The sequence below is a fragment of the Ovis canadensis genome, chromosome 3, assembly GCF_042477335.2.
Source record: "Ovis canadensis isolate MfBH-ARS-UI-01 breed Bighorn chromosome 3, ARS-UI_OviCan_v2, whole genome shotgun sequence".
Lineage (NCBI taxonomy): Eukaryota > Metazoa > Chordata > Mammalia > Artiodactyla > Bovidae > Ovis > Ovis canadensis.
In genome coordinates, this window is record NC_091247.1 from 220,643,082 (window position 1) to 220,866,502 (window position 223,421).

General features: G+C 47.2%; 4 protein-coding genes, 1 long non-coding RNA gene and 2 other non-coding genes across 25 annotated transcripts; 4 read left to right on the forward strand and 3 right to left on the reverse strand.

Annotated features, from left to right (window-relative positions):
• Positions 1-3,429: 3,429 nt before the first annotated feature.
• On the forward strand, positions 3,430-121,452 carry CECR2 (CECR2 histone acetyl-lysine reader). The gene is made up of 18 exons (XM_069585953.1): positions 3,430-3,713; positions 80,174-80,268; positions 91,180-91,363; positions 92,202-92,341; positions 93,041-93,145; positions 95,648-95,697; positions 96,310-96,479; positions 105,803-105,956; positions 108,649-108,778; positions 109,060-109,097; positions 109,184-109,275; positions 109,462-109,588; positions 110,137-110,426; positions 110,887-111,015; positions 111,132-111,960; positions 115,061-116,411; positions 117,491-117,602; positions 118,067-121,452. Exons 1-18 carry the CDS (start codon positions 3,588-3,590, stop codon positions 118,070-118,072), a joined length of 4,128 nt encoding a protein of 1,375 aa, XP_069442054.1. The 5' UTR covers positions 3,430-3,587; the 3' UTR covers positions 118,073-121,452.
• On the forward strand, positions 25,434-25,537 carry LOC138438411 (U6 spliceosomal RNA). The gene has a single exon (XR_011256347.1). It is a non-coding gene; the product is annotated as a U6 spliceosomal RNA (small nuclear RNA).
• A 7,137-nt stretch (positions 121,453-128,589) lies between the features above and the next one.
• ATP6V1E1 (ATPase H+ transporting V1 subunit E1) lies at positions 128,590-143,181 on the reverse strand. The gene is made up of 9 exons (XM_069585954.1): positions 141,726-143,181; positions 140,172-140,237; positions 138,940-139,049; positions 138,494-138,560; positions 133,313-133,402; positions 132,688-132,756; positions 130,919-131,013; positions 129,910-129,997; positions 128,590-129,069 (listed from the first exon to the last, which is right to left on the reverse strand). The coding sequence occupies exons 1-9, from the start codon at positions 141,756-141,758 to the stop codon at positions 129,007-129,009; spliced, it is 681 nt and encodes a 226-aa protein (XP_069442055.1). The 5' UTR covers positions 141,759-143,181; the 3' UTR covers positions 128,590-129,006.
• A 5,479-nt stretch (positions 143,182-148,660) lies between these two features.
• Positions 148,661-196,634, forward strand: BCL2L13 (BCL2 like 13). Of its 13 annotated transcripts, XM_069585959.1 has the most exons (8): positions 148,664-148,834; positions 156,827-156,997; positions 173,973-174,080; positions 176,928-177,084; positions 180,638-180,707; positions 185,536-185,679; positions 194,553-194,678; positions 195,307-196,634. In XM_069585959.1, exons 2-8 carry the CDS (start codon positions 156,877-156,879, stop codon positions 195,409-195,411), a joined length of 831 nt encoding a protein of 276 aa, XP_069442060.1. In that variant the 5' UTR covers positions 148,664-148,834; positions 156,827-156,876; the 3' UTR covers positions 195,412-196,634. The 13 variants fall into 13 exon arrangements, 12 of the variants coding, with proteins under 12 accessions (XP_069442067.1, XP_069442060.1, XP_069442056.1 ...); XM_069585955.1 differs by having other exon boundaries at positions 194,553-196,634; XR_011256203.1 differs by lacking the exons at positions 194,553-194,678; positions 195,307-196,634 and having other exon boundaries at positions 148,661-148,834; positions 180,615-180,707.
• On the reverse strand, positions 153,528-153,599 carry TRNAE-UUC (transfer RNA glutamic acid (anticodon UUC)). The gene has a single exon. It is a non-coding gene; the product is annotated as a tRNA-Glu (tRNA).
• A 1,169-nt stretch (positions 196,635-197,803) lies between the features above and the next one.
• On the forward strand, positions 197,804-199,241 carry LOC138437905 (uncharacterized). Its single transcript, XR_011256204.1, has 3 exons — positions 197,804-198,591; positions 198,679-198,826; positions 199,159-199,241. It is a non-coding gene; the product is annotated as an uncharacterized lncRNA (long non-coding RNA).
• A 489-nt stretch (positions 199,242-199,730) lies between these two features.
• BID (BH3 interacting domain death agonist) lies at positions 199,731-217,381 on the reverse strand. Of its 7 annotated transcripts, none has more exons than XM_069585974.1 (7): positions 217,198-217,337; positions 212,693-212,782; positions 205,348-205,409; positions 203,319-203,517; positions 201,974-202,113; positions 201,231-201,443; positions 199,731-200,192 (listed from the first exon to the last, which is right to left on the reverse strand). In XM_069585974.1, exons 3-7 carry the CDS (start codon positions 205,357-205,359, stop codon positions 200,181-200,183), a joined length of 576 nt encoding a protein of 191 aa, XP_069442075.1. In that variant the 5' UTR covers positions 205,360-205,409; positions 212,693-212,782; positions 217,198-217,337; the 3' UTR covers positions 199,731-200,180. The 7 variants fall into 7 exon arrangements, with proteins under 7 accessions (XP_069442075.1, XP_069442076.1, XP_069442071.1 ...); XM_069585975.1 differs by having other exon boundaries at positions 217,030-217,233; XM_069585970.1 differs by having other exon boundaries at positions 203,319-204,638; positions 217,198-217,230.
• Between the last annotated feature and the right edge of the window lie 6,040 nt (positions 217,382-223,421).

Genomic DNA, 223,421 nt, shown 5'->3' on the forward strand with positions numbered 1-223,421 from the left:
AGGAGGGAGAAAGCTAAAAGGCAGAGGAAGGAATGAAGGAAAGGTAAGTAAATCAACATCAGGCATTTTAAGACGTTCTAATTTTTTTTTTATGGTTTTATGTCATCATTAATTAATCATTTAATTTCTGTGTATTAGGAAGGATTCCCCCCCCCTTACATAATCAAGTCTAATCTGGATGAGAAGAAAAGACACCCCCAACTACAGTGAAAGATTTAAGTAGCACTTCAAAATAAATAATAGAATGATGACCCAAGGAAGTGGTTGACTAGTGAGTCATATACACTGCAGTTTCTCCAGTCAGAGGACCTGGACAAATACCCCTAAGAAGGGGTGTTTCAGGAAAGCTTTAGGAAGGAGGTGAGTTTTGAGTGATCTGAGAAGTTGAGCTGTCTTTGTAAGCAATTGAAAGGGCAGGATCAAAAGGGAGGAGCAAGAAGATCCGGGGGTGAGTGAACCAGTTTGACAGGAGGGAAGGAGTCACTGGTTGGATGAGGTGGGGGTGGGGATCGCAGGTGAGGCTGGGAAGGCAGGTGGGAGCCAAACTCTGGCTTGAGTTAAGATTCAATGGAAAAAAAAAAAGACTCAATGGACTTTCATGCTCAAGGGAGAGTCATAGAATTTGGAGCAGGTGAATGACATGATTGAATTTACATTTTAAAGCTGGTTGTACTCTAAAGGTGAAAGCTATAGGGTTCAGGAACCATTAGTTAAGCCCCTCCTCACAGATGCAATACACATGCAAGAGATTAAGCCTTTTCTAAGAGACAGCCAACTTTCCTGACTATAATATAACTCACTTTCCACGATCTCTAAAATGTTAAAATTAGCCTGACTTATAGTCCTCTGTGGGAATAGTACCCTATGGAAGGTAGCTCTCTACTGAGAAAGGAGGGGTGTGCCAATACTTCATGAGGGACCTGGACTCAGAAGTGGAGACAACTAAGGTGATAGGATAATGGTTCTGCCTCACTGCAGCTCCAGCTGGGCTCCTGGACTGAGTCAAGGAGCAACCACGTCAGGGTGGGCCGGCAAAGGGACAGAAAGGGCAACTGGAGAAGTGAGAAGCAGTGTAATCTGACTGGATGATCAGTTAGAAGATTTGAATTCTAGTCCTGGTTAGCAGGAAGAAACCTGGAAGAACCACACTTTTGTCACCTGCCTTCCGAGGTTCAAGTAATTATTTTTAGCTGATCATACAGAATTTGCAATGTATTTCTCAAAGAAATGCAGTTAGAAAATGCTGGTTGGTTCCCCAGATTATCCTCCAGGAACCTAGAGTAATCCCGAAACAGCTGAGATTACTGCAGATTTTGCAAAAAGAAATTCAAATATTTTTTGCCACATTAATTAACAAGCGAAACAGGTTAGTCAAACTAAGTATTGTGTGTGTGTTTTTAATGGAAGATATTTAATTAGCAGATGGTATGGAAGTGGAGGTGGTAGGAAATCTGGAAGAGAATTTCTTTTGGCACTTCCAAGGTCATCTCAGATCAACAGTGCTCACAAACAGAAAAGAGGCAGAGAGGGCAAAAGAGAGAGACAGAGAAAGTATGAGAGCTGTATGCCTTTTGGGAACAGGATAAGAAACAACTGGTGTTTGTAGGGTGAGAAATGGGCCACCCTTAAAAAGGCAGGGGCAGGCAGCGCTGAGAGTCCTGGGAAGAAGGAAGGAGGTGGGTGTCCTGGGAGGTACCAGGGTCAGTGATCCAGGTCTCAGGAGGCTAGGGCGAAGCCAGCCTAAAAAACAGATTTGAGGCAGTTAAATCCCAGGGGAAAGGTGGAACAAACAGTCAAGGATCGTGGGTATCAACTCCAACAGAGGCAGAGGAAGGGGTGGGTACAAATGTGACCCTCCAGATAGAGCCAGAACTTGAGGAACCCGAGGAGACACAGAAAACCTCTGGGCTGGAGGAGGAGGACCTGCTCTGGTGGGGGGGGAGGGGTTGGGGGGAGAGTCACAGCCGATCAGAGCCAGAGAGGAGAGAGAAAGAAAGAGGGTTGAAGCTGTGTGCCTGTCCAATGGGACACCGAGTGGTGACCCTCAGATGAAGAAGGCAGCCTGGGGGCAAGCGTGCTGAGGATGGGGCGGGACCAGCACCAACGAGGGGTGACCCCCTCAGCCACCACCAGCCCTGCCCCCGCCCCCCACACCCCAGGGTAGTGTGGCTGGATTCAGGACCGGGCAGTGTGTGGGGAGGGCAGCGCTCATTCAAACAGGCCAGAGTAACCCAAACTTGTCACCTTTCTGCTTGCTGGTATGTGACTTTTTAGGCTCTGTGACTACCAGGCTGGGGCCCAGATCACCAAGGGACAGGTAAGATGGAAAAGGGTAAAGGGCAGGATGAGGAGCCAGAGGAGAACCGGGAAAAGGAGAGGAAGCAGAAAGGCAGGATGTAATGGATTAGAAACAAATGTGAAGGGAAGCAGGAAGCCTTACACAAGAGAGAAGGAAAGGTGCGGAAAGTCAGGCTGATCCCTGCGGAAATGCAGACAGACGGGGTTAGAGAGTCCCCAGAAGAGAGTGCGAATTCAGGTCAGGTGGGTCACCCCACGGTGCGTGTCATCCTTCCCACACCTCACCTGGTCATCGGGCATCTGCCTTGGAGCTGCGCGTTACACACTCAAGTGCAGCCTCTGCTCCTGGGGGCGTTCAGATAGGCGCTCATTTTTTCCAAAGATGGACACGTGGTAGCATCTGCGGGTGAATTCTAAAGCATTCAATAGTTGAGGTAATAGGCGAGCACAACTACCTAAGTTTGGGGCAGGGGGCGAGCGGCAGGGTAGTGTGCAGTGTTGGACGAAGTATTTTCTTCCAGTAAAGATCTAGTTAAATACACATGTTCTTTAAGATTTTTTTTTAAAATGCTGGCTTATATAGAAAAAAAACCAGGTTACTAAATTGATGGGAATAAAACGAGGGAGGGAATAAACCGGAGGCGCACTCCATAACATCCCAGCTGAGTGCGGCCACTACGCCGGCCAGTCCGGCGGGCGTCCGCGCTCAGAGGTCCCCACGCGGGTCCCCGAGCGGCTGCGCCCGGGACCGGACAGGACCGGAGCGCAGGCGGCCCCCGGGCCAGGGGGAACCACCCCCACCCCCACGCAGCACCCCGCGCACCGCGGACGGCGAAGGGGAGGTCTCCCCCGGCCGGGGAGGGACGGGAGGCCGCGGGCTCTGCCTGGGTGTGGGGTCCGCCGCCCGGGACCCACGTGGGCGCAGCCCAGCGAGGCGCAGCCGGCGGGCCTCAGAGGGGCGCGACCCCCGGCCACGTGGGGGCGGGGCCCGGCGGGGCTGGGGGGCGGTGCTCGACGGCAGCCCCGCCCCCCGGCCCTCGGGCGCCCCTCCCCCGCCCCAGCGCGGCCCGCGGGCGGCGGGCGGGGGCGGGGGCGGGGTTGTTGTTGTGCCGAGGCCCCGCCCCCGCCCGCCCCCGGCCCATCTGTTCCCCGCGAGCTGCGGCGACATTGTGCGGGCTGGGCGGCCGGGCCGCGGCGCGATGGGCCCGGGGCAGCCGCCGCGGTAGCTCGGCCGGAGCGGCTCCGGGAGCGGGCGGGCGGCGGGCGCGGAGGCGGCGGCGCGGCCGGAGATGCGCCCCGAGGAGGGCGGCGCGGCCGGGCTGGGCGAGCTGCGCTCGTGGTGGGAAGTGCCGGCCATCGCGCACTTCTGCTCGCTCTTCCGCACGGCGTTCCGCCTGCCGGACTTCGAGATCGAGGTGCGCGGGCCGGGCCGAGCCGGGGGTTCGGGACCCGGGTGGGGGGTCGGGGCGGCGGCGCGCGGGGACCTCCGAGCGGCTGGCTGCGAGGGACTGAGCGGGGGGCTGAGCGCGAGGAGCGCTCCCGGCCGGCCCGGGTGGGCGGGCGGGGGTCGGGGTCCGGGCGGCGGGGACCCGGGCGGCGGGGAAAGTTGGGCCGTTACTCCGGGCGGCGTCCCGGCGGGCGCAGCGCGGGGCCGGGCGGTCCGCGTAGCGGGCGGCGGGCTTTGTGGGGCCCGGCGGGCTGGCGGGCGGGCGCCCCCGGCAGGCGCCCCGACCCCTCCCCCGGCCGCCTGGGGCCGAGCGCGCGGCCGGTCGGTGCCGCGGCCCCGGACAAAGGTGCGAGGCCGGCGCGGCCGGGCCGGCGAGCGGGGGCCGTGGGTCCGCCGCCCGCGGGGGGCGCGCCCGGCGGCAGCCGGGAGGGTGCGGGCCGCCGGGCGGGCGGGCGGCGGCGGCGGCGACGACAATGCGGCAGCCTCGGGTGCGGGGGCCCGGCGCCGCACGCCGTTCTCAAAGTTGGGACGTGACTCGGACGAGCACGGCTTTTTCTAAAAATGTGAGTGGGACGGCGGTTCCCGCGGACTGAGGGGGAGAAACGGCAGATTAGGGAATGCTGAGCGTCAGGACTTGCTCCACAACTGTCCCGAAGACCCCATGTTTCCTTTTAGTTGGTCAAAATCCTCAGCACTTTAATTCTGCTGCTCAAAATGGTGGCTGTGGTGGGAGGTGTTGTGGTGACAATGCCGTCGTGGTGCCGCTAAACTTGCCCCTGCCCCATTTTCTCCCTGAAATGTGATAAAACTGAGGCGGTGCTGAATTACAGGTTAGAGTTCACGAGCCCCGTCTAAAAACACTGTGGAGAAAACTTCATCTTTCAAAAATCCAAATATTCCGATTTGGTTGATTGGGGAAAAAAAAAAAAGAGGTAACTAATTTTGTCGTAAATTGTTACAGAAATCTAGAGTAATTTATAAATAACGCCTTATGTTCTAAGAAATAAATCTGTGGTTTCTAAGTATTAGCTGCTTTAATTCCAAAAGGAAATGTAACCTGATCTGAGAGGTCCAATTTGTATGTATAACAGAAGTGAAAAATCGTTGCTACAGGTGAAATCAGGGCCACTTGAGATGAGTGTTTTCGCTTCGGATCCCAGTATTTCTTGGAAGTGACACTTTTTGGTGGTTGTAGTTAACGTGTATGCTGTTTGAAGTATATACGAATGAATATTTGGAATTCAGCTTGTACGTATTATGGTGGTCATCCATACCTCTATAATTTGGAGATGTTCAGTCGATGGCTAAGTAATAATGACTTACTCCTGCAATTCTTCTGTAATCTTTTTCACATGAATATGTTTTGATGAATTTGATGAATACAGGTTTAAGTTTTCACTAATTATCAGAAATTAAAAATTTCAAAGTAAGTTTTAGGTTTCTAGCAAATTTGATTCTGAGAGTGCAGAACTTACTGAGAACATGATCAGTTTTGATTCTCTAAGAAATAAATTTATTTTGGTTAGGTGATTTTTTTGTTTGTTTTTAATCTAATAATTTACCATTCTGAAAGGTTGAAGAAGGATCACTTGATTACAGTTTATGATGCACTGGAAGAATCTTAAAAACAGACAAACAAAAAACAGTACTAATACTGAGTTGTACCTGTTAGGACGACTGGAAGGACCCTATAATCTTAATTTAATGTAAGTTTAAAAGATAGAAATGAATAATACCAAGTGGTAGAAGTTGGATATCAGCTTTTTTAGGAAACTAGTTTTCAGCTGTGGGAAAGTACTCATCTTACCCTTGACAACCAAACTGAACCCATGGATTTACAGAAAATTTAGGAAGCAGAATCTTCAAGAACTTGGCTTCTGTTTATCTAAAACAAGGCAATCTCTTAGATAGCTGACAGGTTGGGAGCATTCATGGTGCAATTCTGTAAGAGGTCAAGACCTTCCATTTAACTGGTCCCCAAAGCATGGATATTTTTATTTTTGCATGTAAGAAAACCTTTTTCCTCTGGTAATTAGCCTTGAGTGTGCAGGATTTAATTAGAAGAGTGAGTATACTAGATTCTTGTGTTTTGGGTTGTATTTAGGGACATCTGTGTTGCTGCCCCTCAGATAGGGGTTCTGCAGTCATCAGATCAAAAATCTGCAAATGTGAAGACATATTTTAAGTTCAAAATTTGTGGTTTTAAAAAGCAGTGCATAATCACAATATAAAACTTGAAAATTATAGCAAAATATAGGTAACAGAATTAAATCACCCATAATCTCACCACTCAGGGATAAAAACTGTTACTTAGAAATTCCCAAACACGTTCACAGCGTATTTGTGGCCCGTTTTAATTTTCCAGATGAGGAGACTGAGCTGTGTGTAGCTGGACAACTGTAGGTTAATGATACTGAATTCAGTGGTTGGTATTATGAAACATCTGTTACTAGCTGCTTAACTGGATGGATTACCAAAGAAGCTCATGGCACACTCCTTTGCCTCAGGATTATCAAATTCAGGACCACTTCACTTATATCAAGTTTTCTATGATTGTTTAACATTCCAGTGGATTAGGCTGGTTATGTTTTGTCCTGATTAGAGAATGAAGAATGGTGAATTGACCTTCCTGAAGATTTAGTACTGGTTTTCTTTTTTCCCCTAACAAGTGCTCTTTACAGTGAATAGCATCATACTTAACTAGACTGCAGTTAAGGGAGGATAGACCATCTTCAGTGGTCTTGTCTGGAGTTAATTGTGATGGGTATAGGGTTGCAGGGAGAAATTCCATTATAAACATTTTGGGTATATTTTCTCCAGAGAAGAAACCATGGGGCCTCTGTGTGATTATTTGAAAATGGTCATGTAGAATTACCTGGTTCATACAATGGCAACATGATCAAAATAATCTGATTTTTATTACTAAAAGTCCCGTGTACTTTTTTTTCCCCGAGCTTTCTGATTTGAGAACGAATCCTTTGGGTTGAATCCTTAGGCATGAATTACAGAGCATTATTATGTTTATTCATAAATATTATTCATAATTATGAAAATAGGTGATAGAAAAACTTGCTGAGAGAAACTTATTGGCACATCAGCCTTCGTTCTCTGGGCCCGGGGCCCAAGGACGGGTTATAGGAGATTTTGTGTTGGTGTACATGCATGTACTTTCCTGTCACTTTCACCAAATTTTGAAAGCAACTCCAAACATCCAAAGTTAAAAGGCCTTTAGCTAGATGAAAGATTTAAGTTGGCTTTGAATAGGGGAACCAGAGGCTAGTTTCATGACATGAGATGCCCTGGATCCGAGTTAGAAAACTTGAATTCTTATGCTTGTTTTGCTACTACTGCCTCTGTGACCTTCGGCAGGTCAAGTAGCCTAACGGTGAAGGACACTTGTATAGCACTTTGTACATTTCCCAAATGTTTTCTCATTTTATCCATCGTCATCATTAATCATTACTGGGAATTAGCAGTTTTGCAGATGAGGAAACTGGAAGTTTAGACAGGCTGGGTTTCTTGCACAGACTCTCCCCTGGATCTCAGCCTCTTTGCTGGTGCTGCTGTGTCACACAGCTTCCACTTTAGTTTTCATTATGTATAAAGCGAACGGCTGGGCCTAGGAGTGGCCAAGATCTCACAGTGCAGATCTAGGGCTCTTGGGCTCTTAAAAGCGTGGGGTACAAAAGATCCTTTTAAAGGATCTTAAAATACAGATCTTAAAGGACCCGTATTCTGCCGAATGCAGAGGGACAAATGATTTCATTTGGTTCTTTCAGCAAATGCTTAGCATCTACTGTGTGCTAGATGCAGTATATGAAGTGCTGGAGATACAGGTGTGAATATAACACAAACACCCCTCCTTTAGTGGAAGGAGACAGATGATAATAAATTGGCACAGAGAGGGCCAAGTTGGGGCGGTGGGTTGTTACAATTTAAAATAAGGTGATTAGGTGTGGGAGGGGTTTCTCTGGTGGCTCAGACAGTAAGGAATATCTATCTACCTGCAGTGCAGGAGACTTGAGTTTGATCCCCTGAAATGGTCGGGAAGATCCCTTGGAGAAGGCAATGGCACCCCACTCCAGTACTCTTGCCTGGGAGATCTCATGGACAGAGAGGAGTCTGGTAGGCTACAGTGCATGGGATTGCAAAGGTGTGGGTGGCCTCATTGAGAAGATGGCATTTGAGCAGGACTGAAGGAAATAGGGGACTTAAAATTATTTAAAAACTAGTAGTTTGTGGGACTTCCCTAGCGGTCCAGTGGTCCCTGCGCTTCACTGCAGGGTGTCAGGTAGATTCCTGGTCAGAGAACCCACATGCTGCATGGTGCAAAAATTAGTAGTTAGTTACAATGAACTATTGAACGGAAAATATCAGATGATCAGTGTCTCCTGAAGACTCAGGATATGCTCCTTCTCTGAGGAGGAAAGCCCAAGAACAGGATGTGAATAACAGATCTTGAAACCTGAAAGGGGGGACTGCTCCCTCAGAGTGTAACTCCCTCCAAGGTGAACCCTAGATCCCATTCTGCTTATACCAGGGTCTTAAAGGGGAAGTTGTTGTCTTCATCTTCATTTGCCTGTTCGAGAAGCTTAAAAGGGTAGTTAGAGATTCTCCAGTTGTGGAAAGGGCAGTATTCTCTCATCTCTGAAGGACAACTTATGTGGCTTGCTTTACCATGGAAGTTCAGTTCGGTCTTGCTTAATTTTCTGGAACACAGTGAGGAAGCCCAAAATACGACTTGGCAACATGGAAGCATTTGGTTCAACCGACTGTCTGCCCTTTGATCGGGAGAGGCTGAGGGTTGAATTCCAGTTTTTTTTTTTTTTAGGGGCTGGCTTCTTGTGGTGTGTTGGGTTGGGGGTAAGAATGAGGAGCTCTGGCATTGCTGGGAAACTGCCAGTGTGCACGGTGGTTTAGATAAAAAGTGGATGTGGACAGAGTCCAGGGGGACAGAAGGCACAGTTTCTAACTAGATGGCCTTAGATATAGCTGATGGGATTGAAGGTACTTGTCAAAGGAATCATGCAGAGAGCCAGAAACCTGGACTGTGGACCCACGTCTGTCACTACCTGGTGCTGCGGTTTTAGGCAGATCATTTGGCTTCAGATGCCCTATCTATAAAAAGACAGTTCTGGACTAGGTGATTTCTAGGATGTTCCCCTGGCCAAAGTGCTGCGATTCCCCTGGGATGTTTCTCAGCATGCACGGCACAGGTAACTGATCCAAAAAGTTTTCCTGAGCTCATTGGTTAGGGCCAGGTGGCTCAGACAGTAAAGAATCTGCCTGCAAAGCCAGAGGACCTGGGTTGGATTCCTGGGTTGGGAAGATCCCTTGGAGAAGGGAATGACAACCCACTCCAATATTCTTGCCTGGAAAATCCTATGGACAGAGGGGCCTGGCAGGTTACAGTCCATGGGGTCGCCAAAAAAAGAGTCAACTGAGTCACTAACAGTTTCACTTTCTTTTTTGATACGCTGTGTTGGGGTCCCTGTCTTAGAAATTAATTCTGTACCAAATTAATGCAGCACATCCACACTTCATGTCTTCATAGATTGTATGAATTTGTCTTTCTGTGGAAATCCTGTCTGCAAATACATTACATTGAAGGTAGCTTAATTGATGCTTCCGCTGTCTTCGAGGTCCTTTCAAACTAAGATTTTGTATTTTGAGATTATGAGAAACTCAGGAAGGTGAAGGTCTTAAATTGTGTTTTTTCCCTTCACTTCTATTTTTTCACTTAAATTGAATATCGTTCAACACGTAGAACTTTGAATGGAGGCGGGTAAAGGTTCTGGTCTGGGGCTGTCCTAAGTTTGATGGCGAAGCTTTCCAGGCAGCTGTGCCCCCCTTGCCTGTATTTTCCTGTTTCACGGGACTCTGTTCCTTGAATGCTTTTATATTGTCCTCTCTACAGGAGCCTCTAACAAATACTTATTTATTCTGGAAAATAAACTTGTTTATTCTGGAAAACTCTGGAATTCTCTTTCTTTGATTTAGATAGGAGTCTTCAGATGGTGGTACTGAGCTCAGGATTCTCCCAGCCTTGTTGCACCAAGGTTTTCAGTGCTGACCACTGCCGCGTGTGTGGCGGTGGTGCCTCCTGTCCCTGAAGAACACTGGGCCCTGAGGTGGGGGGGACTCCTCCCCATAGGCAGTCCCGTTCTGGATGTAATGTTTTTTTGTGTAGGGTTGAAGGGATTTATTTATGCTGAGTTTGCCATCATCAGCCTGGGAAAACAGTTGAGTTCAGTCGCTCAGTCATGTCTGACTCTCTGCAACCCCATGGACTGCAGTACGCCAGGCCTCCCTGTCCATCACCAACTCCCGGAGTTTACTCAAACGCATGTCCATCAAGTTGGTGATGCCATCCAACCATCTCATCCTCTGTCATCCCCTTCTCCTTCTGCCTTCAATCATTCCCAGCATCAGGGTCTTTTCGAATGAGTCAGTTCTATGCATCAGGTGTCCAGAGTATTGGAGTTTCAGCTTCAGCATCAGTCCTTCCAGTATTCCAATGAATATTCAGAACTGATTTCCTTTAGGATTGACTGGTTGGATCTCCATGCACTCCCAGCAACTCTCAAGAGTCTTCTCCAACACCGCAGTTCAAAAGCATCCATTCTTCGGCACTCAGCTTTCTTTATAGTCCAACTTTCACGTCCATACATGACTACTGGAAAAACCAAAGCTTTGACAAGACGGACCTTTGTTGGCAAAGTAATGTCTCTGCTTTTTAATTTCCTGTCTAGGTTGGTGATAACTTTTCTTCCAAGGAGCAAGCATCTTTTAATTTCATGGCTTCAGTCACCATCTGCAGTGATTTTGGAGCCCCCCAAAATAGTCTGTCACTGTTTAGATTGTTTCTCCATCTATTTACCATGAAGTGATAGACCAGATGCCATGATCTTAGTTTTCTGAATGTTGAGTTTTAAGCTAACTTTTTCACTCTTTTACTTTCATCAAGAGGCCTTTTAGTTCCTCTTCACTTTCTGCCATAAGGGTGGTGTCATCTGCATATCTGAGGTTATTGCTATTTCTCCCGGCAATCTTGATTCCAGCTTGTGCTTCATTCAGCCTGGCATTTCGCATGATGTACTTTGCATATAAGTAAAATAAGCAGGCTGACAATATACAGCCTTGATGTACTCCTTTCCCAATTTGGAACCAGTCTGTTGTTCCATGTCCAGTTCTAACTGTTGCTTCCTGACCTGCATACAGATTTCTCAGGAGGCAGGTCAGGTGGCCTGGTATTCCCATCTCTTTCAGAATTTTCCAGTTTGCTGTGGTCCACACAGTCAAAGGCTTTGGCATAGTCAAGTAGATGTTTCTCTGGAAGTCTCTTGCTTTCTCAGTGATCCAGTGGATGTTGGCAATTTGATCTCTGGTTCCTCTGCCATTTGTAAATCCAGCTTGAACATCTGATGGTTAATGTACTGCTGAATCCTGGCATGGAATATTTTGAACATTTCTTTGCTAGCTTTTGAGATGAGTGCAATTGTGTGGTAGTTTGAGCATTCTTTGGCATTGCCTTTCTTTGGGATTGGGAAGAAAACTGACCTTTTCTAATCCTGTGGCCACTGCTGCTGCTGCTAAGTCGCTTCAGTTGTGTCCGACTGTGCGACCCCATAGATGGCAGCCCACCAGGCTCCGCCATCCCTGGAATTCTCCAGGCAAGAACACTGGAGTGGGTTGCCATTTCCTTCTCCAATGCATGAAAGTGAAAAGTGAAAGTGAAGTTGCTCGTGTCCGACTCTTTGCAACCCCATGGACTGTAGCCTACCAGGCTCCTCTGTCCATGGGATTTTTCCAGGCAAGAGTACTGGAGTGGGGTGCCATTGCATGTTGGCATATTGAGTGCAGCACTTTGACAGCATCATCTTTTAGGATTTGAAATAGCTCAACTGGAATTCCATCACCTCCACTAGCTTTGTTCATATTGATGCTTCCTAAGGCCCACTTGACTTCACATTCCAGAATGTCAGGCTCTAGGTGAGTGATCACACCATCGTGATTATCTGGGTCATGAAGATCTTTTTTGTACAGTTCTTCTGTGTATTCTTGCCACCTCTTCTTAATATCTTCTGCTTCTGTTAGGTCCATACCATTTCTGTTCTTTATCGAGCCCATCTTGGCATGAAATGTTCCCTTGGTATCTCTAATTTTCTTGACGAGATCTCTAGTCTTTCCCTTTCTATTCTGTTTCTATCTGGGAAACAGATCCTTTGTTAATTCTTTTCTTAGGGCGTCCCTGGTGGCTCAGCTGGTATAGAATCCACCTGCAATGTAGGAGGCCCGGGTTCGATCCCTGGGTTGGGAAGATCCTCTGGAGAAGGGAACGGCTACCCACTCCAGTATTCTGGCCTGGAGAATTCCATGGACAGGGGAGCCTGGCAGGTTTCATCCCATGGGGTCGCGAAGAGTCGGACACAACTGAGTGACTGATACACAAACACACCCGTACATACACACACCCTTACACACCTGCCCCAACTGAGTGACTGATACTCAAACACACCCCTACATGCACACACCCTTACACACCTGCCCCACCCAAAATCATTTAGGGGAAGAGGACAAGTTGGTGGGCTGTCTAGAGGGAGCCGCGATGCCACCCGTGCCATGTTGGGGGGCTGTGGAGAGGGAGCTCCGACGCCGTGCATACCTGAAGGAGGCCCTCTCTCAGCCCTCTCGCGGGAATGAAGCAGGGAGTGGTGAGTGTGCTTGCGGTCCCGCGTGTGCATGCGGACAGTGTGTGTGTGTGTGCCCATGTGCGGGCACCGAGCTCCTCAGGCAGTATGAGGTGTGTAATTTAGGCAGAACCTGGGCCTTCTGTGTGGCCTCGGCTCTGGTGGCACCTCGGGCGTAGTGGATTCACAGTGGGCATCATTTTAGTTGGCAGGAAAGGTTGCGTGGTGGCGGTCTGAGCTGTCACACACTGCGGGCCTCCGGGTGTGGAGTCGGGCCCTTCCGGCCGTGACTCAGTGATGTCGATCATCCACACACCCAGCGCATGCGGTTTCTGTAGAGACGTTCGGAAGGCGCCGTTTGGCACCCTGACCTTGTGTGGCCTGGGAGATGGGCACTGGACATATGTCCTGTCCTGTGCGTCTGACTGTCACAGTCACTTCAGCTTTGGCCCCAGCCCAGCCTCTTGAGTTTGAGCAAACTCCTGGAGATGGTGAAGGACAGAGGAGTCTGGGGTGCTGCATACAGCCCATGGGGTCGCAGAGTCGGACATGACTTAGAGACCGAACGTCAACAACAGCCGCTTGGGCTTTCTTCGGGTGACGTGTGGCCCTGGGACTGAACGTCACCACAGACCCTGCACCCTTCTGTGCTCCCCCGTGATCTGCAAGTAAGTGCAAACAGGCACTGATGGGGCCACGGTTATTCTAAACTGTTTATTATCGTTCTAATGTTGAACCTTCAAATCGCCTTCCGTTAATAATTGCTAAGAATGGGGTAAGTTCTTACAGCTGAGAGTGCTGTGAGCAGTCTGGTTGAGGGGAGGGTGTTTTTTTGTAGGCAGTTGCTTTTGATGAACACCACTCCCTGAGTGGTCATTGTTTTAACAACAATGCACTGAGGACAGTTGATTTGCTTGACAGAAAATGTGTTAAATTAGCAAATCTACTTTAGCAAATCTTTTCTCCCCCACCCCCATTGTGTCTCTTTTATTTCCCTGAAAGGTTGTGTTTGCAGAGTTTTCTAGGTGTGAGAGACAGTTTTTATTATCATTTCTTTGTCTAGGGGACACTCAGATAGGGGAAAGGTGACTTAGAGAAACTTCGCTTGTGTCAGGATTAAGGGATTTTATTTTTTTTCACTCTTAGGCTGATATTGATTTGGGTTAGTATTCCACACATTGATTCTGAAAGACCTTTTCTGTCCTATTTTCCATTGTGCTGTTGAAGCAGACACCCCAGCTTTCCTTATTGAGTGTTGGGGATTGGGAGGGGAACGTTGTAACAGTGTTGAGAATACCTGTGTCCATATAGCTAGATTTTCATCACTTTTGATGGAGCACCTCTCCTCATTACATATAACTGTACTTTAGAGTTGCATGTTACAGAAATATAAAGTGGTAGTGAAATTACAAAGAAGAGTGGAATCTGAAATCCCAGGCAGTCTCCTTTCTCTGTTGTCACTTTTATTAATACTGACTTTCCCGGAATGATTGTGGAGCTAAGGGACTGGGTGCGGTTCTGCTGCTGCCCTGGGGGATTGGAGTAGTTGTGGGGGAGGAAAGGGTGGCTGGCTGGGGGCAGCCATGGCTGCAGGAGCTCAGAGGCCTCTGGGGTCCTGAGTTAAGTGCTGCCTGGAGAAGGCCGGGCTGGGAGGGGGTCACAGTGAGGAAGTCAGTGCAAGGAGATCAGAGTTCTCTTCTGTGGAGGGCCACTGAAAAATGGAGGCAGAATGCTGCGGCAGGCCTGGAATGCCAGACCCACTGTGTGGATCTTTTTTATTCAGGCACTGAAATTTTAGATATGAATGATCTTAAAGTTTTAGACAAAGAATGTCCTGAGTACTACATGTTTTGACATCTAGGCTTCACTCTAGGAGTGGAGTGGGTATAAAATGCTGCAGGCAGCGGGGACAGGAAGAGACCTTTGTCGCTGGCTCTGAGTGGAACTGGATGATGGTGTCGGGTGCATCAGGAAGGTGGTATGGGGTGAGGATGTTTGGGGCTGCAAGTGATGGGACGCTGCACTAAAAAACGGTGTGGCTTGTCCTAGAACATGGGGTTTGGAGGATCGTGGCAGGTGTGCTGCTCAATGACGATGTCCTTAGGTGCTCAGGCAGCTGCCTGTGCGTGGTTACAGGATGCTTGCGCAGTTCTAGGGTCTGCATTGCTGAGTGTTTCAGGGAAGTACAGGGAAATTATAGTTGAAAACAGCCATTGGGTTGGTGATTTGAAGAGGCTAGAGATAGCATCACCGACTCAGTGGACATGAATTTGAGCAAACTCTCAGAGATAGTGGAGAACAGAGGAAGGAGCCTGGCATGCTGCAGCCCATGGGGTTGCAGAGTTGGACGTGACTTAACAGCCACTCAACAGCAGCAGAAGCAAGAGATGACATTAGAGAAGGCTATTGGAGAGAGGAAGAGGGAGCGGCTAAAACTGCATTCTCCTGGAATGAGAGGAAGAGAGCTTTTTAGGAGGCTCAAGAGAATGGTGGAAAAGAATGAATGTTTAAAAATTTTTTTTCATGAATAATATGCAATATAAGAAGAATCCTCAATTCCTCCCATTTTAACATTTTAGTGCTTTACTGAAGAGGTGCATTGTGGGACAACCCTTTCCCAGCTTTTTAAAAGAGTCAGTTTCCAAATTTTCCTCCCTGTTTTGGGCTGGCAGTCCTCTTCACTCTTCTTCCCCTTCTGGTTGTTGGGAGGTGGGGTGGCAGTGACCCCATCCCTAGGATTGCCAGTCGCTCCTTGTTTTAGCTTCCTGTTTAGGACGATGAAAATGAAAATCTGGGCCCAGAAATGTGCCCTTTTTATCATTAAAGTTTTAGATTTACTCTTGCTTATCATGCTGACTGTTTGAAACTCTCCAGTTCTTAGATTCTTTCTGTTAGCATTTAATGATCTGGAAGACTACTACTGATAGTGTAGCTGATGTTGAAGCTGAAACTGGACTGATGTTGAAGCTGAAGCTCTAATACTTTGGCCACCTGATGCGAAGAGCTGACTCATTTGAAAAGACCCTGATGCTGGGAAAGATTAAAGGTGGGAGGAGAAGGGGATGGCAGAGGATAAGGTGGTTGGATGGCATCACTGACTCAATGGACATGAGTTTGAGTAAACTCCAGGAGTTGGTGATGGACAGAGAGGCCCGGCGTGCTGCAGTCCATGGGGTCGCAAAGAGTTGGACATGACTGAGCAACTGAACTGAAGACTACTACTTAAATGGGACTCTGATCCTTCTGTAATGAGAGTTTATGTACAAACAGGATAGCTATCAGTGTGATGTGAAAGTCGCTCAGTTGTGCCTTACTCTTTGCGACCCTGTGGACTATACAGTCCATGGAATTCTCCAGGCCAGAATACTGGAGTGGGTAGCTTATCCCTTCTCCAGCAGATCTTCCTGATCCAGGAATCAAACCGGGTTCTCCTGCATTGCAGGCGGATTCTTTACCAACTAGCTACCAGGGAAGCCCAGCAGTGTGATATGTTCTTTCTAATCACAGTTGCCCACGCTTAGGGAAGTAACAGCTCCATAGAAAGGAGTATTTCCTTCACTTATTTGTTTGTCTTATCTCTTTCCTGGCTGTACAAAAATTTTGGGGAGGTCATCTGACTGTTTTACCTGCCCCTGCCCCCTTTCTCTCCTCCCGTGTGAATTAAGTCTGTATCCTGACACATCTTGCCTGAAAAGATGCACTGCGTTAATCCCCATTCTTGGGATTGTAGTTTAGGAAACACAAGGGTTACCAGGCTAGTGTGAAAAAGCAGTTAGGTCACAACAAGAAGCCTCGATGCAAAGCAAACTTGCATTTGGAGGAGCAGAAATTAGGGGGATTAATAGGAAGACTTCAGCCTCCCCCCACCACCACTGCCACTGCTGTCCATCCTGCAGGAACCCCAAAGCATCTGAGGGAGTCTGCACCCCTTGCCCCACAAAGAAGGATATGGGCGTGTATTAAATATTTTATAAACATGGGCTCATACTTTTACGTACTATTCTGATTCCTGTTTTATTCAGTTAACAATAATACACGATGTAGAATGCCCTTTCATAGCATACATTGTGACTTTAATAGCTTCGGAGCATTTATGGCCTGATTTTATTTAACCAATCCTCAATGGAGCATTGAGGTTTTGTTTTTAGTTGCTTACGATCATAACAGCCATGGACAGAAAGATTTTTTTTTCTACCCAAGATATGATTAGTGTTTTTGTTCATTAGACTTCTCATTACTATGTTTGAAGTCTTGTCTTGAACATTGTAGTCAATTTTTATCTTACATTTCATGACAAAAACGAGCATGAATTTGGTGCCCACTGTGGGTGCTCCAGGCACTGCTTAGTGTTTCTTATGTGTCAACTTATCTGTACTTTTTAAAAATTGAAATGCAATTGACATATAACATTATGTTAGTTTCAAGTGAACAGCATAATGATTCCATATTTGTATATATTAAGGGCTGATCGCTGCAACAAGCCTAGCTAGCATGCAATACCACATTAGTTACATTTTTTTTTTTCTTGCAAAGAGAACTTTTTAAGATCTATTCTCTTAGCAGTTTTCACATACACATCAATACAACACAGTATTGTTGACTATAGTCACCATATTGTACATCACATCCCCGGGACTTACCTTATGAAGGGAGATTTGTACCTGCTGACCCATTTACCCATCACACCACCTCTGCCTCTAAGAACTACCTGTCTGTTCCCTGAGAGTAAGTTGCAGACACGATACCCCTCACTTCTAAATGTATCAGTGTTTCTATGCCTTAAAAAGGAATTCCCTGTAGCTCAGATGGTAAACAGTCTGTCTGCAGTGCAGGAGACGCCGGTTCTATCCCCGGTCAGGAAGGTCCCCTGGAGAAGGGGATGGCAACCCACTCCAGTATTCTTGCCTGGAGAGTCCCATGGACAGAAGGGCCTAGCGGGCTACAGCCCGTGGGGTTGCAGAGAGTCGAACACGACTGAGTGACTAACACTAGACACTGTACTGCTGTGCCTTAAACACAGACGTTTTCTTACATAGCCATAGTACAGTTATCCGAATCAGGAAGTTACTACTGAATAAGGTCTGTAGATGTTAATGTGTAATTTATAGATTTTTCTGATTTTAAATTCAGTACTATTTTAGAAATTATTTTGGTGGCTTGGGTTTTTAATGTAGGATCAGGTGTTGCATTTAGCTGTTGGATCTCTTTCGGCTCTGTTAGCCTAGAGTAGTTTTTCAGTCTTTGTCTTTCGTAACCTTGACCTTTGGAAATTGAGACTGTCCCTCAATATGGGTTTGTTGTATGCACTCTCTTGATGAGATTGAGGTCCCGTGTTTTGGCAGGAGTGCTAAAGGAGCGGTGTGTCCTTAGGGCAGCAGATCAAGAGTCACGTGATGTTGCTTAGTCCGATGGCGATGGTTATTATTAACTTTCATTGCTTGGTTTGAGGTGGTGTCTGCCAGCTCTCTCCGCTGTGAATTTACTGTTTTTCCCTTGTAACTGGTTGGGAGATGCTATGTAAACGTCCTGTTTACCATCAAAATTTCACCCATTTTAATCCTTGCAGGGTGCTTTGCCTGAGTCAGTCATTCCATAATAGTTGCCAAATTGTTATTTTCAAGTTGTATCATTCTTTTCACACTTAAAAGTTGGCATGCCTAGTTTAGGAAGTCGTTTTATTCAGGTTTTGCGTATTTCAGCTTCTCTGGGTCCCGGTGGCTTTGCCCCTCGTTGCAGCGCACGGGCTTGTCGTTGCAGTGGCTTCTCTTACTGCCAGCACGGGCTCTGGGCGCATGGGCTGCAGCAGCTGCAACACGCTGGCTCCACAGCAGTGACTTGTGAGCTCTAGAGTACAGGCTGGGGAATTGTGGTGCACGGGCTTAGGCTCGGAGGCATTTAGGATCTTCCCAGACCAAGGATGGAACCTGTGTCCCCTGCATTGGCAGGCGGATTCCTCTCCACTGAACTACCAGGGGAAGACTGGCTTTTATAGTTTTCACTCATAGATTTAAAAGTGTTCGATTCAAAACTGTTTCTAGTATTTGATTTTATAAATTTTTTTTCTTGGAAATTTCATCTCAAGTGGCTAAACATTGATATACTAAATGTTCACAAAGTAAAATAATTTGTAAATGATAAAAAAATTGTAAAGCTTCAGATCTTTTTTCATTATACTTAGAAATGTTTCAAACCTACAGTGAAGTTCAAAGACAAATGTAGGTGAGCCTTGCATGCCTTTTGTTTAGATTCAGCAGTTGTTAACATTCTACTTCATGTTTTCTTTTTTGATGAACCATTAGAAAGTAAGCTGGCAATGTGATACTTTTATCCTGAAATACTTTGCCATGCGCTTCCTAAGAATAGGGACCCTCTCCCACATGACCACATCAGCATATTCACATTTAAGAAAATAACAGTAATTCTGTAATATATCAATATTTGAATGTTGTCACTTGTCCCCACAGTGACTTTTATAGATGTTGCCCTTCACCTCTATCCTGGATCACACATTTGTTTGGTTTTTGGGATAGTTTTTAAGCAGATTGAAGCCAAGTAATTTATCCCAGTAATAGGGAAAAGTGGATCAAATGATGTAAATTTCAAGCTGTAAATATGTGAGGTGAAATAATAAGGAAAGAAGATTTCATTGGAATAATACTGGCTCCAGTCCAGGCAGTGCTCAGGGTGTGGACAGACTCTCTCTCTGAGCCTCAGCTTCTTTGTTGGAGAGTTTTTTGCTCATTCCATAGGGTTATGCTAAGAGTCAAGTGTTCATTAACGTTGTGTTTTAAAATCAGTTTTTGTTAACTATATATATAATAAACTTGCATCTTTTTTAAGTATGTAGTTTGAGTTTTGACCAATGCATGCACCCTTTGGAGTATCTTTACTTCAATCAAGATATAGAACGTTTTGAGGGAGTTTCCTTGTGGTCCAGTGGTTAGGACTCTGTGCTTCCACTGCTGAGAGCACAGGTTTGATCCTTGCTCAGGGAACTAAGATCCCACAAGCCGCACACCGCGGTCAAAAGTCACCCGCAAAAATATAGAACATTTTTGTCACCACCGAATTTTCCTTGTGTCCCTTGTCAGTCGACGTCCACTCTTGTCTGAGACGGTCACTGATCTGCTTTCTGTGACTGTAGATTAGTCTGCCATCTCTGGAATTTCACATAAATATTCTTACAGTCCATGTTCCCTTGTATCTGGCTTTGGTCAGCATGGTTTTGAGAGGCGTCTGTATTGTTGTGTGTCTCAGTTGTTATGAATGTAAGTGCTCTGTGTATTCACTTACTGGAGCAGGAAATGGCAGCCCACTCCAGTATTCTTGCCTGGAGAACTCAATGGGCAGAGGAGCCCATGGGGTCACACAGAGTTAGACACGCCTGAGTGACTTTCACTTCACATATTCACTTGTAAGTCTTGGTGTAGATGTTATCATTCTTTTGAGTAAATAGCTAGCCATGGAATTGTTTGGTCCTCTTAACTTTATAAGAAACTGCCAAATTTCTTTTTAAATTATTTCAATTAATGTGTACTTTAGGCATATTCACAGCCCCCATGTTTAGTGTACATTCTGTGACTTTTCACAGTTGTGGAACACGATCACAGTCAAGGTGTAGAATAGGTTCATCCGCTATGAACCTCCATCATGCCCCTCGGTAACTAAGCATTTCCTGTAGCCCTGGGCAGTCACTTACCTGTGTCACATAAATGGGACTGTATGGTATGCGGCTCTTTGGGTTCGATGTCTTTACTTGGCAGAGTGCATTTGAGGTTAATTCCTGTTGTGGCGTGTGTCCGCACTTAGTTCTGTTTATTGCCAAATATTCCTTTGTTGGGACACACCGGTTTGTTTATCCACTCATCAGAAGACCGTGTGAGCTATTTCTAGTTTGGGCGATCATGAATAAAGCTGCTTAAGCGCTCATGTACAGGTGTCATTGTGAATACTGAGCAGCAGGATTGTTGAGTGCTGGAAAGTGTGCGGTTCCCTCTGGAAGACAGTGCCGCGGTTTCTGGCATTCCCTCCAGTAGTGTGTGAGCCTCAGTCCTCCCTATCTGGTGTGTGTTCCTGTCAGTGTTGCTTTGAAAACTGTCCCAATAGGTATATACTGCTATCTTGTTGTGTTCTGAATTCACATTTGCCTCGTGACTAATTGTACTGAGTATTATTTGCCATCCATGTACTTTGGAGAATTCTCTCTTAAATTCTTTGCCTATTAAAAAAAACTTTTGCCCATTTGAAAAATTGGGTTGTTTTCTTAATATTGAGTTTTGAGAGTTTCTCATGTATTTACAATAGAAGTTCTTTATAAGATGCATATTGAGAAAATGTTTTTTCTCAGCCTTGTTCTGGGGCTTATCTTTAATTCTCTTAACAGTGTCTTTTTTTTTTTTTTTTTGCCACGCCACTCGGAGGATCTCAGTTCCACAACTAGGGACTGAATCCCTGCCACAGCTGTGAAAGCCAAGAATCCTAACCACAAGGCCACCAGGGAACTCCTCAACAGTGTTTCTTGAATAGCAGAATATTTTAAATTTGAGAAATAGAACTTACCAGTTTTTTTTTTAATCATGCTTTTGGTATTGTTTTTAAAAAAGCATAGCCTAACCTAAGATCACCAAGAATTTCTTTTGTGTTTTCTTCTAGAGATTTTATAGTTGTGGTTTTATAGTTGCTTTTTGCATGTTTTGTTGATAGTGTATGAGAACTATTTTTATAGCTCTTCATTTGATCTGTAAGAAGTAAGTGGTATTTTTCTATTTGCATAGAACTGTCTGGGACAGTCCAGAGGGCTAACCCTTAGAAGCAAAGTTCATCTTAATTCTGGAGAATACAGAAATTATTCTATGTTTAAAAAGACATAATCTTCATTCTGGGTTCGTGAAAGGGAATTTTCCTCAAAAAGCTGGCTGCAGCGGGCTTTCCTGGTGTTTCAGTGGTTAAGAATCCGCCTTACAATGCAAGGGACATCAGTTAAATCCCCGGTCCGGGAAGATCCCACATGGCGCGGAGCAAGTAAGCTCCTGTGCCGCAACTACTGAGCCAGTGCTCCGCAGCCTAAGAGCCACCACTGCTGAGCCAGTGTGCCATAGCTACCGAAGCCCAGGTGCCCTAGAGCCCGTACTCTGCAGCAGGAGATGCCAGTGCAAAGAGAAGCCTGCGCACCACAACTAGAGAATAGCCCCCACTCTCCACAACTAGAGAAAGCCTGCATGCAGCAAGGGAGACCCAGCACAGCCAGAAAATAAATAAATCTTAAAGAAAAGTTGGCTGCAGTGGTGCTACAGAAGCATCAGCATTGTGTGTGTTAGTGCTTTCTCTGGAGGACGGAATTTGATGATGAAAATAGAGAGTAGATTATTGAGATAGTTGGTACACGATAATTTAAGAAGCAAAAACAATTAATTTGTTTATTTTGCATTCGATTCCTCAAGTACTTAGTGATTAATGGGGTGAAAAGCTATGAATGCAAACTCGCATGCAGATTAGTACAAGTAAAACTGGAGAAATCTGAAGAAGATCAGTGGATGTAGTTTCCTGGTGGCAGTATCAGAGTTGTGCAAAGTGTTAGTATTGGAGGAAACTGAGCAAAGTGCATGGGTTTCTCTGTAGTGTTTCTTACACCTGCATGCAGTTATCACATTATTAACTAAAGATGTCTTAATACATGTTTTGTTGCCAAAATGTTGTTGATTGGAGACATGTTTGTAGACTTGATACAATTGATATCATCGTGTAACGTTGTTAGAGCTTCATATTGATCATGGATTCATTATACAATTCGCGATTGTCATTATCATTCACATTTTGCTCCATTAAGTTTTTGCTCCAACTTTGTATATATTATAGGTGTAAAATTTTCAAAAAATGACATGTCACAAAATTTTGAGTGAAGAAAAATTTTTTGGTGAATTTTATACAGATACTTTCTCTGATTGTCTGAGCAACATATATATTACTGGTTTCTCAGAAGAGGATAATTCTTCAGAATATAGTTCTGCTTCAGATAACGTGAATATTGTTGTTGTTCAACTGCTCATTGGAAGTGATGGACAGGGAGGCCTGGTGTGCTACAGTCCATAGGGTCGCAAAGAGTTGGACACAGCTGAGCAACTGAACAGAACTGTTCACCTGCTAAGTCCTGTCTGACTCTGTAATCCTGTGGACTGTAGCCCGCCAGGCTCCTTTGTCCATGGGGTTTCCCAGGTAAGAATATGGAGTGGGTTGCCATTCCTCCTCCAGGGGAGGATACTTTACTGCTGAGCCTTCCGGGAAGCCCATACACACTGTGTATAAACATAAATTAGCACTTTTTTTATAATGCATAAAATGCGTGTTCATGCTCAGTTGTGTCTGACTCTCTGTGACCCCATGGACTGCAGCATGTTAGGCTTCCCAACTCCCGGAGCTTGCTCAAGTTCATTTCCATCGAGGTGGTGATGCCATCCAACCATCTCATCCTCTTATCCCCTTCTCCTCCCGCCTTCAGTCTTTCCCAGCATTAGGGTCTTTACCAGTGAGTCAGTTCTTCGCATCAGGTCGCCAGAGTATAGGAGCTTCAGCCATCAGTCCTTCCAATGAATATTCAGGACTGATTTCCTTTAGGATGGATTGGTTGAATCTTCTTGCAGTCCAAGGGACTCTCAAGAATCTTTTCCAACACCACAGTTCAAAAGCATCAATTCTTCAGTGCTCAGCTTTCTTTATGGTCCAACTCTCATGTCCATACATGACTACTGGAAAAACCATAACTTTGAGTAGATGGACCTTTGTTGGCAAGGTGATGTCTCTGCTTTTAATACACCATCTAGGTTGGTCATAGCTCTTCCAAGGAGCAAGCGTCTTTTAATTTCATGTCTGCAGTCACCATCTGCAGTGATTTTGGAGCTCAAGAAAATAAAGTCTGTCACTGTTTCCATTTTTTTCTCCCATCTTTTTGCCATGAAGTGATGGGACCAGATGCCATGATCTTCATTTTTTAAATGTTGAGTTTTAAGCCAGCTTTTTCACTGTCCTCTTTCAGTTTCATCAAGAGGCATTTTAGTTCCTCTTCACTTTCTACCATAAGGATGGTGTCATCTGCATATCTGAGGTTATTGATATTTTTCCCGGCAATCTTGATTCCAGCTTGTACTTCGTTCATCCAGCCCGGCATTCTCATGATGTACTCTGCATAGAAGTAAAATAAACAGGGTGACAATATACAGCTTTGACGTTCTCCTTTCTCAATTTGGAACCAGTCCATTGTTCCATGTCCGGTTCTAACTGCTGCTTTTTGACCTGCATACAGATTTCTCAGGAGGGTGGTAAGGTGGTCTGGTGTTCCCATCTGTTTAAGAATTTTCCACAGTTTTTGTGAGCCACACAGTCAAAGGCTTTTTATCGTATATACATCATAATATTTCATTCTTAAATATTTTAGCATACATTGCCTAAGAACAATATAAAAATAAGAACATTCTCCTTTATAGCCACAATACTATTAATACTTCTAAGGAAAATTAAAAACAGTTTCATAATATTACTTAATCATATGTATAGTATTATCTAATCTAATATTCAGTTCCTCCCCCTCCCCCATCAGAAAAATATCTTTCATCGTTGGTTTGGTTTTGGTCAAGGTTTCTTGCATTGCTGCTGCTAAGTTGCTTCAGTCTTGTCTGACCCTGTGCGACCCCATAGACGGCAGCCCACTAGGCTCCCCCGTCCTTGGGATTCTTCAGGCAAGAACACTGGGGTGGGTTGCCATTTCCTTCTCCAATGCATGAAAGTGAAAGTGAAATTGCTCAGTCATGTCCGACTCTTTGCAACACCATGGACTGCAGCCTACCTGGCTCCTCCATCCATGGGATTTTCCTGGCAAGAGTACTGGAGTGGGGTGCCATTGCCTTCTTGCATTGTACCTGGATATTATTTAATTTCTTTTCATCTGGAGTAGTCCTTTTGACTTTTTGCTTTTTATAACCCTTTGATGAGTGTCAGTCAGTTGTCTTATAGAATGTTACATGTTTTGAGTTTTTCTGTTAACTCAAGATTAGATTCAAGTTAAACAGTTTTAGTAAGATTGTTTCATATGTGTCATTGGGTACTTACTATTTCATGTCAGAAGCTGCTCCAAGTTGTTACTGTTGAAATCAGTTGTGTCAGGACTCTTTGCAACCTCATTGTCTGCAGCCTGCAGGCTTCTCTGTCCTTCACTGTCTCCTGGAGTTTGTTCAAACTCATGTGCATTGAATTGGTGATGCCATCCAGTCATCTCATTCTCTGTCACCCCCTTCTCCTCCTGCCCTCAGTCTTGGCTAGATTCAGGTGAGTTGGCTCTTCGCATCAGGTGGCCAAAGTGTTGGAGCTTCAACTTCAGCATCATTTCTTCCACTGAATATTCAGGGTTGACTTCTTTTAGGATTGATTGGTTTGATCTTTTTCCAGTCAAGAGGCTCCAAGTCTTCTCCAGTACCACAGTTCGAAAGCATCAGCTCTTCAGCGTTCAGCTCTTCTTATGGTCCAGGTCTCACGTCCGTACATGACTACTGGGAAACTGTAGCTTTGACTGTACGGGCCTTGGTTGGCAAAGTGATGTTTCTGCTTTTTAATATGCTGTCTAGATTTGTCAGCTTTCCTTCCAAGGAGCCAAGCGTCTTTTAATTTCAGTGGCTACAGTCATCATCTGCAGTGATTTTGGAGCCCAAGAAAATAAACTCTGTCACTGTTGCCCCTTTTTCCCATTTTGTTTGCCGCAGAGTGCTGGGGCCAGATGCCATGATCTTCGATTTTTGAACACTGAGTTTTAAGCCAACTTTTCACTCTCTTCTTTCATCCTCCTCAAGGATGAAAGTTCCTCTTCACTTTCTGCCATCAGGGTGGTGTCATCTGCATATCTGAGGTTGTTGATATTTCTTCTGGCAATTTTGACTCCAGCTTGCGCAGCCTTGAATCCAGCCTGGCATTTCTTAGGATGTGCTCTGCATATAAGTCAAATGAACAGGGTGATAGTTGATTCGGCAGTACACATACTAAAATTGGAAGAATATACAGAAGATTAGCATGGCCCCTGTGCAAAGATGACACGCAGATTTGTGAAGCAGTCCATAGTTTTGCTCGATGACAACCTAGAGGTTGGGATGGGGGAGGGAAGTGGGGGGCACATGGGTAAACCTATGGCTAATTCATGTTAGTGTTTGGTAGAACCAATGCAATACTGTAACACAATTACTTTCAATTAAAAGTAAAAATTAAATGAATAAATATTTAAAACAAAAAATAAGCAGGGTGACAGTACATAGCCTTAACATACTCCTTTCCCAATTTTGAACCATTGTTCCATATCTGATTCTGACTGTTGCTTCTTGACCTGTGTACAGGTTTCTCAGGAATCGGGTAAGGCGGTCCGGTATTCCCATCTCTTTAAGAGTTTTCCGCAGTTTGTTGTGATCCATATCACAGCAAGGCTTTAGCATAGTCATGAAGCAGATATTTTTTGGATTGCTGCAGACTTTTACCCCAAGCCGCGAGTCGGACTGCTCCTTCTGTGGCCTTCTTTTCGTGCAAACATTGGTTGTGTGTGTGCCTGCATGCTCAGTCGTGTCCGACTCTTTGCGACCCCATGGAATGTAGCCTGCCAGGCTCCTCTGTCCATGGGATTTCCCAGGCAAGAATACTGGAGTGGGGTGCCATTTCCTTCTGCAGGGGATCTTCCCAACCCAGGGATCAAACCCACGTTTCTTGTGGGTCTCCTGCATTGCCAAGCGATTTCTTTACTACTGTGCCACCTAGGAAGCTGTTTACTGTTAGTGATATTTATTTTGATCACTTGGGTAGGGAAATTTATATTTTAGATTGAGAAGAAGAGAAACCTACTAATATCCCTCAATCAGCTTACCCTTGAGGGGAGGAGAGCTCTGTACACTGACAGGTGCCAGAAAGTAAAGTAAAAGACTTAGTCACTGCCTGCAAAATCTGAGAGAGAAAGGGAGATATTATAGAGGTCGCTGTCCAAATAGACTATTGTAGTACAGTATTTGTAAAATGGACGTGTGCAAAATAGAGCAGAAGCTAGTAGCTTTACAAAAAAAATAGCTGAGCCTGTTGGGGGATGGGTGCATGGGAATTGGGACGGATTCACAGCTTTCTCAGCCTGGAAGGCTGGGTAGAGAATTAACAGGTGCATAGGCAGAGAGAGAGAGCCACTTAGTAGGATGGCAGGCCATGTGGAAGGGAGGAAGAGACTGTGCCAGAGAGGGCATGGCACTGTGGGGCCATCTGCAAGGTGGATGGGGGTACAGGAGATGAGGCTCGGTTAGTGCTGAGGTGATGGTTAGATAGGAAGGTTATTTGATTTTATTCTGAAAGTTGGGGTTTTCAGACTTTTAAAGCTGTGAATCACTTTGTTAAAAGGAAATTTTATGCAGGAATTCAGTATATAAAACAGATAAAAATAGAGTGCTGTTTGAAAAATTGCCATAGGTGATGAGCTATTCTAGTTTGAGCAGGAGAGAATGTTGTGATTTATAATGTTTAGAGCAGGATGGCATATAGTCAGTGTGCAGAAAATATTTGTTGGCTAAATGGAAAGTAGAGTTTAGTTCCCTCTTAGTACAGAGGCAGCAGGTTGGAACTAGAAAGGCAGCCACCAGGCTGTGCCAGTTGCCTCGGTGAGAGCTGCCGACCCGAGCTGGAGATTGAATGGGGCTGCGGGTGAGGGTTGGACACAGAGTTGGTTGGACAGTGGCTTGAAGAGACTAGTACCGTGGTCCCAGTTCCATCCCCAGGGGTGTGTCATCCCCAGAGTGTTCTGGGAATCTGTGGAGGCCTTTTGGTACCAGAGGTCAGAGGCAGCACTGGCGGAGAGAGGATGGCGTGGGGTTGCTGGATGTCACACATCCATCCTGAGGTCTTTCATGCAGGTAGGGAAAAAACTGGGACTTAAATCCAAACTCACGGTTTCACCTGTCAACACAAGGTAGCTTTTGCAGTGTTAAAACGTGTACCAAGATTTTTAGTAGTGCCGCTGTTTAGAACCAAGGGAAGATCATACTGTTTTGTTTGAAACGTTGATGAGAGGTTTTCACCATTTGGGAATATCCTGTATCATATCTTACTCATCACTGATCATAGTTAATTGCTTACACCTCAGCTCGGTGTTGGTCTGTGTTTTTATTTTGGGTTCTGTTTTAACATATATGACTGCTGTGTCTTCTAGTGAGTCCATGCTTAAGCATTTACATTTTGGAATACTTTTTATTATGTATTTAATTTTTGTCTTCTCTTGATTATAGTTGGGGTCATATATCAATTATGTTTATGGTTGTAAATTATATTTATGGTTGTAAGAAGGCATCATTATCTTCACCTCAGGACAGTGTGGGGGTTGTAAAGCTCAGTGCTGTGAGGAGGGGGTGTGGACCTGACAGGGGAGGACTCCCATCCTGTGAGTCCTTGGACTCTGGCCTGGGGGCCGCCCAGATGCAGTCACTCTTCATTGAGATGAGGATTGCGACTGGGGTGAAGGTGTAAATGTGGGGCGCGCTGAGGTTGGGCTTACACACAGCCTCAAGTTAGAAATGTGTGGCAGAAATTGTGAACTGGGATTTGGAGTTGAGGAGGAAAAATAACAGCATTTCTGGAGAGGGAGGTGCTTCATGCCGGCTGTGGAGCCAGCCGGGCTCACTCCCCTGGCCGTGCTCTGCACCTGTGGGGCACTGCGCTGTGACGGTGACCGCTGTCACAGCCAGCGTTCTCATTTCTAAAAGGGGGGATTACATACTTACCCATTGAATTAATATGGGAATTAGGTGCCTTAAAACATGTCAAATACCTGCATAATGCCAACTTAAAAGTTGTATTCAAAGTAGCTATTCACCAAAACTTCAGTAAATGCCAAGAATTTTGAATAGATGTATGAATTCTATCATTTGGGCCTTATAAAACAGAATTTTTATGAGAAGACTGAGGGCTAGGGAGATTTCCTGTAGACTCAGGAGTCAGATTGTACAGGAAGTAAAAGTCTGAATTGGCTAGGATAGAATCACATGCTGCCAGACCTTTCCTTCCATCTGTGGACCTCGGACCAGCGGCAGCAGCATCGCTTGGGAGCTTGTTAGAAATGCAGACTCTTAGGCCTCACTCTGAGATTACTGTTTCAGACTTTGAATTTAAGTGAAGTTTCCAGGTGATTCCTGTGCATATGAAACCATGAGAAGCATTGGGCTGGGAGGTGTGAGCTGGTCTGGTTCAGCAGGGGCGGGGAACAGGGAGGAAGGCCTTGCTTGGGGCAGGTGCTGGGCCGCCAGGCTGCTGGAGCCTGGCCTCACTCCAGGTTTAGCTTTAGCAGGTCTCTTCCATTCTCTGGACCTCAGCTTTCTCATCTGTAGGTGAGGCGAGTTGTCTTCCGCTCTGATATTTCCGGGTTTTCTCCTGGGAAGACACTTGTGCATGGTGTTTAGGATTTGGATGGTGTGGGAGGTGAGTGGAAATTTGGGTGGAGCATCGGGAGTGTGCTTAGGCATGAGTACACCATGAATGGAAGTGGTGGATTTTACTAAAGTAAATATATTTAGTCATCCTTTCTGAATTTTGTTCAGAAATCTTTAAGATTTAAGAGACACGTTCTTTAAGCATATCTTCAAATTTAAAGCTGGCAAGCTGAAGCTTCTGTGGTGATTATTTTTTCTTTATTTGGCTTATTCTCAAGTGAACATATCATAGTTGGATATATTTTATATTGAATTCTAAAATACTATTACTTTTTTAAAAATCTAGAAATCACATTTGGCTTCCACGTTTTGTCTGAGCTTTCTCGTTTTTCTTCAGACTTTCTCAGGACCTTGACAGTATCTACTACGTGGTACCTGCAGGGATCATGTCTAGAATAAACGGAATTCCCTGGTAGCTCAGTTGGTAAAGGAGTCTGCCTGCTGGGCAGGAGACCTTCGTTCAGTCTCTGGGTGGGGAAGATCCCCTGGAGAAAGAAATGGCAACCCACTCCATTATTCTTGCCTGGGAAACCCCATGGACAGAGGAGCCTGGCAGGCTACCTCCACGGGACCAAGAGAGTCGGACACGACTTACCCGCTAAACCACCACCAGGTATTAGATAATGTTTTGTGTTTTATTTATAAATTTTTCTTAAAAATATTTTAACTTCCTTGAAGTTGAAAAATCTAGGTCTTTGCCCCTTGAGTGTAGTTGCAGTGTAATCTTCAGGAATATCTTCAATTTTTATCCCAAACTCAGGTTGCCTCACTGAGGAAAAGAGGTTTGTAATACACAAGAGAAAAAAAAGGTATGAGGGAAGTGGAGAGCTCAGAAACATGCAGCCACGAGGTGTTCTGGAGTAGGTGGTAGTGATTTCCGTGGACGGGGCTATCTATTAAGGAGTGGTGCTGAGATCAAGGAAGCTGGAGATCACTACCTCCCGGCCCCTAGGGGAGGCGCTTTGCAATGTCCTGCTTCCTGCAGAGCATTTCGTTTTGAATTTAAAATATTTTATTTTATTTTATTTATTTATTAAAAAAAAATCTTTATTTTAAACAAGGGCTGCATTTTGAGTCCTGTGCTCACTGCCATCTGCTTTTCTCCCAGGTTTGGGAACATGAGGAAAGCCAGCAAGCATGGGAAGGCCAGAGAGAGGGGAGAGGTTGTTCTGAAGGGGGTGGGGACTCTCTTAAGTAACTGGCTGCATGTCTGTGTAATCACAATCTCATCTATCTTTGTACAGTTGGTTGAGGGGACCCCAAGAGAGCCTTGTCCTTGCAATGAGCAGGCTCTCCTCTCTAGCTGCCAAGCGAGCTTCTCATTGTGGCAGCCTCTCTTGGCTGAGCACGGGCTCCGGGGTGCGTGGACTTCGGTAGTTGTGGCACGAGGCCGCAGTAATTGCGGTGCACAGGCTTAGTTGCTCCGTGGCATGTGGATTCTTCTCAGACCAAGGGTCAAACCCATGTCTCCTGCATTGGCAGGTGGATTCTTCATCACTAAGCCACAAGGGAAGCCCCGAACCCTTTATAGTGTAGAATCATTGTAGATTTACCGAAGTTAGTGTCACAGTACCGAGAGTTCATGTATTACCCTGTTAGCAAACTTTTTCTGTAGAGGACCAGATAGTAAGTATTTTAGGCTTTGTGGACAGATTGTCTTTTCTCGGAATTGCTTAGTTCTGCAAAACTAAGTGTAAGGCAAAAGTGGCCGTAGCCATAGCTGGACAGTAAGTAAATGAATGGGTATGGCTATGTTCCAGTAGATATTTGTTTTTTTTTTTTTTTTCCCCTTTGGTATGCCATGTGGCTTGCGAAATCTTAATTCCCCAACCAGGGACAGAACTCAGGCCCTGGCAGTGAAAGCGCCAAGTCCTAGCCACTGGACCACGGGTGAACTTCCTCAATAAAACTTGATAAGAGCAGGTGGCTGGTTGGATTTTGGTCAGTGGACATTAGTTTTCTGACTCCTGCTCAATACCCTTTACCCAGCCTTCCTGATGTTTAATCTTACACAACGAGGGTACGTTTGTCAAAACGAAGATACTTTGGTACAGTGCTGCTAACTAAACTCAGACTTTATTTGAATACGTGTCCATCTTTGATTCGGTTTTCAATCTTGCCTTCAGCTTTGTGTTTGCTTGACAACATGTCTCCTCAGCCTGTTACTGTCAGCTGGAGACTCTGGATGCTCATTTTGCTCTGTGAGCTTTGTTGCCCAAATTGTCCTAGCTTTGGCCTTTGTGGTTCTTTCAGGTAAGCCTATGTCTTTTGGATACATCCTCAGTTTTTCTGTTTTGAACCCTTTTTGTCTTTTTGGCTGCACAGCATTTGGGATTATAGTCCCCCAACCCGAGACTGAAGCTGTGCCCCCTGCAGTAGAACTGCAGAGTATTAACCGTTGGATCTCCAGGGAAGTCCCTTGAATACTCTCTGGCTGAGTTATTCTGCTATAAGGATATACTCCTCTTCTCTCTTGATCTTTTTGTGAGGTGGTGGATGTTTGGATTGTTTCCACCTTTTGTTTGGTATGAATAACTGTGTGTGTTTGCTAATGGGTATTTTTGTGAGCATGTGTTTTCTTTTCTCCTGGCTGGGTACCTAGGAGTGGAATTGGAGTTGTGTTTGACTTTATCATAAACCCCCAAACTTATCACTGCAGTGGCTGCACAAGCTCCAGTGTTTCCCATCATCGTGATTACTCAGCATTGCCTGTGTGGTTATGACGTCTAGTGGGTGTGGAGTGCTGCCTCCCTCATGGTAATGATAGTCAGCCCCTTTTCATGTGTTTGTTAGTGATTCACATATTGTTGATGAAACTGCTATTAGGACATTTCGGTTATTTTAAAAATTAGTCTATTAGGTGTATGTGTTCTGGATAGAAGTCCTTTGTCAGAATTATTATTTTACATATCTTTTCTTTCAGTATGTGAGTTGTCTTTTTCATTCTATGAATTTTCTTTTTTTTTAGTCTATGAGTTGTCTTTTCTAATTAATAAATTAGAATTTTCAAATTCTGATTTATCAATTTTTTCTTTTATGGTTGTGCTTTTTTTATCATCATATCTAAGACATTTTTTTCCTTGCCCAGGGTCACAAGGGTTTTCTCTTACATTTTCTTTTGCGGGGGGAGGGCGCACCTCGAGGCATGTGGAACTTCCCTGCCACACCCTCTGTGGTAGAAGTGTGGAGTCTTAACCACTGGACCACCGGGGAAGCTGTTCTTAATATTTTCTTGAAGTTTTACTGTTTAAAAACTATCTCTGTGCTACTTTTGATGTGCTGGGTCTTTGTTGCTGCGTGAGCCCTGCTCTAGTTCCGGCGAGCGGGGGTCCGCTCTGGCTGCAGCGCGCCGGCTTCTCTCGTTGCTGAGTGTGGGCTCTGGGGCCCGCAGGCTTCACAGGTGCGGGCCCCAGGCTCTAGGGTCAGCAGTTGTGACGCACAGCCCTGTTGTTCTGCAGCATGTGGGATCCTCCCGAACCAGGAATCAAACCCTTGTCTCCCTCATTGGCAGGTGGGTTTTTTTTTTTAACCACAGAGCCACAAGGGAAACCCTGTTTTGGATTTTATATTTAGATGTATGTTCCATTTTGAATTGATTTTTGCTTACGGTGTGAGGCATTAATCACAACTCTTGTTTTGTGTATGCTGTAGCACCATTTGTTGAAAGGACGTCCTTTATTCATTGAATCGCCTTTGTCCTTATATAAAGAATCAGTTGCTTACATCTGTGTGGGCTTACTTTGGACCATTATCCTGTTTCATTATCGAACTTGTCTGTTTTTAGGCTAATACCACACTGTCTTGATTACTATAATTTTGTCATAATTCTTAAAATTAAATAATGTTAGTGATATTCACTCTGCCTATTTTATGTTCTTTGTACTTCCATATGGATTTTAGAATTATGTTGAGATTTTGAATGGGATTGTGAGGAATATACAGATCTTGTGGGAAATTGACCTTTTAATAGTTTTTAGTCTTTTCTGTTTGTTTAGATTTTATTTAGTTTCTCACAGAAAAATTTCATGGTTTTCAGTTTGGGTCCTACCTTTTGTTGGATTTTTTCCTGAAGCATTTTATACTTGTTTCCTAGCTGTTGTACGTTTTTAAAATTTTTAATCATTTTAAAAACTGTTTTTCACTGTGCTTCGCAGCATGTGGGATCTTAGTTCCCCAACCAGGGCTCCGCAGTGCACCCCTGTAGTGAAGTGTGGAGTCTTAACCACTGGACTGCCAGGGCAGTCCATGCTGTCGTGCATTTTAAAAAGATTCCAGTTGTTTTTTGCTAGTTTATAGACATGCAGTTGAGTTTATATATTAATCTTATATCCTGTAATTATCCTAAATTCACTTTTTCAGCAATATTTCCATTGGGTTTTCAACATAGATGATGTGATGATGTCTGTAAGTAAGACAGCTTTGCTTGTTTCTGATCTGGGTACCTTTTATTTTTCTTGCCTTATTGCTCGGTCTAGAACTTCCCATAAAACGACAAATAGAAGCAACCAGAGCAGTCATGCTTGTCTTGTTCTTCATCTGAGGGAAAAGCATTCAGGCTTATCACCCTTTTATTTTTATTTTTTTCCTAAAGTAATTTAGAAGTATGTTAATTTAGTTTCAAATACTTGGGAATCTGTCAGAGAGTTTTCTATTATTGATTTCTAACTTAATTCTATTTTGGTCAGACAAGTAGAGTTGGCATCTTTTTTTTTTAACTTCTCATATTCATAACTTTAATGCAAAATTAAACTGTGAAGAAAAAAGATTTACAGTGAATATGAAAACATGTACATGTTCTTAATATTTAAGAAGACATTATAACAATAAGAGCAAATGTAATAGTTGAGAAAGTCAAGAACATGTAGAGAAGCAGCTCACTAAAAGAAGTAACCGGTAGCCAGCATGTATTTGGGGATACGTTTGTCTTTGCTAGTGGGGTTGTCTGTTGTTTTTGTCTATTATTTCCTTTTGGGGATACATGCCTCCTCTGCGCCACAGGTTCTTGCCTCAAGTTGGCATCCTTTAAAGCTGATTGAGACTTGTATTGTGGTCCATAACGTGGGCTTGCTAGTTATTTAATGTATACTTGAAAAGAATGTGTGGTCTGCTATCGTTGGCTGGAGTTTTCTTTAAATGTCAGTTCAGGAGCTTGGGTACCTTTAAACACAAAAAGTGAAGTATGACATAGATTCTTTTCTCTTTCCCCAGATTCGTAATGTGAGTCCTTAGATCCTGCCATCTCTTTCTACTAGCTGAGGAGAACAGTCTCCTGATTAGAATGACAGCTTTGAGCTGGAAGGCCTTATTTCATTAGTGCATTAACCAGCCACAGAGATTAGCTTATTGGCTACTTAATAATTAAATGAAGTTGGTTGTAATTCTTTGAGCATACACAGAACTTAGTAGGTTAACTCTTTGTTGCCCAGTATTCCTGAGGTGTTCATGTATGAATACAGAGGAGCCTAAAATCCTTGAAAACTATGAGAAAAGATGTTTCAGTTAATTTCAAGGGACGATCTTATTTAAGAGGCATATTAAATAAAAACAAAATTACAGATTTGGAAACTAGTTTTCCGACTTGAATATTCCTTTATTAACTGATCTTGGAGTCTTAACGGAAGAACTTCTATACCAGCACTTCTATTGGCTAGCCAGTTTTACTCTTTGAAGAGGTTTCACTAAAGCATTTCCTTGGTTATTTCATATCCTTGAAGCAGCCTTGTAAGACACAGAGGAAGGTCAGTGGAAGAGAAGACTGCACTAGATGATAGATCACTGGTGGTGAACCAAGGAGGGACTAGAATTCCAGAGGTAAGAGACCTTGGGTAAGGTGATGGGCCTCTGGTGGTTGAGGAAATTCAGATGCAGAAAAGTTGGTGGTTGTCTGACAGCAGGGTGCCATGCCCCTCAAAGGGGCTTTGACAGTCTTGAGACATTTTTAGTTGCCACAAGTTGGGACAGGGGGCCCCCTAGTATCCAGTGGTTAGAAGGCCAGGAAATTGCCAAATATCCACAGTCCCCAGAACAGAACAGTGCTCTGGGCCAAAATGTCAATACTGCTGAGTTTAAGAACGGTCTGTGTTCAGTTTATCTTGAGTTTTGATCAGAACCTGGATCTAAAACTGCTTCCAGTGATGTACATACTCGCCATCAGCTGCTCTTATTTTTCATTCTTTTCAACTTCCTTTTTAAAAGATTTGAAGTAAAATCCACATAACATAAAGTTAACCATTAACCACTTTAAAGTGTATAATCCAGTGGCATTTAGTAAATTCAGTATGTTGTGCAACTGCCATCTCTTTGTAGTTCCAGGATATATCCATCACTCCACAAGGAGACCTCATACCCTTTAGAGAACTCTCCATTTCCTGCCCCAGCTCTGGCCACCACTGATCTGCTTCTGTGTGTGAGGAGTCTTTTTTTTTTTCTTTTCAAAATGTCTCTGTGGATTCTAAATTCTTTTTATAAGGTTTTTTAGAAATAAACAGGATGAGAAGTCAGGAGCATGGACATGACATCTGGGGTCCCCATTCTTTTCTGTCAGTGATGGGGGGAAATCATTCATCTGACCTTTTCCCTGTATTTATGTAGCTGCTGGCCCAGTAGCCAGAATATTTTTCTGCTTTACATGAGTCTGAAATTCTAGCCCACAGTCTGTTTGCTCAGAGTTTTTAAGGATGTCTGTGAAAGTCGCTCAGTCGTGTCTGACTCTTTGTGACCCCGTGGACTATACAGTCCATGGAATTCTCCAGGCCAGAATACTGGCGTGGGTAGCCCTTCCCTTCTCCAGGGGATCTTCCCAACTCAGGGATTGAACCCAAGTCTCCCACATTTCAGGCAGATTCTTTACCAGCTGAGCCACCAGGGAAGCCCTTGGACGTCTATAACAGAATTTAATTTCTCACTGATTCTTTCTTACCCGGTATGCTTCTGAGCCATTTCCGCAGGTACTGAACTAAATGTCCTTACACTGATGTGCTTGAAGTTAGGAACTGAAGTGATTTAGGGAGGTAAATTCATCCCATTACTAAACATAAATGTGTTTGGAATCATTTAGCACCTAACTTGTATTGCTTTGTAATTGAAAACAAAAACAAGTATATTCCTATGTTTTCATTCCTGGTAAAACCCTGCAGTGGCTGCTTCTTGGGTTTAGAGTAAACTTGGAATTCCTTACCATTGTGTAATAGGGTCTCCACAGGCTCTGCTTCCACTCCTGGCCTGTTGCTTCCTCTCCCTGGCTCTTGGTGTGGGCACAGGAGCCCTTTTTTCTCATGAAGGATCCCAGCTCCTTGAGGCCTCTGCACCAGCAGTTGCCTCTCTCTGGAGGGCATAGGGAGACATGCCTTGTACTGGTTTTCAAATCTTAGCTCACATGTCATCTCACATGTGAAACCTGCACTGATTATCCTGTCCGTCTATGGCTTGTTGTAAAAATTTTGAGTGAGTACTGTGGAGAGAATAATACAGCAAATTCCCATTACACACGCTTTTGTTCACGGTCAGCCAGTTTAGAGCAGCGCTGCCGCTCTTCCTGCCTGTCGCTCTCTGTCATACTGCTCTCCTCAGTTTTCTTTTCCTGCAGTTGGCGTTTTTTTTTGTGTACACCCAGGACTGGGAGTTTTTTGAGCAGTAATCTTGTCTGTCCTATTTACTCTTGCCTGGAACATGTTCTTTGTCTGTGTACATAGTAGGTGCTCAGTAAATATTTACTGAATGAATGAATGGAATGAAATAAACTTCCTCAAGTCAGAGACTGTGCCTACTGCATATTTGTCTCCGTACCTGTGCCTGATACAGAGCTGCTGCGCACACAGGTTCCTCCTCTCCTCTCCTGACAGCAGGTTTGTGGATGTCGTGACCCACGTGCGGGGCTTCTGTGACGGGAGGAAGGCGAGTATGCTCTGCATTTGCTTTCAGACTGCTCTGCTTGTATAGGAAGACTGGAGATTTTTTCCTGTTGCCATCTTCACTTGGTATTTAGTCTCCCTTGTTGTCTGCTCATAGGTAGACTTGTAACTCATACTAGAAGCCCACATTTATCTTTCCTTCCCTGATTGGTTGTTTCTAGAACTCTGGAAGGTAAGATCATGTAGGTTCAACTCCCATTTTACAGATGAGGACTTTGCCCAGAGTTGCACAGTAAGGTGGTGGGTTCGGTTGGGGTTGGAAATGAGAGCCAAGCCTAGCAGTTAAAAATACTTTATAATTTTCTCTCTGTTGCATATTTCTGAGTTCTGTGTTATTAGTTGGACTCTGTAAGTTTTATTAGTTCCTTGTGATCAGGGGCTATGTACTCTGAGTACCTGCTGTAGCTTTCAACACCAAGCATAGACTAATGTTTTTGGTCTAGGAGGCTAATGTAAGAGCATTGCTTTATTTGAGAATTAATTTAGTGTTGTACCGCTGTTTCTCCCTGCTTTATGGGAAGAGACTCTTGGAGGACAGAGATTGCTTGCTTATGCATAGGGTACATACAGGAACTGAGAATGGGGCGGGTGAGACGGGGAGGCTTAACAGAAGGCCACAGGCGGAGGCTTTGCTCTTTGGAGCGAGTCCATCACTTCCTGCTGTCCAGTCCGGTGTGAAAGACCATCTGGGCCTCCCCTCAGCAGATGAACGTGATGTAGTGGATGTGCGATGCAAAAGCTGGGTTTTGCTGAAAGTAATTGTCAGGTTAGATAGATCTGGAAATATCCAGTGCAGAGACGGGATTGAAATGGGCAAAAAAGTGTAATGATTATTTATAATTATCTTGAGCCAGTGTAGATCTATTTATATCATGCAGACATATATTGAATACTTTTTAAATATGTGGCATCGTTATAACATTGCTTTATGTGTGTGTGTGCTCAGCTGTGTCTGACTCTTTGCGACCGCACAGACTGTAGCCCACCAGGCTCCTCTGTCCGTGGGATTCTCTAGGCAAGAATACTGCAGTGGGTTACCATTTTCTACTCCAGGGAATCTTCCCGATGCAGGAATCAAACCCAGGTCTCCAGTGTCTCCTGCATTGGCAGGTGGATTCTTTACCACTGAGCCACGTGGGAAGCCCATTATAACATATTATATAGTTTTATTTCTTTTTAAAGTCATATATAATGAACATTTTCTGTGTTAATACTCAGTACTGCTGTAGAAATCAGTAAGTGGTGTTTTTGTTTGTCATGGCTGATATTCCAATAATTTACCTCATTTCTTTTTGCGTGTTGAATGAATGATGATCAGTAGCTGTGGCTGCAGTTTTGGTGTTGTAACTAGGTATTGTAACTAGGAGTTACAATAAATTACCTTTGGGAAAGGGTAAGTTCTGTGTATCTAGTCTGGTTCCCCAAAGTAAGGCCACAGGAATTGTCACCGTTGAGACTTCGGCAGTGCAGCCAAGGCCAGTCGTTTTCTTAGAGCTACATTTCATTCTGTGTTTCTGACTTTGCTTTGCATTTTCACTCCCTGCCCTACCCTGCACCCTGCAGCTACTTCTGTGCTGTGTGTGCCTAAAGCAGGCTTGGGCTTTGGCGTGGCGCCCATTCGCAGGGCTGAAGAGACTGAGCCTTTGGCTCCCGGTGCAACAGTATCACTTGGTTGTATTTCCCTTTGGGGGAGGGGATACGAGGACCCTTTCAGATCCCTCTGGTCTTCAGCAGCTCTAACTGATGGAAGATAGAAAGACACCCTCTGCCCAGCAGCCGCTGCCCTGTGATGTGGGGTCAGCCAGTAAGCCCTTTTTTCTGGAGGCTCGGCCAACCGCAAATGAGGGTTTCTGAGGTTGGGATGGTTGTATCTGGAAGTCTGCTGTATCCCGCAGAGCTCTTGAAGTCACTCAAGAAGCTTGCGCATGACCTGCCATTTCCATTAGGGGTGTGCTGCCTTTCTCTGGGGCTCAGCCACCTCCTTTCTCCCGATGGGGTGGGCACTGCAGTGTTTATGCATCTGCTCTCTGTCCTCCAAGATGGACTGCAGTCAGACTTTTTTGATTAGCCATTTTACAGTTTTCTTCAGGAAACACTCTTTAAAACCGCTCTGAGGTGGAGAGAGTCTGGGCTCAGCCCCACTGCCGCTCTTGGGACACACAGACCTTTCCTTGACCTTGTTGGAAACACATCCCCCGCAGAGCCCATGGGTTAGTTTTAGATGAGGGAGACCTGTGATCATTGTGAACCTCCTATAAAGGGATCAGAATCAAAAAGTTATTCTTGTGGGAGAACAGAGAAAGCAAGTTCATAGTTCTGACCTTGAAAGCTGGAGTGTGGGGAAAACAGGAACAAGCTGTGTCCTCACGGTGCTGGAGGGGTGCGTCTTCCTTGCAGGGTTCCCTTTTCCAGGCACTTACTGGTCAAGACTTCAAGTGATGCTTAGACTTTGCTTTTAACTGTTCTAATTGGATCCTTAATGCACTGTTCTGTCTTGGTGTTAGGCGACCTGTTCGGTGACACTCACTGTCCAACCACTGCTTGGCGTGCTCCCCTGCCTCCTCACCCCTCAAACACACACACTGTTTGGATACTCTGGTCTGAGCAGCAGGAAAGTGGGTGTTTGGTCTTAGAGGACCGTCTCTGCTGCAGGACCTTAGGTCCAGTTTTCCATTTGGTATTCAGTCTGACATTTTAGACCGACCCTCCTCTCCAGATGTTCTGAAAGCTAGTCCAAGTTTCACATACATTCACTTGGAAGACAGAGTCTAGAATCAGTCCAAGTCTCTGGAAGACAGGGTTTCAGATGACCAAGTTTTGAGGTGTATTGCAAGTATTGTTACTGATGTGAATTACCTTAGTTGGTAAAGAATGTACCTAAAAGGTTAATTTGAGCAGATGCAGATGTAATCTTTTTGCTCACTCTCTAGGATGGGAGAAAACTTGTTGGGGTAAGGAGTTGGAGTGGATCATAGCTCATCGGGCCCAAGTCTGTCCATCATTCACCTTAGCCCTTCTTGGTGATCTTTCCTTTTGGGGCATGCTTACATGTGTGAGGAATCTGTAACCAGTGATGAATTCCTGAAGTGTGGTTGTAAAAGTTAAGAGTTGCCTATACACAACTCTTAAAATACTTCTTACTAAATTGTCTCTTATTTAGATGGTGGAAAAGTATGGCGGTGACTCAGTTCACTTAGAAGCCATTTGTATTGGTGCCTTTTGTGTGTAGCAGTGGGCCCTTAAGTGTTTGAATACATGAATCGATAGATGAAACGATTTTCTTCTTGCCAGTGAAATGTGCCTGTTGACAGGCACTTGGCATTTAGTCCGAGTCTCTGACTTCAGTGTCCTTTTTCTTCCCTTCTTAGAAGGTTCAGTATTCTGCCCTGCCTTTTTGGCCCAGTGTTTTCATTCAGTATGCTGCTGCTTATTAGGTGAACTGCTTTCCTGCTACACATTTCAAATAAAGACTCTTGAAACTTAGAGTAATCCATATGTAAATTGGGACAGGACTGGCGTTTTGGGTATAACTCACTGGAGCGCAGGCAGTATGACAGGGCTTGTAATTCCCTTCATATTTTATATTGTTCCTCTAGAGAGGGACCCACAGACAGATGCCATTTTCTAAATGATTCCAGAGGAGTGCTTTACAGTGCCTATTCCACTAAGCCCTAGGTCTCTTCCAGTTATTTCATTGTGTTGTAAAACTCATGGTATTCAAGATAAAATTGTAATTCCCCTGTAGAAATAATTCCATAAAAGAGGATACAAGGTACAAAACTATTGTACAGTATCTGAAATCTCCCCTTTTGCTATAAACTAGAGAGAAGGGAAACAAATGTTTGTACATTATAGTGGAAAGAGAGATCATGTTCTTCCAAATGTGCGTGCATGAAGTAGTGTTAATGTCACCTTTTAGTACCACGTGGGAACTATCTGGGGCTTCCCAGGTGGCGTTAGCAGTAAAGACCCCACCTGCCAGTGCAGGAGACTTAAGAGACCCAAGTTCAGTCCCTTGATCGGGAAGATTCCCTGGAGCAGGGCATGGCAGCCCGCTCTGGTGTTCTTGCCTGGAGAATGCCATGGACAGAGGAGCCTGGCTGGCTACAGTTCACGGGGCTGCAGAGAATGGGACATGACTGAGCGGCTTTGCATGCAGCATGTGGACTATCTGGGGCTGAAGTTGAAATGAGATAATGTGGGGGCCAAATGCATCTGGAACTCTTGGAAACAATGTGACCTATAGTATAGTGCATCAAAGTACAGTAAAAATCTGAAAATCTAGGATTTTGTATTCCAGAAAGTTCTGATGGTGTCGCATCTGTGTGCTAACCACTAGGCATACAAAGGTTTTTACTGTAATGATATTTTGTTATGGATAGGCAAAGGGCATTTATTAGAACTGTTTGGCTTGCTAGTAAGATTAACAAATCGTGATAGATCTTAGCTGAATAAGAGTATATTTCACTGTTCTTGATAAATTTGCCATTTTATGTAATACAGTCTGGAAGTGATATACTGTATTCAGTTGTGATTATCTCAAAAGTCTTTTGACCTTTTTATTTCATATATAATTTGTGTTGGCCTCAAGTCAGTAGCAGAGGTGTAATAATAGTGGATTGCGGTAACTTTAGTGATGCCACCAGAAAGCAGCACTAATAAAGTGACTTGAATAAGGTAAAACCAGAAATGTGACCATTCAGGACTTCCGTATAGGTTATCTACATTGCCTGGTATACATTTTTTTGTATTTAAATTTTTAAATTGAAATATAGATGATTTACAGTGTTGTGTTTCTGCTGTACAGCAGTGATTCAGTTATACATAATTAAAAATTTTTTTTCCATCATAACTTATCATAGGATATTGAATATAGTTCTCTATGCTGTATGTAGGCCCTTGTAGTATATGGTATTAGTTTTTATATATAAGGTTAATAGTTATTTCAATGGGAAAAGAAACTTGTACTTTATTCTGACTCATTAGATTTCTCCCACCCGGCATTCACAGCCCTTCAGTATGCAGCAGAGCTCCCGCACCAGCCCATTCAGTAGATCCTCTTTTACAAGCCATTTCTGCAGTACTAAAGAATTCCTCTGTCTGTATTTGTGGTTATTTCTTAATATAAGATGATGATAATCAACTGTGTTTTCAATAAAATCGTACGTGCATGCTGTTGTATTATATATAGCTCATTTTCGTTACCCTACACTACATTCTACCATTGAAATGTCCACTGCACAGAGCGAAAGACAAGGAGGTGTCTGCTGTGGCAGTCCAGGCCTCACTGAACCAGCAGTCATCCCGCCTCTGCTCTAAGCCTGCTTGGTGGTGGGGAGGAACATGCCTGGTAGCACCTCTTCCTGAGATGATGGTTGTGTTATGAGTGAGTCTGAATTTGGAGATGAAAAATGATGACTTCAGCAGTTTAGTTTTATCTCTGTGTTTGGTTTATTCTGTAAATAATGTCAGGCTTCTAATCTGTCAGTCATCCATCCATCCATCTGTAGTCCACTGAGAGCCAGCTTCCTTCTTCCATTTAAATTTTGTTCACTGGAGATTTGAGGCTTCATCACTGCCTCCTGAGGCCAAGGTTTTCTAGTATACTGATGATGTCTGGGAAGAAACGTTTTAGGATTGTTTTTACTGTTTCCAGATCATTCCCATTCTGTGTTGGAGAGGCTGAAATGGTGAAATTATGAAGCCAGCAGTTAGTGCTAAGGGAATTGAGTGCCCTGTTTACTGAAATACCTATGAACACAGCCCCTTTAATGGTGATGAATTTCATGTAAAATATTTGAACCTAGGCAGCTAAGGATATTTGTAGGGTCAAAGGTAAGTTAGAGACACAAAGAAAGGAGTAGTGATTTTTATATTTATTTAGTGCTTTTCAAAATGATTACTAATACTGAATTTAGAATTGCTTGACTTTGTGAGAAGTGGAGTGTACATCTTGTTTTCTTTTTCTGTACCTTTATTATTTCTTACTGATTTTTGTATTGGTTTACTTGGCTGTCAAATATTGATAAATATCTTCCCTCGGTAATGCCCTGAATGACAGAGTGGGTGAGGCAATGGAGGACGTTAGTTGCGGGCTCGGGCTCTAAATTGCCTGGATTCAGATCTCAGTCACGCAGTGAATGGATGGATACTGTTTGTCTAATTACTTCTGCAGTTCGGACTCTTAGATTGTTACAGTGCTTTGCCTTTTTTTTTTTTTTAAGGTAATAAAGTACTGGTGACATCAGATGTGCACGATTGTGATTAGGGGGCTAGCCTTTTTAAAGTCTCCTGATATATAATGTCATATTGAAGTTGTCAGGTGCGTTCTTTCACAACAGAGGAACTTCTTTTAAGAATTTAAAATTACTCCATCACGTAGGTTTGGTGAGTGTTTTGCTCATCCTTTTTCTTGAGGAAGAGACTTAATTTCTGATGGGCTTTCTTACATAAATTCAGCACGTTTCTGTGGTATGAATTCAAATAGAGAGCACATTTAGATAAATTTAAATACCGGCCAGCCACAACCATTGGGTCACCTCTTGGCAATTAAGTTTCACTTTATAAAATTGGAAGTTTTCTGGACAGTACTTGCTTCTTGGAGAAGCAATAATTACTTTTAGTTCCAAGGAATATTTTTTGTAGCAACTTAATAACTTGTAGTTAGTGAAAATATCATAGATTAATTCACTGGTCAAGTTTTGCAAAAAGTGAGGGAAAAATGTTAAATCAGTGTCTTTGTTACAGTCTCTGTTTAGGGTGAAAGGTAAATTGTGGCTTCCTGGAGTTTCCTTGGAAGTGGAACTTCTGGGTAGCCAGGATTTCTGTATATTGCAAAGTTTACCACTGTACCACTGTTCATGAATTTATGGCCTAAACTTTGAATTTACTTATTTTGAGAAGAAATCTACATAGAGTGTATTTAACTTCCCAATCTTAAGAAAAAAAATTAATCCACTTTATTAAATATACAGTTGCATATCAACAGTTGGATACACCTGTGTAGCCAGCACCCAAACAAAATATCAATGATGGCATTTCCCTAAGAGTTCCTCCTGCCCCTTAGAGTGATATCAGCCCCCTCAAACACACACACCAGGATCACGCAGTCAGGGGGTGAACATCAGAACCCTACATACGCGTTCTTTCCTTTCCCCCCAGCCTAGTGGGGGACATACTTTCATCTGGCCCCAGTGACTGCATTCTTAGGCTTCCTGCATGGCAGCACATGGTGAATCTCCTCTCTCCTGAGCCCCTTATGCCTCTGCCCCAACTTTAGCAGTTCCACTTGTAGGCCTGGGGGTGGGGACTCTTGTTCCAGCTTTCTAAAACAACTAGCTTTCTTCTTTAAAAAAATTTATGTTTGTCTTTGCTGGGTCTTCGTTGATGTGCGGGCTTTTTTTTTCTTTAGTGGCTGAGAGTGGGGATGGTTCTCATTTCAAGTTTCGGTAGTTGCCGCTCCCGGGCTCCAGAGCACAGGCTCAGTAGTTGTGGCGGGAGGGCTTAGTTGCTGCATGGCCTGTGGGATCTTCCTGGATCAGGGATATAACCCGTGTCTCCTGTGCTGGCAGGCAGGCTCTCTACCAGGGAAGCCCGCACTAACTTTTTAAGAGATTGTCTCTGGCTCTTCAGATCATGTCAGACTACTAGCTACTGGGCAACTCTGCTTTTTTTTTTTTTTTTTTTTGCAATTTTAGCTGCAGTATATCTTTGATAGATGAGTTCTGTTAACCTGGGCAGACGTACAGTAGGGTGCTGGATGATGAATATCTGCTCTAGCAACGTGGTGAACATGCACGTGGAGTCTGTTGGCGTGCCCCTGCCTTTTGCTGCCCTACCCATGACCCCGTCCCGTGGGTCCTGTGGCCATCATTCCGCCTGTTGCTCTTCTGTTGCCCCCAGTTCTCCGAGAGCTTCTCTGAGCCGTCTCATCCTTGCCCGGCTCTTCACTCTGTAACCCTCTCGCCTCGACCCCCAGTACGCTGCGCCCAGTGCCCGTGTCTCTCAGGCAGTGGCTGAGTCCCCCTCCTCTCCTGCCAGCTCTCTCCCAGTGGGGCCGCACGGCAGATTGTAATGCTGGGGAAAGTAGGGTTCTGCCCTGAGCTCTAGTCTCCCTGTGCAGCGAGGAGGATGACGGCAAGCTTTATTGTCCCTGTGGGTGTGGCTGCAGTGTCTCTGTGGTTTTCAGAAGACGGCAATTACTGAAGACAGTCACTCCTCCTATATAAGTCATAATAATCATGGACGATCACTGCCACCATTTAGATGTGTTATTGAGCACAGTTATGGTAACATACATCATTAAACGTATGTCAGATTAACTTATTTTGTTTGGCCAACACAGTAACGTCTGTGAATGCCGTGTTTCCTAGTTTGTTGCTCAGAAAGCCCTGGTGAAAGTGACAGTAGTGATGACCTTTGAATAGGACCATAACCCCCATCATTTATACATGTTTTTGGTAGCTTTCTGAAGGCTTTGTGTGTTTTCACTGAAGCGGGGGTAAAAGAGACTTATTTACTGTGTCCGTTAAATATGGATTCTTTCTCATATTCTTTTCCATTGTGGTTTACTGCAGAATATTGAGTATTACTCAGTTGCATGTTGATTACAGGCTAGTGCCCGTACAGTAGGGCCTTGCTGTGTATCCATCCTATGTACGGTAGCTTGCGCCTGCGAATCCCTGCCTCCCAGTCCTTCCCTTCCCCACTCCCCTCCCTTGGCAGCCCCAGGCCTGCTCTCTAGGTCTTTGAGTCTGTTTCTGTTTCGTGGTTCACTTTTCCTGTATTTTAGATCCCACGTGTAAGTGATGTCATGTGGTGCTTCTCTTTCTCTCCCTGGCTTACTTCACTTAGTACTATTGTCTCTAGGTCCTTCCATGTTGCTGCAAATAATGCCGGGTTCTTAATACACCTTGTTTCATAGAGCTCTTAAAACTGCTCTGATTTAGGAAACATCGTTATTTCTCTCATGGATCAGGAAGCTGAAGCTTCGAATACTGAGTTGAACTGTTTCTCCAGGTCTTGAGGCTATTTGGCTGTTTTAGATGAAGATAGTGACACCCATCTTGCAGGGTTGTTGGCAGGATTACAGCTAGTGCATGTGTGAAGCATCAGGCAGGCACAGCGCCTGACACTGAGATTATTACACAAACATTTCCTGTTCTCAGTGAGCTGATGGTCTAGGTCATCCTCCACGACGTCCTAGTCTTTGCTTAAATCCGTTAATTTCTCAGGGAGGTCCGTTCCTTTTTGAACCTCAGCATGAAATGACTTGTATATAGATGCTGAATAACTGCCATCAGCACTGTGCTTTTACACACTGCTGTTCAACCTGAATTCAGTACACTAAAAAAAGATTTCCATTTTGAATTATTGGAGCATTACTTTAAAATGAAAAAACAACCGTAACCACAATCACAACCAAAAAATCCAGACTACACTTCTTGGTATTTTTTCAAAGACTTCTTTCTTTCTGGTAACAGTTCATTGAGATAGTCACAAACCACACAATTTGCCCATTTAAAATATGCAATTTATTGGTTTTAGTGCATCCACAGAGCTGTGCAGCCATTACCACAATCAATGCTAGGACGTTTCCCACTACCTCTAACAGAAACTTCTGACTTCTGGACAGTCATCCTCTACTTCCTTCTCCCACTCTATCCTTCAGAAACTTCTGATGTCCTTCCTGTGTCTGGGGTTTGCCAGTTCTAGATATTTCTGGTAAACGGAATAGTACAAATGTGGCCTTTTGTGACTGACTTCTTTTACTTAGGGGCCTCTGTGCTAGACAGGTGTTAGTACTTCACCTCTTTGCTGCCAAGGAGTGTTCTGGTTTTTGGATACACTACATTTTGTTTATCCATTCATGAGCTGATAGGCATTTGAGTTGTTTTCACTTTGGGCCATTGTGAATAATGCTGCTATTATGAACATCATGTAGAAAAGCCTTTGTGTGGATGTAGGTATTCATTTCTCCTGAAGAACTGCCAGACTTTTCCCAAGTGGCTGCACCATTTTACATTTCCACCAGCAGTGTGTGAGGGTTCCATCCTTGCCATTTCCTCAGTAACACTTGCTTTTATCGGTCTTTTTGATTATAGCTTTCAAAGACTTAACGCGTTGACCTAGATGCTCCAGGGAGGTCTACAGATGTAGTGCCTGGTGTTTTCCCTGGTACCTCTTTGCTACTCTTTGCTTACGTATCATGGGAAATGGGAGGGTTAACTGACAAGAGTGGTATCACTGGTTAAAGTCAAGGTGTATGTGAAGGCGACATCCAAAAAGTTCTTAGAAACACTTTTATATGTAATTTGTGTCAGTAACAGTTGACAGATTTTATAGGAATGCTGTTAGTGTAATGCCCAGGGTTTGTCAAAAGTTTATGTGGAGAACTGATGAAGGTATTTAAAACTTGGTCAGTAATATATCGTCTTGATTTGGTCAGAGAAGTTAAAATTAAGATATTCTTCCCGTCATTTCATTGTTGTTGTTAACATTCGCATATGATCGTGTGCATTTTAAAGGAGGGGATATTTTCTCAAAGGAGGTGAAAATTGTTTCTTTGGGTGGGGTGCCCTGAAGAGGAGAGTGACTGGTATCACCAGGCCTGCTCACCTTGGAGAGGAGCACCGACCCGCCTGTCCTGCAGCCTGGGTCGCTGTTTACTGCGGTTGCCAAGCGGCGTGTGATGGCAGGGACTCCCGAAGAGCCAGGTGGGCGACTTGTGATGGAGTGATGGGGTAGGCTGAGCTCCAGCTGGTGAGCTGGAGGGTGTGCGTCCCTTCTGTGGCTGAATCAGCTGCAGCTGAATCTTGGTCACAGAGAACCATGGGGGCAGAGTTAGAGCTTCTGATTGTTCAAGAGGTGAGAGATCCAGACTTCTAAAAAAGTTACGCAACCAGTGAAACAAAACAGTAAAACTGTTGACCAAACAAATATTTCTTCATGCTACCAGCTTCTAATCTCTTAGGTATCACAGACCAGTTGACCCATAAACCTTTTTAAATTATGTGATGAGGGTGGACAGCCCCCACACAGGAATGCTGTTGTTTACGAGCCTCAGACATTGGCAGCAAGATTGCAAGGTGAGGTAGAATTGGGAGGCAGGCCTGTGCTTGGTAGGCTATCGGCTGCGCTTGTCTCACAGTGAGATTCACGGTGCAGCACCTCTTCTCTCTTCGCTGCATTTAGAAAGCCTGGAGCCCCTTTTGAGCTGTACAGAGTCTAAAAAGGCAGTTTTCTGAGGAATTAACAAGTGAGGTTGGTTGCTGAACAAGTTTTTGTTTAATGCAATGGAAATTCTGGATGGATCATAAATACATTTAGCCTGAATTAGACTCACTATCTGTTGCCTGGATTGCCTTCTACAGGACCCCCCAAAAAATGAAACTATTGGGAGCAGGATCCCCCAGCTTAACCTGCTGAAATGGTTATTTTCTCTGGTTGTCCTGTCCCCTAGACTATACAGTGTCTCTCTGAGCATGAACTTGTATGTCAGATGCTCTGAAATACATGGTAATAAATTAGATTCGGGGCCATCGTATATGAGTTATCAATAATTCCTGAAGGTACTGGGCATCAGCAAAGATAAATCCTCTAATTTCACTTTCTTGGAATGCAGTTTGCTGTTACTTTTAATTATGCTTAGTTACAGTCAAAGCTGTTTGATAAGCTTTAGGTGGAGTGTTACCGCTTGCAGTATTTCATACTGCCTGCTTCTGGCTCATCAGGACACATTGGAGAGGCTTGAAAAGACTCAGTCAGTTGAGATTGTTTACGTGCTTCCTGTTTGTCCCCACCTTTGAGTTGTATCTTTGTAAATGTGCTTGATTGCCTTTCATCAGATGCTTAGGCCATGTTCCTTTTGAGTGAGTTAATTACGCTTTGGGTAACTGATTTTGAAAACCCATGTTTGAACCACTGCTAACTCCACAGCTCTTCTCTCAGGTGGAGGTACCTCCTACGCCTGCTTCTCAGGCTGACGGAGTTTTCTCCACACAGGGCAGTCATCAGGCAGGAGAGGTTGTATTAATAGTCCTGCACGCACTCTAGAGGAAGGGAAGGAGGAGGGTTTAAGGGCTGGATCCCCTTGTGAGCTACCCCTGCTTCTGTTTTAGGGTAATTAATTAGTTCCCTTGGCTTGAGCTGAACTTTGGGCTCTGTGTTCTGTTTTTTCGTTCCCAATCGGCAGCCTTTAGGCACAGGCTGGGTGGGGGTGGGGTTTATATTTCTGGGGTGGAGTTTATATTTCAGGTCATCCCCAAATGAATGAAGTAACCGGAGTACAGTGCTTTTTTAAGCTTGGCCTTGAGGCTGGAAAATGGGCCACAGAAGGTGAAAACGTTGCCCTTAGAATCCTGGTGCCTTGTGCGATCTCTTGGTGTACTCTGAGGACTTCAGTTTCTGGACATTGGGTGGGCTGTGAGTGTTTGCTCCCAGGTTCTCTGGTGGATCGTTTGTGTGATAAGGTGGTCTTGCTTCTCTCTGCCACTCGGCCTCCCTTCCGGCTCCCCCTCCCCTCCCCCTCGGCCTCCTAAATGAGGTACATCCCCCTCTGCTCCCAGACGTCTCCATCTCCCCGGTCCTGCCCGTTCCGACAGAGCCATCATTTATCAAGTTGTTTCACGCGTTGTCGGGAGGGGGGCCCTGGGGACTCGAGTTTGTTTCGTCCCTTTGTTGTAGCTCCACAGGATGGGCCAGCTTAGTCTCCAGCCAACTGCTGAGCGTTGCTGGCCTCCAGGAGCAAATGTTAAAGGGGCCTCCTTTCATCTGTGTGCCGCTGCCTCAGTCTTAGTTTAAATTCCAGCTTCTTGGAACTGTAATCACCCTGTACACACTCTTTTCTGGATATATATGGCATCGTGAGAGTCTCCTTTCGGTACTTTTCTTCCCCCCACCTCAGTCACTGAGAACCTGGAGATAGGTTTTTCTTCTTTCTTTGTTATTCTTTGTCCATTTTCTGTTCTTTCTTCTTTATGATCTTGCCTTTTTCTTAGTGGTAGGTTATTATAGATAGATTTATTTAGTAAGTGGAGTTCCTGCTTTTATCAGACATAGTCTTCTTAGGTGTAAGATACCCAGGTGTCTTTTTTTCCTGACGTCACACTGTTCACTATCAGCAGAAATATATAGATGGTATAGGGTTAAAAAAGCTTTTAAAACTTGTCAACCTTGAAAGTGCAAGAGTATTACTGCCTGTGACTAGGGGTTATGCAATGTTTCCAAAGTGTCTAACAAAGTAGAAGGAAGATCGTACTTAGATGTGGTGAGAGCATTAACCCATCTTCATTGCCCATAGCAATGAAACATAGATGCTGTTCAGTGTAATTTAATAGTTTAAAAGGACAGTGTTTATTTTGTGGGGGTAAGAGAAGTTAAGACTGTAATGTTACAAGGGTTATAAGGATTTTTTTCTGTGATCTTGGAGTATTTTCCTCCAGTATTTTACTAAGAAGACTTTGACATAAAGACAAAGGTTGAAAGGATTATACATTATATTTTGGGCTTAGTATTTTTTCCTTTACTAAGTTGAATATGCAGGTCAGGGCGCAACAGTTAGAACTGGACATGAACAACAGACTGGTTCCAAATAGGAAAAAGAGAACGTCAAGGCTGTATACTGTCACCCTGCTTATTTAACTTGTATGCAGAGCACATCATGAGAAACACTGGGCTGGAAGAAGCACAAGCTGGAATCAAGATTGCCAGGAGAAATATCAATAACCTCAGATATGCAGATGATACCACCCTTATGGCAGAAAGTGAAGAGGAATTAAAAAGCCTCTTGATGAAAATGAAAGAGGAGAGTGAAAAAGTTGGCTTAAAGCTCAGCATTCAGGAAACGAAGATCATGGCATCTGGTCCCATCACTTAATGGGAAATAGATGGGGAAACAGTGGAAACAGAGTCAGACTTTATTTTGGGGGAGGGGCTCCAAAATCACTGCAGATGGTGACTGCACCCATGAAATTAAAAGATGCTTACTCCTTGGAAGGAAAGTTATGACCAGCCTAGATAGCATATTCAAAAGCAGAGACATTACTTTGCCAACTAAGGTCCGTCTAGTCAAGGCTATGGTTTTTCCAGTGGTCATGTATGGGTGTAAGAGTTGGACTGTGAAGAAAGCTGAGTGCCGAAGAATTGATGCTTTTGATCTGTGGTGTTGGAGAAGACTCTTGAGAGTCCCTTGGACTGCAAGGACATCCAACCAGTCCATTCTGAAGGAGATCAGCCCTGTGATTTCTTTGGAAGGAATGATGCTAAAGCTGAAACTCCAGTACTTTGGCCACCTCATGCGAAGAGTTGACTCATTGGAAAAGACTCTGATGGTGGGAGGGATTGGGGGCAGGAGGAGAAGGGGACTACCAAGGATGAGATGGCTGGATGGCATCACCGACTCGATGGACGTGAGTGAACGCTGGGAGTTGGTGATGGACAGGGAGGCCTGGCGTGCTGCGATTCGTGGGGTCGCAAAGAGTCAGACACGACTGAGCAACTGAACTGAACTGAAGTTGAATAAAACACACAGTAGTCTCACAATGCAGTGTAAAGTTAAGCTTGGAAGCAAAATAACGAGGAAAAAGCACCCCAGATGACATGTGTCTCCTATGGTTTGAGTTCTAAAATGAGCCTGTTGTCTTGTTTTATTGTAGATAAGCTGAGCCCAGAACCTAAAGCTGTATGTGTTGCTGGTTATCAAGTTCGGTGGGGCGTTTTCTCCCTCCTCATCAGATCTTTAAGGTGAAAATGCTTAGATACCTTGATCAGATTTGTTAACTGAAGAATAATTTATAAGCAGTAAGTGTCTTGAGTGCTCTGTGTTGATGCCTGTATATAAAGAATCTCTAAAACAATTTATTGATTTTTTTTTTTTTAAGACATCAAATTGAACCCCAAATGTTTCCCATATGGGATGACCTTACTGTTGGGATATTTCTCAGCTATAAAACTGTGGTGTACTGATTCTCACTGATTTTTTTAAACAATGAAACTTAATAAAATCACACATTGCTAATAAAAAGAATTTTTCCTTTAACAATTTTTTTTGGCCATGCTGCATGACATGCGGGGTCCCAGTTCTCCGACCAGGAATGGAACCCATGCCCCCTGCACAGTGAAAGCGTGGTATCTCAACCACTGGGCTGCCAGGGAATTCTGGGATTTTTCTTTTCTTGCAGTACTATTAAAATATCATAATATTTGGTTACATTTCTAAATAAGAATATGAAAGCTTGAGGACCTTGCATTCACTCTGAAAGTTTAATAGGTACTGTTTGCCATATACTGTTTTATGCAGTATGTCAATGAATAAAACAAATAAAAGTCCTTTGGAGCTTCAGTTCTTTTGGAGGTGGACAGGAAAGGAGACATATCAGGCATTCCATTTTCTTGACATTTTATAGCACCCATTGGTGACTTTTTTTTTTTTTTTTTGTAAAGGGCCAGACACTGTCTGTTACATAACAGGACCTTGGGGAAGGCTGTGTTTCAATAAAATTTTGTCTTTCTTTATGGTAGCAAGTGGCTGACTGTAGTTTGCTGGCCCCTGTTCTAGCATGTAAAAGACAAACATTAGGTCATAGAAGTTTAAAAAAGTCATGTAACAAAAGATATCATTAAGTCAGTGGACATACAAGAAATTTAAGAACAAAATATTGGCAAACTAGGTGACTATAAAGAGTCAGTATCCCAGTGGAACAATGGGCACGGGACATGAAGAAGTAAGTCACAGAAGAACAAGTATAAATGGCCAGGAAATACCTGAAAAGATGCCGTTCTGACTGGCTGAAATTATACGGGTAGGAAATAGCAAGGCGAGATAAGAAGGCCTTAAATGATCAGTGCAAAAAAATAGAGGAAAACAATAGAATGGGAAAGGCTAGAGATCAAGGAAACATTTCATGCAGAAATGGGCATGATAAAGGACAGAAATGGTAAGGACCTGGCAGAAGTAGAAGAGATTAAGAAGAGGTGGCAAGTATACACTAAAGAACTACAAATAAGGTCTTAGTGCCCCCAGATAACCGCAGTGGTGTGGTTACTCACCTAGAGCCAGACATCCTGGAGTTTGAAAGTGCGCCTTAGGAGACATTACTACAAACAAAGCTAGTGGAGGTGGTAGAATTCCAGGTGAGCTATTTAAAATCCTAAAAGATAATGCTGTTAAAGTGCAGCACTCAGTATACAGATTTGGAAAACTCAGCAGTGGCCACAGGACTGGAAAAGGTCAGTTTTCTTTCCAATCCCAAAGAAGGGCAGTACCAAAGAATGTTCCAACTACTGTACATTTGCGCTCATCTCACAACTAGCAGGGTTATGCTCAAAATCCATCAAGCTGGGCTTCAGCAGTATGTGAACCAGGAACTTCAGATGTACAAGCTGGATTTAGAAAAGGCAGAGGAACCAGAGATCAAATCACTGACTTTCGCTGGATCATGGAGAAAGCAAAGGAGTTCCAGAAAAACATCTGTTTCATTGATTACACTAAAGCCTTTGACTATGTGGATCATAACAAACCTTGGAAAAATCTTAAAGAGATGGAAATGCCAGAACACCTGACTGGTCTCCTGAGAAACTTGCATGTGCGTCAAGAAGCAACATCACTTTGCAAGTTCTGTCTGGTCAAAGCTATGGTTTTTCCAGAAGTCATGTGTGGATGTGAGCCTTGGACCATAAAGAAGGCTGAGCACCAAAGAATTGATGTTTTTGAATTGTGATGCTTGAATAGACTCTTGAGAGTCTCTTAGACAGCTGGGAGATCAAACCAGTCAATCCAAAAGGAAATCAACCCTAAATATTCATTGGGAGGACTGATGCTGAAGCTCCAATACTTTGGTCCCCTGATGCGAAGAGCCAACTCATTGGAAAAGAAAGACCCTGATGCTGGAAAAGATTGAGGGCAGGAGGAGAAGTGGGCAGTAGAAGATGAGATGTTAGATAGCATCACTGATTCAATGGACATGAGTTTGAGCAGACTCTGGGAGATAGTAGAGGACAGAGAAGCCTGGTGTGCTGCAGTCCATGAGGTCACAAAGAGTTGGACACGAGTTAACAACCAAATAACAAAAATCTTACTGAAAGAGAAAAGTACATTGCTGTTGGGAAATGGTATTGATACTGCCTTTTTGGAAAATAATCTGACATTTTAGTAAAATTAGAACATAGACACACAAACTCTCTCTCTCTGTCCCAGAGTGGTTACTCATTGAATTTAGGGGTTGGGAAGTTTGTGATAGTTCATTGTGGCTTTCTCCTTTTTTCTTTTGGTTTTTAAAATTGTCATAAAATATACATAACATGAAAGTGTATCATTCTAACCACTTATAAAGTGTTACAGTGTATTGGTATTAAGTACATTCATAACATGCACCTGTTGCCACCATCCATCCCCAAAACTTTCCTTATGAAATTGAAACTCTTATACCTGTTCAGTTAGTCCCCGTTCCCCCTCCCCCAGCCCTGGGTAACCACTGTTCTCTTTATGTGTCTCTGATTTTGATTGTTCTAAGTAACTCATATAAGTGAAATCTTTTCGTGGTGGGCTTATTTCACTTAGCATAATGCCCTCAGGGTTCATCCATGTTGTAGAATATGTCATATCTTTGTCCTTTAAGGCTGAATAATATTCCATTGTATCTCTAGACTTTTCTGTTTTTATTTTGGTGTCCATGCAGCATGCAAGATCCCAGTCCCCCTGCCAAGGATGGCACTCTGCTCCCCTGCAGTGTAAACATAGAGTCTTAACCACTAGACCACCAGGAAAGTCCCTAAACCACATTTCAAAAAATCAGTCCATCTATCAATGGACAGTAGATTTGCTTCCACATTTTAGCTATTGTGAACTATCCTGTTGTTAACAGGTGCACCCAATATCTCTTTGAGACCCTGCTTTCAATTCTTTAGGGTATAAACCCAGATGTGAAAGTGCTAAACATACAGTTCATTTCTAATTTGTGAGGACCCACCTTTGCATGGTGGTTGTTCCATTTTACATTCTCACCAGTAGTGTACAAAGGGCTTTAAGTTTTCTACATTCTTGCTAACACTTTTTCCCCCTGTTGTAGCCATCCTGGTGGATGAGAAGTGATACCGCATTGCAGTTTTGATTTTTCTCCCCTACTGATAAGTGATATTGAGGATTTTGTTATGTGTTTATCGGCCATTTGTATCTTTGGAGAAATATCGATTCAAGTCCTCTGCCCGTTCTTTTTAAAAATCAGTATTTATTATTTCTCTTTGTCTGTGCTGGGTCTTTGTTGCCACGTGGGCATTGCCCTAGTTGCAGCGCACATGCTTTTTGTGGCAGGGGCTTCTTTTCTTGCTGAGCACGGGCTGTAGGGCCTGTGGGCTTCAGTATTGTAGCACTTGGGATCAGTAGTTGGCAGCTCCCCGGCTCGGAAGTACAGGCTCAGTAGTTGCGCTTCATGGACTCAGTTGCTCCAAGGCATGTGGGATCTTCATGGACCAGGGATCTAACCCCTGTCTCTTGCATTGGCAGGCATATTCTTTACCACTCACCCACCAGGAAAGCCCTGCCCATCTTTTAATTTTATTGTTGATTTTTTGTTGTTGAGTTTTATGAATTCTCTATGTATTGTGGATATTAATCCTGTAGTGAATGTATGATTTACAAATATTCCATTTTGTAAGTTGCCTATTTACTCTGTTGATGTCTTTTGATGTGCAAAATTTTTAAACTTTTGAGGAAGTCTGCTTTTGCTGCCTGTGATATCCAGGAAATCACTGCCAAGTTCAAATTCATGAATATTTTGCCCCATGTTCTCTTCTAAGAGTTTTATAGTTTTAGGTCTCTCATTTAGATTTTTGATCCACTTTGAATGAACTTTTGTGTATGTGATGTTACGCACTGGGTCCGTTCTGCCCAGCCTGTGACCTGCCTGTTCAGTGTGGCCTCATAGACGCATCGGTGAAGGTCTAACTTCTCTCGTTTCGTTTCGTTTTTTTTTTCAACGTGACTATCCAGTTTCCCCATCACTAGTTGTTGGAAAGACTGTTCTTGTCAAGGTCATTTGACCATGTGTGCAAACATTTATTTCTGGGCACTCTGTTCCATTGGCATACATGTTTTGGTTACTGTAGCATCGTAGTAAGTTTTGTATTGAAGACGTGAGAGTGCTCTGCTTTTGTTCCTTTTCAAGATTGCTCTGGCTATTTGGGTCCCTTTGAGAATCCATGTAAATTTTATGATGTTTCTGCAAAAGACATCTGAGGTTTCGATAGCGATTACATTAAATGTATGGTAGTATTGACATCTTCACAATATTAAGTCCTTTAATTAGTAAACATGGGATGTGTTTCCATTTATTTATGCCTTACCTTCATTCACAATGTTCTGTAGTTTTTACTGGATCAATACAAATCTTACACCTCCTTGATTAATTCCTAAGTATTTCTGTCTTGATGCTCAGGTAAGTGGAATCATTTTTGTATTAAAAAAATGTTTTCATGTACATAGAAATGCAGCTGAGTTTTATGTGTTGAGTTTGTATCCTGTGACTTTTCTGAATTCGTTTGTTAATTCTAACAGTTTTTTATTATTACCTTTAGGGTTTTCTACATATGAGAGGATATAATCTGTGAACAGAGATAATTTTACTACTTCTTTCTGATTGGGTGGCATTTGTTTCTATTTCCTGTCTCATTGCTCTGTGTAAAATGTCCAGTATGTGTTGAATAGCAGAGTGGGCATCCTTGCCTTGTTCCTGATCTTAGAGCAAACTCTTTCGTTCTGCTAGTACTGCCGGGGTTTTAGCCCATATTGGAAAACAATAGCAAGGCCTTATGAACAAGAAAGTGAAGTGTGACATGGTTATAAGTAGCAAAAAATGGAAACCAAAATGAACAAAAAGTCCATCTGTAGCAGAGTGAATGAACAGAACATGTTATATCATGGTCTGTTAGGTGGCCTTTCAAAGAATGAGTTGGAGCTCTACCTGTCGACGTGGAGGAATTTGTATAAGATCGGGAGGAAAGCAGTGTGTGGAGAAGTATGGGTGATGTTCATCAGCTAAGTAAAAGCCAACCGTCATATGCTTTTGTGTAATCTGCATTCATATTTGTATCAACCACATATATGACTTTATGTGCATTAAGAAAAGCAAGAAAGGGTGAAGTATTACTGAGGTAGAAGATGAACAAGGAGGAAAAAAGACTGCATTTATGAAACACCTAGAATGAATAGTATGATTGCCTTTTGAGTTTATATAAACTGTTTTCGTATGTATGCATGTACGTACACAGTCATTTACAGCATTTTGTAAAAAGTATAAACAAACACCATTGCTCAGGCATTGTAATCCTAATGATTTATCAAAGGGCTTCCTTGCACCTGAACTTGATGTCCTCAGGTACACGTGCCTTAAGTTACGTTTCTGGTTACTTGTCCCATTTGCCCTGGTGACTGAAAAGTTGAACTCTTTGTTTTATGGCACAAAACTGAAAAGCCTCAGAAGTGATGATTCTCTAGGTCATACCTCTAGTAACTGAGTTGAATCCAGATCTGTCCTGTGCTATCCTGGCCCCGTTCACGCTGTGTCTGCTTCTTGACTCCTTGGGCATCTTGATTATTGGATATGGAACCTGATCTGGTGGGGTTCCCCGGTGGCCCAGAGGTACAGAATCTGCCTGCCAGTTCAGGAGACAGGGGCTCCACCTCTGGGTCGGGAAAGATCCTCCAGCGAAGGTAATGGCAAGCTGCTCAGGTATTCTTGCCTGGGAAATCGCATGGACAGAAGAGCCTGGTGGACTACGGTCCATGGGGGTCACAGAAGAGTCAGACAGAACTTACAGGGTGAACAGCAGCAGCAGCCTGACCGGTACAGGGTGCAGTCTCCTTGGGCAGCAGTGGAAGGGAGCGGTGCAGAGCAGAGAGCTGTAAGAAAGCAGTTTTTTATTTCCGTTGTCTCTCAAAAGATTTACTAGGAATGAAATCCTACCTGGCTCGCCAGTCTGGGGCTGAGAAGCCGAGACTGGCTATAGCTTCTATCAATCCTTCATTCATTCCCAGGGCTGGACTAAGCCATGTAGACTTTCATGCATTTTATCTAGTCTTCCTTGTCCACTGTCTGCTGCAAAACACAGGAGCTCACCATGACGTGTGTACAGTCTTTGGAGGCTTAACCTGTGTTGTGTGGAACATTTGTTTGGTAAGTTGATGTGCAAGAAGGTGGTGCGGTGTATCTCCGGGTGACCGTGTTTCTCTCTCTGCGGTCACTCAGGGCTGTCGGGTCTGATAACATGGCAGGTGATGTGTGCTGGGGCGGCAGAGCTGGCTGGCTGTTGTTGGAGGTCTTGTATGCTGCTGGATGAGTAAGACCTTTCTAAAGGCAGGAATATGGTAGAAGGCATGGGTGTGCTTAGATGATCATTTTAATACATAAACCGCATCGTTTTATTCTAGTTTATCAAATGACTTCTGTGCTGTGGTAGGCTTTTTAAAAACCACTTACTCTTATTTATGTGGAGAAGGACATGGCAACCCACACCAGCATTCTTGCCTGGAAAATCCCATGGACAGAGGAATGTTACGGGCTAGGGCCCATGAGGTCACAAAGAGGTGGACACAATTGAGCACGCACACACACACCCTGTTTGTATAGAGTAATGCATTATATATTCAAATGTGATGAAACCTTTTTAAAAAAGTGTTGCCTCCCTAGAGGTTTAATAATTTACCTATGTCTTACTCCATGACACCACCCCCACCCCGACCCTAGTTTGGAAAGAGTCCTATGTTTGTTGTTTTTCAGTAAGTGCCCTCGAGATGTTCAGGTCCATAGACCACACGTGGAGGTATAATTCTCTAAAACATCGCTTAAGTTAATGTCTTTATATTTTTTTATGAACGTTCTGAAAAGAAGAGTGATGAGTTCAATGATGTGGTCTCAGACTGTGACCCAGAGTTTTAAATTAGAGAGACAAAAGTGACTTTACAGTCACGGAACTGAACTTGTTAATTACTGCACTATGGGTGCTAAACCCCAGCTTTTTCAATAACGCTTCCAGTGGTCTTTTTAGTACAGTAATGAAAACTATCTCAATATTCATTTAAATAATTTTTGTTCACAAAAGTACCATTTTCTTGTTTCAGAAGTGTGGAATAAACTATTAGTGTATGACCCTGCTGTTTTGGCCACTTTGATAGGCAAAAATGGAACTACTTTTTTTTTTTCCCCTTTGGAACTTGTGATGAGTGGCAGCAGTTCTTTTTTGCCATTTCTTTTTTTATGCCGTGGCAGATTGGGTTTAACGTGCTCCATCTGTACCAGAGGCCGCTTGTGCTCTGGCACAGTGTTTCACTTACTGGATGTTGGTCTTTACTACACTCTACTCACGGGTCACGTTGGGCCGTTTGAATTTTCTTCTGTGGATAGAAAGACCATGTTTTAATATTGTTCAGTTCAGATCAGTCGTGTCCAACTCTTTGCAACCCCATGAATCGCAGCATGCCAGGCCTCCCTGTCCATCATCAACTCCCGGCGTTCACTCAGATTCACGTCCATCGAGTCAGTGATGCCATCCAGCCATCTCATCCTGTCGTCCCCTTTTCCTCCTGCCCCCAATCCCTCCCACCATCAGAGTCTTTTCCAGTGAGTCAACTCTTTGCATGAGGTGGCCAAAGTACTGGAGTTTCAGCTTTAGCATCATTCCTTCCAAAGAAATCCCAGGGCTGATCTCCTTCAGAATGGACTGGTTGGATGTCCTTGCAGTCCAAGGGACTCTCAAGAGTCTTCTCCAACACCACAGTTCAAAAGCATCAATTCTTCGGCACTCAGCCTTCTTCACAGTCCAACTCTCACATCCATACGTGACCACAGGAAAAACCATAGCCTTGACTAGACAGACCTCAGTCGGCAAAGTAATGTCTCTGCTTTTGAATATGTTATCTAGGTTGGTCATAACTTTTCTTCCAAGGAGTAAGCATCTTTTAATTTCATGGCTGCAGTCACCATCTGCAGTGATTTTGGACCCCCTGCCAAAATAAAGTCTGACTCTGTTTCCACTGTTTCCCCATCTATTTCCCATTAAGTGATGGGACCAGATGCCATGATCTTTGTTTTCTGAATGCTGAGCTTTAAGCCAACTTTTTCACTCTCCTCTTTCACTTTCATCAAGAGGCTTAATTCCTCTTCACTTTCTGCCATAAGGGTGGTATCATCTGCACATCTGAGGTTATTGATATTTCTCCCGGCTCTCTTGATTCCAGCTTGTGTTTCTTCCAGCCCAGCGTTTCTCATGATGTACTCTGCATAGAAGTTAAATAAGCAGGGTGACAATATACAGCCTTGACGTACTCCTTTTCCTATTTGGAACCAGTCTGTTGTTCCGTGTCCAGTTCCAGTTCCAGTCTGTGTTCTAACTGTTGCTTCCTGACGTGCATACAGATTTCTCAAGAAGGAGGTCAGGTGGTCTGGTATTCCCATCTCTTTCAGAATTTTCCATAGTTTATTCTGATCCACACAGTCAGAGGCTTTGGCATAATCAATAAAGCAGAAATAGATTTTTTTCTGGAACTCTCTTGCTGTTTTGATGATCCAGCAGATGTTGGCAATTTGATCTCTGGTTCCTCTGCCTTTTCTAAAACCAGCTTGAACATCAGGAAGTTCACGGTTCACGTATTGCTGAAGCCTGGCTTGGATAATTTTGAGCATTACTTTACTAGCATGTAAGATGAGTGTAATTGTGCAGTAGTTTGAGCATTCTTTGGCATTGCCTTTCTTTGGGATTGGAATGAAAACAGACCTTTTCCAGTCCTGCGGCCACTGCTGAGTTTTCCAAATTTGCTGGCATATTGAGTGCAGCACTTTCACAGCATCATCTTTCAGGATTTGAAATAGCTCAACTGGAATTGAATCAAGGCAGATTGAAAGTGGTCAAACAGGAGATGGCAAGAGTGAACGTTGACATGCTAGGAATCAGCGAACTAAAATGACTGGCATGGGTGAATTTAACTCAGATGACCATTATATCTACTACTGAGGGCAGGAATCCCTCAGAAGAAATGGAGTAGCCATCATGGTCAACAAGAGTCCGAAATGCAGTACTTGGGTGCAGTCTCAAAAACGACAGAATGATCTCTGTTTGTTTCCAAGGCAAACCATTCAATATCACAGTCATCCAAGTCTATGCCCCAACCAGTAATGCTGAAGAAGCTGAAGTTGAACGGTTCTATGAAGACCTACAAGACCTTTTAGAACTAACACCCAAAAAAGATGTCCTTTTCATTATAGGCAACTGGAATGCAAAAGTAGGAAGTCAGGAAACACCTGGAGTAACAGGCAAATTTGGCCTTGGAATGCGGAATGAAGCAGGGCAAAGACTAACAGAGTTTTGCCAAGAAAATGCACCGGTCATAGCAAACACCCTCTTCCAACAACACAAGAGAAGACTTTACACATGGACATCACCAGATGGTCAACACCGAAATTAGATTGATTATATTCTTTGCAGCCAAAGATGGAGAAGCTCTCTACAGTCAACAAAAACCAGACCAGGAGCTGACTGTGGCTCAGATCATGAACTCCATATTACCAAATTCAGACTTAAATTGAAGAAAGTAGGGAAAAGCGCTAGACCATTCAGGTATGACCTGAATCAAATCCCTTATGATTAATTATACAGTGAAAGTGAGAAAAAGATTTAAGGGCCTAGATCTGATAGCTAGAGTGCCTGATGAATAAGGTTTGTGACATTGTACAGGAGACAGGGATCAAGACCATCCCCAAGGAAAAGAAATGCAAAAAAGCAAAATGGCTGTCTGGGGAGGCCTTACAAATAGCTGTTGAAAGAAGAGAGGTGAAAAGCAAAGGAGAAAAGGAAAGATATAAGAATCTCAATGCAGAGTTCCAAAGAATAACAAGAAGAGATAAGAAAGCCTTCTACAGCGATCAATGCAAAGAAATAGAGGACAAGAACAGAATGGGAAAGACTAGAGATCTCTTCAAGAAAATTAGAGATACCAAGGGAACATATCATGCAAAGATGGGCTCGATAAAGGACAGAAATGGTATGGACCTAACAGAAGCAGAAGATATTAAGAAGAGCTGGCAAGAATACATGGAAGAATTGTACAAAAAAGATCTTCATGACCCAGATAACCATGATGGTGTGATCACTCACCTAGAGCCTGACATCCTGGAATGTGAAGAGAAGTGGGCCTTAGAAAGCATCACTATGAACAAAGCTAGTGGAGGTGATGGAATTCCAGTTGAGCTATTTGATATTGTTAGCTTTTATTATTTAAATCAAGTGTGTGCTGTTAAATTGGAATCCGCTGTTTTCCAGAAAATGAGCCAGTTATGCCAGAATCATTGTTGATTAATCTTTTTTCTGTTATTTGAAATGCTGTTAGGTTCATGCATGTCTCTTCCATTATTCTAGGGTCTGTTCCTGGGCCAGCACTGCAGTGATTGAATTGTAAGTTTATATGGGAAGTCTTAACATTGTAGGATATTTACCTGTTACTATTCTTTGCATAGGATACTCATATTTTCATGTGTGAATTTTCTTAGTAGAAATTATAAATAATGTGTTTAAGAATTACCAGGAAATGATTCTGTTGCAGGAATGTGGACCCATTCCAGGGCCTGAAACTGGGCTCTTATCTAACACTCGGAAAAGTATTGTCTGAGAAGACATATATGCTAACAAAGCAAGAGATTTTATTTGGAAAGGGCACCCAGGTGGAGAGCAGTAGGGTAAGGGAACCCAGGAGAACTGCTCTGCCGCGTGGCTCGCAATCTTGGGTTTTATGGTGATGGGATTAGTTTCTAGGTGGTCTTTGGCCAGTCATTCTAATTCAGAGTCTTTCCTGATGGCACACGCATCGTTCAGCCAAGATGGATGCTAGCGAGAGGGATTCTGGGAAGTGGACGTGGTGTTTCCTTTTGACCTTTCCTGAACTCTTCCGGTTGGTGGTGGCTTATTAGTTCCGTATTCCTTATCAGGATCTCCTGTCATAAAACAACTCATGCACATGGTTACTATGGTGCCTGGCCAGGGTGGGCGGTTTCAATCAGTGTGCTTCCCCTAACAATTCCATAGAACCATTCAAATTTTGGCTTAATGATGGAATAAGTAATAATTGGGAGAATTTGCTGGTGTTTTGTTCAGGTGGATTTTTATTTTTTAACTTGGGACAAAACCCTTTTCTTACTTTAAAGCACCTTTTCTCTGTTCTTTATTTGGGCCCATTTAGTTGTGACCCAGTCTGGCTTTGACATATTCCTTTGTCTGCATCTCTAAGCTCCTCTTTTTGAGCTTGTTTTCTTAAAAAACGAAACCTTTGACCCAAGCATTCTAGACATCCTTATATTTGCAATACATAAAAACAAGAAAGTGGGTCGATAGCTGTACATCAGGTTAGAGTGGTGTGCTTTTAGGTTAGTTCCACATACTGAATTTTACCACCTGGTAGTATTCCACAGGTGATTTCCCTGTTAAAATTTTTCTTAACTGTAACTTGTTAGTAATTGTAATATATTTTAAACGATTTTATTATTTTTGAAATTAATCTTGAAAGAAAGAAAGAAAGGAAAGGTAGGGTCCCTTTACGCAGTAAGAATCCTATGAGAGCCTGAAAGGATGGATGATGGAAAGGTGCCCACAGGGAGGGGGAGAAGGTCAGGATCACTCCCGGGTGTTAACTCCTCTACCATTTTCCTGGTATATGGAAAGGTACTCAGCATCACTAATCATCAGGGAAGTGCAAATCAAAATCACAGTTAGATGTCATCTCACACCTGTCAGAATGGCTGTTAGCAAAAAGACAAATGATAGCTAGTGCTATCCCTGGCGAGAATATGGGGAAAAGAGAATCCCTGTGCACTGTTGGTGGGAATGTAAGCTAGTACGGACACTATGGAAAAGAGTATGGCGGTTCCTCAAGAAATTCAAAACACAGTTACCTCACAGTCCAGAGGACGTCAGCGTCTGGAGGAGACGCCTGTTCTCCTGCATTCATTGCAGCCTTATGGAAACAACCTGAGGGCCTGTCACTGAAGCTGATGGGGAAGGTGTGGTCTGGTATGTGCATTCAGGTAAATATTATTCAGCCTTTAAAGAGAAGGAAATCCTGCCATTTGCAGCAACATGGGTGAACCCAGAGGGCATTATGCTGAGTGAAATAAGCCAGACACAGAAGGAGAAATGCTGCGTCATCTCACTGATGAGTGGGTTTGAATGGAACTCCTAGAGACGGAGCAGCAGACGAAGACGGGCTGCTGGAAGTGGGGGACATGGAGAGAGGCTGGCGGAAGGGCCTAAGCTTCCAGTTACAAGAGGAGAGATCGGAGGGTGCTGACTGTAGTTGGCAACAGTATTGTATGAGGTTTTCTGGAAAGTAGGATTTAAATTTCTCCCCACCCCCAAGAGGGCTGTAAATACGTGGGGTGACAGATGTGTTAATGAGCGGATAGTGGTTATCCTTTCATTGTGTCTGTGTATCAAATTCTACTTTTTAAATATCTTACATTTTTGTCAGTTATATCTCTGAAGCTGAAAAAGATGGTGTTTAATTGAAAAAAGTGGTATATTACCTCAATTTCTTAACATTGAAACAGTGCAGAAGCCTGTGCAATGAAAAGATCTCATTAACTGCTGGTCATACGTATGTTTCCAAAAGTTCTGTCTGTGTACCTCATCATCCCCTTGTGTACCTCACCATCGCTTGTGTGTACACGTCCCTCTTCCTCGTAAGTTGCTGTGTCAGGTTGATTTCTCCAACCTCTGATCTGATGTCACCCATTGTGAAAGACGTCACCGTGTGCTGAGGTTTCGCCTACGCCCAGACCCCTTTATCTTCGCAGTCGCCTGCTCGTTTTCTGCCTTCCACATTTCCTGCCTTCCAGCCTTTGTGTCAGTTTGACTCTGAGCCTGGATCTGGAATATCTGCCCTTCTTTTCCTCCCTTGACCTGCTGCTGCTCTAGGCCAGCCACCAGCATCCCATGTCTGGATCATCGTTCACTTCTAACCGGTCTCTAGTGCACATGCCACCAGCAGCTGGAGTAATAAACAAATCCAGACTGTCAGTTTGCTGCCCAAGAGCTTCCTGTTCATTGTCACAGAAGACACACTCTTCGTGTCTCAGCTTATGAGGCCCACTTCATCCTGCACTTCAGGTCTACTCCTGCCTTGCAGCTCCTTAGAGCTTTTTAGCCGTGGCTTCATTTGCCTGGAAAGCCCTCGCTTCTGTCTTCTGTGTGGCTGGCTGCTTTACATCCTTTTGGTCTCAGGTCAGGCGTCTTCTCAACTTGACCTCTGGTTCCAGTTGCCCTCCTTCTACTCAGATATTTCCAGTAAATGCTGAGTTAGGGACATGGCAGTGCAGGAGGTTGAGGTAGTGGATGTGGAGAGGGTGGCACAGTATCTACCACGTAGCCGGGGCTCAGCGTGAGCTAGCCGACATTGCCGTCACTTGTGAAGCACTAATGCCAGAGAAGCTGAAGTTGAATGGTTCTTTGAAGACATACAAGACCTTCTAGAACTAACACCAAAAAAAAAAAAAGTCCCTTTCATAAGGGACTGGAATGCAAATACCTGGAATAACAGGAGTTTGGCCTTGGAGTACAAAAGGAAGCAGAGCAAAGGCTTAACAGTTTTACCAAGAAAATGCACTGGTCAGAGCAAACACCGTCTTCCAACAAAACAAGAGAGGACTCTACATGTGGATATCACCAGGTGGTCAATACTGAAATCAGACTGATACATTCTTCACAGCCGAAGATGGAGAAGCTCTATACAGTCAGCAAAAACAAAACCGGGAGCTGACTGTGGCTCAGATCATGAACTCCTTATTGCAAACTTCAGGCTTAAATTGAAGAGAGTAGAGAAAACCTCTAGGCCACTCAGGTATGAACTATGGACAGAGGTTCGTAACATTGTACAGGAGGAGGTGATCAAAACCGTTCCCAAGAAAAATGCAAGAGGGCAAAATGATTGTCTGAGGTGTCCTTACAGATAGGTGAGAAAAGAAGTGGAAGCAAAGGAGAAGAGGATAGATACACCCATCTGAATGCAGACTTCCAGAGAACAGCAAGGAGAGATAAGAAAGCCTTCCTAAGTGAACAGTGCAAAGAAATAGAGGAAAATAATAGAATGGCAAAGACTAGAGATCTCTTCAAGAAAATTAGGGATACTAGGGGAACATTATATGCAAAGATGGGCACAATAAAGGATAGAAATGGTATGGACCTAACAGAAGCAGAAGATATCAAGAAGAGGTGGCATGAATACACAGAGAGCTATACAAAAAAGATCTTCATGACCCAAATAACCATGATGGTGTGATCACTCACCTAAAGCCAGACATCCTGGAATGCGAAGTCAAGTGGGCCTTAGAAAGCATCACTATGAACAAAGCTAGTGGAGGTGATGGAATTCCAGCTGAGCTATTTCAAATCCTAAAAGATGATGCTGTGAAAGTGCTGCACTCAATATGCCAGCTTTTGTTCGGTCTTCTTACTATTCGGTGAGTGAGAAGGTCAGTATTATAGCTTGGATGTTGTTGGTGGATTTCAGAGACAAACTTAGTACTAGTGGCTTTTAGTAACTGCAACTTAGAAGAGTGTAAAACAGCCAGCTTCTGACATGTCCCAGTGACCCTTGTCCCCTCCCAATCTGAATCAGGCTGACACACAGGGCCTGTGGAATCCAGCGGGAGGGGCGGTGTGCCTTCTGAGGCTGGGGCAGAACGGCTCTTGTGTTACACAGCACGAGGACACTGCGGCAGTTGTGTGGAGACCCCTGTAGGGGGACCAACTGTCACGCAGTGCCTGCCATGGATGTGAGCCCTGGGAGCATGGATGGTCCTTAGCTGATGGAACCCCGGCCACCATCTGGTGACTGCACACGAGAGCCCTGAGGCCAGGCAGCTCCAAGCTCCCCACCCACTGAGGGCGGGGTGAGAAAGAACATAGTGGTGGTGGCTTGAAGCCGCTATGCTTTGTGGGACTGTGGTTCGCAACAGCAGGGTGACTGGTCCAGAGTGATGTGCAATGAGCCTCATAGCTCACATCCATGTTGCAGGCCAGAGCGCAGGTGCAGGCGTCAGGATGGACGGTCCAGCTGAAAAGTGGATCCCACTGCCAAGCAGGAGGCAGCTGGTCTGTTTGTGCCAGAGAAGGCCTCCAGGCTTGCTGACGCACATCCCCGTGGGAAACAGCTTTACCCTTTGCTCAGGAGCCTGTCACCTGTGACACCTGTCAGTTTACACTTGTAACCTGGAGTCTCACTTTGGACCTTGAGAGGGGGCCTGATTTAAGGGGCTCAATTTTCTTGCCCTTCTTACTTAAGTGTGAAGCTTCTAGTTTCTGCGTCTGGATGGAGACACTTAGATGTTGTGGCGTCTCTGTCATTTGCCAGCTATTCTTAGGGTCTGAGTCTGTGCCTCATAGGGTTTCCCTGGTGGCTCAGCTGGTAAAGAACCTGCCTGCAGTACAGGAGACCCCGGTTCAATCTCTGGGTTGGGAAGATCCCCTGGAGAAAGGATAGGCTACCCGCTCCAGTATTCTTGGGCTTCCGTTGTGGCTCAGCTGGTAAAGAATCCGTCTGCAGTGTGGAAGACCTGGATTCGATCCCTGGGTTGGGAAGATCCCCTGGAGAAGGGAAAAGCTATCCACTCCAGTATTTTGGCATGGAGAATTCCATGGACTGTTCGGTCTGTAGGGTTGCAAAGAGTCGGACACAGCTGGGCGACTTTCACATTCTGTGCCTCATACTGGAGCGGCATCCTGTGTTTCACATCCTGTGTTTCTTTCTGAGTGGAGAACTCTCACATTTGCACCAGTACTTTTCCTGCCTAGGACATGGCCCCTTGGGGTGTCTTCAGTGTTACTGGTCTCCCATCTCCACCCAGACTTGCAGGTGATAGCTTCAGGTTTGGATTAGTTTTCCCTTTCCTTTGCTGTGTCCTGGAGACCTGTTTGGGGACAGCAGCCCTCCTCCCAGTTGTGGGTGCCCCCTCATTCCCAGCATCAAGGAAACAAGGTCTCTCCTGCAGGCATGTAACAAGCTGTCGTTTATCAGCAGAGCAGAAAGTTGAGTTTGTACAGAAGTTTCAATTAATTGCATGGGAGGAGCATGTCTCTCCTCCTATGTTGGTTCAGATTATTCTTTTCCTTCAAAGCAACTTGTTTTGCTGTACAGCTTACTTAGTTTTGCCTCTCACCAATGTCAGTAAGTTGTCCAGCAAAGTAAGTCTTTCTTAATAATCTGTCAGCTCCTGAGATGTAATTTTTCAAGGCCCTTATCCAGCGTTCATAGCTGATGGTGCCTCAGGCGTAGAAAGAAACACAGCACACCCCTGTCTACCACACGTGCGCCGTGTGGCCTGGGTCTGGGTGAAAGCAGCAGCAGAAGGGAGTGGCCTGCGGGCCTGCCTCTGGACCAGAAAGCCCGTCTTCCCCAGGGTAGCGGGCATGCGTGAAGGAAGGACCTTCTTTCTAACTGAAGAGACTAAATAAAACTGTTGTAAAGATGGGGACAGACTTCTGAGTTTTGAAAAGTACTGCTGGTTAGTTCGCCATGAGCTCTCCATTTAATGCAGAGAATATTGAAAGGGTCAGTTGAGGTCGTTTGCACCGCACTGACCCTGGAAGGGCTCCTGGAGCCTGTGAGCTTAATTTAACCTGAGACCAACCCCTGTGCCTGCTTTATAAGTGAATTCCTCCAGATTAAATTTTTGGAAAAGAGTTTTCACAGATGACTTCAGACCACACTTCCAAGTGGTCATTAAATGTTTCAGATGCTTTTATTTTCATTATACGCTTCTCCATATTTGTATTTTAAATTATTGTCCTTCAGGATCGCTAGAGTTTAGGGCTTCTCTCTTTTTTTAAAATAGTCTTCAGTCTAGAATCTTGGCTTGTGGGTCCTTGCTGCTGCTGCTGCTTCTGCTAAGTCACTTCAGTCATGTCCAACTCTGTGTGACCCCATAGATGGCAGCCCACCAGGCTCCGCCGTCCCTGGGATTCTCCAGGCAAGAACACTGGAGTGGGTTGCCATTTCCTTCTCCAATGCATGAAAGTGAAAAGTGGAAGTGAAGTCGCTTAGTTGTGTCCAACTCCTAGCGACCCCATGGACCGCAGCCTACGAGGCTCCTCTGTCCATGGGATTTTCCAGGCAAGAGTACTGGAGTGGGGTGCCATTGCCTTCTCCGTGTGGGTCCTTACCAGTTTTCAAACACAAGTGCTAAATACTACTCATGGGCGTTTAGAGAAACAGGCACATGTAAAAACCAGGAAGCTTCTCAAGGGGTTTACATAATAACAGTGGAAGGAAGAAAAGAATTGAGCATATAATAAATAAGTGATCAGTTCACTAGAAGAATAAAGCCCAGTAGGTGGACTGGACAATGGTGGGGCAACCCTGCAGGTGCAGAACGGGGGGATCCTGCCACCCAGCCTGTGGCAGGAGCCCTGTGGGTCCCCCAGGAGCAGGAGCAGGCAGGAGGCTGGCTGATGGGGACTGGGGTCAGAGGGCTGAGGGTCTGCAGGGGGCTGCCTGCAGGGTCCCCTTGGAGCTTTGTTCTGACTTGAGCCTGTCATGTCCCTGGGCAAGGTCCAGTTAGGAGGCCCTGAGGGGTTGATGCTGAGAGAGCAGCTGGAAGAGGACCCAACAGTTTCTGAATTGGATTTGCAGGAGAGCCGCTGGGCCCCTTGCTGCATAGGCTGTAAAATGAGAGAAGGGTCAGAGGTGACTGAAAGGCTTTCTGCCAGAGGTATGGGATGGGGCAGCTCCTTGTGCTGGGCTTGCTCTCCTGCTGGGCCCTCTGGGGGTTGGGTCCTTCTGTTGGTCCCCAGTTTTGGGATTCTGAGGAGGGAGTGGAGTATGAATGGCAGGAGGCCTGCAGGAGAGTTGGAGGAGCTGGAGGGGAAGCCTGCAGAGGCGGAAGAGGAGGGAGTTGAGGCCTGGAGAAGGAGGGAGGTCAGGGCAGAAGAGCACATGGACAAATTTACCTGCTCCTCCTGCCTGGGCCTTAGAGCTGGCTCAGGTGCAGATTGGTCAGAAAGAGGCTGAGTGTACATCACTGGTGCTAGCTACGATATTTTGCACAGATTCTTTTCAACCACCCCTGAGGTTCAGTCAGTCATTTAGTGCAGTTTCACTGTTCGAGAGCTACTGGTTTCTCAGTTAGTTGGAGGCAGATAATTAACCAGGAGTCTTGTTGCTTAAGGCCAGCTGATGAAGTTCTTGACTAGGGAGAGAGTTTTCAGGGCGACCACATGCCTGGGGTGTTTTTACTCCAATTTGTGCATTGTCTAAGTGGCCTGGCCAGAGGGTGCTGTGCATCCCTGAAGAGGTGAGTCTGCTCTGGGGGCGTCTACACCTCTTCCCTCGCCCCTCCCCGCTGCCCCCCCCCCATTAGTAATTTTGGCAGCTGTCAACATTTATCCTATACTCAGGACACTATCAGGAGTAAAGTCTCACGTGGATGTATGATGTTTAATGTCGAGTTGTGTCCTGGCCTGGCGGTCCCAGACGCTTGCACAGACACGTGTACAACAGGAGGCAGCAAGAGTGGCCAGGCACGTGGATGTGGGGGCCTTGTTTGTCATCTCCTTGCCCGTGGTCCACCTTCTTTCCTGTCTGCCTGTGTCATGCCTCCATTCTGCAGGTTGTTTGAATCAAAATCCTGAATCAAGCCCAGAGTCACCTACCTAATTGTTAAGAACCTCAGGCATATTTTTCTTGTTAAAACCTTCCAACTGCCTCCTCCTGTGAAGTTTACATTTCCCACTGCCGACAATGGTAAATTTTGACTGGAAAATATTGGCTTGTTTTTCTAATCAGTTTGATAAAGAGTCCAGTTTTTATGTGGAGGATGAGGGGACACAGGAGGGAAAACGAGGAGGAGAGACCTGGAGAAGAAAAGGCTGCATCTGAAGTGACCTGGAGGATTTGCGTTAGTAACTGGTTGGGAGGGGATCTGGTGGTGTAGAGGGTGGGCAGTGACTCTGGTCTGTTTGGATGTTGAATAAGCCATGTTTCAGAAGAAATGGGGTCATTGTTCAGTATCATTCTCCATACTGTTTCCCCTTTCCGGCGTAAATGGTCTCTGCCTTTTTGGTGAAGTGGAAAGAGTGGGAATTAAGATCTCTGACCTAGTTCCTTCTGTAGTAGCGTTAACATGAAGACTTTGCACAGGTGCTTAAATTTACGCTACATGCCATCTTCGCAACGTGGTGATTCAGGCAAACTTGGGACTGTTGATGTGTCATAGTGTATTTAAACTTCTCAAAACAGAGATAAAATAGTCAAATTTCTGTTTGGAAATTTTACTTTGGGGATTTTACATAAACCTTTGAATTAAAAAAAAATTAATTGGAGGATAATTGCTTTACAATGTTGTGTTGGTTTCTGCCACACAACAGATAACATTTGGATTTTTAAGTTTAGAAATAATTGCTTTTCCCCCATCCTTATTCCCATAAATTTCTTCATCACTAGAACCACTTTTGAAGATCTCAAGGGCAGATGTCTAGAATACTTCAACCTCACTTCTATCTTTTTGAATTTTAATACTAATTTCTGAAAATTTTGTTCCAAGTCCCTTTTCGCTTAGTCCTAAGATAGTTTGGCCTTTAGTTGCTCCATGGGTGCATAGTCATGGTCATTACAACATAAGCCCTTGTATGTTTCTATTTAACGTGACTTTCAACACTTGTTATCAACCCAGGGAACCTCCTTGTAAAATGATTCAATCGGTGGTCTTTGCAGGCAGCCAGAACTAGCATTGATTGAGGTTGTCTCAAGCTGTTGTCTCTTCCTTAATTTCTTACCCCAAAATAAAACAGTTGTGTGAGTGTCCTGTAATAGAAGGAACTTGATCAGTATTAATGTTCTACATAACTTGTTTTTTAGAAAATAACTTATTTATGACTGCACTGGGTCTTCGCTACTGTGTGCGGGCTCGCTCCAGGCACGGGGAGCAGCAGCTGCCCTGGCTGGCTGCTTGGGCTTCTCGTTGCACGTGCTGCTCTGGTTGTGCAGCAGGGCTCAGTAGTTACGGTGCACGGGCTTAGTTGTTCTGAGGGATGTGGGGTCCTCCTGGACCAGGGATCGAACCCTTGTCTCCTGCATTGGCGGCAGATTCTTTATACCACTGAGCTACCAGGAAAGCCTCATGACTGTTTTGTGAGAATTTTGCTGAGGAGCCTTTCTTAGCCCAGCAGAGCCACACCCGACACGCTTCTCAGGTGTCCCTGCACGGAAGGTGCTGCGGGGCCTGGCGCTGGCTCTGCCTCGAGTGCTTTCAGGCGACCAGCCGGGCGCTCAGTGTGCAGATGCAAACCCTGACAGGGCCAGTGGCCCCAGGGTCTCAGAATGGCCATTTGTTTATTGTTTTAAATTTATTTTTAATTGAAGTCTAGATGAATTATCAGTTCAGTTCAGTCGCTCAGTCGTGTCCGACTCTTCGCGACCCCATGAATTGCAGCACGCCAGGCCTCCCTGTCCATCACCAACTCCCGGAGTTCACCCAGACTCATGCCCATCGAGTCGGTGATGCCATCCAGCCATCTCATCCTCTGTCATCCCCTTGTCCTCCTGCCCCTCAATCCTTCCCAGCATCAGGGTCATTTCCAATGAGGCAATGCTTCGCATGAGATGGCCAAAGTGTTGGAGTTTCAGCTTCAGCATCATTCCTTCCAAAGAACACCCAGGACTGATCTCCTTTAGAATGGACTGGTTGGACCTCCTTGCAGTCCAAGGGACTCTCAAGAGTCTTCTCCAACACCAGAGTTCAAAAGCATCAATTCTTCGGCGCTCAGCTTCCTTCACAGTCCAGCTCTCACATCCATACATGACTACTGGAAAAACCATAGCCTTGACTAGACGGACCTTTGTTGGCAAAGTAATGTCTCTGCTTTTGAATATGCTATCTAGGTTGGTCATAACTTTTCTTCCAAGGAGTAAGCGTCTTTTAATTTCATGGCTGCAGTCTCCATCTGCAGTGATTTTGGAGCCCTCAAAAATGAAGTCAGCCATTGTTTCCCCATCTATTTCCCATGAAGTGATGGGACCAGATGCCATGATCTTAGTTTTCTGAATATTGAGCTTTAAGCCAACTTTTCACTCTCCTCTTTCATTTTCATCAAGAAGCTTTTTAGTTCCTCTTCACTTTCTTCCATAAGGGTGGTGTCATCTGCATATCTGAGGTTATTGATATTTCTCCCAGCAATCTTGATTCCAGCTTGTCCCTCTTCCAGCCCAGCATTTCTCCTGATGTACTCTGCATATAAGTTAAATAAACAGGGTGACAATTTGCAGACTTAACGTACTCCTTTTCCTATTTGGAACCAGTCTGTTGTTCCCTGTCCAGTTCTAACTGTTGCTTCCTGACCTGCATATAGGTTTCTCAAGAGGCAGGTCAGGTGGTCTGGTATTCCCATCGCTTTCAGAATTTTCTACAGTTTATTGTTAGCCATATAGTCAAAGGCTTTGGCATAGTCAATAAAGCAGAAATAGATGTTTTTCTGGAACTCTCTTGCTTTTTCGTTGATAGTGTTGTGTTAATGACTGCCCTGTAGCCAAGTGGCTCACTTAAACATACATATGCGTTCTTTTTCGTGTTCTTTTCTACTGTGGTTTATCATAGAACACTGAATGTAGCTCCTTGTGCTGTGGAGTAGGACATTGTTATTTATTTGAAATGGACATCTGTCATTCAACACACCACCTTCCTGACACCCAGACCCACGTCCTCATCAGGGAGCTGAGAATCAGAAGAGGGCTTGTTTCTCCCCAGCCTGGTGAAGAGCCCTGCCCCACCAGGGACTGGCCTGGGTCAGCACCTGGGGACTCCTTTAGATAGCATGAGGACGGGTTCCGTTCAGTCACTCAGTTGTGTCTGACTCTTTGCAACCCCACGGACTGCCAGGCTTCCCTGTCCATCACCAACTTCTGGAGCTTACTCAAACTCATGTCTGTCGCGTTGGTGATGCCATTCAACCATCTCATCCTCTGTTGTCCCCTTCTCATCCCGCCTTCAATCTTTCCCAGCATCAGGGTCTTCTCCAAAGAGTTAGTTCTTTGGATCAGGTGGCCAAAGTATTGGAGTTTCTGCTTCAGCATCAGTCCTTTCAATGAATATTCAGGACTGATTTCCTTTGGGATGGACTGGTTGGATCTCCCTTGCAGTCCAAGAGACTCTCGAGTCTTCTCCAACACCACAGTTCAAAAGCATCAATTCTTCGGTGCTCGGCTTTTATAGTCCAACTCTCACATCCATACATGACCACTGGAAAAACCACAGCTTTGACTAGACAGACCTTTGTCGGCAAAGCAATGTCTCTGCTTTTTAATATGCTGTCTAGGTTGGTCACAGCTTTTCTTCCAAGGAGCGTCTTCTAATTTCATGGCTGTGGTCACCATCTGCAGTGATTTTGGAGCCAAAGAAATTAAAGTCTCAGTGTCACTGTTTCCATTGTTTCCCCATCTGTTTGCCATGAAGTGATGGGACCGGATGTCATGATCTTTGATTTCTGAATGTTGAGTTTTAAGCCAGCTTTGTGACTCTCCTCTTTCACTTTCATCAAGAGGCTCTTCAGTTCTTCTTTGCTTTCTGGCATAAGTGTGGCGTCATCTGCCTATCTGAAGTTATTGATATTTCTCCTGGCAATCTTGATTCCAGCTTGTGCTTCATCCAGCTCAGCATTTTGCCTGATATGCTCTGATATAAGTTAAATAAGCAGGATGACAGTATACAGCCTTAATGTACTCCTTTCTGAATTTGGAACCAGTCTCTTGTTCCATGTCCAGTTCTAACTGTTACTTCCTTACCTGCATACAGATTTCTCAGGAGGCAGGTCAGATCTGGTATTCCCATTTCTTGAATAATTTTCCAGATGGGTTAGTGCGTTCTTTTTCTTTTCCCAGTGAGTTCAGAACTGTTCTCTCAGTTATAACCACACCCTGGTCATTGCTAGTTTGTCCTGTCTTTGCTGATTTCTCCTTGTAGATTGATGGCAGGCATTTCTGGAAACCTCCAGTCACATTCATCCTTCAGCCTGGTTGCTCCAGGGCTCCTGTCTATGGTCTTCTGTAGTCATGTCCTGGCCCTTCCTCTGCTGAGCAAGCTCATTCTCAATCGCTGCCATCTCTACCGGGAATGGGGACCCCTCCCAGTTGCGATGCTCCCCGAGAGGGTGTCTCCCAGCCTGTTGGCAGCCTGGGCACGAGCTGCGGAGCCAGGCACAGAGCGTGTCTTTAGGTGCAGGGGCCGTTTCCCTCGTGAGCCCCCGTCACGAGGCCACGGAGGCCGGGCTGACTGGCAGATGAGAGGGCCCGCACATCCGCGTCACGCACCCCGTTTTCTGTGCCGTTGCCCCCAGGAGACCAGGGCGTGGCCACACACGAACAACCAGGGTGTTTCCGCTTTGGTGTCTGTCCCCGCCCCACCCCCACTCAGTGTCTCATCAGTTAGAGATCCATTGTCTTGTTGGGGGGCTGGGGGGCAGTATTAAAAGTTGTTCCCCGAGGTGTCCTCTTCTCTGCTGCCTTCCACATACAGTTGGCAGCATCTCATGAACTTTGCTCCTGCAGCTCCGCTTTCACCTCCTTTGCCCTGACTCACTGTCGTCCTTGGTGTCTTCCCTGGGCTGGGCCTGGGACGGTCTCACCCTGGCCCTGTGTTGGCCTGGCCTGCACAGCACGCTCAGATTAACTTCCAGTTTTGATTTTTGCTTCTCTCCCTGATTTCGCTGGTTACACCTAAATTAATTTCTGGCCAGTCCAGTGGTGAGCAAGGAGTGGGGCTGCTTAACCCCAGGGGTCTAGGGCTTCTGGCTGAAGTAGCTTCGACATAAGTTGTCTGACCACATCTCCAGTTTTATTTCTGAAATTCATTCACATGTTTAAGTTAAGAATAGTATACCTTTCCAAATGACCACAAGTTACAGTTATGAAAACAAAACCATCAGAGGAAACCCGGCTCTCTAGGAAGCTGCGCCATGAGCCACATGCCTTGGGTTCCAAGGGCACAGTCTCCATGTGAAGTCCAGATTCCGACCCTGGTCTGAGGCTCGTCAGCACCAGCCTCTTGGGCTGCTGAGACGCTCCCATCTCCTCAGTGCTCAGCAGTTACTTCTGTATTCTGGAGCTTGCCTGTGGGAGAAGATGTGTGTAACTTCAGACCCCTTTTTAAATATCTGGAGCCAGTTTTGGTAATTTATACCTTTTCAGACAAGCATATTCATGTAGGTGTATACATTCATTGCTTTGAGCAGTTTTTTTCAGCCTGAGGGGAGCTGTGTGGTTTCCTTTCTAGAAAGTTGCTCCCTACGTCATGACAGGTGATGGCTGTCATGTCTGCAGCGCAGAGCTGCCAATACGGTGTGAACTGTCTTGAGCAGCCTTTGGGATGAAGGTAATTTATACACCAGGTTAGAAGCATCAGCTGCCAAAGTGCCAGGGGTGCTTACTGAAGCCTGGGCCTGCTCGCCAGGCAGCCTCCCTGAGAGCGGCTGGGATGGCCCTCGGAGGGCCTGCCTTGCACCTCCTTTGTGTGAGCCCACTCCTGGGCATGCGTGGAAGCCCCTTTGACTGTGATCCCCACTGCTTGCAGCTGGTCCTTGTGCAGGTGAGAAAGATCTGTGCCTTTTAGATCAAGTGAGGCCCAGGTAGCTGTTTCCTCAGGCCGTTCCCTCCTTGGGGAAACTTAGTGGGGTCTTTGTGCCTGGAGTGTGCATGTACGTCATCTCCCTTCTTCCTTGGAGTTGAGGGAAAGAAAGTTGTTCTGTCTTTACTACCTTGTTTAACAAAAGATAAAGAAGATTCGGGATCTCGGGATTGGGTCCACTGCTAGGAGGCCCTGCACTGAGCTTTGAGAGCAGAGCAGTTGCTGAGCGGTGCTGGCGTGGAGGAGTTAGTGATGTTCCTGGGCTGCTTCTCCAGAATGTTCTCCCTGTTTGGGGATAAGTTTCCACGACACAGGCTCAAGGCCCCTACCTCCCCCCCCCCCCCCCCCCCCCCCAGCCAACTCCTCCCAGGCTCATCCTGGGGTCCTTTTCTCAGCAGCTACCGCCAGGTCCCAGGGCTGAACAGGCTCATCCCTAATGAGCTGTGACGCCAGCTGCAAGGAGGGCGAGCGTGAGGCTCAGGAGCCCTGCTTGGTCCCTTCTCGGTGATTTGCTGGTTGTTCCCCCCTCCCCTGTCCCAGAGCATCTTGGCAGAGTTCAGATTTCTGTGCTCACAGCTCAGTGCCCACAGTGAAAAGAGAATACAGAAAGGGGTGTGGAGTGAGGAGGAGTGGTGGGGCGGGGCTTTGGAAGAGTGTTTAAAAACCCTGGTTGCCTTAGTCTGGGCTCTGGGCTGAAGGTGGAAGTAGTGAAGCTGTGAATAACTTGGATTTGGAGGTAGTTTGATTGTCTCATGCATCAGTTCAGTTCAGTCGCTCAGTCTAGTCTGACTCTTTGTGACCCCATGGACTGCAGCCTGCCAGGCTTCTCTGTCCATCACCAACTCCTGGAACTTGCTCACACTCATGTCCATCGAGTTGGTGATGCCATCCAACCAGCTCATCCTCTGAGGTCCCCTTCTCCTCCTGCCTTCAATCTTTCAGCATCAGAGTCTTCTCCAATGAGTCATTTCTTTGCATCAAGTGGCCAAAGTATTGGAGTTTCAGCATCAATCCTTCCAGTGTATATTTAGGACTGATTTCATTTAGGATGGGCTGGTTGGATGGATCCCTTTGCAATTCAAGGGACTCTCAAGAGTCTTCTCGGAGAAGGCAATGGCAACCCACTCCAGTACTCTTGCCTGGTAAATCCCATGGACGGAAGAACCTGGTAGTCTGCAGTCCATGGGATCACGAAGAGTCAGACATGACTGAGCGACTTCACTTTTCACTTTTCACTTTCTTCCATTGGAGAAAGAAAATAGCAACCCACTCCAGTGTTCTTGCCTCGGATGGAGGAGCCTGGTAGGCTGTCGTCTATGGGGTTGCACAGTCGGAGACGACTGAAGCGACTTAGCAGCAGCAGGAAGAATCTTCTCCAACACCACAGTTCAAAAGCATCATGCATACAGGCCATGTATTAAAGTTTGAACTTCTGTTGTTCAGAAATCTGATTTTTGAAAAGAGCACTCTCTGTTTCTTCAGTCTGTTTTTCTACATGCTGTCACTTGAGAATGAATTAACTGCAGTGCTCACATGTTATGGAGCATTCACTGTGCATGGGGCTGGTCTGGCTTTTGTAAGTATCACCTCATTTAAATCACCATAGCTTCTGCCTGGGGATACTTGTAATGTGGCAAGTTCTGGGAACTCTTCTTCCCCAAGGGAGCCTCTCTTCCCCGCGTGCTATGCACGCGGCCTCCAGGCCTGGGTGCCAAGGGCTTCCTTGGAGGTCTTTTCTCAGGGGCTGGTTCCCCTGAGCTGGGGCTGTGGGACCACCCCGCAAATTGTGGTCAAAGACACATAAGCTCTACTTTGGTAGCTGTGATAAGTACACAGTCTGTAGTGTGGGGTGTGAGGACACAGTCTGGTAGTGTTCTGTCGGTGTGCACAGTCTAGGAATGTTAAGTGTCAGGGCACGGTCCAGCGCTGTGTGTGGCACACAGCCCAGTAGTGTTAAGTGTCAAGGCATGGTCCAGCGCTGTGTGTGTGTAAGTGCACACAGCCCAGTGGTGTTAAGTGTCAGGGCACAGTCTGGTAGTGTTAAGTCTATTCATGTTGTTATGAATCTGTTCCAGAACGTCTTGATCTTGCAAATCTCAAACTCTGTATCCATTGAAGTGAAAAAATTTTAACTGATAAGCCAGTCCTCTTTTTGTTCAGCGGGATTAAAATTGCTGTCCTGCCTCTGCTGTCTCTCTGTGACACTGGGCGCAGGGCCGTGAGAGCGGAGGCCGTGCAGGGAGCCCTGGTCACCTGTGGCCGCCGCGGGGAGGACAGATGGGTCCAGGGGCAGCGCCGCCGCCTCTGATGGAGCAGTGAGTGACTCTGCGGGCTGGGTCCTGCAGGGCCCCGGGGAAAGTGCCTCTCCCGAGTCACCGTGTCTGATTTGGTCTGTTTTCTAGGTGCTTCTGAGTTTGAGGCACAGTATAGTCGAGCTATGTCTACAAAGGAACGTTGTGTTTGGTGCGTTTCAGTATCCTGTGGGTGACATGTGAGGCAGGGTGGGACTTACATTCATAAGCGTCAGAAGTCCCTCTCGGAGCTCACATGGCAGATATTTCAGGCCCATCCCTGGTGTCTTCCCAGAAGAGTAGGCACCCCTTTGGCAGGTGTGCGCATCCCGGCCACGCCCGCCCTCGGGCTGGCCCTGTGCTCCCACACTGAGGCCCTGGCCTTCAAGGTGTCCAGGGCCCCTTCCTTCTCAGGGTGGCTCGGCTGTTTGTTTCTGTCAGTTAGTGTGCTTGGTAATGCTTGTGTTGTATGATGCTTTCGGGGTGTTTACAGACTTGGGAACTTTTGAACATAGAATAATACACAGAAGGATTAAAATGTCGCGCAAAAAACCTTCCCTGTATTTCTAGTAGACGTGGACCTCCTCTTGTGTACACTGCCTGCTCCTCAGTGTGGAGGTCAGAAGCTGGTGCCCTTGGCGCTTTTGGGCCCACTTACAAGACCCTCAGAGTCTGGTTATGAGCCGGCCACACCACCAGCAGAGTGGATCCTGGGGAGTCGGCTTGCCCAGCAGGTGGATGGCCTCCGGCTGGACATGGGCCTGTGTCCTGGGAGTGGTGACTGTTCACTGTGGGAGCTTGAGAAGGGAAGGAATAGGGTCCCCCGAATCCCAGCTGTCACCTCTGTCCCTGTACCTCCTCAGTGAACCCTCGTTTAGAGTATGTGTGCCGTCTCTGCCTAAGTCCCATGTGCCCGTCCCCTGGAATTCGCCCCCCGACCCCTGCTCGGGCAGTGCCTCACTGCTATTAGGTCCGACAGGCTGTGTGCACACAGAAACGTTCCAAGTGGCATGATTCTGGAGAGCTGTTGCAGTTGCCTTACTTGTTGAAACTCTTCAGTAAATGAATACTTTCTGATCAATTACATATCTGCTCCATTACACTCCTGCATTAAAATAGAAAGCATTGTTTAGCCTGTTTACATGAGTTAAGCTCTTTTGTGACTGTGCTGGCATTGAGTTATACACCTGATCTTAGCCAAAAGGCTGAGAAGCAATGGTACTGACTTACAAAAAGAGGTGTCTGCCTGTGCAGATGAGAGAGATGGAGGTTGGTAAGAGCAGTAGGGGAGTGAACGCCTGGAAAATCAAAGAGCTGCACCAGGCCAGAATGGACAGTGGTGGTGAGGGGGGAGGGCCGCCGGCAGGGGTTGGGGATCTGCCTCTGAGTCTGAGCTCTCGTCCCTGTCTCCCCCTCCTCAGGAGTTAGAAGCAGCTCTCCACAGAGATGACGTGGAGTTCATCAGCGACCTGATCGCCCGCCTGCTCCAGGGCTGCTATCAGCGAAGGGACATCACGTGAGTAACCCCAGTCCTCTCTCTTCTGGCAGCGGAAGGAATTAACCAGTCCTAGTGATGTTTCGTATCTCCTGGAGCAACCCTGAGCAGATCATCGGCCGAGAGTACAGTGTATTCACATGGGGCTCCGGGCCCTGCCTTTCGCTGCTTCTGCAGCTGAATTTTCATTTTACTGTCTTTTTTCCCACTCTCGCAAATCTAGAGCCCTTACCCTTCGGTTCCCCGGCTACCACAGTCACATGGAGTGTTTGCCTCTCAGTGTAGGCCTTATTTTCTCATCTTTGTTTCCAATATTGGTAAATTGATGCCTAACAAAATTAGATTCTTACTGCAGTTCTGCCCCTTGGGTCTGTGTCTCTTGTTCCTGTGAACAGTAGCATCATTCTGAGATGGAGCTTCTGGACCTCTCACACTGTAGCCGCCAAGTACACCCGCTCCCTTACACGTGAGACACGTAGAAACGTGGAGCTGGATTTCATCTCTGTCAGCAAGTACAGGCTCTTCCTGCTCAGGCCTCAGCGCTTGTTTCCAGGGACTCAGTAGCCTTTCTCTTTATCCCGTTCCCACATGGCATTGAACTGCAGGATGCTTCTGGGAAGCAGAGACTGGATGGGGTTCCCAGTCCTGGTCCCGCAATCCAAACAGAAGTTTGGGGTGTATGGTTTGTAGTTATCAGACAGTTAACAAAAGGCGGTATGTGGAATATTTCTGTTGTAGTAAGCTCACTCTTAGGGGCCTGTCAGGGCTGGGAGTCAACTTGTGGGTACAACGCGAGCGAGGGTGGTGAGCTGCTCCTGCGCCCGTCATGGTCCTCAGCCGCCCTGATGCGGTGGGGGTGCTCTCCTGGGTGCTCTGGCCCGTGCTGTCCGTCCCCAGGGGCACCCAGGCTGTCATGCTGAACAAAGAGCAGGAGGAACCGTACACCTTATCACTCAGACACGGTGAGGAAAGGTTTGCTTTTTGAGCTGTGGCTTGGGAGTTGGGGGGGTTTTTTAAGCACTGTTGTAGTCATACTGTGCATGTGATTTCACTTTTTTGTATCTTACATTTAGTTATCACAGCTGATGTTTCTCTAAATGGGATTGTCAGATACCCCAGTTTAGTAGATGAACATTTGTGCCTTAACTCTTAACTGTTACAGACATATTTCACATAACCTTGGACATAAAGGCTTGTATGCCTAGTGAATTATGCTCTTATTTGAAATTTCTGGAAGTATTGTCACTCAGTCAAAAGAAAGGCCCGTTTAAGATTAAAGAAATAATCTTGGCGGTCCAGTGGTTGAGACTCCATACTTCCACTGCAGTGAGCATAGGTTCAATCCCTGGTCAGGGAGCTAAGATCCACATGCTGCATGGCCCCCCAGAAAAGGATTCAAAACAATGCATTTCCAGGCTGCTCACTCCAGAGGTTGTTTCATTTCACCTATGACTCATCAGTGTCCAAGGGCCCCATTCGCCTCACCTCGCTCTGGTCGGGGTGCTGTAGGACAGACGCCCTCAGGACCCTCAGTCCTGGGTCCCACCACAGAGTGTGTGCTCTGGCCACAGCAAGTGCTCTGACGTCTGCAGAGCATGCAGGTGTTTGAGAGAAGGGCCAGGGAGTTGAGTCTTCACGTGGGTGCTTCCCAAGGCAGAGCCCAGTAAGTGGGTGAATGCAGGAGGAGCAGAGCCACTCATGAAGTGCAGCTGGGAGGGTTGCGCCTGGCTTAAAGCCCTGGAGCAGCGCCTAGGGGTTGCAGAAGGTCCCATGTGGTTCAGAAATGTGATTGATTTGAGCTGCAGAATCTTGGCCCTATTAAATTTTGATTCATTGCCACCATATAAAATGAGACTTCACGATTAAACCGCATTCTGTTGGAAATCATCTAAGACACCTCTCAGCTGGAGGGAAGACAGGGCCCAGCCCCAGCTGGGGGCTCATATCGCCTTGGCTGGTTGTCATTGTGCACGTGTGGGGCTTGCGTAGCCTACCGCCACCGTCTTTCCCCACTCATCTCTGCAATGAGTCCAGTGCCCACAGCACAGCAGGAGTGGGAGCCCAGTAGGCCTTGTAGGCTGGGTGACAAGTTTGGAGGTGTGGTCCCCAGGGTATGGAGCACAGGAGACCAGGAAGGAGTGAGTGAGTGGATGAGGCCTGAGGAGCGAGGTGAGCACAGCACAAAGTCCTGTGAGGGCGTGAAGGTGACGACCCAGTGCCTCCAGCCTGGCAAGCTGTCCAGTGCACGCCTTTCCTAGTTCATTGTGCACATTTGAAATCTGTACTGGAATTTCCTGTTACATACTTAGGCCTTGTCTTCACAGGTGTGTTGGCGATGATGAAGCACAAGAAATACTTGCTTACAGTTTGCAGAGCTGCCTCCTCATGGGTTCTGTCTCTTGCAGCTGTGTGCTGGTGCCCAGCCTCTTAACATTAGCTTCTTGTGACAGCACTATGTCGGTTACTCCTAAACAGTTTCTTTTGAAATCAGATGTTAATTTATTTAAACAAACAAACAAATGATCCTAGTCAGATGTCCTGAAATTTCAGGGGGTGGTGTAATGGAGAGCAGCACTGCTTTGGTGACTTTTCTGCTGCTGAAGGAAACTGTGAGTCTCTGAAGGAGAGAAGGAGCGGGGAGCCTTCAGCCTCCTCATCCCCTCGGTGCTCGTCATCACCCTGTCCTGCGGGGTGGTGTGGCGCAGCGTTGGTCCCGCTGTTCTGTGCTGGTCCAGGGAGGCAAGTGTTGGTTCTGGCCTTCGTCAGAGCATACCTGTGATATGTCACAGCATTTCAGAAAACATAAAGTGTTTGTGTTAGAAAAAAGGAGATAAGTATACTGAAACAGAAACATTTCTGAATGGTGAAGTGAGTTTGAGATCTGGTTGACCAGGTTGAATTAACTAGTCTGGAGTCAGGCTTCAGCCTTCTAAAAGCTTGTTGATGATGATATGTAGTAATACACAGAAAAGGCACATTCCTTACTCTGCAGTTAGGTGAATTGATGCAACTGAATACACCTGTGTGCAGTGATCACTCAGACAAGGAAGCATCGCAACGAATTTTACTTTTTCCACTAAAAGGAACTGCCCGAAGTGATTGTTACTCTGTCTCTCCAGTGGTATCCACGTGCATTTAGAGTGAATTTGTGCTCAGTATTCTCAGTATTTCATCCCACCCTAAATAAAGAGGATTTTGTACAAATGAATGCTTTTGTTTCCTGCTTCTAAGACTTAGCTATTATGTGGAGCCAAGAAAGGGCTTCCCTCATAGCTCAGTTGGTAAAGAATCTGCCTGCAGTGCAGGAGACCCGGGTTTGATTCCTGGGTTGGGAAGATCCCCCAGAGAAGGAAACGGCAATCTACTCCAGTATTGTTGCCTGGAGATTTCCATCGACAGAGGAGCCTGGCAAACTACAGTCCATGGGGTTGCTGGATTCGGATACAACTTAGCAACTAAAGAGAGAGAAGAAAGTTCCATCATCTCTCTATTACTTGCCTCACCTGTAAAATGGGAATGATAAGCATACCCATTACTAAATTTATTTAGTAATAATAATATTGAGTGAGATTAAATTAAATTACTTATGACATCCTTGGAGCAGTCTGGAGCTTTTAGTAGTGGGGAGAGCAGTGCTTCATGGCTGATACTGGGTGTGGGTGTTTTTAATTTACTCATTTATTTAAGTAGCTAGCTAGGTAGCTAACTAGCAAGCTGTGCTGTGTCTCAGTTGTGGCATATGGGATCTACTTCCCTAACCAGGGGTTGAACCCAGGCCCCTTGCATTGGGAGCATGAATCTCAGCTGTTGGATCACCAGGGAAGTCCCTGTGACTGTGTTTTTTTAGAGTTTTATGTACACTGGAATTTGAATTTTCTATTATTTTCATATGTCATGAAATAATATTCTTTTGATTTATTTTTTCTCCCAACTTTTAAAAAAGAACGATTTTTACATTCTTAGCTTACAGGCTAAAGATAGACACTCAGGCCAGATTTGGTCCATGGGTCATAGTTTGCATGCCCGTTTTTAGAAAAATAGGTTCTTGTTTCTAATTCCTTGAACTCAGTCAGCACGCTGTTCAAGATAATATGACATTTCGAAAGTTCCCCCGTGCACTAAATCTAACCCCCACCCTCCCAGAGAAACCCACTGTATCCTCTACAGTGATCTGGTTCCTATGGATGCAGGTTGTTTTGCCTTAAGTGACTTCACTTTCCCTTTTCACTTTCATGCATTGGAGAAGGAAATGGCAACCCACTCCAGTGTTCTTGCCTGGAGAATCCCAGGGATGGGGCAGCCTGGTGGGCTGCCGTCTATGGGGTCACACAGAGTCGGACACGACTGAAGTGACTTAGCAGCAGCAGCAGAGTTTCTTCTGGTTGGGATCACTCTGCGTGTCCGCGTCTTTCAGGAAGCCCAGAGCGCATGGTGCTCGCTGATGCTGCTGTTCATGTCAGTACTTTGTTCCTTTGAGGGAGGAGTCTCAGTTGTATCCAGTGCAAAAATATCTCAGGTGTTCTGTCTCCTAATTGGTGGACTTGTGTGCAGACTCCAGTGGGGCTGTAAGGAATAAAGCAGCTGTGAACATCTGCACAGGTTTCTGTGAATGTCTCTTCATTTTCCTGGGAATTGCTGGGTCCCATAGGAGAGTATGTTTGATGTTAAGAAACTGCCAGACTTGTTTTCTTGACCACTCTAGTTGCTCCGTATCTTTGCCAACATTTGTTATTTTTAATTTTACCCAGGTTTTCATTTTACTGATTCTGTTGCATGTAATGTGGTAACATTGTGGTTTCAATTTGCATTTCCCTGATGATGAGGTAAATAACAGGCTATGACTGTTTTTTCCTGATGTGTAGCTTACCTATTTGTTTGACACTGTATTTTAAAGAACGATAAGCTTTAATTCTGTTGAAGTCTAATCTGTCAGTTTTTTCTAGTATGTTATTAATATTTCCAAATCAGGACATACCTTTAATGTCAATAGATTCTCTTTGAGGTTTTCTCTTGGTTTTATAGTTTCAACTTTTTGCAGTTGACATTATGGTGCATTTTGAGTTCGTATTTGTCTATGGTGTGAAGCAGAAGGTCAGTGTCCACGTTTTTTTACTTATGAATTTCATGCATGTTCAGTCTATTCAAGTATCAGATTGTCTTGAAATTGAGAATGTTCTCCACCTTTTTTAAATTTTATTTTTGCTTTTTAAGTGTTTTGACTATTCTGGGTTTTTAGCATACAAATTTAAAAGTTAAGTTATCAGCCCTGCCACCCCCCAAAAAAGGCCTGCTACAGAAAATGGACACTTTGACCAATGTTGAATTCCCCAGTCCTTGACCATGATATGTGTCTCACCATTTGTTTATCTTCTTTAATTTCAGGAATTTTGTAAGGTTTCAGTGTAAAGATATTATGCATCTTTCCATTTGTGCTTGAGCTTTTTTATTTTCCAGCTACTTGTTGCCAGTATATGTAAAATACAGTTGATCTTTTTATGTTGACCTTATTACTGAGGCTTCATTGGTCTTGCAGATAACCGAGGAGTTTCTGTTGTCTGCTCCTGCTTCAGCCTCTGTCCCAGGAGCTTCCTTCTCTTGTCTTACTGTGCTGGCCACGACGCTGGTGTTGTTCCTGATCTTGGGGGAAGTACACAGCCTTTCACCATGAAGTGTGATGAAGTGCTGTCCCTTTTGTCTCTTGCTGAATTCAATTGGCTACTGTTTTGAGGATGTTGATGAATATTGGCCTGTACTTTTATTTGCTTAGAAATCTTTGTCAGGTTTGGCAGATGGGTTGAGAAGCATTTCCCTTCTCTGGTTTCTGAAAAAGTCTGTGTAATTTCTTTTGAACAGTTCACCACTGAAAGCCTTTGGGTTTGCAGTTTTCTTTGTGCAAGGTTTTATTTGAGTATTATTGATTCAGTTTCTGTAATAGATTAAGGCTATTTGGATGTTTTATTTCTTAAAAAAAAATTTATTTTTTAAATTTAATTTTTGGCCACACTAGCCAGCATGTGGGGTCTTAGTTCCCTGATCAGGGATCACGCCTGTGGCCCCCTGCAATGGAAGGTAGAATCTTAACCACTGGACCACCAAGGAAGTTCCTTTTTTAAAAAAAGAATTTATTTAAGTATAGTATTGCACTAATTTCAACTGTACAGCAAAGTGAATGATTCAATCTTACGTATATATCTTTTTTCACATTCTTTTCCGTTTTTTCCGTGGTTTATCACAGGCCGTTGAATATAGTTCCCTGTGCTATACAGCAGGCCTTGCTGTTTATTCATTCTGTATAGACCAGTGTGCGTCTGCTAATCCCAGACTCCCAATCCATCACTCCCCCCTCACCCCCTTTCTCTGGCAACCACATGTCTGTTTTCTGTGTCTGCGAGTTTGTTTCACAGGTGAGTCTGTCATATTTTAGACCTCACATGTGAGTGCATCGTGTGGTGTTTGTCCGTCCCACTTCACTTAGTGTGATCATCTCCAGGTCCATCCATGACGCTGCAGGTGGCATTATTTCATTCTTTTTACGGTTGAGAAACATTCTGTTGTTTATATGTATCGCATCTTTATCCAGTCATCTGTTGATGAAAATTTATGTTGCTTCCATGTCTTTAGATATTATAAATAGTGCTGCTGTGAACATAAGGGGTGCATGTATCTTTTTGAATTATAGTTTTGTGTGGGTATATACCAGGAGTGGGATTGCTGGACCATATGCTAGCACTGTTCTCTGTGTTTTGAGAAACCTCCAAACTATTCTGCATAGTGGCTGTACCAGTTTACATTGCTACCAACAGTGTAGGAGGGTTCCTTTTTCTTCTGGATGGTCTCTTTCTTAAGTCATGACCTTGGTAAGTCATTTTGGCATTTTTCAAGGAATTTGTCTGTTTCAGTTTTTAAATTTATTTCCATAGTGCTATTCATAATATTCTCTTATCCTCTTAATATCTGTAGGATCCACAGTGGTTCCACTTTCATTCCTGATGTTGTAATTTGTGCTGTCTCTCTTTCCCTCTAGAAGTTGATTCTTTCTACAGGTTTTTCAACTTTTAAAATGTTTTACTAAGGAACCAACTTTTAACCTTACCTGCTGTTCGTTTTCTTTTTAAAATCTTTTTTGTTATATTGATTTGTCTTTATTATTACTTCTGTTTACTTTGGCCTTTTCTTTCTTCTTAAGTTATAGTACTGGTTATGAGCCTTTTTTCAATATAGGCATTCCAAAGCTATAAATTTCCTACTAAGCATGTTTGACTTGTTAGTTCACTTACATTTAGTATAATCATTGGTATGGTTGGTTTTCCACTTGTGTCTCTGGGGTTTTTAAGTGCCCAGCTCATGGGTGGGTGTTCAGAGTATTCACCGATTGTATAGTCATCACTGCTGTTGAATTCCGGAACGGTTCGTCAGCCTCATAAGACAGCTCACGCCCATCAGCTGTCGCTCCTCACTCCCTGCAGCCACCAGTCCCACTAACTCATGGGCTTTCTGTGCATGTTGTTGGTTCACTATTCTAGGTGCTTCTGTAGGTAGAAGGCATATGTGTAGGTATTAGGCTAATTTATTTAGCATGCTTTCAAACACACTGTATCGTGAATCCAGGACTCATTCATTTTATGGTCAGAAAGTACTCTGCTGAATGTTTTATTTATCTGTCGGTTCATGGACATGGTGCTGTTTCAGTTTTTTGACTGTTATGAATCGTGCTGCTGTATATGAACATTAGTGTACTTGTTTTTGTGTGGGTGCAAGTTTTCATTTCTCTTGGCTGTGTACCTAAGAGTGGAATGGTTGGGTCATATGGTAATTCTGTTTAAGTTCTGAGCAACTTACCAAATATTTGCAAAGCAACTGCATCATTTTACACTCCCCCTAACAGTGTGCGAACATTCCCCTTTCTCTGAGTTAGTAAGTGGTTAGCACTTGTTCTTACCTGTCTCTTTAATTTTAGCCATCCGGTGGGTGTGGCATGGTACCTTACTGGGTTTTGATTTGCATTCCCTAAATGACTAATGAGTGTCTCTTCACCTGTTTCCTTCTAATTTTTTTCCTTCCTTTGTCCTTCGATAGTTTCTTCTGTTAAGTATTTCACTTTATTTCTTATAGACTGTGTGGGTGCATGTATATATCTGTGTGTGTGTGTGTGTGTGTGTGCGTGCGTGCGTGCGTGTATGCGAGAGAGAGTGATTCTGGGGTAGCAGGGTGCATCTTTAATTATCAGAAGCTGTTTAGAATTCTTACTGTACCATTTCTCACCTTAAACTTGACACTCCAGACTTTCAATTCATACAAATAGTATTTAAGGTACCATCTGGCTTCCACTAAAGACAATTCTTTATCTTTTTAAAGATAAAGATTTCCAAGGGGCTTTAAAAAAATTTCTAGATGACTTTTAATTCTCTTCTTTTTTACCTAGCATAAGCATTTATATACACAAAATCTGTTATATATGTATTTCCCTGTTAAAATATGTTTTATATCTTAGTCATATTTTCCTTGAATTTGAAATTGTCATGATTTCTTTTTTTTTTTTTTGTCATGATTTCTTAATTGATTTCAAGACATGGCAGGTACCATATAGTCCTGCAAAAGAGGCATTGGTTTAGTGGTTTTGGACTGAATTGTTCTATGATCTTTATGAATAAGCAGTTTTCTAATGTTCTTATGGGGCCTTTTAGGAATTACCAAAAGTTAGTCTCTTTATTTGTGGATGTGAAAGTTGGACCATAAAGAAAGCTGAGCGCTGAAGAATTGATGCTTTTGAACTGTGATGTAGGACAGCAAGGAGATCTAGCCAGTCCATCCTAAAGGAAATCAGTCCTGAATATTCATTGGAAGGACTGATGCTGAAGCTGAAACTCCAATACTTTGGCCACCTGATGCGAAGATGGCCTCACCTCACTTTAAAAGACCCTGATGATGGGTAAGATTGAAGGCAGGACGAGAAGGGGATGACAGAGGATGAGATGGTTGGATGGCATCACCAACTCAATGGAGATGAGTTTGAGTAAACTCCGGGAGTTGGTGTTGGACAGGGAAGCCTGGCATGCTGCAGTCCATGGGGTTGCAGAGTCAGACATGACTGAGCGACTGAACGGAACTGAATTTTTCTATTTAGTCTCTACGTGGCCCTGGGACGCCAGGTCCTCACTGCTCCCTGCACATGGACTGCAGGTACCCTTTCATGTCTCAGAGCTGAAGCAGCAGTCTTCCTTCCACCCTGGTGATCTCAGGCAGGTTGTTTCCCTGGTTGGTCACGCCTCCCGGGCCACGTGGGTCTCCTGGGAGAAGCTTGTTCTGGGGAAAGCAAAGCAAGCAGCTCTCTGCTGGGGTTCTGAGATGCTCACCCTGGAGTGTGGATAGATAGTTATGTCTCTCTCTCTCCTGCGGACTATTTTGGGGGGGGGGGGGTTTAACTAGCATTTAGAGCTTCTTTCAAACAAGAAGGAACATAGCCATGGACCACGTGCTTCAGTCTTTTTGTTCTATTGAAAGGGTTGGTGATAACCATCCAGAACAAGTGCCCTGCACTGAGTGGCCTCAGTTTGTAAGAGCTGCAGGTGCCGCAGGCAGGGCTCCCTCCGGTCCCTGGGCCGAGAGCCCTGTTTCCAGGTGGCATGATGGATTTCGATGAGCTAACCACATTCACTCTATGCTAGTTTGAGGTATCAGTGGGAAGGAAATAAAGTTCCTTCTCTCTTTGAAAAAGCATAATGTTTCATTTCTTAGTTGCCTAAGACCCTTTGTTTTTTTCTAAGAATATTTCTTCTGACTTTTTCTACAGCTATAACGACCGTAGATTATAAAATAACATGGGGGGAAAAAATAACATGGGAACTGCCTCTTTTAAAGATATTGACCTACATAATTCATTTGGAGCTATTTGTTCAGTGAGAAAAATGTTTTTAGAGCAAGCGTTAGGTGAAATTGTATCCAGATTCTTCACTAGTTGAGATACAGAGTGACTATCTAACGATCGAACATCACTTTGTTACATGTTGGGGCTTTCCCCATGGCTCAGTGGGTGAAGAACCCACCTGCAGTGTCGGAAACACAGGAGATGCAGGTTCAGTCCCTGAGTCAGGAGGATCCCCTGGAGAAGGAAACTTGGCAGCCGCTCCAGTATTTTTGCCTGGAGAATCCCACAGACAGCGGAGCCTGGCAGGCGATAGTCCATAGGGTTGCAAAGAGTCAGACACGGCTAAGCACGCAGGCATGCGTAACACCCTGTTATATACAAGGCACATTTAGGTACTAGTCAGAAATTTAAGTTGTCATTGAACTGTCTGAAATGTTTCCTGCAGAAAAAGCTCTCAAGTTTAGAATACAGTGTTTCGTATCATGCCTGCAAGGTTACGCGTAATAGCACATGAATGTGTTCTGTGTTCTTGTTTGTTCATGCTTGTGCTCTGGAGAAGGTTTTTCTACCTTTGCATCAGAACATGAAATATGAATGGATTAAGCCAGGCAGACCCTGGCCCTCTTTGCTGTTTGCCCTCTTCAGTCGTGGACCTGACTTTGAACCGAGTGCCCCCTGAGGTCTGTAGAATCTGCCCGTGTAAACTGAATGCCTCTTGAGCTCCATAGCGTCTGCCTGTACAGGTGACGGTCGACACGACCTCTTGCGGTGTCTGCCGTTGACACTGCATACGTGCAGCTACTGCCGCGCAATGTGCTGCTTGTGGCTGAATGTGCAGAACAACCTGTTCTGTGAGAAACTTGCTTAAACATTGGTAATCTTTGGGACTTGACAGGGTCAGCTCCAAGGACATGGTGCAGTAACAAGCGTTTCCTCGAGGGGCTTGCAGGCCCTTCCGGGGCTTTCAGTTCTGCTACTGTATCAGCCCCCAGCGCCCCCACCCCCACCCCACCCCCCAATCCTCTGTGTGGTATTCACGCACCTTTGTGTCTGGGACCACTGGCTAGGCCTCAGACCTTCCACAGCTACCTGGAGGACATCATCAACTACCGCTGGGAGCTGGAGGAGGGGAAGCCCAACCCTCTGCGGGAGGCCAGCTTCCAGGACCTACCCCTGCGCACCCGAGTGGAGATTCTCCACCGCCTTTGTGACTACCGGCTGGACGCAGACGACGTCTTCGACCTCCTCAAGGTGTGTGACTGACAGGCAGCCTCCCTGGAGCCGGTTCAGGGAAGCTGGCTCTGGGTTGTGCTGGCCGCTTTGGTGTGCCCCCTTTCCACATCCCAGGCCCCTGCTGACGTGGGAACAGTTGTAGGCACCTGTCTGCTCTGTCACCAGCCAGAATTGCAGTTACATTAGTCACTGAATGTTACTTCCTGAGGTCTGAAATTTGGCTTGGCATAATTAAGGTTTATGACACCTCCCAAAGACTTGACCCCATCCCCAACACATGCTGCATGCATGTGGCAGAAGTGTGCTGGGTGGGGCTCTGGCCACCTCTGCCTCACCTGATCCTGCCCTCACTGGGAGGTCGAGGGTGCCTGTGGGCTTGGGTGGGAACCGTGGTAAGATCTGTGGCCCAGCTCAGCTCCACCTTCACCGAGGCCTTGGTCTCAGCCACCGGGGGCGGCACTGAGGTCGTGCTGGTGAGTGAGAGCGCTGGGCTGGGCTGGGCTGGCTGGTGGCCCGGCATCGTGTGGGTTGAGGCTGCTGCGGCACTGACTCTCCTGTCAGGCTTGTCTCTCCTCGTGTGGGTTCAAGCCAGATGCGTTGCAAGTTCATCAGAATTCTTTTGGCTTTCTCTGTTTTGGGGAACATGGGAGCAGTGATGTGGATAGGAAGGGTTTGAAATATTTCCACATCCTGTTCTTAGAGCAGGCGCCTTATCCTGGTCTGATATGTCTGGACCCGGAATGAGAATTACCCCAGGTGTTTGGGCATTGTAATGTGAGGGATCTGTGAGAATATATTTCAGATTCTCATTTCCATTTTCTCTTGTTGCCCAAACCTCTTTCCCTGACCTGCGCAGGGCCTGGACGCAGACAGTCTCCGTGTGGAGCCGCTGGGCGAGGACAGCTCAGGGGCCCTCTACTGGTATTTCTACGGAACGCGAATGTACAAGGAGGACCCGGCACAAGGAGGGTCCCATGGAGAGCTCTCTCTGAGCAGGTACCTTCCTGGAGGTCATGTTGCCGTCGCCATGGCCATTAATGCCCAGTGCCTCCAAATTCTGCTGCGCAGCTTAGCTTTTCTCATGGAGGAGTGAGCTGTGTGTAGCAGCATGCCTGCAAGGAGGCACGCCACACAGAAGCACAAAGGACTCACTCTCCAGCCCTGCTCCCCGGGGTGGTGACTCGTGCCAGTTCTCAGCAGCACGAGCGCGCCCTGGGCCTTTCCTCGTGGCAGAGTGGGTTCTGGAGAACCCCATCCTACCTGGGGTCTTGGCAAGAAAGAGGCCTCGGGCAACGTCCCAGAGCGGTGCTGCCATCTTCCCCGCACTTCAGGTTGCTGGACTCTTAGCTGTTAGGGAAGCCTGAAAAGTGAAAGTCTCTTAGTCATGTCTGACTCTGCGACCCTGTGGACTATACAGTCCATGGGATTCTCCAGGCCAGAATACTGGAGTGGGTAGCCTTTCCCTTCTCCAGGGGATCTTCCCAGCCCAAGGATCAAACCCAGGTCTCCCAGGCCGATTCTTTACCAGCCCAGATATTCGTATGGGAGATGTCCATTTCCTTGGTTCCACGTTTTATTAATAATAACAGAAGACGTGAGGTCGCCCTGTCCTGTCCCCGTAACTGCTGCCTTCGTCCTGTTTAGTAACCTCGTGGCCAGACAACTGACATTTCTGTTTAATGTACTACTTCTTAGGGAAAGTGAAGGACAAAAAAATGTCTCAAATGTTCCTGGGAAAACAGGTAAAAGAAGAGGAAGACCCCCAAAACGGAAAAAACTACAGGAGGAAACTTTCATGAGGTGAGAAAATCTTGGTGTGTGAAGGTCCCTAACCCAAACCCTTATGCTGGAAGGGCTCGCCCCGTGCTTGCTCTCTGTGTCTCGGGGAGGACATGGGTGTGCACTGGAGTCCTTGGGGTCCCTGGCCTGGCCCCTCTCAAGTTACCAGCTGTCTGGGAGCCCTCCCCCTGGGCAGTGGGGGCTCTGGCAGCGGAAGGCACCTGCTCACAGGAAGTGCCTTTCAGATCCCTTTGCCCCTGATTTCTTCACAGGAGGTGGAAGAGTTAATACTGTGAGTCTATTAGTTCTTTGCTGGTAAGGAGGCTTCAGTAGTAAACGTGCTTTATTGTGTTAGAACTCATTTTGTTAAGATGAGACCTTAAAATTTTTTAAGTGTTTATTTGGTATTTAATTTTAGCAAAGAAAAAGATTGTTATATTTTGGAAAATTTTTAATTAATTTTTTGGCCACAGTGTGCTTCATGCAGGCAGAATTTTAGTTTCCCAACCAGGGATCTCCTGCAGTGGAAGCTCAGAATCTTGACCATTAGGGAAGTCCTGGGAAATTTCATTTTAGTATGTCATTGTCTTTTAGGGATATCCACCATGTGAATCTCAATATAAGAGTTTTGAGGGTCTGACCTGTACTATGTAAAAATACTTTTATACCTTTTACTTAAGGATCGGATATATAATTATTCACTTATGGAAATTAAGTCACAGTCTTAAAAATTCTAATAACACAGGGCAAACTGCTTCCTTGTTCTCTGGTTTATTGTTAGAACTGCTTAAATAAGCTAAATGCCTGAATTGGACCAGATTTCACTGTGTTGCTTATTAACTGCTAATAAATGTTTTTAGGGATCTGATTATGAATCAGTCAATCAGAATTTGTTTTTGTTTTTTTTTTAACAATCAATGTTCCACTTAACTTTTCTGAAATTTTGACTATAGAATGCAAGCTTTCCTCCCACCAGAATTTGTGAGAAATAGTCGTGTTTTACACACAAGACATCAGTTTCTGGGTTTTGTTAGCAGCCTACACGTCCATGTAAATCCAGCAAGCTGTTCTGTACCTTCATCTTTGGTTCCCTTGAGCCCCAGAATCAGAGAGCCACAGTGGGGTGTCCTTACCTCACAAGCCCAGTGCTCCTGTGCTGCCCTCTGCTGGTGACTTTATTCTGTAGCGTTCTGAATACAGTGCAGTATTGAAGTATTTTTAAATTAAATAAAACTTTGTGAAATCTAAAAAGTAAAACTCGTGAATGTAACAAAGCAGATACAGAGAACAAACCGGGGGTGACCAGTGGGGAAACAGAAGGGGAGGCGCGAGCTAGGGGACAGAGCTTCAAATGAGTACGTCTCACAAAAGGCTGGTGGGCCGCCCAGTACAGCGCAGGGATGTGCCACTGTTTTATAGTAACTGTATATGGAGTGTAATCTTTAAACATTGTGGTCACTGTGTGTGTTGTACACCTGAAACTATACCTCAGTTAAGTTTGTTTTTGTTTTTTACTAAACACCATTCATTTTTATTAACTGTGTGCTTAGTCACTCAGTTGTGTCCGAGTCCTCATGACCCCATGGACTGTAGCCTGCCAGGCTCCTCTGTCCATGGGGATTCTCCAGGCAAAAATACTGGAGTAGGTTGCCATTTCCTTCTCCAAAAAGTTTTTTTTTTTTTTAAGAATGATGAAAAAAAAATACAGTAAGATATATGTAGAAGGGGGAAAAAGAGAGAAAGTTCAGTCCCTAAAATAATTTTTAATGTTTTTTTAAAAGTAAATAAAATTTAAAGTTCAGTTCCTCAGTCACATCAGCCGCGCTTTTGCCGAGTGGGTGAGTGCGGCCTGTGGCTGCCTTTGTTGCACAGCAATGACGCGGGGCATTTCCATTCTTCCAGGAGGCTGTGCAGGGCCAGAACATCCAGAGCATGTCCTTCATGGTCTAGGGAGACAACACTATTGGTCATGAAACACTGAGTGTGTTTGTGTCTCATATCACGAACGGTCCTGTTTTCCAGGGAATTTCGTTGACTTTGCTGAGGTCAAGGTGGCATGCCTTGAGTGGGGGTGGGCAGCCTCAGAACCTGTGTTGCTCACATCAGCCTACTGTGGGGGTCAGTTCAACAGTCTTGTGTTCAGTACAGGCCTTGGTCGGGTAGCAAGCCCTTTCCTTGGGGTTTAACTGTCGACACTGAGCTCCTCCTCTCCTGGGCAGTGGTGCCATATTCCTATGTGTCGTCCTTCCCCTCTCTCTGCCAACTTGCCCGCCTCCGTGTTCCTGACCTTGCTCTGTTGACGTGTCAGGGACACACACCTGGTGTTAATGGTAAGCTGCTGTGCCTTACACACACACACACACACACTCCTAGTATTAATAGTAAGCCAATGTGCATTACACGCAAACACACACACACACTTTTCTGGTATTAATAGGAAGCCAGTGTGCCTTCCTTCTAGGGAAGCACAGAAAATTTCGGCCGTGTTTTTGTTTTAATGGTGACCCCTTTCCTTTGTTCTAGTGACAAGCAGGAAGAGAACTCCTCAGCATCTGAGTTGCAGACAAGAAACGGTAATGGCCTTCGTAGGGCTTGGAGGGCTTACGTCACCTTCCAGAGGCTAGTGCAGACTGCTGGGACCACTGCAGTAGTCTTCCCGCCAGCCTCCTTGCCCCTCGCACATTGTTGCCCTGTGTCCATCTCTCCTCACGAGTCACTCGAGATCAGGATCAGGTCACTTCACTTGAGCCCCTTCCCAGGCCCAGCGTAATAGGCTCCTAACACTGGGATGAATGCAAAGCTTCTCAAGAGCTTTCTTTTAACGTGAAATACTTTACAACATAAGGATGTGTACTGTGTTCATGCAATCTGTAATCCAATACAAACATTTGAGGAGAAAAAGCAATTTACAGTATCTCAATGTAACAAGGAACACTCCTGCAGCTCAAAGCCACGTATGCAGAACAGCAGATGCATCGGAACATTTCTAGGTTATTAGTGTGAAGGTCAACATAGTTGTGTTTGTATTGACCTCATAGCTCTTAGTTTTGAACAGGAGAGCAGCCAGAACGTCTGAAGTATACATTATCAGCCTTGAAGGGTAACCCAGGGCGCCGGTGAACCTGAGGGCAGAGAGGAGGAGGAGGTCCATGGGCCTGTTTCCTGACCTTGACCTTCTCTTCTAGGGTCCCAGGGACCAGGGCAAGGCTCCTGGTGGCTCCTGTGCCAGACTGAGCAGGAGTGGAGACAGGTCACCGAGAGTTTCCGGGAGAGGACCTCTGTGCGAGAGCGCCAGCTCTACAAACTGCTCAGCGAGGACTTCCTGCCCGAGATCTGCAGCATGATCGCCCAGAAGGTGCGCACACGGACCCACGTAGGGCGAAGCCGCTCTGGGCAGGTTGCCTTCCTCAGAGACTTGTGCGGCCCCACGCTCTGCTGAGCGGTCCAGCTTTCCTCTTTCTCCCAGCTTTCCTCCGGGCCCCAAGAGCAGGACCTTGAGCCCCTGCTTTCCTTACTGTGGGTCCTGGGATTTAGCCCTCACGCTCCACCCATGCTCATGGCTCCTGGACCCCAGGTGTGTCTCGGCAGACGCTCTGCACGCCTCTCCTTGTGTGTATGCTGCTGCTTCCCCCCCTTTTTAGAAAACTCATCTGGTGGTCTCCCTCTAACAGCAGGTCTAAACTCTGAGTTCAGACCTGCCTGAGGGCTGTCTGTTGCTCCCTCAGTACCTCCTCTAACCTCCTGGCACTCCAGTCCCGGCCTCTTGCCGTGCGTCCCGTCTGCTCCCGTGCCTGTCCCGAGGCTCTCCGGAGCCCTGCTGGAGTTGTTTCTGTGCGCTGTCCCTGGACTGTCTTAGCCTGAGGTTTCCCCCACAAGGTGTCTCCTCGTCCTGTTTCATCGGGAGTTGTGGAGGCAGCTCCAGGCCACGAGCCACACCTTCCTTGTCACTGTAACCTCCAGATGACTCTCTGGCGTGCCTGTTCTGTGGTCAATGCTTGATAACCATCCAGTTTCGATAAAATTGATGCTTCAGATTCTTAATGGTTGTTAACAGAAAACATAAGAATGCCAGCCCTGCCCTGAAACCTGGGGAGGAAGTGTTAGCAATTCCTGCTGCAGCGCATCTCGGGGGCAGCGGAGGGGAACACAGTGACAGATGCAGTGACAGTGATATGTTGTGAGTTCGGTGGCATTTGTAACTGTTGAGCAGATCAGTGCTCTGGGGTGAGTCGTAGGCCTGACTTCAGAGCCTCAGGAATTGCGTCTTCATGTGAGTGTCTCCTCGTTGCTGTCCTTTGTCCTGGTGATGATGATTCCTCTCGGATCTTGTCGTCCACAGCCCGCTGTGACCATTTTTGTCCAGGACTTGAGATGTGGAATCTAGTTTTCGTAGTTACTATTTAAATAGAGACTGTATGATTAATGACAGCCCCTTCAATTATCTGTAAGGCTTGTACCTAACCTGCTTACACTCTTTTGTAATTTCTGCCTTTTTAACTGAAAAGACTTTAGATTAGGGAGTTAAGGGGAAAAATTTACAAGCATAAAACAGGTGGTGTTATTACAGAAAATTTCAGGAGTTGATTCTTTGCGAGAGAAGCACTTAAATCTTAAGTGCAATTTTCAAGAACCATGACATTAGAAACTAAAGGATGGAATAATGGATTTGATATTTTGAGAGTTGTCCAGTACTGTAACTATGCAAGCTTTAGTTAAATGGGGGTGATATGCACAAAAATCAGAATTGGCATTATGCAGCAGGAAAGCTTTTAGCAGACCAGTAATTAGGAGAGTTTTCACACAGGGATCCCATCAGAAGCTCCAGAACCATTCAGGTTTATTCACTAAAACTTTAAAAAATGATAATTTCCAAATAGTTATAAAACGAAGAAAGAATTGGCTTGGCTACCGTTGACATACAGCTTTCTTAGTTCCCCATTCTGGATGAATTTAAATTGACTCCTTGTTCAGCGATGTGAATGCAAGTTCCATGAAGTGCACCAGCAAGATCGCAAGGAGGATTGGAGCCTGCCGGGAGCCCGCGATGGAGCCCTCTGCTCTGTCAAGTAGTTTAGAGCAGTAAACGAGTTTAAGCGGCTGCTTCCGTTTGCTAAGAGGTCTGAGAGACCTGGACTGCACGGGAGGGGGGAAGCTGAGGGTGGTGTTGAAATAAGAGAGTGTGGGGGCAGGAATGAGGGGCACCCTCCTCTACTCCAGATTTGCTCTAGTTTTCAGCCCCGTGTCTCCTAGCACAGATGTTCCACTGGCTTTTGAGGCAGTGCGTGGTCAGAAAACACTTCCTGCAGGCTGTGTCTGATGGCCTGTGCCAGTATGGACTCCCCTGGCCTTGCAGTCATTGATGTCACAGCTGGTTGTCTCTCTGCCTTGAGCCCTGAAGAGGGAAATGCTCACTCGTGAATTTCTGTGTTTACTATGTGTTTGGACTCATCCTCTGTTTTTTACTTTGGCCCGTAAGGTATATGAACACGTCTCTTCGGCCTCCGGGCAGGGCTCTCTTCTGCCTGACTTCTGGATCTCCCAGGTCTCCTCCTCCTCTGGGTCCCTGGCTTTGGAGTGGCCTCAGTCAGCTGTCCAGCCATAGTTCTCAACTGGTTTTGTGCCTCATTGGCCTGGATGGGCTCCTGCTCTCTGTTTACCTGGACAGTTTGAAAGCTCGTTCCCATCTCTGCTCACTACCCTGGGCTAAGCCTTAAATGTCCTATTTTACATCTCAGCTTGCACAGTAATCTGAATACAGACAGACAGGAAGTTTCGTCATTGATTGCCAGCAAAAGCTTAGCTTTAAACACTCAAGTTTTTGGCTCTTCTTTGCAGTGTTGTTTGTCTATTCCGCTCTGCTTGATATTGAAGAGGTTCTTGATGTCTGTTACAGTACTGAGTACGTTGAGGAAAGCCTCTGGTATGGCATGAGTTTTGTGCTTCTTTTAAACAGCCGAAAAAATCTTTAGGTCTTTAAAGGCTTATTGGGAGGTTTTCTGGTCTCCCGGGAGTCCAGTCTTCTTGCCCCAGAAAGTCTTTTGATTATGACTCCGGGGAAAATACCGGCAAAGCGTCACTCTGCTGACCTCTGAAACTCTGTTCCAGTGCTTTTTTTTTTCTTTGGTCAGGAGACTCTGGGCACACCTGTGGCCAGGGAGTTCAGGTCCTCTTTGTGCTGCTGGAGTTGGTGGGGTTGGGGGTGGGGGTGGGGGTGAATGATGGGGAGTTCTGGGCTGGGCTTCAGCCAGATTATGTTTGTAATGTTGAGGATTTCTAAGCCCTGTTTCATACCCCCTTTGGAAGAAAAAATGTTGCAGTGTAAATAGTGTAAGATTTTTTTTTAACTTTTATTAACATATATATATGTATATTTTTTATTGACTTTACTGGTTCTTTAAACTGTTACAGTTTAAAAGACTGCTGCAAGTAACTTCAGGTCACAAGTCTTGTCCCTTCCATGGGGTGGCAACACTGCCTAGAAAGTTGCATGGGAATTTAAAACACTCTTGGTGCATTTCATGCATGTTTTTTCCTAAATGTGTATGATACAGTTTATATAAAATGATACTGTTTGAGAATTCACATGAGATGGGAACTACTGAATTTATAAAACAATAATTATAGTGAAAGAGAATAGGTATAGGAAATATGAGGCAAAGTGGTGTCTCACTGAGTAGAAGTGTTTGCAGCCAGCAACCTGAGGTGGGGGAGCCTGGAGAAGGCAGGTTGGGGGACAGGCAGGTATTGAAATGGGCAGAAGGGCCCCCGTGAGCAGAGGTGGTCAGGAGCATGTTACACAGGAAGGTCCTGGGCCTTTGTGAGCACTCTGCTCTGAGTTTGTTGTTGTTGAGCTCTTGGAGTTGCAGACAATTTTTTTGTTTGAGGTGTAACTGGTGTGTAACGTTAGTTTCGAGCGTATAGCATAATGGTTTGATGGTCGCGTACACTGCAGAATGATCAGTAGGTCTGGTTAGTATCTGTCACCTCACATGGAGTTTCTTCTTGTGATGAGTAACTCTAAAAATCTATTCTATGTTCACATACAACACAGTATTATTGACTGTGGTCACCATGCTGTGCATCTCATCCCTTTTCCCTTCTCCAGGGGATCTTCCCAACCCAGGGATTGAACCCATGTCTCCCACATTGCTGGCGGATTCTTTACCAGTTGAGCCACAAGGGAAGTCCAAGAATATTGGAGCGGGTAGCCTATGCCTTCTCCAGGGGATCTTCCCGACCCAGGAATCGACGGGGTCTCCTGAATTATAGGTGGATTCTGAGCTATGAGGGAAGCCCGTCTCATCCCCAGGAGTTACTTGTATTATAAATGGATGTCTGTACAGCCGACTGCCTGCGCTCATCTTGCCTGCCCCTGTCTATTCTCTGTATCTTGAGTTGGGTGTGTTTAGACTCTACATGTGGGTGAGTTGAGTACAGTATTTGCTTTCCCTGACTTCACCTCACCTACCATGATGCCCTCGTGTCATCCATGTGGTCGCGCTTGGCAGCATTTTGCTTTAGTGACTGAGTAATGCCCGGTGTGCACACGCCGCCTCTTCCCCGTCCTCCCCCTCCCCCCCCGGGGGACACTCGGGCCGCGTCTGAGTCTCGGCTGCTGCGCTGCAGTGACTGTGGCAGATGCACGCATGCTCAGGCTGGTGCTTGTGCTTCCTTCGGAAAGATGGGCAGGAATGGAGCTGCTGGGCCACATGATCAGATGCTGTCTTTTATCTCTCAGGGAACCTCTGTATTCTTTTCTCCCATAGTGTCTGTGCCAGTTTGCATTCCCACCAGCAGTGCACACGAATCCCCCTTTTGCCATATCCTCGTCAGCACTTGCCATCTCTTGTCATTTTGTTGATACCCATCATGGCCATTCTAACAGGTGTGAGGTTTTGATTTGCATTTCTCTGATGATTAATGATGTTGAGCCTCTTTTCACGTGTCTGCTAACCATCTGTGTGTCTTTCTTGGAAAAATGTCTGTTCGAATCCTTGGCTCATTTTTTAATAGAATTATTTATATGCGATTGAGTCTTACCGGTTTGCCTTTTTAAGATACTCTAATTTCAGCTGACTAAATTGTTATTTTTTATTATTAATTTATTTTAATTAGAGGCTAATTACTTTACAGTATTGTGTTTTTTGCCATACATTGACATGAATCAGCCATGGGTGTACATGTGTCCCCTGTCCCAAACCCCCTTCCCACCTCCCTCCCTATCCCATTCCTCTGGGTCATCCCAGTGTACCAGCTTTGAGTGCCCTGTTTCATGCATTGAACTTGGACTGGTGATCTGTTTCACATATGGTGATACACGTGTTTCAATGCTGTTCTCTCAAATCATCCCAGTGAGTAAGTTATTACTTCTTATGTGCTTAGTATAAATATTAATGTATTTTAAAAACAACTAACTAGATAGACCACCTCATGGGAAGAGTTGACTCATTGGAAAAGACTGTGATGCTGGGAGGTGTTGGGGGCAGGAGGAGAAGGGGATGACAGAGGATGAGGTGGCTCGATGGCATCACCGACTCGATGGACGTGAGTCAGAGTGAACTCCGGGAGTTGGTGATGGACAGAGAGGCCTGGCGTGCTGCAATTCATGGGGTCGCAAAGAGTCGGACACGACTGAGCAACTAAACTGAACTAGACAAAAAATCCTATAATTCCATTTGTGTGAAATGTCCAGAATAAATAGATCCCCGGAAAGAGAGTCACTTGGTGGTCGCCAGGGGCTGGAGCCGTGAGGCTGCGGCGCGGCTGGCATGGAGGTCAGGGCTTTGTCTCTGGTGCTGAGGGTGCTCTGTGGTCAGCCAGATGGTGGTTGCCAGGCGCTGTGAGGATGCCGAGTGCCCCTCAGCTGTGCACTGATGGTTGTTCATTTCATGTGAATTTCACCTCAGTGTCTTTATGTGTGTTTCTAAATGATCTCCGATTTTGCAGCAGTCCTTGGTGTTTATGATTTTCCTAAGTTGTAAATTTTTGGCTTTAATATATAAAAGATAGTTAGTAGGAACCTAGTGTATAGCACAGGGAACTCTGTTCGGTGGTTTGTAGTGACCTGCATAGGGATGGACTCTGTTCGGTGGTTTGTAATGACCTGCACAGGGATGGAGTATAGACTGAAGCGTGGATATGTGCACATGTATAACTGGCTGAAGTCAGAAGGAGGAAGCAGCAGGGGATGAGATGGTGGGACAGCGTCACCACCTAAATGGACATGGATTTTAGCAAACTTCAGGAGAGAGTGGAAGACAGAGGAGCTTGGAGGGCTACAGTCCATGGGGTCCCAAGGAGTTGGACATGACTTAGCTACCAAATAACAATAGTAACTAATTCACTTCACTGTATAGCAGAAACTAAGGCAACATTGTACATCAGCTACACTCTTACAAAAAATTTAAAAATTCCTGTTTCAGTTTTAGCAAAATATCTTAATCTATTTAAAGTCCATTTTAATGCCTCACTGTAAAATCTGTACATGGTAGCAACCTCTTGGTACTTTTAACATTTGAATTTTAGAATTTATTCCCACTACTGTGTGATCTGTATGAAAAAGGTTAATAAAGATTAGATCATTGTAGAACATGAAAGACTGGATGATTCCCCCAGCTTACTTGGGAAGGGCTTGTTCTGTGTCCTAAATAATTTATTCATTCTTATAGAAAACTGGGAAGACTGTAAAAAGTGCAGGAGGCATAGTAACAAGGGTCCCTGTTTACAGCTTCATGTGTTTGCTTCAGGCCTTTTCTCTGTACATTTATTAGAAACCTGGGATCATACTGCCTGTTGACTTGTGACCTGTGTTTTTCATTTAATGTCATGAGCCTTTTCATATTTCATTAAATATTCCTCAGAAAAACAATTTTAATGACTACACAGTAGTTATGTGATTTTACCTATTTTAAACCTATAGGATATTCACAGTTTTTCACTATTTCAAATATTGTTGACTGTAACGTACTCAGAAACACTGCCTGGCTGTCTAACTGTGAGATGAAGTCACACAATGTCGTTACCCTGCCCGGGGTTCCTGACATGTGTCTCGCTTGTCCTTTGGAAGACCTGTGGCCCCAGCACTCTGAGCCGTCTGTGTTGCCACGTCTTTGCAGACACATCACCTTTTTCATCTTTTGCAGTGCTGTGAGTGAATAGTCCACTTTGTTTTTTCTGAGGATCATGGATTTGTTTTATTTACCTTCTGTGCAGTTTGTACTCATGTGGCATTTTTTGGGGGGTCACAAAGTCAGACAAGACTTAGCAACTGAAACAGCAACAGCTGTTAATTGCTTTAGCTATCTTTCCATATTAAGAATACCCTGTTGTGTGTGTTGGAAGAAATTATATAGATAGTCTTAGGCTGTGCATGATGACCTATTTCCCCTTTCCTCCTCCTCGCACTGACTCCGGGCGGGAGGCCCGGAGTCACTGTTGTCGCTGAGATGCTTGTCGTCTGTAACGTCTTTGTTGTGGCAGGAGGGAGTGTGCTCCACAGCGTGTGCTTCCTTAGGCAGGGGAGGACACGTTCATGCTGTCCTCACTGTGTGGTTAGCACTTGCTTTTCTCTGCTTTTTCAGTGGGTCTCATGTGTAGAAAATGCAGCACTTTCTTTGAAGGAAGTAATCCCGCCTGCCAGGCATGTGTTCACTGTCCCCTGCCTGTCCGCCGCCCCATCCATGGATCCTTGTTGAGCTGAGCAGAGGAGAGGTTTGGTCTGCTTTGCTTTGTTAATAGCAGCTCCACACAACCTCTCAGCAAGGGAGAGATGTTGCCACAGTGGGTGTGATTAGAGACCTGTGGAGGGATGAAGGGGCAGAGGGTGGGAAGGTGCTTCCCTGTCAGTGGGAGGCTTATCCATGATATGCCTGCAGCAGCCTTATTTCTGAAAGCACATCTGGCTCATTCAAACCCAATGCAGACCAGCCATTCTGGTTATAGGATCTAGAAGTCAAGGAACTTTGTTTAATCCTATTTGGGCGACTGACTACAGTATCGTGTGTACAATAAAAATAGTTAAGTTTTTAAAAATTTTTCATCTCTCTTCTTTTACTCTGAAAGATTTTTACCTTGTTTGTTAGCCAGCTCTTTTAAAGTCAGGCTCAGAATTTGAACAGTAAAAATGACTTTCAGAAGGTCTGTTATCTAGGCAAGAGCACTTTCTATTTCTGAGTCAAATGATAATCGAAACTTGTTTTCAGTTCATTTCAGTTCAGTCGCTCAGTCGTGTCCGACTCTTTGCGACCCCATGAATCGCAGCACGCCAGGCCTCCCTGTCCATCACCAACTCCCGGAGTTCACTCAGACTCACGTCCATTGAATTGGTGATGCCATCGAGCCATCTCATCCTCTGTCGTCCCCTTTTCCTCCTGCCCCCAATCTCTCCCAGCATCAGAGTCTTTTCCAATGAGTAAGGACCATTAAAAAGTAAAAAACCTCAATCAGATTGGTTTCTGTGTTTAATGATGATTTTGTATGTATGGCATACATTTGTATGTCCTTCCCTGGTGGCTCAGACAGCAAAGAATCTGCCTGCAGTGCAGGAGACCTGGGTTTGATCTCTGCATCAGGAAGATATCCTGGAGCAGGTCATGGCAACCCACTCTAGTATTCTTGCCTGCAGAATCCCATGGACAGAGGAGCCTGGTGGGCTGTAGTCCATGAGGTCTCAAGGAGTCAGACATGACTGAGCGAGTAACACTTTTCATTTGGATGGCAGTCTGCCATCGTCTTTTTCTCTCCACGTCAAGACCACTTGTGTAATTTCCACAGAATAAAGATATTTACGTAGAAAATTCTTAGATATTCTTTCTACTGAAAAGAAACACGTGTTCCTGACTTAGTCACCTGACTTGGAATAATTGATGTTTCTTGCTGGTGTGATGTGCATGTTCCCTGTGCAGACACCTGCTTCCTTTTTCTGTATCTGTGCATCTTACAGGCATTCTCTGTTATTACACGTAACAATGATTACCTCTTCAATAATAATTTTAAAAAAGAAAAAGTTGTACCTTACACATCAGCACAGAAGTCCAGGGAGGAAATTGAACATAATGATTTCAGCCCTAGCTTGAGTTCTGTGGGCTACAGATGACTCAGAACTAGCGCTGTTGGAAACACCCAGAGTAAGACTTTGAGAAACAATTGATGGTAGTGGTCCTGGTTATCTTTTCGTTCCTTGAATTTCTTAGGCAGGTGTATTTCTGTGCTGTCACTTCATCTCTTTTCTATTCCTTACGGCAGAATGCTGGTCCTTCCCACCGAACCCTCCTTTTGTTTTAATTGCTTGATTAGTAGAGGAAAGTACAGAAGTTAGGCGTTTCTGAGGCATGCAGATGACTGGAGTTGTCTGTGCTGTCTCCCCCTTTCTTCGTTACTTAGGGGAGATCGGTGTCTCCTCTCCGCTCTAGCCTCCTCTGCAGAAGGTTGTCTCCTGGAGATGACAAGTTGCGTGACCATCGGGCCCAACTCCCTCCTGTTCACTCCCCGTTGTGTCTTGTGAGTGTGTGTGTGTACTCATTCACTGATTGCACAGGTGACAAGACGGACTTGGATTTAATGCAGAAGTTGTCCACTATCTGATGCTGCGTGTGGGATAGAAAATGTGGACTCTTCACTCAGAGCAAAAGCCTGGTTTTGCTTTATTACGTGTTGACTGAGCTTCTTGTCCCCTCACAGGAGACCCCTGTGCTCAGCAGGCTAGAGAAACAGAAGCGCCGGGAGGAGGAGGAGGAGCGCCAGATCCTTCTCGCGGTGCAGAAGAAGGAGCAGGAGCAGCTGCTGAAGGAGGAGAGGAAGCGGGAGCTGGAGGAGAGGGTCAAGGCCGTGGAAGGTAGGAGCACTCTGCTGGGCCAGGGTGGGGCTGGGGGGCCCGGGGCCTGGGCTGCATCTGGCCTTACCATGTGATGACCCCTTGCTTCCTAGTTACTGCCTTCTGATTCGTGATAGGCTAACTCCACTCTGGCCGTGCCAGTGATTCCAGAGCCCTTAGTGTCTTTAATGCCCTCGTGTGACCTGCACTGTGATGGTGATTCCAGAGCCCTCAGTGTCTTTCACGCCCTCGTGTGGCCTGCGCGTACTTGCTCGCATGCGGCTGGCCCAGCACACGGTGCCCTCAGCCCGACTGGCTTGTGTGTCGCTGGGGTCGCACCTCCTGGCGTCATCACACAGGTTTACTCACCCCGACCTCTGATCGAGGTGCTGAGGTAGGGACCCTGACAGGTCTTTGCCCGTTCTCAACTACTGGGACTTACCAAAATCCGTCAGACTGTCTGCATAAGCACCACAGGGGGTTGAGAGATGGCGGAGCTGGGCAGGGCTGAACACAAAGGCTGGTCTCCTTTGGGAGGCTCCGCCTTTAGGAAAGGGAGGTGGTGGTTCATCTGCTGCATAGAAACCAACACAGAGGGTCTAGCAAAATGAAGACACAGAAGAATATGTTCCAAACAGGAGATTAAAATCTCAGAAAAAGTAATTTATTTGATAAAGAGTTAAAGTAATGGTCATAAAGATGCTTACCAAAGTGGGGAAAAGAATGGATGAACACAGTGAGAACAGAGAAGGAAAATATTTAAAAGTGTCAAATGGAAGTCTCAGCACTACGCTAAGGCTGGTCTTCATCCAAAGAAGGTGATGTTGTGTATATGGTGGGATCGGAAGGGAATCCTCTGTTACGAGCTCCTTCTGGAAAACCAATCGATTAATTCCAACAAGTCCGGCTCCCAGTTAGACTAACTGAAAGCAGCACTCGATGAAAAGCATGCCGAATTAGTCAGCAGAAAACTCAGTCTTCCATCAGGGTAACGCAAGGCTGCGTGTTTCTTTGATGACCAGGCAAACTGTTACAGCTTGGCTGGGAAGTTCTGATTCATCCACCCTATTCACCAGACATTGCACCCTTGGATTTCCATTTGTTTTGGTCTTTACAAAATTCTCCTAAAGGAAAAAAATTTCAGTTCCCTAGAAGGCTGTAAAAGGCACCTGAAACAGTTCTTTGCTCAAAAAGATGGAATAATGAAGTTGCCTGAAAAATAGCAGAAAATAGTGAAACAAAATGGAGAATGCATTAATCTATAAAATTCTTGGTGCAAATGGAAAATGTCATCAATTCAGTACAGTTCAGTTGCTCAGTCGTATCTGACTCCTTGCGACCCCATGAACTGCAGCACGCCAGGCCACAGAGTCAGACACGACCGAAGCAACTTAGCAGCAGCAGGCCTCCCTGTCCATCACCAACTCCCGGAGTTCACTCAGACTCATGTCTATCAAGTTGGTGATGCCATCCAGCCATCTCATCCTCGGTCGTCCCCTTTCCTTCCTGCCCCCAGTCCCTCCCAGCATCAGAGTCTTTTCCAACGAGTCAACTTACTTTTTTTGTTGTTTTTTGTTCGTCTTACTTTTACTTAAAAATCGAAGGAACTTTTTGGCCACATGTTGACAGGTAGTAAATATTGGGTCACTCCTGTCTGGTACAGGCAAACAGGAACATCAGAATTCCATGTTACACTCACTACATCACGACGTGGGAGTGAGTGAGGTGGTCGCATCACCTGTGAAGGAGTATCGGTAGCTGTGGAGGGGCACCGACGCTGCATCTGCCCGTGGGCCCCGGGGCTTGCCTGAGCCTGGGGAGGTGTGTGTCCAAACAGTGATTCTGATGACGTGAAGAATCGGTTGACTGGTTGCTAGTTGTGAAATCCTAAACTGAGTTCATGACACCTAATGTTTAACAGTTTGATACGTGGATGTTCATTAATTTAGTTTTACTTTTCTTTAGGCTTGAAATCATTCTCTTCCTTAGAAACCAATTTTAGTAAAAGTTGTTGATAGCAAAATGCCTCTGATAATTAAAGCAGGTATAGGTTCTCTTACACATACAAGTTTATTTCTACCCGGGCATGAAGTTGGAGCAGAGGGAGCTTGGTGGGAGTGGGCGTCTGCGGGCCCTGTCTGCTCCCACTGGGCACCTTCCGTCACGCGTCTTGCCTTCTGGTGGTGTCCTGAGTCCTTGCTTCTTCCTCCCCCACTGCCAGCAGGCCCTCAGTGCACTGGCAAGTGTGTTTCTCGTGGCCATGTCTGGGAACCAGAGGATGCCTCCCCTTCCAGCTGCTGGGCTGTCCCGCTGGCTTCTTCAGTTCCCTGGCACCTCCTGCACCAGTGTGGATGGGGGCGGACAGCTGTGGCGGAGGCGGGGGGCCGGGCACAGATTGAGGATAACCAGTGTGAGCACTTCAGGGGGCTTGCACAGTCCTCTTGGTGTGTTTGGACTGGGGTCTGGTCCTAAACAGGAGATACTCTTTGTGTGGGCAACATAGAAAGGGCTGGAGGTGGTCAGCGAGGGTGACTGTCGGCCCTCTGCTTTCCTTCTCTCTTGCTCATTCCCCTACCTACCAGGACCCCAGGACAGAAGTCCCTTAAAGCCTTCTTGCTCTGGCACGCCTGTCAGCAGAGGTCGGCAGAGGGCGCAGCCGAGTGCGCGTCTCCCTTGTGGAGTCCTGACGTGCCTCTGCTCTGTGTTCTCACAGATCGAGCCAAGAGGCGCCGGCTCAGGGAGGAGCGGGCCTGGCTGCTGGCCCAGGGGAAGGCACTGCCCCCACAGCTGTCCCACCTGGACCCCCAGTCCCCGCCTCGGGCCGAGAAGAGGACGAGAGACCCGTGAGTGCAGAGTGCCCCTAGCCCTCCTCAGCTGCGTGGTGTGGGATCGGGCCAGCTGTCATTTTGTAGATGAGGGAAGGAGGGGATGAGTGTGCTGACCCTCACTCCCTCGTGTTTTTGGAGGTCGTCAGTGTTACAGACTTATCTTAGCAGAGGTTTACAGAGGTTTCCTGGGGACTGTTCCAAGTCTTGGTCTGGACAGCTGTGTGTCAGGTTGAATCCAGGGCTCTGGGCAGAGAAGGGGGTGTCAGTCACTGCTGATTTCTCGCTCTGATTCACAGCTTCGAGCTGGATGATGACTTCACCGCCATGTACAAAGGTCAGTTCCCATGCTCCACTGCTGTGTCTCACCGAGCGTGTCCCCAGGTGCGTGTGCTGACCCTTCTCTTCCCTTTGGCTCCTCAGTTCTGGACGTGGTGAAGGCTCACAAGGATTCCTGGCCCTTTTTGGAACCAGTGGACGAGTCGTATGCCCCTAACTACTACCAGATCATTAAGGTAGAGGAAGCCTTGTCAGCTGCACGACTGTGGCGCGTGCCTCTCTGCTGGTTGTGTTGTTGTGCAGTCAGCTGGCACTCCTCAGGGCTGGGTGCTGGGTGCGTCCCAGGCTCTCAAACAGCTCCTAGTGTGGGGACTACAAAGCTCTGTTGCTCCAATGATACTAACGAGTGTGGCCTGTTGTAGGTCCCCATGGATATTTCAAGCATGGAGAAGAAACTGAATGGAGGTTTATACTGTACCAAGGAGGAGTTTGTGAACGACATGAAGACTATGTTCAGGAATTGTCGGAAGTACAATGGGGAGAGCAGCGGTGAGTGGAGGAGGGGTGCTGTGGCTCTAGCCTGCTGCAGCAGCAGAACCAAGAAAAACAGGCGTTTCCAGTCTCCAGGTTCAGCCCTTTCTCAGGACCCTGAAGAGAGGGTGTGTTGAAGCCATGGGCTGGGCGGTGCCCGGCTCTGTCCGTCCTCCACAGCCAGAGGCGTGGCGGCTGCTGGTCCTGGTTTTGTCCTGGGCCTGGTCCTCCTGCGCCTTGCTCACCCGCCGTCTTGGAGTCGCAGGGCAGACCTTAGGTGATGCAGCCAGTGGTGCTGTAGGTGCCGAAGCTTGGAGGCTCAGTGACTGTACTTAATGTTTCTGCAGTTTGGCACTGAAGAATTTAAATTTTTACCGGTTTGGGATCCAGGGCCCACTGTGCCAGCCACACAAGCTGGACAGTTTCTTGGGCTAGAAATTGTGTCCCGTCTCGTGTCTGCAGCCTAGAAGGCAGGAGGCATGCAGACCGGCAGACCCGCAGTTGACTGGGGGGAAGTGGTCTGGGGGCCTGCCCGGGGCGGGGGCTCAGACCTCTCTGTCCCGCAGAGTACACCAAGATGTCGGACAACCTGGAAAGGTGCTTCCACCGGGCGATGCTGAAGCATTTTCCTGGGGAGGACGGGGACACAGACGAGGAGCCGTGGATGCGGGAGGAGGAGAGGCGGGAGAAGAGGCGGGGGCGGGGCGCGCGGGGCCACGTGTGCACCCGCTCCCGGGACTCGGAGGCGCCGGGCCGGAGGCAGCCCGCGGAGAACGGAGGGAAGGCGCTGCCCCTGGGCCGCCGCGCTGCTGCCTCTGGGGCTAGTCAGAGCAGCTCCGTGCAGCCCCCTGGCCAGGTGGGTGCCTCAAACAGCAGCTGCCTCTCTGGGCCCCTGTGTCTCGGTGGACCCGGCCAGCCTGTCTTCTCAAGCTAGCCAGTGAGGATCAGCTTCATCCCGTAGTGGCGTCTCCTGATTAGGGGCTGGGGGAGTGTGAAGTTCTCCCCCCATCTTCATTTAGTCTTCATCTGTCTTAAATCCTTTTTGTTAGTCATTTGAACTACATGTTCTCAGTGGGGCAAAAATTTGAATTAACATCTCGCTCCTTGTAATTCAAAGAATGGGGTACATCCAGTACATAAATGCACCTCTCCTGGGGAGCAGGTGGGGAGGGGCTCTGAGGGTGGGGATGGAAGCCGCTGCTCCGCCGTCTGTAGGCCGGGGCAGTGGGGCTCCTTTATGAGCCAGAGCCTGGTCTTCAGGACGTGAAGGGTGTACTCTCTCCTCCTCCTCCCTGCCTCCGCCCCATGCCCTCCAGAGGCCAGCAGGACAGGGAGCGTTTTGTCCTCTCCGAGGCTCGGATCCTGCTGAAGTCAGTGTGTCCTCTGGAGCCCCGGGTCCGCCCGCCCGTGGGCCTGGCCTGCAGCCCCCGCCTCTGGCGGTACAGGTAAGCAGGCTGCTCAGCGCGTGCAGGTGCAAAGGTGTATTCCAGAAATATCATCTCTCCCCTGGGTAAATTGAATAACCACGGGGTTAACACAGCTTCCCTTTTTCTGTTGCCAGCCTCCAGCTGGAATTAACCACCACCGAGGCCCCGGGTGTGGCCCCCCTGATGAGAAGCTGGCGTGCGGAGGGCTGGCCTCCCTTGCTGACATGGGCTCTCGACCTGGACCCTTGCCACTTGGTCAGATGAGCGGCCCCAGCCAGGATGGGCGCGTGTATCCCCCCACTCATTTCCAGCCAGGGCTCCTTCCTCCCAGGCACGGGGGTGCTCCAGCCCGACCCCCAGACTTCCCTGAGAGTCCAGAAGTCCCTCCCGGCCACATGTACCGACCCTACAAGTACCTGAGCCGAGTGCACTCTGCGGTCTGGAATGGGAGCCACGGTGCTGCAAACCCAGGACCCTTGGGGCCAGACGAGAAGCCCCCCGTGGGGCCAGGACCTTCTCACCAGCCCCGCCCTTTGGGTCACATGATGGATTCCCGAGTGATGAGACCTCCCCTCCCCCCAAACCAGTGGACAGAAGAATCCGGCTTCCTACCTCACAGCGTTCCTCCTTCAGGGTACCTGCACCCCCCGTGTAAACCTGGCGCACAGCGGCTCCAGCCCCCTGCAGCCCCAGCACTGGGTTCTCTGTTTGGAGCTCCGGCCCCGGCCCTGCGAGGCGTGCAGGGTGGGGACTCCATGCTGGACAGCCCCGAGATGCTGGCCATGCAGCAGCTCTCCTCCCGTGGGTGCCCACCAGGCGTGCCTTACCACCCCCGCCAGCCTGCACCACCCCGCCTGCCTGGCCCTTTCCCACCCATGGGCCTGGTGGCCCCCAAGCCTGCCTCAGGGGACCCTGGGAGGACACAGGACGGCAGTGACGTGCAAGAGCCTGAGAACGGCCAAGGTAACGTGTGCGTGCGCGCTCCCCGTCTCCCCGCTCCCCCCCCCCCCGCCGCCCCATACCTCCATCTGCCCTGGTTATTGGTGGCCCGTCTTTTTATGCAGACTAGGAAACAAAGTGCCAACTGGCCTCTGACCCCTTTCACTTGAATGTCTCTGGGTGAGCCTGCCCCAGTCCGCGGACGCGGTGACCATGCCGCACAGCTGCAGTGCCTGCTGTGTCTCCGCTCGAGCAGAGCCTTCCTGTGCTCACTCACTTCACTCTCAGAATAAGCTTTGAGGGAATTTTGACTAGTATTCTTGTTTGTATGGATGGAAGCTCCAGGGCACAAAGGTGGTTATTTGCCTTCATTCAGCTCTTAAGTGGGGAGACCGATTCGAACCTGACACAATGGACCTGGCATCCGTGTGTGCAAGCTCTGCGTCACCCAGCCCCACTTAGAAAGGACTGTCCTGAAGTGACCCTCGGGGAACATGTTCTCAGGGCTTTACTCCTGGCCCAGTTCTCTGCATGCCTTTCTCATTGGGCCCACATCTGCGTGCATTGAGGGTGGGGAGCAGTAGTGAGATAGGCACGTCATCAAGAGGGTTCTAGAAATGCCGTTTACAGGAGTAAAAAACTCAAGTGCATGAGAAGGGTGGTGGGCCTCCTCTGTGTGACTCATGCCGGTTGAGGATGGACATCTAGTGTGTGTCCATGTGGGAGCTGTGGCTCCTGGGCGTCTACAGAGTGTGATGTGGTTCCTTGTCAGCTGGGTGGAGGGCCAGGAGCGCAGACTCCCTTCAAGTGATTTCTTGGAGGGGAGGCTGACTCTGAATGCCCCCTGCAGCACGATTTCCAGGCATGATTTCAAGTGTGACTGGAGTTCAGAGTAAGAGGGAGAGTCCCAGGAGCAGTCTGTTTGCTCAGTAGCCATGCTGTTTGTGTTGTGCCGTTTTCACTTTGTTTTTTCTTAATGAAGTGTAGCTGATCCACAGTGTCGTGCTGATTAGTGTCTGCTGTGCAGCAGAGTGACACAGTCACACGCATACGCATTCTTTTCCATCATGGTTTGTCGCAGGATATTGAATGTTATTTCTCTGTGCTGAAGTCAGACCTTGTTTATCCATTTTGTATATAAGTTTGTATCCGCCAACCCCAATCTCCCTGCCCATCGCTCTCCTACCCACTCTTTTTCTTGACAGTCCCAAGCGGGTTCTCTATGAGTCTGTCTCTGTTTCATAGTAACTTCATTTGTGTCATATTTTAAATCCCACATATAAGTGATACCGTACATTTACCTCTCTGTGATTTACTTCATTTAGTATGTAATCCCTGGGTCCATCCATACTGTTGTAAATGGCAGTACTTATTCTTTTTTATGACTGAGTAATGTTTCACAGTCTATGCGCACCGCGTCTTTACGCGTTCCTCTGTTGATAGGCCTCTAGGTTGCTTCCATGTCCTGGCTGTTGTAAACAGTGCTGCACTGAACATCGGGGTGTGTGTACCTTTTTGAATTATGGTTTCCTACAAAGGGCTTCCCTTGTAGCTCAGTTGGTAAAGAATCTGCTTGCAGTGCAGGAGGCCCAGGTTTGATCCCTGGGTTGGAAAGATCCCCTAGAGAAGGAATTGGCAACCCACTCCAGTATCCTTGCCTGGAAAATCTCACGGAGAGAGGAGCCTGGTGGGCTGCAGTCCATGGGGTCACAAAGAGTCAGGCACGACTGAGTGACTAACACTTTCTGCAGATACTCCCCAGGAGTGGGATTGTAGGATCATACGTTAACTCTGTGTTTAGTTTTTTAAGGAACCTCCACACTGTTCTGCATAATGTCTGTACCAATTTATATTCCCACCAACAGGGAAGAGGGTTCCCTTTCTCCACACCCTCTCCACTGTTTATTTGTAGACTTTTTAGTGGCGTCCATTCTGACTGGTGTGAGTTGGTACCTCATTGTGGTTTAAATTTGCATTTGTCTAGTTCAGTGATGATGAACATCTTTTTATCTTGGCCTCGGCTCTCTGTGTCTTAATTGAAGAAATGTGTGTTTAGGTCTTCTGCCCATGCTTTGATTGGGTTTGCTTTTTGGTTGAGTTGTATGAGCTGCTTGCATATTTTGGAGATTAAGTCCCTGCTGGTCTCACCCTTCGCAGCTATATTCTCCCAGTCCGTAGACAGTCTTTCCATTTTGTTTATGGTTTTCTTTGTTGTACAAAAGCTTGCAAGTTTAATTAGGTCCCACTTTTTAATTTTTGCTTTAATTTCTACTGCCTTGGAAGACTGGCCTATTGACAGTTTATGTCAGAGAATGTTTTGCCTATGTTTTCTTGCAGGAGTTTTATGGTGTCATGTCGTTAAGCCGTTTTGCGTGTATTTCTGTGTCTGTCATGAGGCATTGGCATGTTTTTTGTTGACTCAATAATGAAAAGTGCACGTTTTCATGATTCTTGTGCAGCTTATACCTGTGATCTTTAAAGCCAATGTTAGTTTTTCAGGAGCCAGCAGTCCTAGTTGATCTTAAAGGTCTGAATTCTTGACCTTGTCTGTAAGCTCTGACCAGAATCCTATTTTGATACCCTTGGGCAACAACTCTGCCCTCCCTGAGAGATCATAATACTAAGACGCATTTATGGCCAAAAACAATGGCAAGGTAAAGAAGTCTGAGTCTGTAATTAAGCATTTGAATTCAGTAGGTCAGTGATTGTTTATTAAATTTCTGTAATTCCTCAAAGATGCCCTTTGAGTGTTATACACTGTCCATGTCTTATTTTCAGGAAGCCCGGGCACGGTGAGTGTTGTCGTTCATTTAGCAAATATTCATCTAGTCCTGTTCGTACTCCCGTGGGTGGGTCCTGACTGCAGGATGCTGTCGGGATCCGGCCTTCCCAGCGTCCTCAGGCCTGGTCCCTCCCCCTCACTGTCAAGGCGATGCCTCCCCGCCAGCCTGCACATCGGCCAGTGCACCCTCTGCCTCCTTGGAGTTGGGCACACAGATCACAGCCCCTTGCTTATCCAGCGGTGGGCGGGGTGGGGGCGGCGGCGGCATCTTGGCTACCTGTTCCTGTCGTGTGCTGGGGTTTCAGCTCGCCAGGTGCGACTTTGTCTCTGCTTTCTTTGCAGTGGATTCCTTGCCCGGGCTCGAGGAGAGACCAGCGAGTGTCGGTGCTTCAGAGGGGGCGTTCCTCAAGCAGCTACCTCACCCTGCGCCCCCCCTGCAGGCTGACTTTGCCAGGCGGAGCTCACCCCAAGGAAGGGGCCCAGAGGGCCCGGAGCTCAGGCCGGAGTCCTCGGAACCTGGGGACGGCTGCCCAGCGAGCACGGTCAGGTCTGCCTGGCTCTCAGGGAGTGGCTTCGCCAGCCCACCCGCCCAGGCATGCACCCTGGCAGACCTGGGGCCGCTGCCCGAAAACGGACTGCGGGTGGAAGCCTCCCCATGTGGGTCTGAGGGCAAGAGCAGGGCGCCACCCGAGGCTGGGGCCCCTGCAGAGCCCGCGTGCTCCCCTCTGTACACGCCCGGCTTGGAGTTCCCCAGCTCCGCCACACGGTACCATGTAGGCCCAGGTCTGCAGCCTGTGGGTCCTGTGATGGGGGGCAAGCCTCCAGCCCCGCACCCTCCCCCCTTTCCCCCTCGGGCTTTTCAGTCTCATGACCCTCATTCTGGAGTCTTCCCTCGGTACCGCCCCCACCAGGGCATGCGGTATCCGTACCAGCCACCACCGCAGCCTTCCTACCACCACTACCCGCGGACTCCTTACTACTCGTGTCCACAGGGCTTTTCAGACTGGCCGAGACACCTCGCAGCCCCCGTAAGCCCGAGCGGGCCCCCACCAGCTCAGCCCACCCCTGCCAGGCCCCTCTTCCCCGACAAGAGCGCTGTGACAGGGCTGCAGGGCTGCGAGGCGCTAAGTGCGGCCTTAACGCCCCCCGCGCGGGTCGACGCGGTGGAGGCTCTGGGTGCTGCCTTAACTTCGCCCACGCGGGTGGACGCCGTTGCTGCCAAGATGGCCGAGGGGCAGAACCCCGGCCCCGAGCGCAAGCAGGATGAGTCTGTGGAGCAGCCAGAGAGCCCCAAAGAGTTCCTGGACTTGGATAACCACAACGCGGCTGCCAGGCGGCAGGGCTCCCTGTCGGCCAGCGAGTGTCTCTACGGCGCGCCCCCCACCCCGCTCGGCCCGGGCATGGCCTTCGGTTCGCCCGCCTTTCCCCCACACACAGTGATGCTGCACGCTGGGCCGCCTTACCCCCCACAGCGGCCGGCCGCGCATTTCCAGCCCAGGGCTTACGCCTCCCCCTCGGCTACTCACCCGCCTCACCGCCCAGTGGCGGCGCAGCCCAATGGCCTGTCCCCCGAGTGCCCCCTCTACCGCTACCCTGAGGAGGGCCTGGGCCACTTCCAGGCCGTGATGATGGAGCAGATGGGTCCCGGAAGTGGGGCGAGGGCGTCCTTCCAGGAGATGTACAGACCGTCCGGGTAAGGCTGCAGCTGCGTGCCTTTTTTGTATGGGCAGAAGCAGAGTAGATGCTAGTCTCCCAAAAAGAAGCGAGCTTGGGAATGAAAAACCGACTTGGGTGGTCTGGGGCCGGGAGGAGCGTGTGGGTTGTGTGCTCGGGGCTTACTGGGAAAGCACTAGCATCAGAACCCAGTTTTGTGTGTCGTCTTTTTTTCTTTGTGAAAGTGAATTGGCATTTCAGTGCTGTTGGGTTAGGTTTTGGACACCTAATGGCCAGAGTTCTGGGGCTGTGGGCAAACTTTGCCAGGGAGAGGGGGGTAGATCTGGTGGTAGTCATGGGTGGTATCCTAGTCTCACCCCTCACCATTCTATTCTCTACTGATACTGAATGAAAACTCAGTGTGTCCAGAGCCAGACCTGGCCACATACCACTCCCTGATAATTCTAGTAGTTGTGTCTTGAGGTCAAGGTTGGGAAGCTCCATGATAAAGCAGCACAGACCACCCTGAGAATCTGAGTGCCCCCTGGGTCGTCCCAGCCCCCAGTGCCTGGCTTGAGGGCCTTCCCTCTGCGTGTGCTCACCCCTCTCTGAACGTCTGGCACGTCTCCTGTCTGTCCTTTGCCTTCTCTCCTGAGTCTTTGGTGCGTCTCCTAGCCGAGGGCATCCTCCTGGTGCAGCCCAGACTCTGGCCAGGAAAGTGGTGGTAGTGCTCTGATGGAGGCACTGTCTGATGTCTCCAGTTGTCCCCGAAGCTCTGATTTTTCCCCGTTCAGGATCCAGTCACAGTTCATGGCTCTACATTTGGGTGCTGTGCCTGCTCAGTAATTTACAACATTGGCTTTGCATTCTTTGTTTTTCAAAGACAGAGCACCCCAGGCTCTGGCTTCTTCTCATTGTTTCCTCATATTTAAGAGTCAGAGTCAACACCTTTGTCAGGAGCACTGTGCAGGTGGCATCAGCCATGTCTTTCCTGCCTCACGCGGCAGCCCCTGGGTCAGGGGGTCACTCACCCAGTTGGTCCAGGTGGGGCCGTGCACCTTTTCCTTCTTACTGAGGACATCACATGCATTCCTGAATGTTCCTTCCTCATGTCTCTAGACTGCAGGGGCCCTCGGTCCAGTCCCGGCCCTCGTTCCCAAAGACGCCGGCTCCAGCAGCATCACAGGAGGAGCTGCCCCCCCAGAAGCCCCCAACGCTTCCACTCGATCAGGTCAGAATGGTGGACAGTGAGAGCTGTCTGTGTGGTTCCCGGCAGCTGTGGCCCCAGGGGCTGTCCCTGGAAAGGGGTTGTGTCCTGTGGGCCCTGGGGCCAGAGGGCCTCGGGAGCAGCTTCCTCCCGCCCCGCCAGCCCTTTATTCCTGCTCCAGGCACCAGCCCAGAGATGGGTTAGATTTCCTTCCCCAGACTGGCTACTGTGGTGCGACTCCTTGTTTGCCTCGTCTGGAAGAGTCGGGTTCCCCCACCCCTACCCAGTCTCCCTGGAGGCAGCAGTCCTTGGCCCCTGGACTGAGTCAGGGTCCAGGACTCAGAAATCACACCTGGCAGGACTGCCCAACGAAGCAAAATTGGGCCGCTTTCCTAGACGGGAAGAGTGTGTGTGGCTCCTACGCTTTGTTGTTTTTAACAGTTAACGCGCATCAGTTTCGCTGAAACTGTCTATTCTGCTTCTCTCAGAGCTAGTCCCAGGAGGAGACAAGCCCCAGGGAAACAGAGAGCTGCGAGTGGAGAACGGGGCCCGGCCCGACCCGCCTCTCCTGTCCCCAGCATCGCGCCGTGTGTGGCCTGGAGCCTGGACGCCCCTCCTCATGACCCATGCGCTCGCCAAGTCCTGGGCGAAAGTGGGGAGCAGACAGGCTGGACTCTGGTGGTCTATCCAGGCCCTGGGACGCTTGTTCAGGGAAGACCATCCTCACCTGGGCGCGGTGCTGGTCGTGGCAGCTGCACTCAGGTGGCCGTCTGGGGACAGGACTGCTCGTGTGGGTGTGTTTGGGGCTGGGTCCAGTTTACAGAGTTTTCATGTTGCCTTTATGATGATTTCTGTCGGTGGTGAATGTATTGTACATACAGCGGGGAGGGCGGGTGGTGGGGATAGAGTCTGGCCGGCGGGCCCGCATCCCTGCTGACCCCCTGTGTTTACAGCCCTTTCCCATTCACTCTTGGGGGGCTGCAGGAGGGGCCCACCTTGCCGCTGCTGTTCCTCTGACGGCTCTTCCCCTTGGGCAGCCTCCTTGCCTGGCGCCCCCCCCACCCTTGCCTGGCACCCAGGTCATGGTCCGAGATAGCAGTGCCCCTCCTGGCTGGCCAGCTGCCCACCAGATAGGTGTAAACCAGTATCAGGAGCATTTGCTCATTGGAAGGTGCGGCGACGTGCCCCGTCACAGCCCTGCCGGGACTGGGGTCTGGAAGGCGTCGCAAGCTCCCTGCACAGACCACAGTTTGTGGCAGTGACGACTCAGGTTTGTGTATGTTTAGTGTCAATAAAGAAGCTGCACAGGTTTTAATAGGAAAAATGTACTCTATAGATTTACAGCTTGAATGTAGGAGTCTTTCAGTATATATAGTTTTTATCCATTTTATGTGAATATAGTAAAATAAGTCATGGTGATTTAAAGTAGCTGTCAAGAACAAGTTCTTGAAGTCACTCGTCTGTGATAGGAAACAGTTCTACAGTATTCAGTTACTTTATTATGGTTTTAGAAGCAAGCGACACTGGATTCTCCCTGTTTAGCATTCTTTGAGTTTAGCTGAGACGCCACCAAAGTGAGGACTCCTGTCTTAAGCTTTTGAATATCCCACAAAAGCAAAGGAGGAAACAACTGAAGGGAGATACCTTGAAGTCACAGGTCTTTGTAAAAATAGCGTATTTCTAAGCATGCCTTTGAGATAGTAGAAAAGCTTGCAGGAAACATTGGTTGATTGATCTGCGCTTGTTCTTATAAGTTCAGCTTTGTGAGGGGCCAAGAGAACCTTCCATCCAGCCCCAGCGTCCTTGCTGAAGCTGGAGCAAACCCGCGCTTCCAGTAGTAGAGTCCCTGCGGAGACCAACGCCAGCTCCAGACGCCCAGATGCTGAGCTCGGGCAGGGGGAGCACTGGGAACGCAGGCGCCTTCCAGACATGCGCAGAAACACGATTTTTTTTTTTTTAACAGACTTATTTAAACTTTAAATTTGGCATGCTTTGAAGTGGGGCAAGTTTGGGGGCTGTGTTCTCATTGGATTCTGGTTCTTGTTGGAGCCCAGTCACGGGCGTGATGTGGTTCAAGGTGGGGACGTCAGCATCAGCATTTGGGAAGGATGGGGAAGGGTCGTGGACAGATCCAGCTTTGCTCTCGAGCAGTGAGGGAACATGCTTGGCACACTCAGCCTCCGTGTGCATCTGTGCACCAGCTTGGGGGGGAGACCGTGGCCCCTGCCTCTGTTCCCAGCCTAGAGCCTGCTCTGGCCAGCGTGGAAACTGGCTTGGGTACAAGGCCTCGGGCACCCTTGCCTCGATCAGAACCAGGCTGGGGCAGGGCCAGGAGGACTATGGCAATCCTGCCCCTTCCGTCCGCCCACCGTGCACAGCCCTCTGTTGTCTCAGCCCCCACCCCGACCCCATCTCCCGCTGCCCTAGAGCCTCCCTTCGGGATGAGTAGAGGCCAGGCACTGGGGAGCCCTGTTGGGAGTGTGGCTCCATGCTGCGTTGCCCCACAGGGCCACCCCGTTCAGGGCCCATGCACTCTTGCGACCAGAACTAGCCTGGGGGAAGGTCCTGGGGTGGCCTTCCCCTGGGACCGCTGCCACCTGTCAGGGACCTGAAGGACTCCTGTCCACTGCTCACCTTAGAGTCATTATGTTAGAAACTGTCTTCCCCAGACCCAGGAGAGAGAGAAGATCCAGAGAGAAAGCAAGAGCCTTATGGAATGTTTCTGGCCTTGAGTTTTTCCTCTCCTGTAATAAAAGCTCTTGGCTAAAACTTACTAGGCTGAAGACACGTGCACTCCGAGTGGCGACAGACGCGTGGGCTCCTGTTCAGAACCTTTTCTTGTCCCACCTTCAAAGTGAGACTAGTGCTGCCGTGTCCACCTGCCTCACTGGGGCCCTCGCGCCTGTCGTCAGCAGGGTGTCCTTCCTGGGCGGGGCCGGGTGGCTCTCAGAAGGCTGCCTTTCGTGTGGACTGAGAGCCCCCGGCCCGCCTGGCCCCCAGGCCCCGCGAGCATCCTTGTGACTTGGCACTGGTTCCTGCCAGTTCCAGGAGTGGGCCGCGTGGGCTCAGGGTTTTCTCGCTTTTTGAAAGTTTCTGTCTCAGCCACACACACAGCTCTCAGGTCCCGGTTTGGATTCTCCCAGGATCCCTCAGCCAGCAGCCCCAAGGCAGGGACCCTTGGAGAGCGGCTGTGGCCGTCGAATCAGAGCCCAGGGGAAGGGCCAGGGTGCCCCCACGGAGAGTGGGGTGCCTGGGAGGCAGGCTGTTCAGCCTCCGCCCCTGGGTGCAGGTTCCCCTGCCAGGGGCTGAGCCCTCAACTGAGACTTGTTCCTCCTGTTCTGGGTCTGGAGTCTTCCTGGGGCGCTGGGCCTCCCCTGCTGTGTCCTCGTGTGGGGCAGGTGCGAGCCTGACCTCCAGCTGCTGCATCCTCCTGTGCTTCACGGGCCCTGGCCGAGCAGATGGTCAGCGGCGTCGGCCGCCTGGTCTCTCCCTCGCTGAGCCCTGGCGGCTGATACGGAAAAGCCTCTTAACCAGCTGCGTGTCCTGTGTGTCTGGAGAGGGTGGTGGGCCCGGGAGCGAGGCACTGAATGCTGCCCCCAGCTGGGCCCACACCCACTCTCCTGCTGCAGATTCCTGTGCGTGATCCTGGCCAGTACTGGGAAGGGGAATGCTATTTATTTTTATATTGTGTATATTTTGTCTGGTCTGCTGATCCCCTGTTTCACTGAGAGCCACACTTACCTCAGTACTTAGTTCTATACTGTGTGTTGGATAATTTTTTAAAACAACTGTTTAAAAATCTTTCTGATCCTTGGAGGTCTGTAGATTTATTTCCATATGAATTGGTTATTTTGTATAAAGTACATTCTTAAAAGAGCAGGGTGATGTGTGAGTTGTGTGTGTCCCGTGTCACTGTCGTCTTTTATCATCGAGGCAAAGTCCCACCAGGACAGAGGTTTGAGTGAGGCCCAGTGCTGCCATCCAGAGAGGCGGCCCCCTCGGCCCCCGTGTGGATTGTGGGGAGCGGGGGTGCTCCGTGGAGAACCGCTGGCTGGCAGGCCTCAGCAGCGTGGGGACTGTACACACTGCCTACCCAGGCGTGTGGGCCCCCAGGGACGCCCTCACTGCCCAGGCCCGGGCACGAACCCCACCTTTCCGACACCCGCACTGGGGCCCGTAGGTAACATGCTGCTGGGGCTGGGAGGGCAGTGGGCAGCTCCGTGAATGGCAGCGTGCTCTGGGAAGGTTTTTGTTGTTGGGGGTAGGGGAGGAGAAATTGGCCATCTTCTTATCAGGTGGCTGTAAGCCCTTAAGACACTCAGGGCTCCTGGCCTGCTTTATCCTTAAACCACAGGCCTCACCAGTGATCTCTTGCTTCCTGGGCCGTGACCTTGTGGCCCGCGGGTGAGGTCACATTGTCCCCCTTTGGTATGTCGTCACTGAGTTGGCCGATGCCGTTGTGAGACTGCAGTCCTGCCACGCTCACAGTGTCGTCAGTCCCCCACACTTTCCTGTTAAGTTCTACATCAGTCATTTTAAAAAAAGTTAACTTTAAAGTGGATGTCATGCATGAACCTCGATTTTGACATGAAGCCAGCCGGAGTGTCTGTCTCACTTGATTCTGAGTCTCCTTGGCCTGCGTTGGGGGAGTGGGGGCAGGCAGCTGGGACCCTGGCCCCTTGGCTGTCCTGATGAGTGGGCCCATGTGGAATAGCACCACACCCGGAACACAGGTACAGTTTGGTTCTGACTTTTGGATTCCCGGCTGCAACTTCTCTTGCCGTGACATGAATCACTCACCAAAGGCCAGAATGTTCTGATAGTTTTAGCCAGAGCTTAGCTGACTCCCTCAGGGTATGTTTCCCAGGTCTGTCTCCTTGAGACCAAAACAGAGTCACTGGTCAGAGCTGACCAGAGTCCACTGGTCAGCTCTGGAATCTGGCTCCGTGAAACGTGTTAGTTAATCCACCCCATTTTCAGAATTACTGTTTGAGCTTTACACTTGTTAAGCCCCGGTTGTACCATCCCCAGCACCCTTGCTTGCTTCAGATTGGCATAAGAAACAAGAGCTGGTGGGGAGGAACCAGGGAAGAGACAGGAAGCCAGTCGTGAGTGAAGAGTGGGTTGGTCTCAGTTCTGGTGGAGCTTGCCATTTGATGTCTGGAAACATGCAAAGGTTCCCTCGTATTGAACAGTAATGGCTTTTGTCTCTAACCCTCTCCATCACTGGGAGGAAAGGTGACTGAGTTTGATAAATGGGGAGCACCTCTAGGGTGAGATTCATCCAGGGCTGGGCCCTCAGAGGCGACCTTCACCCTGAACCCTTCTGGAGAGGCCTCTGGGAGGAATGCCTCTGGTCTGCGGGCTATCCCCTCCCCCAAACACTGGCCCCCAAAGTCTTTTTCCTGGCCATGTGGTTTTTGGGTTTTTTATTATTTAAGTATTTATGTATTTTGGGCTGTGCTGGGTCTTAGGTTGTACCAATTTTGTTCCCCTTCTGCAACCCAGGCTCACTGTTTGTTGCCATGGGTTATTTTAACCAAACTCTTAAGTGAGAGAGGGACTGTGAGAGAATAGCCAGGAAGGCAGCTGTGGTGTTCTGAGCCCGTCCCTTGGCATTCACGGTGATGTGGGTACCACGCAGCTGCCTTCAAGAAGTCTCTCAGTTTGGAAAAGCACTGCCCGCTTCTCAGAGCTTGGGTCTGAAGCTTCTTCCAGACAGAGGGTGGCAGGATGACTGGTTTTTGAGAGCCCTGCAGTTGGTCCCTTGGAGCATGTCCAAGGCTTGATTCAGCAGGAGGAAAGCACGTCGCATCCCAGCCCTAGGAACTGAGATGTCACTTCTCAGCATTTATGGAACGAAGGCCCTTCTGCGCACCTGGTAATCTCACAGTCACGCACAGGACAGAAGGGAGGACGCGACTCCCCCACAGGCTTCATAGTAAAGGGAGGCGAACAGGGCAAGAGGCTGGACGCCAGCAACACGTGAGCAGAACTCGTTACCCATCCGCCCGTCCGTGGTGGGTCAGGAGAGAAGCCGGTGTGTGCGCGTGTGTGCGCACCTTTGTGTGTGCATGGTAACCTTGACTGGAGAGAAGCTTGTGTGCACAGGCGCTGACCCTGACTGGGGCTACTCCCTGGGGGCCAGTCTCTGGACCAGCGAGGCCAGGGTGAGCAAGGCGCTGCCCAGCCTTGCCATCCTCCAGGGCCCCGCCCCCCAATAACACACGCCTGCCCCCACATGCATTCCTTCGTAGGTTTCCTGTCCACACTGGTTCTGCAGCTGTGTCTTGGCCAAGTCAGTGGGGACACACAGGTCGCCCCCTCAGCCCTGCCATGCCTCCACTGACATGCTTTGCTGAGACACTCGGCCCAGGGCGCACAGGGGCACAGCGGGTGAGGAGAGAGGCCGGCCATATGGCCAGGGCGGAATCCGAGGGGGAGAGGAGCCCAGGCAGGAGTGGCTGCTCCTCAGCCCTGACCCCGCAGGTGTTCCAACGAGCCCCTCCTCAGCTTCCCACCCTGATCCCAGCAGCCCCCATAGCCACCCCTGCCCCCTCCCCCACGGCTGAGTCGTCTACCAGCCCCACAGGGAGGCCGGGGTCTTTTGTGAGGGAGCCAGCTCTGTGCTTGGGGGTTCAGCTGCCTCAGGGCAGCCTCCGGGCTCTCTGACCAGTCCCTACCACCTGAGCCACATGTAAAAGCTTTCAAAAAATATTTCAAACAATTTTATTTTAGGCTTAAGGTCAGAACTGAGTGTAACCTGTTTGCTTAAATCATAGCCTGCCTCTGATCCCATGCTGTTTGCTTAAACACACTGTCGACTTAAACTGTTATCTGCCTGTAACCCTGTTCTCCTTGCTATGTGTTTGGTGGGTGAGAACCACTGTCAACAGGAAGAACACGCACTTCCAACAAGGAAGGTGTCCATCGTGCAGAAAAGAAGCATTGTTGGAGTTTGCAATCATCTGCTGGGGCCACTCTTCACCTCGTGTGGGTCCCATTTCTGGGACTTTGGGAGGCAGGCTCCTTGAAACCGAGTGGAACGTCCCTCTTTTAGGCAGAGGCAGACACTCGAGAAGGGGTAACAGGACGGGACTTTGGTAAATAAGCCAAAGTCTTGTTTGTGGAAACAGACAGACTGTGACTTAGGTTTTGTAGCCTGAGAAGCTGCAGTGCCAACAATCACACGGCACCCAGGGCACTGGGGACATCTCCCATGGGTCTGGGAAGACGTTTCTCTCACATCCTGGTTGGCTATCATCAGGGAGGCCCCGGGCCGCTGCTCCAACTGCCCACATGCTCCGTCCGCCCTCTTCTGGGAAGCTGTGGGCTTTGGAATCAAAATGTCAGAAGAAACTGGGCGCTGGGAGGAGGTCCTGGTGTCGGGAGAGCCTGTCTTCATCACTGTGCGGCCGGCATGTTGTGGGTATCTCCAAGGGCTTTGTTTTGGGGGAGAAAACCGCAATCGGCGGTTTTCTGAAAGGGTGACGTCGACTCAGAAAAGGTGGGCCAAGTGCCAGGCACTGCTGTCCAGGTCTGGACAGGAAGCCTGGAGGAAGAGAGACTGGTCCCCGGGTGCCGGGAGTAAACCCCAGGGAAGCTGACAGTGACCTGGCTCTGGACAAAGATTCAAGAGGGGAGGGGTGGACAGGAGACACTGGGTGTGGGAACAAGGTGACCTGAGGACTCAGAGGGTGTTAACACTTTCCCCTAGTGTCCCCAGCCAGCGACGCACACCAAGATGATTGTGCTGTGAGAAACGGACACGAGGCTGGACTGAGGGGCTGATGTGGCCGTGCTCTGAGTGTGAAGGCAAAGCCATGGGACCCACATAGCTGCCCCTCGGGATCTCACAATCGGGCTTAGTTTGGAGAACTGGTCACGTGTCATCCTAACGGTCCATACATGAGAGACAGAAGTAACTTATAGGACCTGCACCAGGGAGCCCGTGAGGAGTTCAGGCACAGGCCAAGTGGATCAATAAAAAGAAAGGGGGCTTCAGTAAAACAGAAGAGCTCCCCGACTCACCGGGACCCCAGTGTTCCAGAACCTCACTGGCTGGAGCTGGTCCCCGCGGCTGCAGACGCCCCCTGCCCTCAACGTTCCCTTCCAGGGGCGGCAGTGACCTGACCTTGTTCACTGTGGAGAAGGCCATCAAGTTGGCAGCCAGTGACTTCTTCCAGTAGCAGTTTCCGCAAGGCAGGTGCCTCGTGCTCTTTTTCTGTATGGTGGTGGAGTGAGCGGCCACCGTGCCTCAGTTCACGTGTCTACACACATAAATGTGCATTTGGAAGTTTGAGACCAGCCATATGGAAAGGATATGTTCCATCGTCAACCAGCAGACACATTCTTGGTTTTATCGAGGGTGAGTGACACTTGGCCATTGTGTGCGTCCAAGGTGTTCAGCGCGATGACCTGACAACCACATGCTGCAGCCCGATCACCACCAGGTAACAGCCATTGAACATTTGGGATCTACTCTCTTAGCAGCGTTCTCACACAGAGCAGTTAACTGCAGTTGCCACACTGAGGACCACACCGCTAGCACACACTGACCTTGTAACTGCACACTGGGGCTCACCCAGTTCACTGAGTCTCCATCTCCTGCCTCTGCGGATCACATATCCCATCTTTTTTCTGTGTTTGCGTTTTTTAAGAGAGTCTACATATCGGGGAAATCGAGTATGTGTTTCTGTCAGACTTTTATTGTATCATCATTCGCCTGTCCGTGGACACGTTGCCTCCACACCTTGGCTGCTGCTGTGGACACGGATGCATTTCCACCAGCAGAGCACTAGGGTTCCCCCTCCACGTTCTGACTGATTCAGGGCCAGTGTGACAGATGGAAGGTGATCTTAGTGGTTTCCCTGATGCCTAAGTGCACTGAGCGTTTTCTCTTGTGTTCTTTGCCCGTTGCTGTCTGTGAATTCTTGTATTAGCCCCATATCAGGTGTGTGCTTGCAGCCGGCCCCCGCCCCCACCACATTAAGTAGGCGGCCTTTTCGTTTTGTGGATGCTTTCCATTGCTGTGCAGCAGCGTTTTGGTTTGATGTGGTCTCACTCGTTTCTTTCACCTTCTGGTGCATGTGCTTTAGGTTCCAGGGTCATGGAGCTTTTCCCGCTGTTGGGAGTTTAACGATCTCAGGTGCTTGGTCCATCCTTATGAGTGGTGTAGACAGCAGTCTAGCTCTCTTGTAAGTCAATGTCCAGCTTTCCCAGCACCATTCACTGAAGAGCCATCATTGCCACTTGTCAGGCATTAGTTGACAGTTTCTGGGCTGTGGGTTCCAGCCCGTTGATATGTGTTTATGCTCAGGAGTGGAAACAGATCAGCTGCAGACGCTGCCCAGTCCTGTCCATGCTCCCCACTGCCTGGGGACAGTTCTTGGGGATTGGCAAGGAAGGACTCTTGCTAGGGCTGTTTCACTGTCCTGGCCTCAGCCTCCCTGGCGGTCTGTGTTCAGAGCTTGGTTTGTTTACCCAGCTGGGTGAGTGGCAGCCCATGGGGTCCAGGGAGGGGCAGTGTGCTGGCCTGTGACAGGACACGACTCCAGCCCCCAGGGGCATCTGCAGTTGGAGCTGCCTGACAGGCGTGAGCTGCTGGGAGCCCAAGCTGCGGGCCCATGGGAGGTGCTTGAGATGCCACAGCAGGATGCTGGGCACTGCGTGAGCCTCTCCCCCTTCACGTGGGATCAGAACAGACTTCCCAGGTTGTCCCTTACTTGCTGGACTGGGATCCTGTCAGCCTGCGGGTCCAGACCTTGATTTTGTGGTCAGCAAGCCCACGTCTGGCTGTGTTGCAGGCGCTGTAGCTGCTGCCACAAGTGATGCCTCTGGAAGGTTGGGGGTAGAGGGGCCTCCTGTCTCAGGGCCACTCTGCCCCCCGCCCCCGAACTAGGCCCTCAGTGTGTCATTTTGTAAAGGAGGCCCCGAGAGGGGAAGGACCCCCCGTGACAGACCCCACGGGGTGGTTCATACAAGGAATCTGGGATGTCGTGTCAACAAAAGGGCAGGCAGACTCTTTAACTAGTGACTGTCTTTCGATGTAGCTTTGGAAACTCAAATCCAAACTTAAGCTGCAGTGAACAACTACAGCGGCATCAGCGACTGTGCAGGTAAGGATCCCTCGGTGCTGGTGGCACAGTCCCCACCCAGGAGTGAGGAGGGGGCACGGTTGGGGGTGGGGGTGGAACCCTGCCCGCAGATTGGCCTTCCAGAAGGGCACTGGTCACAGCCCCATTCTTCAGGGTCACCCGGGGCATCAGGGAGCACTGGGTGTGAGCAGCCGTCACGGTTGCCGCTTGCCCTCCTCGCACCCTGCCCTCTCCCTCTCAGGCCCATCCCTGGGTGGCCAGGCCCCCAGTGCTCAGGAGCCTGCCACCTGAACAGACAGGGTCATCACTGCATCTCAACTGAGTCAGTTTGAGGATCTGCTGTTGTTAATTCTGAGTAAATAACTTAGTTCATCCTAGCACTGATGTGGGGAAAAGCAGGATTGTATTTTAGTTCAAGAGGACCAGGACAGCCGTCCCAAGGCCGGGGGTCCCCCGGCCCCACACCCTCCACCCGTGGAGACCTGTGTGGCGTGAAGGCCGTGAGGAGACCACGTTGTCTTCCCAGCTGCGTCCACTCAGAACAAAGCTACACTTGAGGCAACTTAGGTCATCCTGAGGGTGGAGAACAGACACCTTATCTGCAGGTCACACAGGGTTTTAAGTCTTGATGCACCAAACACACAGCAACTCCTCTCCCCCGGGCCTGCACCACCACCTTCTCCAATGCTACCAAATCTAATACACCGCCCTTAATTAAGCTGTCAGCCCCTCCAGAGCCCCTTGTGGAGGGTTTTGGGCTAGGAGGGTGCCTCAGGGTGAGAGATGGGTGAAAAGGAGCAGAAGCAGAGGAAGAGGGAGGGAGCCGTCGGTGGTCCAACACTGCCGGCTGTGGCTCCTGCATTCTAGATCACCCAGCAGAAGTCGCAGCCCTTGTGTAATAAACCACAGCGACATCCACCTCCACGTTGTGTTTTAATAAATAGAGCAGATTCACAGAATAGACCTTAAATCACATTTACAGACACTTCTAGGTCCAAACATGTAGGCGAGAAGCTGCTGCTGCCGGAAGGGATGAGGCCCACATGCACTTAGGCTGGACGGTGGAGCCCAGGATAGCGGGAGGTGTGGGGCACGCACGCCCCCACACCTGGCCCCGCGACTGCGCGCTACGGAATGGCAGGAAGTTGTGCTGCTTTGAGACAAGCTAGAGGAAGGGTTCCTAACGTACTAACCGAGACTCCCATCATCACCCATCAGTCGGAGAACGTCAGCTTCGGAGGAGCATCCGCTGACAGACAAGGGCAGGGGACAGCAAGGAGGAAGCAATACAGGCCATCTCGGAGCGTCCATGCCACGCACCTGCTGCTGGCTTAGTCCAAAAACTTCCTGTTGGCATTTGCACCAAACAAGGCTCCCCGTACTTCGGGCATCATCTGTGAAGAGTGGAGAACTTCTGTGAGGCAGTGTGGCCTGGCACGGACCCACCTGAGCCTCAGCCACAGGGCCAGGCACTTATCCCAGCAGAGGCCGAGAGAGACGTGACAATCACACCTGTGGGCTTCAGGCCACTGCTTAATGGGGACAAAGAGACGTGGCAGAAGTCACCACCATCTGGGGCTTCCGTCATGTTCTGACATGGGCAGAAGTGACGCGCTCGCAACAGACAGAGCACCCATCCTGTGCTGAGCAGACAAGGCAGGCGCGTGTGCTGCAGCGTCCAGTGCCAACTGGAAAACCCCAAGGGCCCAACCTCAGGACAGCAGCTGCCATCCACGTGTGGTCAACGCACCCTTGGCAAGGAAATTTTCAGTTCACCTAGTTTTACAAATTTACCCACAGACCGCACCCCTAAAAAAGGCCCCACACCTGGGACAACTCAACTTTCCTCACCGCTTTCTGCAAACATGGGAACACTTTAAAGAGCCTGGTGCCCTGCAGCAATTCCTCTAATAAGCGACTTGATTTCTGTCACTCGTGCAGGGGTGTAGGGTTCTAGAGCCTTTGTTAAGCAACTCCGCAGTAAAGCATCTCTTAAGCACCTCCTGATCCATCTCACATGTAGTGAGATCCTAGACAGACAAAGCCCTTGTTCTATCCCCAAGCCCACCCTCATATACATGGTGTCACCTCAGCAAATGACACTAAGTGTCCAAACCTCCATTCAAGAAAACGTCCAAAAACGTACAAAGAGCAACAAATCTCAAAGACACCACGTTCTCCTCATCACCTCAAAGTAACCACAGGCCAACCGACAGAAGTGCCCCCACACTCACCTGCTGGGCTATGAGGTCCAGCCGACTTTCGAGTGTGTTGGACACCTTGATCTTGCGGTCCCCATTATAGACCTCAACACCGCCGGCTCTACAAAGAACACAGGAAAGAACCGTGTGTATAGATCTAAGGAAAACAGGCCCTTGAGTAGAGGCCAGTAAACATACACAATCAATTTGAAACTGTAACTCATCCCAAGTGACTATGTGCCAATTTCACTTTGTTAATTCCAACACCTTGTCCCTCCCTTACAGAAAAAGGGGAATTTTGTCCCCATTAGCCAATCAACAGCCCCAGTCCTCATCTGATCCAGGCTCCAGTCAGCTGTCAGCAAACCCCTCAGGGGTGAAGCGTCTCCACTTAATTCTGGAGTAGATGCTGCACCATCCGGGGTATGTACTGTCTGACTTTTCTAAGTGTCCAGACTCAAAACACCGGGAACAGTGGCCCTGACTGGAACCTGCTATTTACCAGACCTCAAACTGCTTGTCGGTTCTATCTCCGCCTGCCACTAATTACCCATCAGCAGAGTGGCTTTGGATCCTGAGCCCTGGGTCAGCTCCGCATAGACGTTACCTCATGGCAGCTGCCAAGAGCTGGAAAGCTACAAGGGAACAGTGCCCTGGCCTCCCTGCCCAGGAGCTCCTGTGGCCAACCCCACTGCGCCCAGTCATCAGTAGAAGCACCACGGATGCTCAGTCCACACCACGGAGTCCACCAGCCAGACGTGACTACTTTCCTGGCCAGAGGGAGCCATCCCCTTTCTCAGCATCTAGTCACACATGGACCGAGCTTCAAGTTCTGGGTACAAAATCTGTTCTGCTTCTTGGCAGGATGAACCATAAGAAGCTGGTTCACAGGAGGAGACCAACAGGCGCTGACAGGAGGCACAGATGAGTGGGGTTACACTGCCTTCCAGCACACTGAGCCCAGCGGACACGAGGAAGGTCCAGCGTGTGGCTATTCACGCAGCCAGAGCCCTTGCATGGTAAAAGCAGAAGCGCTCCTTACATTTCCTCAGGCAGGTAGGCCTCCTGATCGATCTGGACATCAACGTCTCTTTTGGTTGCAACTTTGTACACAGGGATTGCTTTTTGCACCGCAGCCTGGAAAAACAAAAAAACACAGAGGTGTCATCAAAAACTATGCAGGAACCACAGGAGATGTGGGTTCAATCCCTGGGTCGGGAATATCCCCTGGAAGAGGAAACAGCAACCCACTCCAATATTCGTGCCAGGATAATTTCATGAACAGAGGAGCCTGACAGGCTACAGTCCATGGAGTCACAAAGAGTCAGACACGAATGAGCAACTTGAGCACACACATAGAACAGTTATCCTCAAAACCAACAATCTATACAAGCAAAGATATTCCTACTTATTTTTAACAGTCAAATGGTAGAAACCACCCAGGTGTCTAGTCTATAAACACAAATGAGTAAATAAAATGTGGTCCATAGACTCAGCCTTAAAAAAGGAAATTCCAACTCTGGCTATGCCATCAATGAACCTTGAAAGACAATATGCCAAGTGAAGTAAGCCCATCACCAAAGGACAGGCTTTGTGTGATTCCTCTTACAGGGGCACTAGAGCAGCCGCGTGATACAGATCCTACAGGAGCAGGACGCGGCTGCCAGGGGCTCACGGAGATGCTGTTCAGTTTGGAAGATGGAAAGTTCTGGAGAAGGATGGTGGGGACAGTCGCAGAACAGCGAATGTAAAGCACAGAACCGTATGCTTAAAACTGGGAACAACGGTAAATTTAGTGCACTTTTTACCACATTTTAAAAAGGAGTGATCTGGGGGAAGGGGTATAGGGTAGATGGAAGAGGTTCTAACCTGACTGAAGGGAGCACCAGGTATAGGCTCCAGCAAGACACTAACAACATCAGGACGGAGCCTTAGTCTTTGTCTGATCCTATTACCAGTTGCACAGATGTACACATACCCTGAACTCTTCCTATTCCTCAGATCTCAGACAGTGCCACTGCGGAGGGCAGATGCCACTCTGGCGGCACCTGGCCCTAGCAGCTTCACAGTGACGCCCACTAAGGGCGGCCCAGGCCCGGCTTCGGGTCCCTGGCACAGCTCGTTAGTTTACAGTGGAGGTAAGAATGAACACAGTTCCCCACCTGGCAGTTTGCTTTCCTAGGAGACAAGTGACTCGGGGCAGCCACAAACATATTGTGTGTTACAAATGTAGTCATTAAGGGTCTAAGCTCTCTCAACCTTGCCTGACCCTGAGCTACAGGGAAGAACGACCTGAACTGAATAGCTGGCACATAATCAGAGCTGGTGGGCTGGGGGGTTTCTACCCTTCTGCTGCCCCGTGTGCCTGCCATGGCCTTGGTCCTCCCTGGGGCCTAGGTCTCCTCGCCTAAGAGAGAAGCTCCACACAGGTCCCTGGCAGCGATGCTGTGCCGTCCCTTTGCTGGCACCTACTGCCCTCCTCTAGGTGTGGCACAGTATTGAGGCAGCACTAAGCCCTGCTGCTCTGGGAGTATGCCAGTTCTATGTGGCTTTGCCTATCCTCAGCTCCAATCCAGTAGGTACCGTTCTTACTGAATTTTCAGATCATGCTATTACAAGGTCTCCAGGGAGGGAGGAGGGTGTTAACACAGCCGGCAGCTTGATTTCTTTGAGACAGTAAATCAGAGGCTTGGGTACACTGAAGTCAGAATCTCCAATGAGTTAAGACTCTTCCAGTCTCCATGGCTGAGCTGTCATTTCATACCCAACACATTGATCTTTAAAAAGAAAAAGGATTTTTTCAAACTTTACCTTCACCAGAGGGAAATCCTGTTTCCTGCAGCGAACGATCATCCGGGGCTCCAGCAACTGGTACAAACCCTATTAAAGCACAAACAGATGCAATCAGCAAAAACTATAAAATAAAGCAACAGCAAACAGAATGTCTTTATAATCCTCTCAGTGTTGAGGGGAAAGTCCTAAGTTCCCCTAAAGAGGGCCTACACAGCACAATAACATGGAAAGACTCTGGTGTCACAAACCAGATAAATATACACAGTGCTCTAGGGATGGGAACAAAATACAACTAGGTAGAGGACAAATACTGTTATTTAAATAGCTGAGCAGGAAACACAGTTTATACAGCCCGTGGTCTAAACCTCAATACCTAAAACAAGCATTTCAGTGGTGAAATAAAATTAGGAAGGTTTATAGTTGAGGGTTACAGAGAACCAGTAAAAAGGTATCAGTCTCATTCAACCTGCGAGATACCACCATCCTCCCAAGCATCTCTTCCTCGACAAGGCAAGGAGCCAAGATGAGAGCATGCAGGAGCTGCGTGTTCACAAGACGACACAGGAGGGATGCAGCTGGCTTCTCACACTGTTAGTTCTGCAGGTGTGTGGCCGTCTGTGACACATCTGACCTGCAGACTTACCTGGAGGACTAGTCCATCCAGCAGCACTTGGTACCTGGTTGTATCTTTTACCACTTTGCTGAGTCTCTGTTTTGCTTCATTTAGTAGGTCCTACAAAGGGTGGAAAACAAAAAGTTGTCCAAGCACCTGGGTATCCAGCTCAGAACCCACCTGGGGCTGGCCCCAGCTTGTGTCCAATCGGGTCTCACTTTGTGGCTGGGTTTTCCCTCCACAAACGTTCTCTGAGGTGTACAGCAAAGCAGATGCTGTGCTAAGGACAGACACACAGAAGAAGCACTAGCTCGGCTCTCAGGTAGACAATGCTCTAGAAGAGCCCTACTGTCTGACACAGAAGATGAGACACAGACTGGAAAAGCAAGTTCCAACATAAGACAGTCGTGTAAGAGGGTTCTATTTTTTATTTAGAAAAAAAGAGTCTCTGAACAGAGAACAAAGTGTCATCAATGTTTACCTTTAAGGAGGCTGGACTATCAATTTCAATTTTGTGTTAAGTTTGTATTTTCTAATCATCTGTAACGAACACTTTAACAGAAACAGAAATCTCACATGGCTGCAAAGAACACACTGGGAAGTACTCTGTAAGTGATAAGCGTGCACTGCTTTACTGACTAAAAGTGGACCCAGGCAGAGATAATACCCCTCAGTTCCACTGCTCTCCACCCAACACTGTCAGGAACATTCCATCCCAGAAAGTTTTCCACGCATCTACTCTACTGAACACAATCTCTAGAATGATTGTGGGGGATTTAAAGAGGAGAGGGAAGGTACATGCTCACCTAGAGACCAATCAGAATTTGGGAAGTGAGGGTAGAGAGAAGTGGTTCTGTGAGTGAGTTACCCTTGACCCCACCACTTTCCAGGAACCACTGCCAAGCATTTTAAGCCTTCATAATCTAGGAAGCTTATGGCACAAAGATTTACAGCATTTGTGTTATACAACATCTGGCTGAAAGAAACTTCAGCCCCTCCTTACTAAGAGATCCCTCAAGCACGTTTCTTTATGCTAGAATTGACCATCCACACTGGTCAAGCAGGTAAGGGTGGAAAGGGGAGTTTGGAGACAGCCTTACATTATGAGACTCAAGTCAACCTCTAAAGAGCAGTGCAGGCATTTATAATAACCCACTATGAAAAATCTGGAAATGGGTAAATGAGTCTTAACACCGCCCATAACTACAAGCAAGGGCATAGGAAGTTGGAGAAAACTGAAGTCCAGACAAGAAAGCTAAACCCTAACTGAAACTGTATTGTGCTCTATCTAGGGCATTCCTGCCCACTGAACAGAGGTGCCCTCCAGGTGGGGACGGTAAGTCATGAGCAGCAACGTTACTGGCCATCCACACTCCAGTGATACTGATTCTAAACTCACCTTCTGGCTGCAGCTTGACGCCTCATGGAGAGAGGTGTAAGTTACTGTCTTTATCTCTCAGCCTGCAGATCAGTATTTTGAGACTTGTCCACCTGAACCTGCCTCTAGGTTCCTGAAAATTTAGGACTATGCTCCTAGAAATCAAGAAACTAAAACCTGATTATGATGACGACGACAGAACCATGTTTCCTTGGTCCTTCCAGGTGTGAACAGTCAGCTGGCCTTCAATCACAGCACCGGAAATCTCTACTTTAGGGACCAACAAATCAGAATTTTTACAGGTTACTTGTGTTCTTTATCTCCCAACAACAGTACCAGTACCTTACACGGTGTGAGATTCAGGGAGTGACGGGAGGAAACCGTCCGTTGCCTGCTCTGCACGAGGCACTGTATAGGCACTCGTCCTACATGAACCCTCAGGCGTGTGCTCTCCCCATTCTATTAGGGATGGAAGGTTCAGAGAAGCTAAAAAACGCACCCACCAAACAGCAGACAGTGGTGAAGCAGAAACTCACACCTCACAGAGACCCCAAAATTGGGCTCTAACACTGGGAAACATCAGGGCAGGCAGGGGGACGAGGTCACCAGTAGAGAATAACCAAAGGACGAAGCGCTGTGGGCAGCAGAGCTCGCCTGTTGGCTACCGTGTCCTTCCATTTGTTGTCCCCATCCTTTTCTAGCCAACTGCTTGACAAATCCCCTGCCTTCTATGCGCAAGCTGGAAAAATAAAGGTTTTAAAAGAGCAAAATGCACTGAAACATGGACATGTTGCCCTGCTCCCCATCATCTCATAGTTGGGGTTCATTACTGGGGTTTGCTAAACCGAAAAGTACCCAATGGCACAATGTTAGGCTGCAAAGGCCTAAGGAAACAAGTGCTTTAGAACAACTAAATTAGAGCAACATTTATTTTCACAAAATTCTAATCAGCAAAACAAAAGCTCACATTGTGTTCTGAAACGCTGCATGTTACAGAATAACTGCATTTGCCATCTATCAAAATGCTAACAGTTCAACAAAATAAGAAAAAATAGAGAGTTCTGTCCCTGGCATCTTATTCTCCTCCCACGTGACTGCTTCCCCAATGCGTCCTTAGCAACGTCTTGTTTTCCTGGCTGTTAAGCTCGAGGCTTCTCAGGTTGTTGCCTGACAGTGGAATTCTACACCCACAATGGTGATGAGCTCATCCACACACACAGACTGGGCTTGAGAGCCGTCTATATGCCAGCCCCAACCTCTCTCCTAAACTCACCTGGTCTTCTGAAGCCATTCAAATGCCAAGATTCATCACATTCTCCACCTGCTGTTCCTCCTGTATTTCCTATCACCACCTATCCAGGTGCCTTACCTGGTAAGAAAACCTTAAGTCTTTTTCGACTCCTCACAACCTGCAGTCACCAACTCCTACAGACTCCAATCTTTAAGAATCTGTGGACGAGGCCCTGGCCTTCTCTTAATGACCACTGCTGCCATTTGGTCTAGGCTTCTCTGCTTTTTGACCTTCAGATCCAAGTTACACCATAACCTCATTTTCTCTCCCTACATCACCAGTTCTCTTTCTCCAACACAAACCTAATCCTACAGCATACTTCTCAGCACGCTCCTTTAGACACCCTGCAACAAGATTACTCTGGGCTGTTTACGTCCGATGAGAACACCAAAATCTCTGGAAAATGGGGCCTGGAGTTTCCATTTTACAAGGCCCTCCATGAGATCTCCATGCCTATTAAGAGTTAAGAGAAAAGGTCAAAGGATACGTTCCACACTCCTGAGTAGGCATCAAGTCTAACCAAACCCTGGTGTCTCTCTCCAGCCTCAGCTCCTATATTCCCTGCTCTTCCGGACAATTCCATTTCCTGCTCGTGTTGTCAATTCCTGGCTTTGGTTCCTGCTGCTCTCTCCAATTCCGTCTCCAAGCTATGACTGACTCAATTCTTCATGGTCACCCTCAAAAGGCTGTAGTGCAGACACGGTCTTTCATCTCGACTCCTACAGGACTGAGCCACAGAAAACCCTGCAGCCCACACAGCTGCCCCCCTCAAGCGAACCTAGCTAACTAGGAAATGAAAACAGGCAAGTGAAAACTAAAAGATCAAGTTGGCACTGAAGCAGAAAGACATCTGGGTGTAAGAGTTTAAGAAGCAGACCAACTCTGGCTAGTCTGTGCTGCTGTGCTTGTGCTGTGCTCAGTCGTGTCCGACTCTTGGCGACTCCATGGGCTGCAGCCCGCCAGGCTCCTGTGTCCATGGGGAATTCTCGGCGCAAGAATACTGGAGTGGGTTGCCATGCCCTCCTCCAGGGGATCTTCCCAATCCAGGGATTGAACCCAGGTCTCCCACATTGCAGGCGGATTCTTTTATAGTCTGAGCCACCAGGGAAGCCCCTAGCTACTCTGGGGTCCATAATAGGTGTTAAGGGAGTTACTTTTTTTCTCTACTCGAGTATACTTGTGTTCACAATGTTGTGTTAGTTTCTGCTATATGTTAGAGGATTCTGCTAGTTTCTGCTGTTATGTCATAGTGGGTCCTTGCACTTGAGACACCCTGGCAGACATTTCCATCTGGAAGCTTCCTGGTCCCTCTAAATAGGTCCAAAGTGATCTGATTGTTGTTCTTAAAAGAGTCCGCTCTCCTGACTTCCTATTTCATTAATGGAACCACCACTCTTCTAGGCAGCCAGGCCTGAAATTCAGGATTTTGCATCAGTCTTAGAGGAGGCGGTGGAAGATCAACCCACAGCCAACGTCCAGAGTGTCCTCCTACAAAACGCATCAACACTGACAACCCACTCAGTCCTTGCTGCCATCACACTAGTCATGTGACAAGACCAACACCTTACCAACGCCTTAAGAGATTTGTGTTTCCAGTTTTATATTTCCAGTTTTACAGCTTTTCCACATTGGGCCTATTCGTTTACATTTATTCCTAATTAGTTACTGCTGGCATGTGGAAAACTATCAGTTTCTGTATCTTGTCTTTGTAGCCAGTCACCATTTGAACTAATCACTAGTTCTTAGTGTTTTTCGGGTGTTGTATTTTTTTAGTATATAATCGTAGCATCACAACAGTAAGTTTCTTCCTTCCCAATATTTACCTCTCTCTCCGTTTGTTAAGAAACCTAGGGCCTCCGTGACTGGTTTCTGAATTTCCCTTTTTTGGTCATGCCATGCGGTTTGCAGGTTCTCAGCTCCCCGACAGGAGATTGAACCTGTGCCCCCTGCAGTGGAAGTCCAGAGACCTAACCACTGGACCAACAGGGAAGCCCCTGGTTTCTGAATTAATTCAAATTCCTTCAGGCCGCCTGACCTAAGTGTATGTTTCTGCCCTGTCCTTTGGATGACAACACTCTCCAGATGGTTCTGCGTCTAACCTCTTCCCTGTTAAATTTAGTCTATATACTTATGAACTTATATCATGAATCCTATATATGATATTCTTCATAAAATAAAATGAAAACTTCAACACCCTTCTACTGAAAGCACTCAAAAGCTCCTCACGTGCACTCAGGGGCCCTATGTTACTCCATTCAGGCTTTCCCGCCTCAAGTCCCCATCACCCTCAGACACTCTACGGTCCTCCATCATGAGTCATGTGACCCAGAAGAGTCTGTATGTTGTCAGAGCAGTGAGTCCTTGAAAATGGGACCTGTATGTTACCCATTTCTTTATTACATTATCTACTGTAGTGATTTGCTAACCAAAGGTTTTCTCTCTAAAAATCATTAATCAAGTCCTTAATCCAATATGAACTAGTGAATTCTCGATAATAGACAAACATTTTATAATACTATAACTAAAGGGACCAATTACTCACTGTGATAAGGTCATCTCTCGCTCTGAGGACTTTGAGCCTCGCTTGATTCATCAAATTGGACATCTGACTGCAAAAGGCATGGAAAAGTATCATCACTAGAACTGCAGAGAAAAAAATGTACACCCTTCTCCAGATACGCAAATACATTTCTCTGTATGGACCCAAACAGAACTCCTTGAAATATATGCAATGCTTTATACCCACCTATTCTCAAATACTACGAAATATTTATTGAGTGCTTACCAAGTGGCAAGACTATCAGTTATTTCAGCTGTATCTTTCAGTAATCCAGTGAGGCTTCCATGTTCCCAAGTGAGGAAAGGGAAGTTAAGCAATGTGACCGAGGTTAGATAAGCAGTGAGTGGTCCAGATAAAACCAGAACCTGTATCTGCCGACCCCAGTGCACCTGCTGGACCCTTTCAGCCCAGTGATTTTCAAAGCTCACATTTTCTTCTGCTGCTCAATCTGCTTTTCTTTCTTCTCATAATATTCCATAATCTTCAGTCTTTGGGTTTGCACAAGACGACCTTTCTCAATGTTGAACTCTTCTTCTGCCTACCAAGAAATTAATTATTATTATTTCATTATACAGATTTGACGATTTTAAGCTGCTGGTGACCAGGGTATTCGCTTAAATTCACTTTATTCTGTATCTAAAATGAAAAAGTGTTATGACTCATCTTCAAAGATTACTCCTCATTCCTTTTGTTCAAAAGGAAAGATCAGTGATTTTGATCATAAATGAAGCCAAAGAGTAAAAATTTAATCAAGGATAATAATACCCACAAACAAATTTACAAAGTACACAATCAGAAGATTCTGTATATGAAAAAGATACAGAATTTGGAGTCAGAAGATCTGAGTTACTGTCTAAAATATTTGGTCAAGTAATCTAAGTGTCTTCCCTCATAAAATAAAAAAATAAATAGTATTCTTTCCTTGTTCAAAATCTAATAGTCCTTTTAAAATGATACACTATATAAATTTATTAGTTTTTTAGTGTTAATTATTGAGTAGTCACTTTCTTTTCTTAATCTGAAGTAAATTTTTTTTTTTTGAGCAGTCACTTTTTACAAAGGCTGTCTCAGTGTGTCAACTGTCTGTGATTTTCAGGCAGTAAGAAAGTATGACTTTGGAAGTTAGCTGAAGCTACTCACTCACATATTTAGTGTTTTGCACAGCTACCGGAGCCTTCATGTTCTAAAATAAATGCCTAACAGCTTATTACGACACCTGTCACATGAAATAAGTACGGATGATGGCGTCATAGGAGATAAGACTACTTTAAAATAAAAATGCAATTGGCAGCTGAAACATAAGCGCTAATATGTATCCCAGAGAGAAATAAGGAAACTAGTTATACAAGAAACTGCAGCACTCAGATGGTCATCAAAACAATATTAAACATGCAACAAGGCTATAGTGTGCAGCACAGGGAAATATAGGCTTTATCTGTACTCCTAGAGAATAAATTAAAAGAACCATGAAAATTCAGTATTAAATGGTATATTCTGGCCTATTTTGATTATACCTAGAGAAAACAACAATTTTACATAACGTATAGACATACTATGCAACTCAAAATTGCTCTGTTAAGCAATGTTATTCAGTACTAATTAGGAAAGCAAGACCATATAAACTCTGGTAACTTCTTTAACCTAGGCAGTAGAATCTCACCTTTGCATCAATTTCTTCTGCTTTCTCATTGGCTTCTTGTTCAATAAAAGCCATCATGTGCTTAATCTAGAAGAAGAAAAAGGTTATTTCATTTTGAATGACAAGAAAATATATCTTTTCTGATTCATTCAACAATCATTTACTGAAGCGCGTTTCCCTTCTTAGGTAATGTTGCAATGTTGTAACAAATCCAATATAGACTTTGAAAATGGTCCAAATCCACAAAATCCCACAAACTCTTTAATAGGAAATAAATACAGTTTATAAATGCTAAAAGACACTGGCCTCCAGAGGTAAACCCTGATTCAAGCCTGCATTATCTGCCTTTATCACTCCTGCTGGACCCTCTGCTACTAGATCTGACTAGATCAGCACAGCCTAGAGCAAAACACTCATTTTAACCTCCATGAGAGAAGCCCGTTTACAGTCAACAGGAACACACCGTGCCTCTGGGAGTTCCGACAGGAGAAAGTCACCTGCTTCAGGACATTTAACTCCGCCCCAAGACAGAAAAATCTGCCTTAAATTACACTTTTCTTCTTCCTGCTAAATCTACTCGGTTTTACCCTTTTGCAGTCAGATTCCTTTAGAGATTTGCTGAAATAAATGACCATACTCCTCAGACAGGAAAAGCAACATGGACAAATACTTGAATACAGGGGGGTAAGGAATCTGGACACCCAGGATTTCTACGCGTCTGGTCTGCGCTTGGTGCTCAGCCCGGTCACTGTTGAGAATTACGGGCAGCGCAGGCGTCGCCCTGATGGAGACTCCAAGGAGCGTGTAGGGGTACAGGCCATACATTTCTTCACTCTTACCGTTTTACAGAAACAAAAGATGCCTTTGGTTTTCACCACGGTTTTACCTTTATAAGGTATTCTTCCTGGGGAACCCTTAGTTCTCGCTCTATCCTAATCAGGGGGCAGAGGGCCGGGGCGTGACCACTACTAGGCAGTGTGGAGGGCAGCGCGTCCTTTCCCACAGCGACGCACAGACACCGCACGGCTGATGCTCACGCCCGCACGGCACCTGGTATAGACGCCTTAACTTTCCCCACAGACGCTGTTCTTGCCGCCTTCTGTGATCAGCCGAAGATGCACTTAAAGGAGACACTCCGCCCTTCTGAGCGCTGATTAGATAACGAATAAAAGCAAAGACGTTTCCGAGGAAATGGAAATTTCCAAGGAAGAAACAACGAATTCCTCGCGTAACAAGACTCACAAGATGGTGAGTAAGCGTTAGTCAGGGTTTTCCTACAAACTTCAGAAGGAAGGGGCCGACTTCCCTAAAAACCGTGGCCTGAGGATCCTTCCCCGAAGGCTGGGCCTGGACGCTCAACGCCAGCCCACCCCGCGAAAGACGAGGCGCCGAGCCAGCGCCGCGACCCCAGGGCCAGCCCCGACCCGCACAGCCCCGCGGCACGCCCACCGCCGACGCCCGGCAGCTGAGGCCGGGCCCCAGGAACCGGGGAGGCCTGGCCGACGAGGCCGCCGCGGGGACCCTCCAGGCCGGGGATGCGCCCGCCTGCCTCCTGGAGCCAAGCTTGGCGCTCACCTGCTTCTGCACATCGGCATCGCTGAGGGCCATGGCGGCAAGCGACGTGCGGCGGCGGACGACCGGCCGGAGCTCAGGCCTGACACCGGAGACGGGCGAACGGCACACGAAAGCCGGCGGAGGTCCCCGCCTCCTCGGTTTTGTGAGCTCGACTTCCGGTTCCTGCACAGGACGCCAGGCAGCCCAGCCAGTGGCGAGAGAGCAGCCCGGAAGTCCTGCCCCGCCCCCGTCGCCGACTCGTGACCCCTTCACGGGCTTTTCTCTAGCAGCCGGCTTGGGGGTCGGGTACAGGGTTCTGCTTTAGGCTTCTGACTGTTTACTGAGCATTGTCGACTGTGTTCTTTAAAAACGTTTATTTCTGCCAGCCAGAGTTTATTTTACTGTCCTAGCCCTAATGGAAGCAAAAGCGTCTGTATTTTACGTATTAACAGGTTTTTAGAGGAGCTTTTCGGAGAAGGGAATGGCAACCCACCCCTGTATGCTTGCCTGGAGAATTCCATGGACAGAGAAGTCCGTGGGATCGCAAAGAGTCGGACCCGACTGAGCGACTAATAAACACACACACCCACAGAGGAGCTTTAGATTTACAGAAAATTGAGCGCCCATAAAAACTGGTTCCCATAATAGTAGCCTTTTGCCTTCCTGGGGTACATTATGTAATTCATGAGCCAACGCTGATGTGTGGACAAAAGCCTTCGGCTTAATCAATTTCCTTAGATTCCCCGTGTTGCAGATATTCAGCCTCTTCACTGGTGCCAGACTAAATCTCAGAGATAGTGTGGGGTTTATTTTTTTTTTGCATGGAGTAAAAAACTATTTTTATTGCTTTGCCAGGGAAGGAGGGGGCCACAGCAGGCTAATGCCTTCAAAACTGTCTTGCCCTGGAATGGGTAGTGAGTAGTCTTACAGTGTTCAAGCAGAAGCGTGTTATCAGCCCGTGGACATTGTTCTGATTGGGTGAAGGCTGGAAGTCAGCATTCTCAATCTTCTGGTTTCAACTTGTCTGGGGTCAGTTAGAATTGGACATGAAACAACAGACTGGTTCCAAATTGGGAAAGGAGTATGTCAAGGCTGCATATTGTCACCCTGCCTATTATTTAACTTACATGCAGAGTACATTGGAGAGCCTAAGCTACTCCATCTTGTACAAGAACTCCATTCTGTAAATTCCAGGCAAAAAGACTTAGACTTTGTATATTACCCAACCTTGCCCCACTGCCCACGAGCCAACCGACCTTCAGGTTAAACCTCCTGACTTTACGTTCAGGAACTTGTGATTTACCTTGAAAGTAAAAGCCAGTCAGGAATCAACACACAACCCTATAGAAGAAGGTAACCAATCAGATGTCCTTCAGCCTGAAAATCCCCCTTTACCTGAATATTCCCTATATAAGCAATGTAACCCAAGACTCGGGGCTCCTCCCTATAGCCGCTGTGTCGGTATTGGTGGGAGCCCCAGCTCAAGCTTCATAATAAAAACTCTCTTGCTTTTGTATCGGGTATCAGCTCCCTGGTGGTCATTGGGAGATTTTGTGACTTGGGCATAACAACATCACGCGAAATGCCAGGCTGAATGAAGTATAAGCTGGAATCAAGATTGCCAGGAGAAATATCAATAACCTCAGATATGCAGATGACACCACCCTTATGGCAGAAAGTGAAGAAGAACTAAAGAGCCTCTTTTTTTTTTTTTTTAAAGAGCCTCTTGACGAAAGTGAAAGAGAGTGAGAGCGAAATGAGAATGAATGAGACAGAAAAAGTTGACTTAAAAGAACATTCAAAAAAGGAAGATCATGGCATCCGGTCCCATCACTCCATGGCAAATAGATGGAGAAACAGTGGAAACAGTGAGAGACTTTAATTTTCTTGGGCTCCAAAATCACTGCAGATAGTGACTGCAGCCATGAAATTAAAACATGCTTGCTCCTTGGAAGAAAAGCTATGACCAACCTAGACAGCACATTAAAAAGCAGAGACATTACTGTGCTGACAAAGGTCTGTCTAGTCAAAGCTGTGTTTTTTCCAGTAGTCATGTATGGATGTGAGCATTGGACTATATAGACAGCTGAGTGCCAAAGAATTGATGTTTCTGAACTCTGGTGTTGGAGAAGATTCTTGAGAGTCCCTTGGACTGCAAGGATATCAAACAAAGTCAGTCCTAAATATTCAATGGAAGGACTGATGCTGAAGCTCCAATACTTTGGCCACCTGATGCAAAGAACTGACTCATTGGAAAAGACCCTGATGCTGGAAGGATTGAAGGCAGGAGGAGAAGGGGACGACAGAGGATGAGATGGTTGGATGGCATCACTGACTCAATGGAGATAAGTTTGAGTAAGCTCCGGGAGTTGGTGATGGACAGGGAAGCCTGGTGTGCTGCAGTCCATGGGCTCGCAGAGTCGTACTTGACTGAGTGACTGAACTGAACTTGGGTCAATGTGCTTATGGGCCTCATAATGTTAACTTCTTCCACCTAGTGAGGGTCTCAGTATCTGCAAAACAGCTCAAAGGACAGCTCAGAATATTATCTATAGCTCCTAAAGAACTAAAGGTCCTTGACTTTGTTTAATGGCTGAAGTATTGTTATTTTATCTTGCCTATTTTCCTTTCTTTCTGCATTTTCTCATTAAAATTTTTAAATTTATTTTTGGGTGTACTGGACCTTTGCTGCTACATGCACAGCTTCCCAGGTGGTACTAGTGGCAAAGACTGTGTGCCAATGCAGGAGATGCAAGACTAGGTCAGGAGGAGATGGTCTTCACTCATTTGGATTACAATCCCTCTTCCCGTTTTTTATTTTTGGCCACACCATGCAGCATGCAGAGCCTCCCTGACCAGGATGGAACCCATGCTCCCTGTAGTGGAAGCATGGAGTCCTAACCACTGGACCTCCAGGGAAGTCCTCCTGTTTATTTTTACAATGTTGTGCAAATACGTGGTGCTGAGGAGTGAGAATAGCAAACTAATATATGTCTTGGTACTTCCATGGTGGTTCAGTGACTAAGACTCTGCACTCCTAATGAAGGGGGCCTGGGTTCAACCCCTGGTAAGGGAACTAGATCCCACATGCTGCAATTTAAAAAAAAATCCCGAGTGCCACAACCAAGACCAATCAAATAAATATTAAAAAAAAAAAAACCCACACAAAAAAACCCCCTGCTACTGCTGCTGCTGTCGCTTCAGTCGTGTCTGACCTTGTGCAACCCCATGGAGGGCAGCCCACCAGGCTCCTCTGTCCCTGGGATTCTCTAGGCAAGAACACTGGAGTGGGTTGCCATTTCCTAAGTACATGTCTAATCGCGTATGAAATTAATGTCTGGGACAGATGTGGCACTATCCAGATAAGTGTGCTTTTGATTTCTGGAAAACAGTGTGCTGATTTTTATGATTTATTATTATTCTAAGACATTAAAAAATACAGAAAAGTACAAAGAATAATTCAAATGTACATGTACCACCATCAAGTTGAGAATCAGCATTTGTCACATTTGCCTTAGGGCTTCTCTTTGTAAATAAAAGATACAGATACACTTAACATTCCGTTTTGTGCACCTCCCCCCCTCCCCATAAGAACCAGGTTAAGTTCACAGAGTGAAGCAGAAGTGAAAGTTACTAGGAGTAACACACCAAAATTAACTAGTTGGTGGTTTTCCAAATCCAATTTCCTCCTATATTAGCTTAGGTCTTATGAAGAAGTTTTATTAAAACAGCTTTTCAGACAAATTCCAAAAATCCCATTCCCAGATAAGCCTATTTATTTATGTGCTGTCTTGTCTGATTCTTTGTGGTCCTACGGACTGTAGCCTGCCAGGCTCCTCTGCCCATGGCATTTTCCAGGCAAGAATACTGGAGTGGATTGTCATTTCCTCCTCCAGGGGATCTTCCCGACCCAGTGGTTGAACCCACGTCTCTTTTGTCTCCTGCATTGACAGGTGGGTTCTTTACCTTATGGCTTCACCCAAATTGCTGACCTAAATTCCTTTCAGGTTAGTCACTTAGAGATGGTTGATATGCTCCTTGTCTAACCTGCTCCCAAGCTAAGGCCTCAGTCTGTGGTTTATCTGTAAATTTAGTCACCAGAATAGACAGACTTCAGTTTGTCTGCTGGGGAGGACACACACACACAGAAACTAAGGTCATCTGTCTTTGAATGTTGAGGAATTAACTTTAAAAAGAAAAAAATGATGGCAGAAAGTAGTGAAAGTCTAACTTAGGTGCTTACATTTTTGCGCCCCTTCCAACCAGTCATCCGCATGGCACAAAGTAATGACCTGTAACCACTCCCCAATTTATAACCTCCTGTGGCTCCCATGTGCTCTTGGGAGCTGCCTGAACCGGCCCTGCCTCTTCACTGATCTTATCACTCCTCTTCCCTTCTCATCAGTTCAGAGCTTTACTGGTTTGTTCTCAAGCTTTTCACCTGAGAAAATCTTTTCCTGCACTTGCCCCTTGGCTTGTTTATCAGTCTTCAGGTCTCAAAACATCCCCTTCTTAGAGAGAGCTTTCCATCAACACCCTCTCCCCATACTTTTCTACTCCTGTCCCTTGTTTACTTCAGGATACACCACAATTATAAGCTCCCCCCCCCTTTTATTTCTATGTTTTTATCTGGTTTTTCAACGAAAGTGTCAGCTTCACAACAGAGACAATGTCATGGTTTTTCCTGGCATCCAGCACACGCCACGGCCTGATAATAGTAGGCATTCAATAAACTGATGAACAAGAATAAATAAAGTGAATGTAATTAGAGTTTAGATTTTATAATCACATCAGGCTACAGTCTAGGACTCTGTGTCACTTAAAATCTGTTGGGAAAAAACCCCAAAACCTCTGAAAATCATGAACTGCTTGTGATTAAAGTAATTTCTGTAAAAGAATGACATTATTTTACCACTGTTTGCTGAAAAGACTATCCCTTCCCCCACTGGTCTCTGCTGCAAAGCAATGAAAGACCATTCTGACCTTTCAATTCCATTGGCCTATGTGCTATCCTTGTATACATTCAAAAACTTTTTAGAAAAGGGGTGAAAACAAACCCTAGAGCTGAAAACAGTCCAAAATTTACCTTACCATATATCAAATTGGCAACCTACTACACAGAATTATTTTACATGACTTTTTAAAATTTACATAGAATGAACTGCATATGATTTCGGACACAGGAGCAGTAAGCAGCAGTGAGCAGAAACAAAGGTCCTAACCACTGGAAAACAGGGACTAACTAACTAGTTAAGAATGAATTCAGGCGAGGAAGGTAAAAAGTTTATTGAAAAGAAAAGTACACAGGGAAAGGCACACAGGGGAACTCAGAGAGAGAATGACATGTCTTTGGTTAAGTTTAAATCCTTTATAAGGTGGCAGTTTTCTGGGTCTTTGTCTTCCCTCAGGCTGATCATCTCGTTTGTCCCCTCAGGTTGATTTGTTTCTGGACCCTCCCCTGGGGTTCGCACGCACACCTTGGGCAAGACTGATCTCAAAGTGAAGGCTTCTGGGAGAAGCAAGACTCATTATGGCCTAGAATTATCCCTTGACTTTTTACCCCAAGGAGCCTTTCTGGTGTATCACTTGTCCCCAAAATACAGGAGAGGCAGAGATCTCTTAATCTTTTACTGAAACAGGGTTTTGACCTTCTTTATCCTTGCCATATTATTACCCTGATTATTGCTATGACTGTTGTTACTTCCATTTTGGAGGGCAAACAGGAGGCTGATTGTAAATTCCTCAACTGGAGCCCACCTATCTCTTGTCTCAGGGAAGACAAACAGGAGACTAGTTTTAAGTATGTAATCTGAAGCCCACTTCTGCCTGCCTCATGAAATGCAAATAGGAGGCCGTTGTAAACGTCAACCTGGAGCCCATCTATCTCCTTCCTCACATAGACTTATGAAGTACAATTAGATGCGTCCTGACACCTGTGTGACCACTATACTATAAAGACTCTTTTCATCACCCTAGTGAAAGCTCTTTTCTAGTCAATCCCACACTCTGAGGCAACAGTGATGATTTCTTTTTAATCAATTAACCACTGGTTAATTCTGCCTGTTCCTGAAATTCATCTAAATGGAATCACAAAGTATGTATACATTTTTAGGTCTTGCTTCTTCGACTCAGGGCAAACCTATCCGATTTCACTGCCAAGGCACCACCCGAGTCCTCAATCACGCCGGCCCAAAGCCTCCTAGGACACTAACTCCAACCCTCTTTCGGATTCCGCGACTCACCCTCCCATCAATTCAGGTTTTCATCACTTCTTTTTTCACAACTTTACTGAGATATATACTTCACATACACTTCATCTTCTTGAAGTCTACAACTGAATACAATTAAATGGCTTCAAGAGTATCCAGAGCTGCTCAACCACCAGCACAATCAACCGAAAGACATCTTCATCGCCCTAGAAAGAACCCGCTGACCCCACTAGCAGGGACACTGCCCAAAGACCTTCTATCCTTCGGCCCCTCCTCCGGGCCGTCAGGCATGCAGACACCGTGGCTCCCTTAGATTCCCTCGCGGGGCTGGTGCTAAAGCGCGCCTTCCTTGCGGTGCTGAGCCGCCCCCACTGCCCCGCATCCGCTCCGCACCCTCGAAACCCAGATCCCCAGTGCTGCTGGCCGGTGTTCCCAGGACCCGACGCTCCGTCAGCCGGCTCGCCTACACACACGCTGCGCCTGCAGCTGTTCCCGCAGGCTTTGCCCGCCTCCGCACCCACGACGGTGGGCCCATCCCAGGCCGCCTCCTTCTCAGCAGCCCGCGGCCGCCGCCGGCAGCGGAACCATAGAGCTGCTCTCCAAGTGGAGAGTAGGCCAGGAGAGGGTGGTCCTTCCGGGTCACGTCTGCGAGAAAGCGGGTGGGCCTTCACCACCAAACCTCTGTGGTCCAGACTTCCGCTCCGGAGGGCGGATCCGCCCCCTTGCGGCGCGCCCGCGCCCCGCCCCAACGCCGGCGGTGACGGAAGCACGCCGGGGTGACCTCACCCGCCAACATGGCGGCGGCGGTAGATTAGGGCAGCGGGTCGGAGCCGCAGCCGCCGCCGCCGCAACCGCGGGTTCGTGTGTGCAGCACCTGCCGCCGCCTCTTTCACTTCTTCGGGTTGCAGGGGCCTGAGCCAGGTGAGGGGAGTAGGGTCGCGGGCAGGCCGCGCCGGGCCCTCTCCCAGCGCCGCCGGAGGTGTCCGAAGGCCGACGCGGGAGACGGAGTGAGAAGCTGAGGGCGCGAGGCCAACCCGCTGCCCCGCAGACTTGCTTGGGCGAGGGTGGGCCTCGGGCGAGGGGTGCGTGCGCGGGGCTCGAGTCTTGGCTCCCGCCCGCTAGCCGGGTCGCGGCTTCTCCCTGAGGTTCCCGGTCCCTCTCCCGGCGGCTCCGACGCCGCTGTCATTTGCTGTTATTATTATTTCACATGTTCAGTTTTCCCACCCGTGGAGACACACGGTTCGCTCTAGGTGGTCTCTCCCTTTGGTCTTTCTCCCACCATCCCAGGGCGTCCCTGAGTGTTTTTCCTTCGTGCTCGAACTTTCCAGGCCTAGGCTTGCCCGCAGGTCCTGGGCCCTGGCCGCCGCCCTGCGGAGTTTGCCCGCTGCCAGCACGAGCGCCGTTCCTCGCGGGGCCAGCTCGCTGTCTCTGCAAGTTTTAAGCGAAACAGACGGTCCCCTCCCTGCTTCCTTTTTTTTTTTTCCTTTACTACTTGGAGCAAAACAAACAAGTCCTGCGAAACTGTCAGTGCGATTTCCCCGGGAGGTTTGGTCCAAACCAGAATGCTGGTCTATGCCCTGACTTGTGTGACCTTGGATGAGTTGCCACACCCTTCTAGTACCTTCTTTTTTTTTTTCCTTCAGTCACCCAGAAAACTAAGCAAGTGTTTGTGTTGATAGTGAACTGTTGATACCTCACATATGCAGCTGGGTAAACTTAAAACACCGTAAATTGCAAATATTTAAACCTTTGTGGAATTTGCTTCGCTTGATAATAGACCGTTAGGGACTTTGAAATCCTTTTACTCCAATTGGTTAGGTACCATTCTCAGGGTTTTTTTGTTTTTTTGTTTTTTTCTTTCCCAAATGATGAATTTACTTATGCCGTCCTGTATCCCTGTAGCTGAGTTCTGTTGAAAGATACATGTGGTTGAGTCCAACCTGTTTTGTAGAGAAAAGGTGCTGATTACCACATCAGTTACTCAATATTTACTCTGTATCTTATTCGGCTAAGCTTTTAGGACAGGTGATTTGCAATAATTGTTTTAGGAATATGTTTCTTTTCTGAAACATTTTAGACATGCAAAACAAGTTTTAACTGTGGTCCTGCCGTCCTGCTTTTTTATCGTGGTTTTTCAAACTTGATTTTGACACATATCTTATTCCACATGAGTGTTCACCGGGAGTTATTAATTAATACGTATTAACAGGGTTCAAAGGAGGGGGTTATCTTCAGCATAGCTGATTTTTTTCTTTAAACAGCTTTATTGAGGTACCATCAAGCCGTGCACGTGTATAGTTATGGACTGTAGAACTGTCATTGCAGTTTTCAACAGCCACGAAAGAAACTCTGTGCCCGGTAGCAGTCATTCTTTATCCCCACACTCTCCTGCCCAGGCAGATCTGTTTTACCTTCTGTCTCTGTAGGTCTGCCAATTCTGGATATTTCATAGGAACAGAAGTATACAATATGTGGGGTTTTGTGACTAGCTTTTTTCATTTCCTGTTGTAGCAGGTATTGGCAGTTCATTCCTTTTTATGGCCACATAATGTTGCAGCGTATGAATAGACCACATTTTACAGATTCACCAGTTAATGGGCAGTTATTTCCACTGTCTTGACTGTTACATACTGCTGCTGTGACCATTCATGTGAACTTTTTTTTTGCCAGGAGAGTGTATGTTTTCTTTTCTCTGTCATATACTTAGGAGTGGAACAGAGAAGCTGACAGTTACATCTCCCTTTTATGCATATTATCTGCATACATGGGAAGCCTGATTACTTACTGTGAAAGTCAAACTACATGTTTGTGGGGAGAGTGAGAGTGAGGCGTTACTCTGTAAGCACGTTATCTTCGTGTGCCAGCTGCTGAGTGGAGACGTTTGTGGATGGCTCTTAACACAGGATTGAACTGACCTCTTCAATTAGGTGTGTTTCAGTTGGAAAGTGATGATGTACACTAAAATAATTTAGTGTCTGCTGAATTTTAAAATGAAATGCTTAGTTGAGTTTCTCAGTTGGACCCAGTGAAATTTCTGCGGTTTCACAATATTTATTAGGATTATGTAACTTTTCTTTGGGAGAAACTTCTAGAATTCTGCAAGAACTAATAAAGTATGGATTTAAAAGATGAAGTTAAAAAGAAAAAAAGTGAAGTTATTGGAGTTCATGTTAATTTCTGGAGCTTTAAAAAACAGTCTTTACTCAAACCACCAATGGGACTGGAGTCTGGGAATCAAAAACTGTTAATTTCGTTTATAACTGAATTATCTGTGGTCTCTCACATTTCTCTTTATACACTGGGATTATAGATCTACTCAACTCCATATGGGAGTATTTAACAATATAATAAGGTTACCATTTTATTTCAGTGGGAGGAAATGGTCTTAAAAACAAAGCTTCCTAAAATAATATAAATACATCATGTTACATTGTAATTGTGCTTGTATTAACAGTTCTGTGGGGTTAAGAAATACAGTATAGGTGTGATATTCTAAGTCAGTATTTCTGAGGTGGGTGTTAGAAGTTTGTCTGTAATAGCAGCCAAGGTGGTGATGATGAGCCAAGGTTGGGAAACAGCTGCAAGACACCCGAGTTGCTGCATATTTGCTTCTCATAAGGTTTTAAAGCAGAATCTAATGGTTGCTGTAGGCGTTCTGGCTACCCTTCAGACAAAATACCCAGTTCCTACACTGCTGTCCTGGCGTTTGCACTGGTCTTCATAGTAGAAATCCAGTTTTAGGGAAAGCAAACTGTTTATTGTGAGATTGTGGGTTTGACATTGTTAATGAAGGATTGCCTATGTATAAACACGGATTAAGTTACCCTGGGCTTCCTCGGGCCATCCGTCTGGCTGACAGCTACCTGTACCTTGAGAGAGGAGCAAACTAAAGGTGTAAGGCAGAGAGAGAAACGGCTGGGCAGCACAGCTGTATTCAGTAGCTTGTTAGAATTGTGCAAAAAACAGGAGTTTCTGTATTGAAGAGCATTCTTGTGTGTAATCATTTCTTGACACCAAGAATACTCACACCTACTTTGAATTAGGTGTTCTAGATGGAATGTAAAGAGTAACAGTGGCTGTGTCTTTCTCATCATTGGAAAGAAGCTTGAGCTGTCTCAGACAGGAGCGTCCTCTGGTGGATGAGGTAGTAGTGGACTGGACCTGAGTGTGGTCCCCTGCTTCCAGGAAGACCAGCTGCCGGGCTCAGAGCACGTGTCCTTTTCCTTTAACCTGTCCCCCTCCCTCCCCGCCACCACCCCATTCTCAAAATTGACGAAATTGCTTCTTTCGCTACTATGGGCGTCTGATATTTGGGACATTGCCTTGTTTTTCTACCGTTTCTTCCTGTTGTCATTCGTGGGAGTATTTTCACTTCTGTGTCCTCTCACGCCGCACGCTGCCAGGCTTGCAGGAGGTGTGTGTTGGAAGGGTGCAGCCCTGCGAGGTCAGAACTGAGGAGAGTGCTCTCCGCCAGGTGGTTGTGCTGTTCACCATCTCTTCTAATTTTCGGCAGATAAATTGTCTACTTCTGTCTCTCCATTAATAAAGTTGAGACTGCTACTTTTTCCTTCCGGTGTGGAGGATTTCTGTGACATTTTCTGTGACAGTACTTCAGCAGTGGAGGTCTCGTGCAAGGGGAATTTGTGGTATGTGTTAGAAACGCAGGAGCCCTTGGTTCAGCATGCTGACTTTAGTCTGCATAGAGTGTGCCAGAGGCAGTGGGTGCCCTGTTCCCAGAGCACCCAGTAGGGGGGCTGAGGGTACACTTGGCATATTGTCGGTGCCTTTGAGAAATTGTAACCGAATACAAGTGCACTGGACATAAAATAGCATGTCTTTTTAATTGAAGTTGATGTGTAATATTATATGTTAGTTATACAGCGTAGTGATTCCAAGGCTTTAAAGGTTACACTCCATTTACAGCTATTATAAAAATTGGCTATATTCCCGGTGTTGTAGACACATAGTAGTGTTTCTGAGGTCTGCCTGCCCCATCAGTTGAAGGAGCTGCCCCAGTGCTCTGAAACTGGCAGCTTAGGCAGAGTTAGAGGAGCTGGACGGATATTTTAACCTCTGGGTGTGCTGTGTTTATGACTAGGATGTCAGACACACATGTGAAGCTTAAAGACTGTATGTTAAACTGAAATGACTTAAATGTGTGTGACCGTCTTCCTCCTTAGTGTGAATCAGTAAGTGTAACAGAAGCATTCATCAACCATGTGGATGTATGGCTGCTGACATGTATACTACGGCTGAGGACTTCCTTGTGCATAGGATGGGGAGTTTGGAAGGTGGAGAATTATGAAGTCATGACTAAGATGGCCTTTGTTATTCAGTCGCCAAGTCATGCCCAACTCTGGTCGGCTTTATGGCATTTATGGTTAGGCAGTTGGGATTTCTAAGGAAATTTGAAGAGCACTAGATTAAAAATCCTAGATGCTTCGTCTGTAGCATCTGGGTTGGTGTGTAATTAAAAGTGTCTTCAGAGATGTGGATTTCTGATAAATACAAGGAGTTTTTTAAATAATTCATTTTATTGTAGTATAGTTGATTTACAATGTTGTGTTAATTTCTTTCTCTTTTTTTCCCACACCATGTGCCTTGTCCGATCTAGTTCCCCAACCAGGGATTGAACCTGGGCCAGGGCAGTGAAAGCACCAAATCCTAACCACTGGACCACCAGGGAATTCCCAATATTGTGGAATTTCTGTTGTTGTTCAGTAGCTACGTCAGTCCAGCTCTTTTCAACCTCATGGACTGCAGCGCACCAGGCTCCTGTCCTTCACTATCTCCTGGAGTTAGCTCAAATTCATGTCCATTGACTAGGTGATGCTATCTAACTGTCTCATCCTCCTTCGTCCCCTTCTCCTTTTGCCTTCTATCTTTCCCAGCATCGGGGTCTTTTCCAGTGAATCAGCTCTTTGCATCAAGTGGCCAAAGTATTGGAGCTTCAGCATCGGTCCTTCCAGTGAATATTCAGGGTTGATTTCCTTTAGGATTGACTGCTTTGTTCTCCTTGCTGTCCAAGGGATTCTCAAGAGTCTTCTCCAGCAGCACAGTTTGAAAGCATCAATTCTTCGGTGCTCAGCCTTGTTTATGGTCCAACTTTCACATCCATACATGAGTACTGGAAAAACCATAGCTTTGACTAAAGGGACCTCTGTTGGCAAAGTGATGTCTCTGCATTTTAATATGCTGTCTAGGTTTATCATAGCTTTCCTTCCAAGGAGCAAGTGTCTTTTAATTTCATGGCTGCAGTCGCTGTCCGAAGTAATTTTGGAGCCCCAGAAAATAACGTGTCGCTGTTTCCACTTTTTCCCCTTCCATTTGCCATGAAGTGATGAGACCAAATGCTATGATCTTAGTTTTTTGAATGTTGAGTTTTAAGCCAGCTTTTTCACTCTCCTTTTTCTCATCCCCATCAAGAGGCTTTAGTTCCTCTTCACTTTCTTCTATTTGAGTGGTGTCTGCATATCTGAGGTTGTTGATAGTTCTCTCAGCAATCTTGATTTCAGCTTGTGATTCATCCAGCATGGCATTTCACATGATGTACTGTGCATAGAAGTTAAATAAGCAGGGTGACAGTATACAGCCTTGTTGTACTCTTTTCCCAACTGAACCAGTCAGGTGTTCTCTGTGGTAATTTCTGCTGTACGTCACAGTGAGTGTTATGCATACGTACACATTCTTTTCCATCGTGGTTTATCACAGGGAGTATACTTCCTCGTGCTGTACAGTAGGACCTTGTTGTTTATCCATTATAGTGTAGTTTGCATCTGCAAACCCCAAAGTCCCGATCCACCCCAGCCCTCCCTCTGCCCCCTCGGCAGCTGCACGCCTGCTCTCCGTGTCTGCCAGTCTGCTGCTGCTTTATAGCTGAGTTCACTCGTGTCATGATTTAGATTCCACATATAAGTGATGGCATGCAGTATTAGTCTTTCTCTTCTGAATTATTTCCCTTAGTGTGATCATCTCTAGGTGCATCTGTGCGGCTGCAAATGGCATGATTTCATTCTTTTTTATGGCTGAGTGATATTCCAGTCCATGCATGCACCTGTGTGTGTGTGTGTGAGTAAACACAACATCATTTTTATCCATTCCTCTGTCAGTGGACATTTAGGTTGCTTCCACGGCTTGGCTATTGTAAACAGTGCTGCACTGGGTGCCTGGATAAATACAAGAAATTTGATTATAACAAATTCTAGAACATTCATCTTTTTTTTTTTTTAATTTAAAGCATTATTCAGAAGATGAGTACTTCTTTGTTCCTCTTAACAAAAACAACTGAGACTTTGCAAAGGTTAAATTTTGTTGTTGATTTCCTCTGTTCTCCTCTCTTTCGGAACTTTACTTAGTAATTTATTCCTTGCTCTCTTTTTATTTCTCATCAGCTTTTGCTGAATGTAAGCATGCTTAAGTCTCTTTCATTGTGACAAAATTAAAGAATTGTCAGACCCTTTGTCTCTGTTCTCAGACTCCTTTCTCCCCTTGAAACTAGACTTTTATGTTCATTCTTTTTAATCTCTTTATATAGTCACCCTTTTATTCTGTGTATTTCAAATTCTCCATACTTTCTTTCATTGTTTATTCATTTATCTTAGTTTGTTTAGTACAGATCTTAAATTTTGTCAACATTCCCTGTCTCTTTTTCCTATTATTGGTTATCTGAATGTTTTTCTTTTATCAGATATTTCTTAAGATCTTAAAACAGTCTGTATCATTGCTTTAAGTAGAAAACAATTGTTTGGAAACCTTAATAAAACACTTTGGTTTGCAGTGACTGTTACGATACATAGTAGGAGTTAAAAGATACAAAGTGATCATGATATAAATAAATCCTGAGTTTGTAACTTGCAGCCTGGTGAGCATAGTATGTATAATTCTGCATGATATATTTGAAAGCTGCCAAAAGAATAGGTCTTTAAAACAGGGGTACGTGGTAGGTAAAACAGTTGGGTACAGTTAGAGAAGTGGAGTTGGACTCGCATTGATTAGGGTATAAGTTAAAGTACCTCCTGAAGAGATTCGGAATAAAGTTGACTTGAGGAAGAGTTCAGAGGCGGGCGGTAAAGGCGGGCAGAGCGGCTCTGCTCCGCAGCGCCATTCAGGGGCCCAGGTCTCTCCTGTCTTGTGCTGCCCCCTGGAGAGGTGTCTGCCATCGTCGTATTTCAAGTCCAGAGAGGAGGTGAGAGGAAGTCTGCAAGGAGAGGACACCCCCTCCTCCCCACCCTCCGCCACCACCCCATTGCACACACAGCTTGTCTCACTGCTCAGGCTCAGACTAGTCGTGTGGCACGCGAAACTGCGGAGGAAACGGCAGGTGTCACCTGCAGCTGCACACCATGGACCCTGCAGGAATGTGAAGGCTTTGATAGTAGAAGAATGAGAACATATTGGCTGGGGGCTGGTGCAGCGTAAAGAGAGGGCAGAGCTACTGTTCTTGCCACACAGGTGAAAGTAGGGTAACTGGGGGGAGAGAGAAAGGGAAGTGTGCTTTTGGCCTGAAATCTGAGTACATGCATTCCCACTGTAAGTAAACTGAAGTTATGTTTTTTAAAGATTACCAAGGATAAGTATGAGAAATATTTATTTTGGTATTTAGTTGAATGGTTGGAGTTAATGGGAGAATGTATTGGCATGTAACAAACTTTAAAAAAAAACACTTTATTTATTTGACGGCATCAACTCTTAGTTGTGGCACTCGGGATATTCCGTTATAGCTCAGGACTCTCGAGTTGGACTCTAGTTGTGTTGTGAGAGCTCAGTTGCCCCTGGGGCATGTGGCGTGTTAGTTCCCTACCAGGGGTGGAACCAGGTCCCCTGCATTGCAAGGTGGATTCCCAACCACTGGCCACCCGGGACATCTCGGTGTGTAATGAACTGTACACTAAAAAAATACTCTTCTGGTTTTAGGTTTTGTACATCTGTAAGTAGACTTTTTCGGAGCTCTGCCGGCCACCCCCATGGCGTCCTCAACTACCGTGCCTCTAGGATTTCACTATGAAACGAAGTACGTGGTTCTGAGCTACTTGGGACTCCTCTCTCAGGAGAAGCTGCCAGAGCAGCATGCTTCCTCACTCCAAGGTATCGTCTTTGGCTTGTGGTTGAATTAAGTAGTAATAATTAATGTGTGCCAAAATGTGTGTCTGAGCACTGTATAGCCATGGCTATGAGTCTGAATAATGCTTCAGCTCTTAAAGACTGACACTTCACTCTGTCCCTTCCCAACCCCTGATCCATTCCCAGAAGCATGACTTTTAATTTTTTTTTAATAGCTTGATTTTTTTTTTTTTTTTGGTTGCACCACTTGGTTTGAGAGGACTTAATTCCCTAACCAGGGATTGAACCTGTGCCCCTTGCAGTAGAAGCATGGATTCTTAACCCCTGGACCACCAGGGGAGGCCCACCAGCTCAATATTTTGAATGATTGCCATTGGTAGAGGTAAAAAACATACTAAATACATGTAAATAAATAGAACTACATCTGCCTTTGGAGATTTCCTACTTAACAGGATACAGATTAGAATTAAATAATTATTTTTGAAGTTTATAACAAGTTCTTAGAATTATGTTTTTTCAAGGATATTAAGTTTCTTTAATTGAAGTATAGCTTGTTTACAATGCTGTATTAGTTTTAGGTGTGCAGCAGTGATTCAGTTATAGGTAAATGTCAGTTCTTTTTCAGATTCTTTCATCTTCTAGGTCGTTAGAAATACTGAGTATAGTTCTCTGCACTGTACAGTAGGTCCTTATTTATCTGTTCTTCATATAGTAGTAAGGATATTAGATTTAAACGGTGGATTAATCTCTCAGACTTAGAGAGTTTGTAGCACAGTTCTTTGTACTGTATTTTAATTTGCCAGACGAAGCTTGCTAGAGTCTGAGTCAGTCTGCCTTGTTAAGATGTAGCATCATTTTCTTGAGTATTCTCATCATGGATTTCACTATGGCCATGGAGGTCGTTCTCTTCTGCTGTTTTAGCTCAGGAAGTGTCCTGCCGAGATTCAGAAAAGATGGGACCCCGGAGCCATCCCAGCTACAGGAATGGCCAGCGACGTCTTAACAGAGCTTGGAAATGCCGACACATAACTCGAGGGTGTGTTGCGTTTTAAACATCAAATCATATTTTGAATTCACTGAGCTCAGTAGCTGCTTACACAAAATTACATCAAAATAGCTTCAAAGACACGATAAAAGAAAATTTTTTTCCTACTAAAATTTATTATTTAAATAATATACCAAATATTTAATTTATTATTTCCCTAAACTCAGACAGCAGCTGTTTTACTTTCTGTTGTCTTCTGATATTACTCAGTATTCGCATAGTTTTCAAGAGCTTCCCAGGAGGCACTAGTGGTGAAGAATCCACCTGCCAGTGCAGGAGATTCAAGAGACCTGGGTTTGATCTCTGGGTCGGGAAGATCCCCCAGAGAAGGAAATGGCACCCGACTCCAGTGTTCTTGCCTGGAGAATCCCATGGGCAGAGGGGCTGCCGTCCACGGGGCCACAAACAGTGGACGCGACCGAGCGCTGCTGCAGGATTTTTGAACAGTTGTAACAGTTGATCACAGTGATTGTGGTGATTTTTTTCCCCCACCATTTTATCATGTTTACATGTTTTTGTATTGTATCTCCATTATTGCATGTCTAAACGTTTCCATCTTTTTAAACATCGATAGACTGCGATACAGTTTTTGGTTTACCACAGGACCCCTTTTATCTAGGTCACTAACACTGGTAATAGGGCTTTTACTGAAGAAGTCAAGGCAAGAAGGAATTCTTAACAAAGTGGTTGTTACAAGAAATTTTAGTTAAAATGTTAATAAATGTACATTTACTTAGTAATTTTGGTGTATGGTCAAGGCATTTTTCTTTCTGAATATGAATCTGTTGATTGGAATTCCATGTCCTCTTTCTACCATAAACTAAACTTCCATATCTATTATGTGCACCTTAAAATTTATGCTCAGCATGGAGTAAGCACATAGAAGCATTTGTAGTTTCATTGAAGAGACGTTCTAGATTTTCATGATTTTTTCCCCTCTATTACAGTTGTTTCTCTCACAGCTAACTTAAGGTGGTATTTTTAAAAGCAGCTTCACAAAACATAGTTTTGCTTTCAGCAAGCCTCACTACATATCATACTTCAGTGATATCTGTAATTTTAAGTCAGTTATACCATTTCAGTGACCAGTATAACTTTACTGGTTATACTGTATACTGGTTTACTGGTTATATTGGATTTACCTACCCCTACCCCTGACCCCAAATTGAAAGCGCAGAGTCCTAAGCACTGGACTGCCAGGAAGTCCCAGTATTCCCAATATAACAGATAGCCTGGGAGAACGATAACTGACTCTTGGCAGGCACACGCCCTGAACACGTGTGCTGGCTGGCGTCTACCATCTGTCTGCATGTGCTCAACCTGCAGTGGGTCTGGTAACTCAGCACATTATTTGTAGAGAGGGTAGTGAAGAGCAGTTCTTTATGTTGCTTCCCCCTACCGCTAATGGTTATTTACCTTTGTAAATTGTCCAGAGTCAAGCTGCAGAACCAAAAAGGAGCGAGCAGTCATGTGGTCGCTGCACCTGCCTAGTTATTTCATTGCCAGCCATGGAGAGGGCTCGATCCGAGGAACTTAGCCTTCAGTTTGTCATGCTCGGCACACACAGGGATGCTGGGGCTCCTGCAGGCCACCCCTCCCAGCCACCCACCCCTCCAGTTTACATGCAGTGAAAGCCATCCATTATTTCATGTAACACCTGATTAAGGTAATTGTCAGTAGAATCTCAATTAGCATAACAGGGATAGTAATTTTGCAGTGTTGACCTCAGCACCCCAGATTCAGTCAAGTGAGTAAGTCCCAGACAGACTAATTGGTCTTTTTTCAGATAATCACTTCCTTTCTTTAGGCCATGCTATGCGGCAGGTGGGATCTCAGTTCCCAGACCAGGAATTGAACCCACACGCCCTGCATTGGAAATGCGGAGTCTCAACCACCTGCTCTCCAGGCTTGAAACATTACAGTCATCCTTTACCTCTCATCTCTGCTTCCTTCCTCTTTCTTTGTCTACTGTTGTTAACTGTTAGAGTTCTGTGACAGTTCTCCCATTTTCTTTAAATCCTGCCTCAGGTTTTGAAAGAAATGTCTCCTGATTTTCCCCTTCATTTCCTGTGTTCTCCATCATGTAATTTGAAGGCCACAAGCAAGCTGCACTTGCTCACATCACCTCTCACATCAGGAGCCCACAGGTGCTCTTTTCCCTCAGTCTACCCTGCAGAAGGCCCCGTTACCTGTTGCGTCTCCTGGCGACTGTCGCTTTAGACTGTCAATGAGCCATGCATATTCCTACTAATTTGTTCACTTGAGCTGAGTTGCCCCTGTGACAGTTGTTGTTGTTCAGTTGCTAAGTCGTGTCTAACTCTCTGCAAGCCCATGGACTTCAGCACACTAGGCTTTCTTGTCCTTCACTACCTCCCGGAGTTGCTCAAACTCATGTCGGTTGAGTCAGTGATGCCATCTAACCATCTCATCTTCTGTTAACACATCTTCTCCTCTTTCCCTCAGTCTTTCCCAGCCTCATGGTCTTTTCCAGTGAGTCAGCTCTTTGCATCAGGTGGCCAAAGTATTGGAGCCATAGCATCAGTCCTTCCAATGAATATTCAGGGTTGATTTCCTTTAGGATTGACTGGTTTGATCCAAGGGACTCTCAAGAGTCTTCTCCAGCAGCACAGTTCAAAAGCATCCATTCTTAGGCACTCAGCCTTCTTTATGGTCCAACCTTCACATCCATACATGACTATTGGAAAAACAATAGCTTTGACTCTACAAAACTTTGTTGGTAAAATGATGTCTCTGCTTTTTAATACGCTGTCTAGGTTTTTCATAGCTTTCCTTCCAAGGAGCAAGCATCTTTAATTTCATGGCTGCAGCACCATCCGAAGTGATTTTGGAGCCCAAGAAAATAAAATCTGTCACCGTTTCCACTTTTCCCTATCTGTTTGCCATGAAGTGGTGGGACCAGAAGCCATGATCTTGGTTTTTTGAATGTTGAGTTTTAAGCCAGCTTTTTCACTCTCCTCTTTCATCCTCATCAAGAGACTTTAATACTTTTTGCCTTTAGGGGTGGTATTATCTGCATATCTGAGGTTGTTGATGTTTCTCGCAGCAATCTTGATTCCAGCTTGTGATTTATCCAGCCCAGGATTTCGCTTGATGTACTCTGCATATATTAAATAAGCAGGTGACAGTATTCAGCCTTGTTGTACTCCTTTCCCAGTTTTGAACCCATCTGTTGTTTCATGTCCAGTTGTAACTGTTGCTTCTTGACCTGCATACAGATTTCTCAGGAGGCAGGTAAGGTGGTCTGGTATTCCCATCCCTTTAAGAATTTTCCAGTTTGTTGTGATCCACACAGTCACAGCCTTTTGCATACTCAGTGAAGCAGAAGTGGATGTTTTTCTGGATTTCCTGTGACAGTGGTTCCTGATGATTCCCCAGACCTGTTTCTCTTTCTGTCTGAGGCATGAAGGAAAGTGCATCTAAGCAGGGCCATGAGACTGGTCCTAGCCAGTGGAACTCAGGTGCTGGGGTTTGTGTCACTTCCAGGCTGTGGCATTTAAGGGCCAGTGTGCCTTCTCCTCATTGTGTTTCCCTTGCCTGTGGTGTGTGTAGGCTGATTGAAGGGGGAGAGGTGTTCCCTGAGTTTGCAGTCACGGGAGCACACCGCCACCCGCAGGACACAGTCTTGCCTCCAGTCCCCAGATTAGATATGGCGCACACGCACACAGGAGGGATGCACCTTTGGGTTAAGTTGCTGAAGTCACCGCCTTTATTTATTATTGCAGCCTAGGTTCCTGTCCTCATTAGTGTGTCTCCCCTGTATGCACATTAGGGTGACCAGCTGTCCAGTTTGCCCAGGCTTGAGTAAAACTGGGAAAGTCCTGGGCAAACTAGATGAGTTGGTTACTCAAATACGTACATATGTTCCCATCTACCCAGATTCCACTTACTTATGATATTTTTTAACTGTAACAAACTTCACAGTCCACAAAAACCAGGCCTTTTCAAGCCCTGTGATTTATTAAGTTTGTAAAGACCTACGCATTTATGTGAGCCTGTGTTAATCAGGTTTTTTCCTTCTGCGTGAGCGTAGAACTTTTTTCTACCCAAATCTTGTAGATCTGAGAGGTTTACCTGCTTTGATGTCTCTGTTTTGCTTTTGAAATTTGGTTGTCACCCTTGTATTGCTTCCTTAAGCCCAAGTACACAGTACTGTATGTAAATGCAGATGTGTGTGCTGACCTCTCGGGGAAGCTTGGGCTCTAACTGCTGTCTCTGCTGCTTTGCTCTCCAGTTTGTTATCTGAAGCCTGAGGGAGTCTCCCTTCTGTGCCCTGCTGTTATAAATAGAGCCTCTGCAGCGTGCATTGGTGCAGTGTGGTTAGGGTTTGGTTTCAAGTTCATGAAGCAATAGGTGTGAGAAAAAGAGGCTAAAGAAGGTGGCCCTATCATTACTCAATATTTCTGTCACATGAAATGTCTTTCATTTTTTCCTCAGTGAGTCATGTGCTGGGTGCATAACTTCTCCTTAAATAGTTAACTCTGTGCTTTTCCAAACGTTGTCAGCTCGACTGGACTCCGTTAGTTTGTGTTGAATGTGTTCAACGTTATATATTCTGACTAGCAGAAGTCCTGCCGATTTGTGTATGTGATCCCAAATAACAACTTGTTACGTCCAACTTTGCTTGTATTAATACAGAGCACCCTGCTGTTGTAGTCATTAATAGGGATTCACTAAGACATGTCTTAGGTTAGGAAGGAGAGTAGGCTCGTGTCTGTTGATTAGTAATGTGACTGTTGAATGCATGTCGTGGTGCTGGCTGGCTGTTCATCCAGCGGTAAACACTGATCCCCCATTCTACTCTCCCCTCCCCCTCTAGGCAGACACTGTTCTCCTTCTGTCTCTCTGAGTCTCACTGGAGTGAAATCGCAGTGTCTGGCCTCTTGTGTCCAGCTTGTTTTGCTTAGCGTCGTGTCTGTCAGGGTCACCTGTGTCGCAGCATTTTTCAGACTTTTTCTCCTTTTTAAGGCTGACTCTGTTGCCTTGTGTGTAGAAAGCTTGTTTTGTTTACCCATTCATCTGGCTGGTAGACATTGGGTTGTCTCTGCCCTTTGACGGTGGTGAGTAACGCAGTGATAGAAATTGGTGTACGGATGGTCTGAGTGTCAGCTCGCCATTCTTTGGGGCGTACACCCAGGTGTGAAATGGCTGGGTCATCCTGCGCGTAAGTGTTTTGAGCACATGCCACCCTTTTTTCCCCAGTTGCTGCATTATGTTACAGTCCAGTCAGCGGTGCCCAGGGGTTCTGATTTCCCCACGCCCTCACCGGCATTGCTGTTTTCTGCCCTTTTGTCGCAGTTCTCCTAATGAGTAAGAAGTGGTATCTCCTTGTGATAGCTCATTTCTTTTTATTGCTGAGTAATATTTCATTGTGTGGATGTACCACAGTTTGTTTATCCATTCACCTATTGAAGAACATCTTGGTTACTTCCAAGTTTTGGCAGTTACATATAAAACTCTGATGAACATTCTGTGCAGCTTTTGTATAGATGTGAGTTTCTAACTCTCTTGGATAATACAGAGGAGCATGATTGCCAGAGCTTATGGTGAGAGTATGTTTAGCTTTGTTAGAAGCTACTAAGGTGTGTTCTAAAGGGGCTGTACTATTCCCACTAGCAGTATAAGAGGGTTCCCATTTCTCTGCTTCTTTACCAAATTTGCTGTTCTTGTTTTAAAATAGTCTTTACTTACCTGGCAGCACAGGGCCCTAGTTGGCTGTGTGCAGGAGTTGAGGCATGTGGCCTCTTAGTTGAGGCATGTGGCATCTAGTTCCTTGACCTAGGATTGAACCCACGCCCCCTTCATTGGGAGCACAGAGCCCTAGCCACTGGGCTGTTGGAGCAGTCCCTGTTGTTCGTATTTTTTTGCTTATAGCTATCCTGGTGGTGCGCAGTGGTAGCTCCCTGTGGTTTTAATTTGCAGTATTCTTGCCTGGAGAATCCCATGGACGGAGGAGACTGGTGGGCTACAGTCCACGGGGTCGCAGAGTCGGACACAACTGAGCGACTTCACTTTCTTTCACTTAATATCTAAAGATGCTGAACATCTTTTCATGTGCTTAGTGGCCATTTGTATAATTGGAGAAATATTCATATACTTTGTCCATTTTAAAATTGGGTTATTTGTGTTTCTGTTGTTAAATTGTAAGAATTCTTTATAGCAGACCCTTATAAGAGATATATACATATATATAGTTCCAGATAGTGTCTTCCATTTTGTGCTTTGTCTCTTCTCGGACATGTAGAAGTTTTAAATTTTTAATATAATCTTGTTTGTTTATGTTTTCTTTGATTTCTAGTTTTTTGGTGTTATATCTAAGAAACAATTGCCTAATCCGGGTCACACATATTTTCACCTGTTTACTTCCAAGAGCTTTACACTTTTTAGCTCTTCAGTTTAGATCTTTGATCCATTTTGAATTAATTGTTTTATTACCATTCAGGAATTTTTAAAAATTTTAAAAATTGAAGTTAGTTGATCGACAATGTTATGCTAATTTCTGCTGTACAACAAAGTGAGTTAGTTACACATATATGCATTATTTTTTTATATTCTTTTCCATTATGATTTATCCCAGGAGATTGGGTATAGTTCCCTGTGCTGTACAGTAGGACCTTATTGTTTGTTGAATTAATTTTCTTATGTGAAGTATGGGGGTCCAGATTCATCCTTTTATGTAGGAATATCAAGTTGTTCCAGCACCGTTTGTTGTAAAGCCTATAGGTTTCTTCATTGAATATCTTTTTACCCTTATCAAAAATCATTTGACCTTAAATATATGGGTTTATTTCTGGCTCTCAGATTCCGCTTGTTTATATGTCAGTTCTTACACCATTACCACATTATGTTGACTGCTTACAGCTTTGTAGTAAGTTTTGAAATTGTGAAGTATGAGTAATCCTTCACCCTTGTTCTTTTTCAAAATTGCTTTGACCATGTTCTGTCTTTTGCAGTTCTGTTTGAATTTCAGGACTGAGTTGTCCATTCCCAGAGGCAGTTGGAATTTTGATGGGATTGCACTGACTCCGTAGGTCAGTTTGGAGAGTATCACCATCTCAGGTCAGCTTTCAGACCAGTCTTATAATCTGATCCCAGGTTCTGGTTCAGTTCCCTATTCCTGGGGTTGTGCGCTTTTTAAGTTTCTTCTCGGGTCTGTGAGGAGCAGGAGATGTTTGATCCTGACTACTGTGAACCCAGACTCTGAGTGGGTGCTCACTGGACTTTCTTGTCTAGTCTGAACATCTTCATTCCTGTCAAAACAAAGATCGTGGAGCACTGCCCCACACCTGCTGCACCAGGTGCTCCATGGGGCCTGGGAATCGGTGTCTTCACTTGTTGCTTCATTATTGCTTAATATTCTCTTGGTGCTTCTAATGTGCCCCCATTTAGGGAACCATAGATTTAGAAAACATTCTTGCTCTCAGAGGTCTAGGCCATACATAAAACTGTTCTAAGCTTGTTGATCTGATACTCATTTGAGTGCCTTTTGGGGCTGGAATATGATGGTTGCTGAGTCACCTGACCCTTTCTTTGACATTGAGGTGGGTGGGATTTAAGTGTGATAAAGTTTGTTTATCTTTGAAATATTTTTCTGGATTTATAGTGCAGGATTTATGCTACATTGGTCCTGTGTGTAGCTCTGTGCTTTTGAAAGTCAGGGTGGAGTGGGGGTTGATTAAAAGAAAATCAGTGACTCTGTCTATGTCATTGGTTAGCTGAAGAAATAGCCTTTTGTATCCTGACAGCAGTAAACTTTCTACTGGTTTAGGTTTCCACATGGCTTATTATCAAGTATGACAACTTGTCGTGTGTGATTAGCGTCACATTAGTCTCATGAGAATAGGTACGCCTTTAATCAGCTGCTTTCCTTTAATCTGACAGGATGAGGCGTATGGTAACCAAGACATTATTGTCATTTTCTTTGTGGCGTGGTGGTGGTATTGGGAGTGGTGTGATGGGTGTGGGGATGTGTATATGTTTTAGGCATGCAGAGTTTCCTAAGAGGCAGAAGGCAAATAAAGCATTCATATATTCCTTATTTTTAATTCATTATACTTCAGAAATTGTAATCATATGTTTTTGAATTTAGTAATAATGTTTCTTATCAGAATATCTACTTTCTAATCTGATTTCTGTATAATTTATTTGTGCCTGGGCGAGCCATCTAAATTTACTAAGTCCCATATTCTTTGTATGAGATGGGTGGACTAACCTGACCTTTTCGGATCTAAAATTCTGTGATTCAGACGTTGGTGAAGACCTTCGTGAACATGAGATGATGGCTGAGGTCTTACTCTTGCCATCCCTCCTCCGCAGTTTCCTCTGTCACAGGCTGGCACCATAAATGTTCTCGTTACTGTCCTGTGTGTGTGGTTGGCCTGTATTCCTACTCTCTTCCATTAAATGATTACTCTTTTTCTGTATTTCTTTTAACCTTTTAAAATATTTGAGGTAGCCTCAAAATATGCTGATAACTTTTACAAATCCGTCTGAATCTGTTAATAAGTTTCATTCTGTTGCCTCCTTTCTTGTGTCCCTTCTTCCCAGCAAGCTTGTCGGGTTATACATTGTAATCCTTTGAGTCTTCATCACAGAGACAGTGACAGCTGTTGATGTCAAGTATTTGTGTATTCTTTTAGTCTTTACTTGACACAAGTCTAGGACCAAGGGACTAGCTCAAATAGTTTGTAATCAGGTCAGACTGATGATAATGAACTATAAAATCATTGGTACAAGACAGTATATATTTAAGTATTAGACTGCGTGGCACAGATTAAATGATGTACACGTTCAGTGTCAATGATACGTAAGTAGTCAGTGAAGATACTGTGGAAAAGTAGAGACTTAAATTCGTCCTTGCAGGGAGTTCCCTTGTGGTTCAGTGGTGAGGACTTGGCACTTTCATTCCTGAGGGCCTAGTTCAATCCCTGGTCAGGGAACTGAGATCCTGCAAGCCATGTGGCATCGCCAAAAAAAGAGAAATTGGTCCTTGCAGGGTGGACAGAATTAAATAACCAGGAAAAGGAAGAGTCCAAGTTAGGTAAAAATGCCTTTTTTTGTTAGTGAGTAAATTGGCAGTGAGTGTCTACCGGTGGGAAGAGGAATTAATTTTTTTTAATTTTACACCATGTGTCATTTAATGTGGCTTATAATTAGGACATAATGGAAGTAAGTAAGTTGTAATGAAATCAGAATAGGAAGACTGTACGTTTCCATAGTGGGAGCAGCAGATCACAGGTGTGTTGTCTGCAGGGTCCTGTACAGTCGTCTTAGCACTGAGCAGTGAACTTGGTTCTGAGGCAAGGCCAAAGCAAAGTGGAGGTGGGCAGTAGCTCCTCCTGTCCCTGGGAGCGTGCTCCGGGATTCTCATGTGGTGCCAGATGCTGCGTGTTCCGTAGTAATGGGTGGGTAGTTTACATGGTCTGGACACGACGACTATGACTCAGGTCTCAGGATCCCACCAGATTTCATCACACTAGTCAGAATGGTGTGCAGTCTAAAATTAATAAATTTTGTTTCTAAAATTTTTTGTGCAGTATTTGGGACTGTGGCTGATGCGGTTAGCTGAACCCACAAAGGGAACTACTGTATTTAGTTCCCAGAAGCAGCTATTGCTATTTTAAGGGGAATGTTATTCTTTAAGAGAATTGTTTTTCACGTAGAGCTTTATTACATAGGACACAAAGAAATGCAGTAGAAACTGTCAATATCAAACACAGTGTTACATTTCAAAACTCTTGTCTCTGTGGAATTCTGGATAAAAGCTAAGGAAATGGCACTGAAGTGCACTCAGTTGAAACAGATAGTTGATACCGTCTGGGGATTTTTCTGATGATCCAGCTTAATTTGAGGATAAATTCTAGAATGCGTGGAATGGAGGTACTGCCTCTTATGTGAGGAAACCTTATAATAAGTTTATCTGGCAGGCTGTATTGACTGGCAAGAGTCTATTTCTGAGTAAGGACAGGTCAGGAGCAAGCTAGCAGATATTGAGTTTGAGATGATTTTGTATAACTTAAAGGGCTGACTCAAGCTTTTCAGCCTGGTGTTTATCCTGCTTCTGTTGTGGAATTATGTTTGAAGAATTTTTCTTAAAAGCACTGTGTTTGCTGTAGCTCATGGCAGTGACTGACCAAAATTCTTACATTCTTGAGCATGGCAGAGATTATTTGAGCCCGGAGGAAGTCTGAAGTCAAGTCCCTTAGAGATAGGTCACATTGGGAAAGGTAGAACACCAGGAACCTTCTGGTATTTAGGACTGTAGCGTCCTGGTGAAATGTATCAGATGAATTTATTGTGAAATGTACCCTTATAGTTAAAAAGTTAACTTTTCTTCTGCATTTTTTGATACAAATTAATTAAACTCTGTTGGACATGTGTTCAGGAAAAGATACATTTTAGTTTTAGATCAGTTGATATTAAACCCTAAGCTGTTCTCTGTTGCAGCAGTTGGAGAACAAGAGTAACTGCTGGTGTTGAAGCAGATGCTTCGGCATGACGTAGACTGAAGTTTATTCCTGCTGCTCCAGACTTGGAGTGTACTGAAAGCAGGTTCTGCGTGAACACCGTTAGTTAGGGGTCCATGGGCAGCTGATTCTGTGCACACTGTGCAGCGTTAGCAACGTTTAGCGATTCAGAAGGGGTGGAGAGTGGGGTCACTGTCTGTGGAGTGTTCTTTAATTTTGGCTGCCTGGGCCTCTGCTGCCTTGCAGGGCTTTTCTCTGGTCGCAGCGCTCAGGGCTGCTCTCGAGCTGTGGTGCTCAGGCTGCTCGTGGCCGCAGAGCGCAGGCTCAGCACTCGCTGTGCGCGGACTCGGTCGCTCTGCAGCATGTGGCATCCTCCTGGACCAGGGGTTTAACTCGGGTCCCCGCATTGGCAGGCGGGCTCTTAACCCCCGGACCACGAGGGAGCCCCCTGTTGAGCATTTTTGATGTGGTGGAACTTACCTCTTCGCCCTTGACAGCTTCCCTTTGTGACAGGTATTGTTTTCCTGTGTCAGTAACAGCACGGGTTCGAGAAGGCTGTTTTCCTTGCCTGAGGTCCTGTGTAATGAACTGGAGTGCTTGGCTGGAAAGCTTTCCTTCCCCTCTGTGGAGATGCCTTCCAGAAAGCCAGAAGGAAGAGAGAGAGTTTCTTTGAAAGAAATAAGATTGACCCACAGTAAATTTCTGATTTGTGTTTGCCTTATTTTAATAATGTTGCATGTATTTTGGAAGTCACTTTACTGACTAGTGTAGTTATATTAGTGCCATTGTAGAGCCGTCTGAACTACAAATTACTTTTAAAAGGAAAGCCTGTTTTAATTATAACCAACTTTAGTTTATTATAAGTCTGTCTGTCCCTGACATACAAACGCTGTTTGATTGCAGTCAGGTAAAGTACTTCAGGTAGTCAGACTTACATAGCAAAAGCACAGTGGTGGTTGCCAAGGGCTGAAGAGAGGAGGTAATGGAGAGTTACTGTTTCATGGGTCTGAATTTTCGGTTTTACAGAATGAAGAGTTCTGGAAGTGTATGGCAGTGATGGCTGCACAACATTATGACTGTATTTAATACCACTGAACTGTAGACTTAAAAATGATACAGATGGTAAAATTTGTTAGGTGTATTTTACCAGAATAAAACAAAAAGCCCATATGCCAAGATAGATTTTTATGCTTGACAAGAATTTATAAAGATTACCCTCCTCATAGGATACATTGTCTTCAAATTTTGCATAAGATTGTTTTTTGTTTTATGCACTTCTAAAACTCAGCAGCTTTATTAGGAATCATTAACAAAAGTTGCGTATATTTAAGGTATATAGTGTGATGGTTTCACATAAACATTCATTGTGAAGTGATCGCCACAAGCAGGCTAATTAGCGTTCTTTTTTTTTTTTTTTTTTAATCATCCCCACTCCTCTCCCTTCTGGTAGCTACCTGTTTGTTCCCTGTGAGTCTGTTTCTGTTTTGTTGTATTTGTTCATTTGTTTCGTTTTCTTTAGATTCCATATATAAGTGAAATCATACGGTATTTGTCTGACTTCTTTCACTTAGCGTAATATCCTCTAGGCCCATCCATGCTGTCACAGATGGCAGGATTTCATTCTTTTTAGTGGCTGAATAGTTCAGCTAGGTTTGGTTCAAAGAGTCCGAAAGAGTCGCAAAGGGTCGGACACGACTGAGCGACTGAGCTGACACCCCCCCGCCCCCCGTGCTCACTGCAGCACTGCTGACGGTCATTAGGCCTGGAAACACCCTCAGTGTCCGCCAGCAGCCGAATCAGTGGGTGAAGAAGGTGTGGTGCACAGACACGACGGAATGCTCTTCAGCCTTGTGTCCTGTTCATGGGCTTCTCAAGGCAAGAATACTGAAGTGGGTGAGGCAGCTGGATGGCATCACCGACTCAATAGACACGAGTTTGAGTGAACTCTGGGAGTTGGTGATGGACAGGGAGGCCTGGCGTGCTGCAGTCCATGGGGTCGCAAAGAGTTGGACACGACTGAGCAACTGCACTGTTCAGCCACTGAGAAAGAATAAAATCCTGCCATCTGTGACAACATGGATGGGCCTAGAGGGGATTATGCTAAGTGAAGGAAGTCAGACAAAGACAAATACCGTATGATTTCACTTATATATGGAATCTAAAAAACAAAACAAATGAACAAATAGAACAAAACAGAAACAGACTCATCCAACCATCTCATCCATTTCAGTATTTATAGTCCAACTCTCACATCCATACATGACTACTGGAAAAACCATAGCTTTGACTAGACAGACCTTCGTTAGCAAAGTAATGTCTCTGCTTTTTAATATGCTGTCTAGGTTGCTCATAAGCTTTTCTTCCAAGGAGCAAGTGTCTTTTAATTTCATGGGTGCAGTCACCATCTGCAGTGATTTTGGAGCCCAATAAATAAAGTCTGTCACTGTTTTCATTGTTTCTCTTATCTATTTGACATGAAGTGATGGGACCGGATGCCATGATCTTAGTTTTCTGAATGTTGTTTTCAGCCAACTTTTTCACTCTCCTCTTTCACTTTCATCAAGAGGCTCTTTAGTTCTTCCCTTTTTGCCATAAAGGTGGTGTTATCTCATATCTGAGGTTATTGATATTTCTCCCAGCAATCTTGATTCCAGCTTGTGCTTCTTCCAGCCCAGCACTTCTCATGATGTACTCTGCATGTAAGTTAAATAAGCAGGGTGACAATATACAGCCTTGATGTACTCCTTTCCCGATCTGGAACTAGTCTGTTGTTCCAAGTCCAGTTCTAACTGTTGCTTCCTGACCTGCATACAGGTTTCTCAAGAGGCAGATCAGGTGGTCTGGTATTCGCATCTCTTTCAGAATTTTCCACAGTTTATTGTGATCCACACAGTCAAAGGCTTTGGCATAGTTAATAAAGCAGAAATAGATGTTTTTCTGGAACTCTATTGCTTTTCTGATGATCCAACGGATATTGACAGTTTGATCTCTGGTTCCTCTGCCATTTCTAAATCCAGCTTGAACATCTGGAAGTTCACAGTTCACGTACTGTTGAAGCCTGGGTTGGAGAACTTTGAGTATTACTTTACTAGCGTGTGAGATGAGTGCAATTGTGCGGTAGTTTGAGCATTCTTTGGCGTTACCTTTCTTTGGGATTGGAATGAAAACTGACCTTTCCAGTCCTGTGGCCACTGCTGAGTTTTCCAAATTTGCTGGCATATTGAGTGCAGCACTTTCACAGCATCATCTTTCAGGATTTGAAATAGCTCAGCTGGAATTCCATCACCTCCATTAGCTTTGTTCATAGTGATGTTTCCTAAGGCCCACTTGACTTCACATTCCAGGATGTCAGGCTCTAGGTGAGTGATCTCACTATCGTGGTCATCTGGGTCAAGAAGATCTATTTTGTATAGTTCTTCTATACTTGTGTATTCTTGCCACCTCTTCTTAATATATTTTGCTTCTGTTAGGTCCATACCATTTCTGTCCTTTATTGTGCCCATCTTTGCATGAAATGTTCTCTTGATATCTCTAATTTTCTTGAATAGATCTCTAGTCTTTCCATTCTATTGTTTTCATCTATTTCTTTGCATTGATCCCTGAGGAAGGCTTTCTTATCTCTCCTTGCTGTTCTTTGGAACTCTGCATTCAAATGGGTGTATCTTTCCTTTTCTCCTTTGCATTTTGCTTCTCTTCTTCTCTCAGCTATTTGTATCTCCTCAGGCAATCATTTTGCCTTTTTTCATTTCTTTTTCTTTGGGGGTGTGTGTGTATGAAAGTTGCTCAGTCGTGTCTGACTCTGCAACCCCATGGACTATATAGTCCATGGAATTCTCCAGGCCAGAATATTGGAGTGGGTAGCCTTTCCCTTCTCCAGGGGATCTTCCCAACCCAGGGATCGAACCCAGGTCTCCCACATTGCAGGCCAGTTCTTCACCAGCTGAGCCATAAGGGAAGCCCCATATATATCTATACACACACACACATATATCTTTTTGAATTATTTTCTTCAGCATAATATCTAGAAGTGGAATTGCTGGATACTATGGTGGTCTGTTTTTAACTTTCTGAGGAACCTCCGTATTGGTTTCATATTGACTGTATCAGTCACAGCCACGTGTATCATCTCCGTTTTCATCGACAGTCTGCCACCTTGCCAGTCTTTGTTATTTACTGCCTCTTTAGTAATAGCCATTTTGACAGGTGCGAGGTGATAATCTCAGTGTGGCTCTGATTTGCATTTTCCGGGTAATTAGTGATGTTGAACACTAATGTGTGCCTGGTGGCACCTTTGTGTCTTCTTTGTAAATACCTATTGAGGTCCTCTGCCCAATTTAAATTGAGGCTTTTCTGTTTGGGGGTTTTTTTAATGTCCAGCTGTATGTGTTCTTTATATATGCCAGATATTATTGTTCGCAAATATCTTCTATTCATTAGGCTGACTTTATGCTTTGCACATGGTTTTCTTCACTATGCAAAGGCTTTTTAGTTTGATGTAGCCCCGTTTGTTCATTTTTGCTTTTGTTCCCTTGCCTGAGGAGACATAGCCAAAAAAATAATGCTGAGATCCATGTCAAAGTGCATACTGCCTGTTTTCTTCTAGAATTTTATGGTTTCAGGTCTTATAAATCTTTAATCCATGGATTTGGGGTGGTTGTGTTTCCATTTGTCTCCAGGTATTTTTGATTTCCATTTTGATTTCTTCAGTGGTCCATTGGTTGCTTAGTAGCATATTGTTGTAGGTAATGTTTTAAAATTTTTATTTATGTAGTTTCAACTAAGATATTTACATAGGCAGAAATGTTAAATCAAATGTCATTTAATCAGATAAATATTAACCATGACCATGAGGGGATCCTTTCTGTTGCATTTGTGGTAGAAATACCTAAGGAATTTTATATTTTCCACGACAAAAACCCTCTTGAGGGTCCGAGTTTTATTTTGGTTCGCTGTCCCTTTGTTCTCCTTTCCATGCTACAGAGCAGGCCCTTCCTGTCCTTCTACTGCAGGAGGGTAGCTTTTGCCTCCCACTGGGTTATGCTCCTGGTTTCCCTAAGTTGGAAGATACACATGCTTTGTTGATCATAGGCCTTCTCTTGGAATGCAGTTTGCATGAAGATATGAAGGTAAGGGAACATGATAGCCTTTCAGGTTTTCTTCTCTGTTATGTCAGCAATGTTTCTGAGCAGACTTCTTCCTAGCAGCCCAACCGGAAGCCGAGGACACAGGCTGAATTGAATTGGTGGTTCTGTCCACGCTGGCCTGAGGCCTGAGCTCCAGTCACGGCTCCTCCAGGGGTGGGCTAGCGGTGCAACCTGCCTGGCCTCAGCCTCCTCATTTTTAAGATTCTCCTAGCCCTTGGGCATGATAATGAGTTTTGATTTTGTACTTTCTGACTTATTGCTTAAACATCCTATCCATGTTCTAATGTTTTCTGTCTTTCGATAGTAACCTTTCTTGTTGTTTTCAGGGGTTCAGCAAGATACAGTTTCACAATCTCTGGATCAAGAAGTTTTATTAAAAGTTGAAACTGAAATTGAAGAAGAGCTCAAATCCCTGGACAAAGAAATTTCTGAAGGTCTCTTTATTCTTATTTCCTAGTTAATTAGTGGCTCTGTTTGGTGTGGCTTCATTTGTTTTTTTATAGTCAAGTGTTCACAGCATTACATAACTTCTTGGGTCTAAGATTATAGTGGTGAAACTAGAAGGTACCTTTTCCTTTCCTGGGGCATCTGTTTATATTAATAAGTTTCCACAATATACCCAGCAGATGAGATGGACCCTTTTCTGGTGTTAAGTATTGGACTAATCAGTCATGTTAAGGTACTTTCCGTTCAGTGTGATTTGTTGCTTTATATTAACAACGTTAGAGAGAGAGCTGCCAGTGTGCTGCCTTCCTTCTCACGCATATATTGTCGATGGCGGTCGCAGCAGTGTGCCTGTGATGCTGTGGCTACAGACTTTGTGCTTAACATTGAATCATAAACTTTAAAAATGCGTATATCAAACGAAGATTTACTCAGTCTTTCCCTTATTTATGGAGGGGAGCATGTGGGTTATTTCTTTTTAAAAAATTATTTTTATTTTACTTTTGGCTCTGCTGGGTCTTCGTGGCTGCACACAGGCTGTCTCTAGTTATGGTGAGAGGGCGTGCTCTTCACTGGGGTGTGTTCTTATTACCGAGCACAAGCCCCAGGGCGTGCAGGCTCACAGCTGTGGAGCAGGGGCCCAGTTGCTCTGTGGCTGCAGAATTTTCCCAGACCAGGGATTGAACCCATGTCCCCTGCGTTGCAGGCGGATTCTTAATAACCACTGTACCACCAGAGCAGCCCTGGGTTATATCTTGGCTTTGCTTTCCATAAATAATTTTTGCAGCTTTATTGAGATATATATGAAAAATTTATCCATTTAAAGGTACACAGTTCAGTGGTTGGTATATTCACAGAATTGTACAGCCAGCATCACAGTCTAAAGTTAGAGCATTGTTCACATCCCCAGAAGAAACACTGTATAACAGTTAACAGTGACTTCCCGTCTGCTCCCACTCCCCAGCCATCCTCACCCCCAGCTAATCTGCTTCCTGTCTCCCTGCATCTTCCTGGGAGGGTCTGCATGTAAGTGGAGTCACGCCCTGAGCCGTGGCTTGTGGCTGGCTTCTGTCACTTAGCACAGCATTTTCAAGGGTCATCCACACACGTGTTTTATTTGATTTGATAAGATTTTATTTCCTTATTTGATTTGATTTATTTTGATTGATTTGATGGAATGGGATCGGATTGATTTGATTTGACTGAATAACAGGGACTGTTGTAAATCAGTGTTTAGTGAGGTGGTGGTGGCCTGTGGGGAGGGGGGAAGCTCTCTGGGACCCTGTGGTTAGATCTCAGTCTTCAGTGAGCTTCTGCCTCTGGGCTGTGAACTTCGCGCCAGTTTCTGAGTTTTTTCCCCTCCCCCTCAGGTGAGACAGGAGGGCTAGAGTAGGTTGGAATTGGAAACAGGCATACCTCAGAGACACTGTGGGTTTGCTTTCAGGCCACTGCAGTAGAGCAGATGTCTTAATAAAAAGTCACATGAATTTTTTGGCTTTCAGTGCATATGAAAGTTATATTGGCAACATACTGTGTTACACTAATTGTGCAGTAGCATTGCCTGGATTTACTTGATTTATTGATGGGATTAATTCAGATCGATTAGATTGGATTATGAATGGATCGTATTGATGGGATTTGATTGATTTGATTTGCTTCCCCTTACTGCTTGTAGGATCATAGTTCTCCAACTAGGGATCAAATCTAAATCTAGGCCACTGCCGCTGGCAGTGAAAGTATTGGTCTAAACTAGTGGACCAAGGAAGAGAAGGAACTGGCAACCCACTCCAGTATTCTTGCTGGAGAATCCTGTGGACAGAGGAGCCTGGTGAGCTGCTGTCCGTGGGGTCGCACAGAGTCTGACACGACTGAAGCAACTTAGCATGCATGCATGCATTGGAGAAGGAATTGGCAACCCACTCCAGTATTCTTGCCTGGAGAATCCCAGGGACAGAGGAGCCTGATGGGCTGCCGTCTATGGGGTCGTACAGAGTCGGATACGACTGAAGCAACTTAGCAGCAGTGGACCAAGGAATTCCCTGCCCAGTAATTTTTAACAAGAAAAAATAGAAATCATGTCTATAAATCAGCTCCCTGTTAGTAAGGAAAGAATATACATATAAACTTATAGAAATCCAGAAACCTAATGTTAATCTTTTATTTTCCATTCCTAACATTTAACTGATTGATGCTACAAATAGGATGCAGGGCAGATTCCCGGGACAGCATGCCGCTTGTCCCCACTCCCAGGGGTTATGTGTCCTGTCTGCTCCCTGGACCAGCATGGATTATTACTGCAGTCAGAGCAGGGCGGTGTCTGTGTAACAGGGAGTGAGGAATGGAGGAGGGGCTGGCTGCATGGCTGGGCAGTGTGCGTACCTGTAAAACGTGTCCGTGTGCATGACTGTGGGTTTAAAAGTTTGCTCTGAAAGGGAATGAAGGTCACGAGGTCCTCTGAGGTGGAAAAACTGATGAGAATCTGGTTTAAGGAGAGCCAGGTCAGACCCCCTTGGGTGATGGGCTGGGAGAGGCTCTCCTTCACCATCTTGGTTGGAACGGATCTGCAGTCATTCACAAAGCTGGTCTGTGCATTTTGACATGTCAGGTTAGCCTTTTTCTTCTCTTGAAACTGAGATTTTTCATGAAAATCTTTCTTTAAGAAAATCTTTAAATCTAGGGCCTCTTGAAAGAAAGATTAATGCCCGGTAACGATCGTCTGACGTTTTCAGTGGCTTACACTATGCTGTGGTTCCCAGTAGTCCACATCCTAACCCCCTGGGTTTACAGCACGACTTCTCACCTGCTCATTCACAAGGGTGCGCCTTTTGCTTCTTCAGCCTTCGCCAGCACAGGCTTCGACCGCCACACCTCGCCCGTGTTCAGCCCCGCGAACCCGGACAGCTCCGTGGAGGACTGCCTGGCCCACCTCGGGGAGAAGGCGGCGCAGGAGCTGCGGGCGCCTCTGCTCGGGGCCTTGCAGACACTGCTCAGCCGGTGAGTGCCCCTTGGGCAAGTCCACGCCGCTCCTCGCTCTGAAGGCCTCGTTGAGGTGAACGGTGTCGCTTTTCTCACTTGCTTTTATGTTTTCCTTTCCCTAATCCTCTCCTTTTTCATTTTGAGCAGTGATGTAACTGTTCCAGCATGAATTTGACTGTGTTTATTTGTTGGACTGTCTGGTTTCAGCAGATGCTTTCTCTGGTTGTAACCACAGCCTGTTTCACTGGCCCTAACCACTTGTCACCACCACCCTCATGGCCAGCGTGACTGGAATGGCTGGGTCTCACACACTGTACCCTGGGGTTGGCGTTGTGTCAGCTTAGGGCGCCCGGATGTGGCTCAGCTTTGGTTTGCACACCTGCCTGTGGTGCTTCTGCCACATGCCTGCGGTGGGAACTTCTCTTCCAGCTGTCAGCCAGAAGAAGCTCATCGTGAAAGTCTATTAGCATAAAGCCAAGTCATTTATTGAAAATCTTAAAAATTCCTTTCCCTTAATTCTTTGCTTAGAGTCATTAAGAAATTGGTATGAATTAGAAAAAAAATGTCTGTTTTAATAAAGATTGACCGCTGCTAACACAAGGTGAAGACGGTTCCTTTACTAAAAGGGCCAGTATTCAGGTGCCAAGCCACTGTTGCAGTAGGTGACCCTGTACCTTGACAGAGCAAAGTGTGTATGTTGCCATTTGCTAGAATGAAGCAGTTTGGGTTTAAGGAGAATTCAGTTTGTTTCTTCATGTTCTGGTGGCATGAGCAAATGTAAAAATCCAAGCTATGCATAGGAAACAGTGAAGTGAAAATCATATCTAGATTTTCTTAACTTTATACATAGAAAGTTTTAAAAATAAATGTGGAGACAAGACTGGGTATGGGAATTACAACTTCCACAGGAAATTTGGAGGTGCAGCCCAGCAGTTGCTTATGGAGTGTTTGGGGTGGGGGGCAGGGGCGGTTAGGCAGTTTCCAAGCTTCTGACGCTAGAGGAGCCATATTTTCATTTAGTTTATATGTTGAGATTTCATCTTAGGTTTGAAGAAACCTGCTTTTTGGCCAAAATAAACATGGAAAACTTATAAAAGTGGTTAGGACTGGGAGCAAAGTAACTGAGAAGCGTGAGGCAAAACATTGCTCGCAACCTTGATGCAGACTATTTGTATCAGTCATTTCCCTCTTAGTTTCTGCGTCAGCTTTGACTTCACTGGGATATCATTACTTTGTTGAGAAACAGTACAGTTTTATCTATGTGCGATTGTGTGAGGACAGGATTCTGTTTTTGGAGTCCTTTTCATGATCTACAGGAAAAGATGGCACCTTTTCACTGCAAAGTAAATGATATTTTTAAAAAATATAGTCTTGGATGAATATTTGTTTTGTTTTCCCCAGTAGCTTAACAACTCTAAAAAGTTACTAATACCTTGGAATAACTAATGATGAACTACCAGTATTATACAGGTTGGTGGCAGTATCTTTTAAGGTAGAAAATACCACTTATTCCTCCAGTTTTGTTGAAGTAGAAAATTAATTGTGAACTCTTCACATAGCCAAGCACCAGCAGTTTGAAGGGGTTTTTTTCCAAATTGGCCTGGCTGACCAGTGGTTAGACTTTGCAGTTTCACTACCAAGGGTACAGCTTCAACCCCTAAGATCCTACAGGTCTCACAGCATGGCGAAAAAAAGAAAGATATTTAAATCTAAAAAAGTTCTTCCCCTCAGTTTTCTCCTTTGCAGAGTCCAAGTCGCTCATTAGATCGGGCCGGTTTTTCAGGCTGCTTGTTTTTCTGTGGTTAAATTTTCCTTTGAACGTTTTAATCTGCTGAATCTTTAATGTGCATATATGTGTGTACATATAACGCTTCAAATCATGTTTCATTCTGGCGGATGCTAACGTCATTTAGCCTGATAAACTCCCGTCAGGACCCCTGTGCCACCGAGCAGCAGCAGACAGTTCAGTTCAGGAAAGGAAGGGAAGGGGCTGGATGACCAGGTAGAGCTGCGGGGAGCACGTGGGCAGGCAGATGGCAGCCCGTTTGCTGGAGTCCAGTGTCATGGCCCCCTGGTGCCAGCCCAAGTCTTCCAGCTGTTCTCCGGCTGCTTCAGTGGAAGTGTGACAGCAGGAAGGTCGCACATAGTGTCTCACTAGAAGAGCCACCCATGGTCTTGGTACTTCAGTGTCCCGGTGGTACGCTGTCTCACAGACTTACAGAAGAGGGCCACACGTGTGTCAGAGCTGCTCTCTGTAACGTCCAGACCTGTGCGCTGTCCAGCAGGGAAATGAAGTCACACGTATGTAACTTGACATTTTCTAGCAGCCGTGTAAAAAAATTAAATGTAGATTTTAAAATATATTGTATTTAACTCAGTGTGTTAAAATATTCTAGTTTTAACATGTATCCATTACAGAAATCCTTGGTGAGCTGTCGTAGGGTCTTTTTTCTTAGCGAGTCTCTGCTGTCTGGTGTGTTCCTCGCCCATCGCAGTCTGGATGCTGGCCAGCTACCAGGGGCGTCACTGCCATCATGACCATGTCAAAACCCTGATTCAAACCAGGAACCTTGTGGCCTTTGGAGCCAGAGCTCACTGGGTGTGAATTCCTGTTCTGTGTTGCTCTTTGCCATCTCTGTGGATTTGGGATAGTCCCTTAGCTTTTCTGAGCTTCAGTTTCCTAGTGTGTACTAGGATATAAAAAGCACAAAGGTATTAAAATGTAAAACATAACAGTAAACTACCGGGAAGTGTACCTGTTATAACTGTTCAAAAGACTGACGTGATCAGGTTGTTCAAAGCAGAAAATGCCTTTGGAGTGAATTTTAGAATCCTTTAAAAGCAAGATTCCTATCCTTTTTTTAACTTGTGTGTTAATTCTTTGCCCACCAAAGGTGGGTGGAGGTAAATTTTTATTAAATCTGTTATGCAAGCACTTGGTGCCTTCACCTTGCTGCCAAGTATCTGTTGTGGTTGTTAATTTGCACAGAAACCCAGGCTTAGAACACAGCACTCACGACCCCTCAGTAGATGAGTGTCTGTGTGTCTGGAATGGGCAAGAGAGCCTTGCCCTGGAGCCGATGTCGATGACTCCAGATTTAAAGTAGCGTGTTTATTTGCCTCCAATTTGAGCAGTCTTCCAGTGACAATATATCTGTAAGTTTTAAATACTTTACATTCTTTGCCTTTAGAAGCTTAAATTGTTTTTTTATATTAACGAGATCATTTTTATTGTTTGCTCTTAACTTGATTCTATTAATAACCCAACTGTATAAATTTATCTGCAACATAGAAATCTTGTTGGATAAAATTCAATTACAAAAAAACTGTAATTTTTCTTATGTTGTGAACTGCTTTCCCAAGCTGATAGCATAAATCTCACCTGTAGAGAATGCTTAAAGAAAAATGCATAGCAAATGGTGAAAGCCAGTCTCATAGAAAATTATCTGTTGAATCATCTGTGTTACTTTAGCGCAAGTTCTGTAGCAGAGTAGTGACTGTATATTTATTCATCTGGAAATTTAGAATTTTCCTTCTTTGTGACACAGATTTTTAAAAAAAATCTCTACAGGCCAGTGACTTATCAGGCATATCGGGAATGTACACTGGAGGCCACAGTTCATGCCAGCGGCTGGAATAAGGTATCAACCAAGTTATCTTTTCTGTTACAAGATTTTAGTGTGTTAATGATAAAGTCCAGGAGGGGATTGTTAGCATCGTGTGAGAGCTCGTTGTTCCATGAGCCCAGCTGTGTTATGTGGGTGTGTCTGATGAAGGCTGGCCCAGATCCAAGGGTGCTGTCGTGTGCCATCTTCCTTCCATCTGTCCTGAATCCCCATTATCTTTTCATTTCTCTCCAGATGGTTGTTTGCGCACAGGTGAGTATGTTTTGGGGGAAATGCACAGGCTTCGTTTGGGACGGCTTCTGGGGTTCTTACAGGAGGAACCCTGGCTGTGCTGATGTTTCCAAGGTGTCTCACGCCATGCCTCATCTGAGTGTTGCAGCTCTCCCCTCAGAGGGCGCAGAAGGGACTTTATCAGCTTTTCTCTTGTTGGGTCAGGTGAAGAATCAGTTTTAAAAAAGAGAGTTCTTGCTTACGACCCCTGGACCAGTACACGTTGGAACTGGCACTGGAGCTGAGGTCTGATTCCCACTTCGGTGTTGCCTGTCTTTCTGCTGTCCCTTGCTGCTCACCCACTGTTTGAGGCCGTGCGGTCCACTTGTCACCTTGTTGAGGCAGAGTCTCGGGAGAGGTGGTCTAGGCTCATCCTGTTCACCAGGAGGAGGGCTGGCCTTTGGTGATGTGGTGCTTGGGATGAGAAAGTGCAATGCAATTATTTTTATAAGTAGCTCCTCTACTGAGAATTATTCTGCTGTAAGCCAGACTGTGTGACTTCATACATCTAATCGATGTATATTATTTTTACTCACCTTAATACAGGCTTTGACGGCATTAGAGCGTAATCATGAGCATCATGGGCCTGTAATCGGACTTGTCTCCGTATCAGCTTTGCCACTGACTAGGTGCACGTCTTAGGGCAGGTTAGTTAAGCAGGTGAGGTCTTGATGTTCACATTTGTGACATGGAGACCATACCACTAACCTCAGAAGTGTTAGTAGAGTTAAATGACACCGTGTGTGGTCAGGGCTTGTTTACGGGCATTGTCTGGCACCACAGTGAGAGCTCCGCAAACAGTGGCTGTTGTGTTAGATTTGACACATGGAGCCTTGTTCCCAGTCACTATCACGGAGTTTTATTATGTTACTACTGTGAAAGAGTTGTTAGAAAATGTTTAACTTACTTTATGGAATAAAGCAAACCTCTCTTATGAACACTTGAAATAGATTTTATAAATGAAAGTGAGCTTCGTTATGAGGTATTTCTTTGTATATCCAACAGCAAGTGAGATCCCTAATGTCACTAGCTTTGTCCCCTATCTTACGTTTTTCTCATGTTGCGCTTGTCTAAGATTGTTACAGTCAACTCCTGTGTGTCTCCCTTTCCCCGTCCTATGGTTATCCAAAAAATGAAAGTAACCCCAGTCGTCACGTTTCTTCTTCACCCATCCTTTTTTCCCCACCACCCCATTCCCTACTGCGTTTCAGTCCCTTACCTGAACCACAGGCCAGACTCCACGAGGCATGAGCCTTCATGGAAGTGAAGCCCACTGGAATAGGACCTGCTCTGCCGAGTCCAGCACTGCTGTCTGAGTCCCTTAGGGCAGAAAAGAACCCAGCTTGTCATGATAAGCAGCTAAAATGCCTCCTTCCACCCCAGTCAAAATCAGATTGGCTAATTTAAGCATTTAGCCCATTTTTGTATTTTATATTTTGCACAAGTATTTGCAAAATTTTGATATAACATCACTATATGAAGTGGCTGTCTGGTAGGTAAGTAAGGTGCAAATGAAAAAGTATCCACAAAGCATGCCCAGTTTCCAAGCTGAATGTCAATTCATCTGAGTAAAGATTGTAAAAGCATCTTGGCAAAATGCTCTTTAAATCAAAGTAACTGGAGGAAAAAAGCTGGTCGCAAACCCATATTAATAGGATGATTTTTTCAAAAGTATATGTGTAAATGTAGGCTGTATAGAATGTATAGACTGAGAAAAATAATCAGAATGTGTGCCAGAATATTAAATAATCCATAGTAGTTATCTCAGAATTATAGGTTATTCTTTAATTCTTTTTTATTATCCCTCATGGCGATCGGTTGTTTTCTATGAACTTATCTGCTTATAGGAAAAGAAGAAAATGACCATCAAGAGAAAAGCTAGAGTGGTTAGTGCCTGGTGCTCACACGGTAACAAGTAGACTGTGGAAGTGCAGTAGCAAGGAGAGTTCATCTGCCTTGGTTGGTTTTTAGTGGCGTATTACGTCACTCACCTTTTAAAATCTTTTGCTAAAACGTCAGGTGTACACAGACTGGAGCACACAGTGTGACAGGCTTGCGCCCGTCCCCCAGCCTCAGCAGGTGTCCGCCTGGGTCTGGGCTTGTCCGTCTGTTTCCCACTCTCCCCTGGATTACCTTGACGCACACCCTATAGATACATTAGTGTGTATTTCCAACACCTCAATTATTAGCAGTAATTTTAATATCATCAGCCTGTTTAGTATTCACATCTTCCCAGTTTCATGAAGATATTTTCCTAAGCTCATTTGAGAATTGAGATCCAAACAAAGCTCACGAATAGTATTTGCCAGGCCTCCCTGTGCCTAACCATCTCCCAGAGTTCACTCAAGTTCATGTCCATTGAGTTAGTGATGCCATCCAACCATCTCATCCTTTCTGCCCTCTTCTCTTGCCCTCATCTTTCCCAGCATCAGGGTCTTTTCCAGTGAGTCAGCTCTTTGCATCACGTGGCCACAGTATTGGGGCTTCAAGTTCAGTGTCAGTCCTTCCAGTGAGTTTTCAGGGTTGATCTCCCTCAGAATTGACTGGTTTGATCTCCTTGCTGTCCATTAGGTGTGCAGATGATACAGAACTCTTGTGAGTAGTGAAATGTGGGACTGATGGAAACAGTTGAGGAAATACCCATGAAGCTTTGTGACCGCAGCAGTTGGAGGGCAGTGGGTGTGACTGTACAAAGGCGACCCAAGTTACAAACTGTGAGAGTGCCATCAGCCAAGTAGAAGATGCTAGTCTTATAAAAGGAAGCCTCTGCACTCACCGCATTTCAAGGAGTGTGTAATAGCAGTGAAGAAGATTCAGGAAAGAGTAACTTAAATGATGGAAGCGGTGGAGCAGTTGCTATATGAAGAATGGACTACAAGGTTAGATTTCAGTGTAAAAAGTAATAGTGAATCAGAGGGAATACGGTTAAGGACTAAAGTTAAGACAGTGAGAGGATTACAGGCTTATCTCTAGATTATTGTATCATAAAACTAGGGCAGCTACGCTTGATACGTGAAAGAGGTGAATTTTGAACAATTAGTAAGAGTATTACTCTATATGGCAAGTCTGAAACATTTGCAGCTCATTTCTGAGAGGCAGTAGAGCTTAAATGTAAATAAATTTAAGACATTGCATGTAGTACATCACTGTGGGAAATGAGAATGTTTTGAGGCATGCAGGGCCCCAGGCCCTAGGGGTTGGTGTGATGTGTCTGCTGGGCTGGGTCACAGCTCCCCTCCCTGCCCCAACTGAGACTGAGCATGGAGCTGGATGAGCAGCTGTGATCCTCTTTTCAGAAGTGCTGCAGGCGTCTGCTTGTGCAGAAAGCCTCGCAGAGTCCTGTCTGCAACCCTGTGCCCCTCTGCTGGTGCTGGGAAGCAATTTTGACTATGCTTGGGGCTAGAGTTCTTTTAGAATACCACAAAGGAAAGATGTGTGCTTGCCACATTTTTCTTTCAGACTTTTTAATAGAGATTCCCTTGGAGCCGCTTTTACTTAAAACCACCAAAGAATATTAGTAGGGATATAAACTCATTGTCTTTTCTGTTTGTCCTCTTCTGCAGAAATATATTGTAATCCCTCAGCTATGACCTTGGCAGGTCAGTGACAGGAAACTGGTTTCATTTCCTTTGGCGGTCCTTTTTGATGTTGTAGTCAGAAGGGTTTCAGGCAGATGGTTGACTGAAAGTACTTAGTTCTCTTCAGTATGCAGGAGGTTTTGGGGAAGGAAAGGCGCTCTAGTTAGTCTCTGTCATAAATTTTAATGACTTTTTATTTATTTATTTTTTTTCTTGCAATTTGATTCTTACATGATAGTATACATGTTTCATTGCCATTCTCCCAAATGGGGGAGACTTTTTAATGACTGTTTAATATTGAGCCATAAGGTTATTAGGAGTGATACTGACAACTCTGGGTTTTGGTGACTTGTGTAAGATGGTTCATGACTTTGAAAGTGTTGTGTTCAATTAGGTAATAAAAGGACAAGGACAGCGTGCACCACGTGCAAAAGACGCGCGCGTGAAAGTGCGTTCCTGCCGTGTCACCACTGCTCTCTTCCTGGGCTGCCACTGTCGGCAGTCTCTTAGGTGTTTTCCAGAAGTACCATGGCGTTCTACAGTGTTCACGCAGACGGCGCCACATTGCACATACCCTGCTTTATCTTTTTTCACTGAAAATGAATCTCGGCAGCTGGGCAGTGCACCGTCTAATTCATTTTAACAGCTTCTTGATATTTTTCTGGATGACCAGAATTTGGCAGTGCCTGTTGGGTCATTTCCAGTCTTTAGCTGTTATAATGCCTCAGTGGATTTCCTGTACATATGTGATTACACATACACATGCGTGTGCACACACACGGAGGCCTGGTTGTTGTCATATAATAACATCTCTACCACCCTGTGGTATAAAACGTACATGCGGTTTTCTCCAAAATTCAAGTTGAGGTCACTGTTTAGTATAATAAAAAGGGAATTCCACAGTGATGCACCAAAATGTGTTTTCTAGTAGTTGAACATGTAGAATGACCTGCAAGAATTTCAGTTTGTTTTACTCCCTCATCTTTGTGTTGAAGATTTTGGTGCCTCTGATTTTGCTGCGACAAATGCTTCTGGAGCTGACGAAACGCGGCCAGGAGCCGCTGGGCGCGCTGCTGCAGTTCGGCGTGACCTTCCTGGAGGACCACGCGGCCGAGTACATCATCCAGCAGGGCGGCTGGGTACGTGCCTGCCAGTTGCTGTTGCGGTTGTTCTAAATGTTTTCTTTAAGAAAAAAAAAATTGAGTCTTTTCATGGTTGTTTTTAACAGCCTAGGTTAAATTCATTCAGTATTCATATTGTGATTGAATGGCAATCAGTGGAAAGGCTATTCATGCAGTTTAATTTAATCTACTAAGATTTTGGAGTACTTCTGCGTGCATATGTGGTATTTTAAGTGTTTTTGAAACACTTCATACTAGCACAGAGCACAGAAATAACTAAGGAGTGAGGAGTAGTGAATGAGCACCTGGGCATTTACCGTCCCAGTGGAAGGGACAGCCAGCGCTCGGGGTCTCCTCGTTGCCCCTGGATTTGCACACACAGGGGCAGCCCCTGTTCCGAACTGTAGCTTCAGTACGCATGTGCCCCCGTAGATGGTATGATTTCGTTTGGACTTTATGTGAATAGTGCCATATGTATTCCTCTGTAACTTGCTTTTTTCATTCACTGTTATATTCTTGAGATTCACCTAGGTCATTGTTTCTCAACTTTTTCTTCATTATCACCCTCCCGAGGATCCTGTTTAGACATTGTTATCCTTACTATCTCCCTCCTCCCCATGAGAAATTTTCAAGGTGCAGATCCAAGTCTGTCTGTGCCGAGGTAAGACCTTTGTCACGGCTATGATTCTCCTATCTCCACACCGGTTTTCACCCTCGATGGATTCCCTTTGCGAATGCGTGATCTGAGTCCACGAGTTGGTGGCGTTTGGTTTTTTAAATATGTCACAGTTTATCGGTAGTTTATTCCTTTTTGCTGTTGGACGCATTGCTGTTTGGAACACTGTCAGGCACGTGTGCAGGAGTGCCTTTGGCCTTTCGCCTGGGGAGGAATTTTTAGCTCCAGGAGTGTAGTCATGTTCTGAGTTGCAAGACAATGCCCGACTGTTTCCACAGTATTTCCCAACTTTTGCTCTGTCAGCAGCTTGTGAGAATTTTTTTAATGTGAGAATTTTTGTTGTTCTGTGTCTTCCGTAACACTTACTATTGTCAGGCTTACTAATTTTAAAAATTATTTATTAAAATAAGATTATTTATTAAAATAAAATAAGTTATAAATTTACAAGTTACAAAGGTAAAGCAATCCTACATCCCCTTCCCCGCGTTTCCCACATGTTAACATCTTACATACCTACAGCTCCTTTGTCAAACTGATTTTTCCATATTGATTTTCTGTCCAGCACATGTGCTCAGGTATCTTATAGATTCTGACTATCTCTGGGTTCCTTTGGGTTTTCTACATAGAAAATCACAGCATGTGTGAATAATGTCAGGTTTTTTTTTTTCCTTTGAGTGTCTTTTTTAAAAACAAGGTGCTGTGCTAATCAGGACCTCCAGCGCAGTATTAACAGCATTGGTGTTAATCCAGCCTTGTCCTTTTCCTGATATTAATGTGAGTGCCTTTAACATGTCACCATTTAGTTGTATGAGTCTCCATGAGTGAGGTCTGTCTGTAACTTTCCTTGTTGTGTTTCAGTTTTAAGGCTTCATAAAAGAATTGCAGTTGGGAAGAATGTCTCCTTTTTCCCCTGTGCTCTGGAACAGTTTGTGTGGGATTCGGGTTATCTGTGCCTTGCTTCCCATGACGTCCTTCACAGCCACCTGGCATTTTCTCTGGGGAAGGTCTCTGTTCTTCTTGTCAGTCTCCGGTCGCTCGCTTGCGTCTCTGAGTCAGGTCTGAGTTGCCGGGTCTTGATCCAGGCGTGTGTGGTCACTCACGCAGGCACACAGACTCTAGTTCCCACGCTCGGGCTCACTTGCTCCGTGGCAATGTAGGATCTTAGTTCCCCAACCAGGGTTCAGACCCACATCCCCTGCAGTGCAAGGTGGACTCAACCGCTGGACCACCAGGGACGTCCCTTACACTACTTACTTTTATAAAAAGAGTTTTCTTTTGCAGAATTGTGAGTATATATGAAAACAGAGAAGTGCATGTACTGAGCCCCACCACTTAGTCCTGATAGCCATTAACTCGTTGCCAGTCACGCTTCAGTCATCGCCTAATCACCTCCCGTCCTAATATTATTTTGAAGCAAAATCCAGACATCCTGTAATTTTCTCTGCAAAGATTTCACTGTGTATCTCTAAAGATAAAGGTTCTTTTAAATTTTATGTTATAATACCATTATTGAATCACACAAAAAAATAATTCCTTCGTATCATCAGATAACCTTTTAGCATTCAAAGTGTCTAACAGGCTGACAAGGGAATGAGGTTAGTAAAATGCTTCTCAGAGTTTGAATGTAACACTGGATTTGACCTTACTGGAACTTGGACCGTCAAAGTAGATGGTGGGTCGGGTCATGCTGACAGTGGTCTTGGGTTCAAAGAGACTTTTGTGACAAGACCCTCCTCTCTTTACCAGGAGCTTTCCTGTCCCTGGGTGGGTGCTTTAGGAACATCCCCAGTGTAGATGCCCAGCCCCAAAGCAGACACCAGTAGGGAAGAGGGGAGACACCTTGAGAGATTCTGCAGAGGTGGTGCCCCCTTTTTCCACGGCTCCCTCTCCCTCTGTAAAGATGTGAGTGTTCAGGCGCCTTGGATGGAGCTCCTTGGGTAGGGGTGGGTGATGTTGGATCAGATACTGTCGGCACGTGTCTTCAGAGCCTCGCCTTCCCTCCCTCCTTGTACGGCCTCGCCTTGTGGGAGTGGGGGCCCTGCGGGCGTGGTATTCACGGCAGACACAGTCGCTGCTATCTCCTTGGGGGCAGGGCTGTCACAGTGGCAGCCGCCTCTCCTGCCACTGCCTCCAGGAGAGCCCTCCCCGCGCCCCTGCCCTCCCCGTGACTGTCGTGGATGGAGGCAGGATGGCCTGCTCCAGCCTAGGCTTCCCAGTGCCCTCCTGGTGTCGTTGCTGCTGCCCGTGGGTGGCGTCCCCAGGGACCTTCCTAACCTGGATGGTGCTCTGTGATGGAGGAGGAGGAGCGTAGAGGGGGCATTGTTTATTCCCTTCTCAGTGTTCTGTTTCTGTATGATGGAGTGCCTCAAACTTTGGTGGTAATTATAATTTGTTATAAAGTATTTTATGCAACTAAAATCTGTACACTTACAATAGAGCAGTATGTATGAGTAACTAGTTTGTTAATATTTAAAGTGTTTTCCTTTCTAAATGTGAGTGCCCAATCTGTACTTCACACTGTTACATTTGAGCACCCTGTGTTTTTGTATTTAAAACCAAGAGCATGCTTTTCTGGCTAATTGTTGAAAATGCATCCTCTGACAGAAAGTGTCAGCACGCATCTCCTTCCAGGCACTTTGTGTGGAACAAGCATTGACAGGTCTTAACAACACTGGCCCTGAGAGGGCTCGCTGGCCACGTGGTGGTGCATGTCTGTTACGTAAGGCCTGTCATATGACTTCCCCGGCTGTGTCTGTCTTCAGCCGCATGAACGTGAGCTCCTGAAGTGGAGCTGGCTTCTCGAACCTGCAGGAGAGGCGGTGAGGGAGGCAGTGACTTGGGGTGAGTGGGGTGGCCCTGTGTGGTGAGCTGTAGTCGGTGGGGTGGCCCTGTGTGGTGAGCTGTAGTTGGTGGGGTCGCCCTGTGTAGTGAGTTGTAAGGCAGGTGTTGGCCTTAGAGATTTGCAGAAAGAAAAGTGAGTCTTCGTTGTCTGAATTATAGAAAGAAATGGCTAGGATAAATGTCTTTGGAGGTCTGCAGGGAGTGTTCCTTGTCCTGCTTCTGCTGCTGCTGAGTCGCTTCAGTCGTGTCCGACTCTGTGCGACCCCATAGACAGCAGCCCACCAGGCTCCGCCGCCCCTGGGGTTCTCCAGGCAAGAACACTGGAGTGGGTCCCCATTTCCTTCTCCAACGCATGAAAGTGAAAAGGGAAAGTGAAGTTGCTCAGTCGTGTCTGACTCTTGTGACCCCAGGGACCGCAGCCTGCCAGGCTCCTCTGTCCATGGGATTTGCCAGGCAAGAGTGCTGGAGTGGGCGCCACTGCCTTCTCCTTTGCTTGTGCTGGGTCTTGTTTTGTGAATATTTGTCTTCAAGTGTTTTTTCCCCCATTGTACTGTGTTTGAGATGATCTTCCATTGTACTGAATTGAGAGGTTTTTAGAACAGAGTCGGATACGACTGAAGCAACTTAGCAGCAGTAGCAGAACAGTTTTAGGTTTATGGAAATGTTTATCAGAAGGTGCAGAGATTTCACATTAACTCCCTGCCTCCACACATGCGAGCCCCCTGTTGGCAGCCCGGGCCAGATGGAGCCTCCATTACCCTTGTCGAGAGGCACACCAGCATCCCCCAGAGCCCACAGTTTACATTAGAGTCCAGACCTCTTGGTGATGCTGGCTATGCATTATATGGGTCAGGATGAATTTATAGTGACGTGTCCGACCAGTACTGGTTTCATTGCTGTAGAAATCCTCTGGGCCTCCCCGGTTTGTCCCTCCCTCTCTCTGAACTCTGGCAACCACTGACCTTTTAATTGTCTCCAAAATTTTGCTTTTTTTCTAGAAGATCATAGAGTTGGGAGACATAAAGTACGTAGCCTTTTCAGATTGGCTTCTTTCAGTTAGTAATACGCATCTGAGCTTCCTCCTTTCCTCGTTAGCACCGAGGACTTGCCAAGTGCATGTGGGACCTTTGTTCTCTGACCAGGGATTGAAACCACGTCCCCTGCACTGGAAGCATAGTCTTAAGCACTGGACCACCTGGGAGGCCCCAGGCTCATTTTTGAAACTGGTTGTTGGTTTTATTAATGTTGAATTTTAAGAGTTCTTTGTGTTATTTGGGGTAACAGCCCCTTATTGGATGTGTCTTTTGCAAGTATTTTCTCCCAGTCTGTGCCTTTTCTTCTCTTTCTCTCAGAATTCTCTCTTCAGTAGTCTAGCTTTCCATTCACTTCTCTCATTGATTGTGCCTTCTATCTAAAAAGTCATCAGCAGGCCCATGAGCTTTTAGCTTTTCTCCTGTGGCATCTTCTAAGAGTTTTGCATCTTACATTTAGATCTAGGATCCGCACCTGCTCCCGTGCGCACCACATGGCTTGTGGCATCTTAGTCCTGATGCCAGGATCGAACCCAGGCACTCAGCCGTGGAAGTGTGGAGTCCTAACCACTGGACCACCAGGGAATTCCCTGTGATCCATTTTGAGTAAAGCTTTTTAAAGGTGAGCCTATGTGCCCAGGTTCATTTTTTTAAAACAGATGTTTTACTTTTTTTTTTTTAAGTTTTGACTGTGCCATGAGACAGGTGGGTCTTAGTTTCCTGACTGGGGATCAAACCCTTGCCCCTGGCTTTGGAAGCAGAGGGTCTCAGCCACTGGACCATGAGGGAAGCCCCCAGAAGCAGCCTGAGGATGACTGCTGTGTCCCTGCCATGTCTGGTCCTGGCGTGTGTATGTGTGCTTTTTTTGCTGTGCCTTGTCACTCTTTCTGGATAGCCAGGCTTGCTGTCCCGGATAGAAGGAACTGCGTCCGGAGGTCTGGGTGATGTGGTGAGGCATCAGGAGATGTGTTTGCAGGCCTGTGAATAGGTCTTTGCAGGTGAGCGAGCCTGTGGGCTCCCCCGCCCTTGAACTTGACAGGAGTTTCTCTTTCTCCCTCCTCCCTAGACGGCACGGATGGCCAGGGTGGGTCAGTGCTGGGCATCTCCCTCCTCTGGGGTCAGGCGGTGGTTAACTGGTTTCCCCTGCCAGCAGAGCTTGTCAGGGGGAGCGAGGTGCTCGGCTGCTTCAGAGGGGCTCCTGTGCCTTCGCCCGCCCAAAGCAGGGGTCCAGGGCGACTCCCAGAAGCACGGGGCCTTCCTCTGGCAGCCCCCGTGCCCCCATGCAGCCCGCCTGGCCTCCTCCAGCCCCAGGGCGGCCCTTGGCCCTGTGCTGTCTCCTCTCTTCTCTCACGATCCTTGAGATTTCTGGTGGTTGAGCTTTTTTTTTACCGTGTCTGACCGAGTGTAGAGGAGCAGGCGTCTGTTTTACCTTCTGGGTGATAAGGGTTGGGGTGACAGGTGGGCTGAGTCCCTGAGTGAGCTCCCCGGGAGGGTGGTCTTGCGAGTCTGCCCAGCATTCTCAGTGGATCAGCTCATCGGCAGCTGTGACCCTGCGTGTGAAACGCTGCTTGAGGTGGCACAACGGTTTGTAGGTTGTGTGACCTGAAGTAGGACGGACGCAAACGCGGTCGAGTGCTGCCGCAGCCCCGAGGTGCTTCTCTGGATGGTTCCAGTCCGCTTTCACTTGTACCCACCTATTCCGCAGTAGTCCCTTTAGATATTCCAGTTTCTTCTCTACCGCCCTTCTTACTGGAAGAATTTCCTGAACATACCTCCTGTATTTGCTTGACGGAAACACCAAGAATAGCGTTTTCCGGTTACTTCTTGCCGTAAACTCAGGAAAAGCACCAGTGTGGGAAGCAGGGGCTTGGACCCCACAGGCGAGCCGCCTGGCCAGAGCCAGTCCCGGCCGTGGACTTCAGGCCGGGTGTGCACCCTCCTCAGGTGCTTCAGCTTCCTTATTTTGACGGCAAAATGAATTAAGTCCGGGCTTCAGAAGGACACCGATGCCCAATTTTCACAGCAGCTGAGGGGCCTTGGGCGAGTTCCTACTTCTTGGGCGGCGTCTGTTTAAACAGAACATAGTTCTCTGTTAAACTCTCGTTGGTCCCAATTAATTATATATTTTTGAGCCCTTGAATTTGTTCCTCTGTGTTTTTGTGTCAGTGGGACTGAAGATACAGCTGCTCCCAGTGATACAAGCGCTTTGTGCCGACAGTGCCTGAAGCCGGTGGTGCGCTGACCTCTGGTGCCTTCTCTCTGAGACAGCCTGCTGTCCGTTAGCGACAGTGACTGTCGCGGGGCTGGAGTCGGTGGCGCGCTGCGTGTGGGTGACGGCTCCCTCTGGTGCCTTCTCTCTGAGACAGCCTGCTGTCCGTTAGCGACAGTGACTGTCGCGGGAGAGGCCTCCGGGTGAGATTCTTGCTTTAGCTGACCAGAAGCAAAAGTTTCAGTGATCATCTATTCTTTCTTTAAAACTTCTTACATAAAGCATAAAATTTTTGGTGAATCGTCATTGAAATGTCACGACCCACTTGCAGGAATAAATTGCAGGGTAGAGCCCGTGACAGCAGGGAGAGCGGCTGAGCCTGGCCGGTGTGGAGCCCCTCGCTCTCGCCAAGCTGTTGCCGTGGCAGCCCTGCTGATGGTGCTGTGTGGTGAAGAAGTCTTCTAGATACAGGACAGAAGGTTCTTAACTCTCAGCTTTGAGTTGTTAAAAATGAAGAGAAAAGTAACTTTGTATTAAATGCTGTCTTAGTTTAACTTTTCCCTCATTTCATCATAATGGAACTTCTGAGATTTCCATTTCGCTTGTTTGGGCTTCGAGCCTTAAATAAAACAGTACCAAAGGGTGGCTTTCCTGGTGGTCCAGTGGTTAGGGCGCCACGCGTCCACTGCAGGGGGTGCAGGCTCAGCCCCTGGTCAGGAAGCTGAGATCCCACGTGCCCAGTGGCCAGAAACAAAAATTAGCAAAAGTCTCCTTTCTGAGGATTAAAATTTTTACCTTTTTTGTTATGGTTCCTTTGTTTTGCTTTTGCTTTTTAAACCAACTCTTGGGCTTCCCTAGTAGCTCAGTTGGTAAAGAATCTGCCTGCAATGCAAGAGACCCGGGTTCGATCCCCTGGAGAAGGAAATAGCAGCCCACTCCAGTATTCTTGCCTGGAGAATCCCATGGACAGAGAAGCCTGGCGGGCTATAGTCCATAGGGTCGCAAAGCGTTGGACACGACTGTGTGACTTTGACTTTTTTCACTTTTTTCGCTGTGAGAGGTTCTCTTTTCAGCCCTTGCTGGGAGTGCCCTTCTGGGAGCATACTGACTCTCAGGGCCTCTGGAGTCAGCTTGAACGGCTTTCGTGAGGTGCTCCCAGCGCAGTGGAGCCATGCCTCCTGTGACTGCAGAACCAGGGGTGCACAGAGCATCAGCAGATGTGACTCTAAGGACAAGGACGTGGGGAGTTGACCATATCTGACCGGAAAGTGTCTGGTCTTGGCTGGAGAACAGATTATTCTCCTTGAAAGAGTGGGAGCCAGTGTGCTCACATACGCTCTGCAGCCTCTCATCACCATCCGTGGTGTCATCCACAGCGAGACCTCCCGTCCATCTCCAACACGAGCGCCTGGTCCCCGCGTGTTCCCTGCCTCAGGGCTGCTGGTGTCACGTGAAATGCGTGACTCATCTTCATGTCTAGACGGTCAATTTGTTAAGAACCAAAATTGAGTCTGTTCTTCCCTGTGACTGGAGCTCATGGCCACGGCCACGCTGCCTCTCTGTGGCTCCTACCAGTGAAAGGGCGGGAGGCCTGTGCTGCCCATGGGGCGGCTCCATCTGTGACCAAGCGCTCCCTTGCAGCGGAGTTCAGGCCGTGGCTCTGAGCCCTCTGTCCACTGCCAGCCCCTCCCTGGTCACTCCAGGCTTGTTAGTCCCCTGGTCCGTGTTTCTGGGCCTCTGCTGGGCCAGGCCCCCACTCACCCTTGCCTCCCCAGCTGCTGCCAAGACACATTCTCCTGGTCTGCTGAGCCAGCGGTGAGCCTGCAGCACGAGCTGCCTGCCTTGCTGCTTCCCTCTGCTGGGCCGTGTTATTTGCTCTGTTAAATACGTGTGAAGTCGAATAGGATATGCATCAGCTTTCTGCTGATGCAGCTTTGAGGGCATGCTTCGAGAACCATCTTGTTGGAAACTCCTCCTCTGTGTTGGTCTGCAGGCGAGCCCGTTCAGTCCAGAAACGCCATCATTTTAAATGGCGTGTGTGTTCCTCAGGCTCAGCTTGGGAGGGAGTTTTCCCGGTTGGTGTTCGCGGAGGTTGCTTTAGTGCCCTTGTGCTGACCGCCTGCTTCTCTTCTAGGGCACCGTCTTTAACCTGGAGTCAGAGGAGGAGTGCCCCGCGGGCGCCGCCGAGGACAGCAACGACATCTACATTCTGCCCAGCGACGGCTCCACGCACGTCAGCCCCCCGGAGTCGCCCACCACGGCCACGGCCTCCTGGCAGGCCGAGAGCTTGCCCGTGTCGCTGTCCGCCAGCCAGAGCTGGCACACGGAGAGCCTGCCAGTGTCCCTGGGCCCCGAGTCCTGGCAGCAGGTCACAGTGGACCCCGAGGAGGTCAAGAGCTTGGATAGCAACGGGGCCGCAGAGAAGAGCGAGAACAACTCCTCCAACTCCGACATCGTGCACGTGGAGCGGGAGGAGATCCCCGAGGGTGTGGGGGAGGCGGCTGCGCCGGCCCCTGCCCTGATGGCGGCCGTCCCCAGGGCCAGTCCCACGACATCCCTGTTCGTGGAGCTCGGTGAAGAGGAGGCAGAAGCAGCCCCAGCAGAAGCTTCTGAACCGGAGCGGGAGGGGGTCCTGCCACCCAAGTCGCCAGCGGAGCCCCCTGCAGCCCCGCTGAGTCGGGAGGAGGCCACCGGGGGGCAGGGGGCGCTCAGGGTAGGGCCCCGCCCAGGCGACCTCGAGAAGGCCGGCCCGCTGCCTGAGGGCAAGTCCCTCCTGCTCTTGGGAGGGGCGGCCGCCATGGCCATCCTAGCAGTGGCGGTCGGGTTGGCACTGGCTCTGCGGAAGAAATAGGTTTTCCTCCTCAGGGTCCACCGTGACCTGCTGCCAGGACTCGGGGCCCAGGAGAAAGAAGACGAGGAGGAAGGTTTTGGTGGTCTCGACTGAATCCGAATGGGCAGCAGCTGGTTGGACATCCGCAGGACGCTCTGGGTGAGGGGCTGGGTCAGCAGGGCAAGGGGCGGCCCGCCTGTCGGGGCTTGAGGTAGAGGCTGCACACGCGGTCTGCTGGGCGGTCCCTGGCCTGGGTTCCTGTGAGATTCAGGTCTAGGGTGTAAAGTGCTTCCAAAGCTTGTCTGTGGCATCTGGGCAACCCGGGCTGTGAGCGCCTGTGCCCCCGAGGGTGCGTAGCCTCCCCTGTTGGCCCCCGTAGCACCTTCCCCTTTGGTGACAGCACCCCCCGATGTTGCCAAACATCCCTAGGGTAACGCGTCCTGTGAGAGCCTCAGAGGCAGAGGGTTCTCGTGGCCACTTGGGGGGCCAGGCAGGAGGGCTTGGCTGTGGGCCCCTCGGCTGCGGACGCGCTCCGGCCTGGAGCCTCCCCTCTGCCAGGAGCGTGCGCTTTGCGATCCCTCCTCCGGGCTCCTCTGTTCTTCCCATCGGTCCCGCAGCCCAAGTGCTCTGCGGTCTCCGCCGCCTCTCAGGTACTGCCCTGCCCTCCCCGCCCAGGTCCCTGCCGGCCCGTGGAGAGGCTTGCCCAATGCTTCCCTCGGCTCCCCTCATAAAGATGCTGCCTGTAGTCTTTTAAAAAGTAAATATAAGACGAGACCCAGGCCCTGCCCGTGACTCGGCAAGTTGTCTCGTGCAGAAGCAGGAGGGTAGCCTGGCCGACCTCCCGAGGTGGCTTCCAGTCCCTCTGTAGGTGGCTGCCTGGCGGGGTGTGTCTCCAGCAGTCACTGTCTGTGGCCTGGGTTAGCCTGGCTTCTGGCCACAGACTCCTCACTGGTCACACGACCCCTCTTTGCTGCTTGTAGTAAGAGCTCCCATGCTGGGCTCCAGCCCAGGGGACAGACTCTTCTTCAGCACAGTCTCCTAAGTACCATTGACGTTAAAAAGCAGGAGAGAGGCCACCCCTGAGGCTCCTGCTTGTCCTTCAGAGTCCAGCAGGAGGCTCACGCAGAGCGTCTCGGCCCAGATGCCAGAGCGATGGCCACGGCGGCTGTGGTCGGCGTGTGCCGGGGACACGGCATAGCCCCATGCACCGCCTGTGCCCCGCGTGGCGGGTGGCGGGGGGACTGCGTCTCTCCTCCCGAGGTCGAGTCACTAATAGGACCGTGCCTGAGACGGGTCACCTCAGAGTTACCTTAGTCGATGTAACAGGTTACTTTTTAGATCCTGAAATTTGTAATAAAATTACATTACCTATCTTCATCACCAAAACTTGATGTTTTAAATGTGCTTTATTGTTTTTATTTTTTGAAGTGAAATCTCCCTAAAGCAGTACTGTTTACAGGCTAGCCAGAAAGGCTGGGAGCATGTGTGTGTGCAAGTGCGTGTGTGCGTGCAAGTGCGTGTGTACGTGCAGTGCCCCAGGCATTGCGCCTGCGGCTCCTGGGGAGGGAGGTGCTGAGCTCTGCACCTGGACCGCGGAGCCGGAGAGCGGGCGGGGCTCGTGTTGTGGAGCTCGTCTTCCTCCTCCCTCCTCCCGAGTGGTCTGCCTCATCGGCCTCGTCCTTTCCCTTTTACAACGTTTTCCTTCCAGCGTTTACATTTTTAAACTCTGGATCCTCAAACCCACTGGCTGAAGGTGCTGAAGCTCCGATGGGAGCCAGGCTGCTTCTGAGCCGTGGGCGGGGTGGGGTCTGTGCTGCGGAGGCTGGGGTCTGGGGTCCACCTCCTCCACGGCAGGAGTGAGGCGGGGCCAGGCATTGCTCAGTGGTGACCCAGGCGGCTCCGCCTTCGAGCAGGGCTTTCTCTGTGCCAAGCCCTTGCTGGTTCTGGTTGTTGGGTCTGCGGCACTCTGCTATTGAAGGTCATGACTTCTGATCACTTGGCGAAAGCCACTCAAGGTTTTTTGAGGAAAACACCAGAATTAAAGAATGCTGGTTTATGTTCTCTGTGGTAAATGGTAACAGTCTGGGCCCACATCTGGGCCCGCAAAAGCCCGGTTGGTCCCAGGGTGCGTCCGGACGTCAGCACCGCCGCCTGTCTGGTGTCAGATGCGGCACTGGTGTGTCCTGCGGGGCCCTCCCAGTGCACGGGGCACGCGCTCGCGGGAGACTGCGCGGTCAGCGCGCATGCTGACACCTCCTCGCCCACTGAGCCTGGAGGGGCTGGGTCCTTGGCCAGCACCAGAGGGACAGACAGCTCACTGTTTTCCTGGGCCTCCTGTGTTTCTCCTGGCGTCTTAGTTGTCCATTTCCTTCAGACTAAAAGGGCTTCTTTGTGCCTCCTTGACGGAGGTCGGCGTGTGGATTCCGCCCCTCAGCCCTCCACAGTGCTGAGGTGAGAGGTGGCCCCTTTCCTGCCTGAGCCCCTCTGCTCTCCCCTCACCTGCATCTGTGCCTGGCGTCAGGGGAGGCACAGAGCTCGGCTCTGGGAAGAGCATGCTCTGCTGGAAGCAGCGTCGGGAGAACGCACGGGAGGCGAAGTTCAGGACTGAAGCACGGGCGCAGCTGGTGAACTTGCCAAGGAGAAAGTGGCTCCAGGGCTGTGACCCCAGAGGCAGCTCAGCCCTGCGCGCTGGGTCCTCAGCAGCCCCCGTGCACAGCAAGCCCGCCTCCAGACTTTCAGCAACTGAGCATCGTTTTCTGTAACCATCGCTCAATTCAAGTCACCGTGCACGTCCCCCTCTGTGCACAAGGATCCTGACCTAAGAGGTGCCAGCTGCTAGGACAGGCCGAGCCGGGCGGCTGGGACACACTTGGGGTCGGGACGTCCACAGGAGAGACTGCCGCGGGGACAAGAGCCACGCACCTTGCTTCATGACCAACAGTATCTCACCTGGTCTAGAAAATCTGACACCAAAACCTGCGTGAACTTTATCAAAAGAGAGGATTACTGAGTTAACATAAGCAGAACAGTGGTAGGTAAGGTGAAGTGTTCTAAGAGATAGTGGGGTTATTTGGTGCTTTAGAGCTTCTTTTACATCTTTAACTGCTCCTGGAAGAGAATCATCCCCCTACTGAGAGACAACTCCCTGCTGAGCTGTACTGACTGTGTGAGTGACTCGCTGTGTTCCCGAGGTGAACCCTTTAAATCTGGGTGATCTGTTTCCGGACGCTGGACCACACTACCTGCATTTAGACTTTGCACCGCCATGCAGCTGTTGGCCTGAGGCCCAGCCCTCTGGTGCTGCACATTTGATGCTGAACCACGTAGCTGTTTTTCTTCTCTGGTAAGTTTGAACTCAAGGAATAGAGAAGTGGTTTTGGCAACAAGAACGTGTTAGTACTTTGTTACTCATGTTTGCCTTCTTCCCCAGGAAGACATGTTCAGTTAACATGGGTGTTTCTGTCACCAGTGACCTGCGACCGGGAGCCACACCCAGCATGAACTACACGTGGAGCACAGACCCAGTCCTAGGCGCTGCTCGTCGCTGGGAGCAGACGAGGCTGTGCTGTTTTCTAACTGTAAGTGCTCCCGGGTTCATTCGGTGGGAGGTGACTGCTTTTGCCAGTGTTTCCTTCATTGGCTGCACTGGGTCTTAGCTGCAACATGTGGGATATTCTGTTGCCTAGTGGGCTCAGTAGTTGTAGAGGCTTAGCTCCCCCCACCACCCCGCAACCCCGTGTGGGGTCTCAGTTCCCTGACCCATGTCCCCTGCATTACAAGGCAGGTATTAACCACTGCACCGCCAGGGAAGTCCCGATTGCTCTGGGTGCGTCTTGTATTCTGTCTCTAGGAAAGGAAACTACCACAGACGCTGAATGTGTCAGTCTGTTCTTGAATCTTTCATGCCTAGAAACCTGTTCTGCCTGAAGCAGCTTCTTAGGCACAGATGAGCTGGGCGCGGGGCTGGAAGGTGCACAGGTAAGATCACTCACAGATAGGCAGTAGCTGCTTCAGCAGCTTAAAATTTTATCAAAATCTTGACTTCTATCAAAGAAAAAAAGGTGTATTTAGTTACCCTGGAGACTGGTTACGTGGGCCTTTAAATCATCTCTATACCTTTTAATTGCCTGTTGTTCCTGACTGGAGTACTTGAGGCCTGAGTTTCCCATTATTTGAGTCCAGAACCTCTTGTGTTTGGTCCTTAAACGGAAAGCCTGCACTTGCTTGGTATGAAGGCTGTTTACAGGGGAATTTTCCACTCTAAGGAGTACAGGGACTCCCCTCCAGCCCTCCCCGGTCCTCCTCGGACATGGCAGGCAGTGGCCCTTTGTTTTGGCTGCACCATGAGGTGGGTGGGATCTTAGTTCCTAATCAGGGATCAGACCGAGGCCTCAGCAGTGGAAGCACAGCCTTAACTACTGGACCACTGGTAAGTCCCACACGACTGTAAAAAGTAAAGTTGTTTTTTTAAAAACAAGTGTGTTCTTGTTTTCTATCTGAACAGTTAGCTTTTATTTTCTTTTTTGGCTGTGCCACAAGGCTTGTGGGACCTGTTCCCCAACCAGGGATCAAACCCAGGCCCCAGCAGTGGAAGTGCAGAGTCCTAACTATTGGACCACCAGGAAGTTCCAATCTGCTTTTGGGTGATTTTCAGGTGGGGACCTTCCCGGCCAACAGCAGACAAAGGCACAGTGTGGGGATGGATGCAGAAGAAATATCCACAGGTGCATGTGAACATCCTCGTCCAAGTACGTTAACGCAGCAAGTCAAACAGCCCCGGGCTTTTGGTGGTGAGGTGACACTCGGTGATCATCTCGGGCCGTCTTCTCTGAGCCTGGATCAGTGGCCGAAGCTCCGTGTCCGTGGAGGCAGCAGCCACAACGCTGACACCACCTGGCGTCTTCACAGTCACGCTTTTGCTGAGTGGTCCACTCAGTCCATCTCCTGGAGCGAGAGAGGAGGAGCTGGGGTGGGCCAGGGTCGCTGAGCCAGGACTCCACACTTCCAGGCCCACAGTCAGCACCCGAGCGGCTCTACTAAGGTTCTGTTGCAGCCCTGCAGGATCTAGAACCTGTTAAAAAAGGCTTCTCTCCTTCCACCAGTTCAGCCTGGTTTGACGCCGACTTGGCGTCACCCTCCAGTTATAAATGGCTATGTAACTTCACAGCCACGCACAGAGAATGCTTGGCTCATCAGGACATAGTAAAAGGGTCAGACACCTGAGCAGTGCTGCTGACACACAAAACTCCACTCACCAGTATCTTCAAGTTTACAGATATGGCATGTTACTTCCCTTCCAGCTGGTCTGTGAAACCAGACTTCTAATACTCTGGTTGGAGGACAAACGTGTGGTTTTTACCCCCTTTCTACCTCTCACCCAAGGTAAAGCATGTTTTAATTTAAACTATACCAGTCCATCCTAAAAGAAATCAGCCCTGAGTATTCATCGGAAGGACTGATGCTGAAACTCCAGTACTTTGGCCACTTGATGCGAAGAGCTGACTAATTTGAAAAGATCCTGATGCTGGGAAAGATTGAAGGTGGGAGGAGAAGGGAGCGACCAAGGGTGAGATGGCTGGATGGCATCACCGACTCAATGGATGTGAGTCTGAGTAAACTCTGGGAGTTGGTGATGGACAGGGAGGCCTGGCGTGCTGCGGTCCATGGGGCTGCAGTCGGACACGACTGAGCGACTGGACTGACACGCGTTTGTGAACAGGTGGCACTGAGCGCAGACCAGGGAAGCCCAGCTCGGGCGCATCGCTTGTGCTTGCCCCTCCCCCATACTCCCACCTCCTGCCCCAGCCGCACTCAAGAGCCTATGGCAGCAGCCGTCTCAGAAACTAGGCTAAGGAGGCTCGAAAGGCATTCATGGCCACACCATCTTCCTGCATGACTCCTGCAGTGAGGACCCTAGCGCTCAGGGAGGGGGCGGGTGGGGGAGGGAGACCAAGGCAGGGCTCGTCCACCACTGGGCCTTACACTTCGGACTAAGTTCCTCACAGAGGTGAGGAGGTTCTGGTTGATGAAGGTCACCGTTGTGCGGAAGACATCTCGGAGCAAGGCTGGCGAGTGGTCAGCTATCTTTTTGGCCAAAAGCATCGTGAGCAGGAGCTGGGTCTTCTCGTGGTCCACGTCCGCAGGGCAGGTTCGCATGAGCTGTTCCAGCGCGTCAGTCAGGCACTGCCTCCTGTCCTGTGCGTGTGGAAGCGGGGTGTGGTTACCCATCACCTCCCGCTGGGGCAGGTGTGCCCACCCCCAACACCACAGCGGGTCCTCCTGCTCGAAGGCACCTGAGACCACAGTCCCCACCCAGGGCTGAGGCCAGCACACGGGTGCAGGGAAAGGCCTCCGTGGACCCCCGGACCCCAGAGGACCTTCTGAACCAACAGTGAGGCGGGGCGCCAGTGGCCTGGGAACCACGATGACCAGGAGGCTCCCTAAGTGGATGACCTTCCTGGGGGCAGGAAGCTGACCCGCCGGGCCCGGCACGAGAGTGTTTCAGGCCCCGTTGTGGGAGGAGTCGTACTCGTGACACTAAGGGTGTTGTCCCCCAACTCCCAAGCCTGATTTGAGGTTCAGGTTTTCAGAGGCCTGGTGACAGTTCTTCCGGGAGACAGTTCTCTAAGCTGATCCTCCCTCCAGCTTCTGTGGGAGGTCACGCTGGTCTGTCTGCCAGGAGGCGGAGGACAGACCTCGTGTGGCCCCACGGTTTCCCCACTCACCTCCTCCGACAGGCTCCTGACACTGAAGCGTGAGACCAGGCTGGCCACCATCCCTGGGTGGATGCTGCCCTCCAGCCTGTCCCCAATCTGGGCGAGCTGCCGGGCGACTTCGCGGACTGCCTCCTCCTGACGCTCAGAATCTAACATCCAGAGGAGGCAGATTCAGGTGACGCCCGCTCACACCCTCCCCAGGGGCCCCCACAACTGCTTAGGGCGACTAGAGCAGTGGAGCGCTCTAGTCGCCCTAAGGGGGCGAGCGGCTGTCCAGGAAGCTGCGGTGATCTATCGCCCCAGCGGCTGCCTCTGGGTCTGCTCTCCTAAGGCACAGCACCCCCCTCCGCACTTCCCTCCTAATGCTCTGAGCTCCACCACCACCACCACCACCACCCCCCCCCCCCCCGCCCCAGGAGAGAAGGTTCCAGGCTCGGGACACAGCACAGAGCTCAGTGCACGGCAGGCACAGGACAGGTACGCGCACACTCAGAGGGGCGGGCGCTGCGTCCTTCCTCCTGCCCCACGCGGGGCCAGTGAGATGCCTGGACCTGGAGATTCGCATGTAGTCCCCTCCTCCCCCCAGAACCCCCCACGTGCCCGCCCTCTGCTCCGGGATACGCCACGATCTCTGACCTGGACTGCTTGGTTGACAGGACCATTCAGCCCCAAGGTGCCGCTGCAGCCTGGCCCCCCTCAGGTGTTTGCACCAGCTGCCACCACCGCCTCCCAGCAGCCCCCTTGGCCTCCCCATCCAGCCGAGTGAACACGGCCAGGCCTGTCCTGCGCTTTACTGCCAAACATCATCAGGCTCCTGACCCACAGGCCAGTTTCCTACCTGAGGGCCCTGCCCTGTGCCTCCAGTGAGGCGCTGAAGTCTAAGGGTGGAGTGGTAAGAGGAGGGACCCCAGGGACAGCAGTTTTGACAGCAAAGCCCCTCCTGCCCCCATACCTTCCTACTCTGTCCCCAAGGGGGCCCTGGCTGGTGGGGACCTCCTAAGAGGTGGCTCCAGGCCAGGCCTCCCAGGAACAGGCTGACTCACAACTTGAAAAGGCTCCCTGGGGAGTTCCCAAGGGGCTCCCGGTGGCCTCCATGGAGGCAGCACCATAGTAAAAGCTGAAGCTGGGAGCACAGCCCGGCCCAGGAATGAGCCCGGGGTCCCCACTGCCTGGTGACCGTGGAGGTCAGCATGGCAGTAGCACACAGACGTGACTTCATGGGGGACACTGATGCCTAGAGTCCTCTGGAAGCTGAGTGGCTTTCCACCGATCAGACTCCGAGAGGCCTGCTGCACTAGACATGGGGGGGCCAAGCCCGAAGGCCCCAGGGCCGAGGAGGCTGGCCCGTGCCTACCTGTCTCCGCTGCCACGGAGAAGTAGCTGCTGCGGTTGCCGTCCGTCTGCAGCTCGTCGTCATGGAACAGGTGCCCAGAAAATTCGTGGCCCAGCACCTCCAGCTCCCTCTGGAAGCAGGAGTTGGGGCAGCTCTGCAGGAAGCCAAGCAGCAGCAGGCTTGTGGTGCGCTCGTCCCCGAGGCCAGGGCCATTGCTAACCTGCGAGGAGAGGGCTGTGGGAACGTGGTCCTGGCCTGGCCTCACTGGTCCAAGGCCTGCGCACCCTCCGGGCAGGCAGGGGCCAGTGCGCAGAGCCTCCCTCCTGCAGACGTCGAGAACGGCTCCAACCATGCAAGAGGCGATCCGGCTGCCGCCTCCGGGGGAGGCAGGCTGGGCAGGCGCAGGGGTCGGGGCCAGCCCTGCTGGCCTCCGCTCCCATTGTCTCCTGGGCCCAGGATGGCGCTGTGCCAAAGCAGATTTTCAGCATACCCGGGCACTGGTGACCACAAACACCACCTGCCTCTGGGCAGGCCTGGCCACCCTCAGGTGGGTAAGCCCCTGCCGGCCCACAAGTAGCACAGGGGACAGGCGGGACACTACAACCAGAAGAGCGTGTGCGGGCAGGGCTGGGGTGAGAGGGCGTTTGGGGAGACCAGGAACGCCTGGCTCACAGCCTGGGCCGAAGGGCCAAGAGGAGAAAGTGATCCTGGTAAAACGTAGCCCTGGTAAACGTACTCCTTTAATGTCTTTCACTAGAAAAGATTAGAAAAATATTCTGATTAATCAGAGGGACTTCCCTGGTGGCCCAGTAGCTAAGACTCTAAGCTTCCAGGGCAGGGGGTCCAGCTTGGGTTCAATCTGGGCAAGGAACTAGATCCCACATGCCTCAACTAAAACCTCGTGTGCTACGACGACGGGAGATCCTGTACCACAACTAAGATCGGTGCAGCCAAGTGTGAACAGGGAGGAAAAAAAAATCAGAACTCTTAGAGGACAGTTATTAGAGGGCCAAGTGCTTTAAATAAAATGCATAAAATAAGTGCTTATGTATTGGTACTCAGCCTCTACTCCAGAATTCGTCCTAAAAGGGGACATGCACATAACGGCTCTACTACTAAATCCTCACAGGGAGGCCAGTGGCACAAGGCAGCTGAGAGGCTGCGGAAGGTGCTCCCTCTGCCTCGGGAGGTGTCCTGGTCCGGAGAGGAGGGAGCTGTGGTGGCTGGACCGCGTCCCCCGAGAGCAGGACCTAACTGGGAAATGGGGGTCTTTGCAGATGTCACGCTGAGGCCAGGTCATCCTGATCCGGGGCTCTCTTCTTGGACGGGGCTGAGGGAGAGCTGGTGGGGATATGGCCACATGAGTGAACTTGATACTGCTGAGCTGAGCACTTAACAAAGGTGAAAAATCAGAAAAATCTCTAAGAGGATGAAAATTCTGACAGTAGGGAGAAAGAGGAAGCTGAGGGGTGTTTCCCCAGGAACCCAACTGTGGGGCACTCCCGTGCCAAAGGGGAAAGCAAACCCCAGGAGCAAATCTCTGCATCCCCCCAACCCTAAGGCCACTGGGATAAGCCGCACAAGGGCAGCTCCCCGAAACCCTCCTGCCCGAGTGGCTCCTGACCCACCAGGCTGAGAAGCATAAGGCCCCATGCCTGGCACAATGCTGCTCCAGAAACGACACCAAGCACACCTCCCCAACGCTGTCCGCTCAGATTCAGAAAACTGGCCCAAGCTCACAAGTCACCAGGAGGGCCCCAGACCGGCGGTCGCGCCCGAAGGGCTGGAGGGGGTGTGGAGGGAGAGCCCGGGGGGAGGGGGCGCCCCAAGACACCACCCAAGCTACTGTGGGAAGGAGATGGATGAGAGGTCCTGATTGGCCCAGCCACAGCTTCCCTTCTGAACCCTAAACCCGCTCAAGGGCCCTACATCCTTGAACCTGTCTTGCTTTCCAGGATCAACCAAGCACAGGCAGTGAGCAGACAAGGGCTGTGTGCTCCAGTTACCCCAAGCCCGCCCCACCCCCGCCATGACCACCGCATCATCTGACCTTCAAATCCATGGCCTAAGCAGCTTCGCGGGCTCCAGCTCACAGGGTTCCGGGCGGGCGGCCTGGAAGAGGACATGCAGGGTGGGCGTGGGGACCCGCAGGGAATAACAGGGAGTCACCTGGGCTCTGGCTCCCCTCATCTGCACCCCGGGCCACTGACCCGAGTTTCCTTGTAACTGAGACCAAGACCACCCCCCACCTCAGGTCCAGCCTCCCACCCTGAGCTCACTGGTCAGGCAGACAGGGCCATCTGGCTCCCAGGCAGTTTCTAAGTGAACACTCAGAGCGCTGGGCTTCCTCCATGAGCAATTCCTAGACGTTTCCACGGATCTGTCCCACTGCAGACCCTACCTGGCTGCAGGCCCCAAGGCACCGAGGCTGCACGGGAAGGTGTGTAACAGGAAGAGAAAGAATTCTACCTGACAATCACGGGACTAAGGCTTCGGGACGGCGTCAATTCCATACTAAACAACTGCGTAGGTGAAAGCTCATCAGACCAAATCTTAGAAGATTATGCCCCCGACGTGGAAAATACAGAAGCCTGAGAGCTCTGCATGCATGGCAGAGACACCCAAACAGAGCAACACATGTCTGCAGTCGGTCCCAACAGAGCAACCCATGTTAAACTGTATGCCCAGCATACTCTGCTTATACACAGTGTTAGGCTAAACCCAATGAACTGCTGCTTTGTAGAGCAAAAAGTCAAACTTGGCAATTCCATATGGTTCCTACATACAAAGGAGGTTAAAAACAGAACAGAAAACCAGTTCACCTCCAGGAGACAGGAGCAGAAGATGTAAGAGGTGGCAAGAATACACAGAAGAACTATACAAAAAAGATCTTCATGACCCAGATAACCACGATTGTGTGATCACTCACCTAGAGCCAGACATCCTGGAGTGTGAAGTCAAGGGGACCTTAGGAAACATCACTATGAACAAAGCTAGTGGAAGTGACGGAATTCCAGCTGAGCTGTTTCAAATCCTAAAAGATGCTGCTGTTAAAATGCTGCATTCAATATGCTAGCAAATCTGGAAAACTCAGCAGTGGCCACAGGACTAGAAAAGGTCAGTTTTCATTCCAATCCCAAAGAAAGGCAACGCCAAAGAATGCTCAAACTACCGCACAATTGCACTCATCTCACATGCTAGCAAAGTAATGCTCAAAATTCTCCAAGCCAGGCTTCAACAGTACCTGAACTGAGAACTTCCAGATGTTCAAGCTGGATTTAGAAAAGGCAGAGGAACCAGAGATCAAATTGCCAACATCCGCTGGATCATCGAAAAAGCAAGAGAGTTCCAGAAAAACATCTGCTTCATTGACCATGCTAAAGCCGTTGACTGTGTGGATCACAAAAAACTGTGGAAAATTCTGAAAGAGGTGGGAATAACAGACCTTTTCACCTGCCTCCTGAGAAGCCTGTATGCAGGGCAAGAAGCAACAGTTAGAACTGGACATGGAACAATGGGCTGGTTCCAAATTGGGAAAGGAGTACGTCAGGGCTGTATATTGTCACCCTGCTTATTTAACTTCTATGCAGAGTACATCATGCAAAATGCCCAGCTGAATGAAGCACTAGCTGGAATCAATACTGCAGGGAGAAATATCAATAACCTCAGATATGCAGATGACACCACCCTTATGGCAGAAAGTGAAGTAGAACTAAAGAGCCTCTTGATGAAAGTGAAAGAGAATGAAAAAGCTGGCTGAAAATTCAACACTCAAAAAAACAAAGATAATGGCATCCAGTCCCATCACCTCATGGGAGACAGATGGGGAAACAATGGAAACAGTGAGAGACTTTATTTTCTTGGGCTCCAAAATCACTGCAGATGGTGACTGCAGCCGTGAAATTAAAAGACGCTTGTTCCTCGGAAGAAAAGCTATGACCAACCTGCTGCTGCTGCTGCTAAGTCGCTTCAGTCGTGTCCGACTCATGCGACCCCATAGACGGCAGCCCACCAGGCTCCCCCGTCCCTGGGATCCTCCAGGCAAGAACACTGGAGTGGGGTGCCATTGCCTTCTGCAATGACCAACCTAGACAGCATACTAAAAAGCAGAGACATAATTTTGCTGACAAAGGTCCATCTAGTGAAAGCAATGGTTTTTCCAATCATCATGTATGGATGTAAGAGCTGGACCATAAAGAAAGCTGAGCGCCGAAGAATGGATGCTTTTGAACTGTGGTGTTGGAGAAAGACTCTTGAGAGTCCCTTGAACTGCAAGGAGATCCAACCAGTCAATCCTAAAGGAAATCAGACCTGAATATTCATTGGAAGAACTGATGCTAAAGCTGAAGCTCCAATACTTTGGCCACCTGATGTGAACAGCCAACTCCATAGTTAAGACCCTGATGCTGGGAAAGATTGAAGGCAGGGGGAGAAGGGGACGACAGAGGATGAGATGGTTGGACGGTATCACTGTCACAAGGGACATGAATTTGAGCAAGCTCCAGGAGCTGGTGAAGGACAGGGAAGCCTGGCGTGCTGCAGTCCATGGGGTCGCAGAGTCAGACACGACTGAGCAACTGAACAGCAACAAAAGGTCACAAGATCACCTTCTGTCTGGAAATTTTCACCAGGAACCTTGGTCGGACTCTGCCACCCTGAGGGCAGCAGACAGGTGAAGCAATGCTGTAGGGCCCACCACCTGCAGCTCCTCTAAACGTGTGGGACTTGTCTGGAGAAAAGGAAGCCCGGTCAGGGGACTAGGGATACTGATCAGACACTCACGCATGGCAGACAAACATCGGGGGCAGTTGTGTGGGGCAGAGAGAGAGAGAGGGGAGAGAGCTGGGGGCCTGCTAGCCAGGGGCACCTGTGTGATGGCCAGCCTGGCCGCACGTCACAGGCAGGAACGAAAATCAGGGAGCTGTCAGCGATCGCGTCTGGACTGCCCCAGAGAGCAGTCTGACTTGACCCCCACTGGGCTGGTCACTCTCTGTGAGTGGGTGACTGGTCACTGTGGGTAAGGACCGGGCAGGCTGCTCTGAAACCATCCACTTGTACATTCAGTCCTGGGCACTCTGGTCATCTCAGGCTCCCTGGCCTACAGGAGGCAACCTTCCTTTCCACCACGGCAGGCGGGGACCCTTGGCCCAGACTGGCTTTCCTGAGGGGCTCTGCAGGCTTCGCTCCCTAAAAGGCAGCTCAATTCTGAGACAAGTGGCATATCGCAGTGGTTCGCACAAGCACCATTCAGAGATAGGACATTCCCAGGAAGGCTCTTGATTTGTCAAATTATACTACATCTCGGCAAAAAGAACAAAGGGCAGTAGTGCAAATGTCCACGACGGGTGAGCGGACGAACACTGCGCCCATCACGGCGAGCCTCGCTCAGCCTCAGAAAGAGGGAAGTCCTGGCACCTGCCGCACGCGGGACCCGGAGGACACTGCCAAGTGACAGGAGTCAGACCCCAGGGGCAGAGCGTGGCCAGCGGCCCGGGTGAGACGGCAGGGTTCTGGACAGGACAGTGGGGGTGCAGGCCTCAGTGCAGTTCGACATACATTTCCCCCACATCCAAAAAAAAAGGAAACAGGCGCCTGTGGCAACGTGGAGGAACGCTGAGGACGTCACACCAAACGAACAAGCCAGACACAGGAAGACACATGCTGCCCGGCTCCACTTACACGAGAAATCATGTCCGTTTCTAGAGAATTACTAATTCCTTATTCATGCTACTGAGCTGCGCACATAAAATGGTATTTGCATCTATTCCACCACAATGAAAAAAGTTTGAAAAAAAAAACATCCTTTTGAACCTATGCAAGTAACGGTTTGTTGTTGTTATTTAGTTCCTAAGTCATGTCCGACTGCTTAAAACTCCGTGGACAGTAGCCCGCCAGGCTCCTCTGTCTGTAAGGATTTACCAGGCAAGAATACTGGACTGGGTTGCCATTTCCTCCCCCAGGAAGTCTTCCCAACTCACGAATCAAACCCAGGTCTCCTGTATTGCAGGTGGGTTCTTCGCTGTTGAGCCACCACATAAAATGAGGAAACTTAATTCTATCGGGGGGAACTAGATGTCTGTTCCATCTAACAGATGTGTATGGGCTACAGAGAGTTTCAGAAAGAGAAAGGTTCCTCATGTATCTAGGGAAGAAATACCATCTCAGCGCTGCTGCAAGCAAGTCAGCAGGTCCCCGCCGCGGCCTCACCCCACTGCCTGCCTCCAGAAGAGCCCGGAGACCCTCATCGGAGCTCCAGGCGCAGCTCGGAAAGCCCCGAGTCGCCTCCAGAGGGCAGGGCCTGCCAGGGGCGACTCACTTCTCCAACAAGAGCAGACAGGAGAGGGCCCGCGTCTCGTGATCTGTGTCCCCTGAGAATAAACAGATCATGGGCAGCGACGGCGTCCCCACGGAGCACAGAGTTTCTGCAACACTCACGAGCGTTACATTTTCCTGTAAACTAAACCAAGGAAGCCTGAGCCAGCACCTCTTCAGACAGCTGCTCTTCCCACAGTTAACACATCAAACAAAGCTGATTAACTACATAATCTCTCTTTTTAGAAGATGAATGGCCTGTGGGATTCTCTGGGGGCACTCTGGGAAGTCTCGATGATAGTTGTAGGTGTAAAAGATATCCTGAAAACAATGTCTTTTCTCTAAATTCAGGCCAACCTTCAGAAGCACTATCAGAGTCCACTTGGTCATTTAAGATGGGGTCATGGGTGCCTGAGGAATGGGACACGGTTGTCAGTGAACTGAGAACCCCTTAGCTCCTCATCACTGATGAACCTTTGTTCTTGGTGGGACTGTTTTCCCCTTTAGAACATAAAGCATCAAAAATTATCATTTTAGGGCTTCCCAGGCGGCACAGTGGTTAGGACTCCATCCTTCCAATGCAGGGGCCCAGGTTCAAGCCCTGGTCTGGGAACTAAGTTCCCGCAAGCTATGTGGTGAGGCCAAAACTCCAAAAACAAACAAATCAAGCAAATTTTCATAGCTTCTTTTCAGACTCAGACATTTAAGAGATTTGCAACATCATGAAACCATATTCTCACTAAAAAACTTTGTTTTGTAACACACTGTATTAAAAAATGTTAACAAGCAATGGGCATTGATATGTCCAAACATATCAACAATATTTTAAAATTTTCTCCAGTTTTACTTTCTAACACAGAAAACAGATAAAACCTGCTTAATCAAAAAGCTTTTCAGGGTCCTCAGTCATTTTTGTGTGTAAAAGAGTCTTAGAGACCAAAAGGTTTGGGGGGAGGAACTAGACCTTTCCCTTGAAAACAGAAGCATATCTATTAACACAACAGTTTTCTCTGCCATCCGTTTTAATTAAGATACTTAACCAAAGTGACTGACTCTTTCACAGAGAATCAGGTGCCTGGGTCTCACACGGATCAGATGTCACTTCCCAGCCACACACATCCTGAGCTTGCCCCAGGCACACACACACTCAGGGGTGCCAGCCAAAGACAAAGCCCCGCTGAGAACACTGGATCACTCCAAACACACCTGGAGCCCAGTGCTTTTGGGTCCCATCTTATTCAGACATCGCCTGGGTATATATACAGTGGTTGCCATCACTAATTCAGTGTTCACGCTGTACTTTGGAAGACTGTTAAAAACACTGTCAGAATTCTATTCAGTTTAGTTGAAAACAAATTTACATTTCTCCTAACTTTAAACACTAAGAATAATATCAGTTGATTTGAGAAGTAAACCTATAGACGTTTGCGGGGCGGAGGGCAGAGAGGAACCAATTAGCATATAATATACAATTCACTAGTTAGTGAATATTGATTATTACATGTAATCAATATTAAGTATTGATTTATCAGTAATATTGATAAATCAGAGAAAACACAGTTTTAAATCCAAAATTATTAATTTATTTTCATTTGCCAAAGATTTACCTTAACTATGTGAACTTGTACTTCTTTTTATATTGAGATATAGGTTGATGTACAATATTATATGTTACAGGTATACAACATAGTATCCAGTTTTTAAAGGTTACACTACGTTTATAATTATTATAAAATACTATGTTCCCTGCGGTGTGCAGCACTGCCCTCTGAGCTCAGTATTTTACAATCTATTTTATGCTCAGTAGCTGTTACCTCTTAACCTCCTAACCCCATCGTGCTCCCCCCTTCCCCTCTCCCCTGGTGGTGGTCTAGTTGCTAAGTCTTGTCCGACTCTTTGTGACCCCGTGGACTGTAGCCTACCAAGCTCCTTTGTCCATGGGATTCTCTAGGCGAAAGTACTGGAGTGGGCTGCCATTTCCTTCTCCAGGGGATCTTCCTGACCCAGGAATCACACCCAGGTCTCCTGCACTGCAGGCAGATCCCTTCCCACCTGAGCCACCAGGGAAGCCCACTCCCCGCGGGTAAGCACTGCTCTGTTTTCTGCATCTGTGTTTGTGAACATACATTCTTAAAGCATTTCTGAGTTTGCGTCTGTGTATTTTTAATTTTTTGACAGTCTAATGTATTTAAACCATTAGAAATGATATTTCCTGATTTCATGGAAATTTTAGATAAATTTGATTTACATGAGCTTATTTATTTAGGTTCAAAAGCCAATGAGGACACAGTTCTTCCAATTTAAGATACTTCACAACCAAACTCCTTCCAACACACAGAGAGCACCCAGCTTCAGTCCTACAAGTTCAGCGCCAAGTCAAGAGCAAACGCAGAAACACCAAGGCTCACGCGTCCAGATGCAAGGACTGGTTCCCTGTGGTGGCACAAAATTATGAACTGAGCTCAAGACACCAAGGACACAAACCGCCATCTGACCACCCGGATTCTCTGTCCTCTCCTGCTCGACACAGACAGACCTCCCACACCTCCCACAAGGACACAGTCAGCAAGACCACCAGTACAGAAACTTGTCCACGCGCGCAAACCTGAAACCAGCCAAACACTGTCTGGACAGAGCTGTTCCGCTGGCCTGAGACATGGCCTCTGGGGCCAAGTCCGCCAGGCACGCAACTGCCAACACAGAAAAAGGGCAAAACCATGATTTTCCTACAAATATAGAATAAGAAAATGAAATATGTCCAAGATTTTATTTAGCTCATGAATGAATGAAGGAACCAGTAAGATGATTCAGCCAGTTTCTGAAAACATGGGTTTGTATGGCGGCTGCCAGCTCCACTCAGCCGGCTGCGCGAGTCCCTCCCCTGAAGCGAGTGGAGTGGGAGCCCGGCCCAGCGCCCACGCGGGCTCCCTGACGACTCCGCGGGACACACTGTGGCCTCACTTCCACTGCGCACCGCCTGGACTCGCAGGGGCAGAAGCTGGAGTGTGGGACGCCAATCTCTGCCTCCTCTGGGCTGGGCTTCCCGCCTTCGGGCTTCCCCACAGACCCCACCGCTCGCTCACCTGCTGCCCTACTTGGTCCTTGCTCCATCTTAAGGCCTGGGGACCACTGGTTTTCAATCCCGGCTGCACACACTGGCATCAGCAGAGAGGCTGTAAGACACCCTGATTAGACAAGAGCTCACATGTGGAAACGCCCAATGAATCCACTAAAACACCCCAGCAAGTAACAAGTGAGTTCACCAACACTGCAGGACACAAACTGTGTAAGACCACTGTACTTGTATGTGCCAGCGGTTAACACCCAAAAAAGAAACAGAACTAGAATCGCAGCGAGAAAAACAAAATACTTCGGAATACATGTTGAACATAAGAAGTGTAAGAGCTGTACACTGAAAACCGTAAGTTTTTCGCGGCAGAAAAGCACAGATCTAAAGACGCGGGCTCATTCCGCTCCACAGGCTGGAAGAACACCCACGGACTCAACAGGATTCCCCACAAGCTCCCACCAGGCTTTTTCACAGAAAGAGATAAATGGTTCCTCTTTCATAAGGAAATGCAAGGAGCACAGAATAGCCAATGAGAAAAAGAACAAAGTTGGTACACTCACTCCCCGCTTCAAGACATACGACTGAGCGACAGTGACTGAGTGACAGTGACTGAGTGACAGTAATCGAGGCAGTGGTCCTGGCAACGGAGCAGAGCGACAGTCCAGAGACAACCCCTAATGCCGACGGCGCAGCCATCTCTGACGGGGAGTCAAGAGCGGCGTCATCAACAGGCTCCTCAACAAATGGCACCGAGACAACTGGGTATCATGGGAGCAAAAGCACCACTTCCGGCCCCTCCTCACATCATACACACAATCTAACTCAGAACAGGTCACGGAAGGGGACAGAGAGACGCGACTTTATGGCCTTGGATGAGGCAGCGGTTTCTTAGATAGGACACCATATAAGAGAAGAACAAGCCATACAGAGAAAAATAGATAAACTGAACTTCTTGATAATTAAACCTTTGCACTTCCAAGGACATAAGCAATGAAGACAATCCACAGAATGGGAAATAAATGCTTGCAAGTAATTTATCAGACAAGGAACTAGTACTCAAAACATATAAAGAATTCTTGTAACAATAAAAACACACTTCAATTGAAAACTGGGTGAAAGATTTTAACAGGATCCAAAGACATACAAATGGTCAACAGGCACAGGTAAAGAGGCTCAACATCATTAACCACTGCTGCTAAAATGCGAAGTCACTTCCGTCGTGTCCAACTCTGTGTGACCCCACTACAGAAAGGCTAATCAAACCGCAATGAAGGGGAATTTCCTGGTGGTTAGGGCTCCCTGGTTAGGGAACTGAAATCTTTATTAAAAGCCAAGCATAAAGTGCAAAGGAAGGGAGGGAGGAAGTAAGAAAATAAAGAAAGAAAAGTGAATGTGAAGATTCACTTTCACATCCACTAGGATGGCTGGAATCAAAAGGTAACAGCAAGAGGCAGCAAAGACGTGGATCAGTCGGGACCCCACCCCATATGCACAGATCTCCCGGGGGCCAGGGCAGGTGTGGAAAATAGTGCAGACGCTTTGGAAGTTCTGCAACTCTTCCAAGTGTTAGGCTTCCCTGGTGGCTCAGACAGCAGACAGTCTGCCTGCAATGCAGGAGACCCAGGTTCGACCCCTGGGTCAGGAAGATTCTTCACTCTTTCCAAAATGTTACGAGTTATCACATAACCCAGAAATTCCACTCCTAGGTATGTATACACAGAAAGGAAGACACACGCCCACTCATCATGACATTATCCAAAGTAATCAAAAGTCGAATGTCTATCAACTGTTGAAGGGATAAGAAAAATGTAGTAGATCCATAAAATGGAATATTATTTGACCATAAAAGGGAGAGAATTTCTCATACAGGCTGCAACATGGATGAACTCCGAAACATGAGACTGAGTGAAAAAAAATCTAGGCACCGAAAACCAGAGTTCACTCATGGAATGATTCAGGGTATGATTCCATTGATGTGAACTTCCCAGAACTGGTGAATCCACAGAAAAAAGTGTTGCCTGGGGCTGTGGGGATGAAGGGACTGCGGGTGACCGACGATGTGCGTGGTTTCTTCTGGGGCTGTTGAGACACTCTAAAGTTAGACTGTGGTGACGGCTGCACACCTTTGCGAATACACTGGAAACCACTTCAAGTCTGCAAATTTTATAGCATAGGAAATCTCTCAAAAAAGTGGTTTTAGAAAAACGCAGCCTGAAGGAGGGGACAGTGAGATGCGTGGGGGCGCCACCCCACACACAGGCCCTGGGAGTGCAACTCCCCCCACGAGGCACTCCCAGTCCAGCGTCCGTGTCTCCCGCCGCCCTGCCCTCCCCGGGCCCGAGAGATGCGTGAACACGGGGTGGGGCAAGAGGGCCCGTGGGGGCCAGGTGTCCTGAAGCCCCCCGGGGCGTCAAGGTTGACCTCTGTCAATAACTCCTCTCCCCTCAGAGCCACAGAAAAGCAAAGGGATGTCTCCATGGCCTTCTGGTGACCAGGAGCCCTGGACCCCGAAGAGGCCTCTCCTCACCCGTGGCGGCTTGCTCCTGGCCGCCACCTCCCTCTGCAAGGACAGAAGGTCTTCGTGCGCCTGAAGGTCACCAGCCCCTCTTAGCCCTGCTGCGTGACTCAGAGGGCACTGGTGCCCTCCCCTGCCCAAGCTGACAGGACACTAGCAGGCAGAGGGTGACTGCACACGAGCCGCTTCCTTGCCATCTAAGTGGGTGGCTTCCAGGACGCTGGACACTGCACCCAAGAGCCAACGAGAACTCAGTTTCCACAGAACCTCCATAAGGGGCTGCTCTGCGGTCCATCCAGGTGCTCACGTTTGCTATTCACGGGCAACTTTCCCATTCAGTCCAGCACAGCAGGGAGAAAAGAGGAAGGAAACACATGAGGAAAAGGAGAAAAAGGAAGAGGGAAGGGCTGGGTCCCGGGCGGGGGTGGGGGACCAGGAGCCCCAGGACAGTTCTTGGGGAACAGCCCCAACAAGGGGCCAGGGTCCGGGCACCAGCCCAGTGCTTTCCCCAACCCCACAGCTGCCAGCAGGGAGGGGTGTGCAGAAAGGCAGGGCCCTACCCACATCCCACCCCACCCCACCCCCCCAGCTCTAACAGGTCCAGAGGTACCAGGCAAGGTAGCGTGGGGAACCCAAGCAGCCCACTTCAACCAGGAGAGCGGGACTCTGAGGCCACAGGCTTGGATCAGTGTGTGTGTGGCACTGTGAACTCTGGCACAGCTGCCATCTCCAGGCTTGTCCTCAGGTGAGCACTCACATGACCTCTGGCGCCCAGTCAGGTGAGCCCGGGAGGTCCAGTGGGGCAGGCACTCCAGGCCCGCACTCCCTCCACCGGCCGCCCACCACCAGAGATGCAGCCACAGGAGCACTGGCCACAGCTCTGGAGCAAGGCTTCTGAGGGTCCACTGCCCAGAGGCAGTGTCCCAGCACCCCAGCACAGCACTCGGTCCAGGATCAGGACCCAGGCCCTCTCCCTGCAACAGGCGAAAAACAGCAGCAATATCGCTCACCACCTCCAGCACTGCCAGGACCGTGGCCCCGGGAGGCTGGTCACCCTCATCCTTCCTCCTCAATGCTGGGGCTTCCTGGCAGGCCATTCTTCTCTGCAATGAGTGGGACCTCCAGTCCTGGGTCTGGGAAAGCCTGGGAGCAGAGCCCCCTCCCCAGCACCTCAGAGTCCATCTCAGATGGACTGACTCAAGACAACAGTAACAGGACCCAGTCCCTGCTCGGCAGCTCTTTGCTCCAAAGCCTGCATATCCCCGAGTCCCATGGTCGCCATTCCCACCACACAACACGGGGTCCGCGCAGTCCCCCGAGCCCCGCCCAGAGACAACCGACCCTTCCAGGCCGCCCCTCTGGCCACCCCATCTGCTTCCCCCGGGGCCTTCCTAGAGCCACCTCGACCTCAGCAGCCGGCGGGCTCCTCCCACCCTCCCCCGGCTCGACCACAGACTCTTTCAGGACTAGGGGGCCCGGGCTCAGGCTTTGCCCAGAGATGGCAGGGACGCAGGTCCAGGAGCGCCCCCTTCCCGACCCACCCGGGCCCGGACGGCGGGACCGGGCTTGGAAACGCGAGCCCCTGCAGAGGCCGCCGAGGAAGCCTGGGCAGCAGACAGACCCGCAGGTAGGGCACAGCCGTGGGGGGAGGGGGGAGTCGCCCGAAACGTCTCCGTGGTGAGGCCCCCTCAGTGAAGACCACCCCTCCGGGTGACGAGCACCCTCCCCGTGCGGGCTCTCCTACCCCCGCCGCGAAGGGCGTCCCGCGCCCGGCAAGCCGGCTGAGGTCTCGCCCTCCCGGGGTTTCCGGTCACTACTTCACTCCACAAACCTACCTCCACCGCCCGTAGCACGTCCAGTGCGGCGCGAGCCGGGGAGGCGCCTGGACCCGCGGCCGCCCCACGCGGAAGAAGCACCGGGACGGAGCGCGGGGGCCGGGTGAGGGGAGCCAGGGGGCCAGAAGAGGGAAGCGCGGGGGCCGGGGGCGCAGAGGAGATACTCACCTCCCCCGCACTGCGAGGCGGCGGGACGGCAGCGCGACGTAGCGCACGGGGCGCGCGCGGGAAAAGACCACGTCCCGGGGGCGGGGCGCGCAGCCGCCGTGAGCCCACTTCCTGTAGCTCCCGCCCCGCCCACGTCGGCCAAGGCCCCGTAGAGCTCCGCGGCCCCGCCCCGCCGCCAGGCCCCGCCCCGCCCCGCCCCCCGGTGCCAGGAGGCTTAGCGCCGAGAAGCAGGAGCAGAGGCCTAGGGGGACCAGGGCAGTCGCTAGAGGGAAATTCAGGAATAGAAACCAAACTTGACAAACAAAAAGACCGGAAGGAAATATAACCAGAAACCATCGACTGCTTACGGTTAAGTTACAAAGTCACTGGATTTTCTTTTTTGTACTTTCCACTGCTTCTTAAATGGCTGTGGCCCCAATTTTGCAATGAATGAAAGCTATGTAATAAAGGTCACATAATAGAGCAGGTTTTAAATGTAGGCAGTGTTATCCAAGTTATGACCAACCTAGATAGCATATTGAAAAGCAGAGAAAATAAAAAGCCAAGTCCCAGCTTGGATTCTTTATCAGAGCTTAGTGTCCAAGTGGTTAAAATATACACAGCAGTCAGTTCAGTTGCTCAGTCGCATTTGACTCTTTGCGACCCCGTGAATCGCAGCACACCAGGCCTCCCTGTCCATCCCCAACTCCCACAGTTCACTCAGACTCATGTCCATCGAGTCAGTGATGCCATCCAACCATCTCATCCTGTGTCGTCCCCTCCTCCTGCTGCCTGCAATCCCTCCCAGCGTCAGAGTCTTTTCCAATGAGTCAACTCTTCACATGAGGTGGCCAAAGTACTGGAGTTTCAGCTTTAGCATCAGTCCTTCCAAAGAACACCCAGGGCTGATCTCCTTCAGAATGGACTGGATGGATCTCCTTGCAGTCCAAGGGACTCTCAAGAGTCTTCTCCAACACCACGGTTCTAAAGCATCAATTCTTCAGTGCTCAGCTTTCTTCACAGTCAAACTCTCACATCCATACATGACCACCGGAAAAACCATAGCCTTGACCAGACGGACCTTTGTTGGCAAAGTAATGTCTCTGCTTTCGAATATACTATCTAGGTTGGTCATAACTTTTCTTCCAAGGAGTAAGCATCTTTTAATTTCATGGCTGCAGTCACCATCTGCAGTGATTTTGGAGCCCGAAAAAATAAAGTCTGACACTGTTTCCACTGTTTCCCCATCTATTTGGGACCAGATGTCATGATCTTCGTTTTCTGAATGTTGAGCTTTAAGCCAACTTTCTCACTCTCCACTTTCACTCTCATCAAGAGGCTTTTTAGTTCCTCTTCACTTTCAGCCATAAGGGTGGTGTCATCTGCATATCTGAGGTTATTGATATTTCTCCTAGCAATCTTGATTTCAGCTTGTGCTTCTTCCAGCCCAGCGTTTCTCCTGATGTACTCTGCATACAAGTTAAATAAGCAGGGTGACAATATACAGCCTTGACGTACTCCTTTTCCTATTTGGAACCAGTCTGTTGTTCCATGTCCAGTTCTAACTGTTGCTTCCTGACCTGCATACAGGTTTCTCAAGAGGCAGTTCAGGTGGTCTGGTATTCCTATCTCTTTCAGAATTTTCCACAGTTTATTGTGATCTACACAGTCAAAGGCTTTGGCATAGTCAATAAAGCAGAAATAGATGTTTTTCTGGAACTCTCATGTTTTTTCGATGATCCAGCAGATGTTGGCAATTTGATCTCTGGTTCCTCTGCCTTTTCTAAAACCAGCTTGAACAGTGCAATTGTGCGGTAGTTTGAGCATTCTTTGGCATTGCCTTTCTTTGGAATTGGAATGAAAACTGACCTTTTCCAGTCCTGTGGCCACTGCTGAGTTTTCCAAATTTGCTGGCATATTGAGTGCAGCACTTTCACAGCATCATCTTTCAGGATTTGAAACAGCTCAGCTGGAATACCATCACCTCTACTAGCTTTGTTCATAGTGATGCTTTCTAAGGCCCACTTGACTTCACATTCCAGGATGTCTGGCTCTAGGTGAGTGATCACACCATTGTGATTATCTTGGTCGTGAAGATCTTTTTTGTACAGTTCTTCTGTGTATTCTTGCCACCTCTTCTTAATATCTTCTGCTTCTGTTAGGTCTATACCATTTCTGTCCTTTATCGAGCCCATCTTTGCATGAAATGTTCCCTTGGTATCTCTAATTTTCTTGAAGAGATCTCTAGTCTTTCCCATTCTGTTCTTGTCCTCTATTTCTTTGCATTGATCACTGAGGAAGGCTTTCTTATCTCTTCTTGCTATTCTTTGGAACTCTGATTCAGATGCTTATATCTTTCCTTTTCTCCTTTGCTTTTCATGTCTCTTCTTTTCACAGCTATTTGTAAGGCCTCCTCAGAGAGCCATTTTGCTTTTTTGCATTTCTTTTCCATGGGGATGGTCTTGATCCCTGTCTCCTGTACAATGTCACAAACCTCTGTCCACAGTTCTTCAGGCACTCTATCTATCAGATCTAGTCCCTTAAATCTATTTCTCACTTCTACTGTATAATCATAAGGGATTTGATTTAGGTCATACCTAAATAGTCTAGTGGTTTTCCCTACTTTTTTCAATATCAGTCTGAATTTGGCAATAAGGAGCTCATGATCTGAGCCACAGTCAGCTCCCGGTCTTGCTTTTGCTGACTGTATAGAGCTTCTCCATCTTTGGCTGCAAAGAATATAATCAATCTGATTTTGGTGTTGACCATCTGGTGATGTCTATGTGTAGAGTCTTCTTTTGTGTTGCTGGAAGAGGGTATTTGCTATGACCAGTGCATTTTCTTGGCAAAACTCTATTAGTCTTTGCCCTACTTCATTCCGTATTCCAAGGCCAAATTTGCCTGTTACTCCAGGTGTTTCTTGACTTCCTACTTTTGCATTCCAGTCCCCTATAGTGAAAAGGACAATTTTTTTTTGGTGTTAGTTCTAAAAGGTCTTGTAGGTCTTCATAGAACCGTTCAACTTCAGCTTCTTCAGCATTACTGTTTGGGGCATAGACTTGGATTACTGTGATATTGAATGGTTTGCCTTGGAAACGAACAGAGATCATTCTGTCGTTTTTGAGACTGCATCTAAGTACTGCATTTTGGACTCTTTTGTTGACCATGATGGCTACTCCATTTCTTCTGAGGGATTCCTGCCCGCAGTAGTAGATAGAATGGTCATCTGAGTTAAATTCACCCATTCCAGTCCATTTTAGTTCACTGATTCCTAGAATGTCGATATTCACTCTTGCCATCTCCTGTTTGACCACTTCCAATTTGCCTTGATTCATGGACCTGACATTCCAGGTTCCTATGCAATATTGCTCTTTACAGCATCAGACCTTGCTTCTATCACCAGTCACATCCACAACTGGGTATTGTTTTTGCTGTGGCTCCATCCCTTCATTCTTTCTGGAGTTATTTCTCCACTGATCTCCACTGATCTCCACTGATCTACTGACCTGGGGATTTCCTCTTTCAGTGTCCTATCATTTTGCCTTTTCATACTGTTCATGGGGTTCTCAAGGCAAGAATACTGAAGTGGCTTGCCATTCCCTTCTCCAGTGGACCACATTCTGTCAGACCTCTCCTCCATGACCCGTCCGTCTTGGGTGGCCCCACGGGCATGGCTTAGTTTCATTGAGTTAGACAAGGCTGTGGTCCTAGTGTGATTAGATTGACTAGTTTTCTGTGATTATGGTTTCAGTGTGTCTGCCCTCTGATGCCCTCTTGCAACACCTACCGTCTTACTTGGGTTTCTCTTACCTTGGACATGAGTATCTCTTCAAGGCTGCTCCAGCAAAGCACAGCCGCTGCTCCAGCCTTGGACGAGGGGTATCTCCTATACACAGCAAGTAATTCTTTTAAATGGAGCTCCTGGCAGCCAACACAAAAGAGACAGAGGGACAGATTTCACATCCTACAAAGGACAAAGCTGCCAATTTCCAGTGCACGGGAGTCTGACTTTATCTCATACCTAACTTTAGAGGAACTACCTGGCTTTCGTGTGCACCTGTGAAGGAAGTGTGAACAGGGACAGTCTAGGAAATCTGAACAAGGGCACGTTCATGACAATCAACACAGGACTGTGTGAAGGGACAACAGGACAAGCCACCCAGCAGGGTTCCAGCTCAGCACTCTCTCCCCACGGTCGCTGGAAACAGACCTCGGTACCTGGCCGCTGAGGCCACCTGCATAAGCCATTAGCCACCCCCAACCCCCACCTCCACTACATTCTAGGACAGCAAACGCATTGCCAGTATGCCATGGGGCCCACCAGGCCCAATCACGTTCCCTAAGAGCTGCTCCCAGGCTGTCACTGCAGTGTTGTCAGGCGGAGAATAACCTCTAACCCAGGGCACACAGCCAGTCGTCCTTCCAGCCTCAGCACCAGCTTGCACTCTCACCCGTTCTGAGTGACGGACGGACGGACAACATGCCTCTTGGTCTCCTTACCCAGGCCTCTGACTGTGACTTCACTTTCAAAAAAGTGTGCTAACCCTTGTGTACTGATGCAGGGAATATAAATTGGTGCAGACACTATGGAAATTCCTCAAAAAATTAAGAACAAAACTACCATATGATCTAGCAATTCTGCCTCTGGGTATTCATCCAAAACAATGAAATCACTATTTTGAAGAGCTGTCTGTACCCCTGCATTCCCTATAGCATTATTTACAATAGCCAAGGTACAGGGACCACCTCAATGTCCAAGGGCTGAGAAACCAGAAATGAAGGTGTGTATGTGTGTGTGTGTGTGTGTACATATATATATAAATGGAATACTGTTCCGCCATAAATGGGGGTTCCTGCTCTTTGCAAGAATGTGGGTGGACTGTGAGGGCATTGCGCTTAGTGAGATAAGTCAGAGAAAAACAAATGCTGTGTGATCTCACTTACATGTGGAATCTAAAAACACCTGAACTCAGACAGAGAACAGACTGGTGGTTTCCAGAGGCAGGGTGGGTGTGAGTGGTATGGTGAAGGGGGTCGAAAGACACAAACTTCCAGTTATAAAACAAATGCGGCCCGGGAATGAACTGTTCTGCACGGGGACTGGTTAACACTGCTGTGTTGTGTATATGAAAGCTGCTGAGACAGTAGACCTTACAGGTTTTCATCCAGAGAAAAAAAATTTCAGTATGTGAGGTGATGGATGTTATCTAGACCAACTGGAGATTGATTTGTAGTGTGTACAAATATCAAGCCGTTATGTGGGTGGCCAGGAGTCAGAAGCAAGGCATTGGAAGGTGATCCAGGCAGAGGCGCTGGGTTCTGAAGGGGCAGGAAGAGGAGAGGGATACAGGGACGTCCCCTACCTTCCTCCTGAGCTGCTTCCACCACGGAGCCTGGGCTGGGCAAACAAGCCAAGGGTCCTGGGAGCCTGCAGGCCTGAGGTCGGGACTCTGAGGGGCCGTGCACACAGTTGCTGCTGTTTCGATGGGCTCGTGTCCCTTAAAACCTAGGAAGTGAGGCCTGACTTCCCCAAAACAAATCCCTTTGGGGTGGGGGCTCCAGGTGGCAGCTGGGCTCATGCCCCACCCCTGGGTGCCCCTCCCAAGATGCCCCTGTCCTGCCTCTAGGGATCCCAGACACTACTTCCTCATACCTGGCACCCAGCTGACTCCTAATCTGTGGGGTCAAGCCTTTCTCCATCCCGGCCATACCAGCGCTTCGCTTTAGGGATTGGGACTGACAGTTCCTGCAGGTTGGGCTGTCTCAGCTCTAGACCATCAGCCAGACCAGCAGAGTCTGGGAGAGCACTTTCCAGAACCAGGGTCCTCCTCTGTGCTCCCTGCCCCACTCTGAAGGGCCACTGTGGGAGGCCAGGGAGTGGAGGCTGAGGGCAAGTGGCTGATTGGAAGGGGCCACCACCCGGTCCATGGAGAAAGGTCTGGGCCTGGGTTGGGGTGGACCAGCTCCCAACCTCCAGGATGCCTTCCCACCAAGATAGAGTCTAGGCTCTGCACCTTGAAAGACAGGCCGCAGAGTCAGGAAAGAGGACCGTAGTGCAAATCCTGCTGGTGGAGACGGGGAGGAGAGCTGCCGGCCCTGGAGCAGGCAAAGCTCCAGCCAACAACCATTAACCAGGGAGGCCTCCACCCTGGGAACCAGAGCAGAGTCACTTCCACAGGACTGCCTGGGGCCTGAGAAAACTCCACAGTGACCCTCCAGGCCCCGCGGCCTGGCCACGGTCAGAA

What these genes read in the sequence shown, in the direction of transcription:
- CECR2 (XM_069585953.1), top strand. Translation starts at nt 3,588, where the DNA reads ATGCGCCCCGAGGAGGGCGGCGCGGCCGGGCTGGGCGAGCTGCGCTCG. An exon ending in GAGGGTCAAGGCCGTGGAAG is followed by an intron (nt 105,957 to 108,648) that starts GTAGGAGCACTC and finishes GTGTTCTCACAG; the next exon opens with ATCGAGCCAAGAGGCGCCGG. An exon ending in ACTACTACCAGATCATTAAG is followed by an intron (nt 109,276 to 109,461) that starts GTAGAGGAAGCC and finishes GGCCTGTTGTAG; the next exon opens with GTCCCCATGGATATTTCAAG.
- ATP6V1E1 (XM_069585954.1), bottom strand. Translation starts at nt 141,758, where the DNA reads ATGGCCCTCAGCGATGCCGATGTGCAGAAGCAG. An exon ending in ATGCCGATGTGCAGAAGCAG is followed by an intron (nt 140,238 to 141,725) that starts GTGAGCGCCAAG and finishes TTCTTCTTCTAG; the next exon opens with ATTAAGCACATGATGGCTTT. An exon ending in AGGATTTCCCTCTGGTGAAG is followed by an intron (nt 131,014 to 132,687) that starts GTAAAGTTTGAA and finishes TTGTTTTTCCAG; the next exon opens with GCTGCGGTGCAAAAAGCAAT.
- BCL2L13 (XM_069585955.1), top strand. Translation starts at nt 156,877, where the DNA reads ATGGCGTCCTCAACTACCGTGCCTCTAGGATTTCACTATGAAACGAAG. An exon ending in ATGCCAGCGGCTGGAATAAG is followed by an intron (nt 180,708 to 185,535) that starts GTATCAACCAAG and finishes TTTGTGTTGAAG; the next exon opens with ATTTTGGTGCCTCTGATTTT. An exon ending in TCATCCAGCAGGGCGGCTGG is followed by an intron (nt 185,680 to 194,552) that starts GTACGTGCCTGC and finishes CTTCTCTTCTAG; the next exon opens with GGCACCGTCTTTAACCTGGA.
- BID (XM_069585969.1), bottom strand. Translation starts at nt 203,649, where the DNA reads ATGGTTGGAGCCGTTCTCGACGTCTGCAGGAGGGAGGCTCTGCGCACT. An exon ending in CTCCGTGGCAGCGGAGACAG is followed by an intron (nt 202,114 to 203,318) that starts GTAGGCACGGGC and finishes TCTGGATGTTAG; the next exon opens with ATTCTGAGCGTCAGGAGGAG. An exon ending in TCAGGAGCCTGTCGGAGGAG is followed by an intron (nt 201,444 to 201,973) that starts GTGAGTGGGGAA and finishes CCACACGCACAG; the next exon opens with GACAGGAGGCAGTGCCTGAC.